A 288,358-nucleotide genomic window follows, 5' to 3' on the forward strand; every position below is an offset into this window, starting at 1 on the left:
CATGAAAATTAATGCTATTTCTATTGTTAACGTCACACAACCCTAACAATTCAAAATGTATGCCTTTTGAAACAAACATGAAAATAATGCCCTTACAGTGACTTATTTAAAACATTTGACAAGATGTGTTTCTAATTTATCTTTATGGACAATTCATAAAGAATATTAATCCAACAGTGTTTACTAAGTTGCAAAAATTATTTGTATCTTTGAGAGAGAGCTAGCATATGCCAATTATTGTAACATCTTGGAAGCCAGTATCACTTAGTAGTAAACAAAGCAATAAAACACTCCCAGACAAGTAAACAACAAAATTCTCAATTAGAGACTGCTACTAAATTCTGAAAGCATTTTCTATTGCCCTGTAAGCTGGAAAACACTCATCTTCCTTTTCCTTAGCTTGTGTGGAAGCAGCTAGGACACAACAGATCAAGAGCAGCTTTTCAAACCAAGCAAAAGAACACAAAAGGGTGGATTTTACTGTAGTACAAAGCAGGTATTTGGCAAGATTTGCGAAGGCACCATTATTTTCCCAGGTGCTCTATCTGTAGCTACAGAAACCAAAGGCTCATCTAGCTAAATATTACAGTGTCATTTAGTGTCCTAGGCTTCAGAAAGTCAAGAAACTAACACAGAAAATTCTGTTCTTCTGCTAACAGAGAACAAAGCCCCTGGGCCACTGAAAAATTATACTGCACTCAATCTTGGATGTAATTTTGGTATCTTAACCATTTATTAAGTGGTATAATGACAAGATTGATACTTCAAGGAAAAAAAGTGATACTTGGAGCAATCTCCATATGTATGCAACTCATTAGTAGATGCTACCTGGTTAGACCTAGTCACATACAAGGAATGGAAAAGGAGAGGAAGTATATTTTTTTGACAGCGACTAATTTTAATAGCCACTTATCAAGTGCAGTTTCAAGTAGACAGCATTAGGGAACAAACACCAGGATTACTGGACTGCAAAAAGCTTGAAGTTGCCTCACCTTTGTGCAGTTGCTTATGTATGACTATAGATGAAACGCTGGTTTCATGAAGAAGCTTAGACCTGTAAGTCACTTGAGATAAAATTTAAAGGAGATTTATTGCAAAAAAAAAAAAAAAATCATCTGGGAAACCTGATTAAAGAAAGCCTAAGGACAAAGAGATTATGATCTATCTTAAGGACACAGCATTTTAGGAAATTACATGACTAGTGGAATTAGGATCAATAGTATTTCTTCTTTATTTTTTTCCAATCTGAAATATCTGAATTTCTGAATTAGTGAAAAATAGAACATAGAAAGATGATATGACAAGATGATGTAGCTGACATATGTCTAATGGCCTTCAAAAATACTTAGTCTTTTTAAAAACAACCAAACTGAGTACAGACCATGCAATAAGGATAGCTATGTGAGAAGCAAATACAGGTACCTTAAATTTTTGAAGATGACCAGATCAGCTCCACTTATTGCACTAAATGTTTTTGCACTAAATGTTTTTGCACTATTTCCCAATTCCACTAATACTATTTATTATAACATAGTAGTACCTTTTATTCTGTAATGACCTACTTCTGGATTTATTTTACACAAGAAAATAGTGCCAGGGAGAGATTAATTGATTTGCTCAAGACTACACAGTAATCAAGAGGCATACAGAAAAAACACAGCTAATCCCAGCCACCTTCTTGACTCCTCTGGCTTTTGTGTAGCTCTTGCAAATATTAATTCAAGGCACTCACCTTCTTGCTTGTAAACATAGAAATAATCTTGGCTTTTAAGAAACAGACCAGTCAATGATTCTGATACATTGTTCTATGCAATCAAATGCTATTGTATTTTTTGAAGAAAATATAGTCCTGTAGTAAATAAATTGTGTATGAAGTTACTGATGATCAAATGGGGCCAGAGTAAGCATTACAAAGGTTACAAACAATATTTCATTTTCCAAACTACAAGCACATCCTGGTTTTCAGCTAACTCAGTTTAGATTTTTTTCTGGTTGATTTTGCCTTTTAAATGCTCAGTCTCTTCAGTCTGGATCATAATGATGTACTAGACTGTTCTAACTCAAATTTTAAGATATGTAATCCCTTATCCTTGTTTCTTTTGAAAAATATAACTGTTACTATTTTTAAGTTTTCTACCAAACTTCAAATAGAAGAAACAACAAAGTTTTATATTTAGCTTCTTAAGTGTTCCTTTCTGGTTTTCATTGAGGTTTGGGGGGATATCTTCAAAGCAAAAAAAAAACCAAATTCTGGAAAAACAAACGCTACAGATATAATTTTTGTACATTTGAGCCATTCACATAATTCTATCTCCAACACATGATGTGTACTCTGTACAGTTGTAGACACAATTTTTCCCACCCTCTCATAATCAGAGTAATTTGGGGTTTTCTGAAAGACAAGCTTATCACTCTAAACCATAATAAATCCATGGAATATATTAAGAAATGTTCTTCTGATGAGCAGGTTAAACGACGGAGAAATACAAAAAAGTCTTAATATGAATAGGGAAAAAAATACTTCAAAAGGGACTGGTGTCTTTTTTGAAGGTAATGCGTTCTTTTTGCAGGTTATTGGTTTTACTAGAATCCTAAGAAGACATTTTGTTTTGGTTTCAAGGAAAAAAATAAAAGCATTTGACCCTGAATTTGAAATGAAAGTCCTTGAAAGACCAGCCTTTTCTGATATTTCTTGAACATACTTGTAAAGCAATTATTTGTTACAATGCATTTTGTGTTTCCACACAACAGCTGTTTGTTTCATTCAGAATGACTGTGAGAATTTACTTTTCCTAAGAAAGTTATGGAATGATCAATTTTATTGAGCTGCTTTACTCCGCTTTGCTTTAGCACTTCTAAAAAGGAGGCAGATCTGAACCATTTTTACAAATCTCAGAAAATGCACTGACACCACCCGCTCAATTTTAAAGCAGCATGTCTTCTCAAAACAATATTATTACACTTATAAAAAGAATGCAACATAAAAAAAACAGAAAAATAAAACACAAAATACTGTTCATAGATAATTTTAAATTCCTATTTAAACTCGCAACATAAGAATTGCAATATAAAATTTCAAAATGGCCCAAAAATCCTAACAAAAAAAATAGTAAGTGTACTTTCCCTTCCCACCTTGACTTGTTATCCCCTCAATAACTGATCACTTATGACATAAGGCTGAATATACTCAAATCAACCATTATAATGTACAAAAATTAAACTTCTTTGCATTCAGAAAACAGAAATGCATTCAGTCTTAAAGATAAAAAACCCCAGACGCCTAGAGTTTTTTTCAATAGAAGATACAGGAATGTATTGAAAAGAGCATTAAATTGAGCATTTGTTCATTTTGAAGCATATGATTTGTTCTTTCAAATCTTACATAGTGAAAAATTTAACACCATTAAGTTCAGACAAGCATAAGTTCACACAAGTGATACAAAGGTGTAGCTGTGTGAAAACCAAAGATATTAAAAGCCAGATTTAAAAGATTACAGATCTGAAAGTGTAGTTCTAATTTAGAATTGCTGGACATCTCTCTATTTCTCAGTTACATACAAAGTGGAAATGAAGCCAACATTAGGTAGAAATAGAGCAAACACTGCTATAGAGTACAAGTGTGTCTTGCTCAGATTTATGGCCAAGGCTCCATAATAAGGAATACAGTGTGTACCACAAAAACACACAAAGCAATCTTCCTTCAGAAAGGAATCTATTATTTATTCATTGCGCATATCATGCTATAAAAATCTGATTATCCTGCAAATCAAAAATCTACAGAGTGCCTGAGTATTTAGTATTGTCCTTCTGCCCACCATTCTCTCCATAAATCCTTTACTCACAATCTCCGCTTAATATTCAGATACGAGTGTGTGGCTTTCCACTAAGAGGAAGTGGTTCCAGCTACTAAAAATGAAGACTGAATAATAAATTGATCAATCAAATACAATATCCTGCTGATCTTGACAGAGAATTTTATTTTACAACAGATGCCTGCGATAGCCATCAAGGGCAAAATAGGCATTAGTGAGCTATACACTGCAAAATAAATCTACAGCTCATTTAACAGGGAACAATAGACTACTTGATGACGGACTCCTCCCTCTGGCTAAGAAACCATTAGCCTATTTCCCCATATAGGGCCATTCAAGCTAGCAGGACCCTAACCCTGGATTTGCCAGACTGTCTCCCACCTCCCAGAGCTCTCATTATTTTAACTTTGTGCAAACACCACACGAATTGCGTCCTTCCCAGTCGGCACCAGAGCTGGAGGTTCCTGGGGAGCGCAGGCAGCAAGGGCAGCTCCGGCGAGCAGAGGCGGCCGGGGTACGGAGCAGGGCGGCGGAGGGAAGCGGAGCCGGGCTGGAAGCGGGTCCCGGCCGCCCCGCACTATCCGCCCCCCTCACGGCTCTGTGCTGGCACAGACGTGGTCCCGCTCCCACCCACGTGTTTTGCGATCGCTTTTCCACCTACAGAACGGCGTGCACGGGACGACGCGCCGCCGCCCGAGCTCCAGTCACGCCTGCTCCCGGCGAGCACTGCCCGGGGGCCGCGGGGAGGCGAGCTGCCCCTCTCCCCGCACCCTCCCACCCCGGGCTCCCCAGCACGAAAGCCCAACCCAGCCCCACCTCTCCTCCGGAGACTCTGCAGCCGCAAGGAGTCCCTCCCTTTCTTCTCCTTCCCGCCGCGGGGAGCGGAGTCAGTGCGACGGGGGGGGGGGGGGTCCCGCTGTGCCCTCACCTCAGCGACCCCACCGACTCCCCTCCCCGCGGCCAGGAGCAACCACATGGCGGGAGGGAGAGCGGCACCCCGCACGCACACGGCCGGAGCGGTGGGCCAAGCCGTCTCCTACCGTCTGAGGCCCTGGAAAGAGGAGGGCCAGGACATCCGCGATTTCTTCAAGCCGGGCCGGTGGCTGGTCTCTACGGCATAAGAGGCGCGGTCCATGGCTCGGCAATAGAGGTACCGCTCCGTGTCGGAGTAGCCGCGGTGCCTGATGCGAGCGCTGGCCAGGCAGCGACCACGCGAGGCGGGCGGCGGCGGCGGTCCGGGGGTCTGCTGGTGCTGGAGAAACTGGTGCTGCCGCAGCTGCGAAGGGTAGTGCTGCTCATGCCGCCAAAGATGTTTAGGGGCTTTCAGACCCCCGTCGCCGTCGCTACTGCCGCCGCCGTCGCTGCTGCCGGGCTGCACGGACAAGCCGCTGCCGCCGCTCTGTTCTGCCTCCATGGTGCCGCTGGGCCAGGCCGGGCCGGGCCGGGCAGCCGCTGCCTTTCTCTGAGCCGCGGTAGGGAAACTGTGCTGAAAAGTTGGACAGCTCCTTCCGCACCGCACCGCACCGCCCCTCCGTCGGCTGTGGGAGCGGCTGTAGCCGGCGCGCCGCCGGGTCCTTGAGGCCACTCGGGAGGGGAGGCGGGGACAGGGGCGGGGGCCGCGGAGAGGGGCCGGCACCCGCTCGAAGCTATTTAAAGCCTCGCTGGAGCCATCGCGGGGGAGCGCGGAGGCTGTGGTGGGCTGCAGTTGGTGAGCCGGGGGTGGGGGGGTATGCGGGAAACGGGGGAGGGCACAGACCAGGGAGGAGCAGGGTGAGAAGTGAGAGCCGAAAGGCTCTCCCTGCCGCGGCTCCGGCCCGCTGAGGGGCTCTGCCCTATCCCCAATCCCTGCCGCGGCTCCCGTCCTCTTGCTCCCCCGACGCGTCACTGCCGTCCTGGAGCCGCACGGGCGCGGCTTGTGGCCACTGGCCGGACGTGACTCCCTCCCAGGGCACTCGCCGAGCAAAGCCACGACAGGTGGCAAAGTTTCACATGCCCCAGTTAACTCAGAACTTCGCGGTCAGCTAAAAATGGGTTCTTAGTCCCTAAACTCCTCCTTCAGCCACCCCTTGTTCCCTACATCATACTTTCAGTCTTTGCTACATCAGGTTTAGAAATCGTCTGTTTCCCAACTTGAAACCTTCCTCTGGTCTGTCATCTTCACCGATGAGTAAGCTCTTTCCCCCCAGGGAGTAAAACTGGCTGTAAATCAATGTGAGGAAGGTTTAATTATAGCGATGCTGAGCCTACTGCTACAGGGAAGCCTTTATACTATAAATCACTAGTTTCGGGAGTTTGTAACTATCACAGGAAAAAAAAAAAATCATTTTAAGTTAGAATGTAGAGAATGGGAACTTCATCCTAAAAAGATTTTTTTTTTTCTAAATCAGTTTCATATTTCAGTTTCTTCTGTGCTCATATGCAATAAGTAATCCAGAACAGAAGCAAATTGCATGGTTTTTTTTTTCCTTTAAGTTGCCTTTTTTGGGGGGGGAGGGGGGGTGCCTTTTCCCCCCCTTTTTTTGGTGTTTTTTTTTTTGTTGTTTGTTTTTTGTTGTTGTTGCCGTTTTGGTTTTCCTGGTTCATGACAATTGCCACCTCCTGACAAAACATGAAAAGAAGACATGTAGGTGTTCATTTGAAAACTTTTAGTACATATTTGTCTAGTCCTTCTGTTTGCCAGGGTATCATTACTAACCACGAATGCATTGCAAAAATGTCTCGCCTACTGTACCTTCAAAAAAAACATGCACTTTCTTCCAATCAGTGTTCACTTACTCATTAGACTGTTCTGATTAGCTTCATGCACAACTTTTACTTCCTCAATCACAAAATTGGTCTTGCCATCTTTCTTTCCTTTCCATCATAGATCTGCAATCATTTTAAAATCCATAAATTTCTTTCTGAATGTTTGAGTTTCTTATTGATGAAAATGTGCACCTATTTCAGTTCTTTAACATATTGATGCATTTTTTTCCCATTCATCATCCTGATAGTCGGCCTTCCTTCCCAGACATACAGCTCTCCTAAAATCAAGATTCACCCTCTAATAATATGCATCCAAGGTCTTTGTTTTTCAAAGTTAACTGCACTTTCCTAGATAACTTTGATAATCACCCCTCATCCCTTCATTTCTTTTTTTCCTATCCTAATAAGTTTCTTTTTCACCAACCAATTTCAGACAAGACACTGAGTTGTGATGCATAATGTAAACACTGGGAAAGAGCTGAAGTAGTACTTCCATTGAAGGAAACTTAAGCTTGAACTGGTATGTTTATCAGGTTTTGATTCTCCTGCTGTTTATGCAGACATACAAGATTTTTTTTCCAAACCAGACTTCTTAGATGCTACCACTTGCCCAGCTGTAGCAGACTGTGACAGTTTTGGCAGCATGTGTGGGACGCAGGAGAAAGACCGAAGTGAGACAAGAGGAGAGAGTAATATCCAAAATAAAATACATAATGGGATAATTCCAGTGTGGGATATAGGCATATGGAATGCACCTGCAGTACTGCACTCAGCTCTTGAGCCCCCAAAACAAGAGGAACATGGACATGTTGGAATGAGTCCAGAATGAGAGCCATGAAGATGATCAGAGAGTTGGAGCACCTCTCCTATGAAGACAGGCTGAGAGAGCTGAGGCTGTGCAACCTGGAGAAGAGAAGGCTCTGGGGAGACCTTAGAGCAGCTTCCAGTGCCTATAGGGAAGGCCTACAGGGGACTTTTTACAAGGGCATGTAGCGATAGGACAAGGAGGAGTGTCTTTGAACTCAATGAAGATAGATTTAGATTAGATATTAGGAAGAAGTTTCTTACTGTGAGGGTGGTAAGGCACTGGCACAGGTTTGCCCAGAGGAGCTGTGGCTGCCCCACCCCAGGCAGTGATCAAGGCCAGGTTGGACAGGACTTTGAGCAATCTGGTCTAGTGGAAGGTGTCCCTGCCATGGCAGGAACAAGATGATCTTTAAGGGCCCTTTCAACCCAAACCATTCTATGATTCTATGAAATTTAGTGTCCTTTGCAATTACCCTCCAAGAAGCTGCAGGCTGCCTTTGAATCACCTTTCACCTCCTCCACAGCAGACCAAGTAAGCTCAGCCCTGAGGGCTCATCACTGATCCTGTGCTCTAGGCCCAGGACACCCTGGTAGCCCCTTTCCAGCCTCCCAGCATTCCCCTCAAACCAGTAGCTATGGTCACTTTGGCACAAGGTTTATTTTCTTTATGATAAAGAGTGCTTGGCTGCTGCCCGCCATGAAGTCCTTTGAAGCCCCCAGGCCCTTCACAGCAGGGTTGTGACCCTGTCAGTCACTTGCTGACCTGTGCAGGTGCTTCAGGTTAATCTTGTCTGGACTTCAACATGAGCTCTAGTAGTGATGTGCTCATTACCAGATGACAGCTAGGTGCTGAGACACCATTCTCTGCACTTTTGATCCCACCTAACAGTCTGTTCATCCAGTCCAGACTTCCGGAGTTTCCAAATAAGAATGTTTTGTGGGGTTGTTTCAAAAGCCTTACTAAACTGAAAGTATGTTACAACCACTGTTACCTCTTCTGCACAGTCTTTTAATCATAGAAGACAGTCAGGTCAATTAAACATGAGGTGCTCTTGGTAAATCCTTCAGGAACAGACTGCTCCAGCATGGGTCCCCCTGGGGTCACAAGTCCTGCAACAAACCTGCTCCAGCGTCTGGAGATAGATTCAGAGATGGGCTTGGAACTTTCCATCAGCTGTGATCAGTCTGTAATACTTTTATCCTCCCTATGGCCTTTCTTAAGGATGAGTGTAACGTTAACCTTTTCCAATCTGTCAGAGATTTCCCTTAACTATCATGGCTTTTCAGAAATGAAAAATAGCAGCCTCACATTCACACTGGTACTGCCGTTTGCATATTAGATAAACTTTCACTATGCTATCTTGTCTGAATTCAGGTCAGTAGTGTAAACTTCATTAGCGTATACACTGATGTAAGCTAAAATAGATTTGCTTGATTTTTGAAATTTATTTTGTTTGTATCCTCTTTAGGATAGGAATTTTTATTGCCTAACATAAAAGATCTTTGAATTTATGGTACAATACAAGCAATAAAAATAAAACTACACCTGCATCCTATGGCTCCAAACCCTTTCTTTTACATGAACTATCCTACCAAAACCTAGATGAGAACAGAAGTTATTTTAGATTTGTATTGGAGTGAGACAACTTATGACTATATAGAAGGCAACTATGTTGTTGGCATTTTTTCCAGTTTTTGAAGGTTAAAATAAAATTCAATATTTTGAGCAAGTAGTACTGGTTACTGCAGTGGCTTTTGGAGGATGGGGAATAAATTCTAGCATATGTAAGATGGCAAAACCAGACAGATACTTGTCTGGTTTTGGAGCCTTAGCCCTATGCTGGAAATTGGCTCATAGTTTGACACCTACTTTCTCTGGAGAGCATGGGCTTAAATTGTTTGTTTTTTTTTTAATTTTACTGGAATGTCAGTTCAGAATGAACCTAATAATACATGAACATGTTTGTTCCTGCTTTGTAAGCTCTTTGTGGCAAAATTGTTAGGTTTTCAGTTTGATTTGGGGTTTTGGTTGGTTGTTTTTTTAAAGCTAACATACAGGAAGCATTACTACAAGTAAAACAATAATAAAAATATGTTAATGTCTTTTGCAAACATTTTTGGGTTTGAAGGTCAGCATAAATTGAAATATTTGCAGTGAAAGGGTGAAAGAATAGTGTCTGAAATTCACTGTCCTTTGCAAAACCTCTCAAATACCAGCCTATACAAAAAGATGCTTACAAGCACATGTTTTGCTTTCTAATCAGCTGTTAAGAAACACAGTTTCTGCATAACTATATTTGGGAGATTCATGTTGGCTCCCAGAGGCTGAAAGGAGAACATTATGGAGAAAGAAGGTTAGATCTGGTTAAAAGGTGCGTAAGCTTAGCTCAGGAACTCTGGAGGAGCAATTTTTTCCTTTTTAGAATTCTTAGCTGCTTCTCTCCTTGGAAGCTTCAAAAACTTCTCTGAGCCTCCAGCTACCATAACAGGGTTCCTATAGGGTAAGGAGATTAATTTTTCCAGATGCAGTACATCCACATTAACTGACCTAGGCCATTTTTCTCTCCTCACAAACTGCAGATCATCTCTTCGTTGCTTTTGCTGGTTAAATGGTTCTTCTGACCACACATTCTATTTTGTGAAATGATACACCCTAAAAAATTTCATACCAAGTCACAGACCAGTCAAGCCTGTAGTTAAGCAGACTATAGAGATCATAACCATCAAATAAAACGTAAGACTTGGATCTCACAAAGCCAGATCAGTCCCTGTGACCATGCCCCTATTAAGTAGATGTGATGGTGGGTTGCCCTGGCTGGCTGGCAGGTACCCACCAAAGCTGCTGCACCACTCCTCAAGTGGTGGAGAGGAAGAGAAAATACAATGGAAGGCTTGTCGGTTGAGATAAGGATGGGGAGAGATCACTCACCAACTGCTACTAGCAAAATGGACTTGACTTGGGTGAAATTAATTTGATTTATTACCAATCAAGTCATAGAATCATAGAATAGTTAGGGTTGGAAAGGACCTTAAGATCATATAGTTCCAACCCCCCTGCCATGGGCAGGGACACCTCACACTAAACCATCTCACCCAAGGCTCTGTCCAACCTGGCCTTGAACACCGCCAGGGATGGAGCATTCACAGCTTCCCTGGGTGGCCCATTCCAGTGCCTCACCACCCTTACAGTAAAGGACGTCTTCCTTATATCCAATCTAAATGTCCCCTGTTTAAGTTTTAACCCGTTACCTCTTGTCCTGTCACTACAGTCCCTAATGAATAGTTCCTCCCCAGTATCCCTGTAGGTCCCCTCGAGATACTGGAAGGCTGCTATGGGGTCTCCACGCAGCCTTCTCTTCTCCAGGCTGAACAACCCCAACTTTCTCAGCCTGTCTTCATAAGGGAAGTGCTCCAGCCCCTGATCATCCTCGTGGCCCTTCTCTGGACTTGTTCCAACAGTTCCATGTCCTGTACACAATACTCCAAGTGAGGTCTCACGAGAGAAAGAGTAGAGGGGCAGGATCACCTCCTTCGACCTGCTGATCGCGCTCCTTTTGATGCAGCCCAGGATACGGTTGGCTTTCTGGGCTGCGAGTGCACACTGAAGCCAGTTAATGTTTATTTTCTCATCAACCAACACCCCCAAGTCCTCCGCAGGGCTGCTCTCAATCTCTTCTCTGCCCAACCTGTAGCTGTGCCTGGGATTGCTCTGACCCAGGTGTAGGACCTTGCACTTGGCATGGTTAAACTTCATGAGGTTGGCATCAGCCCACCTCACAAGCGTGTCAAGGTCCCTCTGGATGGCATTCCTTCCCTCCAGCGTATCAACCGAACCACACAGCTTGGTGTCATCGGCAAACTTGCTGAGGGTGCACTCAATCCCACTGTCCATGTCAGCAACAAAGATGTTGAACAAGACCGGTCCCAACACCGATCCCTGAGGGACACCACTCCTTACTGGTCTCCAGCCGGACATTGAGCCATTGACCATAACTCTTTGCATGTGGCCATCCAGCCAGTTCTTTATGCACCGAGTGGTCCACCTATCAAATTGAAGTCTCTCCAGTTTAGAGACAAGGATGTCATGTGGGACAGTGTTGAACGCTTTATGCAAGTCCAGGTAGATGACATCAACTGCTCTACCTCTGTCCATCGGTTCCTCAGCCCCATCATAGAGGGCCACCAAATTGGCCAGGCAGGATTTCCCCTTAGTGAAGCCATGCTGGCTATCACCAAGCACCTTGATGATTTTCATGTGCCTTAGCATGCCTTCCGGGAGAATGTGCTCCCAAGATTTTGCCAGGCACAGAGGTGAGACTGACTGCTCTGTAATTCCCTGGGTCATCCATTTTCCCCTTCTTGAAAATGGGAGTTATATTTCCCTTTTTTTAGTCATTGGGAACTTAGAGGAGGGTAGCAAGAGATAAGACCTAAATCTTTAAATACCTTTCTTACAACCCTCCCTTCTTTCTGGGCTCAAATTTGCTCCTGAATTCTCTACCTCCTCTCCTCAGTTGCTCAGAGAGATGGGGCATGTGGGCTGTTCATCACATGTTGTTTCTGCTGCTTGCTTTTTCCTCCTCAGGGGAGGACTCCACACTCTTCCCCTGCTCCAGCATAGAGTCCCTCCCACAGCAGACTGTTCTCCATGAACTTCTCCAATATGAGTCTCTCCCACAGACTGCAGTTCTTCAAACTCTGCTCCAGTGTGGGTCTCTTCTAGGAGTGCAGCCCTTCAGGAACAGACTGCTCCAGTGTGGGTCCCTTCCATGGGTGCAGCCCTGCAGGAGCAGACTGCTCTAGTGTGGGGCCCTTCCATGGGGTCACAATTCCTGCAGCAAACCTGCTCCAGTGTGGGCTCCTCTCTCCACGGGGCCACAGCTCCTGCCAGGAGCCTGCTCCAGCACAGGCTTCCCACAGGGTCACAGCCTCCTTCTGGCATCCACCTGCTCCAGCGTGAGGTTCTTCATAGGCTGCAAGTGGAGATCTGCTCCTCCATGTATCTCCATGGGCTGCAGATGGAGATCTGCTCTTCCATAGACCTCCATGGGCTGCAGGTGGAGATCTGCTCCTGCATGGACCTCCTTGGGCTGTAGGGGCCCAGCTGCCTCACCATGGGCTACACCATAGGTTGCAGGGAATCCCTGCTCTGGCACTGGAGCACCTCCTCCCCTCCTCCTGCACTGGCCTTGGTGGCTGCAGAGCTCTTTCTCACACATATTGTCACTCCCCTCACGGGCTGCAGTTGCTCCTGCACTGGAACTTTTTCCACTTCTTATCTATGTTATCCCAGAGGTGCTACCATGGCCACTGATGGGTTCAGGCTCTGGCCAGGGTGAGTCCATCCTGGTGCCATCTGGTATTGCTTCTTGCAGCTTCTCACAGAAGCCACCCTTGTAGCCTCTCTACTACCAAAACCTTGCCATGGAAACCCCATACACAGGCTTACCCATGTTTCATTTTAAAATGTATTATAAGAAACAGTAATGCACGTATATTGTAATAGCTATATGTTAATTTTTGCATTGGTGTGTTCCATATCTGTACCAATTTTTTATTAGTAGTAACAATATTATGTTATTAAGTGTTTTGCATTTACTTAGTGGTTTGTGTGCATTTCACCCAAAAAAATACGTATGGCATGTTACTACCTATATTTTATGCAAGTGGAAACTGAAGCACAGGGCACAGTACTAAGGCAGACGTTAAATTACAGTTAAATATCTGACTCTTCACTTACAGTTAAATATCTGACTTTCACGTCAGTCACCTTCAAATCTTTAAATTTAAACTCCCACATATTTGATTAAGTGTTTATTACACCAGTGTGCTAAGATAGTGACAGAACATATTGTTCCCAAAGAACAGGATATTTACACTTTATTGAAAAATATGCTATAAATGGAACCTAGAAGCTTTACCTAGAAACAAACAAACAAATAGCATATGATAATTTTTCATCAATATTTTTTATATGAAATCAAGGCTATTTTTTTTTTTTTCTTCCTAGTTTGGCTTATTTCACCACAGAATCCTCAAAAGTACCAGGTCTGCTGAAGGCTCAATAGCAACAGAACATTCTATGTTTGAGAGTTGTAACTGAAATTATTTAGAAAAATATATTTCATTTTCTTGGATCTTGCCTGAGCCTCCTCACACAAGACTGGAATCTCCCTAGTGAGTTGAGGCTTGAATATGAGAACTATTGCTCCAGGCATACCCACCTATTAGCCTTGTATTAACATCTTGGAGCTCCCTGTGTATATCACACCAAAATGCACAGAGATCCATAAAATAAAATGTAACATTTTACCTTATAAAAAAATACCATTTTAAGTAAGGTAGGCTTCTTAACCTTTCACATCTGTCTTTAAAAACACGTGCTTGTGTTTCTTAAGAAATACTTAGCGAAGGAGAAAGAATAGTGTTCAAACCTAATAAATTTGTTTGCTTTTGTATCTTTCCTGACAAAGGTTTTCACAGTATTTTCAAGGCTCTGTTTAGCTGATGGCAGTAGCATTAACAGTGTACCATTATATCTCTTAGTCCTTCAGAATGGCAGTTCTTAACAGATACCTGTGATACTGCAGTGAAGATAATTCTGACATACAAAAAATAACGTGGAGCATCTTATATTGTCACTTCATTTTTTTTGACTAACCATTGACAAGCAGTCATTAGAAACCACTGCATTTATTTTTTGGCCTCAATATAAGGGAATTGTAATGTTGAGGTGCAATACAAACCATAAATAATGTAACACCGAAGGTCAGTGTATTATGATAACAAATATAACTGGATTAGAAAACACACAGCAGTTTAATTAGGAAACTAATAATGTCCACCTACTTCATGTGAGAGAAGATCCTTCTGTAATAGTTTACATACCTTGTAAACAACGGTAGAGTGAGAGAAAATCATTTACATTGTCTATACACAAAATGAACAAATGCTAAAACACACGTTAGATAATGATAAATTTTGCTCAGTAGTATTCACCACTGACTACAGTGCTGATAGTAATCATGTTATAATTCAGCAGAATAGCAATTAAAAAACTGTACTGTATTTTAAATATAACCATGAATTTTCACTGACTTATTTTAAGTCCACTAAGATTGAATTTCTGATACAGCGGACAGTCACTAGCTCTTCATATGATTTTTTTTATCACATCTGACTCATGAAGCAGAAGCATATTCCTACTGCTGGCAATGGAAAAGTAATTCAGCAGATCATCATTCTATAAATCAATTGAAAATATGATTAAAGAGGAAAAAATTGAGTGCTTTAAAAAGTAAAGGTCTGATTAAATGTAGAATATATGGTTAGATGTAGAACTACAAAGTGTAGAAAAAGAAAATATAACAAGACCGTACCCATATAAGTCTCACATAATCTACTTGACAGTTATGGTAAGAGCATCGTATCTGTTTCAACATATATTCTGAAATCCTATTGCAGAGACAAGTTAACAATCAGTAGCCCCCTTTTTCTTTCTCTAAATGCCTTTTTTAAATTATGGAATTTGTCCATAATTTAATTCTACTAAAATTACTATTAACATGGTAAATGCTTATTGCCTATTTCGAAGGCTCCTTTTCCAGTTTGCAGAAAGATATTCCTGTAGACAGCTCCATGGGGACCTATTTTTGATACATTTTTTTAGTGAGGAATAACACTTCCAAGTTGGGGGGGGGAACACACAAGAGACCAAAAAAAAAACAAAGAAAAAAAAAAAACAAACAAAAAACAAAAAACCAAAACAAAGAAATCCAACAAAAAACAAAAACAACAAAACAAATAAAACCCCCAACAGTCCAACAAAAACGAAAAAAAATCCACCCAAAACCCCCAAACAAAAAAACCCTCTGTAAACTTATTAGCTATCTAATCTACTGCCTTCTATATATAAGCATAATCAAATTACTTAATTTGTTACCTGACAGATGATATTTTTGAGTGTTCTTTAACTTTCCCTGCGTCCCATCACAATTGATTCAAAGATCTACTTTTCTTAGAATAGGTGTGGCATAAATACCAAATTAATTTATAGTATAAAGTGAAATAGAAATCATATTCATTTAAGTATTTACTATAATACAGACTACTACATGGCTTTCAAAATCTGAATACAAAGACAAAGCCAACAGTTCCTTGTGCTCACAGTTTCTGCTTCTTACAGAGAGTATTTATGCTAGAAGGATGTTTCTTTGAATCAAAATTCCTATTGCAAGAGCATAGTCCCTCTGTATAAATTGTGTTCTTGTTCTGTATATTAAAGCACTGAGTTCAGTCCTGTGGAATGCATTCATCACAACTCCGCCAGGAAGAAGAGAAATACCCTGACACACAAAAACCAACCCTCTCCTTTTACCCATGTAATTTAAAATCTGTCAAGTGTGTAGGAACCATGTGTTTGATACTGCAGGTACATGGAAAGACACAGCTAAGGCCTGGGCTTTGACACCCCTAGGGCTGATGCAGAGCTGTATTTATGAAAAGCTGAGCTGATTGAGATGAAAGGCATTTTGCCCCCATTAAGATCACAATTTCATGTATCCTCCCACTTGGAACACTGAGCAAAGTCTCAGTCTATTTCAGAAGCGCACTAAAAATCACAAGTTATATTCCTGCTAGTTCTATGTAATTACTGAATGTAGAAGGGGGCAGATCTTAAAAACAGTTCCTTGACTGCCTTGATTTGCAGCTGGAGAAGGAAACAACAGCAACACTTATTACTTTCCCAGTTGGATAGTACAGGAGCAAGAGAGGAGAGATTTAGCACAGTCAGTGTTCTTCCCACTACCTCCTCTTCCCCACTGTACCACAGCAGCAGATTTAATGAAGCATAAGCCCCAGGAGAGCCTCTGTGGAGTTTCTTCCTTTTGTAGCAATAGGGGACAGTGATACCTTGATTGAAACTTGGTTTCCAGAGTAGTTCCTGAATAATAAAACTGCATATCACCCATTGATCTGGAAAAATCACAGAGTGAGAATCTAGCCCATTTTGGACAAGGTCTGAAGGATAAAGGTACTTCTCCAGTTTCCTTTCCACTTTATCAGTTAAATTATTGATCTACTCACTTCAAGCAGAGGAACGTGGATGGCATCCAAGGTATTTTATTAAGGGTACACTTGTATGAAGTATAATGACTTCAGTTTGCAGGGGTTTAGGAGAATTCAATTCCTTAAGACTTGTGCAGCATTAAAGCCTCTTAATTTTACTCTGATTTCCACAAACAAGAAAGCTTACAAGTTAAAGGCAAACCTCATTCAAACCTAGTTTCACTCAGTTCTCAGTGAAAAAGCATAAACCCTCACTGAACTAACAAACACTAAGAAAAAAATCCAAAACAAATGAACAGAAAGAACTGGAGTGCTTAATCAAACTCCAAGTCAGGTGAGTTTTGCATAAAGCTGGTAAGGTGTTTACTCAGAACTAGGCAGTATAATTCTTTGGCTCCTTTATATTACTCAAACCATATCTGAAGCTCGCTACTCATTGTCTTAATTAGTTTCATAATTTTTAATGATGGTTTGGATTCATCACACACACACACACTGAAATACTCTGCTATTTAAGTTCATTTAAAGAACAAAAGGAAGGCTACTAGGTATTCCATGAATGAAACTGAACCAGTATCTTTTGTAGGGCCAACCTTTAAATAACTCTTTTTTTAGGTAGGGTTTTCTTTTTTTGCTTCTACATCCCCCTCATTCCTTCAAGGTCTAATATAAGCTTTAATAATTTTCTCCAACTTTATAAAGCAAGATGCAGAGAATAAAAATAAAAATGCTTTAAAAATGAACTTTAAAATAGTCACTTTTCTGGAAGAGCAACGCAGGTATTTCAGTTGACTCTTGCCAAGTATTAAGAAGGCAAAAGAATGTAAAAGGCTTGTGTTAATAGATTTCAGATAATTGCTCCCCAAAATGTTTCTGGATTTATTTATTTATTTAATGAAGCAGTAGATCTATCCACTACCATTAGAATGAATAATAGAATTTATTTCCTTTTTGGAAAGAGCATTCAAAAGAAAATTACATTCTCCTGTAGAATATATTTCAACTACTGGACAGCTTAATTAACACATAGCTAACCTTAACTTTGACAGATACAGACCAAAATTCAAAAATATAGTGCATTGAAGCTAATTAAAGTATCAAAATTTATAACATGTATGAAACTACTTTTTTTTATTAGAAAGCTAGGAATTGGTATCAGTCAGTTTTTCAATAAATTATTTTTAAACAAATAAAGGATAAACAAATTGTATTTAACATTTTTTAAATATTAAACATTTTTTAATATTTAAAATAATAAAGGATATATATGTAAATTATCTTATATTTCTGGTAAAAGGTTTGTTAATTACTTGCTTTTGGTGAACTAGAAATATTAACAGTTTGAATAGTAAAATGTAATTTTGCAAGTCAGTGGATTACTTATTATTTAAATGAAGGATAGAGGGGAAAGTAGCATTCATTAGTGTGGGTAAGTGAGTGTGAATATTGCCAATTTAATTTCTCATCTGTAACTCTCCAAAGTAAAGGCCTTTATAGAAGGATATTAACTTGAGATATAAAAAAAAGTTTTAAAGTGTTATTTATCAAAATTGTAATGTTACTCGTGCATCTCATACTCGCTGAAAATATTAATGGCTTTATTTCCTAAACTTAGCTCATTTTGGTTTGATGGCCCTCCAGCTAGAACCACTAGGAGGTTTTTCGGCTGTCTTCATTGAAAGTTGGATTGTTCAGCTCATATTTGAGCTACAAGTGAACATTATTTGAATTGCAACATTTGCCTGAAGCCAGTATAATATATCAGTTTCAGTTATGCTCCAAAAATATGAAATTTGTTGGCTGAAAATTCTTTCACATTTGTCAAATGAATCACTTGCATAAGAGCACTGCCCTCCAGAGACAAATGTGAAAGATCCCATAGACAATGGTTTGCACGATAAAATACCATGTTTTGCAAGTTAATTATTTTACAAAAATGGTGGAATGCTTTGATCCTATCTTATCACTCTAGCTAGCACCCACATAGTTCCCTTCAACCCTCTCTGTTCTCTCACCACTTTTTTCAAGCAGAGAGAAATAGAGAAAGATTAAATAATTAAAAACTGTTTTTCAGTTCTTAAAAAACCCAAGCAAACCAAACAAAAAAAAAAGCGAAAAAAAAAAGCCAAACTAAACCACCAAAAACCAAATCAACAACAAAAAAACAGATCGACAAAAAAGCAAACCACAAGAAACAAAACAAAACAGAAACCAAGCTTCTCCCTGATGTTTGCAGGGTTTATAAATCCTATCGGAATGCTAGCCAGATCGTGACTATTCAAGGCAGCAGTCACAAACAGCAGAAGCTCTGAAACCATTCCCAGCTCTGTCTCTCTTGGGTCAGCATTCACTGAGTGCTTTAGTGAAGGCTGACCCTCTAACCCATCAACAGGCCTTTACAGGGGCAGAATAGTAGACTTAGACATTATTACTCTTTTAGAGCAGTGTGACTACATGCTTGAGTGAACATGGTCAAGTACAATCGGGGCATGTTAAATTTGTACTCAAAAATGGATTAAGATAGGGTCAGAGATGCTGCAATCTACCAGTGCCTAGAAGCTATTGTTAGCATGTGATTAACATTTTAGGATTAATGGGGAATGCTTGTAAGATTTTAAGTTTGCATCTTTGTTACTGCTGGATTGAAGGTATGGGTCTTGACTTTTGTGTTTTGTTTTTTTTTTTTTAAACAGTGAATCCTTCAAACAAAGAATTGTTTGTATATTCAGTATCATGAGGGTGTTCATGATCAAGATAGCAGCTTTCCATACACATATGTTTGCAAATATTTTACCAAAAACTTGTGTAATCTGACATCCTTGCAAGAAGCAACAAATCTTGAAATGCCTACCTACAGAATAAGTACAGGTTTATTTTCTTACTATCTGTTAGGTATCATAAAATACGGAGCACTAAATTTTGTCCTCAGGTTCTGCAAACAGCTCATGCTTCAGGGAATCAGGACTTTGAGTGCCACTGATCGCTCAGACAGTGAAATCATCTGGCTTGGATCTAATTCATGATGGAAAGCTAATATTCATTTAATGCTGAAGAAAAAAATCTAAACACCAGTAGCTCAATACTTATGATTTCTCTGAGTGAGATATAACAGTGGGTAAGAAATCATAATCCACTTACTGCTTTAATTACTGAAATAATTGCTGACAGTAAATGCTGTCATAAATAGAAACTGTTGGGCTGTTTCAGGTGAAATCACTGAGAGAAAAACCCCACAACTATATTCTTAAAGTGAAGCTTGTGTTCTTAGTTCATACTCTTACACCACTCTGTTGGTAACAACAATATTCCAGCTTTGTTTTCCTTTACCCATACTACCTTTTCCAAAGCTTTTTGCATTCTTCAATGGGTTGTCCCCTTAATTCTCTAGTTAAGGGCATTATATATTGATGTTTACGTTTAAGTAACTGTGTAGCTATTAAGCATCTTACAGATCTTGATCTTCCCTGTGGAAAATGCTATACAGGAGAGGAATGATGGTAATTTAAACAGCTTCAACAGCATTATTTAATTATTCTCATCACAGTTCCTTAGCACTCTGTGTTAGTTCAGTAATACTTTATTCACATTTTATAAGCCTTGACATAATGTGGAAAACTGGTGCCATAGTTGTCCATGAGATTTCTTTGCTTGTCTTCACCGTGCTTCTTGGCAAAACCCTTACCACAATTAATCTTGGCTTATAAATTTAATTTTCTGTGTTTTGCAGAGTGACAACATTTCTCAAAATATCTTCAAATTACTTCTAATCTATCTGTATTTTTAAAAGTATTTTAATTTATTATTAAACAAGCCAGATAAGACTTACTTAATTCCCTTGTATTGAAGGTTCCAGTCCTACATCCTGGAATCACACTGGTGCTCAGCAAAAACTTTATTTTATTTGATTTCTAAATAGGATTTAAAGCCAAAAGAGATCACCTAAAGCAATTCCTCTCATTGTAATGCTAATAGCGTCTCATTAATTGGTGCAAAAGAGAGTAGCAATTGCTACTGCTGTATTACAGGACTAGCATGAATATGACTTGTGTTATCTCACACTGTCATCAGGCCTCATTAGAAAGCAAACTTGAAAGGCATTGCAAAATTTTTACTGACTATGCCAACACTCTGAGGCTGAAAAAAATTGTTGTATTGCCAATGGCACCATTTTTTAAAGGTCTAAATTCAAATGAAAAAGTTTTATGCTTGGATTTATCTGACTTAAATCGTTCTTAGCTACCTAGCTGCCAGTGGAACATGTTCAAGCAAACAAACAAAACCTGAAATATTCTTAGAAAGCTGCAACATCAACAAGTGTATTTCAATTATCTTTGAATTATGTGTTCTCTGACTTTACTATCGAGATTCTCAGAAATTACAGATTGACATCAGCAAGTTTTGTGCAAGGGCAAGCACATATTTGCAAGAGCATCAAAGAAATAATGGGTCTTCAACTCAGTCCACAATTAAAATGCCATTTACATTTTAACTGGAATTCAGGATGCTTTGGTTCTATAGAGATCACAGAAAGTACAATGGCTATGATTCTATTACTCACTAAGGCATTTGGCAAGAAAAATCTTAAGAGGTGAGGACGTTAGAACCACAGAATAGCTTCTAATACAAAGTCAGTACTAACCAGTGTTGAAAGAAATCTTAACTGTAGAGTATATTCATCCACATTGATGCAGCTGCTTCTTAGGGTAGCAACTTCTACTTTATTTTGTGCAATTCTTCTCTAAAAAACTATGACAGAATACATCTAGCCTGTGCTTTACCAAGGAAATCAATGATAATCATCTGAAATACAAGCATGTTAATGAAGAGCTTAAAGATTTTTAAGCTACCAGAGAAGTCAGCACTGCTTATTTTATTACCTTAATGCTGGGATTTTAAAGGCTTTTCCTATCCCTCCTTCATTTTTTGTTTCCTCCCCTACTACAATAAAAATATCATATTTTATATGTTTTTAAATAATTGTTATTTATGTTAAGCAAGCATGCCATTTATACTTAACAGAGAAAATCTTATGATTTTTTTTCTCTGTTTTCAATTAAGGCTAAATTTACAGAACAGTCTCCAGAGGAAACCCCAGACTACTGGTGACTTTACATTAATCTCCCACACAGCTTTTAGTACCTCTGTGTAGGCCGCATCCTGTCACCATTTAATTAAACAGGATTTTGTCACCATGTCTACATGAAGAGCAATCAGGGTTTGAAAGTATATTCTACATCACGACATTTTAGCATCATAAAGATGCATCATATTTTATCATCAACATAAAGATGACAAAAGCATAGTTATTGTCCAGATTTATACCAATTAATCTGTGAATAAAAAAAGTAAAATTATATATTTACATTTGATGAAGAAGAGCAATTGTTATTAATTCATGCATACATAAGAAATGAAGAATCTCAAAAGGAATATTTAGGGCTAAGGATTATTTCATACATTTTACTTTTGTGATTATAAAATCAAATTAGATTTTTGAGGAAAATTACTAGGATGACATCAAGTTTTACCACTGATTATTAAATATCTTGATGCAGATCTCTCTGTATGTACAAAAAAAAAAAAAAAGTGCTATTCACGTCTGTATTTACATTACCCAAAAAGTAGATGACAATTCTTTTTTCAAGAATTGCATAGAAGTTTTTAGAATTTCATTGCCATAAAACAGTTTGGAAACCGTGGTGCTGAATATCATGTAAGTTACTTGGTACACTGTGTAAGATACTCCAGATACAGACTACTCCATGTTCTCCATCGATCATGCACTTTTCCAGTGGTGATAATTTCAGAAAAATTGAATGCAGGGCTTCTGCCCAAGTTGAAGAACGGTTACAAAAATTATACAGAACATGAAAGAGAGCTATCTTGCATTTTTGCAGACCAAGAATGCAGAATATGTGTGATTAATATATGCTTTAGACACTGATAGAGATTATAATATACACCTATAAGCATCAAAAGATTTAAACATCTGGAGGAGAAAGGAGATATGAGCCAAAACAAGGCAACAGAAGGCAAATAAGGAAAGAAATGTTGCAGCAAGGTTGCAGTCAGAGAAATAAAAATCTCCTTCAAACTTTTCAGACAAAGTTGTCATAAAAATCCAATTGCTCAAAAATCCACAGTACTGATTTGTCTCCATTGAAAAGTCTCCATTTCTACCTGTTAAATTAAGATCATACATAGCTATAAAAAATTATCACTATACATTTATTTTCTACTAGGGACATCCAGACATATGTAATGCTGGATCTAAAAAGAGCTTTTACTGTAGAGTCTATGTGGTTCTGCAGCCACTTATTCACACCTTTCTCATTGTCAAACTGTTCCATTTAATCACCCTATCACCTATACCAGAAAAAAAGATCAGAGTTACATTTGAATTAAAGAAAATTATAGTTAAGAAGAGATGTGTCAAGACAGAACAGAATGAGACCATTGCATAGCCATTACTTGAGATTGCCCAGAAACTTATTTTGTTGTAAGTAATAGCAGTCAACCAAATCTTACTCTATCACATGGAGCAGATCCTCTGATAAAGCTCACATTTTTACTCTGTACTCAGAAGTTCAAGCAAGGAACCTATGAAAAACATCTCATAAAATTGGTTCACTGCGGGGAAAGAGGTGAAACCAGAGTTACAGCCTTTCATGGCTTCTCTCTTCTATATTCTTTGCTGTTACAAGAACTACAAATTATCTGCCCTTATATTTTTGCAAGATAATTTTGGAGTTCTTTCTTTTTATCTCCATTTTATAACATTATCCCTTTTAAAGACCATTTTAAGTAAAGCAAAAATTATGGTACATTCAAGTCTCAAGAGAATCTGATCCATTTACTTTCCAGAGAACTTATGTCGAGCCTTTGTCTGAAGTGAAAAGGGAAACTGTAACTAGGATGTTTAAAAGAATCAGAAGAAAGTCTGAAGCTTTAGACTAGAAACAGAAAGTCAGCAGATGAGTAAATGTACTTAACAGGCCGTTTTCAGGGAGTACCCCTAATGTAAAATTTGTATGTGGAAATCACTTTCTATGCTAGATCATTTCAAGTATCATTTTGATTACAGCTGTGAAGAAATCAACTTCCTCCTGTTTCCAGAATATCCCATTTATTCCCTCGTGTTCCAAACTGGAATATTATTCATTGTCTGCTCTATGAATTTTCTTTAAACTTTTCAGTGTGAATCAAGGCATCATCTCAATAAATTCAAATCTCGCTTTCTTCATTTGAGCTGTCTACTTAATAAGAGACTATATTTTCCAGATAATGAAAAATGGCTCCAGAGTGAAGAGAAAAATTTTCATCTGCAAGAATACAAAATATATTTTTCCTAAATAAAGTTTCAACAAAAAGTGAAGTCATATAATGAAATAACATTTTGATAAAAGTATTGAATTATAAAATGTTCTTTTTATTCCAACAGTGTAATCCTGCAAGTGAAATGCCTTATCACAATTATCTGAAATATTCTATATATATTTGGATGTCATATTGTACACTATTTAAACATCAAGTCTTAAAAGTGTTAAATGTTCAAATTCCAAAATGAGATTTGTAATCTGCATTAACTACATCATTTGCTAGTAATGCGAAATGTTACCGTAAATACATTCAAACGATCTAACTTAAATTTGTAACTCTAAATCTGTACTTATCCAGTCATAAAATAGATGAAGGCCTTACTAAGCATATGCTTATGTACAAATATAACTTTTGAAGTATATTTATGGTTACTAATGGTCTGAACATGGATGAAAATTCTGCTGAAGGAAGCTGAAGGAATGCAAACGTGACAAACAGATGACAATGGTCTAGAAAAGAAAACCTGTTACAACCCTTTTTATGTGAGAATGGCCATACTTAGCCAGACCAAGAGTCTTTCTAGCTAGCATTCTGTAACCCCTACTGGCCATAAGCAGGTACCTGACAAAAGAAAAAACAGGACAGGCATAGCTGATATGCTTATCAAAGCAGACCTTCTCAAGTAACCTCGTAAACCGATCGGATTTCTTCTCAGAGGATTTCCAGGTATGTTTTAAGTTATAAATAGAATTCGGCTATAAAGTAGCATACTTTATGTGTTGCTATATATATAAAGTACTACAGAATAGTACTATAAAATAGTTATTATGAATTGTGTGTACTAATTAGGTTATGCAATCAGATGCTTGTCTCTGTGCAGTATTATACTGAAGGAGGAAAGGTAAGAAATGGTGACAGCTTCATCCACTACATAGCCCAGATCCTTTCCTGTGCACCACCTTTTCACTTCCACTGATTTAGGAAAAGGAACACATGAGAAAAAAATATAGTTAATAATCAGCCTCAGTAGGGTTAATACAGCAGTAACTGCGCACACAGACCTGCAGAAATATTGGGTGATGTAAATGCTCAGAATTAATATTCTACTTTGATTCTCATTCCCAGGTGTGCATTGATTGCTCAGATTCTAGGCACCATTCTGCACACTATCATACAAAGGGCCTTTAGGCTGCTCTGTGCTTTCCTACTACCATTCACTATGTCCTTCCACGCCAAGGCAGCTTGGATGGAATTACCCTAAAGTCTGGTTTCAACCCCAGCTGCTGGCTGGATCACCCTCTTGAAGTGATCCCTATCTTTCTCTCAGCTTTATGTGCCTATAAGAGTCCAGCAGGTTTCTTGTATTTGTAAGCTGCCTCTGTAGGGTTGATTGAAATGCAAATCAGAAAGAGCTCAAGACATCATGTCCTGGGTTCAGCAGTAGCAGTCATTTTTCTCCTTCTTAGTAGCTGGTGCAGAGCTATGTTCTTGACTTTCAGCCTGGGACCAGCGCTGATAACAGTGATGTTTTTAGTTACTGCTCAAATGTTTGGTCTGGCCAAGGACTTTCTGAGTCTCATGCTCTGCCAGGGAGGAGGGGAAGCCAGGAGGAAGCAGAGACAGGACACCTGACCCAAACTAGCCATAACACAGCACATCATGCCCAGGAGGTAACTGGGAGTTACCCAGAAGGACACTCACTGCTTGGCCAGGCTTGTTTCGGCGGGTGGTATCATATTCTCTTCCCTTGTTATTTCTCTTATCATTATTATCATTGGTGGTAGCAGTAGTGATTTGTGTTATACCTTAGTTACTGGGCTGTTCTTATCTCAGCCTGTGGGAGTTACATTCTTTCGATTCTCCTCCCCATCCCTCTGGGAGCGGATGGGGGGGGGGAAGGGTAGAAAAGGATGGGAGTGAGAGAGCGACTGTGTGATTTATGGCTGAGCTTAAACCACGACACATCAATAGTGGTGAAACCAATTCAATAGTGAAACCAATGTAAAGTGGCAATTTCCAACATGAAAAGTCCTTGTAAGGAAGACACTCTGTATTCCTCTAATTGGATAAGCCTTCTGATCTCTCTTGTCATATCTAAATTGACATTAATGTGACATGGTGAAAAAGTATATTTTAAGAGATTGTTATGCATTTTTTCACGCTTCATTTTAACAGTAAATCACTATTTTTAATTTCACACAATCTTCAGTAGTGTGTGATCTTGTGTTTGGCTCATTGCCCAAGGAAACATTTTAATATAATGGGTACTTTACTAGTTAACTGCTCAAAAAAAAGGCAATACCTGAAAAGTATAAATCTTTTTAAAATAATTAACATAATACCTTCTCCATTTTTGATACAGAAAGAAAAGCTGATCTTAATGAATTTCCAGCCTTCCCTTGCATCACTGCAACTCTAACCAGTTATATAGGAGCAGTCTTTTACTTTTTGAGCTCTCCTTTGCAAGATGAGCCATTGTAGCGGTAGGCCTTGGCACCTATAATCATCTAAGTGGAAATATGGGCTACACACTAGGAAGAATCATCAAGAGAAATCATTTAAAGAGATCACCTAGCAAATGACCAGTCTTTATATATCTACAGTCAAATCCACTATGAAACAAGAAAACAGTTTCTCCTATTCTGTTTAACATAACAGCACCAAATTGTATGAACACAAAAGCAGAGTACAGAGCACAGTCACATTAAGAAATCCCTGATTTTTTTGAATGCATACCGGAATGTAATTTTAATTGAAAATTAAAATAATATTTCAGCATAAAAATCCTACATAATCAGCCAGTGACTCACTTTCTTGTAGCATGCTGGATAAAATGTGATTGAAGGCTTAGAAACAATAGTAGGACACCAAATTGTCTGAACAAGGAACTTCTGATAGAGATGTAATTCAACAAAGTGTTAAGTATAGGAGGTGGAAGAAGAAACACATTTCCCAGGAGGAATATGGAGGCATCACCTGGCTTTTCAGCAATGGCATCAATAAAGTCAAAGCTCAGCTGGAAATGAATCTGGCAGTGAGATGAAAGGCAACAGAAAGGTACATCAGAGGCAAAGAGAAGAACAAGGATAATATGGACTGCCAGTGAATGTAGTTGGCAACCAAGTGATGAAGGACATAGAAAAGGATTAAATGTGCAAAACCTTCTTTGCCCTATTTTACTGGCAAGGTCTGCTCTCAGGCCTCCCAGGTCACCTTGTCCAGATGGAAAGTTTGGGGGAATTTAAGGTACCACCCATTGTAAGGATAGGTCAAGTTAGGTTCTGCTCAAGTAAATCAGTCACATTCAAGTTCCTGATACCACATAGGATACATTCAACAGTGCTGACAAAAATGGTCAATGTCATTGTGAGGACACGTTCTATTTATCATTGCTGAAAAGCTGTGGTGGTCAGAAGAGGTCCTCAGTGATCTGAAAATGTTTGATGGTAAGAACATCTTTAAAAGAGAGAGAAAGAGGGCTTGGGAAACTACAAGCTGCTCTAACCTCATCTTAAATGCTGGGAAGGTTATTGAGCAAGTTCCCTTGGAAGTAAGTTTTAAGCACATAGGAACACTTAGCATAATTTTACCAAGGGCAAATCATATGTGATGAACCTGATTCCCTTTCATGAATAAAGTCCTGGCTTTGTGACAGACAAGAGCAGCAGCAGCAAGGTTTCTGACAGACTTGCACTGAAACCTTATAGCTGAGCAGGAAAGATATAGACTAGATGAGGGGTCTAAAAGGCAGACAGCAAACTGGTTGGACTATCTAGCTCAAAAGGTTTTGGCCAAGTGGTTCCAAACTTCAGCATCAGTTAGGGAAGAACAGACATTCTTAGGAGTTAATACTGGAGCCAACACCTTCAACAACTATCTGGACAGTAAGGTGTAATGCACACTCAATGAGTTTGTAGATGACACCAGAATGGTGGGAGCACTTGATATGCTGGAGGACTGCCATTCACAGAGCCTTGGCAATCTGGAGGAATGGTGGGACAGGAATCACATAAAGTTCAGCAAAAGTAAAAAATAACCTCAGCTCACCCTATTATCTGCTGTTACCTCACTTTTAAAAGTTTATCTCAAATTTTATCTAATAATTATATAACCCTGCAGTCAAAGAGGACTATACCATGTTTTAGATTTTTTTCAGATGTATCTATTGATTAAAAATGACTATTTTTAAATGCCTGTTTTAAGTAGTACTTATACATTTTTTTCCTTAAATTAGAAAATACATGCATGCATACACTTACTCATCCACAATTTACAATAATGTCTGTTTCCCTTCTATGATATAGAAATAATGGTTTCAAAGGCCAAACAGGTCATTTTTTATCATTGAAAAGACAGAAGTTTTACCATTACTGAATAAAATGTTAACATTTGACAAAAATTCTGATTTTTTTAAAAAGGATTTCAGAATTGCTAATGCTGGACTAGACACAGTACCTGCTGTCCTCCACAGCATATCTGTACATCAGATCTAAATCTGTCAGATCTTAATGCTAGGCATAAATTAAAATAATCCTTTTCTTTGGAGAGGCTGGAGATAAGTGTCAGATATGAAGTCTTCTATAATATTAAGAATTACTATTATGTGAGTATTCTGGTATGGGCCCTGACACCTTCACAGCTTCTTTACATCTCTAAAGCACCCAATTGATAAAAGTCTTGACCAACAGAATTATTTTTAAGTTATTCTCCAAAATTACTCTAGCATACATATAGCAACATATAAATGGTTGATGCTAAAAAAAAGAAGACTCGCTTAAAAGCCCAGGCTTGGATGCCACAAAACTTTAAAACTTCTAACACCCGTTTAACTTTACAAATCTCCACCAATTTTCCCACTGATAGATCTAAGCTTACATACTGACACAATTTTGGTTTTCATGACAATTAAATATGCTTTTCTTTCTAACAGATACTGTAGTCAGATAGAGTTCGATGAGACTGAGTCAATATGATGGAAACATAGGTTCCGTGTGAGTTTGGATACATACAACAGTTACATGTGTAACTCCTAATAATAATAGTTAAAAACCTTCTCAGACCTGGTCAATAACATTCTCTTTGACATACTGAAATAAACTTTAGGTTTTTTTTTTCTTTTTTCCCAAGTTCTACCCTCAGCTTTCTAACATGTAGTGTAGGCTAGACCCAAAGCCAGGAGCCAGAAACTCTTGAATTATATTCATAGTTTGATTACTTGTTTGTTCTGTAGACTTGGCCAGTTCTACTACCCCATTGCGTGCAAGTTTTCTAATGCATAAAATTAAAATAAAACTACTTACTCACTAACTGATCTCCCAAAGGCAACGTGTGGGTTTGCTCATGTTTATACTGCTTTTAAAATAACGAAATCTGCAATAAAAATGCTAAGAGTTGTTGCACTATTCTTCATTATTCTTAACTGGCAGGTGAGTCAGGGAACACAGCTGTAGTTGAAAACAGCCTAGACCCATGAGAAGCTACCTAAGAAGAGTTACAGCCTGGCAGGTCCAAGATCATAATTCTCGGTTAAAAAATAAATGAAATACCAATTTTTATTTTTTATCTTTTATTATTTTTTATCTTTCAGCACTATGTAAACCATAGTTCCCACTTATTTTCACTACATATACTACCCTGCAGAGTTGCAAATTAATAAATCCAAAGGGCAGCTTTATCCTAGCTTTTATATTTACTACACCTTATTCTGCTAAGGTCCAGTCTCCTTATCTTCATCTCTCTCTAACACTCTGTTCCTTAAAACAATATCACAGATTCAGAACTCTAACTGTTGCTTTAAAAATACTTTGCTGATATAGTAAATGAATAACTGCATTATTGTGGCTCAGGATTCACGCATTTCAGTCATTTAACATTTGAAAAAGCTCTTCTGGCCCTAACTACAAAAGGCAAAATCTAGTCTTTGAGGTATTACTCTGACAGGGGAAAGACAATGAGTGAGCAAGTGGCATACATTAAGAAACATTTAGTTTGCAACTAGGACTCTCAGTCTGTAGTATCAAACTTACATTGATGATACTAATAACAATTTTCTAATATTTCCTTTAAAAAGCAGATATTAAAATTTTAAGTGCATCTTTAAAGGGCAGAAGGAAAAACTGGGGATAATTTTAAATCAAGTTTTTATTTGATTTCCAATAGAGAGAGTTTTGATTGCTTCTTTAATGGATAATAAAACACAAATGTTTTTAAGCAGTACAGTACCTATCTCATCCACAGAATTTAACTTAAGGAAAAAAACTAATAAATTAGGATAGAAGGAACATTGCAAAAAAGGTACTTCAGAAATTAACTATCATGTAAGTCATTCTTATAGCTCCCTAAATTTTCATAAACATGCTGAAATACACACTTTCAGTTGAACATAAGCAATATAAAAGCAATTTAAAATAGATCTTACGTTGTACAATGATAATAATCTCTCCCAAATGATGTTTGAGCAAAGAATATGATTAGTAGTAGGAAGAGACAATATATATACTGAATTACAGATAACTAAATGAAACACACAAAAAAAAAATGTGTGTTCCTATATTTTTATATTAAAAGTCTTCTAACCGCATCTCAACTCCAAAATACATTTTGCTTTCAAACAAACCCTTTCAATGAAGTCTTCAGAAACATGATATACTCTTAACATTTCTGGAATTTACATCCAATGAACATTGCATTACCCTTCATATTATGTCAGTCATATGTATTAGGAGGACAGAAGAATCTCAGCAGCAACTGAAAAAGCCATACTTTCAAGGGGAAATAAAAGCCTGCATCAGACTCTTGATACCTTGAATGTGTAGCACTGAGAGTGTCATTGCACTTCATAGTGTCCAACAAATGCTGGTCCAGCCAGCTCAAAAATATGAAATCTGTCTACTGTTCCACCCCTTCTTCTGAGTTAAACAATGAAAAGAGGTAGTTTCCATCACAATGGTGACTGAAGAGACTTTTATCATATTTTATGAAGCTTTGGAGAAATCAATATAACCATTATATATAAATATGACCAATTGTCCTAAATCATATCCAAGTGTTTGAAGGAAGAAATTAAATTTACAGTATCTCATTTGCTATCACAATATAAATGTTAGCTTGAGTATTGAATCAGGGTGGGATTTGTGGCTATTGGGCAAAACAAATATAGAGGAAAGTAAACCTTCTTTGAAATAGTTACTATAAAAGAGTTAAGATCAAATATCTTAAATCTCCTCAAACAAATAAGTTCTCATGTAGAACAGTCCCCTGCCCTTTTAATACCAGATGTTTTGGCAAAAGCAAAAGTATTCTTCTATCAGTACTTTCTTGTCTGCACATCCCATCGTAAATGGCATCATAACTGTTACCTACATCAAAATCTTTGATAAACTTAGTTACAGTTACTTGAGGAAAACTGGCAAAATCTAAAACACATGGTCACATGCACACTGCAAATACCCTAGCTAACCTAGCTTACAGCAAAATATGACATTTAATATGCTATATACGCAAGGTAAATATAATGCTTATTAAAATAAAATAAAATAAAACAAAATAAGAACTAAAATATCAAAAGCTATTGCCTGCCTGTTTCAAATCCTCCCCATAGAAGGTCTGGCAATTGTTACATTTCATAAATATAACTGTTGCTACCAGCTGCAGGCTGAGTCTATCAAATTGTAAGCACTAGTTTTTATAGCTCCTGTTAGCAAATGTAAGATATAAACCTTCTTCATCTTAATGATGATCTTTATTATTGTCTCAGTTTAGCCTGGGTTAGAAAAACTTGGAATCTGTATCTCTTCAGGCATAGAAAGAAATTAGAAGAGTGAAAGGAATGACAAGACACTTTGCTGTCTCCTTAGAGTCAGAAGACTAAGAGTTTAAAAGAGGATGAAAGATTTAGAAAAACATTACGGAATAGTTTATTTCTAATTTTTCATATACTCTGCTGTGTTGTTTGGGAATTTTTAAGAGTTTTTTTTGAATTAGTGTAGCTTGGTCATACAAAGCTAACATAAAACCAGAAATGATCCGGAGACATCCTAACAGTAAAAAGAGAGAAAAAGTGAAAAGGGGAGTGTGTGTATGTAAGTGCATGTCAGGAACGAAATGCATATTTTATTTTAAAAACTACATACATTTTCACTGGTTTTAGCTTTGAATCACAGTGTAAGATGCTTTATATTATGTTTGGTTTTTTTAGCATATTCCTTAAAAAACATACATTTATAATTTATCGTGTTTTCAGTGGTGAAATTTTTCCACATCAGACTGACTTTCTGTAGCAGAATTGTTCTTCTGCCTTCACCTACCTACTGAAGACAGAGGTTTCCTTTTCTCAGCAGCACATTTCCATACATTCAAAGGCAAAGGAGTTAAGCATTTCCACAGACATAATAGGTCCCTTACGTTTGTGTACTTTTACGGGGACAAGATGCCAAATAAAACGATAGCTTCCTCCAGCTTTTCTGCTGGCATTACAAGCACGTAAACGGGGAATGCATAGCTGCTTGAGAGAGCTAATAACTGAAAAATGGCACAAAACAGCTAGAGAAATGTAATTTCCTGAACAATATTCTTCCTGTAGCAGCATAATTGCTCTTTAGCTAAGAAGGAATCATAAAAGCTGAAGATTTTATGCAAAGAAGCGCCGAAATTATAATTGCTTCTGCTGCTCTGTTCAGTTTTGGTTCGTTTGTTTGCTTTAACAGCCTGGCAGTTCCATTCAACAATCTGTAGATCTGCTGTTTCCCAGCTTCTCTCAGAAATATAATTACTTGAAGATAAACCATTTTTTGTCCAGTTCCAAAACACATTATACCAACCGTAGGATGAATATCATAGGCAGGATACAAACTTATCTCTTAATGCCTATGACAGATTCTTAGCCTAGAGAAGCCTCTCACAGAAGCAATCATTCTCCAAGTACAGCAAGTAGCTACCCATAATAACCAGTACATATTATGGTTGTTAGTTATCCAAATACCATTCAAACTGTTTTGCTTGCTCTTGCAAATTTCAATCCAGCCTAGAAAAAAATGCAGTTTCCAAAAATCTGTCATCACTTAGACATTTTCATAGGACAGAAGTAATATTTTTTATTCTGCTTTCTGATCTTCTATCACATCAGGAGCATACATGTTTTCTTCACTTAGTGTTATGAAAGCTAAAAAAAACAGAGTACCCTCAGTGTGTTACACAGTTTTCACAGGGCATCCAAAATCCCATTGAAGCTTCAAAGCCAAATACTCTACAATCTGGAAAAGCCAGGAATCTGAAATATAATCATTCCGCCTATACTTCTTTTCCTTCCATATCTCAGACCAATCTTCTCTCCAGCCTCCATGGATAGAAAACAAAAAACTCATGACAATTTATCTTCAAAACTTTACTAATTGACATTTTATTTATCTCTCCAAACAATATTTACATTTGTAAACAATCTGTCTATATGCTTCTATGGATGTAGTCACTGTTTCTATAAGCATGTTTCAAGAATTGATCTCTATTATTCAAAAAAAAAATCTATATGGAAATAAGATTCAGAGGTGATATTAAAGTTAGTATTAGACGGTTTTGGACATAGCATCCTCATAAATACTTATTTTTTTTTTATGCACTGCAAGTCCTACATTCTCTTTGCAGTTGCATTGTTCAGAATACAATATTGTCTCTGAAGATATATCCACAAGTTCCTAAGTCAAGTCCTGCGTTTCAGCTTTCAGTGTTTGCCTTTCCTTTTCCTTATATATTCTCAGGTTGCCAAACAGCTGCATTGCCACTGCCACCCTTCTAAGGAACAATTTCACACTAAACAATTCACATTTTGGAAAATAAACACAGCAAATAGGATGGTGTTAGAAACATTTAAGAACAGGAAAGTTTACTCTAAAAAATGTGCATAATGCAAGAAGTCACATATGTAATATGAAGAAACTATAATACAAATCAACTATAACCAAATATGTTCAACTATTTACATTTAAAATAATGTAGTTATACAGGAGTATGGAAAAGCCTCTCGTGAATCCTTGGAACTTGTTTTGAAACTGTATCGTGAAAATTTGTCTGTGCATAAAAAGGCTCCTATATTTATTATATTTAAAAAAAAATGGTTATTCAAGACTCCAGAAGTCTACTTTCTGAATATATAGTATTAGTAATGTCCAGAGAAAATACTTTCTAGCATTTGTATTTGGACATGACCAAAAGGTTTACAAACAGTATAATCAAGTGGCAGGCACAAATTTGCATATTCATATTTTATTCTTCTTTTTCACTTATTTAGGGGATTTAGGAAAGAAATAGATTTCTGTTCTAGAAGCAGCATCTGCTGTCCTCCACCTGCCACTGAAAATATCAAATCAAGAAATTGCTAGACCTTACCTGCTGGACTCAGGAGACGTAATAGCAATGAGAGGAAGAATCCTCAGTGGAAGGGTCGTGGGCCTTGCAATAGCATCAGTATCATTCTTTTTATCCCAGTCTGCCTGTTCTAACTGTCTAAAAGCCAGTGGTGGAAGCTGGATGTTACGGGATGATAATCTGCGCACAAGATAGGGCTCCATTCCCTGTGAAGACTCTTCATCCTCAGTGCTGTGATGCAGAGCTTCTTCTGAAACCTATGGTCAATGTAAAAGAAATTATCCATCATGTAAGAAAATACCTGTAATGTTAATTTGATAACTCTTTTAATTCCTTTTCATAAGCTACTTTCTTACAAATATCATTTATACCGTCATTATTGAGAAAATGAAAATGAAAAAATGCAGTAAAAGGTTTCTAGGGTTTAGACAATTTGGTCTTTTAAAAGGAAAGACAAAGGTATTTTATTATGAGATTAACACGTTACTATCTAAAATGTGTACTCATACCTGTAGAGGGGACAACTGTCCCCTGCATTAAGCAAGTTTCTTTCCCATAATATGCTTGCTTTGCTACAGGTTATCATCTACCTTTTGGAAGAAATGAAAGTCCAAATACCAATAATAAAATAAAAGTAGTAGTCAGAGATTTGCAACTGTACAACTCTCAATGTGAAAAGAGTAGAAAATCCATGTTAAATTCTCTCAGATTTTCCAATTCCCATCTTTCTCTCTTGCTCAAGGCAATTTCATGTTAAGTAGTAAGTGACAAATACCTAAAGCAAGCACCATAGTGCTTAGAAACAGTGAATATCAGAACCTCCTAAGATCAGAGTGAAATCTAAGCATTAATAAACATTATTGTTTATTTAATCATCTACACCACTGGTAATATTTCCTGTGTCATGGAATAATGGAAGAAATCAGAGAAATCCAATCCGAGAAAAAAATCTCCAAATATATTGAATTAAAGGAGAGAAGATGTCTTCAGAGAGTTTTCAGAACTTTTAACAAAGAGCTCACAATTGTGAGAGAAAATTGTCAAAGAATTACATTTCTGAGAACACTGATATTCTGAGAAGCCTGTTGTAATAATAAGAAGAAATTGGCTTTTTTTCTCCATGTCTTACACAGTCTTTTACCATTACCTGATAAATTCCCTAGCACAGATATTAGAGTCTGCACCTATTGACTTGATTACTTTCCTTTGAAGAAACCCAAGTTTTGAGCAAGGCCAAAGATTTCTTATATCTAAATGAAGAATCAGGAATACAGCAAATACAGCTATGTATTATTCCACATAAGTCATGCATTAGTAGTTTCACAGTCCCAGTACAATATTTAAGATAGTTACACTGAGTATTTGCCTCTGCCAAACTGGAGTTCACATGTGTATTACAGCACACATGGTATACCAAATAAAGCAAGCTATACAGTGCCCATAATTTACAATCAAACCTCCAGTTACAGCACAGACATGGATTCAGTTTGACCTCTCTCATGAGGGTTGATACAAACCTGCAAGAAAAGCTTGCACAGCAATGTATTTAGGCGTCCCTGCCCATGGGAGGGTCTTAAGCTCCTTTCCAACCCTAACCACTGTATGATTCTATGATTCAGTACACTCAGGGAGAACCATTAATGAAACACCTTTCCTGATGAGTAATTATATGGGGTTTGCATGGCAAAGTCGGCGTTTTTTTTTGGAGGGGTGGGGTGAAGCTACAATGATGGCTTCTATAAGAAGCTGCCAAAAGCTTCTGCCATGCCCAATAGAGCCAATGTCAGCCAGCTCCAAGATGGACCCACCACTGGCCAGAGGTCAAAACAGTGACAGGGGTAGCACCTCTGGGGCAACATAGGAAATGGAAAAAGTTCCTGTGCAGGAGCAACTGCAGCCAGAGAGAAGAGTGACAATAAGCGTGAGTATCACGGTTTTAACCCTAGCCGGTAACTCAAAACCACACAGCCACTTGCTCACACCCCCCTGTTCATTCCCCCGGCTTCCAGAGGGATGGGGAGGAGAATCGAAAGAATGTAACTCCCACAGGTTGATATAAGAACAGTCCAGTAACTAAGGTATAACACAAATCACTACTGCTATTACCAAAAATAATAAAGGTAAGGGAAATAACAAGGGAGGAGTATACAACCACTCACCACCCAATGACCGATACCCAGCCTGACCCGAGCAGTGATCTAGCCCTTACACGTAACTGCCCCCAGTTTATATACTGGGCATGACGTGCTGTGGTATGTAATACCTCTTTGACTAGTTTGGGTCAGGTGTCCTGTCTGCTTCCTTCCGGCTTCCCCTCCTCCCTGGCAGAGCATGAGGCTCACAAAGTCCTTGGTCAGAGTAAACATTACTGAGCAGCAACTAAAACCATCACTGTTATCAGTGCTGTTCCCAGGCTGAAAGTCAAAACCACAGCACTGCACCAGCTACTAAGAAGGAGAAAAATGACTGTTACTGCTGAACCCAGGACAGTGAGAAAGAGCTCTGCAGCCACCAGGGCCAGTGCGGAAGGAGGGGAGGAGGTGCTCCAGTGCTGGAGCAGGGATTCCCCTGCAACTCATGGTGCAGCCCATGCTGAGGCTGCTGTGCCCCAGCAGCCCATGGACATCCATGGAGGAGCAGATCTCCACTTGCAGCCCATGGAGAGCCCCACACTGGAGCAGATTTATACCCGAAGGAGGCTGTGACCCTGTGGGAAGCCTGTGCTGGAGCAGGCTTCTGGCAGGAGCTGTGGCCCTGTGGAGAGAGGAGCCTACACTGGAGCAGGTTTGCTGCAGGAATTGTGACCACATGGAAGGGACCCACACTGGAGCAGCCTGTTCCTAAAGGACTGCATCCATGGAAGAGACCCATGCTGGAGCAGTTCATGAAGAACTCCAGCCCATGGGAAGAACGTGGGTTATAGAATCATAGAATTATCAGGGTTGGAAAGGACCTTAAGATCATCTAGTTCCAACCCGCCTGCCATGGGCAAGGACACCTCACACTAAATCACATCACCCAAGGCCTCGTCCAACCTGGTCTTGAACACTGCCAGGGATGGGGCATTCACAACCTCCTGGGCAACCCATTCCAGTGCCTCAACACCCTAACAGGAAAGAATTTCCTCCTTATATCCAATCTAAACTTCCCCTGTTTAAGTTTTAACCCATCACCCCTTGTCCTGTCACTACAGCCTCTAATGAAGAGTCCCTCTTCAGCATCCCTATAGGCCCATAGGCCCCCTTCAGATACTGGAAGGCTGCTATGAGGTCTCCATGCAGCCTTCTCTTCTCCAGGCTGAACAGCACCAACTTCCTCAGCCTGTCTTCATACAGGAGGTGCTCCAGTCCCCTGATCATCCCCACCACCCTTCTCTGGACCTGTTCCAACAGTTCCATGTCGTTTTTATGTTGAGGACATCAGAACTGTACACAGCACTCCAGATGAGGTCTCACAAGAGCAGAGTAGAGGGGCAGGATCACCTCCTTCGACCTGCTGGTCACGTTCCTTTTGATGCAGCCCAGGATACGGTTGGCTTTCTGGGCTGCAAGCACACACTGCAGCCGGCTCATGTTCATTTTCTCATCAACCAACACCCCCAAGTCCTTCTCCGCAGGGCTGCTCTCAATCTCTTCTCTGCCCAACCTGTAGCTGTGCCTGGGATTGCTCCGACCCAGGTGTAGGACCTTGCACTTGGCATGATTAATTCATGAGGCTGGCATCAGCCCACCTCACAAGAGTGTCAAGGTCCCTCTGGATGGCATTCCTTCCCTCCAGCGTATCAACCGAACCACACAGCTTGGTGTCATCGGCAAACTTGCTGAGAGCGCACTCAATCCCACTGTCCATGTCAGTGAAGAAGATGTTGAACAAGACCTGTCCCAGCACCAATCCCTGAGGGACACCACTTGTTACTGGTCTCCAGCTGGACATTGAGCCATTGACCACAACTCTTTATGTGTGGCCATCCAGCCAGTTCTTTATCCACTGAGTGGTCCATCCATCAAATTGATGTCTCTCCAATTTAGAGACAAGGATGTCATGTGGGACAGTGTCGAACGCTTTGCACAAGTCCAGGTAGATGACATCAACTGCTCTACCCCTGTCCATCAGTTCTGTAGCCCCATCATAGAAGGCCACCAAGTTGGTCAGGCAGGATTTCCCCTTAGTGAAGTCATGCTGGCTGTCACCAATCACCTTGTTGTTTTTCATGTGCCTTAGCATGCCTTCCAGGAGAATCTGCTCCAAGATTTTGCCCGGCACAGAGGTGAGACTGTCTGCTCTGTAATTCCCTGAGTCATCTGTTTTCCCCTTCTTGAAAATGGGGGTTATATTTCCCTTTTTCCAGTCATCGGGAACTTCACCTGACTGCCATGATTTCTCAAATATGGTGGCCAGCGGCTTTGTAACTTCATTTGCCAGCTCCTTCAGGACGCGCGGATGGATTTCATCAGGTCCCATGGACTTGTGGACTTTCAGGTTCTTAAGATGGTCTCAAACCAGTTCTTCTCCTACAGTGGACGCAAGGTCTTCATTCTCACAGTCCCTGCATCTGCCTTCCAAGACTTGGATGGTTTGGTCAGAGCCTTCGCCAGTGAAGACCGAGGCAAAGAAGTCATTCAGAACCTCAGCCTTCTCCAAATCCTGTGTAGCCAGTTCTCCCGAGAGCTTCCTGAGTGGGCCTACATTCTCCCTTGTCTGTTTTTTATTTGCTATGTACCTGTAGAATCCCTTCCTGTTATCCTTAATACCCCTAGCTAAGTTTAATTCTAACTGGGCCTTAGCTTTCCTAGCCTGGTCCCTAGCTTCCCAGACAACATCCCTGTACTCTTCCCATGCTGCCTGCCCTTGCTTCCACCTTTTATAAGCCTCTTTTTTCATTTGAATTTTCCTCAGGAGCTCCTTATCCATCCAAGGAGGTCTCCTGGCCCTCCTGCTGCACTTCTTTCTAGTTGGGATGCAACACTCCTGAGCTTGTAGCAGGTGATCCTTGAATATGAACCAAGAGTCTTGCTCCCCCCTGCCCTCTAGAGCTGTATCCCATGGAACCTTCCTAAGCAGGTTCCTGAAGAGGCCAAAGTCTGCTCTCCTGAAGTCCAGGGCAGTGAGCTTGCTGCACGCTCTTCTTACTGTCCTGAGGATCTCAAACTCGACCATCTCATGATCACTGCATGCAAGGCTGCCCTGGAGAGTCACATTTCCAAGGAGCCCTTCCCTGTTGGTGAGCACGAGGTCAAGCACGGCACCTCTCCTTGTTGGCTCCTCTATTACTTGCAGAAGGAAGTTGTCTTCTACACAATCGAGGAATCTCCTGGATTGCTTGTGCCGGGCTGTACCGTCCCTCCAACAGATGTCAGGGTGGTTGAAGTCACCCATGAGAACAAGGGCCTGCAAGCGTGAGGCTTTTCCTATCTGTCTATAGAGTGCTTCATCTGCAGGTTCTCCTTGATCAGGCAGTCTGTAACAGATCCCCACAGCAGTTGAAGAAATTCATGGAGGACTGTCTCCTGTGGAGGGACCGTATGCTGGAGCAATGGAAGAGTGTGAGGAGCTCTCCCCTGAGGAGGAAGCAGCAGCAGAGACAGCATGTGACGAAGTTACCACTGAATCCCCCCGTGCTGCTAAAGTAGAGAAGGTAGATAAATAGGGAGCAAATTTGAATCCAGGAAGAAGGGAGGGGTGGAGGGAAGGTATTTTAAGATTTAGCTTTTATTTCTCCTTGCGTTATTCCTGATTTCATTACTAATAAATTAATTTTCCCCAAGTCAAACCTATTTTGCCCATGACAGTAACTGGTGAGTGATCTCTCCACCTCTCCCTGACTTTATCTTGAACCATAAGCCTCTAATTATGTCTTTTTCCCTGCCCAGCTGAGGAGGGGGAGTGATAGAGCAGCTTTGGTGGGCACCTGCCAGAGTGAACTCACCACATTAATGTTAATAAGCTCAGTTTATACTCAGAGCTTCAGCAGTTGCTGTAGGCAAACGCCTTCTAATTAGATTTTTAATCACAAAATTTATATTCATAATTTAGCTGTCTTTCTTAATCTAGCTGTGATGTAGTTTAAGAAAACAAAGATTATAAAATGGTAGGCATTAATATACGTACTCTGAAGCAAATTAACAACAAAATCAATTGCTGTGAAAATTCTACAAGAATTATTGTGTTACAGTCATCCAAGGAGAAGTTTAAATTCAGGCTTGCATTTTCGGTGTGTGCATAGTGGATATTCAAGACATCTGAATAAATTAAAAATAATAATGAAGTTAATTATAGCCCTGCAAGAAATGAAACATGCTGATATCAGAGCTAAAATTAATCTGCTACATGAGGCTATTTAAGTCACTTTATCATTTCATTTTTTGGGATGCTATGAAAATCATAAAAATACTTGAATTGCAGCCATAGACAATCCGAATGTGACAGTTGAACAGAGAAAGTGAGCTCACAGGACAAAATCATATGCAAAAATTAAAGAAAACCATAAGGGAAAGGAAAGACTTCCAACCCAAACATTAAAGTCAAACTTCAGAGAAATCAAGCAATAGACACCTAATGTATATTTGGAAGACAATGGAAGATTAAATGATTTATGGAAAAAGATTGAAGTACAAATCTGATTCAAGTACAAATACTTAGGCATCTAAATCAGGAAATATACAGATGCTGAGACACCACTCTCTACACTTTTGATCCCTGCAGTGGAACTGGTTTTCTACTGTAGGAAAGACCTAGCAGCCTTTACACGCTGCTCAGGTTTCCTGACTGAAATCCAAACTAGTGTTTTTTAAGAGTGTAGTCTGCTAAGAGATTTTACATAATAAAGGGGCAGGGGGGGAGATTCTTGTTTTATCTGACATTTATAGCTCTTCTTCTTTCTTTACCATGGATAAGTAAATAATAATTTCAAAATTCCTAGCAATCAGTGAATTTATATATTTTATATATTCATAAAATTCTGGTTTCTACTGAAAAATCATGGTTCTGAACTAAAGACAGAAAGAAATATAAAACAATGATAGTGGGTGTACAGATGCAGGACTGGGCTTGCTAAGTGTTTCTTGTAAAGTCCTTTAACTGTATGTGATCTGACAAAAAAGGAAAAATATAGACTCATAAGACTGGGCAAGATCTAAGACTCTCCATGTCAATAACCCATAAGAAGCCTGCCTTTCAAAAAGGAAACTCATGAAAACAGTATGACTGTAACCACTTATCAACCTTAGGAAATAAAAATTTTATGATAAAAGATTAGTTAAACCCATCGGTTAAAGTTTGTATATAGTCCTTGGCTACTAGTTGCTCATAGAATGCAATTTTAAAGTCAGCTTTTAATGTACATCTCACATTCATTACATGATAACCTGGGAAGTTGTTGATGGAAAGCCATAGACAAAAGCATAAGAGTTTTCATAGAATCATAGAATAGTTAGGGTTGTAAAGGACCTTAAGATCATCTAGTTCCAACCCGCCTGCCATGGGCAAGGACGCCTCCCACTAAACCAGGCCACCCAAGGCTCTGTCCAACCCAGACTTGAACGCTGCCAGGGATGTAGCATTCACAACTTCCTTTGGCAATCCATTCCACTGCCTCACCACCCTCACAGTAAAGAATTTCTTCCTTATATCCAATCTAAGCTTCCCCTGTTTAAGTTTTAACCCATTACCCCTTGAACTATCACTACAGTCCCTGATGGCCCTCCTCTGGACTTGTTCCAACAGTTCCATGTCCTTTTTATGTTGAGGACACCAGAACTGCACACAGTACTCCAAGTGGGGTCTCACAAGAGCAGAGTAGAGGGGCAGGATCACCTCCTTCGACCTGCTGGTCACACTCCTTTTGATGCAGCCCAGGATATGGTTCGCTTTCTGGGCTGCAAGCACACACTGCCGGCTCATGTTCATTTTTTCATCAACCAACACCCCCAAGTCCTTCTCCACAGGGCTGCTCTGAATCTCTTCTCTAAAGAGGTAAAACACGGCAAAATCTATTTAGTTAAAAAAAAATTGCCACCACTTGAGATGCTACCTAGGAATTACTTCACTAGCATGTTTCAACTTCTCTAAACTGTAGGCATAATGTTCTAGTTCATTCAAATGACGTACATGATGCTGTCTGCACATGAGTTCACAGAAGCAACAGGTGATATTTGCTTGAATTAACTTGCACTGCACACTTTTTTCTTTTTTTTTTTTCTTTTTCTTCTTGCCTTTCCGACTGTTTTGATCTTGACCTTAGTTTAGGATTATATCCTCTAAAATGTTTACTTTGAACTGCGTTTTAATACATATCTAATAGAAATTTCTTTCAATATTAGGAAAGTAGCCTTTTTACTTGCTTCCAAGAACTATAATGTGATCATTAGGGAATTATTTGCATCAAATTTTTCATACTAACCATGTTAGACTCTGCTTTTTCACTCTGTGAAGTGACAGGTTTTATGCTACTTACAAATAAATCATTGCCCTTTAACCTTAGAGTCCTCAAAGCCTAAACTTTTGATATCTTTTTTATTAGGACCATAAGGTAACATTATAATTTACCCCCCCCCCCAAAAAAAAAAAAATAACCCAGATACTGACATAATCCATTTCCTCTTAGCTCAGTAATTTTTTTCTTCCTTTTAACATATATTTTTCTTTTCATTTATTTTTGTATATAATAAAGACCTCTTCCTTTGCTTTGTCACAGACTTACACTGAAGTTGCTTACCTGGTTGCTTCTGCCTGTTTCTAGTTGTTTTTGTTACTTTCCATTATCTTGTAACATAGATTTTAGTCGTTCCTCCTGAAATGTTATTACTTTCACCATGTTAGTACTTTTATAGGTTGTCCAGCAATGTCACTACTGCTATTAGATTCTCCTTATATTTGTTGGTAGATGCTCTATGAAGGACTTTTAACTGCTTCATTGAGTAAAAGGTAGCTATGATATCCAGTTAGCTCTGCACTTACTGACCAACAGATCAAAAGTAAAACTGTTGGCAACTACCACCTCTGTACACTTTTTCTTACAAGTTTTTTTTAAGGAAGGCTTTTCCAATTACTTAAGACATCGCACAAGAGCGACTCAGATTTGGACAAAACTGAATGTTATATATCAAAAGAGAGAAAAATATGTCTGCACCATAAATAAAACTGTATTACTATAATAACTATTTCCTCATTTAGGAAGAGGACACAATTACTTTGATTTGTAAAAATATCTTAAACTACAGTCAAAAGTTTAATTTTAATACCATAAATATCTGTGTAAGGGCACAAATAAGCCCATCTGAACATTGTTTTAGGCAAAGAAAATCAAAGTTAAAATTAAGTTACCTACTGGCATGGTTATACAACGTAAACCAAAACTTATAAAAACAGCACTAAGAAGGTTTGCAGAATCATATACCTAAATATTAGAAAACGGAAGCTTAACAACCACAAGTGTTACCTCAATTCAATGTTCTTATGTTTACACATTACAAAACAGTGGTTAATAGCATGATCAATATGGCTATATTCCAAGCAGATGACTGCGTTATTTATTGCACAAAATTGATGCATCTCAACTAATGAGTAGCTCTTTAATATTTTATTTACCTTCATTGTTGACTGTGACTGCATGTTTTACTTACTGCACATTACACAAGTCCTGGCTTGCACTACAATTGCACGCACAATTATAATTAAAAAGAAACAATGGAAGTGAAAGTCAACTCATTTAGTAAGGGATGAAGAAGCTTCTCCTAAGAGGGAGTGGGAGAAAGAATGAAGAAGAGACAGCCGGTGCCGCAGCAGAACAGTCACAGGAACAGGAGGAGAAAGGGACTGAAATCATAAATGAGAAAGAAACCACGTAATCCCTATCCCTAGGTGAGTTGCAACATATGCAAAAAGGTTTCAGCCACCAACTTGGCAAGAAAATTCTTAGCTGGCTACTCTGATGCTGGAATATTTGGGCCAGTAGTCAGGAATTAGTAAGGTAGCCCAGCAGCTGGGATCCCTTGCTAGCAATAAGGCCATTAACAAAGGGACTGTAAAATGGGTGAGAGTGTTCTCTTTAGAGATGATTCCTGTCAAGTGTGAAGAACAGGTATGCCCTTAAGAAAAATCTTACAAATTCCCAAAGAAAATGGACCACTGAGAGAGGTATCCAGTATCTTTGTTGGAGGTGGCTAATAGCAACCTAGATGACAACCAGGTATGCAGAAACCTGGATAGAATCTGGTCTACACAGTCGATGTGGGTAGAAGTTCATACAAAGTACACCAATGTCGTATGCAAACATCCTGGAGATAATGAGTTGGACAGACTCAGAGGTACGAGCTGTGGATGGATTAGCCAGCCAAATCCAAGAATTCAAACAGAATCTCACTTCTTCCCTACAGTCTTGGCTGTAGAGAAACTGATTCACTGTTCCAGAAATTCCATAATGGTGGATCTTCCTTACCCACATTCACCAATGCTTCAGCTATTAAAAATCAGCCTTTTTCTGTTCAAGTACTAGTGGTGCACACGTTACCTTGTGGTTCTACATGCATAACCAGGGAGGAGGACATGAGGAAGTGAGATGGTGAACCTACCTGAAGACTAGAAGTTTTATAGGAACTGCAAGAAAAAACAACAGCAAAAAGGTATCTATCTAGGAAAATTACCACTCCAGTGCCTGCTGGGAAGAGCAGAGGGGCTGATCATACTTTTGACCCCAGTGAAGAGACTTCTGGTTTGCAGTTACGAATTAAGTAATGAAGACTCCAACGAGGACCAGAAAGGCTCTGCCTTAAGGCAGGCAGAGGAAAGGGACAACCAAGCTTAGTGTTTTGAGTGGGTTTTATGACCTGGCACATCAGCCCCATGGTAGCATAAATCTCTGGTGAACACTAGTGCACGGTATATTCTAACACCATCAGATTACAAAGGGGCAGTATATCTGTACTTCTAGAATGGGATGAGGATACCAAGACCTGTCTGTGTCAGAGGCTTATGTAAACCTAACTGAAATGAATGACAGAAGCAACCTATTGTGCCTGATCTGGAGACTGCAAATATCCTTGGCACAGACTAATATATGAAAGGGTACTTCAAGGGCCCGAAAGGGTATCAATGGGCTTTTTGGCCTTGAGTATAGAGAAAATCAAGCAGCTGCCTAGCTTGCCTGGACTCTCAGAGGATCCTTTTGTTGTGGGATTGCTATCAGTTAAAGATCAGCAGGTGCCAATTACTACCATGACAGTGCACTGGTGACAATACAACACCAATCAAGACTTGCTGGCTCCATCCATAAGCTGATTCACTAACTGGAGAGTGAAGGACTGATGAGTAAGACTCATTCAACCTTTAATAGTCACATATGGCCAGTGAAAAATTCTAAAGGATAGTGGAAGCTAATATTGGAGTATCTTAATGAAATCATGCCACCACTGAGTGCTGCCATACTGGCTCTGCTATAATTCCAATACGAATTGAGCCAAAGGAAGCCAGATGACATGCAACAATTGATACCGCCAACACATTCTTCCCAATCCTTTTGGCAACAGAGTGCAGGTCACAGTTTGGTTTAACCTGGAGGGGTACCCAGTATACATGGAATCCACTGTGCCAGGGGTGGAAACACAGCCCTACCATCTGCCATAGACTGAATCAGACTGCACTGGAACAAGGTATCCACCTCAATGAGCTGGAGGACAGGGACAGTGGGCAGAATGAAGCACCCATAATCCATGGGGAAGTGGTCAGCAACCTGCTACACTTAGACATTTAGACACACACACACATCTATGGGCCTGGATGGGATCCGTACAAGAGGACTAAGGGGGCAGGTAGAAGTGCTCATCAAGCCACTTTCCATCATCTATCAGCAGTCCCAGCTAACCAGGGAGGCCACAGTTTAATGGAGGTTAAGTGTGGAGAGTGAAGGAGATAAGATTTGCATGAAGAACAGTTTGGGAATGAGCTCTGAGGCCTTGGTGCTTTGACAAGCACTGGGGTGATGAGCTGGGGTGTTGAAGGCCAGAGGATGTGGGGATTGTGATAGGGTCTGTAACATTGTGTAACATTTACCTAGAGAGTTTTACAGGGGCCAATGAGGTTGAACGGTGTATGTATGTGCAGGTTGGGAAAGTACTGACCACGGGGATAAAAAGGGCTTGGTGGTAATAAACGAGGATTTGAGTCTCTGCAGCAACTTGAGTCTGTGTCGTGAAATGCCACAGTTAAGAGATGCGATGTCCATCTACAAGAACGGCTGGAAGGAGGATCCAGGGAGCTATGGTCCTGTCAGCCTGACTTTGGTTATGGAGCAGACCATTTTGAGTTATGTGCCATCATGCAGAACATATAGGACAGCCCAGTCAGCATGGGTTTAGGTCCTGCTTGAATAACCTGATCTCCCTTACCATGGTAAGGTGACCTGTTTAGTGGATGAGGGAAAGGCTGTGGATGTTGTCTATCTAAACTTTAGTAAAGCTTTTAACACCATTTCCTGGAGAAACTGACTGCTCATGTCTTGGACTTGCGTACTCTTTGCTGGGAAAAAAAGAGCTGGCTGGATGGCCAGGCCAAAGAGTAGTGATGAATGAAGTTGACTCAGTTGACAGCTGGTCACAAGTTGTTTTCCCCAGGGCTCAGAATTAGGGCCAGCTCTGTTTAATATTTTTATCAATGATCTAGACAAGGGGATTGAGTGAACCCTCTGAAAGTTTGCAGATGACAACAAATTGAGTGGGAGTGCTGATGTGCCGGAGGATGGGAAAGCTCTGCCTAGGGATCTGCACAGGTTGGATCAATGGGCTGAAGCCAATTGCATGGGGTTCAACAAGACAAAGTACTGGATCCTACGCTTGGGTCACAACAAGCCCATGCAGCACTGCAGGCTTGTGGAAGAGTGGCTGGAAAGCTGCTCAGCCAAAAGAGACCTGAGGGGTGTGCTGATTGGCAGAGCTGAACATGAGCCAGCTTGTGCCCAGGCAGCCAAGAAGACCAATAGCATCCTGTCATGTATCAGCAGTAGTGTGGCTAGCAGGGCCAGGGCAGTGATCAGTCCCCTCCACTGGGCACTGGTGCGGCTGCACCTCATATCCTGTGTTCAGTTCTGGGCCCTTCACTACAAGAAAGACATTGAGGTGCTGGAGTGGGTCCAGAGAAGAGAAACAAAGCTGGTGAAGTGTCTGGAGCACAAACTTTATGAGGAGCATCTGAGGGAATTGGGGTTATATAGCTTGGAGATAAGAAGGCTGTTTTGGGTTTGGTTTTGTTGGTTTGTTGGGGTGGTTTTTTTTTCTTTTTCCTGACAATTATTTTCTAAACTTCTTCTTAATTATGAAATTTAATTATTTTTATCCCATCCATGAGTTTCTTTCTCACTTTTCCCCTCTGATTATTCCTCCTGTCTGAAAGATTGGTGGCCAGGGGTCATGGGGGAGTGATGAACATCAGGTGCTTAGTTGCTGTCTGACATTCCTCATAATTTATTTCTGAGGTGCTTATCATCTCTTCGATATCATGTCAATAACTATGAGATTCACAGGCATTAATTTAACTTTGAAAAACCTACTGAAGATACAAGGATGGCATTATCCCAGTTTTCTAGTCAAGGGTCAGAGACATAATGAGATAAACTGGACAACAACCTCTAATTTGACCAGTTTGGGAAATACAAGTTTCAGAATGCTTCATGTTATCTTCTCTTAACATTGTCAAGCATATTTTCCTCTGACTTAAATTTGCAAGAGTTTAGCTCAACACGTTTGTAGGTAACACTACTGGCTCACAGTGGATATTTAGAAAATAATGAAAAAAAAACCCGACTGGACAAAAAGGTTTCTTTAAGCAATTTATTTAGTGTTACATAGTAATTCTATGTTCAATGATCACGTTTTATAGAAATAAGTTATCTCTAAAGTAAGACTCTATTATCTTAACTTTCAGACTATTCTTTTCAGTCCAGATTTCCCAAAGCGTTTGTTAAATATCTTTCATGTTCTGCAAGAAACGGGAAGAAGACTATGGTAACCATTGCTACACTGGCCTTATTGATCCTACGAGCAGCTTTACCCTACAGGGTCGCATCTAAGAAAATATGTGACCGTCTCATTAAAGTTTATCCTATTATATATTGTATGTCGTAGCATAAGCATAAGGACACAAAAAAGGTAATTCTGGCACTGTCTGGTTTTTGGGTGCTTGACTTCCTACCTTAGTGATTTTATGACAAATTTGGCATGAAATATTTAATTTTATTTCAGAAAATAAATAGCATATTTCCATCATGGGGAGTGACATTAACACACTTTTCATTCCTCAACTAAGCTGAAACTAGATTGACTACAAAAAGCAATGACACTCAAACAACTATTTAGATAAAAGCAGTAAATTGTTAACTAGTCATCTACTTAGACCTGTAGTCAATACAAAATAAACACTTTTCCAGTGAATTCTCCAGTTACTGAGTATATAGGAAAACATAAGATTTAGGATTATTGGTTTTGTTTTCTGTCAGTCATGGATTCTCCTTCAGTATAAATATTTCAGGGAACACAGGTTATTCTTTCTCCCTTACTCCAAGATTGTTCGTTTTCCCCAGACCTTGTAATATGTTGCCATGCATGGTTAACGTTATGCTTTGCATTAACACCCATTATAAAGGTTGCAGAGAATATACAGAATCTAGTTTCTTCTTGGTGAGAAAGTACACACACCGTGTTCTGTTTATCCCACTCCTGAGCAAAAGGCAGCCAGAGAGGCTCAGAAGTACCTTTCTGGAGTAGTGTTGCTGATCACATCTACAGTAATAAAGAAGGTAACATGTTTGTGCCTTCCACATGAACACATTATTTTCCAAACCTAAACTATTCTTTTTTTCCTCTACTTCCTCAAAATCTATTAAAATTCTCTTTCCCTTTCATTTTTCTTTTCTTGCCCTACCATTTGCTCCTGTCCATTTCTTGAATTGGATAATTATTTTCTTTTATTTTCTTGACATCAGCAGGAGGCTTCCAAGAGCCCAGGAAGGGCAGGAAAAGAAGGCAGACAACTGCACAACTGATTTCTGTAATTTGCTTTGGCATCTGTAGTGGGTCTAGCTGGGCTGGAGTTAATTTCTTTCATAGCAGCCCATATGGTGCTATATTTTGGATTTGTGACCAAAACAGTGTTGACAACACGGCGATGTTTCAGCTGTTGCTGAACATTGCTTACGCGGCATCTAGGCCTTCGCTGTTTCTCATGCTGCGCCCATACACAGTAGGGTGGGGTTGCAGAGTTGGAAGGGGATAAAACCAGAGCAGCTGACCCCAACTGACCAAATGAGTATTCATTGCCATATGACATTGAGCTCAGCAATAAAAGCTCAAGGAAAAGAGGAGGTAGATTGAAGGCTTTCGCGGTTATGGCACATTTCTTCCCAAGTAACAACGACAAACTCCGAGGCCCTGCGTTCCAGGACAAAGCACAACTGAAGAATATACCTTTTTCTTTTTTGTCTCCCCAGAAAAATGTTTATATTGTGACTGGCCCTGCACAAATATTCAGAAGGATGGCAACAGATGCATTTGCAGTCTAAAGTGTGAGACTGCTAAGTTATTTAAAAGAAAGTTTACCATCATATTTTAAGCAGTGAAAAATCATTCTTCTTAACAGTTGGCATATGTTAAGAGTTGTGAAAATAATTATCCTAAGAAAGACAACTGATAATGTTATCTTAGGTCATAGTTTAGGTTTTCCTCCGTTGTAAGCAATTTATACCAGTATTCCACTATGAAACTATCAGGCAAGCATAACAAAAGCCATTTCTATCATTACCACAAAACCATCAAGAATAACAACCAAGAGTTGGAATCGCAGGTATCTGACTTGCTACAGAAAGTGATTCAAGATCAGAATTGCTAATAAAAACTAAACTTCTGTTCCTGACATTTGGTCTCTAAGAATGTACACAAGAGAAAGGAAGTTTCTATAAGGTATATGTTAGTTAAATCAGTTAAATAAATAATTTTCAACTTTCTTTTTTTTACACTAGGCGTCTGAAAGACTCTCAGTTAATCCCTGCCCTGAAACCAATTAATTGAATTCTAGAACATAACATCCTTTTAGATACCAATTAACCTACTTCATCTGTTTTTGTCTAGAACAGACTCCAGGCTGGGTCATTTGAAGTGTCTGCCTCCTTATTGCATTTCTTCCTTATGATGAAATATATGATGAATCATTTGCTGGCTAACTTAATGCTCATGAGATCGTTAACTATCCTTCTGATTAACAGGTATGTTTCTTAGTTCTTATCAGTAATTGCTCATTAGCAGGCATAGATTTTTGTGCAACAATAGATGATTGTAATCTAAGGAACAAAAGTCAGCCACATATCACAAGCTTGCTGGAAAATAAAAACAGCCTAAGGGAAGTAAAATAATGAAGAGACCTCACAGGGAAATACAGGTTGTTTTTTGTTGCCATTTCTTTGCAGGCCTTTTGACAGACTTAACAAAATTATCTTTCTCAACTTCCTTAGCCTTTCTTTGAAAAATATATTTTAGAAGAATCACAGTATGCATCTCTAACAACGTAGCTGTATACTGCCAGTTCTTGAATCATCCTTAACGAACCCACCCAGACACACCCTCCCTTCCTTTCCATCTGCTGCTCAGTCTTGTAATGTGCTCAAATGACTAGTGACACCCTAAAGTTTATCCATTCTCTTCTAAGGACAAATAAAGAGACTTCCAAGTGCTTAAAAGACCACCCAACACTGCAGTCATTCTTCTAACATCTTTGAGGTGCTAGCAGTGCTGTTTAAACCAATATTAATTGGGAAAAATGGTACAGCTTCTTGACCTCTATGACAGTTCTTGCATTACCATGTCACAATATACATCATGCCCACATAACAGTAGAATTAAATTTGAGGGTAGCTGGCAAATAGGTAAAAATAAACAGTACAGTTTGTTTATTTGCAGCCCAGAGGCATGCTGAGTACCAAAGAGCCAGAGGCTACAATGACAATTTATTTTGGAAGTTTGACACAAGGCAAACAATTTCTCCTAATGAATAATGTGGTTGTTTCTCGCCCACCTACAGAACAGCTTCTTGGCTCAGCTCTATGGTTGGCTTGAGTCAAAAAATTATAATCTCTAATAATTCTACCTACTTCTGCACAAAATAATTCTCTTGTTTGTACCAAAATATTTAGAGTTAAAATGACCAAATATTTGTTTTATACTTTTACTTAGAATAAGAAATTTTTGGTTTATGTTGTTGTGGTTAATCTCAGATGTCAACTAAGTACCATACAGCTGCTCACTCACTTCTCCCGCCTCCTCCCTCCGTAGGATGAGGAAAAAAATCAGAAAAAAAAAAAGAAAAAAGAGTATATTTATGACATAGCAGTATTTATAATAACTTGAAGTGTTCAAACAGGTAATCTAGACAGATAATCGTTGGGTACTTCACTGTTTTAAATGCTAGTAACACATTTACAGGACTCAAATTGGTTAATTTCATTAATTTATGTACCTTTTCTTGAACCTATTATATGCCTTTATTTTTTTTAATGTTTAGTTCTACAATTTAATTCTATTTTCTATTAAGAAGTACTCCCTTTTACTTTTTAAGAGCTGCCTGGTAATTGCATTGTTCTCTATGCCTTCCCAAATAATCCCTAATATTCTATTTGACTTTGTGACCACTGCTGATTATTGAGTTGATTTTTGCAAAGAATTACCCACAGTTACTGGCTAGTACTTTCTCGAATTTTAAATATAAAACAGAACAGCTCAGTGCATATGGAGAAGACAGAAGAGCAGGGAATTGAGTTCTTTTAACCAGAAATCCATTTCTGTAGCCAGGGTAATCCTCAGTGAAGGACTCACCAAATCTCTCTATTTCCATGAGAAGTCTCAGTCTTCACAAACTGTTTTCTTTTCTAATGATAAAAACCCCCTAAAAATCTCACTACATACATGTTACAGGACCTTGAACACACAAACTGACACAGTCAGTTTCTACAATAATGAAAAGGAAGTGTAATAACACAGGACATGGTCTACTGCAGAGGAAGTTAACCAGTTTTAAACTTCTATGCAAAAGACCCAGGAAGGGAGGGGTAGTCTCTGATTGTCTACAAAATGTTGTATACAGAAATTACAGTAAGACTCACTAGAGATGATGATTTGGCAATTACTCCCAGAAGTAGTAAATTCTAGAAAAAAAAAACAAAACAAAAAAAACCCCAACAAACCAACAACTATCTTTTTTTTGATCGTATACCATAAGGAAGAATGATTTATATTGCTCATTACAATCAATTTTGTAAGAGAGGCAAGCAACTCTGATCATGGTCCACACAGCATACTACTTTGTATTTCTGACATACAGACTTTAGCAGTAAAAACCACAAAGATTTTTTCATATTAGAATGCAACATAGGAGCTGATCATTCAGTATGTCTGTAAGTGGGAATGGTACAATGGAACAGTGAGTGCTGGTCATCAGTGTGGTGGGTAAATCCAGCCACTTCTATGATGGCAGCAGGAAGAATTATGGTCACAGAAAAACTGCAACCTTCATCACTGTCCAGACAAAAGACTTGATGGAAGATTTGGACCACCATACAAATTTGCAAGCACCAGTAAACCCTGTCTCTACCTTGATATGCTGCAGTTGTTAGAGGCAAAAACAGGTTAGGGAAAGAAAGAAAAAGTAGTAAATATTATACATCACTGCTTGAATTTTGTACAGCATGGGGATGGCAGCATTTTATCAGTGCAGTCTGACTAGTGGTTGGGAATCCTGACCCTCCAGTGTCCCTTCAGTGTTTTTGAACTCTGCCAAATTACTCAGGCCTGTCAAAGGCATGGTATACAAAAGAAGAAAGGGTTTTCCTTCCATGTGTAATACAGGGGTAACCTGTGAAGAAACTGTTATGCTACTGACCCATAAGCATGTAGCTAAGAAAGGAGAATATCAGAGCAAATTTCCATGAAATCTCTAATGAAAAACAGGTTCAGCTTTTACACATTAGACCTAGTGTCTCAGCTCAATATGACTCCAAATAATACCACTGCTCCAAAATATCAAGGTAATCAAATTTATCATAATTTTAGGTTATAATACTTTAGTATTTTATATGAGACTGCAAAAACGCTTAGCATCCACTGGCAAAAGTACTGTGTTTTTAAAGATAATTTATAGTTATTTTCTGAATAATCTCATTCAGTTCTTTGGGGTTGCATAAAAATTCTAATAACCAATCTTAGGCACCTATGGCTATGTCACACTTTTTCTTTCTAATTTGTATTTTGCTTCTGAAGTCCCCTTAACTTACAATGAATCAACCTACCCCTGCTGGAAATCTGTACAATTCCTCTCTACCACAAACCTCTTTCTTCACATTATTCACTGGGCTGATATTCTGAATTCCAAAGCAACATAACAGGTGACTCACCTCCAGTTATCAGTCATTCACATCTACTCATATTTTGAATTTTGAGGTTCTTTATTAGAGATTTACACTTGATCTTAAGTTTGATCTTCATAAGTTTACATTTTTTCTAACTTCTTTTTGCCCATTTCATGATTAAACTAACAATGATTTATTAGAGTTTTTCACTGGCCTCTGAAACTTATTACTGAAAAACACTAAGAGTTATTACTGTTGATTTGTGAAAGCCAAGTAAGTCGCCTGCATTAATATTTTGAAAGCATTTAGGATTTAGCAGTACTCACAAGATACTCCTTCCAATAGGTGAAATTGTTTCTTCTGTATGCACATTCATCTTTCGACTTTTTCATGGAGAACAGCCTGTTCTGTTCTAAAACAACTACAGTGTGCAAGCACCTTTCATTCCAATTTTGTTTACCTGTTGAACACTGCTCTTCATATGAAAAAAAAAAAGAACTTTCATTTCCTGAGCCTGATTGGAATAGCATATGAGAGAATATACACATGAATTCCATTTTCGTGCCCTGTGCCCTCTCTCTTGTAAAAATCAATGGCATTCCTTCTCTCTCTGCATAGTTTTGGAGACATGCTAGATTATTCTCGCCAGTTCTCATAGTCAATATTCTTGTGGGAGTAAGTCTTATATACCCAAAATTACTTTGTCACATAACTGTGAATGCATAAAATTAGCAAAATTGCAGTTTACTGACACTGTTAGAAATTTCTGACATTCCAGACAATATTTTCTTTTTACTCTTATCTTTGTGAACAGTTTCTCCCTTCTCCATTTCACTCTTTCAGGGTTATGACTTTATTTATAGTTTTACCCAATTTTTTCATGCTTGTTCTTTTTTTTTCATTTCAAACTGATTCGTGCAGTACTGTTTCTAATAAGATTATGAGACATCAGAATCTTCTTTTCTTTCCTGAACAGCATTGTTAATTCATTATTATCTGGTCTTTCCTCCACATTTTCTATGTATGGAAAATATTTTTAAATTAAAATTTAATTTGTTTAGGATGATCTTCTTATTCACTTTGTTTAACTATTTAATTTTATTTTTCAGGTCTTCATTTGTTCTACAACCTCTTAGTCTCATAATGCTTCCATCTAAATTGTAACAACACAGAACTCCCAAAAGCATCTCTAAATGCTATATTGATAACTTCACATTACAGTAAACATTCATTGGTTTAGATACATCAGCATATTTATGTTATTGGGAGCATTTTCATGAGGAAGAGATTAAAATAGAATTACTTTTCATTTTTAGACCTTCCCAAGAAAAAAAAACAAAAAACAGTAATGGTTACTGATATTTAAGTTAAAACAATTATTTTCCATAAATATTAAACAAAAGTTGATTTTCCCATTCTGAGTATGAGCCTACATCTAAGTTTTTTCTTTATGTGCAACTTTTTTCCATTTGAAAATATAAATTTGGCACATCATTATGCAATCTGAATTCTTTAATTTCACACCCCTTTAATCTTTTTTGAACCCTGCTATTCCTTAGCATTTGTCTAACTGTATGTATTTTCATCACTTAAGATGTACTCTATAACTCTATAAGCAATAACTTACTATAGGAAAAATCTTTCAAACCAAATTGGAGTTATTCCTGCAACTGTTACTGCTGGCTTTTCTATAATGCCTGTGGCTTACAGGATTAAAAAAAAGTGAAGTTTTAAATATAGTAGGAAAAGAGCGTCTACCTTTGACAATGCTCAGTGCCGGTTCCTGCATTCATGTCACATGCAACACTACAGGCTAGGAGAAGAATGACTGGAAAGTTGCTTAGTGGAAAAGGACCTGGGGGTGCTGACTGACAGCCACTAAACATGGGCCAGCTTGTGCACAGGCAGACAAGAAGGCCAGCAGCATCCTGGCCTGTATCAGCAATAGTGTGGCCAGCAGGGCCAGGGCAGTGATCATCCCCCTGTACTGGGCACTGGTGAGGCTGCATCTCGAATCCTGTGCTCAGTTCTGAGCCCCTCATTACAAGAGAGACATTGAGGTGTTAAAGCGAGTCCAGAGATGGGCAATAAAGCTGGTGAAGTGTCTGGAGTACAAACGTTACAAGGAGCATCTGAGGGAACCAGGTTCTATAGCCTGGAAAAAAGGAGGCTGAGGGAAGACCTTATCAATCTCTACAGCTACCTGAAATGAGGCTGTTAGTGAGGGGGGTGTTGGTCTCTTCTCCCAAGGAACAAGAGATAGTAGAAGAGGGAATGGCCTCAAGCTGTCCCAGAGGAAGTTTACATTGAGTATTAGGAAAAGTTTCTTCACCAAAAGGGCTGTTGAGCATTGGAACAGGTTGCCCAGAGATGTGGTGGAGTCATCATCCCTGTGAGTATTTAAAAGATGTGTAGATGCAGCACAGAGGGACATGGTTTAATAGCAGACTGGCAGACTTAGGTTTACAGTTGGACTTCATCATCATCAGGGTCTGTTCCAACCTAAGGGATTCTGTGATTCTATCTTCTTTAAACATAGTTTAAGCATAGGTCGTGTAGCTCTATCATAGCTTAGCTCTTCATGGTAGCAGCAGTACAGCAAAAGCCGTTTCAGTAAAAATTAAACCAACAGAAGGTATGTGTTCAAATGATAGCAAGTTATTCTCTCTAGGCTCATCTGAGAGTTAGAGATGAAAGAATTATTTAAAGATTCACTGAAAAATGCTGAGAAATCAACATATAATTTTCCCATTGCATAGCCTTAAGAGTTTGACTGTAGCTGCTGATAGATTTGTAAAGTCCCAGTCACTAAAGATTCTGAATTGTCTATCATTTGTACGTTTACGTACACAGAGAGAGGAGAAATGGCAAACAAAAGCAAAAGAAAGCATATGTGGCAAAGGTCATCTTCTTCAAAAATTCTAGACTCTATTTGTCAAAGAAGTGACTGTGTAATTTGCATACAAGATCAAACTATTGCAGCCTCAGGCACTGGGTGGCAAAAAAAGGTATCAGAAGCAGAGAAAACCCCTGTATAATAATCAGATCAGAGGAAACCTGATTGCTATCAAGTCAATCCTAATTAAAAATCTTAAACACAGAAACATGAAGATTCTTATCCTTCTCAATATTTCTTCCATGCTGTTTCATCAGCAGGAACTGTTATAATTCTGGGTATTCTTCTATATCTATATAAACTTGTAATTTGTTGATAAAAGTCCAAAAATTTCTTGGTATCAACACTATGCTGCGACAATTAATTACACATATTTTTATGTACTTAATGCCAAATTCCTTTTTTCTTTTTTTTCCTGACCCAGGCTGTGTTCATTACCCTTTTGTAATCCATCCCCATGTCTCTGAAGCCCTTTAGGAGATGAGGTAATCAGTATTTCATATGATTACGCATACTCAAAACCACTGATTCACATAATCTTAATCTCAACATTTTTAAGAGTGTCTGTGCAGCCACAAGAACTACCAGACGATGCTAAATTCTGTGTTTCTAATTCCTTCTAAATTTACAATTATTTTTTTTTAAAGCTAAGAATTTCCATACAACTAAATTTTTTAAAGAATTCTATCTTCACAGGAATCATAAACAGTGTTAAAATTGTAGACTGCCTTACAGTATTATACTGCCATGGAACTGAAGCAAGGAACAGTCCTGGAGAGACTGGTGGCCTGCCAAATTTCCAGCAGTTTTGGCAGATTTATCATGCCCTTTGCATGATTTTACTACCTATCTTTTGCCAAACTATTTGATTAGAAAATTTTTACCTCACTCCACTCTGAGCATTCATTTCCTAGTTTTGGCCACAACAAGAAAAGAACAAAATGTTAATTGAGTTTTTCTCAACAATGCCCCAATCCATTTTCTTAGATGATCATGTTATTACTCAGAGCCCTCTAAGCTCTCTACTTCAGTAAACTTAAACTAACAAAATACTGGATGAAAATGGACTTTAATAGTAAGCATCTCTTCTAATGAATTAAAGAGCCTTAGGAAAATATCAGATACTTCTATCTAAGGAGTCTCCTGTTGTGAAGATTGGTCCACAGGAGTTAACAACTGTAGATGGAATCCCTTACGTCATTTAATAAGTATTCCGACATTAACGAACTGGAACAAAATGGCATTTTATAGAGTAATTGTGTCAGACTACTGATTTATCACAGGTTTCCTATAAATTTCCTGAAGCTCACAAAGAAACAATACAAATTCACACAGAAAATAATAGACCTGTTAAAGCAATAATAACAAACTGGATCAAAAACAAAAGCCTCAGTGTGCTGAGCTTTTTACCTGAGCATTGAAGTTTATTGTGTTTTGAGGCTCCTCATACAGAACTGTATCATTAGCAAAGCTAGCACTGCAAGAAGTATGTTAGAGTCTATGTTTCCACTTTCATTCTCAAGACCTTGAAGTTTAAGATTTAGGATGGATACACAATATTTGACTAACAGTATTTGTTTCTCAAGTCTCTGTGCAACCTGTTTTTCCTCCAGTCATGCACAAGATGACAAGGTTCCCGTACATTCTCAGTCTTAAGCTATTCCTAAACAAATAACCAGTAAATGTATTATTTGTTACATTTTTGATCAAAAAATAACAAGCTTTACAGTGATAATTTAAAATTTACAGCGATTGCTAGAAGCTAATCTCTGAAAATAAAAGAGCTTTGCTTAGTCCAAAAACACCATGATGCATTCAGCATATATTCCTTAGCTCCAGAAGACAATGTCTTCATTACAGGCAACTTACTATTCAGTTGAATAAATATATATGCATATGCTACAGTGCTTCATTTCTCTCCTCTAGATGTTTTCCTCACTTTCCAGTTCCCTTGTGCAAAGATCTTTACAGCAGAGAGAAGGAAACAGAATTTCCCCCAGTTTTTGCATGCAGATTGCTACATAACTTTCCATGTATCATAATAAGTATTGGATTTGTGTTACAGGATAGGCATGGGTCACAATACACGGACGTTTTACACAGCAATTTCTTTTTCCTCCATCATGCACAGGACAATGAGATTCCCATATACAATCAGTCACCCAATCACCCAGGAAATGTTCAAACCAGCATTGGGTTATCCTAATCTTTAGTGTAAAACCTGTCTTCGTATGGTAATGTTCAATGACTGTGATCCAAGAAAAAAATGTATTGAAAAGTGGTTAAGGCCAGACAAATTATCTATGGTCATGTACCAACATTTGTACTGTTAAAGGGAAATTGGTGCTGCAAGACTCTTTGATTCTAGTGAATTCGAGGTGGTGAAAGGGCTGGAGGGCGTGTCCTGTGAGGAGCAGCTAAATGCTTCGGGCTTGTCTAGTTTGGAGACAAGGAGGCTCAGGGGCAAACTCATTGCTCTCTACAGCTTCCTGAGGAGGGGAAGGGCAGAGGGAGGTGCTGGGCTTTTCTCGTTGGTATCCAGTGACAGGACACATAGGAATAATTCAAAGCTGAACCAGAGCAGCTTAGTCCAGTTCAGACGGGACATTAGAAAGCATTTCTTTACTAAAAACAAGATTTCATACAGGCTTGGCAGGGATGAAATAGGCTAAGGATACAAATTCAGCATTTGTCAATATATAGCCTGGCACAAAGATTACACACATCTTAAGACTGGAGCAGTCAAAATACATTAAATAACCTCTGACACTCAGTAATTCCTGTCAACCAATCTTTAAGGCTCTTTGCATGCATCTTTTATGGCTCCTACTTTCACCTCCCTTTTTCTGCTTCCTGAGCTTTTACTAATTAACACTTTAATAATATTGGCTTTCTATCCTGAACTGTCAACCTGTGCAGCACATATGTACATGCATGTTACGTGCAAAAAGTAAACCCCCTATTTACACTTATCTACTCCAGATGTTTATTCTGTAATAAAAGAAAAGGCAAGGCATTGCAAGGCATTCATTAAAGCTGAAAATAGAACTCAAGTGTGGGATTTTTGGAGCAACTTTTATAACATATGGTTCTTTAAAATGTTATTTTCAAGATCATTAATAAAATGGTACTGAATTTAAGTTTCTTAATATAACCCATCTGAGCAGGTGCAGTAACAGATCAATTCAATTTTTGTTTAGTATATCGAGCACAATTGCTGATAAACACAGCAAAAAAAAACCACTGCACTTACAATTTTAATTATTCATTCATTAAAGAATTGTGATCAGATTTTCAATTAAGAATACAACTATGCCGACTGAAATATTACAACTAGTCAATTCTTGAGGAATTAGAAAGGTAAAGGCCACAATTATTTTTCTAACCCAAGCAATGGCATAAAATTAGAATAATCTATCACTCAGCAGGATATGTATCTTTCAAAACTAATCATCTAGCAAATGCAGCAGTAAAAGGAAAAATCTCAACACTGTTTTTATTAAACGGTAAATAGAGACAAGTTTACTGCTTTCAGTCTTCAGTGTTTCTCCTCCTAGAAAAAGAATACTTGTAGAATTAGCATGTCAAGCAACCTACTAAACAGCAATTCATCTGTAAGGCATGAATGCCTTGGTCAAGAACTGTTCTGATTTCTTCATTTTAACAAGACCTTCACCTTTCAGTTCAAAACCAGAAGGCCAAGGGAAGTCAGTCTTGAGTACCTGAAATGAGTGCAAAGGTCACCCACCCCAGCACCCACCCACCAGTTTAAGCAAAACTGTTGCTCAAGTTTATATCACACTCTGAGTGATGTATTAAAAAGAAACAGCAAACAGTTGTCACAAGGCACTGAAACTTTTACTTTCCTCTAATGTGAAAAGATTGCCTATTTTTGTTTCATAGAATCATAGAATAGTTAGGGTTGGAAAGGACCTTAAGATCATTTCGTTCCCACCAGCCTGCCACGGACAGGGACATCTCACACTAAATGATGTCACCTAAGGCTCTGTCCAACCCAAACTTGAACACTGCCAGGGATGGAGCATTCACAGCCCCCCTGGGCAATCCATTCCAGTGCCTCACCACCCTCACAGTAAATAACTTCTTCCTTATATCAAATCTAAACTTCCCGTTTTAAGTTTTAACCAGTTACCCCTTATCCTGTCACTACAGTTCCTAACAGTCTCTCCCCAGCATCCTTTTAGGCCCCTTCAGATACTGGAAGGCTGCTAGGAGGTCTCCACACAGCCTTCTCTTCTCCAGGCTGAACAGCCCCAACTTCCTCAGCCTGTCTTCATACGGGAGGTGCTCCAGTCCCCTGATCATCCTCGTGGCCCTTCTCTGGACTTGTTCCAACAGTTCCATGTCCTTTTTATGTTGAGGACACCAGAACTGCACACAATACTCCAAGTGAGGTCTCATGAGAGCAGAGTAGAGGAGCTGCATCACCTCCTTTGACCTGCTGGTCACGCTCCTTTTGATGCAGCCCAGGATACGGTTGGCTTTCTGGGCTGCGAGCGCACACTGAAGCCAGCTCATGCTCATTTTCTCATCAACCAACACCCCTAAGTCCTTCTCTGCAGGGCTGCTCTGAATCTCTTCTCTGCCCAACCTGTAGCTGTGCCTGGGATTGCTCTGACCCAGGTGTAGGACCTTGCACTTGGCATGGTTAAATTTCATAAGGTTGGCATCAGCCCACCTCACAAGCATGTCAAGGTCCCTCTGGATGGCATTCCTTCCCTCCAGCATATCAACCAAACCACACAGTTTGGTGTGTGGTTTCTGCTGAATACAGATTTCCTTTGACAGATGCTAGTAGAATACAAAGCTAGGTGCAATTTTTTGGCTTCTATACACCATAAACTGAAAAGAACTGTTGTATGTCTTCACAGTAAATGACTTCATTTTTTGCTGTTCTGCCAAGATAGTAGATATTTCTTCCAGTTAATTTTCTAAGTGTGTGTTTTCCTGAACACTGGTATCTTTGCAACTGTACAACTTCAAGACTGGAAAATACTTGCAGTAAAGTCCATTGTCCTTTATGCAGGCCATCCAAGGGAAATAAACCAGTGTGAATGGAATGCTTATCATGATGCCCTTAGACTCCACTGTCAGGGATAAATGTTTTTCCTCTCTATACAAAGATTGTGTACTCTGCCCCTCCCACAAAATATTATCACCCACAAAATAGTATATATGAGCATACAAACGTCCTTCACACTCAAGGCTGAATTCATTCTGTTTTGACGATTTCTTTTTTTTTAATTGCTTCTTCTGTTATGGCTTGATGTTACAAAATTGTATTTACAATGCTTATCTTCCTATGCTTCCTAAGCATCAGAGGAGAACACACTGGAATTTCCTTCTCTTAACTTCTGGAAGCTACAGAAAAAATGGCTTTAAAATAAGCAATTGTCTAAAAAGCTGATTTTTTTAAAAAAGTCGGTGCTCTTACAATAGGAAAATTGCATAGTTGTACAAACAAAGATTATATTTGTCTATCTCAAAAACTTCAAAAACAACATTTGCAGAACTTTAGCCTCTGTTCTAGACAGTCTTTTAGATCAGTATGTGTAGGATTGTGGTTATAATCAAAGGTAGCCCAGAATACTAAATACAGTACTGTGAAGAAACGCATCTAAGGCAGTGGTAAAATGGACTTCTGCCACATGGCACCAAATCCTAAAAGAACTGAGTGCAGTCCATGTCAGCTGGACTCTCAGTGGAACAAAGTCAAGTGTATATTAGAAATAAAATTGCTATAATGGATAAATCATGTCCAAGGTAGCCCTGAGATTTTAGGTAGGCCAAATTAATCTCTAGAGTTATTCTGCTGAAGTCAACTGAGGTAGGCAAAACCTTATATATTATTTCAAAAAGAATCAGTACCACCTGAAGCTGCACAACACACTTGATAAAATCAACAAACGTATGCTTCCCTTTCTAAAGCACATCCATGGAGGAAGACCTCTCTCCAAACTGGTAGACTAGAGAACACCCATCCATTCACAATTCCTATTTGATGGGAAAAGCAGAAAGATTTCACATTCTCCAGTATTCACATTGATTTTGCAGCCTTGGGGGCTCTACTTTTTTTTTTAATTCTTTCCCCTCTAACTCCCTTCCTCCCACCCCCTACCTCTTCCCCAGTTAAAACAGCTCCAAAGAAGCCATACTTTTTGTTTCTTCAGAAAACACCTTCAACTCCAGTGAAGGGTCCAGAATATACTTGGACACATTTCCATGGCTATGACAACAATTGAATTAGCTTCTGTTACTCTCTTCAAATGAGCAAGTGTTAGCAACTGATGAAATTTAGATTCTGATCCATGTAGTATAGTTTGGTTATACAAATTTGCTTTAATTTTACTTACAGTAGAAAACTCGGGGGGGGGGGGGGGGGAAGGGTTGTTCATCTGATTTTTAGAATTATTTATTTATTTCTCAGAGGCAAATAAATGTAATTCTGTCACACCAATTACTATATCATTTGAGAAGATGGATTGAGTACAGGATTTATCCTACAATTTCAGGCAGAGAAAAGAGTCAGAATTGTGCTAATCATTGATCTAATGCAATTATCAACACACTAATGCTCTTGCTTCTATTTTTTTTTTTTCACATATATCTGACAAAAGGCTTCAACTCTGAACATAGCCTCAAACAAGAAAGTACTCTGATGCAACCCAAACAAATTAGGGAGATAAAAATACTTCAATCAGTAAGTGATATAAATATTTTAATGAGTAAGTAATGCTATGCATTTAATATACTAGGTGCACTAAAAATACCACTTATGGCAAAAATTCTTTTTTTTGTACATGTAAAAACTATACTTAGATGATGGTTTTCAGCTGGTTTTAAAGATACTTTATACATTAACCCTAATTACTGCTGAAAGATCTTCTCATGTTTTGGCAAAAACAGACAAAATTTGGTCACTTACTATCAAAGAGCATGGTAAACCAAAGAATATTATCAAAAATATTTAATACCGTGTTTTGAAGACAAACACAAAACACAACATACAGGTTCATTCCACTGGTATATTTCATGAGCCCCATCATAATTTTCACCATTAACTACTGCAAATGTATTAATTAAAAACCATGTCCAGACAAACAGTCTTTCAAAAAACTTGACACCACAAAAGCTTTAGCATCATTGTCTAGGATCATCGGGATTCCCGAGACGTTCCTCTTTTCAAAACACAATATTTGCATCTATCTGAAGCAGAAAGGGGAAAAAAGGGCATCCAAAATATTTGAATACTAAACTTAACTTCTTCCCAGGGAAATGTTATGGATACTTGATATGAAACAAGTTTTACGTTTGTTTAGCCTTCCTTCAGTTGCTGGGAAAGTATCATGGTGAGTGTAGGCTATCCAAGAGACTCCTGATAATTTCTTAATCCATGTAATAGGCAGTCATACCAAAGGGTATGTGATAGTGGACCTTATGGTCACCAATGCAAGTGTGTTAATATATTCCCTTGAAGTCAGCTGATCCAGGCAACCTGGGCTGCAGTGATCATGCACTCGTGGAGCTTACAATCCTGAGGGATATGGGTGAGGTGAAGAGTTAAGTCAGGACCGTGAATTTTAGGAAGGCAAATTCAAGCTGTTTGACGAGTTGGTCAGTAGAAGTCCCTGCGAAATTGCCCTGAGGGACAAGGGAACAGAACAGAACTGGTAGATCTTTAAGGACGCTTTCCACAGAGCAGAAGAGCTCTCAATCTCCAGGTGTAAGAAATCAGGAAAGGAAAGTGAGAGATAGACATAGATGAGTTGACACCTGGTGGTCAAACTAGAAGGCAAGAATTCACAGGAAGAGGAAGCAGAGACAGATGTCCTGGGAAGAGTATAGAGACACTGTCTGGATGTGTAGGGATGAAGGCAAGAAGAACAAAGTGAAACTGGAGTTGAACTTGGCAAGTGAAAGAATAAGAAGGGCTTCTTTAGGAAAATCAGCCAGAAAAGACAGATCAAAGTTTATCCTCAGTGATGAACATGACCGTTAAACCCATAACAATGAATGAGGAGAAGGCTGAGGTACTCAGCAATTTTGCCTCAGTCCCTCCATCAACCTCTCTTCCTACACCTCTTGAGTGTATGGACTGCAAGCCTGTGACTGGGGAAGCAAAGTTCCTCCCCTTATAAGACAAGATCAGGTTCATGACCACCTGAGAATCCTTAACACACTTAAGTCTATGGAACCTGACAAGATGCATCCTAACATCCTGAGGAAATTGGCTGATGTAGTTACCAAGCCACTCCATGATATTTGCAACGTCATGGCAGTACAGTGAAGTCCCTCGTGACTGGAAAAAGGGAAACATTGCACCTTTTTTTTTAAAGGGTATAAAGGAGGATCCTGGGAACTACCAACCTGTCAGCCTTACTTCTGTGCCTGGGAAGACCACGGAACAGATCCTCCTAGAAGTGATGCTAAAACACATGGAGGATGGGAAAGTGATTTGTGAAGCCAGCATGGCTTCACTAAGGGCAAGTCTTGCCTGACCAACCTAGTGGCCTCCTATGATGGAGTGACTACATCAGTAGAAAAGAGCTATGGATGCCTCTTTGTGCATTTCTGTAAGGCCTCTGACACAGCGCCTATGGCATCCTTTTCTAAATTGGAGAGATATGGATTTGATGGAGGGACTGTTCAGTGATAGAGGAATTGGTTGCATAGTCACATCTAGAAGGTAGGAGACAGCGGCTCAATGTTCAGATGGAGATCAGTGGTGAGTGGTCCCTAATGGGACCAGTACTGTTTCATATCTTAGTCAATGACATAGCCAGTGGGATCAAGTGCACCCTCAGCAAGTCTGCAGATGACACCAAGCTGAGTGGTGCAGTTGACACGCCTGATGGAAAAAATGCTATCTAGAAGGACCTGGATAAGCTTGAGAAGTGGGTCCATGTGAACCTCATGAAGTTCAACAAGGCCAAGTGTAAATTCCTGCACCTAGGTCAGGGCACTCCCTGGTATCAATACCAGCTGTGAAAGGATTCAAAGTGGAAGAAAAACTTAGTATGACTTCACATTGCGTACTTGCAACCCAGAAAGCCAACCATATGCTGGGCTGCACCAAAAGAAATATGACCAGTAGGTCGAGGGAGGTGATTCTCCCTTTCTACTTCACTCTGAGACCCCACCTGGAGTACTGAGTCCAACTCTGGAGTCCTCAGCACAGGATGTGGCTTTGATCAACCTGATATGGTTGAAGATGTTCCTGCTTATTGCAGGGGTTTGGACGAGGTAGTCTTGGGAGGTTCCTTCTAACTCAAAGTATTCTACGATTCCATGATTAGCTTTCATAAAAAACATTTAATTGATTAGGTCTTTATAACAGTGATATGAAAATTATTTTTAAGTTATTTTTCCTCTCCAAAGGTGGCTGAAATGCAGCTAGAATAACATAGAGCTTTGAAAGAGCAAGTTGAGAGATTATGGGTTGAAGTTAGTGGGCAGACCAACATCAGCAATGCTGTGGTATGGGCCTCCTTTGGATATCTGAAGCACCCTGATATCTGCTGAAAGGACACCATAGCAAGGCACATGAAACCTAGCAGTTGCATGCTGTTTCTGGAGTGCTTTGGTGACAACTTGTGACACAAGTGATCATGACACCAACAAGGAAAGTGTCTCAACTGGACCTGGTACTCAAAAAACAAGGAAGACCTGTAGGGGAATTGAATGTTGGTGACAGTCTTAGCTGAAAAGGCTATATAATATAGGTGGAGTTCAGGATCATGAGAGGAGGGAAAAGACAAATAGCAGGACTGTGGCCCTGGACTTCCAGAGAGAAGACTTTGGCCTGTCATGGGATCTGCTAGGAATGGGATACAGGCCTGGCAAGAAGAAGAATCGAGGAGAGCTGGTTGATTCCCAAGGATCACCTTCTCCAAGCTCAAGAACAGTGCACACCAGCAAAGGGGAAATCACATAGCTGTAGCAGGAGGGCTTCATGGATGAAGAAAGCTCAAATATTAAAAGGAAGCATTCAAGAAGTGGAGGCAGGGGAAAGTAAAACATTGAGATACTATCTGAGCATGCAGGGATAGGGTTAGGAAACCAAAGTCTAGTTGAATCTGGTGAGGGATGTGTAGGGCAACAGGAATAGCTTCTATAGGTACATCAGCAGTGAAACGAAGACTAGCAAAAATGTGGGTGTCCTGCTGAATGGTTCAGGAGACCTAATGACAAACAGGGAAACTGCCAAACTACTCCTTTTTCTTTCTTTGCCTTGCTTTTTACTGGTACAACTGCTTTTCAGGAAACCCGGGAGCCTCAGACCAGAGCGGAAGTCTGGAATGAATAGGATGTAGCCTCATCAGAGTACGGTCAGGCTAAGAAAACGCTGTGCAGTATTAAGTGTGCTATCATTTTGTCAAGGAAAGTGATCCTTTCTATCGACTTGGCTGTAGCAAAAGCACATCTGGTGTGCTGTGTCATGTTCTCGGCCCCCCACTACAAGAAAGATACAGCCATCCCTGAATGAGTGTAGTAAAATCCTACCACTGGGAGTATGTTGGCAACTGGCCTAACATAAATAATTTGGGAAAACAGAATGGAAAAAAGAGCAGTAACAAGAGCTTAATGAAATTTCATGTTTATTCATCTTACAAATTTGCTTAAAATAGACAGTATTTTTTTCATGTTATTTAGTATACAGAATCACATACTGAGTCATATTTCTGAAGAAACACTGAACGGGTGTTCAATTCAGGAGCAGTTCATAGTATTTGCATTTGTAACTTGAAGTGTGGGAATGGTGACTATAGAGCATGGGAAATCCTAAAACTTTAATATCTTTTCATTTGTTACTTTTGCTGGAAATATGTGTTCTAAGTATATGTTTGCTACTAACACAGACATGGAGATCTGTCTCATTTCTGCATAGGCATGAAAGTAACTATATTCTTTAAGAAAACAGAATGACACTTTTGTAATTCAGGGTAAGCTGTTTCAGTGTCTGCTGAAACAAGGCTTCTGAAATAGATGGCAAGCTTTCTTTTTTCTTATTATTTTAATTTTCTCCAGGAAGGAATTGAAAGAAATGAAAAATTAATTTGTGCAGCATGATAAGGCAATTCAAATGTAAGAATTCCAGTCAGGCCTTGCAGACCAGATGGCTTTTAATTTTCTGGCAATACTGTTAATTGGAACTCAGGATGTAAACTTCTTTTTTAATCAGCTTTAGGCAACTGAGGTTTTTTCTAATCATATAAACAGCTGCACACTGGAAGCATCTCAGCATCACTATTGCATTACACAGTTAGCATTAGCCAGGACATGTAAGATACAAAAAAAATAATCCCAAGCAAAGTTACAGACCACTGATAATTACTTTAATGAAGCTAAAAGTGAAAGTTGGGGGTTTTATAAATATCTCACTCTTTCTCTCTTCATTTCTGAAATAAAATCTCTAGAAATCACAAGAAAAAATCTTGACATTTATTTAGTCACTAATAAGTTATGCTCCTGATTCAGCATAAAAAAATTACAAGTACATAGCTTGGTGTCATCAGCAAACTTGCTCAGGGTACACTCAATACCACTATCCATGTTGCCAACCAAGATGTAAATAGTAGTGATCGCAGTACCAGCCCCTGATGGACCTACTCATCACTGGTCTCTACCTGGACATAGGGCCATTGACAGAAACTCTTTCAGTGTGACCAACCAGCCAATTCCTTATTCACTTATTCCCTATTCACACCTGTCAAATCCAAGCCTCTCCAATTTAGAGATAAGGGTGCTATGTGGGACAGTATCAGAAGCTCTGCACAAGGAAGATGATGTCAGTTGCTTTTCCTTTATCTGCCAACGCTGTAACTCCATTATAGAAGGTCAGCACATTTGTCAGGCACAATTTTGCTTATAGTGAAGTCATGTTGGCTGTCACCAGTCACCTCTCTGTTCTCCACATGCTTTAACATAGTTTCCAAAAGGATATGCTCCATGATCTTGTAGGGCACAGATGTGAGACTGACTGGCCTTTTTAAAAATGGGGGGGTATATTTCCCTTTCCAATATGATGGAGAATGTCTTGGTAACTTTGTCAGTTCCCTCAGGAGGTGCAGATGTATCTCCTCAGGTCCCATGGATCTGTGCACGTTCGGGTTCCTTAGATGATCTTGAACCTGATCTTCTCATATGATTCTTGCATTCTTCAAGTCCTTGTCATTGGATTCTGTGAATTTGGCTGTGTGCTGCAGTGTGGCTAGAGCACTTGCTGGGGAAGACTGAGTCAAAAAATTTGTTGAGTTCTTCAGCCTTCTCCATGTCGGCTATAGCCAGGTCTCTCATTTTGCACATGAGGGGAGGTACAGTTTCTTTCATCTTCCTTTGCTGTCCTATGTACCTGAAGGTTATTTCTCACATCCATATCTGAGTTCAGCTCCAGTTGTTTCTTGGCTTTCCTGATCCCTTCTCTGCTTTTTCAAGCCATACCCCTATAACCTACCCAGGATGTGTGTCCCTGCCTGTACTGCCTATGCATTTTAGTTTTGTGTTCTAGTATGGCTAAGGGGTTTTGAATTTGCCAAGCTGACCTCCTGCCTCCCCTGCCCAGCTTCTTGCACATTGGGATTGAGAGCATTTACACCCTAAGAAAACTGACTTTAAGTATCTTCCAGCCCTTGTTTGCTTGTTTGCCTCTGAGGGAAGTTTCCCTAGGGATCTCAGTCATTAGGACCCTACACAGTCAAATTAGATGTTTCTGAGGTTTAGGGTACTGGCTACTTTTTTCCATCCTGTACCCCTGAAGATTGAGAATTCCACCAGGACATGATCACTGCAGCCCAGGCTACCTCCAGTCATGATCTCACCAATAAATTCTTCCACATTAGTAAGCAACAGGTCCAGCAGGGCCTCTCTGGTCAGGGTCTCCATCACCTGTATGAGGAAATTTGTCTTCAACGAGCTCCAATAGTTTCCTGGACTGCTAGTAGTTTGCTGTGCCGTTTTTTCCAGGAGGTGTGCAGGTTAATGAAGTCCCCTATCAGGATCAGGCCTGTGAGTGTGGTGCTTCCTGCAGATGAAGAAAGAGCTCTTTGTCAATCTCTTCTTCGAAGGGCCTGCAACAGACACCAACCACAAAGATGGCTTGGTCTGTTATTTTCACCCATAAGCTCTCAACCTACGCATTGTTGTTCTTCAAAGGTAGCTTTGAGAAATCAATCCCATTTTTAGCACAGAGGGGAACTCCACAACCTCCCCTTCCGTACCTTTAAACTTTATATAGTACTTTATAGGTGCCAATTACAGCACTCCAGTTGCGTGACTCATCCCAGTAAGTTTCTGTAACAGCAATCAGGTCACAATTTTCCATCTGGGAAATGACCACCAGCTCCTCCTGTTTGCTTCCCATGCTGCATGCATTGATACAGCGGCACTTCAGTTGAGCTGCCCACCACATCCCCTTTTTAGAAGAGCTCACCCTAATTCCCTTAAGGCAGTTCACAGGGGTTTCCTTGTTGCTTCCTAAGGCCTCAGCAACTCCTAGCCATTCTCGAATGCTTAGAACACCATCTCTTTCCCCCACTAAATCTAGTTTAAATCTCTGTTGATAAGTCCAGCCAGCTTATTGCCCAGAGCTCTCTTGCTCACACTTGGTCAGTTGAGCCCTGCCAGTTGTCAACAGACCCAGTTTCTTAACAGTATGCCCAAGGTCATATAAGCCCAGACTTTAAGCATGGCACCAGCTATGCAGCCAGCCAGCCATCTGTTCAATTCACCTCTTTTTTCTCTAACTCCCTTCTCTGACTGGGAGGGTAGAGCAGAACAACACCCATACTCCGAATTCCTTTATCATGTTCCAAGGGACATAAAGATTCTTGATATTTCTGTTGACTCAATGCAGAATCATTCAATCATTCTTGGAATAGTGGGAACGGGTGATAGTCCCACATTTTACCAGTTCCACGTGCTTTTTCTAATTGGCAGCGTCTCCATGACATCATGGATGCAAACTAGCAGCAAACAGCAAATTTCTCTAGAGATATTGTCTGGATGACAAATGGGTGCTTCAGTGCCCTTCAGCAAGGAGTCCCCAGTTACTAATACCCTACATACATTTCTGGTGGGATAAGTTCTAATGCGAGTGGGTGGCTGGACCAACTTTGCATGGTTGGCCTTTCCCAGGTCTTGTCCAGGAAGATCACTCTCACTCTTGCTTCATTCTCCACTCATAGAGCATCAAAATTATTATGCAGGGACACTTCAGGGGGAAAGGTAACTCACATCTTCAAAACTGAACTGTAGGACCTGAGAAATTAGTTAGCAATTTGCAAAGAATAACTGAAGAATAAGCCCAGTAAACTAATTAATTATTTCCCAAGTCTCTACACTGGAGAAAAAATCTAAGACACGGAACCCCAACATGTATTACGTAACTGTATGGAATGATATACATCATTTAATGCCCTCCTATTGAAGCCAAAGGCTACAGATCCATCTTTTTTTCAATCTAGTCAGAATTTTAACCAAATACTAATCCTAAATTAATTGTTTTCAGAAAACAAACACTTGGTGTTTTGAAGGCAGAAGGCCAAAGGTATGAGAAACAAATTTCCATTTAGAAGTTTCTCAGTCCCTCCATCTATTTCCCAGAAAGAACAGTATATGTGAGAGATTAGAATAGCAAAGCCTTTTAAAATCTTCTTGCAATTATTTATCTACAGGAAGAAAATGCCAGCATACAGTCAGTGTTCATGAACACTTCAGGAATATTTTTAACAAGTTTGGTTTACAGTCATACACTGCAGTATAAACAACATAGGTATAAGACACTTGGAATCATTTAGGGGATTTCCTGCTAATATTTAGAAGGGGCCATAGATTCTTTGCATATGACATATCACATTCACAAGAAAAAGGACTTCCCAGCCAAAAAGGTATGACAAACTATCTATGCATACTTATGATTTGATATTCTGAATTAATTCTGCTTGTTCATGGCTACACTGATTTACTGGAATAATTTAAAAAATCAGGGTATTTTCATTGTGATAGTCCACACTATGAGCATTTATATTATATATATATCTATCTATCTATATCTATATATATAACAGATTCCACGCACAGGCTTCAGACTGCTGCAAACCTTTCAGCAAGGAGTTTAATTTGTTTTTTTATTTCATAAGGCTTACGACAGTTTTGCTCCATGAGGAAAGAATCAGTTTTCCATGAGCACACATTTTTTAAATAGTCTAGAACTTGACTTTTTTACTTGACACTGGAGATAAACCCCTTATTCAAAGGAAAAGTTCTATGTCTTTAGCACAGTGTGGATGATGCATATTGTGCTAACAATTCTAACTTATTTCAGCACCTCAATTCTCTACAGACACATTCTATTTTCATATTTTGTATAAAAGCATTATTTTAGGAATTCATGCTTATAGTAAACAAAGGCGTTTATTCCTACTACCAGGAGACCGCCAGGTGCTTGGAATCTAGTTTTGCATTATTCTCTACATAGGCAAAGTACTACACTTATAATAAGAAAATAAAAATCAGAAATTTATTGTTTAAAGAAAAGATAAATTAGCTTCTGTTAACACAGATTATGCTGTTGTTATTATTTCCATAAACTGCTTTTTTTCCGTGACTATATTCACAGAAAATCATTCTTGGTGAAAAGTTCCAAATCCAGTCACAATCAACTGTAAGAATAATAAAAACAAAACAAAGACTTTGAAGACCAGTGTTGAAGTACTTTCCCTCCAACATATACAGGAATATGCAGTGAAAATTGTCTGAAAAAGTTTTAAATCTGAATTGGAGTTTTGATTAAAAAAAAATAAACAGGAATGAAATGAAAAGGATGCTCTCCCGTGGTGCTATTATCACACTAGTATGTGTACAGGTTTCACTCTCAAGGTTTTACTAGCACTGAGCAAGGAATATATTTTTTTGACTTCTTACAGCATAGTCCTGCAGAGTTTCATACATGTATGTGCTCTGCGCACAGAGCCCTGAAGTGGACTCTTTGTAGACTGAGGTCCTAATTTTGAATTATTAATCTTCTTTTATTCCTTGATGGGTTTTTTTTTTCAGATTGCAGAAATACAAGGAAATGTAAAACAATGGAAAAAGTAACATATGTCAGTCAAAAGTGAAAGCCCCTGTTAAATAAGTCTACATATACAATATAAAGTGAAATTAGAATAAAAATTGTTACCTAAAGAAATTTATTATTGAAACCAGCTACTTAAGTTTTTCTAAAGGCAAATCATACCACACAAACCTAATTAAATTCTATAAAGGAGATCACACATTTCCCGTTTAGCTAATAACCTGCTTGGACTTGGAGAAAATTTTCTGTCAAAGCTTTTGAGAAAGCTAGGAAAATGTTAAAATAAGAAAGTCTTTGCATAAATAAGTAATTAAAGGAAAAGAAAGAGAAGATAGGAGTCAGGTCAGATCAGGCTCTGCGTTGGAAAAATATTATTACTGGAGTTCCATTAGAATGTGCACTGATGTCCTTGCTACTCAATGAAGTCCTAAACAATCTATAAAAAATGACTGCACAATAAGATGACAAAGTTTGATGATGATACTAGGTCATAGTAGTAAAAATAACAGCTAACTATGAAGAGCAGAAAACAAGCACGGGACTGAGTGACCAGACAATAAAACAGCAGCTGAAATTTCATGTAGAAAAAGGCAAAGTAATGCACATGGAAAAAATAATTTTTAACTTTACATGCAAATTGAGATCTCTGCACTTATCATTTCCACTCAGGAGACTGTGGAGTTACTACTGCATGGAAACATAACCTCACTGCTCAGCAACGGTTTAAAAAAGAAGAAAAGAAAAAAGCAGATGTCTGACATTATTAGGAAACGAATAGGAAACAAAATTGAGTACACCATGGTACTGTATAAATAATTGTTTAGGCACATCTAGAAACACTGCATGTTTTTCTGGTCTATCCACATTTCAAAAAGAAATATATAGACTTCAGAGAGGTTCAGAGTTTGTTGACAAGGGTGATCAAATGTACAAAAAGTCTTCTTTGCAAAGAGTTGCTAAATAAAATAATAATAATTATATTCAGAACCGGCATAAAGAGATAGATTAGACTGATCCAAGAATCATTCAAGCTTGGGAGGAGCCTCTGGTTTTGTCTATTCCAGCCTCCTGTTCAGAGATCAGTACTGAGTTCACAGTAACATGATTACAGCTTTATCCAGTTAAGTGTTGTTGGGTCATCCTCCAGAGATGGAGACTGAACTGCCTCTTTGTGCAACTTTCCAATGCTAAGTGGTCTTCAATATAAATTTTTTTCTCTGTACCCAGTAAAAACCTCTACTGTTTCCATTAAAAGCCACTTGAACTGCCTTATCTTTATCAGTATCTTTAGTCTTCAAACTAAATTTTAAAATTGCACAGAATAGACCTTGAATAAGGTGCAGGACTAAGGTCTGAAACAGAAAAAGGAGCAAGAGTCTGAATTGTGGGAATCTTGCTGACTTGCAGATTGTGGAATTTCATGTGTATTCAAGGAAAGACTCGGCATACCATTCACAGAAGAGTAATTCACTGATGCTTACTAAGGGATGCTTGGGAGACATGACATTTGATTAAATGGACTCTTGTTCTCACCTGCCACAGCTATTCTTACATCAATGCTCTTTTAACAGTTTCTGGTTAACACACACTGCCACTGATGGGAGCTATAGATTCAAATTTTTCAGGTCAGTTTCTCTCCTTATTAATTCTATGTAATGGTAGCCCATCTCTCTACCCAGAGCTGTTCACATAATGTATATCAACCACGGCTCTTCACAGATTTCAATATCACAATTCTACAGTCTACTTCTGATAAATTCAGCTATGCTGGCCATAGTCCCAAAGCTTCAGCTCTGCAGGTAAGTGAGGATTTACCAAAATGCTATCGAGGGTCATGAGACAATACAGGTAATGGTTCTGATGGGCAAGAAACCTCCTTCATGAGCGCTAGCCCCCATGTTGTTATGAAAGCTGAATTTAGTACTCTTGAACACTAGGGATTAATATTACTTGATACATTCCATGCTTCTAAAATCACTAAGTACCTCCACCAGTGCTCTTCCTGACTATATGCAGCAGTTCATCACTCATTTGGTATTAAATTTCTCCTGAGTATATTTTGCTGACTATTAAAAATTGTTGCAAATATTCTGTCTCATACTTTGCATCAGCTGACTCCAGTCTAGACATGAGTGTAAACTCTTGTATTTAAGCCATGTGAATTGGAAGGGAGAGGACACAAAGATAAATCAAAAGAGAGCAAAACCCCAAAATAGGAGACCATAAATCTCTATCTCAGAGAAATTATGAGTTTGCATGACTTGCTAACAAGAAACAGACCTTGAAGTTGAGCTGCAAATTAAAATATTCTAATACCAAATGTCAAGACCCAAACTATGAATGTACCATAACCATGTTATGGCACATTGTCTGCTTTTATGATGAATGCCATTAATACTGTTATTTTATTTCTGAAGACTTAATCAAATGTGAAAAATGAAGGAAGAAAATAGTACAGACACACGGAAAGGCAAATCTGGAGGAACATTTGTAGCTAGGGAGAAACCCGAAGGTCCATGAATGATATGTAATTCCCACGGTGTTATATTTACTGAGTTGGCCCTTGACATTTTGAATTTTAGGAACATAAAAAGCTACCTGAATTAATATCAAATTAAGAGGTGATTATCCTCCCAGTAATGTCTTACTTTTATCAACTGAAAACAATTCTAAAAGTTGCTGGCCTAAAATTTAGTTCGAAGATGGGAATTTTGTGTGGAAAAGAGATTGTCAAAGATGACAAGGAAAGAAAGGAATAAAATTACTCAGGCCAGAACTAAAAGCTATAAAGCGTTTGCATAACCTGTTTTGGTTTTTGTTTGGTCGGTTCTTTTGGGACGGGGGGTTATTTTTATTTTTATCCTGAGTGGTGGAAAAAAGTTGAGTAACTCAAAAACATGAGAAATCTGCCAGAGGTAAAAGCACACTAGAAAATAAATCTCTTTCCCTGAAGAGAAAGATTTTATTAAGTTCCCCTGTTTTTACTTGATTGAAAGGTGTGTCAAAAATTTTTCTTCTGAAATAAGGAAGAACCACATCTTCTAATTTTACCAAAGATGTTGCTCAAATTACCTTGAAGTACTAGAGACAATACAGTCTCAAAGCTCCACAGAATCTTCCATTGCATCAGTCATTGCATCATTTCAAGCCAAACACTACTGAAAGGAGTTGCCATGTATAACAAAATACAATTCCCAGCAAATGAAGTAAATAATGTATTAGAATTAAAGTCCAGATTTACAAAGGTAAATCACCAAATTTCATGATAAGCAGAACTGAATACCCTAAAAACAAGAAGCACACACATTTACTCCCCACATAAACTGTATCCTTAATTTAAATTTATCAGATTAATAAGATTTTTTTATTTTATTTTTTTTTTAGAGTGAAGACAATCTCACATTGTTTTTCTAGTTTGAAGATATTCCCTCTCTAAGCAGCTAAAGACCTGATAGTATTAGAAGAGCTGGACAGAATGATATAAAACCAAACACACTTAGCCAATACAGTTTTTTCAACAGCATTTAAAATTTGCTGGAAAAATTTAGTGTTCAAGTAAGCAAAAATATAACCCAATACCTTAACATCATGTATTTTCCTCTTTTTCCCCCTCCCAGTAGCTTCCTAAATGTGGGAAGAATCTATATCAGAAAGTAGACAGGAAAGAGAACACAGTTTTCTAACAGAGAAGTGAGGAGCAGCTCATGAATATTCATTATCTGAATGCAGGAGTGTGACTTAAGTCAGGAACCTAGATTCTTCACCTGTTCGGCAGAGAAAAAGGCATAATCACATCTTAGATACTCTGAATTGCCCTGGAGATTCCCTAGTCAGGAAATAAAACCAGCTCCCAAACTGGGTTTCTGAAGAGAGTTCTCTGGTATGACTGTCAATGACCCCTTTCCCATCCCCAAAATGGCTGCATCCCAAGCAACTCTGCTTTCATATCTGAGAATTCCACCTTCAATATTTCTTTATCTGTTCATGGGAGCCAAAAGCAATACTCCATCATTTAGATAAATTATTTCAACAGAAATAGCAGCTAGCTTGTCAGGTTGTCAAACAAAACTATATTAAGACTTTATATGAACTTCATATCCTTTGTGTCTGGAAGGCCTAACTGTCAATCCAGTAACAGAGCTACAAACTAGAAAAGACTTCTGAATTTTATCTTACTGTTTAGGATTCATTAATCTTGCTCCTTGATCAAATTAAGCCGTCTACTACCACTACAGCCGTAGAATTCCTCTTACAAAGTAATCAAAATCAGTTGTTCCAGCTCACCTATTTGGAAGTCAGCCCTGAAACCTCAGTTCTCTGACAGTCATCTTATAATCCACCTAGATGTCTTGCTGGCTACTCCATTCTTTTTGTTTTTGTACAAATACTTCCTTCAGTTTAAGCAAGATCCTAGTCCTTTCTGGTTCCCAGACTTTATTTCTCCATTGCTATCATTTCTAATCTCCTGTTTTTAAGAGGATTCAGCAGCATGACATCATATTAGTGGTTGACATCATACTTCTCCAAATATGGATAAACCTTTCTCAAACTTAAATAATTAAAAATGTGTACTATATTCCAGCTGGATGGCTTTCTATTATACAAGGCAAAAGTACTTATTTCACTAGTGGAAAAAGTTTGCTTTATGCATTCTAGAATCCTATTCTTCTTTTTCAAAGCAACCTCACATTGTGAAGTATAAGTCAATCTATGATCTACTAAGAGGCTGAAGTCTGTATTGGCTTCTGTACTTTGAAGTTGATAAGCCTTCAATTTATGGCAGAAATACTTCTTATAAAGTCCCCTATGTGCATGACTTTTTATTTCAAGTTTTTATGTTTCTTCCTATTTCAGCTAGTCCACAAGGCCACTAACATCTTCACAAGAGACAATTGTAGTCTCATTTATTGATGACGCTTCATGACTTGAGACAAATCAAGTTAGCCAAACCACAAAGGAAATCTTCATGTAACACCCAACCAGCCTTACAGATAACACTCCAATAGAATTTGCTGGCTGTCCTTTGGATAATTCTTTGTCCAACTTGTAATTCTTAAACTGAGCATTGCCTTCTCCACACTGACTAATCCATACATAGCGTGTCTGACCAGATTAAATCTCTAACATTTTTTCATCTAGGAAATGAATTAAGAAAGAATAATAGCATCTTAGAGCACTCTATTGCAAAGGATTGATAAATTTTAATATTATTTTCTTTTTAAATCAGTTTTTTCTTCTCCTTTAAAGCAATGTTCTGTGAATTGTCAGACACCATACTGCCCCCACCATAAACCACAGGAAGCCAGTAATAAACTTTTAAAAAGAACAATATTTCCTAAAGGACAAACTTTCAGTCACAACAAGCAAAACAATATTTAGAAGAAAAAGTACATACTGGGCAGATCTATTCGGCAGACATGGCAAGGAAGTAGAATATGATAGGAAAGTATGTGTATAACTCTGCCTTTTCACAACACTTCAACATTTCTTAATATATTCTGTAGGAATTTTTTTCTAAAAGAACGTGTTTATTCACTATTTAAATTATAGTTTTATGGGTTTTTTTTCTGCTCAACAGTATTCTTTAAAAATTTAAAATTTTCTGATTCAGCTTTATCTTAAACTTTTCTAGCAATAAAAACATTAATGAGCACACATCTTCCTGATTCAGACATTTTATGAGCTATACACAAAGTTCAGATTCAACTTACTTAAAAAATGTGCATCTATGTCTTTTATGTTTTTTACATGGATGCCAGTACATTATAGCACTCTATAGTAACATGCTAGTACTACGTACTTCCTTATTTCAACATGTTTAGATGCAAGGTTAACTTGAAAATTTCTAGGCTTATCTCAAAGCCAAGAATTTGTAATTACAGCTCCTTAGGAATTCAGTTTACCTTAAATAAGTAATACATGCATTCCACATGAACTCAGTTTCAGTACTACTTTGTAGGGAGTTTTATGTTATCTGTATATTTTTACAATTGTGCATGTCAACAAGAGCCAACTTCAACTCTGATATGAACAGAATGTGTCTGGAATATAATTTGCTTTCAAGTTGCAGAGTAAATTTACCAATGGCAATATGTATAATAAAGATATAGGCTGGCTGGAGAGTTGATTGAGAGTAGCCCTGAGGAGAAGGACTTGGGTGTTCTTTCTTGACAAGAAGCTGACGTGAACAGGGAGTGTGCGCTCTCAGCCCAGAAAGCCAACCGTATCCTGGGGTGCATCAAAAGGAGTGTGACCAGCAGGTTGAAGGAGGTGTTCCTGCCCCTCTACTCTGCTCCCGTGAGACCCCAGTTGGAGTACTGTGTCCATCTCTGGAGCACCCAAGACAAGAGGGACATGTACCTGTTGAAGTGAGTCCAGAGGAGGTTACAAAGATAGTCAGAGGAGCATCAGACCCTCAGACCTGGAGCACCTCTCTTATGAAGACAAGCAGAGGGAGATGGGCTTGTTCATCCTGGAGAAAAGAAGGCTCAGGGGACACCTTATAGCAGCTTCCAGTACCTAAAGGGGGTCTACAAGAAATCTGGAGAGGGACATTTTACAAAAGTATGTAGGCATAGGACAAACCGGAATGGTTTTAAACCATTTGCCCTCAGCAAGTTTGCCAGTGACACCAAGCTGTGTGGTTCAGTTGACATGCTGGAGAGAAGGAATGCCATCCAGAGGGACCTTGACATGCTTGTGAGGTGGGCTGATGCCAACCTTATGAAATTTAACCATGCCAAGTGCAAGGTCCTACACCTGGGTCAGAGCAATCCCAGGCACAGCTACAGGTTGGGCAGAGAAGAGATTCAGAGCAGCCCTGCAGAGAAGGACTTGGGGCTGCTGGTTGATGAGAAAATGAACATGAGCCGGCTTCAGTGTGTGCTTGCAGCCCAGAAAGCCAACCATGAAAGCCAACCTGGGCTGCATCAAAAGGAGCGTGACCAGCAGGTCAAAGCAGGTGATGCAGCTCCTCTACTCTGCTCTCGTGAGACCTCACCTGGAGTACTGTGTGCACTTCTGGTGTCCTCAACATAAAAAGGACACAGAACTGTTGGAACAAGTTTAGAGGAGGGCAACGAGGACGATCAGGGGACTGGAGCACCTGCCGTAGGAAGATAGGCTGAGGAAGCTGGGGCTGTTCAGGCACTGGAAAGGGTTGCCCAAGGAAGCTGTGAATGCTCCATCCCTGGCAGTGTTCCAAGTCCAGGTTGGACAGAGCCTTAGGTCACATGGTCTAGTGTGAAGTGCTCCTGCCCACGGCAGACGGGTTGGAGCTAGATAAACATAAGGTCCTTTCTAACCCTAACTATTCTATGATTCTATGATTCTAAACCAAAAGGGAGAAGATCTAGATTAGACTTTAGGAACAAGCTCTTTCCATTGAAGTTGGTGAGGCACTGGAACAGGGTACCCAGAGAAGTTGTGGCTGCCCCATCCCTGGAAGTGTTCAAAGCCTGACTGGATGGGGTTTTGAGCAACCTCGTCTAGTGGAAGGTGTCCCTTCCACAGCAGGGGGGTTTGAACTAGCTGATGTTTATGGTCCTTTCAAACACTAACTATTCTATGATTCTGATGCGTATTCCTTGGTTTTGTCACTCACTGTCATTCCTAATCCCTTATAATTTCTTGACTGTGCATTGGAGAAGGCAATCCAAGAGAACAAATTTTTTTAGCTCACAATATTGTATTACCTTACAAGAGGTCAGGTTTTAAAACAAGACTTTCTCAGATTTTGTATGGACAAAAAGGCCTCAGCTATCTGAAATTTGTAAGTGAAACATTTAACTGAATAACACCAGGCAGTCTAAGCCTTATACAGCATTAAAGATTAATACACAGTTTTAATTGAAGAATGGCCACTTCTCCAATGTGATCTTTTGATGAAAAGTATATCTGTGAAGTTTTAAATCCAATATGTAAGCCACATTAATAGCTTTCCTAGGGAGGCCTTCTTTAGACCTATATAGATTCATATTTATAAGGCAAAAGAGTAAGACAAGAGTTAACTAAAGCATATTTATATTAGATTAAGCTGCCTCATAATGTAATTTCTATAATTATTCTAGAAAAGTATATAACCAATTGCAGCTCATGAAGTGCATGTAGCAGGCTTGAATCCATGCTTTTTGATGCATGATTTAACATCAGAGAAGAAATTGTCAGAATCAAACTAGTCAATCTTGTCTCGTTAGTAAGATTTTGCAAGCCATGTGAGGTTTAAAAGTTACATACTGTCCATTTCTTACACAAGAAATAACATGCTTATGCTTTTCATTCCAGCAGTGAAATGAGAGAGATTGGTAGTCCCGTCTATTCACCCTAGCACAGGCATCCAACAATTGCTGCAGTTTCTCACAGACAACTATAATTGCATCACTCAACTGATGAGAATTACTTTCTATAATTTTTAAGACTTCTACAAAGAAGTACATATACTAGTTTTCAATTTCATGTCTTCTTTTCTAAAAGTATCTTAGCATTTCCAGATTATTTCACATTTATTTTATATATTTGAGTCTTAATGAAAAGAAGAAGGAAGAAAGCTGGAATGTGTATTTCGCCACATCACAGTGAAAATAGGAAGGTTTTTCTCTACTTCCAATGTTCGCATGAATGAAATAATGAAACAAAAAGAAAACACAGCTAAATATCAACAGTTTTCATTTGCATGACAGTTGAAGTGGCCTCCTGTGTCAGCATAAGAACTGGATTATTTTCAGACTGTGTTACCTGTCACCTTTAATAAAAGCTGGTCAGGCAGGGACAGTTGCAGCATGCGCTGAGTTTGGCAATGGCATATCAGCAATTTATCCTGCAAAAGTGAATGACACGAAACCAAAATTCCAAATATCTTCCACAATAGATTCCTGCAAATACTCCAAAGAAACCCCAACAAATCAAAAAATCGCTCTGAAGAAGACAGATTTGGGGTTATACTGTTGCTACTATCATCCTAGATTCTCCTTGTTTTTAAAAAAGAAAATAGTATAAGACCTGAATTATGGGATCATAAATGCCCATTTTGTAAATGTTTAAATTCAGGATCCTTTTGTTTCAAAGCACCAGAGTTTACTCTCAGCAAAACCTCCACAAGGCATTTCCTTTCAAAAAATATCAAAATGATTGATACAATTTGTCTTCCCCTAAAATAATCCATATAAAGAATGGTGTTATGATGCCGAAAGATAAGCCTCTCATTTAAATTGTGGGATCACTTCAAATCCTAGACATTCCCCTCTCTCCTTTCAATTCTATTATGCTACATATCTCACTGGTCACACACAGATCTTTGAACACAGAAGTATTACATTTAAAAAATATAGGCATCTATGCCTGCTATCTTGAAATTGCAACAGCATAAAAATAAGACTGTGACTGTAGCCATATGTGCAGAGGTGCTTGCTGTTAAACTTTAACAGAATCTGCACACCTTGTGTCCACTTACAAAGCTTTCTGCAGCAATTAAAACACAAATTGGGTGCTTGAAATCAGAGTTTCCTTGATCAGAGAATGAGCAGAGAGGAACATACTTCTGGCACTATAGGGAGTGCTGTATAGGCATAAGTGGATACAACTCATCATGTGGGCAGAAATATCTCTTAATCATGCTGTGTTCTCCTGAGAATCAGGCAATCAGAGAGTCATAGGAAGGTTTCAGTTAGAAAGCACCTTAAAGATTATCTAGTTCAAATCCCCCTGTCATGGGCAGGGACACCTTCCACAAGACCAGGTTGCTCAAGGGTCTCTCCAGCATAGCCTTGAACTACCAGGGATGGAGCATTCACAGCTTCCTTGGGCAACCCATTCCAGTGCCTCACTACCCTCACAGTAAAGAACTTCTTACTTATATCCAACCTAAACTTCCCCTGTTTAAGCTTTAACCCATTACCCCTTGTCCTGTCACTACTGTCCCTAATGAACAGTCCATCCCCAGCATCCCTATAGCCCCCCTTCAGATACTGGAAGGCTGCTATGAGGTCTCCACACAGCTTCTCTTCTCCAGGCTGAACAGCCCCAGCTTCCTCAGCCTATCTTCATACGGGAGGTGCTCCAGTCCCCTGATCATCCTCGTGGCCCTTCTCTGGACTTGTTCCAACAGTTCCATGCCATTTTTATGTTGAGGACACCAGAACTGCACACAATACTCCAAGGGAGGTCTCACGAGAGCAGAGGGGCAGGATCACCTGCTTTGACCTGCTGGTCATGCTCCTTTTGATGCAGCCCAGGATACGATTGACTTTCTGGGCTGCGAGCGCACACTGAAGCCGGCTCATGTTCATTTCTCATCAACCAGCACCCCCAAGTCTTTCTCCGCAGGGCTGCTCTGAATCTCTTCTCTGCCCAACCTGTAGCTGTGCCTGGGATTGCCCTGACTCAGGTGTAGGACCTTGCACTTTGCATTTTTGAACTTCATGAAGTTTGCACTGTCCAGCTTTCAAGTGTGTTGAGGCCCCTTTGTGGTGGCATCCCTTTCCTCCAGCATGTCAACCACACCAATTAACTGCTAACATGACAGTAAATAAAAGGATTTACAAGTGTAATCCATTTTATATCCGTTGAAACCATACCATACAAAACAATCACAAATTTATATTTTTTTAGAGATTTTTTACTTGAAAACACATTTAAAAAAACTTCAAGATGCTGTGGAGAGGGAATGGGAAGGGGAGGTGGATTGTTAGCCATTTGCATAGATTTGAGAGATAAAAATGTACAAGATCTGGACACAAATTTGTAGCACCTTACTGTAGAGCTCAAGAGAAATTGCATCTTTCTCCATACAAGCATTTCCTATATTGACAGAATTTTTACCTATGGTGAAACTGGCACTCTACAAACTCAATCCCATAACTAGAAATATTGTTGTTTTCCAAATTTTAGGGCTTCTTTAGCAAAAGTATGGTGGCTTCCAGAAATTAAACTCTTAGAAAATCTCATGCATCCATTTATGCACAATTAAAAATGTTGAGGCAAGTTTCCCCGAAAACATTACACATCAAGAGGAAAAACTCCACTGTTTTACTCCAGCAAACTAATGTTAACAAAGAACTTCAACTCCAGATGTCCCAAGCTTATAAATTATTTTTTTATTATTTAGTTATTTTCATATAATCATCTTTTTTAGTAACTTATTTTATATTAATATTCCAACAAGAAACACCAACTTTAAAAACATTTTCCCTAATTTTCCGCTTATCAAATGCTATATTAAGGCATGTACCTTACCTTTACCGGCTCCGCTGAAGACACAGTTTCCTAGTTTCTGTTCTGGTAATTTGAAAAACTTTCTCTTTTTAGTATTTCATGAATGAGAGAAATGGTTAGAAATACAGTTTGTTGAGTCTTTATTCTTCCATGCTTCTGTTTACTAACTCAGGCAACAAATGTGTCTTTCCTACACAATCCCATACGTCAGAATTGTAACCTCTGACCACCAACTAAACATGCATCTTCAAACATTTCAACACTGCTACTGTCCAGTCTGTAATTTCAGAGTTTCACAAACCCCTAATGAAGGGATGCTTACATTGTTATTTTTGTGTTGCCTTGGTGATGTCATGAATGCGCTCTTGTTTCTATAGCACCCAGAAAGGAATTCTTACATCAGAAGTAGATCTTGCTTTTTAATAATGCTGGATATTTGTGATAGACTGCTGTATGGGGAAAAACACAAAAACAGTGTTTGGCTGAGATTTATGCAAGCAAGTTTTTATTAGCTACTCGTCTGAGTTGTGACACGCAACCTTTTCGCCTTCATCCTAGCAAAGGCAAAAAGCACACTTCCTTCCCTTGATTGTTTCCTTTCTGAAAACACTTTTAATACGGCTGTATATTTTAAAACCCCAGAAAGACTGGGCAAAGGGGGTGGGGTGGTAGGAGTGAGTCATGGGCAGAAAAAGACAGAAAGGAGTGCTAATGCTTTAAGTAGTTGCTAGTATCCTTGATGTACAGCCTTGGGTACACACCAACGTCTTGGAATGAAGAGTGTGTTAGCAAATTATTGTTCACCCTAGGATATTCAAGAATTGCTATACCAACATTCTTTCCTCTCCCCTGCTCTAATCCTGTTCTTGAAAGGAGAGAATATTGAGCACATTGAAAAAACCCTAGCAACATCTGCAGCTTTCAGGTCTACTTTAGGCTTTTCAGACTGAACAAGATTCAAAGAGTACCCGTGAGTAATCTTTGCTCATGAGTAATCTTTGCTCATTCTCCTTGTAATGCAACTGTTTTCTTTTTGGTCAATTCAATTGTACATCTTCTGTTTAATACAAGCATTATTAGCTTGTAGCAACAATTAGAAAAATGGTATTTTTGCTCTTTTAGAATGAAAAATCTGGGTTTCTAAAACTTCACCAGTCCCATCAATGACACCTGTGCAAAGCTGCATAGAGGTTTTCAAGGTCACATAAAATCTACCTTCTTCTGTCACAAATTTCTCCCTGTAAAATGCCAACAGAAGTACCTCACCAGACCCTTGACAAAAGCAATGAATCAATTTTAAACATATTTTAACCTGCAGTTTTCCTAAGCCTGAGTGCTTTCTATTGCCAGACCTTAAGGCATATTTTAAAGTCAATAGATACTTTCCCTGAGGGAGTTTTGTTTTTTTTCTGAAGAAAGAATATCATTCACCTCTGAGAAAGTAGTATTTCAGCACTCTCTACCATATGATATCTATCTTACTGAACTATTAATTTGTTTTGTTTGTTTTCCTTAGTGATACTGTGATGGACAAATTGTACCATATTTATTCTTTCCGTTTATACATCCCACCTAGTTTTCAACACTCTTGGAGCCAAAATAATGGTCTCTCTCCCAGACTCACTACATTTACTGCAGCTTCTATATTACAGCTTTATTCATTGATTCAGGCTTAGAATAATACAGTGGAGTGTTTGTTTTTGTTGGGGCTTTTTCTTTTATTACTTTACATTTAACATTTAGAGGAACATGGAGAAACACAATCAGAGGAGGTGTTAAAGCTAGAATAGAGCCACAAACAGAAACTGGAAGAGTAAAAGGAATTGTTATGCGCTAAAAAATGAGTAAGAACATATGGCTAACTGAAGGAAAAATGAACAGAAGACTAGTACTTGTGAACACTGAAGGAAGGGAGGGAAGGGAAGGTATGATTAGGCAAGAAATATCCAATAAATGCATTCCCTAATTTGCATCCTTTATCTTGACTGTTCTGCTGACTGACAAAGTCCATTAAGAAGCAACTCAGCAAATGACATAGTCAGCACAAGCTAAATAATTAGCATATATTTAATTCTAACTAGATTTTCTACGGGGAAAAATAATCCTCAGTTTCTCTTTCCCTTTTCCACAGGCACACACTTTTCTACAAACATAAAATTCTATAGTTGAAGAAAAGAGGTGAATATTTAAGACATACTCAACCATAGTTAGTTTCTTGTAATTGCAACAATCAAAACATGGCAGTTTGAATTCCCAGGGAATTATGCAAGTCACATTTCATTCACTATGCAACACATTGAGACTGATGAGTTTGTCATGACAATATATAAGCTTTAGAGGTTCCAGTGTCTACCTCTGCTTCTGACAACTCATCTAATAGCATAGAATTTTGAATTATTTAATGTACCAAAACAGAAATGAAAAATGGTAGAGAACATTTGCAGTAGGATATTAGAAAAAGGCAAGGATTTCACATCTCCGAGATACCTTTTGAAAAAGGTGTAGGCAACTGTTGAGAATTCCCATGTTATTAGCTATTGAAAAGGTGCAAGACAACAGTGACTGATTACTTAAACTTGGTACACAAAGTAATTGAAATAAACTACAGAAAAATGATTTTTTAATTTCTGTTCATCCACAGAAAAATCTCAAATTGCTGACTTGTAACTAGGTAGATCATCTCTGCACTCTGTTATTTCAACTATTTTAATTAAATCTTTTTACCAAAGTGTAGAGGAAAAATACTAAGCAATCATGAAAATAGCACATGTTCGTAAAATAACAACAGCTCTGATCAGGTGCCCAATTAGGGAAATATAAATGGTTAGCTGGGACTACATCACTACGTAAGCTACTGCACAACCAATGAGGCCAGAGGGCAGTTTGGAAAATATGAAGCAGCACTTTCAATACCAGTATATATGACATCTGTCATAACCATGTTCAGAAGTTGTCAAAGTGTTCCAAATATTTTTATATGCTCCTATTACCCAGAAAACTAGATAGTATTTTTTTATAAAAATACTTGCAATTGAGATAGTAACATAGTAACTTTTGATTCTATCAAGAGAAAATGCAAAAAGGAAATTCAGGACAGTTATTTTTAAATAATTTTATGACTTGAGATTTTACGTCTAAAGTGATCCCAAAAGGCACAAGATGGAAAAGCACTATAAGAGTAATTAAATGGATTAGTAATAGGTATCACTGTTATGTCTCCTTTACACCAGTTTAATTTTGCTTAAAGGTAGGTAAGATGCAGTACCATTTGAAGATATGAGAGAAAAATCAGAAATTTACATCAGACAACAGGTTTCTGATGTTTACAGCTCAATGTTTTATGGCAGACAGTAGTACCTCTAGTAAGTGAGGACCCTCCTAACCCTCATCACAGTACTGGTACTCATTTGATATAAAAGTAATTTTCACCTTGCTACACTGAATTTAAAGTATTAAAAATATTATCTTTTGCCTGGAAGAGAATGTAATTTGAAGAAAAATAAGCAAACATTCGGAGTGTGGAAGGAAAGTGGTACAGCGTAGACACTAGAAGAAAACTTCACACCCCCGTTTTGGGTGGTATTGGTGTTTTAAATTGATTCCTTTGGCAAATAGAGAGAATTGCTAGGTAACAAGAGATGCCAGAAGAGCCTGCAAAGATACTTAGAGAATGGTCCAAATACAGCTACAAATAACATCATGCTGGTTTTGTGAAGGTCACCTCCACAGCCCCTCACTCAAGTCTTACTAGAAAACAACACATTCTCTACATTCACTTCATCGCATGTATTTTCCAATGTAGCGCCCTTTTCTTCTTTTTTTGGGTTGTTTTTTTTGTTGTTTTTTTTTTTTTGTAAAACAGCACCTTCCGGGGACAAAGGGTCTGCCATTTCAAGAGATAAACACAGAAAACCTAATTTGCTCTATCAAGAGAGAATCATTAAGTACAAGTATTTGAACAGAGATGATTGCTTTATTTTGAAAACTGCACGGCAAAACCCTTGAGACTTGAGCCTTTACTGTCTAGATGGTGCCATTCAGCTGGTTTCTTATGAAAAGACTAACAGCTGAAAATTTTTTTTAGAAGGAAATTTTTATAGGTACTGAGAAAACTTCTAGCATTTTATTCCCTGAAGCAAAGCAACCAGAGTGGCCAGAAACATTGACGCATGTAGCTAGAAAACAATTTAATTTTTTTCCTCACTGTCCATGTATAAAGTCTTCCCCTCCCACCATAGTTCATTTGCTCTCACATTATCATTCAGAAACTATTTTTACTAAGCAATATCTGGGTCTCAGCATGTGTCATGTAAGGTAGATATAGATCCCTGCTGGGAAATCAATTATGTGCAATGTTCTGCCCCAGAAAGAGTTAGAAGTTGTCTATTAAGTGACATTACTTATAAAGCACATACAGTGAGAAGAATGTAGACAAGAGTGTGATAGCCTTTGCCTGCATTTCAAACTTCATTAGTAGAAAACTCAATAATTTATTTACCTAATGGGAATATTGGGCAGTATTGCCTCCAAGTATTTTCAAAAGTACACTTATGTTTTGAAGTCAGTTTTCTCAAGACTGTAATCCAAAATCTATCAGAAGAAACACAGCATATACACTTGTCCTGGGTTCAGCTGTTGCAGTCATTTTTCTCCTTCCTAGTAGCTGGTACAGTCCTATGGTTTTACTTTAGTCTGAGAACAACACTGATAACACCAATGTTTTTATTTGTTGCTAAGTAATATTTACTCCAATCAAGGACATTTCAGTCTCATACTCTGCCAGTGAGGAGGGGCACAGGAAGCCGGGATGATGCAGAGACAGGACATCTGACCCAAACTAGCCAAAGTGGTATTCCATACCATGGCACATCATGCTCAATATATAAACTGGGGGCAGTCACGCAGAAGGGCAGGTCACTGCTCCGGTCGGGCTGGCTATCGATCAGTGGGTAGTGAGCAGTTGTATTCTCTCCCCTTGTTATTTCCCTTATCATTATTATTATTGGTGGTAGCAGCAGTTTTGCGTTATGCCTTAGTTACTGGACTGTTCTTATTTCAACCTGTGGGAGTCAACATTCTTTTGAATCTCCTCCCAGTCCCTCTGGGAGCAGGGGAAAGAAGGAGAGAGTGAGCGAACAACTGCATGGTTCTGAGTTACTGGCTGGGCTTAAACCATGACAGCACTGAAAAAAAATATCCCTGCCTCATTCAACATTTGATGAGTTCCTCAATCCCTTAGCCAAAAATGCTGGGTATTTGTCGTGGTTTAAACCCAGTCAGGTAATTCGTTCGCTCACTTCCCCCCCTTTTCTTGCCCTCCCCCTGCTCTCGGAGGGACGGAGAGGAGAATCGAAAAGAATGCAACTCCCACGGGTTGAGATAAGAACAGTTTAGTAACTAAGGTATAACACAAATCACTACTGCTACCACCAATGATAATAATGATAAAGGAAATAACAAGGGAAGAGAATACATCATCTCACCACCAGCCGACCGATAACTCGCCCCCCCAGCCCGACCAAGCTCTGACCGATACCTCCTCCAACCCTGCAGTCTCCCAGCCCTTCCGGCTAACTCCCAGTCACATCCTGGGCATGACGTGCTGTGGTATGGAATACCTCTTTGGTCAGTTTGGGTCAGGTGTCCTGTCTCTGGTTCCTCCTGGCTTCCCCTCCCCCCTGGCAGAGCATGAGGCTCACAAAGTCCTTGGTCAAACCAAAACATCCTTGTTATCAGCTCTGTTCCCGAGCTGAAAGTCAAAACACTGCACTACACCAGCTACCAAGAAGGGGAAAAACGACTTCTACTGCTGAACCCAGGACATTATCCACCCCTTATTCCATACCATTCACGTCATGCTCAGATCCCACATTTTCAATATACCATCACTCTTATCTTAGTGCATGGACCAGTCCCTATAAAGCTGCTGAGTCCATCTGGTCCATGATGTCAGTCTCCATCTCTTCTAACAGTCTTCCAGAGCAGGAGAGACTGTGTGCAGTGTTCACGCTCGTGAATAACCTGGGCAATAGTGTCCATTGCTAAGTCCACCCCTCGATCATGAGTCCATCTCTATGTTGCATCTCTGCTCTGATGGCCTGAAGTGCCATGGGCCCACCAGGCTCAAAATAATTCACTGTCCCCTTAAGCAGTTTCTGCAGCTTGTTGCTGGCGACTCCATGCAGCTGCCTTCCATCTCCGACGCTTCCAAAGCACTGGAGGGGCCCAGTGGACTAGATACTTGCCCATACTGTCGCACACACCCTGCCACTTCTGGCTGTCCAGCCTTGGGGAAAACCTCTTGGTCCCCCCATATCCTCGTCTAACCCCAGACAAGACCCAAACCTGACTCTGCTTAACTTTTGAGATCAGACAAAATGGTCGTGGGTAGAACACAGCCTGTGTGTGTACCAACGTGCTGATCCCCATCACAATCAGCAGGCAGGTCCCAAGGATACCCAAAGGCCATTCAAAACCTTCAGAACTCTCAACTGATGCTGCTGTACTTGTCACTGGGGCTGGTGTAGCTGCTGTGCTTGCCGGCTCTCCCACCGCCAGCTTCTCTTTTCCTGAGTCCAGCTCTTCCTCCTCTGCCTTGCTGGGAAATGCTGCGTGGTCTCCTGCGTCCTCCTGGGGCTCGGCGGGCGGCTTCCGGGAAACGCTCTCGGCCGTCGCGGGCCTCGGCTCGGCCGCGGGGCTCGGCTCCTCCGCGGGGCTCGGCTCCTCCGCCGCCTTCTCCCGCTGCTCGGCAGCCGCCTCCTTCCGCTCCTCGACCGCCCCGACCTCCTCCACCGGCAGCCGTCCCCTCGCGGCCTCCGGCCCCGCTCCCGCCGCCGCTTGGTCCCCGGGGCCGCTTTCCCGGGCCGGTTCGGCTGCCGCCGGCTCCCGGGGCCGCTCCCCCTCGGCTCCCCGCAGCCTCACGAAGATGGAGAGTAGGGTGAGGGCCAGGACGGTGAAGAGCAGCCGGACGGCCAGGTACAAGTCCACGGCCACGTCCGTCCCGCCCTGCTGCTGGAGCCCGCCCGTATTACAAGCCATTGCCATAAAGCACAGTGAGACAAGAACCTTAGCCCAGGCCCCACACTTGATAAACACTATCACAGCAAATACCGGCTCTACGTAACTTACAACATTCTGAAGCTGTGAGATCAAGCAAAACAACTCTGAGAGCCAATAAATCAGCATTGTGACGAGTGACTATTAATCCAGTCAGATCTGTCGTTATCTCAACCCTTCGTGCCCCACGTTGGGCGCCAAAAAGAACTGTCGTGGTTTAAACCCAGTCAGGTAATTCGTTCGCTCACTTCCCCCCCTTTTCTTGCCCTCCCCCTGCTCTCGGAGGGACGGAGAGGAGAATCGAAAAGAATGCAACTCCCACGGGTTGAGATAAGAACAGTTTAGTAACTAAGGTATAACACAAATCACTACTGCTACCACCAATGATAATAATGATAAAGGAAATAACAAGGGAAGAGAATACATCATCTCACCACCAGCCGACCGATAACTCGCCCCCCCAGCCCGACCAAGCTCTGACCGATACCTCCTCCAACCCTGCAGTCTCCCAGCCCTTCCGGCTAACTCCCAGTCACATCCTGGGCATGACGTGCTGTGGTATGGAATACCTCTTTGGTCAGTTTGGGTCAGGTGTCCTGTCTCTGGTTCCTCCCGGCTTCCCCTCCTCCCTGTCAGAGCATAAGCCTCACGAAGCCCTTGGTCAAACCAAAACATCCTTGTTATCAGCTCTGTTCCCGAGCTGAAAGTCAAAACACTGCACTACACCAGCTACCAAGAAGGGGAAAAACGACTTCTACTGCTGAACCCAGGACAGTATTTTAGTTCATTTTTAAAAATCATGGTGCAATCAGTTGCAGTTTGCATTTATTTAAGAGCATGCAAATTACCTAGGTGTCACTTTGATATTGCTTCATGGACTTTTTCAGATGAGCCTTATATTATTATTGTTGTTGTTGTTGTTGTTATTAATACTATTATTATCATTACTATATTTTATCTCAAAATGTCCTGATTAGGATGATGTTATACAGAAATTGGTTCAGTTTACACGTAACAGATTAATTAATTTGGACATTATATAATTGCTTTCGTTACCTTTCTGGATCTTACATAGGAAAAGAAATACAAGTAATGGAAGTGCAGTATGGAAGGGGAAACTGCAAAATTTTCTCCTCTCTGCGCTCTCTCTGTAGAGGGACATGGAACGAACACATCATAGGGTCTCATTTGGTCTTTTGGGAATCTTATTCAAGATCTATCTCCAAGCAACTGCTGTTAACCAATCCAAAACTTTCATCAAAACATTTGGAAACAGGTTTTCCTCCAAGATTGACTTTGAAAATTAAAACATTTACATGAACCAGACCCAGGTCTGAAGGAAGATACCAGCTTTTTACAGCATCTTTTGCTGCACATGCTTAGCTAACCCTGCTGCTGCTCGTCTCTTTCTGTTAACTGTGTGCTCAAATTATATTGAAGAGCTAGCAAAAGACATGTTCTTTGAAACCTGACAAAGACTCTTTTTCATTGAGATCAAAAATGAGAGAATGATATTGACAAGTGCTTTAAAATACCCAGGTAGATAGATTTAACTCTACAGAGTTGTTACTGAGTAAATTAGTATTAATTCAATACAGATAAGATACAAATATTCCAGAAACCAATTTGGTAAACATAATCATTAAAGGAATTTAATAAAGAGCAGAACTTCCAACTTTCTCAGCCTCTTAAACCAGGTAGGCTGGGAAAGACCTTATAAGTCATCAAGTCCAACCATTAACCCAAAACTGCCAAGACCACGACTAAACCATATCACTAAAGGCTTCAGCTACATAATTTTTTAACACTTCCAGGGATGGCGATTCCACCACTGCCCCCCTGGGCAGCCTGTTCCAATGCCTGACCACCCTCTCTGGGAAGGAATTTTTTTCCTAATATCCAGTCTAAACCTACCCTGGTGCAGCTTGAGGTTGCTACTTCTTGTCCTATCACCTGCTACTTGGGAGAAGAGACTGAACCCCACCTTGCTACATTCACTGCGGTAGTAAATAATTACCAAGGTGATAGCAAACAACGAAAACAAGAGGGCTGGAGCTGGTTTCAGAGAACAGGAGCTGATTTGCAGCAATTAGTAAGCAGTAAAACACAGAAATAGGTGCAATTCTGATACAAAGAGCTGAGACCTCTCAGTGCTACCCATGAAACAGGGCCTGAACAATCCATTGTGCATCTTCAAAAACAGCCTAAATTCCAGCATTAGGTGGATTCAGAAGAATAAAAATAATCTGTATTGCTTGGAAGATAGATACAGCCTTTCATGCAGACAGTTATCCCTGGAGCTAGGAAGACCTGGGACAGAGGCTACCAGTGACACAAATGTGCAAGAACTCCAAAGAGTCGGCTACATTGCAAGGGTTTGCCAGTATAGCTGAGCTCTAAAATTCTCTGACAGTCACATTCAAATCATTAACAGATTTTTTTCTGCTGATGTAAACTAAATAAATGTTATGGGTCCACAGATTATTTTTTAAATCTACATAGTTGTGGATGGCATTTGAGTTACAGTTTAGGCTTATTATGGCTGTTAGCATATAGATGTGAGTGTCTTCATGTTCCAAAATGGTGAAGTTATAGGTCAAAACTTTTAAGTATTGCCAAGCCTGAGATGAGGAGGTAAGACTTGTTTAAAAAAGGCTGGAACTTTGTTAAGAAAGTAGGTAGGAGCTGAACCAGGAGATGAGTCATAAAAAAAAAGAGAGAATGATGATAAAAGCATGTGCATTTATGTCAGAAATATCAGAGGCAGAAGGAATAAAAGCATGGAGAAGAGATTTTGAAATCTGATCAGAATAGTCTTGTAGCAAATAACAGTTGGAACATCCATGAGAGACTGGAGAGGGTGGAAGACAGAAAAGAAGAAATTCAGAATGAGTGGGAGTAAAGAAACACATCTGTAATTGCACTGTCAGGAATACACAAGTGTCTTCCTGCTATAGAACCTTTTATTTCTCTCCAAATGATAAACCCACAATTAAAAGTGGATTGACAAAGGTACTCATGTGAATACAGTAAATTAACCCAAAATAACTGAATAAATAGTAATTGGCTGTTAAAAATATTTATTGGGGGTCAAATACCGCAATTCTTTCTCAGACTGGACTCTCCCCATAAATTACTAAATGCATGTGGAGGGAATGTTAGAAAACATGCAGAAAGGGTTAAAGTTGATCCAGGCATTACTTACTCTCTTCAGGCACCTCCTGTGCATCAGCTGCTGCTTTGCTGAAGAGAACTTGCTGCTTAAAATGTCTGCCAAGCAACCGCAGTTACTGACATTAAGGGAAATGCAGCACCACTGAATGGGTTTCAATTTGACTGTTAGCAGTGTCTCACCTTCTCCTTTTTTATTCCTTGTTTCATTTACAAAAGCTGTATTACAGATGGAGGGGTGGAATAAGGCAAAGAATACATAATGTAATTGTTTCCCATTAACAAAGAATGGTTAGTCCAATCCGTCTCCCTCTAAGTATCCTTCTATCAGCTAACAAATGGACATAGCCATTGGCAATGCAAGAAAAATCGATTTATTTGGAAGTAATATAAACTTATTATGAAAAATGCTCCTGGAACACTGTGAGTTTCCCCTGTTTATGCTGACAAAGTGACAAATTCTAATTACTTAGAATTATTGACCTAAAGCAAGGATTGCTGTCTGGCAGAACTGCACTGTGACAGAAAAGGGCCTAGAACTGAACTTATTTGCAATTCCTTCACACTCTGTGGAGACTTACATCACTGTACCTTTTGGTGTAGAGTATCTTATACTGTTGCTGAGCAGCTATTCTAGCTGGTGAGCAGAGAGGTGTGCTAGATTTGGCTGGTTTAGGCAGGATGACATTTCCTCTCTCTGACCATTTGCTTACAGGAGGAGAGGCACAGAAAGAACCCCTGGCTCTTGTTATCTCTGTAAATCATAATCTAAGCAGCAATAAGCATAGGAATAAAGGAAGTCTTTAACTTCTTCACACCCTGACATCATAAGTAAAGGTTATGACAATCTAACTGTAAGTACTTTGGATGAAAACAGCTCGGTGAGTACGCTACCTGCAAACAGCTCTCTGCATTTCTTTGATCTTCATCTCTGTAGGTGCTCTCTGCATTGCCATTTGCATGAGTTCCACCCCACCTCCCCACTCCCCCCCCCCGCAACTTCTGCATGCAGCTAAGCTCTCAGAAGCTTTGCTGCAGTCTGAGCATTCCCTTTTGAGGTCCTGATTCATTTGATCCCATCAGTAGTCACAACCTTGCTTTTAAAGTTTTGATCAGAGAATGAGACAGCCATTTTGTCTCCTACAAGGGATCTGTAGTTTATCCAGAAGTTACAGCTGTTGGAAATACACATTATATATAATGTGTTTATGATTCAAAACTGTCTCACACTTCTAGACTTTTACAGATATTCTTAAGTTAAAAGGCTGACTAAACACTGTTAAAGCTCTAATTTTATTTTCTGTCCCCAGCTCTGTTTTTTGTTGTTGTGTTGAAGCTGTTGAAATTCCACAGTTCAAGCAGGCCCAGTTGCTAAGCGTATCCTCTTGGTTGTTTCATTTTCTTCCAGTATAGCTACTTTCTGATTTCACCAGAGTTGACTCACTTCTGACACAATGTTCCAAGATGAACACCCACACAGTGTAGCATTCAGACTTCTTTTCTCCACATATGCTAGCACCCTCATCACCCGAAAGTAGAATCTCACTTCCTCTAGCTGACCAAATACGCGTCCAGTATATTGCTACAGAAAGCAGTTATTACAATACTCTATTGAAAAATTTACTATTTATGGTGTATTAATCGTCAGTAAAGCTGTGTTAGTTTAACTGAAGATAGGGCAAAAGTTTGGTTTTAAAAATACCAGTTAATAATGTATTCCATCATGCTTTTTGATTAAGAACAGATTATGTTGAAATTTGTGAAGCTGTGTGTAGAAATACATCAGCTTGTTAGTCCAGTTACAAAGATAATATAAAGCCCTTTTAAAACACAAAAAAAAATTCAGTTCAGTGTTTTATTTTGAAAATATTCATAAAGTCTTCTTCCATAGCTGATCAGCACTAACTAAAATCCCTGTCCTATACTAGAAGTAATTTTGTAAGGGGAGGGGAAGTACCAAATTAGATAGAGGGAAAGTGGGAAAGAACAACATTTAGCTGTATTTTCAGAAGTACCAGATGGTAAGTCATGGAAGTTGAAGCAATAAAATACCTAGAATATTCTAAGCAGTTCAAGACACCCAAAAAAAACCACAGACATTTCAGGAAAGGAGGAATTTATTTATGAGGAAACTGTAAAAGAAAGAAAAAGCTACCTAAGAAAAGGAACAAGACAAATAGTACACATAGACTGAAAGGACATAAATACAGACATCTTCACTGATGTCTTGCTGTGAGCCAGAGTGAAAGAAAGAGCTGACTACTATGCAAACTCTGATTACAAAACACAGTTAAATGCAACTCCATGGATTATCAACAGAAGAACGTATAGCAATACTGTGCAAACCAGCTAGGGAGAAGGCAAAGCACTAGCAGGATTATATATATTGTACTGTCTGAGGACATAAGTTTATTATACATATTACATTGTCAGAAAAAAAAATGGAAATTTTAACGTCTTTTCTATGCACAGTTTCTATTATTCTACACAGCAAAACTAAGCTTCAGTTAGGTCACGATGCACAATTAGTTCTGCATTTGGTGAGAAAACCAAAATGTTCACATGCATCTGCAGATTCAATTTCTGTATTAGATAAATTACACTCAGTAGCATATGAAAACACTCAACAAAGACTTTGGTTGCCATACTTCCTAGAAACTTAAAAACCTCCTTGAAAGCTATGTGAGAACATCCCACAAAATAAACATAAAAGCCATATTCCATTTTTATTTTTAAGATTATTCAGTTCACTGATGTCTTTTACTCGATCATTAGGAGGTCTTTTGATTAAATAACTGGTCTGGCAGATCATGGATAATTTTGGCAATCCAAATTCAAATTAACAGACATGTAGGAAGAGAGAAGATTTGATGTGATATGAAATCTTTGGTTGTACTCAAAATGTGTAATGAGACATTTCTCCAAAGTCACTTTTGTTTATATGGTGCCACTATTCCACTATGAACAGTAGTCATGAACTTATTTAAACATCATACGACCTCATGGCTTAAAATAATTTCTTAAATATTGCGTATTTTTCAATTTAAATATAAGAAACACACAATAGCATTTTTTTTATGTACCTTGTTTAAACAAAAATAGCTGCAGATGGTTATGATTAAGTTCAGACAGAAATTTGTACAACAATTTAACACTAAAAATAATGACTTTTATTTGTAGGTTAAAAATTCTCATTCTGGCCTGAAATGTTCAGTATGTTCATTGAACTTTTGAAACTTAATTTCACAAAACATATACTAGGACATTTGTACGAAAATATGAAGATCCTTTGAATTAATAAAGATTAGCATAAAAAAGCATTCAGTTAACTTAAATTGAAAAAACGTTTCCCCTTAATTTGACCAAATCTCATTATATCAGCTAACCTTGATATTTTATGCTTTTCAGTCTTTTAAAAATGTTATGGAGAGTCTCACACTTTACCTAGTGCTCAGGAGGTCAGACAACATCAGCAGTGAAGATTTATTAAGCACTCTGAATATCTATCTTCATTTTATTGAGATATATCAGGCTGTTTATTTGATCCACATGTCCAACCATGGCATCATGATGAATTTAGCTTACTTCTGTCACTTTTCCCCTATGGCTGTACATACATATTCTGATATCATGTACAGTAAAATAACAGGATAGAAAAACTTCTCTACATAGAGATTAATATTTTTTTTTAAGAAATCTTTAAGAATAAGCCAAGAAGAGCAATGCCAATAGCCAGGAGCTCAAGCAGCTAGAGCCTGCCAGATTCAGAAAGCTCGTCATCAGGGCTGACCAGAGATGTCTCCCTTCCCATACCTGACAGAAACTTGAGTAATTCTGGATGAAGTTGACTAAGCTCATCTTCTTGGTCCAACAACCAACACCACTGGATTGAAAGATGTAGGCAGCAAAGGCAAGAAGGAAGCAGACACACCAAGGCATTAACGGCAACAACACAGAGACAGCCTTTCTGATTTCATTATAGGACAAGGTGGAAGATGTTCATGAAAAGTTTAAAAAGTCTGAATCCAGAGTGATGTGGAACATTTCTCAAGTGAATTCTGCTTACATATAAGGTAGGATTCCTTCAGAAAACAAATAATGTAACTGTATTCTTTGTCTTTGTAGATTCAGTGTCCCTGTACATGCACACTAGAACTTTCCTTTCCTATTACCACTTTTCAAAGCACTTAAATAAAGTGTCCTTGTCCATTAGGAGAAAGGGGAAATTCAACAGCTTAAATATAGTAGTAGCATAATAGAAAGGAGCATTTAGTGTTGTCTGTGCCTGAAAGGCAGTCGTTGTCATATAATACCACACATTCAGCACCTGAAACCTCTCTTTCAATAGTACTGTTGGATACTGGGAGACATGCATACACGTATGGGACAAAAGAACACCACAAAAGCCAGAAACTAAACAAAATTAAGTCTTATTCAAATCTATGAATATATGATTAGCATATTTTCTCACTGATCTCATGGAAAATTGCACAGTCAACAATGCATTGTCAAATTGAGTGAAGTGCAATTTGTGATACTAATATCAGTGCAGGGGCATATATTTATGACTGAGTACGTTACAGATAATATGTATATCACATTGCAATGAATGTTTAAGAAAAAGAAATCACTTTTAATAATGCTGTATAAAATACACTCTGAAAAAAGTCTCAATTACAAAAAAATTACCCCAAAACATGCTCCTATTAAATAATGTTATCTTTGTATGTGTAAGTCACCCATACATATTTACTTAGGCTGCAGGTACAAGAATGGGGTATAACTAACAAAGATTTTAACACAACTACTGTTATACTCAGAAAGTGGTATTTGGAAGACTAACAAAACACATAAGTAGTATGGAAGAATACTGATAATGAAATAGAAACAAGAAAAAGAAAGTTTTCTACTCACATTTTTGCTCTTCCCACGTGCACTACAGGCATTCTTGCTCATGGTGACTGATTAAATCAGAAGTGTTTTGTAAGTTTCAAAGGAGAGGTTTTATTCCTTGACCATCTGAATGCCAGATGTAATGCTGAAAGAAAATTAATCTTGTTAGCATCAAGGTCTTTGCAAGTTGTACAACATCTAGGAATAAGCCACTGCTTCAATGCATAAAAGTTGCAAATATTCTTAAGATCCAGTAGAGCAGATGTTTTATGTACCAGTAACTCATAACACATACAGTTACCCTGAACCATACAACAAGTATGTCCATGAACAGTGCATGCTTTCCCATCAGTAACAATTACATGCCAACCCAAACAATTACAGAAGGTTACAGACTTCTGAGGCAGGGCTTTTTGCCACAGTTATTTAACTAGATATTGGCAGTATTGTTTGTAATAATGAAATAGGGCTTACTGGGTATTTTTATTTTCTCAGTTTCTCAGTCTGAAATGACCTGTTAAATTGCGTACTATTCAGACTGGCAGACTATATGCTGAATTTAAGGGAAGAAGGTAAACTAGAATAATTTTAAAATCCAGGTGCCTAAGGATGTTTAAACCAGCAGTTGGGAATTTTTATATAGTTGTCAGAATCTGACAAATTGGTCTTTGTATTATAGCAATACAAAGCAAATAATACTAAACAAAATACTAATAAAATAATACTAAGCAAAAGCTTTAGCAACTGATGATGGCGTGGCATAGCAGCTTTGAAAATCAGCATTCATCAGCCTCTGGGTAAGTGCACAGCAGTAATCATGGAAAAGTAGAGTTAAAGGGAAATTCATATTCTACAGGATCAAACAGCTGAAATATTTAAGTTCTCATTTGAGCCAGTTACATCTCTGCACACATTTTTTTCCTTAGCTCTATCAGCCAAAGATGAGGTGAAGTGCAATTTCTGACCAACAGAGCTGCTCTGGTAAGATTTCCTAATATAGTATCAATCATACCATCAAGATTAAAGGTAAGGTGTATTTCCCTCATGGGCAGACACATCATTGATGCAGCTTGTATGGGTACAAGAAATATTTTCCGCAGTTACGTATCACCCACACTAGTATTGTTTTGGTAGCATAACATACTGTTTTAAAATGATTAAGTTTTTGAGAATCTCCAAAGCCCACCTCTGCCAAACAGAAAATGAACTCTTAAATCTCACACAGTTTCACAGTATGCTAGAGATTGGAGGGGACCTCAAAAGATCATCTAGTCCAATCCCCCTGCCGGAGCAGGAACACCTAGATAATGTTACACAGGAATGTGTCCAGGCAGGTTTTGAATGTCTCCAGGGAAGGAGACTCCACAACCTCCCTGGGCAGCCTGTTCCAGTGTTCCGTCACCCTCACTGAGAAGAAGTTTCTTCTCAAGTTTAAGTGGAACCTCTTGTGTTCCAGTTTGTACCCATTACCCCTTGTCCTGTCATTGTTTGCCACTGAGTAGAGCCTGGCTCCATCCTTGTGACACTCCCCCTTTATATATTTATAGACACTAATAAGGTCACCCCTCAGTCTCCTCTTCTCTAAACTATAGAGACCCAGCTCCCTCAGTCTTTCCTCATAAGGGAGATGCTCCACTCCCTTAATCATCTTTGTTGCCCTGCGCTGGACTCTCTCCAGCAGCTCCCTGTCCTTCTTGAACTGAGGGGCCCAGAACTGGACACAATATTCCAGATGGGGTCTCACCAGGGCAGAGTAGAGGGGAAGGAGGACCTCTCTCGACCTACTAACCACCCCCCTTCTAATACACGCCAGGATGCCATTGGCCTTCTTGGCCACAAGGGCACAGTGCTGGCTCATGGTCATCCTGTCGTCCACTAGGACCCCCAGGTCCCTCTCCCCTACACTGCTCTCTAACAGGTCGTTCCCCAACCTATACTGGAACCTGGGGTTGTTCCTGCCCAGATGCAGGACTCTACACTTTCCCTTGTTATATTTCATCAAGTTATTCCCTGCCCAACTCTCCAGCCTGTCCAGGTCTCGCTGGATGGCAGCACAGCCTTCTGGCGTGTCAGCCACTCCTCCCAGCTTAGTGTCATCAGCAAACTTGCTGATGGTACACTCAATTCCCTCATCTAAATCATTGATGAATATATTAAATAATACTGGTCCCAGTACTGACCCTTGAGGCACTCCACTAGTTACAGGCCTCCAACTAGACTCCGCCCCATAGACTACAACTCTCTGGCTTCTCTCCTTCAGCCAGTTCGCAGTCCACCTCACTACTTGATCATCCAGACCACACTTCCTCACTTTAGCTGTGAGGATGCTGTGGGAGACTGTGTCAAATGCTTTGCTGAAGTCAAGGTAGACCACATCCACCGCTCTGCCATCATCCATCCACCGTGTTATTTCCTCATAAAAGCCTAAGAGATTGGTCAAGCATGATTTCCCCTTGGTGAAGCCATGTTGACTGCCCCTCATAACCCTCTTATCCTTGATATGCCTTAAGATGGCACCAAGGATAAGGTGTTCCATCACTTTCCCAGGGATGGAGGTGAGGCTGACCGGTCTATAGTTACTCGGGTCCTCCTTCTTGCCCTTTTTGAAGACTGGAGTGACATTTGCTTTCCTCCAGTCCTCAGGCACCTCTCCCGTTTCCCAAGACTTGGTAAAGATGATGGCGAGTGGTCTAGCAATGAGTTCTGCCAGTTCCCTCAGCACCCGCGGGTGCATCCCATCTGGACCCATGGATTTATGGATGTCCAGATTGCTCAACTGGTCTCTAACCCATTCCTCATCGACTAAGGCAAACCGCTCCGTCGACCTGACTTCATCTAAGGTCTCAGGGGTACAGGGCTCTTCAGGACTGCCTGCAGCAGAGTAGACAGAGACAAAGAAGGCATTCAGTAACTCTGCCATCTCTGTATCTTCTGTCACCAGGGCACCCATCCCGTTCATCAGTGGGCCTACATTGCCTCTGGTGTTAGTTTTGTCTGCCATGTATTTGAAAAAGCTCTTTTTGCTGTCCTTGACCCTTCTCGTCAGGTTTAATTCTAAGGAGGCCTTAGTCATCCTAGCTGCCTTCCTACATCCTCTAGCAGCAGCCTTATATTCCTCCCAAGTGGCCAGCCCCTCCTTCCATGACCTCTAAACTCTCCTCTTCCACTTGAGCATACCGAGCAATTCCCTATTTAGCCATGCAGATCTCCTGGCCCTCTTCCTTGACTTCCTACGTGTCGGGATGCTCCGATCTTGAGCTCGGAAAAAGCAATCCTTGAATGCCAACCAACTATCTTGGGCCCCTTTACCTTCAAGCAGCCTTGCCCATGGGATTTCCCCTAGCAATTGCTTGAAAAGGACAAAGTTTGCCCTGCTATAGTCCAGGGTTGCAATTCTACTTGGTATTCTACTGGTCCTACCGCACAAGATCCTGAACTCCACCATCTTGTGGTCGCTGCAACCAAGGCAGCCCTCAACCCTTACTGCTTTGACCAGATCCTCCTTGTTAGTGAGGATGAGATCCAGCAGCGCTCCTCTCCTGGTCGGCTCATCCACCATTTGCAGGAGGAAGTTATCATCCATACACTGGAGGAAACTCCTGGACTGCGGCTGGGTTGCCGAGTGGTCCTTCCAGCAAACATCAGGGAAGTTAAAATCCCCCACGACGACCACAGCCTGTGACTGTGAGGCCGCTCTCAGGTGCCTGTAGAAGGCCTCGTCGACTTCCTCACCCTGATCCGGTGGTCTGTAACAGACACTCACAACAATATCGCCCCTGCCAGCCTGCCCCTTAATTCTCACCCACAGACTCTCAACTCGCTCGTCATCTGTCCCTGGACAGAACTCAGTGCATTGTAGTTGCTCCCGCACATAAAGAGCAACCCCACCACCCCGCCTGGCTGGCCTGTCTTTCCTGAAAAGGACATAGCCCTCCATGACTATATTCCAATCATGTGAGCTGTCCCACCACGTCTCTGTAATTGCCACCAGATCATAGTCTCCTGACTTAACACAGGTTTCTAACTCCTCCTGCTTATTTCCCATGCTGCGTGCATTGGTGTACAGACATTCCAGGGAGCGAGCTGAGCACACCGATTTCTCCCTAGGATTATAGGAGGCCTCCCGTTCTTCATCAATTCTGGAGTGCTGCCCCACTGGGGCAAGCCCAGCTACAACCCCATCCCCCTTTGAATCTAGTTTAAAGCTCTCCAAATGAGCCCTGCTAATTCGTGCCCCAGTATCCTTTTGCCTCTGTGAGATAAACCTTTCCCACTTGTCATTGTCCAGACTGGTGCCCTATAAAACCAGCTGTTATCAAAGAATCCAAAGCCCTGCCTGCAGCACCAGTCTCGAAGGCAATTGTTTATGAACTGAATCTTCCCATTCCTTCCCACATCATCAGTGGAAGATGGAATGAGTGAGGAGAAGATCACTTGAGCCCCAGACTCTTTCACCATCCGCCCCAAGGCCCTGTAGTCTTTCTCATCCCCCTCAGACTGCGGGAAGCAGCTTCCTCCCCACCTGTCTGGAAGACCAGCAGTGGGTAGTAGCCTGTCGGGTGCACCAGGTTGGGGAGCGCCCTAGTGATATCCCTGATCCGGGCTCCAGGCAGACTACACACTTCCCTATGATGAGGGTCAACTCTGCATATCGGGCCCTCTGTTCCTCTCAGAAGGGAATCCCCTACTACAATGACCCTTCTTTCTTTCTTATCAGAGGCAGTCTTGAGGTGCAAAGTTGACCGCCTTTTCCTATGTGGCCTTGAAGGCTGGCCTTGCAGGCTGGCCTTGCCCCACATTCTCACCTACCTCTCCTTCAAGATCCAGGGCCTCGAACCTATTACGGAGGGACACCTGGGGAAGCAGGGCAGGAAGGGAGGAGGGTTTCCCACGACGCCGAACTGGAACTCGCTTCCAGCCCTCGTCGTCTTTTTCGTCCCCTACCTCTGTGCAACAGCTACAGGGCAGGATTTGTCTCGGGCCATCCCCCTCTGTCTGAGAGGGCAGGGGGTCCTTCCCCTTTTGGGGGGTATCTGCCTGGAACTGTTATCTCAGTATGATACTAAGAGCAAATTATATTCAAAAATAGAGAAATGTGTATGTGTAGTTTCCTGCCTCCACTGGACAATATCATGACCTGGGACAGATCTAAAAATCTAGTTTTCCTTCCTAAGAAATGCACTCATCTTCATGCATGAGCAAGTCTTCAGCATGCTACTTAATCTTTTGATCTGTTTTCTAAAACTCTGCCACTTTCTTCATGTAAATAAATGTGTTGATTATTTATGTATTTAATTATTTAAAAGGAGCATCTAGTAACAGAGAGGCAAAGCCAACTGTTGAGGAAACAGCTAATTTTTTGCATATTTAGATATCATACATACAAGGATTGTTTTTGGCAGTTTTACAGCAATGAAATAGAGGATGTAATTTGCAATTAGAGCTGCAGAGGCAACACATCCTCATGGTCCTGCTGGATGCCTTTCAGGGTAACCAAGTTAGCCTCTGCCCCAGTGTGATGGAGTTACAGCTTGCTTCCTCTCTATTGATTGGCTTCACCAACCATTCCGTAGTTATTTAGCAAGGTGAAACAATGTCTGGTATTGATTTCATACTCTTGCCCATCAGTATATAGTTGGGCCTAGTCTGTCAGTTCTTGAGAATAGTGCTGGCTGGCTTATGTATACCCTTACATTTTAATTGACAATATGGGTCAGCCTTTGCAGATGACACTTGTATCAGTAGACACTCAAGTCTATTCGACTTGTGAAATGAAGTGGTCATCAGAAACATCAGAGACCACAAGAGGCTGCTGGAAGAGGAAACTGATTTGAGTCGACTGGAGTTTATTCACTCAGAGACTGATGAACTGGAGTGGTGCCATCCTTCCACCCAGAATGATAGTCTGGTTAGGCTGCTGAAGTTGTATGAGGTGCCCGCCTCTCAAAGTCTCAGGGGCATTACCATCAGTCCATGCTCAATGGAGACAGTGAGGCAAGGAAGGAATCCTCACTCCCAGGAGCAATGGCTCAATTTTCTCCATGACCATCAAAACCTCTCCTAGCTACCAGTGGAGATTTGCCAAAAAAAGGTACACCAATTGTGAAGGTCTCAGACAGAAATCCAGTAAGTCCATGCTGTGGGAACAGGACAGGACAAATGTTGGGACTCGTGGAATATCTAAAGAGAATGCATGGGAAGATAGAGATCTTATTCCAGTATGCCCTAGAATACAGTGAAAGAAGCAAAAGCAATATGTATGGGTTTTTCGGTGATAGAGTTTTATATGAAAAACCTAAGTATAACATCAGTAGATCTGGGAGCACATAGGAGGTGAGTAGTGGAGAGTGGATTGAAAAAACTGTCAAGATCTGAAACAATTTCTGGGATACTGTTGTAGGCTTTCTTTAAGAGATATTGTGTTCCTAGAAAACCACCTTATTACAGATTATTCATATATTACTCATATACTATATCTAATATATTTGCATATATAGATATATGTAAAAGCCATATCTAAGTTTTGTGGAAAGAAGAATTTTCAATGACAAATTTTTTACTTGTCATCTCTACATAGAAATCAGCATCCACAGAAGAATATCTTCACATTATTTTTCCTATTTAAAATAGCTACATTATAAAATGGAAACAAAAGTAAATAAATAATTGCTTAGTCTGTTCCAGCAATGCTGGAAATACACACAAGAGAAAAATATCTAATTAAACTAGTTAATGCATTTAGAGAATATTCACAGAAGACACATAAAATACCTGGGACTAAGGATGAAACCGAGGTGCAAGTTTATGGGTTTAACTCAGAAAACCAGTAGCAGCATATTAAACAGGCATCGATTATTTATTTCATATTAAGGAAGACGTCTTATATTGAGAGACTTAAATGCCTTAAACAATTCCAGTTGTTTGTACTAATGTCTGTAATGTACAGGTCCATACCACAGCCAGAAAGCAGGATAGCAGAGCTCATAAATCAAGAAGTATAACAGCAAACCAAAGGTTATTCATTGCTAGGATGAAGTTTTGAAGAGATTCCTTCTTGCCCAATGTAGGTTTGATCTAAGAGACTGAAGAAAGTTTCCTGATCACTATTTTTCTGTGGATGTAATGCCTAGAATTGTCACATGACATCTCAAAAAAAGACCTTATTGAACTAGCCCAGAGGTGCCTGCAGCAGCCAGAGGGACATGAGTCATATAGACAGATGTCCCACTTTCAAACCTTTAAAGTTTCCCAAGTTTTCATTTAAAGCAGTGTGAACCTCATTCCTGTTGAACATGACAGATATGTACAAAATATTAGCCAAAGAAATAGTTAAAACAGAAGGTAGTCAGAGTGGAAGTCAAGCAGAAAGAACCTTATACATACACTTTTATTTCACCACTTTAGTCCTTCAGCCTTAATAATTATTATTCATATAGAAACTGTGAAACACAACAGACTAAAAAGCTAGTGACATAAAATTGAAGATTTTTCTGATATTGCTTAGCTTTTAAACAATAGAGAGTAATTAAAACGTAAATGCTTGTATTTGGTTATTTTACTGAACAGAAGATTAAGAGATGACAAAATGCATAAAACCACTTTGTATTCTGTTTCTAGATGTATGTTTTCATTGGTCTTTCAAGATATTTGATGGAATGGAAGTCTATTGAGTAGAACAGCATATTCACACAAAGCAAAACAATATCATTCACATCAGAAAATCCTAAGAAGTTTAGGAAAAAAAACTGACAGAGCAATATTCAAACAGGAAAAATGAAAAACAACAAAAAAACTGCTCAAGCAGATTCTACGGTGAATCAGAAGATTTTAAAAATAAGTAAGAGAAGTTATTGTAATGTCTAAGATATCACTGTTCTTTGTATGGTTTTTTTGTTGTTTTAGGTTTTTTTTGCATGTATGTGTGTCTCTTCAGAGAAGCAAAATGTTTTATTTAAAAAGAACTATAGAAATCTGCAAAATAATCCTTGCTGCACAATTTGATGGACTTGCACTCTTTCTGCCTGCCGGATACCCTTACATTCCTTTAATTTTATTTATTTTTCTAAAACATTCACTAAAATTTGCACAGGCATACATTGAACTAGCTGGGAAGTTCTTATGTTCTTTTAATATTTATTACTTGATCATGACAACATGGAGAGTTTAATGCTTGTGTACAACAGCTACCGATCCCTTCGCTACCAGTCATTTAACAAAAGTTAAACCTTAGTTACTTATCTAGAACCCAAGGAAAGTGTTTTCAATATGTGAATTTGGAATGAAGCAATTTTGGGGATCAGACTGCTGGCAGCTAGCAAGATAATGATACTACTTACTATTTTTACTAAATCTGACTCTCAAGGCACCTGTGACTGCATCAGAGCTGTGTTTAATAAAATACAGGTCTAGGCTTAAGGTTTTTTCCTTTCTGATTGACAAGAATACAAATGTTACGCTTTATCATTTGGAAACATTCATGATCTAGAAAGATTTTAAACAGTAATTTAGGTTGCCAATCACTGCCTAAAATCTTTCTATAAAAGGTATTTCAAGGACTTAAGATATGTCTTACTCTCTTATTTCCCCCCCAACATCCATATGCGTGAGTGAAATGAGGAACTCATACTGTTTATCTCTGACAAGTCTCTTATTTCGGAGCAGTTCATGGCTGCTAAGTTAGCCAAAATTTTTTCAACTAAAAGACAGGGAAAAATAACATCATGCAGCATTAGAAATCTCTTGAATTATTTGCTGCTTCTCTGCTTTGCTGCAAGAAACTTGGTACTGCTCTGAAAAGTTGTTTACAGATTTTAATCTCTGGAACAAGCAAAGCAAGTTCTCTTTACAGCAATTGAGGATAAAAATCTAAATGGCCTGAGCTTCTCCCTGCAATGTATGACTCATTCAGTGGCTAGGACCAATTCTGGAATACTTTAATGTTGACTTGTTTAATTTCAGTCGGAGTTGCTGCTTAGGGACATCCTTCTTCCCCAGCACAAGAGTATACAAAAGAAAAAAAAAAGCCGAAAAAAAGGAGCACAGACACTCCAAACAAACTGGTACGTCATATTGATGAAATTTTCAAAAGGAACTGGCTGTGAAAGACTTAGACTACTGGAACAGATATGAAAAAAAAGGCAGGAGCATTATAAGGAATGAGGTCCCAAAATAAGAATGCATTTAGATCCATCTTCTTCCAGACTACGTGCTGAATTTTTATTCATCTCTCTTATGCTAAGCAAGGCACTGTATTTCTCTCATTATGACTGAGTAGGAAAACCAGGCTTATACAGATAGACTATGACTGAAATATGAGAAATGTATAATTAAGAGAGATGTGCAAATAAATACTTGCATACTCAAGCCTAAAAGTATTCTTATTATCATGTTACTAGCCACTTACTTCCTTAATCATCTGGTAAAGCATAACCTAGAAATCAGCTGAACCTGCCTATCTAGACTAGCTTTTACCTTCTTTCATTCAATATGACATATTTTCTATATAGTTTCCTTCACATTGTAGGCATTTTTCAAAACCATAGATTTCTTCAGAACAGAGAGAAAACAACCTGAATAATACAGTGTAAGATAATTTTTAAAGCCAATTAGTGTCATCATTCTACAGAAAAAAAAATGTCTAGAAACTAATTCTAAAAAATGAAAGACCCTGCTAAAATCTCAGGTATTTTAATCTATTTTAAAACAGTGGAACTTAAATGGAATGTCATAATATCAAACAGAATACATCATCTCTCTTTATATACATATACACTGCTTCTAAAAAGGCATCATTAGCATAAGTATGAACATTCCACATTTTTACATATGACTAAATGCAGAGGAAGCAACAACATTAATGTTTTGCCAAAAAAATTCAATGAGAGAGAGATCTTACTTGTGTTATTAAACTGAAAAGGAAATAGTTTTTACTTTCCTTATATCCTCCAAAGCTTAAAAACACACCTATAAAACCCAGACTTTCAGAAGAATTGTAAGGGAGCTCCCTTGAGAAATGTACTGTATACAGTATTAGCACCTCTGAGGAGTGCATAAAACTAGCATTTAAAAATGGCAAATAGACCAAATTCATTCACAAGTGGTTTGTATTTTAGTGCTTCTTTGGAGTTTCCTGTTTCTATGATAACCCCATCTCTTAGCATGAATGATATGTAAATAAGCTCTGTAGTAGAGAAAATCGGAATTTGACACCGATCCAGGAAACATCAATATTTAATTTCAGGAGAATAGACATGAACTTGTCACACTTGCAGAAAACTCTGGGTTTAGCTGGTTTTCTTTATTTTTTCAGAGGGAAATAGTTTTAGGCATTATTCACTTTAACAATAATGTGCAAGTATTAATCACAAATCCAGCAATCAAATAACAAGAATATTTTTACTATCAGCCCTTTATTTTTAAGTAACGTGCCCATTTTTTAGGGGGTGGAGGGAGAGGTGTGTGTTCAAATTCCCAAGATACTATCAAACAAAATTAAGCAATATTGGAGAATTACTTTCCTATATACTTTCTTCAACAATTGGAATGAATAAAATGCAGGTCATAAAAACAACTTTTCAGGAATTTTTGCAGCCTATGCAAGAAGAAGTCTTCTATTTCCAGAAATTCTTTAAGAAGGCATCTTACTGTATTGATGTCAGACAATTCTGAGGACTTACTACTAGAAATGTCATTATTCCCAGCTCTTTACTGGATAATGAAGACTGGCCAGCAGGATGCTGAGTTTTTAACAAAATATAGGATTAAAATCACTGTAGTAGGTTATGAAGCATAGAGGAATTCAACAATGTTCCTGTTGCTAGATTATCTGTTTATTTCTTCAGATAAAGTTATAAAACTTGGTTTTCTGGAGACAGGGAATGTGATTCTAGCAGAGTGCAGCATGGCCTGTAGAGGGACGCTAAAGTCCACCTAATGCTTTTTTTTCTTTTAAAATAACTGCCATCCATCCAGAAATGTCCAGCACTTACCCCAGAAAATGCTTTAGAACAGGACAGAGATGTGAAAACTGGGGAACCCCGCCAGGCATTGAGGCTGGGGAGGGGCATGAAAAGGCAATTTGGAGAAGAATATTTCTGCTAAATGTATTTTCCTCATGACCGTATTTGATAACTGTGTTTATAAACACTTTCATGTGTTAGACCTGGGGACTCGCAGCCAGGGTCTTGGGCTGACTCAGTCCTAGTGATTGTATCAAGACAGAACGAAAAAAGATAGGCCTTCCTCAAAGTAGTAGGCGCAGCGCTGTTCATATACAAGGCTGACTACCAAGCCTGACCACAAGAAGTGCGTGCTCACCTTTAAAATACGGAGCAAAATCTTGTTTTATTTTACAATGAAGTAACAAGTAACACTTTTTAAAAAAAACAAAACCAGTAAAAACATTTTTTCTTCTGTGTTTTTCTCATGCTAAAAACAGATCAAGGGAAGATAGAGAATATTGGAGAGAGTAAATCACTAAGTATTTTTTCTCTGGTATTTAGTTGAGAGGAAACAACAGTAGCAATAAATATCAATACTTTTGATAATGTAATGTGAACTCCTCTTAAACAGAGTTTGAACTAAAAGTACATAATCTTTCATTGTCAGGGAAGTCCTTTTCATACTGAATGTAAATACATGTTTGAGTGGATTGCACCAGTCTATGTCTAGACTGATAAATGAGATGTACCTGGGAGCATTGTCTGGCACCAAAGCCAGCTAGCCTGCATCCAAAACATTGAACTTAGTCTCAAAATCCACTAACCACTGTGTGGGAGCTGAATCAGGCTGGGAACTGCCCTATGAACTGAACAGCAGAAGCCATTGTACCTCCTTTACCACTCACCCCCCCACCCCGTCACCACTCACTGACCTTCTTTTTTGTAGGATGTTGTGTGTAAAAGCAGGGTCAAGGAGCTGAAGCAGCAGCCATGCCTTGCATGGGAGGCAGCTGTACACTTTGCTGAAGCAGTCATGGAAGGCTCTCACTCCAGCTGGTTCCATAGTGGCTGCCAGCACCTCTGCAGGCCCCAGAGGTGGTTGCAGCACCAGCTTGGGTATGGCTGGAGGGGCCGCAGGAGATGTGACTGGGGAGAAGAAGCACTCCACCCTGGTGGGTGACCCTTTGAGGGTACAGTGGCCCATGGGAAATCTGCATTGGGGTGGGGACACCTTTCTGAGGAGACTGCACCCAGGACATACTGGAAACACCCCTGAGGGAATGCCATCATTCTCCTTCAAAATTAGCCAAGGTTGTCCTGATCAGTCTAATAATTTCTCATTGTAAATCACCCCTGGCACCCTTCCAAATCTGCTCCATCCCACTGTACCTGGAGAGGCTTCCTTCTTTCATTAACACTTTGAATATTTACACATAAACACTGTGCCTGTCCTGATTTTATGCATGACATGGTCAATAGTGCTGATGTCAAGCACCTCTAGCCCTACGTTTTTGCCTGTTGGGTTACAACTGTTCTAAGGATGCTTTCTTTTTAATGGAGAAATATACTTAAAATTGCTGTATATGCTGCAAGTTCTCAAACATGCACATCCTCCTGGCACTGAATGGATATTACATTTATTAACTAAAATAGGTACACTTAAATATGTCTGACCAGAACCTCCCACATTGCTCAACATGCAGGTGGTCCTGGCATGTACTCACCAGCATGACAGTCCCTGCTTTGTTTTCTGCTGTTTTCCACACACTTCCTAACTTTTCAGCTTCTTCTTTGACCTCTGAGTATCAAGCTAACATATTCATACAACTGTTCACTTTTGCCCAGCGACCTCCTTTCTACACAGCAGTCTTCAGTGAGAGCCCATAATGCAAGTTTCAGCTTGCCCCCTTCCCAATGTGTGCATCACTTTGCATTTCATTTTAGATTTCATCTGTTATTTTATCACATTCTGGAGTTTTGCAATTTTACATAGTTGTCTTTAATGCCATGAATAGCTTAGTATCACCATTTTTTTTTTTCCAAATCATTTTTAGTATATAGAACAGCACAAATCTCTGCTTCCTGGCAAGCTCTAATCTCTGAGTTAGTAATTCGTCTGTTTAATTCCTGTGCTCCTTTAGAACTATTCTGTCAATTGTCCTTGTCCACTTTACCTCTTTATTTAATAAGGTCGTCTACTATTACCTAAGTCTGTAGCTGACCATTTGATGTCTCTCACAAGGAAAAAATCTATCACAGGAGGCTTTGCAAAATCTGCTGTACTAAGCCTTTGCTAAATGTTCCTTTAAACCTAGTAATGTCCTTCTGATCTCCCTAGGTGACTTCAAGATCTGGAGGAGATTTCTTAGCAGATTTTTATACCTTCACACCTTTTTCTTATTGCTTTTTTTTTGGTCTTCCTCATTGCATTTTTATGTGTAACTTCTCAGATTTCCCAATTGGGCAAAACTTCAACTTTCTGAAGGATGTCTTTTTTTTTTGTCTTTTTTTTTTCAAGGACTGTCTTTATCCTACTGTTTCACTGTGTCAGTTTTCTTTCACTTTCTGAAAACCTGCAAACTATATATTCATATTCTCTGTTTGTTTTTCTTGGACTTCTACTGTTGTACAAAAAAGCCCCACATATTTTTATAGAAGCATGTCCTTTTTCTTCTTTACTGTGTCTTCTAATGGCATTGTTTGTTCAAACCTTTCAAATTTCCTATTCGATAAAAAATTTCTAACTTTTCTTCAGAGATACAAAAATTACCTAGGGGAATGCATCATTTTGAAATATATTCTTTCAAATCTGCCTTCACTCACTGTTGAATTTAAAACCTCAGATATAACTTAGCCTCAAAGGGTTTAAAACCTTAGTACAACCTCTTGGTTTGTTACCTGCTTCCTTTGAGATTCAAATAAAGTCTATCCCTCTAAGAAGAATTCTTCTATTCTAGAAGCGCATTCTTTCACAATTTTCTCATCTACATGATGAAACTTTGGCCCTCTGCTTATTCTTGCAGTTCTGCATGGAACATGGGAAGCACTTGAGAGAATACCACAGCAGAGATAGAATATTACTTACACAAATTTTGAAATCTTTTTCTGGAAGTGTTCACGCTTTCCCCATCTCATCATATACTCATTTGAATAAAGGATAGCAATAACACCATTTCAGAATAACACAGACACCTTTTCTTTCTATAACTACATCTGTTAGAATCTACTGATGCTTTTCTAACATACAAAATTCATATTTTGTACTTTAATTTAAAAAACAGAGATACATAAAAGTCATCATATGCCATCCCCTCTAAAAATGTGTTAACTACTATAAAGCATCAGTAATTGTTTGCTTTCTACTTCTACCCATGCCATGCATTCACATTATGACTTTACAGAGCAACATGGTGTCCCCTTCTATATGCTGCTTTTCATTTCTTTTACAGGCAGGACTAAAACTCACCTGTGCCTCATAGTACTATAATTTCTATACACTATATCCTTTTTGAAAATCCACTACAATTTCTGTCCTTCTGTTCACATTATCTACAGAATATATTTACTTTTTTAAAAAGTTCAAGTCTATTAAAAATTAATCCCTTAACTCCAAGCTATTCAAATTTGTGCTATTATCATTTCAGGGCATTTCCAGGGGAACAGGTCCAGACTGAAGTGGTAGCGAGGCACTCGAACTCGGGATTTGGCTCTGTGTCAAAACACATAGCGCACACAGCATACAAATGACTGTTTAGACAGAGTTGTGTGATCTAAGGGACAAACACTTGCAACTTGCCATGCAAGACTAATAGTTGTATCATTTAAGGCAGATGTTTGCAAGTATGAACTTTTCATGCAGGTGAGAGCTCGGAACGGATGAAGAGATTTATAAAAAGCTAGGTATAAAACCTTTAATTTTCTACCTCACATTTGGACAGAATTTTGCACAAAAACAGTGGAGTAAAAAATCAAAGCTGGCAAATGTAAAAGTAAATTGAGAGAACAACCTTGTAGGCTATGATTTTAATAGTATTTTTCTTATAGTGAAATACATAGTTAGGAGACCTTTTACACTAGTCAGACTCTTGGACATGTTTCCTCCAGGGAAATCTTCTGCTTAATATTCCTGTCATATGCCAATGACTGTCAAGGTCAAATTGCTAATCCTTAGTTTGTAAACTCTAAATATAAAAATACTAGTGACAAAGATCTTGGCTTTCATAAAATAAGATACACATGTATTCTCTGATGATCTTAACATCACGCATCTGAATTATACCAAAAACATGCTACTCTGAAATTAATTGAGGTGACTGAAAATGAGCTGTTCTCAGGCTTCACAAACATGTATTTGGAAGGTTATTATTCTACAATATCAGACTGAGCAGGTGTAAGAAATATAAGTTTACGTCATTCTTCCTTTGGCTGAATTTAATTGAATGAGATTGGAGCTAAAAATCAATTTGCTTAAACTGCTATTCAGTATCTCAGACATACACTTTTTTTTTTTTTTTTACAGGGATACTTGATGTTTACTTAAAAAAAAAATTACTTGTGTTGTTTTTATAGTCTGTAAGTGGACGACAACTTCGTCATGGAATAAGAGTTAATATAATTCAAAAGAGGAGCAGAAGAATCTTCACAGTGTAGCTAAAATACAGTTTTCTGAATAAACAAGTAATCCATTTGCTACAGCAAAACAAGTATTTGGATTAAATGTTTTTGAATAAGGTTCAAAAGGAAATGGTAAAAATACCCCCAAAACCCGCAAATGAAAAATCCAAGAAGAAATTTATGTCTATGTACACAATGTTTTAGATTTTCCCACTTTTTTATATCTAACTGGATAGCAGCTTTCATAGATACAGCTAGCACTGGCTTCATGATATCTTAACTTTTATCATCTCCACCACTGCAGATAAGATTTCTCTTAGCTCAAGACAAACTCCAGAACAGCGTTTGATTTTGGATACAGGAAAGATATATCTAAAGCTTTATATCTGTGAGCCGAGGAAACACTAAAACACCTTTTATTTGATTGGATTTTTCCCCCTCTTCTGGCAGAAGAAAGAGAGAACATACACAAGAGTTTTAATGTGGTTCTTTGTTAAAAAATACTGACTGCTTCTTTTGGAGTTCTGACTCTGGGAAGAAAGCAAAAACTATTCCATAAGGCATATCAAAATTATCTCAGTAGCCACAAGAAATGAAACCATCACAGAAATTGAAGGAAAAAAAAAAGAGGCCCTACAAGTTATTATTTGCTATTGAAGAAGGAAAGAGTACAAAAAAATTCTTGATGTGTTAATTTGCAAGAGAACTTCAAGGTAGAATCATGGAATCATAGAATCACAGAACAGTTAGGGTTGCAAAGGACCTTAAGATCATCACATTCCAACCCCCCTGCCATGGGCAGGGACACCTCACACTAAACCATATCACCCAAGGCCTCGTCCAACCTGGTCTTGAACACTGCCAGGGATGGAGCATTCACAACCTCCCTGGTCAACCTATTGCCGTGCCTCACCATCCTAACAGGAAAGAATTTCCTCCTTATATCCAATCTAAACTTCCCCTGTTTAAGTTTTAACCCGTTACCCCTTAATTTCAGCATTGAAAAATCCTTAACCACAAATCACATTGCCAGACTTCCTATAAAATACACATTAAGAAAATTAAAAATATGATCTGTAACTAAGTAGCCAACCAAATTAACCAAGGAAAACACACAAACAAACAAACAAAAAAGACAAGCTAGAGCTAATTTGAAAATCAATGCATCTCCGTGACAGAAAACCTTTCCTGAAGTTTGTATTAACACGGTTAATACAAACTTCCTCTCATATGGAAAAAAACTGTGTTTTTTCCTGATTATCCTCATTATTTAAGTGATTTAAGTGCTCCCAAAGTTCTGGGAAATGCTCTGTGCTGAGGTTCACCACCTGCACCCTTTGGAAGATGGCCTTAAATACATGCCTTCCAGTTCACAAGGGAGTGTCCCTTATTACATATGATGCATGTTTCATAGATTCTGAGGTTGATCTCTTTTCTTAATTACTATAATAAACTGTCAGAAGTAGAAAATATATGATGTCTTAAGTCACCCCTTACTTTCTGCTTATGTTTTAGACTAGACAAAATTCAGTTACGGTACCATTGGAGGACACCAAAGAATAGCAATTACATAAGATCATGTTTCAAATAGCAGGATATTATCTACCACAGATTAATTCTGAGCCTGGAGTAATTTAGCCTTATACTGTTGAACTTTCAATGAGAAACAATAAATTCCCTTAACTCTTCTGCAACATAAGAATATGCATTGTAATTTTTAGAATGAAACTGCTATTTAGCAGGTGTACACACATCGGCTTACTGCAGCAGCCCATAATCATAGAAAGATACTTAAATTAATTTCCATGAGCAAGATACAAGAGAAATATTTTACATGAAAATCTAGGCATTAAGAGCATTAATGGCCCAAGTCTTCAGTGGTATCTGTTTATGGTACAGTGAACCAGTAGCAGTTTTATAGACAATAACACTTACGAAATTTAGATACCTCTATAGATACCAGCAAGGAACAATTTGAGCTCCTGCAAAATAGAGTAGACAGTTATATGCAGACTGTACAAGAGTAACAAGACCTGGCATTTACATACTGAGGGCTTGAATTGCTTCCACAGACTTGACAGTAGGGATATTGCTAAATTGTTTCTGTACCAAGTTAAAAATATTGTTAGAAAAATGAAACAAGTCAGGAAACTTGAGATAAATGCAAATAGCAGAATGCAGTCACAACAAACTCAGTACAATTACTATTAAGTATATATATATATGATGATGATGATATTTTTGTAAGTTTCTACTTTGAACTGGTGATGTTCCCGTCTGAGCTGTGACTACAGCAATAACCAGGGTGATCACGCACAGATTGCATGTCCTGGCCCACTGAGCCATGACTTTACCAGCTTGTTAAACCTGCTATGCTCTATGGCTGGCAAGTAAAGGACGTGCCATTCAGTGTGTCCTTGACATTTCAGAAATATGTGTTTTCCCCAGATGAGAGAAATGTCATGGGTTTATCTTAGTCAGTTCTTTAGGATAATGATGAATCTGAAATATCGCAGAACTGTACATAAGAAATGAAAACATACTTATGGTTCAAGCTTCAAAACTATGTCATTTGTTGTCTGGATGATGAAATAATATTATGACAGTAAACCTACATCGTACAGACGTACATATATTTTCTAGTTCTAGTAACCTATGTACGTATAATGACAATAAGTAGATCTTTAGAAAGTAAACAAGCTTAATTACACATTTTTAACATTATTAATTAGAAGTCTGTTGCTCAGTACTGGATGAAATCATCCTGGTACAATTGCAAAACTGAATTATAAATATTTAAGTCTAGGTTTTCAAATTAATTTCTAGATTACTTTTTTTTGCAGTCAAGGAGTATGGGTTTTTTTTCTGGTTCTTTCAATATTCACAATAATATTTTTTATATCTTCAAATTTCTCCTTAAACATGTCTCAATGACTATGTTGCAAACCACTGTTACAGTAATCATCATATGAGCAGTACACTAAAATTCTGTTTTCCTGAACAGGCTTTACGTCAGGCAAAAAAGCAGCAGCATCTTAGAAAACCGATTCTGCATGTCTTTTTCCACTATTTGGCATTAAATTGTTAACCCTTTCAGTGTAACAAAGACATATTTTATTTTGTGTTTTTTTTTTTAAATTGGATTGCTAACTTAACCACTAGAACCATTAGTTTTAACCAAAAAAAAGTTTTGAATCCTACTGCTTTCTTTTTTGAGAGCTCAGTCTGGAAACACATCTGTGAGGCATGTCATATTTTTACATGTTTTCATATATAGGCATACACACATACATTTGCCTATGCAAAAATACACACATTTTGCTATGTTTATGATGAGTGGGACACAGAATTCTGAAATGCAAACATAGATCTCATGCTATTTAATTAGAATGTGACTAAGATAATTTGTGTGACTATGACTTCATGAAGCACTTAAAAAGAGGCCATAAAAATCAAAAATACTTACATCCAGAAGGGATTTGATTCACAGCTCAAGCAAAACATATGAAGGTGAGAAAGCATCTGATACCATGTAATCCAAAAGAAAATCTTTTCCCAACTAGAACTTCTGAATGGATAATTATGTATATTTTGATTTAAAACCCTGGGAACCAAGAATTACTTAAAATTCTTTCAGCATGCTATTTCTGTCACAAAACACATAGTTTATGTGGCATATGCACTTTAACAATCCAGGAAAAAAAAACGTATTACATTTAACAGTTCAGGTGAAAAACCCTATCTCTTAAAAAACCCTATCTCTTACAAAGCCATAAATTCACCATGTTAAAAAGTTACAAGCAAAAGGAATAAAAATTATCTTTTGCAGTGTAAGAAATTTTGAACATGAGCCCTTACAATCTAGCTAAGAAAAAGTTTTTCTTTTTGTCTCTGTCTACTTCTCAAAACTTTCATATCCATGCTCCAACCAAATATTATAGAGAGATGTATTTTATATTATGGAAGATATTATTGGAAACCAGAAATTTAATTCTGGCTACTACTACTTAAAATAAAGTTAGAAATTTCAGGCTTTTTTGTGTCCACTTTCTTCACAAATCTTAATAATTTCAGGAAATTACTTAAATGGTAAATTTTAATTCAAATATACGCAGTAAAAGAAAACAAAAATCTATGGTATACAAAAGAGAGATTACAGCTAAAGGGAAACGTTCTCTAACTGCTGCAATATACAGACCCAATTTCAATTACATGCATACTAAAATCCAAGAAATGCATTCCTTAAAACATTATAAATATTTCTGACCTTTAAATTTCAAGTATATGAATATGTATATCTTGGTACAGAAAAACAACCACACAACATAGAAAAGCTCACAGTAAAGTGGCTTCAACATTGTCAAGTAGTTTTAATGCACAGAAGATAATTTTCCCAAGTGTAAATATGGTATGTCCATCCCTACCTAATGCTCTGCCTTCCTTTCCTGTGCAATATCAGGTTACAATGCAGCACCCCTATGTGATGTTTGACATTTTGGGGACAACATAAATAGCCTCATTTATTTTCATGTTGCTATTCACTAAACCTACTATTAGTCTGTGTCTTTGCTGCTGTTCCCATTTGTTTGTTAAACTGACATTGCTTATTTTTTCCTAAACTTCCCTTTCAACTAATTTAATAAACCAACTTGCTTGCTGCACTGAGGTCTGGAGTCTGCTTCTTGAAGGTCATTGGTTTGGTTTTGCTGTTTTCCTACTTTTCCTTCTTTTCATCAACTTTGTTTCCATCTGAACTGTATATTACCTTTCTACACCAAGAAGCTGTAACAAATTCATCAGGAATCTGACAGACAACTGACAAGAAAGTTAACATCTTACTGTATTCCTTCCCCAGGTAATTTCTGGGAAATCCTTCCTACTGCAGTATCCACTGCAGTTGCCCGTAGTTGCTCACAGAAAGCTCTGTCTACCTGTCCTTTCAAATTTGGTGGTGTGGTGTGCACCATCAACATAATAGTGCCCCTGATTTTTTCTGCTTTAAATATTTTTAAAGACTTTCAGCAGATCCCATTACTTCTGCATTCTGAATTCCAGACTAAGTTACACATCTTTGATAAGCAACATACATCTTCCCTTTTATCTGTTCCCCTCTTGTAGCAATATTCTAGTCAGATAAGTTATTCCACAAATCAGTTGACCATTAGGACTTTTAGCTGCTCTTGCTTGTTCCTCATTCTTCCTTTATTGACATTCATGCTGACTAAAAGGAAAAAAGTAATAGGCAAAGACAGATAAGAATATAACAAATGGACAGTGGCTTTAATTGTAAAGATTTCACAATTTTTCCTCTAAGCACTGGAGATTTTTCTAAGCAGAACCCAAAAATCATTTTTATGCCCAGACTGGTTCAGTTTTCCCTTGTTCCATAGTAAACTTCTGCCTAGAACCTATCAAAGCAACCTTTTCAGACCTGGCTTCCAGCTGTGTAAGAGGATAAGCTCCTAGAACTGCTAAATTTTAATGTCAACTAGGAACTGTCATTCAAAACTAAATTTCTTCAAAGAGTCTGTTCTCATATCTGCACAATTGAATGACACTAGAAACACCTATCCTTGCACCCATGAGTTATGTTCAGCCTGTGCTATGAAGAATGGTATAGATTAATTAAAGATTTTTGAGAAAGTAGAAGTAAATAAAGTTCTTTGCACCTTCTCTTGGATCCACATTGTTGCAGATAACTTTGTCCATTCTCCGCCGAGAATAAACAAGCCAAAAGTATATTAGCAAGTCAAAGACATAGCTCTACTATGTACAGAACATGATTAAGCAAAGAAAACAAAACAAAACCATTTTTATTTCTTTCTCAATATCCTCTCTTAGTGGATCTTTAGGGATTCTGTAGCGTAGGAGTTAGAATTATGATCAGCTACAAAGTACAGCAAGTGCTACTGCAGGTGGAACACAAGGTGGTTGAAAAATTAGAAAAATAGCTTGCGATTTTACACATCAAGGAAAAGTGGAAAAATATATTCTTTTCTCCTTCTCCCACAAAAACTATTAAGGCTTCTGGATACATACTGAAATACTTATCTAGAATGCCACTTCTCAGAAATGGTGTTAATAAATGCTTTGATGTTACATTTATGTTGCAAACTACTTTATAAGTATCCAGTTTTCTATTTTCAAATTTAGATTACCACAGTTGCACAGAGGAGGTAGGCAAAATTTCAGAATTATTGAAGGAAGAAAAACCTTTAATAATAACATCTTTTTTGGTTTTATTTTGATGCAGCCCCAGCTATTCTTGAGGGAGGGAGAGGCAAGAGGTCGCCTTCTTTTAGCTCATCAGAAGTAAAACTCAATACCTTAGAGATCTAACTCTGCCTTAAAAAAGAGACCTCGAAACCATTTTCCATCCCTTATTTAGCACTCTGTGCTTATTCTGGGACCATATTACAACTGCTACTGTAATATGTCCATATCTTTTCCTAGGCCTACTCTGCTGTTTTCTCGTGCCTTTCCTCAAAAGCACATGCCCCTTTACTTCTTTGGCAGTCAAAATAATTTCTGAGCTTCCATAACCCATATTTTACTTAGTCCATTAGGACAGATCTGGAGGGCAGTGGCCTCTGCTGATTAACTGCCTATAGGACTCCCTAACTGAGTGAAAAGATAGCTTCTATATCCAGGAAAATAATCACTTACTGCTCAGGACAGAAATCCTACTGAAGATGACTAAGACCCATTTATTCCGCTTGTGTTTTCTGGCATCTTAAGAATATATATTTTTCACACATTCATTTCTGCCCTTCTACAGAATGTGCTCACATGCACTTTGGCCCCAAGGCAGGCATGTTGTGGATGAGAATATATTTCTTTTTTTATAAGTCTCTGTCCTAACCTTTGCATATCAAAGCATGAAAGCACTTCTAAAAAAGTTAAAAAATACATGAATATGCATGATTTGGGGGTAAATGTAAACCCAGATGGACAAGACTGAAAGTGCCTAAAAAAAATCCAAACCAAAATAAAAAACAAAACACCAAACCAGGAAAAATCCCCACCCCACACCCTTCAGATGCTTCTTTAAAAGTAAAATACAACTCAAATCCAATTCTGTATAGACTTTCTGTATTACTCCTTTTTTTTTATTTTTTTCCTCTTTTTAGCTATTATATTATCCTTCCTTTGTTTTACATTACAAAGATATTTGAGTTTGAATTCAAGGTCTTTGTCACTGTACAGTTTGCCTAATCAGGCCAGCTTCCCCACTGCATACAAAAGACTTCTTATCGTCATCACTAACTGGTCTAGAAAGAGTAATAGCATCACAGTCAAAAGATTATGGCCAGAGTTCAGGCAAGGAGCAGGACCAGAAATTACACACAGATGGATGCTTACAAATGCAAATCCGATTGGAATAAAAAAAATCAAAAGAACTAAAAAACAAACCATGAAAATGCACATTTCCTGCAGTACTTCATAGCTCATTCTGTAACAGACCCCTACTATTGTGTCATTATCATAATTGAGAAAAATGTGGATAACGGCTAATCCACATCCAGCTTTAGATTTACCTAATTTATCAAAAAAAGCTAAGTAGTAGCCAGTTATACATTCTTAATCCAGAGCAAAGTAAAACAAATTGCTGTGAGTCAGCACTGAAAGTTTAGTCAGTTGTTTACTTTTCCCTGAAAGAAGGAGGTATCACTGAGTTATTACTTCCCCCAGCTGGTGGTGCAAGAACCATGAGAAAGGGTCGTAACATGTTATACTACCTCACTAAAATCCAGTCTTGATATTTAGCTGTATCCTGCATCTTAGGGTAATGCATGGAAGAGACAATGAAAGCCCATTACAAATAGGGTTGACATGAAAACTTTTTCCTACCCTTTTTATCCACCTTTTTTTTTTTTTTTGGAAGCATGCCTGTGACTAAACACAAAGATCATTACATCATCGATTAAAAGTCCATGTAACCCAATTCTTTTGTTGTTGTTTACGGTGTCAAACACAATGCCCATGGAAGATAGAACACAGCAAGACCATAGATGTTTTTTCCCTTGCATAATCTCCAAGACCCCACTAACTTCCAGTTCAGGATCTCCATGAGTCAAAGTAATACCCTTGTACTCAGTTGTCTTTTTGATACATTTTTTTTGGTGTTAAGTCACCTGAAACCTGCATAGACTGCATTAGCTAGAAAACTGCTATCAGATATATCCATGATTTTCAAATAAATGCTTTCTAACTTCAAAGAAACACTAAGCACATGTACTAGAACAGATTTCTTTCTACGTTCCAAGTTGTGTTTATTTTGGTACAATAAGTATCACTTTAGAGTGTGCAAATGAGAACGCATTTTAATTTATAGATTATAACAGTAATTGCTAAATTTAAATTGAAAATATTTTGTCTCTGTTAAAGAAAGAAAACAAAATTACTCTCTTTTTATTTTAACATATCAGTGTGTTGGCTATGCTTATAGTATATTTCCCATTTCTATCAAAAACTGTCCAGAAAAAAACAGAAGAATAAATATTCAAACCCATATCATCATCATCATCATCATGAAAAATTATTCCTTGGAGAACAGAAATAATCATTTTTAATTTTTCCTTAAAGATGGGCAAACATGAGATAGAACAAGAAGAGAAACTGAATATTTTGGTAAAAAGGAAAAAATATGTGGTAAAATAAATATTGCATGAACATTTTTCTACAGTCAAAGATTTGACTAATCTCTATCTTTTTCTATACAATTTAGACTGACAAGTAAATGTCATGCTATATTGTAGGGTATTGGAATTAAAGATACTAAGCTGTACAAATGCTCTCTGTAAGCCTATTGGTAGGATAGTTTCTGACTAATATAGCAGAAGGTGTAAGAGAGGTAGAAAATACTGCTAATGACTAGTCATTAAATTTATTTGACTGAAAGGCTTTTGGAATACATCATGTGGTTTTCTCCCCAAAAAAAGAGGTATGATTGCTTGCTGAAGCGTGAAGGAGAATGAGCTGAGGATTTGGTATTTGCCTTTGAAGAAATCGTTAATATTTCTTATGAGACTGCATTTATCTTCGATTTTCTTCCTTTAAAGAATTTTGTCATGATTGAAATGAAGAAATAAAATCAGGAGTGTGCCATGTTGAGAATGGCAAAAGACACACATTCATGTCAAGAAAAGTGTTAATCTGATGGAGTCTATCAAAAGCAAATAGGAAAGCCTATCTGCATCTCTCAATTTGGTAAATTTCAAGAGGCTGTGACAAGAAAAAGCTAACAATTCAGAAATTAATACTGAGGTTGTTTAACATTTCTTTGTAGCTGTAAAAGCAAGGAGATCAAACTGAGAAAATAAAAGAGAACAATACCAAGTTCACCAGCGGAAATGGAACTATTATGCTGACAGAAACAGATGAAACACACCTGTAAGCAACACACATTAAAAAAAAAAAAAACAATTTTATGCATTCTTAGAAAATAAATGCCAGAATTGCACTTTTATTTTTAAAAATATTTGTTGAATGACCACATGAACACTCATGTCCCACAACAAAGATCAGCTAATAAGTTATATCTTTCGCTCAGTATGTTTTTCAATTAACTTTGAAAATTCACAGCCTTACTAAATGTTAACAAGCAAGCAAAAACTTCTGAAAAAAAATCCTTTTCATTTACCTCAAAAGAGCAGAAACTACTGCACAATATTAAATCTGTGCACAACAAAACCCCTTGAAAAGATCAGAGGTTCTTTTATTCAAGAATATTTAGTGTAATGTGACAAAAATATCAAAATGGTTTCAGCATCAACCCTATGTATTTAATTTTAAAGTCTATACTTAAAAAAATTGTTACACACATGAAATCTTCTAATAGAACTAAAATGTATTACCCCTTTCTCTATTTTTAATTTAAAATGGCTTACATCAATTACAAAATTTGAAATAATCAGTGTGAACAGACTTGATTGCCTGCATAATCCAGACTAAATGATTGCCAGATTTAATTGTCATTTGAATGAGAAGATGTATTTTTGAAGCATCCAAGGTTGATTAAAAATGTTGCTATGATGAAAACTTCATGGCAATCTTAACTAGTTCTGTGATTGACTGCACTCAAATTTAAAAAAAATAAAAAATGTTCCTTAATCACCTGAATTTGTCTTGCTTCTATGTTCAGCCATGTAATCCTGTCCAACTTTCAGTCCTCTCTATTCAGTTTGATTAAAATCCTTGAGTCCTTTCACGACAAGTCATATTAGCTGAGCATTTTCTAATTTTTCAGCATTCTGGAACTTCAGTCCCCATAACTCAACACAGCACTCCAGTAACAGTTGAACCATTCCCAAATTGAAAGATAGATTGAGCAAGAAGGTTATTCTAGCACTGGTCATGTAACATATCCATTCTTAAAGGCATTTTTGAAAAAATAAGTTCACGCTGGTTTTCTCTAAGAGCTTACAACTAGTTTAAAAGTGCAGTCATTTTTATAGGCCATTGGCATCTGTGTTAAACGATGGCATAAAAAGGTTATACCTCTCCTCTGTGAAAATTCATTTATATTAAAAAAAAAAAAAGGATAATAGAAATTCTCATTATCTATTTGAATTTCATTCAATAGCACCAAGTTAGTATTCCCTTACGGTTTTTTCCCCATTTTATCTCTGGGACATTACTTTAAAGCTTAAACCATTGACCCTGACTTTTAGGACTGTATAAGATAGTCAGTCATAGCAAAAGTCAAAATGCTGCAGATAAATAAACAAAGGATCAGCCTTGATTTGTTTTAGTATGAAAATATTACAGAGCTGAGGAATTACTTCATGGGCAGGATTGTCTTATATTTGACTTCTTCAAGAAAAGACATCTCACAGAACATGAGTATATACACATATACACATATATAAGTGATACATCCTGTATCTAGAGAATTCTCTAAGTAATTGTGTGCAAAGCAGCCATTAGTTACATGAGCGAAGGCCTGAAAAGCAAGTATTTTTAATAGTAAGAGTAGAGACTTAAATGCAAAACACCTAACAGGAAAGCTTATTCTCCTTTCTTCTGAGAACCAGATCATACAATATTAAATCATTCATGCCTTCTAAGCAAAAAAATCTCTCAGATATTTCACAAGAGATAAATCTGAAATAATGGAATATTTGTTACAAATACTTCTGTCAGATATTGGTCTGAACACAGAGTTTAATGTCCTTGTTCAGTTTCAATAGACCTGTGGCATTTTGAATGATGAAAAGTGAACAAGACCTCAGCTTCACACTTTTGTAATGCAGAAATAATGCTCTTATTGACACAGTAAAAGCTCTTCATTCTTCTGTAACTTCATGTTAGGACAGTACTAAAGGCACTACTTGAAAGGCAGTTAGATTTCCTACACAAATCAGTAGCTTATTAGAAATGGATAATGTTTATAAATGTGTATCATGGACCTTGGGCTAAGCACAAAATCTTTAGTCTTCTACTTGTGTCTTACCTAACTGCAGAGCCAATTTGTATTATCTGATTGATATTGTAGGTAGTGAAGCCTGCTTGTGCAGGACTTTAAGTACACAGAAAGTCTCCTACTAGCAAAAAAAGCTGGACAGTGTTTGATGATGAGATCCCTCATCTGCACATGCATCTGGAGAACTCAATAAGCATAAGGAAACAGAAAAGGTTGGAGGGAGATTCTGAGAAATGGGTCACGTCAGGAAAAGAAGAAAGTGGCAGAGACTTCCTCACATCAGTACTCCAGAATAAATGCACTTTGGCTGCAGTTTCCATTACAGACAGAACAAAATGAAGCTTTGAGTCTGTGACCCAGACATGGGAGCATTCTCCTTGCTGCAAGCACTGCTTCTTCTTTCATTAGTAGGGCTTTCAATCAAAACACAGACAAGCCAGGCTAACAAATAATAAACAGGAGATCCATAGGAAAAACGTGTTTCAGCAACTCTAATTAAATTTAGCTTTCACAATCTCAGACTTGAAGACTCAAATCATACAACAACATGGCCTCCCAAGAAAAAAAATATAAACCAAGCCAGAAATGACTGACTCATCATTAGCATGGTAAGTGTCATTTATCAGAAGGTTTTAAACAGCAAGCTTTTAGATCAGACATAAATAATTCTATTTTTTAAAGGGCAATACTTAGCTTAGGAGTTACATGATTTTTGGAAGTTGCCCTGTTCAAAAGAACATTTTTCTAATTTTCTTCAATATGCTTTCATAATACACAGATAAAAAGCAGCTGATTGATTAAAGAGAAAAAGGTTTAATTCTGTTTGTGTGAAAATGAAGAATTTTGACTTGACATGTAATCATAGAGCAGTTTAAAATATTTTGCTAAAAATCAAAAGGACTATTTAAAATATAATAACGAAGCACAGTATAATTATTATTGCAAGACTGACAGGTTTCTGTTCACTTCAGAAATATGTACACTCCCCAGAAATATAATACATTTGGCATAAAATAAAGGGAAGGATCACAGGAGGTACCATCCTTCTGCTTTTTTTGTCCCCGTCCCTCTGTGTAGTCCCACACTGAGGGGTTCATTGCACTGCTCCCGACAGCCCTCCCTGACACTTTAAGAGACACTCTGAGCAATAAAGAACAGGGCACACAACTGTTATATAGAAACAAATCACAGACTGTCACTTTGTAAACCAGCAAGACATTTGTCAGGGTATCTCACAAAGAGTCTCACTGGGGATCTCAGAGTACAACAACGTGGTCACAAAATGATTAGTCACAGGTTATTTTTGAAGCTCCAGACCAATGCATGGATTGCTGTTTCAGCCATTAAACTATGAAATGTTTGCACTCATTTTCATTTCTGTGCTTCATGGAACATTTAATGCCAACTATGAAATTATTTAAAAGTCAACTACATTTTCAGCTGAGAAAAATGACTCCCAAACACTGTGTATTGACAAAGCGTCAAGTAAAGAACAGCTTAAACTCAAACAGAATAAGAATTCTTGAGGCATTGACAGATTTTTAAAAGTATTTTTGGAAATAAACATGTAATAGCAGCTGTGTAGGCGTTCATTCTCTGCCTTCCATGTAAGTATTGCTCCTGAAAGGATGACTCTGTAAAGGCGTTAAACATTTTCCAGTGTAAGACTGTTCCTAAAATGATAGGATTATCATTTGCCACACAACTAAAACCTTTGTATGCAGCCAACCAGACATGGCTGAATTGCTTAGTTGCCACCTAGAATGATTGCAAAACTAGTTGAGATAGCAGAGTTGTTCTTTATAGACGCCACATCTCAGAGTTATGAAATGTTGTGCCTATTATTCTTCCATTCTTAGAATAAATTAAATTGAGAATATTCACTGCACGACTTAAATACATTCCCACATTGTCCAAATAAATTAGAAATTCTGCCTGAAATTGCAGAGATCTCCATAAAAAGGGAAGTCAGCAAGCTAATTATAAATAAAACACCACTGAGTTTTATCATGTATTCTTGAGATTAGGACACTACTTGTATTATTTCCATTAAAATCTGGGAAACAAATATTTTTTGAGACATTCTGAAAAAAAAAACAACCAAAAAAAACCCCAAAACACAACCAAAACAGAACGAAACAACAAAAACAGTGGCCTCAATCAGTAGCTTTAGTATACTTGCAGATAAGCACAGATAAAATGTAGTTAGCATAGACTCATAGAATCATAGAATAGTTAGGGTTGGAAAGGACCTTAAGATCATCACATTCCACCCCCCCTGCCATGGGCAGGGACCCCTCACACTAAACCATATCACCCAAGGCCTCGTCCAACCTGGTCTTGAACACTGCCAGGGATGGAGCATTCACAGCCTCCCTGGTCAACCCATTCCAGTGCCTCACCACCCTAACAGGAAAAAATTTCCTCCTTATATCCAATCTAAACTTCCCCTGTTTAAGTTTTAACCCATTACCCCTTGTCCTATCACTACAGTCCCTAATGAACAGTCCATCCCCAGCATCCCTATAGCCCCTCTTCAGATACTGGAAGGCTGCAATGAGGTCTCCATGAAGCCTTCTCTTCTCCAGGCTGAACAGCCCCAGCTTCCTCAGCCTGTCTTCATACGGGAGGTGCTCCAGTCCTCTGATCATCCTCGTGGCTCTCCTCTTGTTCCAACAGTTCCATGTCTTTTTATGTTGAGGACACCAGAACTGCACACAATACTCCAAGTGAGGTCTCACAAGAGCAGAGTAGAGGGGCAGGATCACCTCCTTCAACCTGCTGGTCACGGTCCTGTTGATGCAGCCCAGGATACGGTTGGCTTTCTGGGCTGCAAGCACACACTGCAGCCGGCTCATGTTCATTTTCTCATCAACCAACACCCTCAAGTATTTCTCCGCAGGGCTGCTCTGAATCTCTTCTCTGCCCAGCCTGTAGCTGTGCCTGGGATTGCTCCGACCCAGGTGTAGGACCTTGCACTTGGCATGGTTAAGCTTCATAAGGTTGGCATCAGCCCACCTCACAAGCATGTCAAGGTCCCTCTGGATGGCATTCCTTCCCTCCAGCATATCAACCAAACCACACAGCTTGGTGTCATCGGCAAACTTGCTGAGGGCGCACTCAATCCCACTGTCCATGTCAGCTACAAAGATGTTGAACAAGACCGGTCCCAACACCAATCCCTGAGGGACACCACTCATTACTGGTCTCCAGCTGGACATTGAGCCATTGACCACAACTCTTTATGTGTGGCCATCCAGCCAGTTCTTTATCCACTGAGTGGTCCATCCATCAAATTGATGTTGCTCCAATTTAGAGACAAGGATGTCGTGTGGGACAGTGTCAAGCGCTTTGCACAAGTCCAGGTAGATGATCTCAACTTCTCTACCCCTGTCCATCAGTTCTGCAGCCCCATCATAGAAGGCCACCAAGTTGGTCAGGCAGGATTTCCCCTTAGTGAAGCCATGCTGGCTGTCACCAAGCACCTTGTTGTTTTTCATTTGCCTTAGCATGCCTTCCAGGAGAATCTGCTCCAAGATTTTGCCAGGCACAGCGGTGAGACTGAATGGTCTGTAGTTCCCTGGGTCATCCATTTTCCCCTTCTTGAAAATGAGGGTTATATTTTCCTTTTTCCAGTCATCAGGAACTTAATCTGACTGCCATGATTTCTCAAATATGATTGCCAGCGGCTTAGCACCTTCAGGACCTGCGGATGGATTTCATCAGGTCCCATGGACTTGTGCACGTTCAGGTTCTTAAGATGATCTCAAACCACTTCCTCTCCTAGAGTGGGCGCAAGGTCTTCATTCTCACAGTCCCTGTGTCTGCCTTCCAAGTCTTCGGTGATGTGGTCAGAGCCTTTGTCAGTGAATACTAAAGCAAAGAAGTCATTCAGAACCTCAGCCATCTCCAAATCCTGTGTAGCCAGTTCTCCCGAGAGCTTCCTGAGGGGCCCTACATTCTCCCTAGTCTGTTTTTTATTTGCTATGTACCTGTAGAATCCCTTCCTGTTATCCCTTATACCCCTAGCCAAGTTTAATTCTAACTGGGCCTTAGCTTTCCTAACCTGGTCCCTAGCTTCCCAGACAACATCCCTGTACTCTTCACAGGCCGCCTGTCCTTGCTTCCACTTATTATAAGCCTCTTTTTTCATTTGAGGTCCATTACCTGGACCTCCTTCTACATTGGACACTACCACCTGTAGGTGGGAAGCATAACCAGCTACAGCTTCATCAATGTTTAGAAATAGAATTTGAGTAAATACTTTGGCCTTCCTAATGCCTATTTTCATACTTTTTTGATATCTAGTCTGTTCTCAGGTCTTTGCCCATTATCATATGTGTTAGTATTGACAGTATGGTTAATCTGCAATGCAATTCTTTGATAAAGAAGCTAACTGGATTGTTCAATATTGCAAAATGAATGATAGTTTCAGCTCAGAGTACTGACTACTACAAAGTATAATCAGAATCCACGTATCATGTTGGATTTAAGTATACAAAATGATCAAATGCTGTACAACTAATGCAATGAACTCATGCCTTTTCAAGGAAACACTGGAAAAAAATAGCAAATCTGGGGACTATGGGAAATGAGACAGCATCTAGAGCCAAGAAAAAACTGACAAGTTTTTGCTATATAATTTGCCCATGCTGTCTTCACTTCATTTACAGAAATGTCTCATTAAATAAATGGCCTGCATCCCAAAAGAGACAATTAGTCAAATAGCCTAAAAGATATAAAAGACATTTGTTTTTGCAGAACAAACAGCTTTAATGTTTGTTACTCTTAGACTCCTAATGTCTTTCTATTTCAGTAAAACTTTTTCCAACAAAAATAAGTAGTCAAAATAATAGAAAGAAAACCTGGAACAGTGACAGCAGATCAAGAGAGGAGATTCTCCCCCTCTGCTCCTCCCTCATGAGACCCTGCCTGCAGTACTGTGTTCAGCTCTGGGGCACTCAACACAAGAGCAACATGGAAATGTTGGAGCCAGTCCAGAGGAGGACACAAAGATGCTCAGAGGGCTGAAGCACCTCTCCTATGGAGACAGCTGAAAAGTTGGGCTTGTTCAGCGTGGAGAAGAGAAGGCGCTGGAAAGACCATAGAGCAGCTTCCAGTGCCTAAAGTGAACGGCAAGAAATCCGGAGAGTAACTTTTTACGAGAGCATGTAGGGATAGAACAAGGGGCAAGGGCTTTGAACTGAAAAAGCGTAGATTTAGATTAAGTATTTGGAGTCAATTCTTTACTGTGAGGGTGCTGAGGCACTGGCACAGTTTGCCCAGAGAAGCTGTGGCTGCCTCGTCCCTGGCAGTGCTCAAAGCCAGGTGGACGGGCCTTGGAGCAACCTGGTCTGGTGGAAGGAGGCCCCTGCCTGTGACAGGGGGCTTGGAACTAGATGGTCTTTCAGGTCCTTCCACCCCAAACTGTTCTATAATTCTATGATTCAATTGTATACTCAATATGTCAAACTGAATTTTCATTGTTTTGCTGTATAACTGTTGAGAGACTTAAGTGGTACTCAAAGCAATCCTCTCATATTATGGAGAGCTGGGAAGAAGTGACTTCCTAAATTTATTTGATTTTCATCAGCAGGTCAGCACCTTTTTTAAGCAGATAAATGTATTTCAATTTAAACACACCACTTAAGTGCAAAGCTTGCTGTGATTCAGTGTGCCTGAGTTAATTACCAATTGCTTCCTTTGTTCCTTACTTATATTTTAACCCTACTGCCATCTTCTCATCACAGTTGCTTATCATAAGGGTGTTGCTACTGAATCTAACTAATTGAAGAATCCAACTGACATTAACCACAAGTAATAACCAGAATAAAGTTAAGTAAGCTTTGAAATATTTACTAAATGACACAGATGAAGTTTTTATTTCAGGCTGGATGATTTTCTATATGTCATGGATCCAGTTCAAGATTAACTGTGAACTACCAGAGTTTGTGCTTTGAGGGTCAGATTATATGTCCCTAATGGTTCTTTCTAGCCTTTAAAAGTATGCTGTTTACCTATGGTCTCTAGCTTTTTGTATTGGTGTATTAGTATTTTAGTAATGGCTACAAACTTCTAGTTACTGCAGAGCTGCAACTCCAGACCAACCTTCACAGTAACTCATTAGCCCACTAAATGTGCTTAAAAATTTAGTAATTTTTTTGCTTATTAATGGCTGCTCTTTTGTAAGCAAAACTTACAACTCTAAAACTTTTTTTTTTACCAGGAGACCAAGAGCAACAGACTAAAATATTCTTCTAAAAAGCAACACATACTGCCAACGATAGTAACTTAACTTCACAAGTTTTTATATGCAGTAGGGTTAGAGGAACCAGCTTCCACCTAGCAGCTGAGGACTTTATCTTGGCCTAGGCAGAAGTATATGTCTTGCATTGGGTAAAATCCTAACACAAGGCAACTGGGAGAAAAGATGCAGCTTTGGAAACAGTTTAAAGAGACACCTCAAACAGAATGTCTTTGTCATTTATAGTACAACCAAGCCGCTCACTAGGATATCAGCACTTCTACTTATCACCCCAGATCCACTTTCTTCACAAAAACATATTTTTCCTTTCAACACAGTTTCTAGAAATTGAATGAGATCTGATTTAGGTCATGTGAACGAATAACATCTATTGTTATTTGCAAGAGAGTTAGCTGAGCTAGGAAGGAACACAGTGAGAGGAAATACTTTTCATAATTTTACCATTCTAATGCAGTTATACTCCTTTAGAAGATTAATGAGTGAGGAAATTACAAAATGCTGATCATGTTGCTGCAGATTTTTCATATGGGTTTCATTACAAGCTGCATCTCCTTAAAACTACAGAACCAGGACTTTAGGATGGTTTAGCAACTACTATAACTCTAAAATTAGAAAGAAGCTTGATTTGGCTTTGTAGCTGCAGTCAAAGCTGAGTTTTATGAAACTGAATTATGTCCCTGGCATTTCTCTCTTAGAGGGAGTGCAGCAGAGAGTCAGACTTTTTCTCTGTACTTCAGTTTATAAACATGTAGCACAAGAATAAATGCGGCATCTTGATAAGTTTGTAAACTGCCTCAGCTAAAATACTGGACCTATACTAAAGCAAGCTGCTTTAGTTTTCCACTTCATAATTAGTGGTCCTTCAGTAAAGCATAAAAATACATCATATTTTACAATGATTACTTACATACATTTCTCTGCTTAAAGGCATTCCTAGGTCTAATATCATCATATGAGCTTATTTTCTAAAATTACATTAAAAATTAAGGCTTCTCATTTGTTTGGAAGGTATAAACAAAACAGTTCCAGAAATTGCAGAGAAGTTACCAAAGAAGTGACAGGAGAAGTTACAAATACACTTATAAAATAAACACTGCAGAGGTTTAAACTTACAAGAATAAAATAAATCTATAAATAAATCTTTTTCCTACCCCCCTGTCCCCATCCCGTAACATACCACAAGTAGATTACAGGTAAAATTTTATGTGTTGAATAGGCAAACAAGACTATAACTGATTTCAAAAGGTCTTTGAATTATTCTTGACTTAACTGTCAGTGCTGAAACAATTTTGTTTTAAAATTTAAAGAAACCCAACTCATAAACAGCATGATGATTGAAAAAGATTAGATCACTACTTAAAAGTGTTCAAATAAATGCTGACAAAAGAATGACATTAAAAGAATTCAGTGAAATTGTAGCAGCTGTAAAGCATGGGAGAAAGGAGGGCTTATAGTATTTTCTTTTTTTTTTTTTTTAATGGTACTTTTTCATAGAGTCATAGAATGGTTTGTAGCAGAAGGGACCTTCTGATCTGAAAGATCACCTAGTTACAACCCCTTACTATGGGCAGGGACACCTTCCACCAGAACAGGTATCTCAAAGCCTTGTTCATGTTCAGCCTGGCCTTGAACACTTTCAGGGATGGGGCAGCCACAGCTTCTCTGGGCAACTTGTTCAAGTGCCTCACCATTCTCACAGGGAAGAATTTCTTCCTAATAGCTAATCTAAATCTCTTCTTTTGTGGTTTAAAGCCATTACTCCTTGTCCTACTCCTACATGCCCTTTTCCAGATTTCTTTTAGGCCCCTCTTTCGGTACTCTAAGGCATCCCCAGAGCATTCTCTTCTCCAGGCTGAACAAGCCCAGCTCTCTCAGCCCAACCTGTAGCTCTTCAGGTCTTCCTTTTACGTTTTTTAAAAAGCAGGGGTTATGCTTCCTGTTTTCCAGCCAGCAGGAACATCACTGGACTGTTCCAACTTCACAAATACGATGAAGAGTGACATAGCCACTTCATCTGCCAGCTCCCTCAGAACCCACAGATGCAAATCCCTAGGTCCAATGGACTTGTGCACCTTCAAGTTCCTTAGATTGTCTTGAACATGATCTCCTACAGTGGGCAGTTCTTCATTCTCACAGTCCCTGCATCTGCCTTCTACAACTTTGGCAGTGAGTCTGAAGCACTTGCCAGTGAAGACCAAGGCAAAAAAGTCATTTTGTACCTCAGCTTTCTCCATGTCTCAGCCAACCAGGTCTCCCATTTCCTTTGGAGAAGGACCATATTTTCCCTAGTCTTCCTTTTATCACCACCATACCTACAGAAGTTTTTGTTGTTGTACTTAATGTCCCTGGCCAGATTTAATTCGTTCAGGGCTTTAGCTTCCCTGCCCTCATCCCTGGTTCCTCTGGCTCTTCCTCTGTATTCCCTCCAGGTTACCCATCCTAGCTTCCACCCTCTCTAGTCTTTCTTTTTGTGCTGGAGCTTGTCCAGGAGCATCTTGTTCATCCACACAGGCCTCCTGGAAAATTTGCCTTCACTCTGTGTCAGGATGTATTCCTCGAGAGCTTGGAGGAGGTAATCCTTGAATTTTAACCAGCTTCCTTGTGCTCCTCTCCCTTACAAGGCTTTATCCCATGGTGCTCCACCAAGCAGATCCCTCAAGAGGCCAGACTCTGTTCTCATGAGGTTGAATAGGAGCTGGCTTAAGGATCTCAAGCTCCACCATTCCAAGGTCACTGTAGCCAAGGCGGCCCTTGAGCTTAACGTTCCCCACCAGCCCCTCCTTGTTGGTGAAAACAAGACCCAGGATAGAACCTCCTCTTCATTGGTTCCTCTGTCTCTTAGAGAAGCAAGTTATCATCAACACATTTGAGAAACCTCCTGTATTGCTTACGCCCTGTTGTGCTGTCCCTCCAACAGGTATTGGGCTGGGTGAAGTCCTCCATGAGGACCAGTGCTTGTGAATGTGAGGCTGCACCTGTCTGTCTCCAGAGGGCCTCATCCATCTGGTCTTCCTGGTTGGGCAGCCTGTTGCAGACCCCCACAATAACATCCCCTGACCCATAAACTCTCAGTCAGCTCTTCATCCATTCCCAGATGAAGCTCCTTGTATGCCAGCTGGTCACAGAGATAGAGGATGACACCCCCTCATCACGTCCCCAGCTTGTCTTTCCTAAAAAGCCTGCATCCTTCCATTCCAACACTCCAGTCATAGAAGCCATCCCACCATGTGTCCTGGGTTCAGCAGTAGCAGTCATTTTTTGCCTTTTTGGTAGCTGGTGCAACGCAGTGTTTTGACTTTCAGCTTGGGAACAGAGCTGATAACAATGATGTTTTGGTTTGGCCAAGGACTTTGTGAGCCTCATGCTCTGCCAGGGAGGAGGGGAAGCCAGGAGGAAGCAGAGACAGGACACCTGACCCAAACTGACCAAAGAGGTATTCCATACCACAGCATGTCATGCCCGGAAGGCAGCTGGGATTTACCTGGAAGGGCTGGGAGACTGCAGGGTTGGAGGAGGTATTGGTCGGTGCTTGGTCGGGCTGGGGGGGGGTGAGCTATCGGTCGGCTGGTGGTGAGGTGTTGTATTCTCTTCCCTTGTTATTTCCTTTATCACTGTTATTATTGGTGGTAGCAATAGTGATTTCTGTTATACCTTAGTTACTAAACTGTTCTTATCTCAGCCTGTGGGAGTTGCATTCTTTCCAATTCTTCTCTCTGTCCCCCCAGGAGTAGGGGGAGGGAAAGAACGGGGGGAGTGAGTGAATGAGTTGCTTGACTGGGTTTAAACCATGACACCATGTCACAATGACGCCAATAAAATCATAGCCCTGCAGGCATGCACATGTCTGTAACTCCTCTTGTTTATTCCCCATGCTATGTGTCTTTGAATAGAGGCGTTTAAGCTGGGTTCCCAATGAAGCTAATTTACTGGTTGGGGTGGCAGAAATTGCTTTATGCTGCTCTGCAGGTTCTCTTCTGCTGACCTGTGATCCCTCTCCAGGTTCCAGGCATCTCTTGCTGGTACTGGCATCAAACTGGTAGGAATGGGATGGATTGAGGTTTCCCTCCCCCTGCTTTTAGACTTTTAATTCATTTGGAATTTTTAAACTTTCAAAGTACATCAAAAACTTTTCTAACCTTAAAAGTACAAGATCATGTTAGTCTGGTTCATATTTGGCTGAATAAAGTGACTAATAACTGAAATGAGAATATTGTCAGAAGGAGAATAGAACTTATTCACCTACAAATGCACTTACTATTCACATTCTGAATCACGATTTCTAGGAAAACAACATACATTTTCTCTTCTAAATTATCTTGCTTTGTATTAATTCATTTTTATTTACATGTAAAACAATTTGTTACCAAAAGAGAACAAATACAAACTATCTACCAGTGGAAAGAAAATAATCAAAGACTTTGTCATATTCTTCCTGTACTCTCCCATAAAATAAACCACCGAGAACAATGCACTGAACATTGAAATTCCTGGTTTTTGTTACCTACCAGAGTGCCATGATGGAAGAGAGAAAAAATATCTCATTTATTTAGGTTAAAGGTTGCTAATTTTTATCTATGGCAGTTATAACACTAATATTTCAGAAAAAAAAAACTTAAGTGGAGTTTTAATTTTTAAAATTAATTTTAAATACCTTTACACAATATTTTTCCATTTGCAGTTCAGCTGACTTTGGAAAGTATGTCTGTCCTGAAGCTATACAGCTCATACTAGTGCTTGGATTTCTACTGCTGGCAGTTATGGGAAATAGCACTTTTACCATCTGGCTCCTATGATTCTTCTTATATAGTGTGTTTCATGTCAAAATACTGTCAAAGTTTAATTCCTGTTCTATTGGCAACATATTTTTCCTTATGGCTGAGTCTCCCATGTTAAAACAAATGGTAAAAAGTGTTTTTCTATTACTTGAGAGAAATATTTGCATAAACTCTTTGTACATCATCATCTGTTAAGAAGGTTAAAACTCAATTAAAATGTAAATTAAGTCTAGGCAATGCATCAACAATTGCTACACATGAACAAAAAGCAAAGCCAGGTTCAGCCAGGAATCAAAATGTTTGAGCAGTAATTGAATTTGCAATTGTTTTCATTGGAATGCCATTACAAACAGCATAGTAAACCAGCAGTGAATAAAGTCAAATGCAAATGCCCCTGTGAAGTTGTCAGAACCAGTTCACTGCTTAAGTGAAAAATTATGGGATTGGACAAAACAGCAATATCTTCACATATTCCTTCTCCCTTTTATTCCCTATTACATGTCTAAACTCACTAAACACGAATCCCTTAATAAGCAATAATGGAGGAAAACAGAAATATGGATCTATTTCTGCTAGCAAGAGAAGGGAAATTTCTATCACTGTATACAATGGCACTTGAACAGGGTTTTTCTATTATTGAAAGTTTATCTTCACTTTTTTTTCTTATTTACAGAATCTCAGCAATTTAATACTTTGTTCAAAGTTGTTAAAGAGCTGACTGCTCTTTAACAGTGCCATAACCTTTTCGTTTCCCTCTTAAAAGAATGGGATAATTTAAATATGAGGACAGATTTAATATTAGTTTTTCATTAAAATCAGTGCTATGATTCCAGAAGCCTTCCATCCATTTAATTGTTTATTCATCCTTTTCTGCAAGGATAGGAATCTGTGAGCAGAACAGGTTTAATATAATCACATCTAAGAGACAACTTTTTCCCTGGGTAGATTAAAAAACACAAGCAGAATTAGGCTGAGATAAGTGTCAGGGTAGCTGTTGAAAGAGCAACTCTTCCCTCAAGAAAATCATTCTTTTTTTATTAATATTATCTTTCCAAAGTTATTTTCTGTTGAAAGTAACTTCATTTCAGGTTTCCAAATGCCTAGCTTCTTCAAAACCCTTCATTGTACCATATAAAAATTAATCAAAATAAGGGAAAGCTTATGACGTCTAAACTGGAGAAAAGCAAAAATACATACTGCTCTTATTTTTATCTAATGAATTATTTAACTTTTAAGGTGTTCTATAATATTCCTCACAAACGCTAGGAACTAATGAGCAATAAGTTTTGCACTACAATTTCCCTCTTTCCTATGTTATTGTATTTAGTTTATTCTTGTAATTAAAAAACACTAATGCAGAGGTTATTCACACCATTTTTTTCAGATATCTAACTGAGCAACGTATGATACCAACATAGCTGCTGGCTCTTCTAGTGAGCAATATGGGGTATCTGAGGGTAGAGGTACCAGACACTGGTTCTTATAACAAAGGAGTTTTAAAGCTGTCTTATCCCTACCTCTCCAGCTGAATGTTATTTGGGTTTATCTCCACACAGCTATAATAAAACAACAGTGTCATCACAACACATTAACAGTTGGACTTGATGATCTTAAAGGTCTTTTCCAACCTAGTTGATTCTACAATCCTATGATTTCAAACTATATCACTGAAATGATTAAAGATGGGTTTTTTCCCCAACATGTTTTTGTAGTGGGCTGCTTTAATCAAGATCATTGCAGTGTTTTGGTTTGCAACGTGGTCTCTCTTGATGCAGCTGACAGGACACCAAATTGCTGCACAGGAAAAAGCTGGCTAAGGTGGGAGGGAACAGATGAATCGTCAACTCACTTTATTACTACTGGCAGCATCAAGTAACTACTTGTGAGGTTAGCATCTTACCTTTCTGAAATTGTGTAGGAAGATTGGATGTCTACCCTGAGCTTCAGAGCCAGACATGTAAAAGGAGGTGTGGAGTTTTGACTACCAATTGGTTATGCTTACATACAGGAAACTTGCATTCAACACAGGGATACTACACCACCATTACCTCCAGTAACACTGGTCACTTACAACTTTTGAGTATTGCTAGCCAGAGCTTTTGATGGGTTTCCATTAAAACAGAACACATTAAAAGTTTGCTGTTTTCATATGCATTTGTTCAACCTGTTAAAAATAAAACTGCAAAACCACCCCGCCCCCCATGTTCTCTGCCGCACAAAATGAGGATCACAAGCTATTCTTTTTTGTCAGTGCACAATTGTTTTTCTAGGAAAAATAAAGACGAGACATTACGTCTTCTGACAATTTGAAAAGCCGAGCACATTCCAGGTACTTATTAGTCCAGAAATAAGAACTGTGTCTTATTGCCTACCTCCATTTATATAAAAAATTCTTTTTTCACACACCATTACTCAAGATGCTATGAATCATGACACAACACTTGGAAGTGACTGCAGTGACCTTAAAGACGCTGACATTTTAAAAAGTGATTTTTAATAGTAGTATAATAAACATTTGCAAAAATACAAAGGCCTATTTATTTTTCTGACGGCTTTTTTAAATGCCCACCAACACCACAATCCCACTAATTTTCTTACATCTCTTATATAAGCTCCCCTTAAAAATAATAGAAAAGTTACGCTGAATTCTCAATTTATCTGTCCATTATTACATAATGGCTTAAACAGTCCTTGGTTCTTATTCACACACAACAATGCAAATAGAATGGAACTTTAATATCAAAGATACTCAAAGACTTGCTAGTTGCAAAAATTACCTAGTGAGAGCTTTGAAAACTTCAAGGCATCTGTCTTCCATTGATTTCAATAGGTTTTGCAGGAATAAGAACTTTCTGAAGTTTCAGGAATTGCCTGCCTCAGTCTGTAGGTGTCTGTGGGATGCTATTGATAAAGAACCTCATCTCCTGAGATACTAGTTACTTCCAAAACATGGGCATAGGGTATTCTTAGAATTTTGAACTGAATGTCCAGCTGAGACTCAAAACTTTTCAGCATAACTTAGTATTCCTAGGACATCATAAATTTCTTAAAATCATAATTTTTTTAGCTCTTTCATTAACCTACATATTGCTTGGGCTTTTCTATGGATCAAACACAAGAACAGGTCTGGTAATGATATTAGTGCCCAAAAATGCTGCACCACTTCTTCCATTTGACAAATGGACCAAGAAGACAGTTAAGGGGAACATTTTCTCTTAAATTCGGATTTGTACCTTACTGAAAAACAGAATGTACAGAAAAACCGAACGTACAGAAAAACAGAACATACAGGAGGGTCTACTTGAATTACATTGTAAAAAACCCCACTGTTTTCAAGGTAGCACTTGTATGACAAATTTATAGACCACATGTGGGGAAATGGAACTTGTTATGCTTTTTGAAGTTACTTTTTTTTTCTCCATCAGATGAACCTTGAGGAAGGATCCAATTGCCTGTATGCAATAACCACGGAAACAAGAACACATTTAATAAAATGTGGTATAAAGTGGACAGGAATCTACAGAACATTATGTGGTATTACTTTTGTTTTCTTATTTACTTAAATAAGTACTTTTTAATGTAATACAATATGCTAAGATATGATAGTATTAATTTTGTGATCTGACATTTTATCTGCTGACAGACTACAAATGAAAGATATATTTAAATATTCTAGTTTACACACTCTAGTAAAAACAACATTTGCTGTTAATGAGTCACTTTGCTATCTAAAAGATAATGAAATTCAGAGCTACCAGAGTAATGATGTCCCTGCTGCAGCTTTCCTCTACAAAATATGAGTATGACCAGCAGCAAATACATATACCTTTAAGACAGAGTATCACGGAAACAAAACTGAAAAATTATGCATCAAAAGTAATGTTTCCATGTGCGGAAGCAAGCAAATGCCATTAATTTATATCATTAAATTTGTACATGAATTTTGTGCTGTGTATCTGCCTCAAAGGCAAAAATACCTATTTACTTATTCTTAAAATACCATGGAGGTGGAAAAGAAGATACAATACAATTGTAATGTCATACATTAAGGGACGTGAGCCTACTTTCATGGAAAATGCATGATTAACCAATAAAAAAAGATGGAAAAGAATGAAATGCAAAAAACTTATCAGTGAGAAACTGAGACAAGTTTTCCTGATATTGCTGACATGATCTTTCTTGTTTCAAATTTATCCTATAAGCTTGCAGATCAAAAGCCTCAGAAGTTTTGGTTCATAATCCTATCAAATGAATTACTAAATAAGTCAAAGAACTCAACAGTCTTTGGCACTGTCAAAAACTCCAAATCCATTTAGCTCAATTTAAAAGAGAGAGGGAAAGACTGAGGAAGAGAGATATCTGAGGACTTGTTCTTGAAGACAAGTCTGGAAAGATACCATTTTGTGTGTAGAACAGTGGCTCCTGAATGAATTCAGAATACATCAATTCAGACTAATTTTCAGTTGAATTAATGAATTGATTCACAGATTTGCTATTAGAAAGAACATGGAAAGAAGGAAATTGGTTTGCACACAACCAGTTACATTGACATTAGCATGACCATCTAAATTGCAGAACAATATCTGGGACACATATGTCTACTCAACACCTCTATGCAGGAAAAATAACAAGAGTGCCTTTTGTTCTCTTATCGGGATGCTAAATTCCAGTTACAAAATGACAAATTTCCAACAAATGACTTATGTATTTAAAAAGTATGCATCAAAGTCAACAGTCATAACCAAAAAATTCTTCTGTAGTTTTGCATAATTCAAACTTTCAGTGAAAATCACCGATCACAACAGTGAATGATTCCCAAGTAACTTCAAGACTATTCCCTTGATATTTAACTCAAATAATGCTTAGAATAAACAGAATATAAATAGTTGATTGTCTTTGCAAGACTTTGAACAGTTTGGGATCACTGAATTGAATCCATTTATTTCAGTCAGAAAGATAAAGACCTGATATTAGGGCAACTTTAACAGCACAGAAGGTTGCCTGGAAACTCCACAGCCTCCTTCTTTGGAGAGCTCCTAGATAAACCTCTTTCAAGAGGACAGCAGCACGAGCCAACAAATTCCATTCCGGCCAAGTGACTCTACCATAACGCTGTGAGTTAGTTAAATCCTGGGCAGATAAATGCTCAGTGCAACCTCCAGTACATAGACGTCACATTAAGAGCAGTCCAACAGATTCAGACAGGGAAATGAGCTATGTCCAGCCTTAACAGACAAGGATTTTACTTGGTATAGCAAATAAAGATCTACCTCCCAACCCACCTGAAGAAACAAGGACAAGATTTTGAAATTTATGCTTTCTTCCCCTGGCTCACATCATAGTTATGCAAAACCCAATCTGTAAGGTGAATTGACTAAGGTGACAAGAGCCACCGAGGGAGCCTCAAGTCCTCGACAGGACCTGCCCAGGAGCCGGCAGCTCAGCTGACGCAAGCAGCTGACTCACAGGGGGCGGAGTCTGAAGCAGCGGCGCCAGCCCTGAGTGGGTAAAAACCTGCCCCAGGGAGCGCGGCGAACAGAGCGGGTCGGGGCAGTTTGCGCGGGCAGGCGGGCGGGACGGTGAGCGCTCGGCGTATGAGCAGGGCCCGGTCCGGGAGCTCTGCTCTGGCTGCCCCGGCGGTGGCAGCGTAGGCACCCAGACAGAGCCGGTGAGAGGGGAGGCTGCAGCGCAGAGCTCGGGGTGCAGAGAGTGCCTGCACTGGTCTGGTGAGGGGAGGGTGCACAATGGGCAGGGCTGCACCCGGTGCTCCCTGGTGGAGGTCCTCCTGCAGCAGGGGCTGAGCTGCGGGATGCTGTCAGTAGGCTGCGAGATGTCAGGGAAGCTGAGAGGAAGCAGGAATGCTTGCTCCCGGCCCAAACTGGGCAGGGGCCTCGAGCTTCACCAAAAGCAAAGGGGGCTAATGAGGAAATGCACTCGAGCCAGAAACAGCCAGGCTGATGCACTGGTAAAGATCTCTACTGGTGCTGCCAGGAAAAAGCGGCGGGTCGTAGTAGTAGGGGACTCTACACTGAAAGGGACAGAAGCACTTGTCTGCCGGCCAGACCCCGTCTCAAGGGAGGTGTGTTGCCTACCGGGGGCACGGATCAGGGATGTGGCAGAGAGGCTGCCTGCTGTAGTAAGTCCCACGGACTATTGCCCACTCCTGGTGATACATGTGGGTGCTAGGGACATAGATAGTAGTAGCCTGGGGAACATAAAGAAGGACTACAGAGCCGTGGGGGAGGTGGTTAGGGGCTCTGGAGCTCAGGTGGTCTTTTCATCAATTCTTCAGGATACAGGGGAGGACCTAAAAAAAGCTAGGAGGATTGGCCAGGTTAATAACTGGTTAAAAGGGTGGTGTCATAGTCAGGGGTTTGGGTGTCTTGAACACGGGACCCACGCTTGTAGGCCAGGTCTAGTGGGGGCTGATGGAGCTGGTCTGATAAAGAAGGGAAAGAGCAGTTTTGGTAGGAGGCTTGCCAGGCTGGTCAAGGAAGCTTTAAACTAGATGTGTTGGGGGAGTGGGGCATCATTCCATTCCAACACATCCAGTCAGTTGCCAGAACCTATAATAAATGCTTAGAGCACTGTAGAGATACACCAGCTGCTCCAGCCAATGAGCCGGCTTCAGTTGGAGCTCGGCTCAGATGCCTCTATACAAATGCCCGTAGCATGGGGAACAAATGAGAGGAATTAGAGATGTGTGCATGTCTACAGGGGTATGATATAATAGTGTCCTGGGTTCAGCAGTAGCAGTCATGTTTTTTCCTTTGTGCTAGCTGGTGCAGTGCTGTGTTTTGACTTCCAGCCTGAGAACAGTGTTGGTGAAGCCAATGTTTTCAGTTGTTGCTAAGTGATGTTTACCCTGACCAAGGACTTTGTGAGGCTCATGCTCTGCCAGGGAGGAGGGGAAGCTGTGAGGAAGCAGAGATGGGACGCCTGACCCGGGCTAGCCAGGGAGGTATTCCATACCACAGCACGTCATGGCCGGGGTGAGGGGTAACTGGGAGTTACCCGGAAGGACACGGGCTTCCGGGTGGAACTCGTTTTCTTGGCCGGTGGTATCGTATTCTCTTCCCTTGTTATTTTCTCTTATCATTGTTGTAGTTGATAGTAGCGGTGGTGATTTGTGTTGTACATTGGTTGCTGGACTGTTCTTGTCTCGACCTGTAGGAGTTGCACTCTTTCAATCCTCCTCCCCGTTCCTCGGGGGGCGGGGAAGGGGAGAACCCCGGGGGGGGGGGGGACGGACCTCGATTGTTGTCAGCTCGGCACCACTCACTGGGAGTGAGTGAACAAGTTACCTGACTGGGTTTAAACCACGACAAATAGGCATCACAGAAACATGGTGGGATGGCTCCTATGACTGGAGTGTTGGAATGGAAGGTTACAGGCTCTTTAGAAAAGACAGGCCTGGCAGGCGGGGAGGGGGAGTTGCCCTTTATGTTAGGGATAGGCTGGAGAGTATGGAACTGTCTGGGGACAGGTGAGCAGTTAACAGAGAGTTTGTGGGTCACGGTTAAAGGGAATATAGCTATGGGAGACATTACTGTGGGGATCTGTTACAGACCGCCTGATCAAGGAGAACCTGCAGATGAAGCACTCCATAGACAGACAGGAAAAGCCTCACGCTCGCACGCCCTTGTTCTCACGGGTGACTTCAACCACCCTGACATCTGTTGGAAGGACGGTACGGCCCGGCACAAGCAATCCAGGAGGTTCCTCGATTGTGTAGAAGACAACTTCCTTCTGCGTGTAATAGCAGACAAGGAGAGGTGCCATGCTTGACCTCGTGCTCACCAACAGGGAAGGGCTCGTTGGAAATGTGACGCTCCAGGGCAGCCTTGGATGCAGCGATCATGAGATGCTTGAATTTGAGATCCTCAGGACAGTGAGAAGAGCTTGCAGGAAGCTCACTGCCCTGGACTTCAAAAGAGCAGACTTTGGCCTCTTCAGGAACCTGCTGTATCCCCTGTTCCATGGGATACAGCCCTAGAGGGCAGAGGGGCCCAAGACTCTTGGTTCATATTCAAGGATCACCTGCTACAAGCTCAGGAGTGTTGCATCCCAACCAGAAGGAAGTGCAGCAGGAGGGCCAGGAGACCTCCTTGGATGGATAAGGAGCTCCTGAGGAAAATTCAAATGAAAAAAGAGGCTTATAATAAGTGGAAGCAAGGACAGGTGGCATGGGAAGAGTACAGGGATGTTGTCTGGGAAGCTAGGGACCAGGTTAGGAAAGCTAAGGCCCAGTTAGAATTAAACTTGGCTAGAGGTATTAAACTAAACAGGAAGGGATTCTACAGGTATATAGCAAATAAAAAACAGACTAGGGAGAATGTAGGCCCCCTTAGGAAACTCTCAGGAGAACTGGCTACACAGGATTTGGAGAAGGCTGAGGTTCTGAATGACTTCTTTGCCTCGGTCTTCACTGGCAAATGCTCTGAGTGCAGCACCCAAGTCTTGGCAGGCAGATGTAGGGACTGTGAGAAATGAAGACCTTGCGCCCACTGTAGGAGACAAACGGGTTCGAGACCATCTTAAAAATCTGAATGTGCACAAGTCCATGGGTCCTGATGAAATCCATCCGTGGGTCCTGAAGGAGCTGGTGAATGAAGTTGCGAAGCCACTGGCCATCATATTTGAGAAATCATGGCAGTCGGGTGAAGTTCCTGATGACTGGAAAAAGGGAAATATAACCCCCATTTTCAAGAAGGGGAAAATGGATGACCCAGGGAATTACAGACCAGTCAGTCTCACCTCTGTGCCTGGCAAAATCTTGGAGCACATTCTCCTGGAAGGCATGCTAAGGCAAATGAAAATCAACAAGGTGCTTGGTGACAGCCAGCATGGCTTCACTAAGGGGAAATCCTGCCTGACCAATTTGGTGGCCTTCTATGATGGGGCTGCAGAACTGATGGACAGGGGTAGAGAAGTTGATGTCATCTACCTGGGCTTGTGTAAAGCATTCGACACTGTCCCATATGACATCCTTGTCTCTAAATTGGAGCAACATCAATTTGATGGATGGACCACTCAGTGGATAAAGAACTGGCTGGATGGCTACAGACAAATAGTTATGGTCAATGGCTCAATGTCCAGCTGGAGACCAGTAATGAGTGGTGTCCCTCAGGAATTGGTGTTGGGACCGGTCTTGTTCAACATCTTTGTAGCTGACATGGACAGTGGGATTGAGTGCGCCCTCAGCAAGTTTGCCGATGACACCAAGCTGTGTGGTTCAGTTGATATGCTGGAGGGAAGGAATGCCATCCAGACGGACCTTGGCATGCTTGTGAAGTAGGCTGATGCCAGCCTCATGAAGTTTAACCATGCCAAGTGCAAGGTCCTACACCTGGGTCAGGGCAATCCCAGGCACAGCTACAGGTTGGGCAGAGAAGAGATTCAGAGCAGCCCTGTGGAGAAGGGCTTGTGGGTGTTGGTTGATGAGAAAATGAACATGAGCCAGCTTCAGTGTGCGCTCTCAGCTCAGAAAGCCAACCGTATCCTGGGCTGCATCAAAAGGAGTGTGACCAACAGGTTGAAGGAGGTGATCCTGCCCCTCTACTCTGCTCTTTTGAGACCTCACTTGGGGTATTGTGTACAGTTCTGGTGTCCTCAGCATAAAAAGGACATGGAACTGTTGGAACAAGTCCAGAGGAGGGCCACAAGGATGATCAGGGTACTGGAGCACCTCCCGTATGAAGACAGGCTGAGAAAGTTGGGGCTGTTCAGCCTGGAGAAGAGAAGACTGCGTGGAGACCTCATAGCAGCCTTCCAGTATCTGAAGGGGGCCTATAGGGATGCTGGGGAGGAACTCTTCATTAGGGACTGTAGTGATAGGACAAGGGGTAATGGGTTAAAACTTAAACAGGGGAAGTTTAGATTGGATATAAGGAGGAAATTTTTTCCTGTTAGGGTGGTGAGGCACTGGAATGGGTTGACCAGGGAGGTTGTGAATGCTCCATCCCTGGCAGTGTTCAAGGCCAGGTTGGACAAAGCCTTGGGTGATATGATTTAGCATAAGGTGTCCCTGCCCACGGCAGGGGGGTTGGAACTAGATGATCTTAAGGTCCTTTCCAACCCTAACTATTCTATGATTCTATGACTGTTCTTAACACCTATAAGCTAATGAGATGTCTTTTAACCTGTCCCTAAAGAAGGGGGGCAGGGGGATACCACCCTGACTAAAAAAGGCAAACAAACTGGTTCACTTCTAGATGCCCCCAACCCTACTGCTCATGTAAGCCAAGGCATCCCTGCTGTGCTCTGTCCTCAAAAGTAAGTGGTAATAGTTTCCATGCTCCTGAGACTGGTAGGGATTATTTTGATACTTCAGGATGGTCCTCTGGGTTTAGCAACAGTCCTTAAACATTGAATTATAATCACACACATATTGAGTATGGTCTTTGAGCCTCCATCAATGTAGATAGAAATTAAAGTCCTTATTTTTCCTTTTTCACAAGCTTTTCACTTTTTCCACTTTGATCCACTTTTCAGTGAAGAGGCAGCTAAGTATTTTAGCTGAGTGAAGATGCAATTGAGTTATGCTGAGATAATGGCCTGGTAACATTCCCATAATTCCTGAGCATTGCATATTCTAGTGCTTCTGTTTACTCACTTCCTACTCTACTGCCTACACTTGAAGACACTTTTCATTTCATATGCAGTCAGCATTTAACCCTTCATTCTGTGCAGCATTCCTTCATTTTTTAAACAGCTTACTGCAATTCACTTAGCAAAAGCTTGCCAAGCAGGCTGCCAGCTGAGCAGAGCCACACAGGAGCAGGCTGGGTTTGCATGCTTAGTTAGAGACTCCTTGTTACAGTCCAAGCATTAGCAATAGCTCACAGACTGTTCAAAAAGCTTTGGCTGTCAACCCAGCCCTCTGGTGAGCTGGGCATCAGAAGTGAGTCAGCTGTCCTTGGGGAGGCTGAACTCCCTGCATGTGCTGTTCTTCAGAGGGTGATTCACATCATCTGACATTTAATCACTGAGACCAATCTCTGTCCATGTGAGTGCTCCTCTTCCATTTCAGCACAAAATCCAGGAAACTAGTTTGTCTGACCATGCATTGGAAGAGATCAGAGCAGTGTAAGCACAAGAGGGAGCATTTATAACTGAAATACCTTAAATACCATCTAGTCTGAAACTCTCTCAGGAAAGAATGAAAGTGGAAATGAAGCACAGTACCTAGCAGCATAAATAACATCTACCACAAATTTAAAGGTGGCAGCCAAAACTGTCTACCTGCCACTAAACTAAAAGGTTTGACCTTTTTTTTCATCTTGACTTTTTCAGTAGGAACTGAACAGTAGTTTTTATGATCTGAAACGCTGAGGAGTGAAACTGCAACAGAGAAGATAAACATATATATCACATTGCAAAAAGTACCCCAGACTTTGGTGTCATGGATGGGTAGGCTAACAGGAATCTTGCGCTCACAGTCCAAAAAATGAATTTAAGGCTAAAGCTGGAGAATCCCTTACACAGCAGGCAAACACTGGTGCACCAGTGTTGACAAGAGATACAGTTAAGTAGGAGATACTGCCATCAATCTCTATTACAAGAAAACTTGCAAGAAATATAGAAAGAATTACCTGGTTTATATCAACAAAAATTACTAATCTGGAGGGTGCTGCATGCAGTGAAATGGCTTTATCTTTCATTATATATTTTCAATGAAGTACTGAGGCCAGCACAATCTGCAACTCTTCACACAGTCTTTGTGACTCTGCTGCACTAGTCAATTGCGGTTTCTACCACTGAAGCTTTGTTCCTGGAAACCTGCATTATGTAGTCCTAATGCTGTATCTTTTGCAAAAGGGAGTTTTTCTTTGTGATGTATGTGCTTGGCTGCTCTGATTTATATGTGGTGTGACGTTTGGGGAACAGCCACAGTTCAGCTGTTAGCAGCTTTCTGCAACATTCCCCACGCTGTTCCCATTGATGATACATGCTGCTAAATTTGACTGCAGATAAACCTGAGACGCTTAAAGAGACTTTCTGGTGAAGGAACGTTTTCATAGCTTCAAGCAGAAGATAGATGCAGCTGCTAGAACCTCCATTAGTATTTATTTCGTCTGAAGAAAAGCAGGTCTCCTTTATTCAGGCAGGTAAACACCAGTCTTAATCGCAAAAATCAGTATCCCACACATTTCCAGAGTATCCTCTGTGTTGTTGTTCATTTACATGCCTTTGTGGTTGTTTGAGGTCTATCCAGAAGCTCTTGTGCCAAAAACCACATTACAAGTTTAGCTTCCTTTTATTTTAAATGGCAGCCTCACTTAGGAGTTGTTCACCCTGTCCAGAGTCCTATTCGGAATCCATGCAAAACATGCCCTTAAAGGTTTGGGTTCACTGCAGTGTTGCCATATGCCCAAAATCAGTGAAAAGAAAACCTGTATTTTTATCCACATGGGACCACAGAGCAACATTTCCATATTCACTCCTTAATCTTTCATTAAATAGTTAACAAAAATAACAGTTGCAAGACTGCTGGTTTCAGTACAGAGACCTGAAAAGCAGGAAAATAAAACTATAAACTCATTTCAACATGGTGTGCAAATAGTTTTAAGCTGGCAATGATTTTCTGTAGCTATTTAATCATGTTGTATTGAAGTAACTGATATGTCTTTGCACATCATGTTGCATTGTCTTTTCCTGAGCCATACCTGCCCTGATTAGAAATTACTCTGAAATTCCTATAATCACTGTTTTTACTTCCTACCCACAGGAAAATACACAAAAAAAAAGGTATACAGTTGTAGTGAATTGAAGACGTGTCTTTAAAGGGAGCAAAATAGAACATGGTCTCATTCAGTTACGCAACACAACAAGGACGTTTTTGATGCTTTTTATTGGACTTCTGGCACCCACATACGTGCTTCTATCCTCTGGTACAAATTTTTATGAGAATAGAATTTTAAGCACACATCTTCAATATGATGCAAATCTCACTAACTTCATTACATCTCTGGTATGAGAATTGGCTGATTATCTGACAACAGGTCTACTTTCACACTTAAAAAAACACAATATGTTAATGTAAGCCACATTTGCTTTCTGAACATTTTAGCTGTCTGGTGCAAAGGAAAGCCCTGGAAGAAGAGAGTCTGTGTATCTCAAGAGACTCTAGATAGATGAGGTTTTTTGGTAGAAGTCTATTTTCATAAAATACATTTCTCATTGCAGTGTTTCCAGATGTTTCCTTCTTCCTTGCCTTTGCACCAAGTTATTTGACATTCTTTTTGGATTCGGACGCTTCAGGGGCAGAGGGCACTTCTGACATAACAAGGGCCACCCAGCTGATTAGCGCACTTGCTGCTCTACACCCACGTTCTGCCAGTATCTGTCTGCTATAAAACAGCCTGGAGTGCCTTGGAGCAGCAGGGAGCTGCCAGATAGAAACCACCAGAGAGGCCTTGTGGGTGGTCAAAAGAGAAAGGTAACTTGAAATAGACAACAGAGAAATATAAAGCAGCTCGACTCAGACTAAATTCCAATTTAGTAGAAATGCAAGGTTGTATGTAGAGGGACACATACCCTATGGAGGCAATTTCTGAAACGTGCTAAAGCTTCCCAGTAAACATAAATACTGCAGTCTGCAGCCTTTTGTTCTATCACTACAGGCTCAGTAGTTTTCAAAAGTGCAGATAGAGAAGACAGCAAACCAGTTTTGATGCTGCTGCTTAAATGGAGTTAAAAGTTGATATGTTGAAAAGTATCCATGGGTTTATAAACACATTTGCAATTCACATGGCATGAGCCATCTTTTCTGTCATATGTGCATATTATTGATCTGACTCACCAGCATACAAAAGGTTTTATATCCCGTTCTGCCAAGTTAAAAGGTTGAAAGGCTCAAGTAAGAACATTTCATTGCTGACTACTGTACCTACAGTAATAAGTAAGCAAAATACATTGAACATAAGAGACTCAAGTGAGAATCTGAAACTCATTCAGGAAGTGAATTGTTCACAAATATTTTTGATAGGAAAGCTTTTGTTGATTTTAAATCAGATAAGCAAAGTGGAACTACCAAAAAAAAAAAAAAATGGTGTGCCAAGTTCAATAGCTCTATTATGGAACAAGTGTGTTAAAAATTACTTGGTAAGGCAAGGTACATAGACAACCTGAAAGCATTTATACATATACATACAACATCCCTTTTCTCTTCATCCAGCTAATACAATTCTGTCTACCAGACACTGAAAAATGCGCACACTTTACATAGGTAACTATAGAGAATGTGAGAGTCTGCCCTTAAAACACATCTCTAATTCTAGCTTTCTTGAATCTACTAGTTGAGGAGGAGCAATGAGGAGACACCTACACCACAACAAAACCTAAGACTAATGCATGCCGTAGGTTTGTAGATGTAAATGGAAAGTAGAAACTCATACCATCTTTTCAGAGATTCACAAATACTTGCAAGAATTGGCTGAACTCTAAAGGAAATGCCAGTGAAAAGTAGAAACAACTTCCAACTTGCATCTAAAACTCCCTCTGAATTTGAATGTTTTTAAATCTGAGTAACACCATGACAGCCGAAGGGAACAAATCCAGGCAAAAGAGAATTAGAAAGAATAAACAAAGCCATTTATAGCAAGATTTCCAATCTGCAAGACTCTGACATGAAGATTTGTGACCTCCACTACTATGGCTAAGAGAAATCTTTCAATGCATAACAAGTTTCAGCGAATGGCAAGACCATCAGTAGGATCAATATTATCTGTGAATTCATATCAAGTTCAGTCATCAGTTTCAGGAAAAAGAAATGGGGGTCACACTTTGATATTAAAGAAAATTTTATTATAGTGTTAAGATTCACTTGCATGAAGGTCCCATAGAATTTAAATAAGTTACACTCACCTGTTAAAAATTTTAATCACTACCATTTCTTAACTTCCTCAGTTACTGAGTTTTCCAGGGACTAGATAGGAATCATAATGCATAACAGATTTTCATCATGCAGAATGCTTGGGGACCTACTAAGACAGAAGGAACCTGGTGCTAACCAACTCTCCTCTCCATGGCCAGAAAACCACATAAAGGAGGAAGCAGGTCTTCTTGCCAGCTGCCTGTTTCCTCAGATGTTAAACACTGTCTACTTGCTGCTGCTTCTTCAGTCACTTTCACCTTGGAAATAAATGTGATTTCTGACAGCCTGACAAAATTCATTATCATTTATTCACAATGAGACAGCACACAAGTAAATCCAAACCTTGGTGTGGGACAGTAAAATCACTTTAGATAGCAGCTTTTTACACTATCAATTTTGCCATAGTCAAACTACCCTGTTAATTGTCACAAGATGAATAGAATTTACAATATCAAAGTTAGTTAAGTGTCTGCAAAAATAGTTTCAGAGTAATGTCAACCTTGTTTACACACACCAAATGAGACCCTGCGGAGAGTCTCATTTGGCTTAAGCCACGAAAAATTAAGGTTGCCACCTTAACTTCTTCCTGGTTCTTGGAGACGTGCAGAAGCAGAGCTAGCTTTCCTATCTGAATGCAAAACATCAAGTTCATAACAGGAATCTTATCTCCTTATGAAGGGGGATAAAAGATGCAGCACAATTATAATGCTTTGTCACTTCAGCCATCAATTTCAGATTACAAGGCCTTTCCTCTCTACCCTGTGGAAGAGCTGTGTTTACATCCACCCCCACCCTGCACTAAAAGCACAGGGAATGACAGCCAAAGATTTCTGAATTCCTTTTTCTTAAAGGAGAGGAGGGTGTAGGAGAAAAGTGGCTTCCGCCTCCTCCCCCCTAAAATAAGCTCTGAACTAGCTTTATTTTATCTTTTTTTTTCCCAAGTTTTAGTGGTGCCATTTAAACAATTCAGAGGAGAAACTTTTTTCCTTTTTTTTTTAAATACCACCACTCCTGTACCAAACAAACGGCTGTTACACAAGATAGAGCATTTCCAAGGGGCTACCCAGTGCATCAAACAAGTTGGCACCTGCTTCGAGGCCTGTGGGACAGGTGTTCTGGTTACTCCTTCATTCACTTACAGACTCATGGGGTTGCATAATGGCAGCTCCAGCTGGTGTTAAGAGGCTGACTCATTGCTGGCAGCAACCATAAGAAATGTGTCCCCTCAAGCATTATCTCTTTTCCTTGTCACTTCAGAAAGAAGGAAGAGTGGTTTAACAAGTAATTTAAGCAGCATTAAGTGCTTGATGCTTGCAAATGTATATTGAGAACCTTGTAAGAATTGTTACTGTTGCTGTCCCAGAAAATCTCTGTTAATAAGGTAGGGCATTTAAAAACAATCATATTCCCCAAACAGTCCAGTGAAAGATGCTATATTGAGAGCTACACTTATGTATTAAAAGCCTTTTTACGGAGTATTTCCCCTCACCAACCCCTTTATTCGCCAAGTCTACATCACATTTATAAGGAGAGGATGAAAGTCTTTGACAACTCTATGCATAAATCTGCTTGACTGCATTTGAAAGACACTATGCTGAACAGCAACAGCCATCGTTACATCCCAGAGTCCTGAGGGAACTGGCTAATGCAACTGCCAAGGAACTCTCCATGGTGTGTGCAAAGTCCTGGCAGTCCAGTGAAGTCCCTGGTGACTGGAATAAGGGAAATATTGCCCCTATTTTTAAAAGGGTAGAAAGGAGGATCCTGGGAACTACCAACCTGTCAGCCTCTGTGCCTGGGGAGAACACAGAACAGATCCTCCTAGAAGTGTGCTAAGACACATGGAGGACAGGGAGGTGATTCAGCAGAGCCAGCACAGCTTCACGAAGGGCAAGTCCTGCCTGATTAACCTAGTGGCCTCCTGTGATGGAGTAACTATATCAGTAGACATATGTAATCTGTCTGGACTTCTGTAAGACCTCTGACACAGGCTTCCCACAACATCCTTTTTTAAATTGGAAAGATACGGATTTCATGGATGAATTGTTTGGTGGATAAGGAATTTTTTGGATGCTTGCATCCAGAAGGCAGTGGTCAACATCTCAGTGTCTGGATGGGGATCAGAGAAAAGTGATGGCTCTCAGGGGTCTTTACCCAGGCCAGCACTGTTTCATATCTTCACCAGTGACATAGACAGTGGGATCAAGTGCACCCTCAGCAAGTTTGTAGACAGCGCCATGCTGAGTGGTGTGGCTGACATGCCATCCAGAGGGGACTGGACAAAACTGAGAAGTTCACAGTTTCCTTGTGAACCCCAGGAGGTTCAACGAGGCCAAGTGCAAGATCCTGCATCTAAGTCAGGGTAAGCCCTAGTATCAAAAGCAGCTGGGGGATGAGGGTTTTGACAGTACTCCTGAGGAAAACGACTTGGGGATACAGGTGAATTAAAAGCTGGACTAGCAGTGTGCATTTGCAGCCCAGACAGCCAAATGTATCATGGGCTGCATTAAAACAAGGGTGACCAGCAGGTTGAGGGAGGTGATTGTTCCCCTCTACTCTGCTCTTGTGAGACCCCACCTGGAGTACTGCATCCAGCTCTGGATTCCTCAGTACAGGAAAGACATGGACCTGCTGGAGAGGGTCCAGAGGAGAGTCACAAAAGTGATCAGAGTAGCGGAACAACTATTCAGTGAGGAAAGACTGAGAGAGTTGGGCTTGTTCAGCCTGGAGAAGACTGCAGGGAGGCCTTATTGCAGCCTTTCAATACTTAAAGGAGGCTTACATAAAATGTAAGGCCTCTTGCAGTAGGACAAGGGCTAATGTTTTGAAACTAATACAGAATAGTTTTAGACTAGATATAAGGAATAAACTTTTTGTCATGAGGTTGGTGGAACACCCAAAGGCAAGTTTCCCAGAGAGGGGGTAGATGCCTTATCTCTGGAAATGTTCGAGGTCAGGTTGGATGGGGCTCTTAGCAACCTGATCTAGTTGAAGATGTCCCTGCACATTGATGAGATGTCCTGGTTTCATCAAGGATGGAGTTAATTTTCTTCCCAGTAGCTGTGCAGTGTTGTGTTTTGGTGTAAGAACAATGCTGGTAACACACTGATATTTTAGTTGTTGCTAGGTAGTGTTTTTTCTAAACCAAGGACATCTTAGTTTCTCATGTTCTGCCAGTAACCAGGTGCACAAGAAGCTGGGAGGGAGCACAGCCAAGACAGCTGACCCAAGTTAGCCAAAGGGATATTCCATAACATAGAACAGCATACTCAGCATATAAACTTAGGGAAATGGGTGGGAAGCTCTGGGGCAGGCTGGACATCAGTAGCAGGTAGTGAAAAATTGTATTGTTCATCAGTTGCATGTTCTGAATTATTTTTCTTTTGTTCCCTATTACTATTATCATTATTTTTACTTCCATTATTATTTACTTGTATTTTTAACTTTTTGTGCAATTTAAATTGGATCTTGAAGCAGACCCCAAAACCAGCACTTATAAGCATAAATTACACACCACATCCTCCAGATGTGAGCACAACACAGGCTGTAAATTCTATAAACCTAAAGAAATGTTAAATGTTTCCTAATAAATAAACATTCAGCTGAGCAACTATTTGTGCTACCTGAAAGTATTACCTGTCCCTCAGCTGATTTTAACCATCCATCTAATACAACCTTCCAATGGCTTTGTCAGTGGAATAGATGGGTTATGGGGCACTCACACAATCCAGGCCAATTCAGATAACTCAACTAGCAGCTTAATCAACTGACTTTGCTGAAAGAATGTAAGAAGCAGCCCTACAATCCATTAATTCACCAGCAGACTTGTAGGTCAGTACAGGAGACAAGAGGATAAGCAACACAGCAGGGTGTCTTCAGCTGTCACAGCTGGAACCAAGGGTCTACATTTGTAATTTAGAAAGCACTTAGCCTATAGACAAAAAAGCTCCCTAGAAGCTTAGCATTGACACTACTTGGGGTTGCATAAGGACCTTTAATTTTCTTTCTGGTTTCTGCTATACCACACCACAGAAGATCAGCAATAATAGAGCCATGGTCTGTTCTGCCTTTATCCATCATCTAATCCAGAGCATACCCTCTGCCTCTCCTTCGGTTAGGTGCCAGAGATGGCTGCTGTGAAAGGTGGCTAAGCCTTTCTGCAAGTTCTTAAACTTTTTCTTCAATATATGTTTTGAGAACTGGTATTAAATTCCATATGAGGGAATAATTCTAAATACATACCTATTTTGGGACTAACAAGGAGTGGATCACTGCTCTTTATAAACATATTGCAACAAAACTGTTCCCATTCTAGGCAGACACAACACTCTTCTCTCTTATTTTGGTTATTTACTCTCATTTTTGGAAGCAAATTTCTTCTTCCCTTAGTAACAGATCAGTTTATATGCAAAAAGCTGTTTATTAGACTTTTAAGGGACTTAAATAGAGGTATATATGGTGTATAAATAAATATGTTTCCAGAGACTAATATTACCGTGAGCACTGCATTTTAATTCATCTTCATATAACAAGGAAAAAAGAAAAAAAAAAAAAAAAGAGGAGAGAGGCATTAAATTGATAGAAATCCAGGCCCAAAAAAATCACATTAGAAGGGAGTCATTGTAACCACTGGTCAAACACCATATTTTATATAGAAAATGTAGGGTCTTGTGTATTTCTATTCTTGACTTCATTAAGTCTCTTTCTATTCATAGAATAACCACCAAGGCAGCCAGACACTAACAGGGAGTTAACCCTATGCAACAATTAAGTAATCAGACATTCACCAAAACTACTACCTAATTAACAGACAGACCAAGTGAGAAAGTGAGTCTATTTCAAACACATGCACTTCTTGGGTACATACAACGTTAGGTATACTTAGAATACTTTTTGCCCAGATTTGAGTTCCCCGTACCATATACACAAAACTTTCATCTTAGTAGGTATTTACTAACAAAACAGGGAAAAGCAGAGTCCAGGAGGTCTCAAAGGAGCAAGTCTGGAATGAAATCAAAAGAGCAGAGAGTTCCTTCCAACTCTTTGCCACCAAGCCTCTGCAGCTGCTCAGCCTGGGTTGCTGCATTAGACCAGTTATGGGTCTTTTCAGTCTTTCAAAGTCTGGAAATAATCCAGGAAATTGAATTCTCTACTTCTGTTTTTCCTCCTTCTCTCTCCTTCTCCACTTATGTGGTGTTTTTAATCTTGATATGGAAAAACACAGCAGATAAATAAGCAAGAGAGAAAAGAATAAGTAGAAAACAAGTTTTCAGTTTGAGAAACTCAAGATTAAGTTTTGCCTTTATCTGCATCCAATCTAAGAAAGAACATAAAAAGAAACTACTATCTCCTAGGAAAAAGCCATTTAAAAGTTTTAAGTGAATAACCTTCCTGCTTTGTCTGGTTAGCTCTTATTACTCAGAAATTCCAGGAAACCTATTTTCATATGTATAAGGTGGACAGTTACTGAATCTGTGAAATTTTTTAAGATTTTTTTTAAATTCCCTGCACTTCTTGCTTGAAAACAGATGCGTGCTTATGAAGCAGCTTGTTTATCCTTATCTTAACGGTTTTGAGGCCACCAAAAACTCTTTTGTCAACTGTTACAGCAATTCAAGTTGTTGTTACAACTTGTTGTAACAACTCAAACGTAAAAATCTTGGCATACTGGAACCATTGAGGGACATACATCAGCCCAAATTTGACAGAGAAGAAAGCCTAGAAGAAGCAAGCCTTCTTCCTGAGCAAGAAAACAGAGAAATCACAAAAACCTTGTTGTCTGTTTCAGTAGGGCTGAGGAACATGAATGTACTTTTTTCGAAGTAAGACTCTCCTCAAAAGAAATATTTAAGAAAAGACAGACATCCAGAGGGACCTTGACAGGCTCGAGAAGTGAGCCAGGGGGAACCCCATGAAGTTCAACAAGGCCAAGTGCAAGGTCATGCACTTGGGTCAGGGCAATCCCAGGCACAAGTATAGGTCGAGAATGGATTGAGAGCAACCCTGAGAAGAAGAACATGAGGGTGTTGATTGATGAGAAGCTCCACATGACCCAGCAGTGTGTGTTTGCAGCCCAGAAAGCCAACCGTATCCTGGGCTGCCTCAAAAGGAATGTGACCAGCAGGTCAAAGGAGGTGATCCTGCCCCTCTCTGCTCTCACGAGACCCCACCTGCAGTCCTGCATCCAGCTCTGGACAGCGCAAGAGGGACATGAACCTGTTGAAGTGAGTTCAGAGGAGGCCACAAAGATGTTCAGAGGAGGCCACAAAGATGCTTAGAGGGCTGCAGCACCTCTTCTATGGAAACAAGCCGAGGGAGTTGGGCTTGTTCAGTCCGGAGAAGAGAAGGCTCCAGGGAGACCTTAGAGCAGCTTCCAGTGCCTAAAGGGGCCAACAGAAAATCTGGAGAGGGACTTTCTACAAGGGTATGTAGGGATATGACAAGGGGGAATGGCTTTAAACTGAAAGTGGGAAGATTTAGATGACATATTAAAAAGAAATACTTCACCGTGAGGGTGGTGAGGCCCTGGCACATGTTGCCCAGAGAAGCTGTGGGTGCCCCATCCCTGGCAGTGTTCAAGGCCAGGTTGGATGGAGCTTGGAGCATTCTGGTCTGGTGGAAGGTGTCCCTGCCTGTAGTAGGAGCGCTGGAACCAGATCTCTTCTAATTCAAACCATGCTATGATTTTATGAAAAGGCAAAATTTGTTTTGCCAAAAAGAGAAATTCAGATGTTGGACACCTGACTGTAAAAGATTCCTAGTAATTATTTTCTGTATAAGATACTGTCACCCTTAAAAAAATATCAAAGGTCACAGATATCCATTTTTTCCAGCTGTTGCTTGTGGCTGTGATAGTTTGTCAACTTCAATCTTTTAAAATCCATTACTCATCTAGCATGCCTGAATGGCTTTAAAATTACAAGGACAAGTTGCTTATAAATATTAAAGCACCATGGCAAAATGCAATTGTGAGTTTTGTGGTTCCTTCTCATTTTCAACTTATTTTACATTATTTAATACTGTTTGTCACAAAAAAAAAAAAAAAGTTTTGGCTCAGTTACTGTGACCAAGAAAATCCATTAAAATATTCTCCTTGCCATGTTCATCAAGAGATAACAAGATTTGTTGTCTAATTCCAAAACTTGTGTTAGAAAACAACTTGCAAATGGATAACAGGTGCTTCACCTGCAGCCAGGCAGTGGCAGCAAAAGTTCGCTCTGGAACTGTCAAGAAATGGTGTAGGAGAACAAGTAAGAAGGAGGAATGCTATTTAATAGTTAGCAATACGATTGCAGCATTTTCTGTCAGCAGCATTTGTTTTCAAAGTTGCAGCATTTGCTGCTTGCAGACAGGTTAGTGCTTTCTCCATGTTCTTAGCAAAGGTTTGCTGAAAGATGACTTCTTCTCACTGAGAAGAAATTAAACCGAATTTGTGCCATTCTCTTCTTCACTGGCTTTTCCAATAAATGAAATACTTCTCATTGACTTACTTTAAGCATCTCACAAGAAAGCCAAGGTGTTACCAATAATTTTCTAGAGTCTATATGCTATATACTCTCCCCACAGTAATGTTTATTCTGCAGATTTGTCACTCCTTTGAATGTTAGCTGCCTGCAAGCTAACATGTTTTCCCACCCACCCACCCTCAAGTTCTCCTGCTTCCCCTACACCATTACCTTTAAAGCTCGCCACCTTTTTTTCTAGTAAAATTAAATACTGCAATTTCCAGAAAGTGCAACAAAGTCCAGCAATGAGCCAAATATCCTTTGGGGTTTTTTAGTCTTTTTCACCATGTAGTTGGTTACTTTAAAGAATATATACATTTTGGGGACATTTTACAACACAAACATAGGAAGTTCAACCACAGAGACTGACTAAAGAAGACATAATGATGTACTTAGCACATTTTGATGGGGCAAATAATTTTCAGATATGTACTATGACTAAGACATTTTCACTCTTCCTTATCAACCTGCCATGTAATTATTTTTTTAAAGAGAAATACAGTCTTTGCAAGTTTTATATCCTTATTTGTTAACAATTCAAAATAGTTGTAGTCAAAATGAGGATGCATCACAGTTAAGTTATCAGAAAATTTCAACTCACTTCTTAGTGAGATGAAACAATACATTGTTCCACATGCTTTGGAAACAAACAGCCCATCAATTATATCAACTTTCTTTAAATGTAGCAAAACATACGTGTTAACCAAAGGAAAAAGCTAAAGAAAACAGCAAGTGACTGGTATAGTTACCACAGTGAATACTGAGGAACAGTAGCACAGATTTTGTGAAAGTCAAGAGAGCACTCAACACTGCATATTTCCAATCAGTATTGACAGGCAATATTTTAACGCTCTTGATCTCTTGGATACAGAAACACTACAGCGCTTCAGGCATCAAACACTAAGCTGGCAAATAAAGCCTGCAATCAACAGGCTAGCAAGCCCATATTTGAAGCATGAAAATATTAATGAAAAGACGGGGAAAAAAGGATGCAAGAAGAGATAGGAGCATATACTTTAAACAAGTATAAAAAGTCATCTCAATGACATTAAATATACTGAGGCACTGTGCCAGACAATTCCTGGATATGCTGAATCGGCTTAGTTTAAAATAGCTATAGTACAGTAGAAAAGTCACAGATTGCATAAAATCATTGGAACACATGTAAACTCTAAAATAGAGATACAGAAGAAATTTTTGTATAAGCTATAAATTCTTTTAGGACTAAAAGGAGCATTCATCTGCTTCTGTTATCTCATTTTAGCAAGGCTAACTTTGCTACTACAGAGATCTCTTAATGAAATTGGAAATGCCTGCAGTTTTTTCCCACCTTACCAGAGTGACTGTAACCACAGACAACTGCATAATTCTTTTTTCATCAAATATAAAGAATGCTATCTTTTTACCAACACTTTGCTCCCTTACCTACATTCATTTTTACCTCAAGACCCATGTGCTCCATTTTGTAGAAGTACAACAGCTACTCTTTCAACAGTGTGCAATGTCTGATCATTTATTGAAGAAGCAGGCAACATATTGTGGTAGGCTGACATGAGGATGAAGACCTCACTGCATGAGCTTTGATTCTATTATTCAAGTCACATCATTTGTTTTCAGTAGAAACATAGTCTACCAGGATTTTATTCTCAGCATTTTGTTAGAGCACTCAGTCAAATACTGAGTGTTCTAAAAACACTCAATTGCAGCTCAATCAAGTTGCTCCTATCACCATTGAAAGTACCTGAAGGGGTGCCCAAAGAGTTGTGTGTTTTCCCCTACTGCTGAGCACACTTAGGCCTTCTCTACAGGAGAAAAGATGAATCCTCAGGTGATAGAAACAATTTGGAGGACGTCTTAATCCTACACTATCAACAGCTGCAGAAAAATAAAAGCATGGTGTTGACAGCTCATTCTCAGGCAAATATTAAGAGGACAAAAGCATGTCCTATCATGGCTTGTCCACAGAATCATACAGATGTGGACTTACTGTGGGACATAGAAAGTAGCTCCACTTAAACAGCCTCACAACAGCAAGGTAAAGTGATAAATTAGAGTTGGAAAACACGAGCAGTTATTGCCACTACTAAAGCTTTCCTGTGAAGCAGAAAGGGATTCAATGCCACTCACCAAGTATTGCTCTTAAAGTACAGAAATACTACTTCTAGAGCACTTATTTTGGCCCAGAAACAGACGCTTAAAATCTATCTTCCTCTTTTTGAATGGTTCTCACGTAAATAGGCTTGCCATTCATTTAGGAGGTTTCCTGTTGTTTTCAGCACTGAGCCACACCTGCTGGCACAGAAATACCCTTATGCCAGCCAGCAGCAAACTGGGACAGAGCCTGCATCTGCAGCAGAAAACTGTCATTGTAAACCACAGACACATGCAAGTTCCTTATTCTACATCCTCTCCCCCCAGATATATTGTGCCCTACAGCTTACTTTTTTTGTGTGAGAAATGTCAGGTTAGCTGAAGAAGAGGAACATCAGTAGACATAAAACTCCAGTTCTCAGGTATTCATTAAAATTCAGGGCTGTTTTACCGTATTAGCTACCAGCTGCCTGAGGAAGGTTACCTCATTCACATGCAGCAGAAATTAAATGAAGAGTCTCAGAAAACAAGCCATGATTTTCACTTAGCTTAGCCCTTATTCAAAAAAACAATGGTAAGTATTTCCTTTAAATAACAATTTAGTATAAGCATGTAAATCTTATAAACACTAAAACAGCTTGGACTGTAAAATGGTAGCAAGACAGCTAAAAGCATATCAATATTAAATGTTAGTATGCATAAATATACTAGTTGCACTCCTACCTCTCTCTTCCTTGTGCAATTATATTGTCATTCTATTTTGGGGAGTAGGTGGAAGTTGTTTTTGTAGCTTAGAACTAGATGGATAAGTGACTGACCACATGATAACATAGTTTTATTATATATTACTTGGCTTTAGGGTCTAATTCTACATAGTTTTTCACATCCTTTACACTACTAAATAAAATCTGCTTGGTGGCTTCTGAGAAATGTGTAGAATACCTTAATATGTTTCCTTATCCTCTGGTTTTATAGTCAGAACAAACTAGCTGGAAAGAACAAAGACCAACTAGTTTTCATTCAAGAGCAATGAGGACAAAACAGTGAGCTCCAATCAAAGTCAAAAGCCCCTTTAAAATCTGGTTTTTGGCAAAGACTTGGGAGGAAGCAGGGAGGAGGAGACTTAGAAGTAATATAGAAAAAGAGAACTTAGAAATTAGGCACTGAAGGTCATGCTTCCTTATGAGGTTAGCCATCAGAATTCTGTCTTTAAATTGATCATCAAAACCCCCAATTTAAATATTAGGTTTAGACAAAGGACAGACACGCTTATCACAAAGGTTAGATATTCCATGCTACTTGCCCAGACAAACCAAGCTGTTGTAAAGATATAGAATTAATATATATATATATATGAATATATATATATATGAAAATGAATATATATATATGTGTGTTGTGGTTTAAGCCCAGCCGGCAACCCAGAAACCATGCAGCCGTGCTCACTCCCCCACCCTTTCTCCCCCAGCTCCCAGAGGGATGGGGAGGAGAATCAAAAGAATGTAACTCCCACAGGTTGAGATAAGAACAGTCCAGTAACTAAGGTATAACACAAATCACTACTGCTACCACAAATAATAATAACTATAAGGGAAATAACAAGGGAAGAGAATACAACTGCTCACCACCTGCCGACCAGTACCCAGCCTGACCAGAGAAGTGATCTAGCCCTTCAGGGTAACTGCCCCCAGTTTACATATTGGGCATGACGTGCTGTGATATGGAATACCTCTTTGCCTAGTTTGGGCAAGGTGTCCTTCCTCTGCTTCCTCCCAGCTTCCCCCCTTCTCTGGCAGAGCATGAGACTCAGAATGTCCTTGGTCAGACTAAACATTACTGAGCAGCAACTAAAAACATCAGAGTTATCAGCGTTGTTCCCAGGCTGAAAGTCAAAAACACAGCACTGCACCAGCTACTAAGAAGGAGAAAAAATGACTGCTGCTGCTGAACCCAGGACAATATGAAAAATGAGAACATACACAATTATAGTACATGGCTATACATGGATTTTAAGACCAATTTTTAAGCACACTACTGAAAAATTTGTAAGGAAAAATCCAGATCTATGGATATGCATTGTAAGTACCCGTGCCCTCAGCCAAAACTTTGGTAATATTCAGGTAAATATACCCACATTATAAAAAAATGGTTTAGGACACATGTGAAATGATTCAGCAATTGCTGTTATTGTACCTATTTGGAACACAGATTATTTCATCAAGATGTTAATCCAGAGTCCATTTTAGTCATTTTCTTGCAAGTCCTGTGAAGAATTATGCATGCTAAAGCTCAGAACTGTTCATGTTTAATTATATTCTAAATAAAAGTCCTGAAAAAGCAGCATGAGCTCAGATACTAGATAAAGAGCAGCATGAAATTCCATATTTTAATAGCTGTACTATAACAAATGAATTTATTTTCATCTAGCAGAGATAAAGACACTGTTCTTGTTGTATTCCAAATTCTAACTACATGAAACACCTGGGAAGTTACTCTGCAATCCATGAAACACTGAAGTAACTCACATTTTACTATTAAAAAAAAAAAAAAGAGTTATATTAGTTGTTGATTTTTATTGGAAAAGCTTGTGTTCTCCTGAGGATAATACCTTACTGAAACATACTACTAAATGAAAGAATAACATTAAAAGGACTTCCTCATAGTGTCTGCAGAGCAACAATACTTCACTTATCAAGAGGTGGAGACTATTTTCATATTTAGAATTTGAAAAAAATACTCATTTGTTATTTCCCTTGCTTTGGCATTTCTGGAATTAACCCAAAACAAAGCAGACACTTGGAATTCAAACCACTAGTTTAATTTGCAATGCATATCACCATGCCAGAAGCTGGGAGGCTATGTCAGAGAAAACATTGTTCTATGCATGCCCTCTTACACTATTCTGTAAACATCTGCTTCACATCATTGCCAAATGAAGGGTACAGTACTTGGCATAGTTCTAGGGTGACCAAGACTTTTATGGTTAATGAGTACCATTGACACAGGAGAGAAGAGGGAAAACACAAATGTGTAAAAAGTTATATAAAAAGGAAACAACATAAAAAAGTAATATTATTTTTGTCCCTAGAATTCTGACTAGATTTCACAAAAGCACCTTTCAAAATCAGTTGGACTATCGTCTAGTGTTTTGCAGGAAGTTCATAACTGAACATATATAAGGAGCAGTGACCCGTACACTTGCACCACTAAAACTGGAAAACATGTCAGAGTTATCCTTCCTCAGAAACTGACAGTATCATTAACCAGGTGAATCCTCATTAAATGTTTTAAGTTTAAAGCTGAAGCTTTTCCACTTCTGTCATAAATAAATTTTACTGAGAGGCTAATTAGGAAGTGTTTCAAAATATAACTTCACTATCCTTAATTGGATTAGTTTTATTACATTCATCCAACAATAAACAAAGTACCTTAAATAGAACCATGCTTGTTTTTTGCTCACTCTTTTTTAAACCATGAAATTAACTCACCAAATTTAATAACACAAGTAGCAATTTTTATCAAGCAACAAAATAATGAAAAAGAAGCCCCAAAAATGCATGCTCCAGGAGAAAGAAAGCATGCTACAGATATATCTGGGAATAGTTTCAGATTGCCTGTACTATGACCATCATGATTGTATCTCATGGCCCTTTTATTTAAGCTCTTGATAACTCACATCCATTCACACTAAAACAGAAGTATTGAATGTAATGTGACCAAGAAACACCTAATGGAGAATTTTGCAAGCCCTAGATACTGGTGTTTCCCTGACCATTAGTCATCAGGATTATGCCAGGAGGAGTCCTTGTCTTTTTTGCCTTGTATTCAACAGCAGTTTTTTCTGCAACCTGACCATGCTAACTGCACCTTGATTAACAACTTCGTAGTTCGTTTCTCCTCTTCTTAAACAGGGTTGCCTGGACTTCATTTGTTCCTGCTGTTCCAAAGCAAAACAGTATTTCTTTCAGGGGAATAATTACAATAAACAAGATGTTTCCTGAAAATAAGAATGGTATATGCTGAAAGGGAGTAGTCAAATAATTACCTCCAAAGAGAATTTCTTCAAAGTTTCTAAATTCAGCTGTAGCGATCATGAGATTGTCAAATTTGAGATCCTCAGGACAGTGAGAAGAGCGTGCAGCAAGCTCACTGCCCTGGACTTCAAAAGAGCGGACTTTGGCCTCCTCAGGAACCTGCTTAGTAAGGTTCCATGGGAAATAGCCCTAGAGAGCCCAAGACTGTTGATTGATATTCAAGGATCACCTGCTACAAGCTCAGGAGTGTTGCTTCCTGACTAGAAGAAAGTGCAGCAGAAGGGCCAGGAAATCTCCATGGATGGATAAGGAGCTGCTGAGGAAACTTCAAATGAAAAAAGAGGCTTATAAAAGGGGACTGGAGGACCTCCCATAGGAAAATAGGCTGAGAAAGTTGGGGCTGTTCAGCCTGGAGAAGAGAAGGCTGCATGGAGACCTATTAGCAGCTTTCCAGTATCTGAAGGGGGCCTATAGGGATGCTGGGGAGGGACTCTTCATTAGGGACTGTAGTGATAGAAAAAGGGGTAACGGGTTAAAACTTAAACAGGGGAAGTTTAGATTGGATTTAAGGAGGAAGTTCTTTACTGTAAAGGTGGTGAGGCACTAGAACAGGTTGCCCAAGGAAGTTGTGAATGCTCCATCCCTGGCAGTGTTCAAGGCCATGTTGGAGAGAGCCTTGGGTGACATGGCTTAGTGTGAGGTGTCCCTGCCCATGGCAGGGGTGTTGGAACTAGATGATCTTAAGGTCCTCTCCAACCCGAACCATTCTATGATTTTATGAAGTTATAAAAATGGCATAAATTCAGTATCAAAAAAGACCTTTCAATCTGATCTAGTAAACTTGAGAGTAATAATTACTTGTCATACATAATTTTCACAAAAAGTTCAGGGTGATGCATACATCAGATTGCTATGGTAACAGTACTGTTTAGTAACGTCAGTGCAACACAGAGGTGTCAGCTTGTAACCCAACACTAAGAGAAAAAAGCTGTTCTATTAGAAAAGTTTACTTATTCATTAAACTCATTACTCTGATGGCTCCGAAGGTAGATTCTGTCAGGTTGAGCTCCTGAAGTTAACCTTTCTGAGACAAGGACTTTCCCCAGACTGTCTTCCGTATTATTCTTTCAAAATCCAATATACACCAGCATCTTAGGAACTCAAATATTTAATGAAATCTGAGCTGAGACTTTGGGGAATTAAATAAGTTTATTTCCTCTGGCAGATAATAAGCTTCAATTTTCTCTTAAAGAAAATACACATGCCTTTCCTACACATATGATCTGGTTAATGCATCCCTTGTGCACCTACTTTTCAGTGTGAACTGATAATGAAATCCATTGCTATGAAGTGTACAATGAAAGTAACACAGTTTAAAATCATCCATCAAATTAAAACATTTTTAATAAAATATCTAGAGAAGAATAAACCTATCTTCCCATCTAAAATGTTCAGCAGTATGTGTATGTAAGTGACTGCCCAAATTAGATAGGTATCAGAGTAGATTCACCTTGTAGGTAAAAAAATAAAATAAACAACAACAAAAAAAAAACAAAGAAACTGGAGTTTCTCAATCTGATTCAACATTTACGTTAGTTCTTCCTCAAACTGGCTGACTTAAAGAACAAGTACACAGACAGCACACATTTTCAAAAATAACTATTTTGTACAAATTTAGTGAATTCAGAGAGGATAATCACAAACAAAAACACAGTGTAAGGAAGTATAAATTCGTGAAAGAAGTTAGTATAAAAGGTGGTCAATTTGGGGATTTCCCAAAAATCATGAAAAATGAGAGGAAAATACAAGCAATTGTGGGAAAATAAAAAGATGTTTCACAATTTACTGTACTACAAAAACTGTGATACAGCTTCTATCCTTCATTGTAAAACAGTTTGCATTTTGAAATCAAAATAGCATTATCAAGACTAAGGACTTTATATTAGTGATAACACACACATGAATGCCTATGAGTTATTTCTTCATCACCTCTAAGGTGATAAAACTTCCCAATGAAAAATAGCAAATATAAGTGGCTCTTTGAAGATGACACACAGTAAAAAAGAAAAAACAAACATTAATATAAGTATTGGCATAGAATCATAGAATGGTTTGGGTTGGAAAGGACCTTAAGATCTAGTTCCAGCCTTCATGCCATGGACAGGGATACCTCACACTAAAGCAGGTTGCTCAAGCTCTGTCCAAACTGGCCTTGAACAATGCCAGGGATGGAGCATTTATCACTTCTCTGAGCAGCCTGTTCCAGTGCCTCACCACCCTCACAGTAAAGAGCTTATGCCTTATATCTAACCTGAACTTCTCTGTTTAAGTTTGAACTCATTATTGCTTGTCCTGTTGCTACAGTCCCAGATGAAGAGTCCCTCTCCAGACTCCCTGTAGAGCCCCGCTTCAGACATTGGAAGGCTGCTATAAGGTCTCCAAACAGCTTTCTCTTCTCCAGGCTGAACAGCCCCAACTTTTTCAGCCTGTCTTCATACGGATTCATCCATAGATGGATTGTATCAGGTCCCATGGACAATGCACATTCAGATTCCTGAGACAGTCTTGAACCTGATCCTGTCCTACAGGGGGCACAAGGTCTTCATTCTCACAGTCTCTGCATCTGCCTTCCAAGACTTGAGCAGCATGGTCAGAGCACTTGCCAATGAAGACTGAGACAAAGAAGTCATTGAAAACCTCAGCCTCCTCCTAATCCAGGGTAGCCAGTTCTTCTGGTTCCTTCTGGAGAGGGCTCACATTATCCCTAGTCTGCCTTTTGTTTGCAACATACGCATAGAAGCTCTTCCTATTATCTTTGACATCCCCGGCCAGACTCAATTCTTAGAAATCCTTAGCTTTCCTGACCTGACCCCTAGTTTCCCAGACAATGCCTCTCTATTCTTCCCAGGTCATCTGTCGTCTCTTCCATCTTCTATAAGCTTACTTTTTCCTTCTGAGTTTTCTCAGCAGCTCTTTATCCATCCATGGAAGCACATTCTGTTGCATTTCAGCCAACTCTAATGACTCAATCTGTAGAGCATATAATGAGCATATATAAAGCATATTGGTTTACTGGATGAAAACAAAAAGCAGAGATGAGTTACAAAATACAGTCCTTAGCAAGACAAATTCAAACGCAAACAGAATCCATATATTTTCTGAAGTATATCTGTCAGAGCCATTGCACGTCAACCAGTGGAACTGAGTACAGCATTACTTCAGCATTACATTCTATTGCATTACTTTACTACAGCTTTATATTGTATTTTCACTATTCTAGGATTTTTTCCATATTTAAACCAAATTAACCTGGTGATCATTGACCCAATTTAACTGCCTTGAAAAACAGTTCTCAATTTAGAAATTAAATTATTTAAGTTTCACATCTCTAATGAGGTCGCACTCTGAAGTGGCCTTCTGGCCTCGTATCTCAAAGAGCTGTGCCATGAAAGAACATTACTTTTGGAAAGAAATGTCACAAACTTTTACCCATCCCATATTTGCACTGAGCTGAAGAACAGTTTCTGCAAAATCTTGCCTGGTCATACTGAACTGTCAATATTTAATATCCACTCAATAAGCACATTGTTTTGATATGCACCCCAAATGATAAGTCGGCAAAAGAAATTAACTCAATACAAGTTGCAACTTCAGTTTAAGCAGCTGTGTGTAGCACAAAGGACTGATGCATAATACAGGAAAAATATACCTGCAGCTATGTGTGGGTGAAATATTTATGGTCCATGTTTTCCCCAAGTTTTCAAACATTCTCTTTTCCTTGCCTCAAAATCAGATGAGAGGAAGGAAAAAAGGAGCCAAGTAGAGGTTTTAATTTAACTTCTGTCTCTCCGAATTATTTTTTAAACTCTATTATTCCTTTATTATTGACTGATTTTTATCTACTTTCTCTTCCATCAATGATGATTCTTACAATAGTTCTTTCTTTAGCAAACATTAATAAAAACACAACAGGTCCCTACCTTTTCATGTTAGTAATTTGAAGATGATAGACATAGATGATACTGCAGGGAAAATAAAAATACCAACTAAAAGTTAAGTAGGACAGCAGTGGAGTTTACATAAGGCAACATTTCATATATTAAGTGGTGACAATGTTTAATATTCACTGCTCTACACAAATTAAGGAATTTGAATAGAGTTCCCTAGAAAAGATGCAGAAAAATGAAGGCTGAGTTATACTACCATATGTGTTATAATAAGGCAATAGGTTGTTAGGCTTGCCTATCCATTGCCCCTGCAGTCCTAAACTCAGCTTCCAGAGTCTCAGCTCACTGAGCTGGTCAGAATGTCAGAAAGCTTCTTGCACACACAGTGGAAATTGCAAGTTTATGCTAGAAAGGATGACATGAAGAAGATAGAGGATTTGTGACAAAAATGTTCCATCCCAAGTTGTTACGGTAATTGAGCAAGGAAAGGATTAAGTTACACCTAGAACTGATTGAGAAATGGGAATTTACCCTGAGCTTCTAATGTGACAAAACCATTTTTATTCAAAGTAAGTATAAACCATTTTTTCCCCTTCCATGGGAAATAGAATGGGAAAATTATAAGATACAGCAAGGGAGAAAAGAAACACTGTTATACATACATACAGTGTTTGGGGGGATTTTTTTTAATATTACCTAATTATACTTCCAGAAGCAAATCCAACCTTTTCTCCTTCATGATGCAAGTCTCAGCACTAACCTTTGCTGCTGCCAGTGTTGTATCAGCTTTGTAAAGGATGAGGGGCAGGATGGATTGCTGTGCTTTCCTCAGGCAAGATACATAGAGGTTAGATCAAAATCAGTTTTAAGAAAACCTGTCAGACACAGGCACTTTTATCCAAGAAAATTTGGTAAGGGACATAAATCATAAACAGGACTTTAACAATTAAAAAAATAGAATATATAAAAAAAAATTGCAACCCAGATTTGAGATTGTTTTTCAACAACATCCACTCTAAATAACCACAGATTTTTGATTCAGGGATTGTAACTGAATGTGAAAAATTCTAGCCCTGCATTATGGAAGATACCATACTAATTTACTGTCAGCATGACTGCCCCACAGGAAGCTTTTGATACATGGTTGCAGAAATCAGGACACAGCAAGCATTTATGAAAAAAATGGAAGAATCATATAGTCTAAGCTTGGACATGAAAGCCGGGTTATTTTAATTTCGATTTCTATACCACCTCCAGAATGACTGTGCAATTTATCTCTCAAAAGCTTATTAGGTTTGGTTGATTTAAGGAAGTTAGTGCAATACTGAATGCCAATAGCATGATTTACACAATTTTATTACCTAGTATCAGAGACTGAAAATTTCTACCAGATGGAGACAAGGCAGATTCAGTCTTAATGGCTACCACTGGGATGGTCACAACACAAAAAAGTAGAAAACCTGGAATCTATGAAAACAGGTTTATTCTGTCTTGTTACGGTCAGGAAGGGACAGAGGGGGTGATGGGGTCTACATATCTAAGAAATAGAAAAGGGACCCAGAAAAATAGAGTATGTAGAGAGGAAATTTTGGTCACTGAGAACGTCAAAGAGGAATTACGTGCTTTAGAGATGCTCAGCACATCAAAGGAGACCTAAAAATTTGAAAGGATCCTGATTCAAATTCCAAAGGACATGAAGGAGTAGCAACTAACTAGCTACAAAGAATGGAAGACATATATGTTAGCTGCTTCACCTAGTCTAAACGCATCTAAAATGAACCCTCATTCTTCAGTGCAAAGTCACAATTTGATGTAAAGATCTTCCGTTCTTGGAAATCATACACCAGAACAATCTCAGTGGGACTACCTATCCACATAGAGCTATTTTTCAGTAATGGCACAGTACTCACTGCCATTGTGTCAGAAGGTCAGGAAGGAATGTGACCGACTACCCACAGAAGACAAGGGGCCAGTGACTGCTGTAGATTAAATAGCTATAGAGCAGATCCAAAAGCCCCAGGGAATTTAAAAAGCCAGGTATGCAGCACGCAGTCCAAACAGCAGCCTGTCAAAACTGAGAGTAGACCTGTGGAGAAAGAGGTGCTGGTTGAGAACTTCAACATGATCTGGCAGTGTGCAGTCGCAGCCCAGAAAGCCAACCATATGTGGAGCTGCAACAAAAGACCTGGCCAGCCGGTCAACAGAGGTGATCCTGCCCCTCTTCTCCTTTCTGATGAGACCCCAACAGCAGTGCTGTGTTCAGTTCTGGGACGCCCTGCATAAGAAGGAAATGGACCTGCTAAAGCAAGTCCAAAGGAGGGCCACAGAGATGATCAGAGCTAGAGCACCTCTCCTATGAAGACAGGCTGAGAGAGCTGGGCTTGTTCAGCTTGGAGAAGGTTCTGGGGAAAACTTAGAGCAGCTTCTAGTATCTAAAGGGGGCCTACAAGAAATCTGGAGAGGGACTTTTTACAACATCATGTAGGGATAGGACAAGGAGGAATGTCTTTAAGTTCCAGATGCCCCATCTCTGGCAGTGCTCAAGGCCAGGTTGGATGGCACTTTGAGAAATCCAGTCAAGTGGAAGGTGTCCGGGCCCATGGCAGAGAGGTTGGAACTAGATGACCTTTAAGGTTCCTTCCAACCCAACTGTTCCATGATTCTATAATGTGCCATTGGGAGATTTTGAGGAAAGAGAGCACAAACACTAGTTTGATTTGGATGTGGCCTGACAGCACATGGGCCAAACCACCTTGCATAAAAAAATACCAGTCAGCTCAGTCCTTCCCCTCATCAGTAAGGAAGAGCTGATGTTCAGAAATGTGTTACCATCAGCTAAATAAGCACTCTCAAACAAACACATGGATACCTTCTCAGACCCCAAACAACCTGATACAGAGTAGGGGAAGGAGAAAGTTAAAGATTTGTGGCAGATAATACGTGGAAACTGGAGAGTGCACAATCTGTGACTCATTTGCTGCAATTTTGCCATCCTGCACATGTCACTGAAAGGTTACAAATAATCCTTAAAAAAGACTTTGGAACTGGGAAGTGGTCAATTTTTGAATGACATAAGAAAAAGTGCAGAGAATGCCAACTCTTACTGCTCCTTCTTGGAAAAAATTATCAAATGGCAAATGACAACTGATGAAATGTAAGTGAATCGTGCAAATTCTGCATTGACGAATTAGACAAGTCATGGCAAGGGCTGAGAAAACCACCATTACTTAGCAAGCTGGTATCCTGCTTACTCTGGAACTTGCAATACTTCTCCTGCAAAAAGAAAACTTGGATGGAAACTGTTTTAATGCTTCCTGGGCTCAAAACAAACTTCTCTACTGCTGAAAACTCCTTGTGGTACCTAGGAAATACTCTATTTGTCATATACTCTGAGAACAAGCATACAGTAGAGAATGAACTGTGTTTTCTCTTTCCATCCAAAATGTAAAAGGAGGTGACCTCGAGTCATAATAAGTAACTATGAAGATCACACGCATAAACTAATTACCTGGACCTCCATTAATGTTTTTACATAATGTCTTTGCAAGAAAGTATCCATAAGAAACAGGTCTCAGAATAGGCATCTGAAAGCTTCCAAACTGTGTTGTTGTTATTATCCACTCACTAAGTTAAATTACCAAAAAAAGAAAAAAAGAGAGAATATTCAGCAAAATCCAGGACAGTTTCCGTAATTTTATATATCATGTGATGAATCTGGCTTTGTGAATAACTGTTATCATGGCAGCAGTATCATGGTCCCAAAGGGAAATAAATCCTCCTAAAAATTTGTGACAAACCAGCCTAGCAAAGAACAAAATAACTCAAATCTTCCTCAAGGATTACTGATTTATTATTTGAAGCTCAGCATTGGTTATTGAAAAATCACTATCTTCTCTTTTTGGATGTGTTTCTGAGAGCAGAATTGGAGATAGCTAAAGATTTTCATTAGGGGAGATTTTCTTTCAGAATATGCAGTTTCTGCAAAGCCAGACTTTCTGCTTCTGCACAGCACAAAATTCAACTTTATCAATTAAAAAACAAAAAAAACAAAGAAACGAGCCCTGAAGATAGGTGTTTAGTTCTGGTTTATTTGAACTAACACAGCATATTTTGAAAAACTGGCAAGGGGCAAAGCATTTCACTTTAAAAATGTCCAATATTAGACTGAATTTCACTCATTGCCTGCAGATGTGCTTGCAGTGAAAGAGGTGGGTGAGACAAAGCTTACACCAAGCAATTTTTCACATACATAATTGACCTCTATGACTTTTACTGACATGAAAACCACACCTAGTTCAGGAAATCCCACATCTATTTCAGCACAGGCACATCCTTGAGTGCACTGGAAGTTAGGAGAACATTATGAGATGGTACTGTCTATGCTTACCCTATTTCTACATACTTCTCAGCCACTCTGTCACCAAAATTGAGACAGGGTACAGGGAAAGATGGGCCTTTGACCTTTGTGACTACAGGTATTTCACTGAGATTCAGGCATCTGAATTGCTTATTGAGTTTATAATTTATTTTGCTAGATAAGCCTATGCAGCTTCTCTGCTGGATGGTGTCTTCCATGGTGCAACTTTATTCTCTCTGACACTGACATGATATGTTAAGGAAAGGCCAGTTTCAGATGGAGGCTATGTAAAGGTGCAATCTAATAACTGGACACTCAAACAATAACTCAAAGACAGGAAAATCTGGTTTAATATGGGATTGATTCAATATTAAAGACTTGGATTGTCCTGAAGCTGAAACAGAGTATTTCCAAATGATAAACATGTTGAATACTGGAAATCTCTGGTGGAATAAAGGTGGAAAGCCTTCATTTTCCCAGTCAATCTGATGATCTCTCGTACTCTTCAGCCACCGTGACTACCCAAATTTTAAATCTCATTTGTTAATTCAGAAAAGTTACTTTCATTATAAGCAGGACTGATTACAATTTTTAAATGTGAAATGATGTTTAGTCCAGATTGAAAAAAGGAATTAACAGCAACTAAATACCAATATTAGTGCTTGCAAAGAAATACAAATACTTATTTTTTCTAATTCACTGATTCACAATAATACAGGAACATTTTATTCACTGTGGCGTGAAGTAATGATAACATTCAAAATAAATGCTTGTAGCATCATGGCACTAGCCTGGCTGATCGCCTGGTTAAGGCTAAGGAAACCATTTCCTCCTTTCAGATGTGTATCTCCTGTGATTATCTATTCCTAAAGTGCTCAAGCCCAGCTCTGCCACAGCTTCCTTGGATAATTCAGTCACTCTCAGGCTCTGAGCACTGCTGGCTAAAAGCTGAAACCTAGCCCCAGCAAAAATTTCATGAGATATTCCACCTCCAGCTATCAGAATAGCTGATTTGAAAGGCTAAATCAGAGATAAAAAACTAACAGAAGTTTTAGGCTTCTATTTATTATGGCCAGAATGGGAGATTTCTCACAGTTTAGCTGGAAGACTTTCACTAATCCATGTGCCCAGAGGATGCCAAGTAGGACTTGGCCACGTCCCTATTTAAGTCTCTGTTTCACTTGACTCCACTTTTTAAAGCCACAGAATTGAAAACAGAGGAGAGGACTTCACCCTTCCTTGCTTAGCCTAAGGACAGTAACTGAACAATCTCCAGCTGAGTTCCTCTAGGCTACAGCAGACAGCACTTCCCAATGCCTTTGCTTCCCAAGTTCCTCATCAGGTCACTGAACTGCCCTTCAAATCCTTACCAAGGTTCATCACACCCTCCAGAAGAGACAGGTATGATGAAGGAAGCACTGTTTAAGACGCAGCTATTTTGAGACACTTCTCAGCTTTCCTCCCATTCATCTGTGATGGGTTTTTTATTGATACCTGAGTCAGAGAATCAAATGTGCAAGAACAATTGAACAGCTGTTGAGCACGTTTGAGGAGGGTGGGAGCAGGGAGGGGAAGGGATGACAGAGGCAGGAGCCATGTTAGTTCCAGAATGAGCAAAAAATGTATAGAAGCTACAAAAACGACATTTCCCACAGCAAAATGAGCATCATGGGGAAAAGAGATGCCTCATAAGCAAGTGATAGCAATGGACTGGGAGACAAAATGAAGCAAAGAGGAAAGGTTCTGTTCTGGACAAGAGAAGTTGCAGATAGTAATTCTCAGCTAACATTTTATGGATACATTTACATTCTTCAGGTAGATGTGAGCATGCTTTTCCTCCACACAAGAAGACGGAAATTCACTCTAACAGAATTGTGTATGAGCTTCATGCCTCAGAAGAGCTGAAGCTGTCTTGTGAACTCCTACTCCTGTTGTTTTCCAAGTGCTTTATGAGCTGTCATACATTGAAATGCAACAGTTTATCCCAAGGCAGACACATGCAGTCCCATACAGCAGACCTCAAGTCTCACTAGAAGGATCTGACGAAGCTGGCAGAAGTGATGCGGTAAAGTTATTAGTCATTCAGGAAGTTTGGGCAGAGATTAGAGGAGTGTCTGAAAGAGTTCCTTTCATAAGAGAGAAGGGAAGGACAGAAAGCATAGTCATTAAAAAGCTTTAGACCTTGATAAAAGAATAAATGCATAAAGGAATTAAGTAATGGGAAAGAATCAGCAAGAAGGGAAAGGTATTAAACTAACCAATCTGCACAAATTGAACTGAAGTGTCAGTACTTTCACATGGTTTCCAAGTCCCTTTGTGACAACGTTTAATTGTCAGCATCTTAAAATATGATAGACTTGCCAGCCTAGACAATACATCAGCCTGACACCAAACATCCCTATGTTTGTTTTTATCTATGTCCTGTTTTAACTCAGTCTCTGGGGTACTATTCCTGATTGCTACCAAATTGTTGTCATCTGAAAAGGTTATTGAACTGTACCCTGCATGTAACAGCAGCAGCTATACTTCACTGCATATTGTGAAGCTTAATGAGTGTTCTTAATGAGCTTTCAAAGATCATCAAAACAAAGTAACTACCTCATCAGCACACAGGAAAAGCGAGATTAAAACAGGGAATCAGTATGCGTGGGGGTGATTGTTCATATGCATTAATTTCATCTGCCATTTCTCCCTGTGTTCCTTTCAGTTCTATAATGAAGCAATTTCAAACCAGACATTTAAGGTTACATCTGCAGCTACATTTTAAGACTACCAATTTAAAGTTCTAAATAGCCATGTTTGTAATTTCCAAATTCAATTAAATATGAGAAATATTTATAGAATACAGTTATTACTTCTACCATTATACTATGGCAAATTGAATCATCTGCAAGAGATACTCCAGGTGATCAAAAGAATTAAAATCAATCACTCGAAAATAAGGGAGTGAGGGAGCTTGCAGGCCTTCATTCCAGCATAACAATATTACAGTAAGATCACTATATTTCTCCTGGAATTTCCTGACCTCTTAATATCATGGATATTAGAAAGCATCCTGTCTAATGGTCCTTAATTTTTCCCATAATTTTTGCATATCTACTCTCAGTTCCATTTCTACTTTTGTTTTTTTCTCCTTATTTCTTGCTGTATACTTCTACCAAGAGACTTTGACATCAGAAATCACAGTATTTTTCCAAACTGGATGTTGTCATAGCTCAGTTTCCTCGCTTCTGCAGAGTATGCCTCAAACTCTCTGTTCAGATGGTGAATTTCACTACAAAACCTTCTCATGGGCAGCCCATTCAAAAATTGACTCCATCCTTTTCTCTCATGCATGGGGCCAAGCCTTATTTCTACTGTGGCACCAGGTTTGACAGTCATTTTTGTTTTTTCCTCGGGACTTCAACAAAATGACATAAAACCCCTACCAACTTTGTTTCTCAACTTATCCATGCAGCCTGTGATTGTGCTTGTCTGACACAGATGCTTGGCTGCTTTGTGCAGAGGACACCCCAGCTGGTGTCCTTGTAGGTCTCAGGCCAGACTGTATGAAACTGGTGGCAAGACATCGTACAATTGCATTGAAATATGAAGCTGATTTAAAAAGTGTTTTTATTCTCATCACTGAAAAAACTAGAAGCTTAACCTGAGAAGAATACAGGGAAAGCTGAAAATACCTTCTACCCAGAGGCCAGAGAAGTATGAGCTACCACTGGGGCATTTCTCCAGTAAAAGCTAAAGACTTAAATTTATTTCAATGAGATATTTCATCAAGGAAGAATGGCTATGTGGAAATTTATTCATTTCAAAGTAAGTTTGCTTCAAAAAGGCACTTGTGGAGATAAAAACCATTTTGATATAGCTGAAGAATTGCTTTGACCTTTTAAAAAAGGAACATTTTATCTACTATTCAACATAACTCTTCAAGTATTAGTTTTAGAGAACACAGAATTACCATCAAAATGGAAACAAAACATCTCACGTCAACTGAAATGAGTTTCTAGATTTTGTTTCACTGAGAACACTGAGATGTATTGTTTTCATTAGATTTTGGAACAGATATGATTTTTTTTTTCCAGCTGTGTATTTGCAGATATAAACCAAGATCCTGCCCAATTCAAGTCCTTATTGTGTCAAAATACACTGCCGAGGGAAGCTGCAAACATTATGACCATACCAAGCACTGAGGCTGTTTCCTCTTTCCTGAGAATGGAAAAGAAACAGACATCTAATGCTTCTTTAACAAGCAATGTCAGAAATTAGATGGAAGGCTCCTAAGTACTGCTACTCACACTCATTCATTCTGAAAGCCACCTAGGGATCGCCACAGGTCAGACTGTAGAAAGCAACATGACCCTTACCTAGAACACCTAAAACAACTTTGGATCATAAGAGTTGCTGAAGCAAAATGCCACACGGTTTACTTGTACATATGCAAGACAATTGTTTTACTTTCTTTCAGATTTCTTTACAGTTGCTCACTGCTGTAATGTTTAATGTTTCTGGAGAGTGCTGGTTTACTTGAATTTAACTCCTTGAACAGAAAAATATGCATAAAGCATGGGAGTATGTGAATTTGGTCTACGAAAATATAATTACTTCATTTAACAGTCCTCAGTAATTTCTACCTACTTGTTTCCAAGACATAGTTTTTCCAGAACCTTCCTAGAATTTAGGAGACAAGGATGCTGGTCTATGCATATCTATTCCAAATAAGGCACTTGTTAAAGACTCTTAGAACACAGTCTTGGCCTAAAGTAAAATATATGTCTAATCTTGATGCAACCTGTTCTGCCCAATTTTGTTGGTAGAAAGAAGCAGGGTCAGAAGAACGGAAAATTCCCAAACAGAAAACAAAGAATGCAGCTAGCAAAAGAGGCTTTTAAAGGCTAAAATACTAAGAAAATCAGGAAAGTATAGAGGCATATGATTATTAGTAAGCAGGAGCTTTGACTCCCAGCAAAGCTGAAAGGAAGCTAGCACACAGAAAAGAGCAGGAAGGAAAATCCTTAGTAGAGAGGACTCAAAAAAACATGGAGCCAAACCTCGCTTGAACATATGGAGGAAAACAAGACCAGAAATGGTAAAGAAATGATTCACTGTGCTGCCCAGACCCTGCAGTCAAACTGAGCTTGTGTACACAGTGTTACAAAGCGATACTCTCAAACAGGCTTAATAGTAAATGTGCTGATTACAGCTGCACAAAAAGAAGCCATACTGGACTGTTACACCTAAACAGACCACTGCCTATTGCTATGCATTCCACATACTTTCTGAATCAAAGAGCATTTGCTTTATAAATACATCAGGATAAACTATATGCTACTTGCTTCCTATAATTTGTCCTTGAAACAATAAAAATAATGCCAACATAGAGGGAATGGGGAGAGAAGGGGGAAACAAGGAGTACATGCTCAGGTCAGTAGGTGGTCTGGGAGCCATGCAATATTTATAGCCAAGCAGATTCCTACTCTTTTCCTTATGGACTTCTGTAAGCATCTCTGTGCTGGTAACATAGCCTTTGATTCTTAACTCTTTTTCACAACCAGTGCAGCTAGTTAATTCTTTCTTAAATAAGACTCTGGAGGAATGATGAGCATCTATATGCCATGAGGAGGTACAAATCACTCTATGTTAACTTGTGCTCTATTCCCCATGACAGGGGTTGTGCCAGCATGTTTGACAACAGGTGGCTGCTCATGTTCACAGGTCAGTGCCTAAAATTCAGTTGACACTTGCCCACAGGGACGTGCTAATGTGCTACAGTGTCTTAGAGGCTCTAAAAGTAGGGTCAGTTTGTCTCCTGGTGGCCTAGAATACATCGGCCATGTGATTACTCTTTGGAAAACTACAGCTAGTTTTCCATGTCCATCATGTGCCTGTTCTCATGGAAAAGGGAGGCAACTTCCCTTCTTGCCTATTCTGAAGTAGGGCATCAGATGCTTTTTTTTCCCCTGAAAAGAAATAAACACTGAAAACCAAGCACTAGAAGAGAGGACTGCAGGTCAGGATGATACTGAAAACTGAAGTGTGGGAATATAGCAGTGGAAATGCTGTACTCCCAGAGCTGCACAGTGAGGGGGAAGAAGGAAGCTGAACAGCTGCTTTGTTTTAAGATACATATTTATATCACTTGTCAAACTTTGCAGCCCCTTAATACCCAGTAGATAGTGGGGGTGGATGGAAAAATGTCGTGACCATCTTCATGAATCGCATAACCTTCTTGATAGATGGATATTGATATTCTGAACAAGGGGCTGCAGTTCTGCCTGAAGTCTGTCTAATGTGGCAAGAACAAATCAGCTCATGCAGAGGTGTCAAACAATACAGACCAAAGCAAAATTTACATAGGAACTGTTTCACCACAGTGGAAAAAAAAGGCCTCAGAAACTTACTGGAACAAACACTGCAGTTTTGTATTGAGAAGGACGGCAAAAAAAGCCCTTTCTTCATCCTCTTTTGAAAGCCAAATGCAGCGCTAGCAGCTTCTCCTGCAGGATTCTGACTATGGCCATTCCAGACTGAGAGATCACTGAACTTGAAAGCCAGAAAACCAGTACCCCCTCACCAAAACCATGACCACATTAAAGCAGGAACTTTGATTATTGCATTCCCACACATATACACAGGCCGCGCCACTTTACATAAATCAGTTGAAATTAAAACAGAAACCTGGTTTTACTCACCAATATCAGATGGGGTTATATCAATATCAAAAGTGTTCATAGTGATAAATATTAGCTTCTGAAAAGTCTATGTTTAAAGCAAAAGATGGGTTATGCAAGTTCTTAAATGAGCAATGTGAGAGATCCTAATAAAAAATGATGCTTCTATGTCTGTGTGTACTGTGTTTATTGTTAGGGGCTTGCTTTTTTAATATGAGCTAATGTGTTTACCTTTACAAATCTTGTTCCAACCAAGCAACTTTCTTAGAGCATTTCCTTTTATGTACAGCTGCTAAATAAAGCAGTCTTCTATCCTGCATCTCCCTTGATTCTTATCAGATGCCTGCAAATGTCATGTACAGTCTGCACTGGACTTTCCAGACAAAAAAGTATAAAATCCTTGATGTATTTTAAGTCATAAGGATCAAACCTACTTTTAGGAGAGGTAGTAAAAGCAAATAAACACATTTATAACATCAGGCTGACAAAGCATCTGTAATACTTTGCTGGCCCATTTTACAGTAAATAAAGGACACTACTGACACAAGCAATGATGACATGAGAGAGAAAACCTGCTAGTATCTGAGATTAAAAATGCAGATTTCAACTTTTCTGCATCTCTATGTTGCACCAGAAAATTGCACTTGCTTTTATTTCTGCATCACTTAGACCTTTTGCACTCCTCTGAGCATCAAGTTTGTATCACAGATTTTTGTCTGCTGCTGTATTTCAATATAACTAATCTCCTTCACTCCACCTTATGTTTTGGATGTTGTCATATTATCATATGTCTCCCCTAGAGCAGAAGAGAACCTTCAGGCTGCTTTACCAGTCGCATGCCCAACTATACCTGGGAGCAAAGGGAAGACTTGCTCTCTTGGTATGGGGGAAGGGAGAGAAACCAGTCTGAATTCTAACAACATATGGTGTGTTTGCTTATTATCCCAGGTATTGGCCTCAGATGCCAATATCAAGATACTCAATGGGCTCAAATCCTCTTTGGCTAAACAAACTCAAGAAAGCTAAAATATACTATCAGTGAGTACTGCATAAATAAAAGTTATTTTATTAACTCAGGAAAATAATTTAAACATGATGTACATGGCTTGTTAATTTAAGACTAATGAAATACGTATATGGACAGGACACTTAAAATTTAGTTGCCTGAAAGTCAAAAGACAAACTTAAATAAACCAAACCTTCTAGGTGAACAGTCTTATTTTTGTTGATTTTGTCATAAATACAAATATCTTCAATTCAGAAAGATTTCCTTTTTCTTTACTTTTTTATATTATTTTCGTTCTTAATAGTGCTTTTATTTTTAATTTTCTGTTGGCTATAAGATTATGCTTTGTTGGCTGGACAATATATTCTATGCTCTTTCACGGACACCCCCTTGTCATGGGGAAAGAGCTTGCATGCCCTTGTGAGGTTGGGAGCTATGCTGGTGGTGGCATATGCCTTTGGTAGGGTCTCCCAAGCCAGACAGGTCTCAACTGAAGGGTCAGACAAAGTGTGTCCATGGGCAGGATGCGTTCACTAGCCTTCAGGGAGCCATCCTGGGAGAAGGACACCTCTAACTTCAAACCCAGGCAGATGAAGCTCGTATAGCCCTGTAAGGCCATCCAGCTAAGAGAAGGACACTCTAATCAAACCTACAACCTGAGGACTTTGCTGTCACCATCCAAGCTCCCTAGGCCCTGGCAGATAAACCTCAGGTGTAAAGGGTGGGGCCAGTTCTGCGCACGCTGTGCCTCACCTAAAAAACCCACTGCGCAGGCCTGAAGGGTTTACCCACACTTGCAAAGACCTGTAGCGACAGGCGAGGGACAAAACGGCAGGTGATAAGGTGCACTGGAAGTTGCAGACCCAACCCCGCACGCAGGGGGTTCAGGACATTGGTCGCTAGAGGCTGACCCAGGAGATGACAGTCTTGTTCGGCAATATCCTGAATGACCAAGCAGCCTTTTTTTCAAGGAGGGCACTGCTTGCTTCATATGGAGAGAGGCCTGACACAAGCAATCCAGGAGGTTCCCCGATTCTGTAGAAAACAACTTCCTTCTGCAAGTAATAGAGGAACTGACAAGGAGAGGTGCCATGCTTGACCTCGTGCTCACCAACAGGGAAGGGCTCATTGGAAATGTGACTCTCCAGGGCAGCGTTGGATGCAGCGATCATGAGATGGTTGAATTTGAGATCCTCAGGACAGTGAGAAGAGCGTGCAGCAAGCTCACTGCCCTGGACTTCAAAAGAGCAGACTTTGGCCTCTTCAGGAGCCTGCTGTATCCCCTGTTCCTTGGGATACAGCCCTAGAGGGCAGAGGGGCCCAAGACTCTTGGTTCATATTCAAGGATCACCTGCTACAAGCTCAGGAGTGTTGCATCCCAACCAGAAGGAAGTGCAGCAGGAGGGCCAGGAGACCTCCTTGGATGGATAAGGAGCTCCTGAGGAAAATTCAAATGAAAAAAGAGGTTTATAATAAGTGGAAGCAAGGACAGGTGGCATGGGAAGAGTACAGGGATGTTGTCTGGGAAGCTAGGGACCAGGTTAGGAAAGCTAAGGCCCAGTTAGAATTAAACTTGGCTAGAGGTATTAAACTAAACAGGAAGGGATTCTACAGGTACATAGCAAATAAAAAACAGACTAGGGAGAATGTGGGCCCCCTCAGGAAGCTCTCGGGAGAACTGGCTACACAGGATTTGGAGAAGGCTGAGGTTCTGAATGACTTCTTTGCCTCGGTCTTCACTGGCAAATGCTCTGACTGCAGCACCCAAGTCTTGGAAGGCAGATGCAGGGACTGTGAGAATGAAGACCTTGGGCCCACTGTAGGAGAGGAGCTGGTTCGAGACCATCTTAAAAATCTGAATGTGCACAAGTCACACAGTATCACAGTTTCACAGTATGCTAGAGATTGGAAGGGACCTCGAAAGATCATCTAGTCCAATCCCCCTGCCGGAGCAGGAACACCTAGATAATGTTACACAGGAATGTGTCCAGGCGGGTTTTGAATGTCTCCAGGGAAGGAGACTCCACAACCTCCCTGGGCAGCCTGTTCCAGTGTTCCGTCACCCTCACTGAGAAGAAGTTTCTTCTCGAGTTTAAGTGGAACCTCTTGTGTTCCAGTTTGTACCCATTACCCCTTGTCCTATCATTGTTTGCCACTGAGTAGAGCCTGACTCCATCCTCGTGACACTCCCCCTTTATATATTTATAGACACTTATAAGGTCACCCCTCAGTCTCCTCTTCTCCAAACTATAGAGACCCAGCTCCCTCAGTCTTTCCTCGTAAGGGGGATGCTCCACTCCCTTAATCGTCTTTGTTGTCCTGCGCTGGAGTCTCTCCAGAAGCTCCCTGTCCATGGGTCCTGATGAAATCCACCCGCGGGTCCTGAAGGAGCTGGCAAATGAAGTTGCGAAGCCGCTGGCCATCATATTTGAGAAATCATGGCAGTCAGGTGAAGTTCCCGATGACTGGAAAAAGGGAAATATAACCCCCATTTTCAAGAAGGGGAAAATGGATGACCCAGGGAATTACAGAGCAGTCAGTCTCACCTCTGTGCCTGCCAAAATCTTGGAGCACATTCTCCTGAAAGGCATGCTAAGGCACATGAAAATCAACAAGGTGCTTGGTGACAGCCAGCATGGCTTCACTAAGGGGAAATCCTGCCTGACCAGTTTGGTGGCCTTCTATGATGGGGCTACAGAACTGATGGACAGGGGTAGAGAAGTTGATGCCATCTACCTGGGCTTGTGTAAAGCATTCGACACTGTCCCACACGACATCCTTGTCTCTAAATTGGAGCAACATCAATTTGATGGATGGACCACTCAGTGGATAAAGAACTGGCTGGATGGCCGCATGCAAAGAGTTGTGGTCAATGGCTCAATGTCCAGCTGGAGACCAGTAACGAGTGGTGTCCCTCAGGGATCGGTGTTGGGATAGGTCTTGTTCAACATCTTTGTTGCTGACATGGACAGTGGGATTGAGTGCGCCCTCAGCAAGTTTGCAATGACACCAAGCTGTGTGGTTCGGTTGATATGCTGGAGAGAAGGAATGCCATCCAGAGGGACCTTGACACGCTTGTGAGGTGGGCTGATGCCAGCCTCGTGAAGTTTAACCATGCCAAGTGCAAGGTCCTACACCTGGGTCAGGGCAATCCCAGGCACAGCTACAGGTTGGGCAGAGAAGAGATTCAGAGCAGCCCAGTGGAGAAGGACTTGGGGGTGTTGGTTGATGAGAAAATGAACGTGAGCCGGCAATGTGCGCTGGCAGCTCAGAAAGCCAACTGTATCCTGGGCTGCATCAAAAGGAGCAGGTCGAAGGAGGTGATCCTGCCCCTCTACTCTGCTCTTGTGAGACCTCACCTGGAGTATTGTGTGCAGTTCTGGTGTCCTCAGCATAAAAAGGACATGGAACTGTTGGAACAAGTCCAGAGGAGGGCCACGAGGATGATCAGAGGACTGGAGCACCTCCTGTATGAAGACAGGCTGAGGAAGTTGGGGCTGTTCAGCCTGGAGAAGAGAAAGCTGAATGGAGACCTCATAGCAGCCTTCCAGTATCTGAAGGGGGCCTATAAGGATGCTGGGGAGGAACTCTTCATTAGGGACTGTAGTGATAGGACAAGGGGTAACGGGTTAAAACTTAAACAGGGGAAGTTTAGATTGGATATAAGAAGGAAATTCTTTCCTGTTAGGGTGGTGAGGCATTGGAATGGGTTGCCCAGGGAGGTTGTGAATGCTCCACCCCTGGCAGTGCTCAAGACCAGGTTGGACTAGGCCTTGGGTGATATGATTTAGCATAAGGTGTCCCTGCCCACGGCAGGGGGTTTGGAACTAGATGATCTTAAGGTCCTTTCCAACTCTAACTATTCTATGATTCTATGATTCTACAACTGCAAGAAAAGTGTAGAGAACAGAATAAGGGGCTCTATGTAACTTTCGTTGACCTCACCAAAGCTTTTGATGCTGTGAGCAGAAAAGGCCTGTGGCTGATCTTGGAACGATTAGGTTGTCCTCCCAAGTTCCTCAAAATGATTATTCTATTACATGAGGATCAGCAAGGCCAAGTCAGATATGGTGATTCACTCTCGGAGCCCTTCCCAATAACCAATGGTGTGAAACAAGGTTGCATTCTCGCACCAACTTTATTCACAATCTTCTTCAGCATGATGCTCCAAAGGGCTACGGTAGACCTTGATGAACAAAACAGCATTTATATTCAATATCGTGCTGATGGTAGCCTATTCAATCTAAGGCAACTGAAGGCCCACACTAATACCCTAAATCATCTTGTCTGTGAACTGCTTTTTTCTGATGATGCCACTCTTGTTGCCCACGCAGAAGCAGCTCTGCAGCATTTAACATCTTGGTTTTCAGAGGTGGCTGAGCTTTTTGGGCTGGAAGTCAGCTTGAAGAAGACAGTAGCTCTCTACCAACCTGCACCACAAGAAGATTATCACCATCCCCACATTACCATTGGAGAATCAGAGCGTTCAGCTATCTGGGAAGGATTATTTCCTCAGATGCCATGATCGACAAAGAGATAGACAGCAGAATAGCAAAGGCATATAGAGCCTTCGGAAAACTCCATAAAAGAGTCTGGTGCAATAAACACCTGAAGAAAAGTACAAAGATCAGTGTCTATAGAGCCATTGTACTGTCTACTCTTTTATATGGGTCTGAATCATGGGTCATCTACCATCATCACCTGCTACTCCTCGAACTCTTTCGTCAGCGCTGCCTCCATACAATTCTAAACATCCATTGGGCTGACTATGTGTCAGATGTTACTGTCCTTGAATAGGCAGGGATCACCAGTACTGAGGCCATACTGCTGAAATTGCAGCTGCGCTCGGCAGGGCATGTCTCTAAGATGAAGGATCACTGCCTCCCTAAGATAGTGTTTTACGGTGAACTTGCCACCTGTAGCCACAAGAGAAGTGCCCCAAAGAAGAGATATAAGGACTCCCTGAAACAATACTTCAGCCTTGGCCATATTGACTACCATCAGTAGTCCACCTTGGCCTCCAATCAGGAGACTTGGAGACACACCATACATAGTGCCGCTGACTCCTTTGAGAACTGACGCAGAACTAGTCTCGAGGAGAAAAGACAATGTAGAAAGAATCGCACCCTGCCTATACCACCTAAGGAGACCTTTTGCTGTGCTTTTCGCAGCCAGATTTGCCTATCTCACGTTGGTCTTTTTAGTCATCAGCGCACTTGAACTTAAGTGTGAGTAAAGCCCTTCCCAAATCTTGGTTTGTGAAGTCAAGCTATAATGATGATGATACTCTATGAATTTATGAGGTTGGTCATAAATTGGTTGTAAATAGCCTGAGCATGTTCCCTGAAAAAATAGCAATTTTAAGTTGCTGTTAGGCAAAGCATAAGTGTAAGTATAATTTTGCCAGTCACATGCTAGAAATTATCATTACTGATATTTGCTCTCCATTTTAATATATGGCTAATGAATGTGAAGAATACCCAGGAAAGTAAAATAATGTTTTCCAAGTTTTCTCCACAGATTTCTAAGTTTACTTAACTGTTCTTATTCATGTGTTATACTAAAAAGTCCATAAGCAGTGCTAGCGAAGCACTTAGACACACTTGATGCATTATTAATAAATTTCAGGGATTTTCCCATGAAAGATGTATAATAAAACCTTGAACTGTCAGGAAGATAAATATCTTCAATTTAAGTGTACCTTTCCTACCCAGCTTCTTGCATGTCTTTTCCTAACATATGTAGCCATTATGCCTGTCATAATAAAAACTCATTTAAAATTTATCGAGGCACCTAACTGTGTAAATAGGCAACTAATAGGTTTTTCAAAGGAAACAGAAACATAAATCTCCTGCATAGATTTAATCTTCAGATACCTTAAAGTGTCCAAAGAATAGCCTAAAATTTTATGTGGGTGCCCATGTTTAGGGCCTTGAAGTCATCCTTCACTGCTTAGCTAAAGCCAAGTTTAGAAAACTTCCCCAGCTGAGAAAATAAATCAACATGAAGCATTAGTGAACACAAATCCTCCCTGAGCAGCTTTGTATACCAGGCTCTCTTGTTTAACCCTATATGGCACTATTTTGGCAGGCATCCTCTGTCATAATAAAATTTCCTGGATGAAGCGTAGCTAAACTAAGAGAAATGCAAAGTCAGAGAACACAAACTGTACACAGTAACTCACAAGTTCCCACTGCTCTAAACTCTTTATCCTCATTTTTGGTCAACAAAATCCACAGCTACGTTTTAGTGCCAATGTCATCCCTTTTTTAAAAGTGTTGAAACTGGCAACTGAATTGCCTCCATGATGAGCCATCTTCAATTTCTAGCTTGCAATTAGTTTAAGACTATTTTTGTTTTCACTCTGCTTCCTCTAATTTTCTCACATTGAGTTGGTCAAGAAAAAAGAAAAGGAGAAAAAAAATTAAGCAAACAAATTAAGGCTTTTTTACATAAGGGTATATTTAAAGGGGTTACTTCCTCTCAGTTTTATCATACCATACCTGTAGGCAAGTTGCTTAATTATTACATTTGCAGTGTATTTTTTGCAATCTGAAAAGTCATACTCAGTTTCTTGCCTACAGTTTTCTGGAGTTTTCCTCATGCTGTTAACTTCTGCTTACAAGCTAAGCATCCCTAGATTTCTTCATGTTATGCCCTTGATCTTCACAAATATGCTTATCCCATTCAAATGTATTGTATTGGATATTCTCTACTACCAGATTTACACTGTTACCTGCAAGATTTACTTATGCCATGACTGACAGAGCCTGGTGGATCTGTCTGCAACACTACCTTTAAGTTCTCACTTTGGCTATTTGCTACAATTACTTGTACACAATCTTTAAGAACAGCATCAAAAGAAAACCCCATGCACATACTACCTATAGCCTGAAAACCACATTCAGTTCTTAATCAGCAGAAGAATCACATCTTTATAATCACATTTCCATCATGCATTGTCGATTACTCTTTATCCCTGCAATATAGGATTTCCAAATACTGCCTACCACAGAGCCATACACTTTGTCTTATTTTCACCTCCTTCTTCAGTCTGTAGTATGAGAGCAGCCTTAAGGCCAGGTTCCAGATGAAATTAAGAAATTTACCAAGCATGAATTTCAGATATGTATCAAAGAATAAGTTAGGAGTACAGTACCATCAAGTCTAAATAGTTGGACAGTCCTTGTAAAGAAGGAGAAATTAGGGATGATTCTATCAAGACAATTCTCTAAATGCATTTTGTCTTTAAGTAGAATGCAGTGGTGGAAAAAATAATTAGTGCTGAGAGCACTTGAGTGACTTTGGAAGCTTCTTCATACCAAGCAAAAAAATTATGCATAAATGAAGAAATGTTTAAAATTCCCAAAGTACCACAATCCGTGGCAAACCCCTTTGCTTTAGTAGATGAGACTACTCAATGCCATTCAACATATTTATCAGGAGCTGAAAGACCTTGAGCCCTCTAGATGCCGGGCAGTAAACCCTATGTTTGACAATTTTAAGGACAAACTCTCAAGAGGGGTAACCACAATCCCCACTGAGACCTGAATTTAACTCACTTAAATGCTATGAAAACTTCCTACAAATGGTGTCACTTTTGTTACAATGGTTGGCACCAAGTAACTTCACAAACCAGAACATCCTCCTTAAAGTACTTTCCCCCAGTCCAAGGGCTCCTGTATTTTTCAGAAGCACTGCCCTAATAGAAAAAGGCAAATATGTTCTTCTCTCTCCTTCACATATCTCTTTTACTCAAAGCATTGACCTCAGTTAGTGAGAGGAGGTCTCAGCTGGACGCTGGTGAAAATGGGAAGTCTCTTGAGCAGAAAAGTATAAAATGGCGAAAAAAAAACCAAACAATTAACTGCAACCGGGATCAGCGTTCTTACATGTAGCCAGGAATCTTTAAGATACATTTATATGTATTTATAGAATGTAATACTGAGAATTCACAAGGATATCCTATATATAAATCCTAAATTAATTTATGACCTGGTGGAATCTGCCACCCAAAGGAAAATGCTCCTAGAATTCTCAGTTCTGCTAAAGAAATATCAACCGATACAGTTTCATACTTCAAAAGGACTGACAGGAAGCAATAAGGGTTACAATGGAGCAAAACACTACATAGGTCTTTATATCATCTTGCTGGTTGTGACCCTTTAAAGCATTTAATAAAGATAATTTGAGGTCTACATCTGGCACAGACCAAAAGAAAATACTTTCCTGAATATTTAATGGTGGGACTGGGATGGATGAAGAAAAAAGACCTAATGATTCCAATTGTAATCATGGACTGAAAAATAAGTGCTTGTTTAATAGTGTTATCCTAGTCAACATTCAGAAATTTTGCTTTATGATTTCACTTCATTCCTATGAAGAGGTGACGAGGTCAAATTTTTATTTCTGTAACTGTTCCAACTATTTGTTGAAAAACTCAGATATCTTTAAAACAACATTTTAGAAGCCTTTGTTAAACACCTTAACAAAAAATGCAAGGCGATACTGCAGAGATACCCATCAGAAGGCCAGTAAGACCATGAATGGACTGGAGCATCTCACAGAGGAGGAAAAGCTGAGAGAGGTGGGACTGTTCAGCCTGAAGAAGAGGCTCTTCTCATTCTTACCCAGTTACAAGAGAGGAGGCAACGGGCACAAAAGAAAATACAAGTGGCTCCATCTGAACATTAGGAAACACTTTCTTACTGTGAGGGTGATTGAGCACTGGAACAGGTTGCCCAGAAGGTTGTGGAGTCTTCCTCCTTGCACATATTCAGAAAACCTCTGGACATGATCCTGAACAACCTACTCTAGAGGGCCCTACTTGAGCCAGGAGTTTGCACAAGATTACCTCCAGAGGTCCCTGCCAACCTCAGCCATTCTGTGATGTCTGAGGCTTTCCTAGTGGACACCATGGGTGACAGTCCTCAGAGGAGCTGAGTCAAGGCACCCCACTGGCAGCAAGGAGATCACCATGGTTCCCAGTGATCTGCCTTGTTGCCAGACTATTACAGGCACTAGCCTTTCACCAGGAGACATGGCCTGAGGTTAAGCCACCCCACAAGGCCATGGCCAACATCCTTTGAGGCAGGGGCTTTCCTACTTTGGTGCATCTGCCATCCTCACTTGAACCATGTGACACCTCTGGGGAACATCTGTGATGGTGCCAACCTCACTGCTCTTGAGCAGCCACAGGCCCTGCCCTGCCACATGTGGTCCACATCCTCCATATCAGTATGGTAGTACTGAGACCTCTGCACATGGAGCACTCCAAAAGCAGGCTCCAGTAAACATTCAGATGCCTCCAAGCACTAACACAGGCCTGTCCAAACCCTCTGACCAGCAGTAAGTCCTGAAGACCTGCTAGTCCAGGTGCCATGAGAGCCCTGTCCCTGCTGGGTCCTCCTGAGCAACCTACTCTTCCTCACTTTGCTTGAGCCAGGGAGGGGGACAAGAAGACCTCCAGGGGACCCTTCCAACATATTCCATTCTGGAATTATTGTTTTAGAGGAAAACAGTACATCTAACTTACAAAGCAGGCACCAACAGTGCTCAGATATACTTTATCTGAAAAAAGGGGCATTTGGCCAAGCTGTCCCCAAGAGATGATACTTTTTAAAACCAGCCAGCACCTCTGTATACCTTGGGCTTCAGCTAAACTGGGTCACTGGTCCCAAGGCAATTTTACTGAGATGGAGAGAAGCAGTCCTTTGTGTTCTTATGATGGCATCACACTGATCACTCTGAGATAGGCTGCTGGGTAGAGAAGCAGTTACTACCAAGCCTACCAGCTTCCCCCCAGCCAGTGGGACCCACCCTATTCTCCACCATGGGTCCTTTTCTGAGACAGCCCACAAGGAGCCTCACATATGCCCACAAGAGGATCCACTTATAACACTGGGGTACCCCATGTGCTATTGCCCTGCACCCTGCAAAGCCTCCCCCAGCCCTGCAGGCAGTGGACTCCTGCAGCCTGCAAGTCCCCTGGGCAGCGTTTCTGCAGCTGAGACCTCTCAGCTTGGCAGAAAAGGCCCAGGAGCTCCTGGAGAACATCTACCCACTCAAACATAAGCAACATACCCTTTCTGTAAGGGGGGCTCATGTGCTGGAGCACCTAGCTTTGGAGGAGGACAGGCTGAAAGACCCGGGACTGTTCAGTTCAGAAAGGAGAAAGCACAGGGGGAATCTCATTCAAGGCATTCCTGAAGGGAGGGTGCAGAGAGGACTGAGCCAGGCTCTTTCCAGTGGCAGGACAGGAGGTAGCAGGCACAAACTGAAACACAAGTGGCTCCTCCAGAGCATCAGGAAACACTTTGTTACTGTGAGAGCCACTGTGCAGAGACTCACATGGCCCAGAGAGATTGTGAAGGCTATTCTACTGAGGGGAACATCAGCCATCTAAGCACGAAAGCAATCCTGTCTATTATCATGTCAGCACTACAGTGAGCCCTCTGAGACACTTGGGCAGCAGGAGAAGTGGTCTCATTTAAAAGAAAAAAATTCCTGCAAAATATTCTGGCAAAACACAGCTGAGGCACTGACAGTGCCAAGTATTTTTGAATTAACTCATAAGCTTGAGGAAACTACCTGATGATATGAGGCATTCCTGCAGGACATTGATTTGCTCTCAACAAATTAGTTCTTTTCATGCCAAAGACATCTCAAAAGATCATGGTGTTTAGTAAAGCCCTTCATTTGGTTTCCTATTTTACTTTACAGCAGATTCTAAATATCTGTACCTTTAAATGTAATCACATAAAAAATATTTTAATGTATTTACACTACATGCTACTGTGCAAGAGATTTATTCCACACATTCCTTCCTTTAGATCCTCATTCTTTTGCATAGTCAAATATCTATACAAAGGTTGCATTGAGACTAATCTGAAAGTTAGAAATGCCAATATCTGTGCAATACATAAACATTCAATAAAGGAAGAAGAATGCAAATAAAGAACAAACTAGGTAGGCAGTGCTCACACTCCACCATAGGTAAATATCCAAGTATTTACCATTCCATTCTTCTCAATATGGCAATGTGTATTTTTACTATCGAAACACATATGAAGATCTGAAGGGCTTTTATCATTCTGTCACCAAATAGTGAGTCTGCTCCTTCTGCAAGTATATGCCTTAATGAAAATAACCTTTAATCTACAAACTGTTCGGCAGTAAACTTGGATACATGTTCTTTTTCTTTTCTGTTTCCCCCAGTTTTTTCTGGCCCAAGTCAAGACCCCCTGTTATTTGTTGTGAATCACCTTGTTTATTTTGTAGACATAATGCTGTTCTCACAACAGCTGCTCGTGACAACTGGGCAAGCCCTGGGACACTTCTGGTTTTCTTAATTTACTTTTAATAACCTGAGAGCTTTTTGTGTTCCTCATGTGAGAGGGACAAGATCAAGCTCGAAGTCATCTAGAAAAATATTTTTCCATTCAAGGAAGTCTATCCTGGGCGAAGAGACTATGATAGGCACTTTCATATGGTGTTTGACTTAAAAGGCAAATATGTTTTGATAGTAGAAAAAATAAAAGACTATAAATAAACTGTTCAGAAACAGTACAGAAGCTGCTTGCCTGGGCATTGTCTTGGGGAACCACTAATAATTTGAGCAAGTGGTTGGCCTACACGATCTTCAGAGCTGGCATCCAGCCTTAATTACTTTGTGATTCTCCCTATTGTAATACAGAAGATAGCAAGATAGAGAATGTGATTTAAAAAAAAAAAATCCAATTTTAAAAAACACATAAGACTTTGGAGTGTCATAAGCACTGGTCAGTTGTTGAACAAACCAATTATTTTCTTCAGCAGCTGAAAGAGCTCTACACACTACAAAATAAATCTTTCAGCAGCTCTGATGTGCATTTCAATAGGAAGATTCATTACTGAATTTTGTTGGAGACTAGATCAGGGAAACTATCTTGAATATCTGTCATATTTAACAAAAATATCTAAAGAGTGCTTTCACGTACTACTTGGTATTGCATCTACCACACAATGGCACAGAAAATTACAGGACGGGATGTCAAAGATGAGGACTAGATTGGTGTACAGGAAGAAGAGAGATGTGGAGATTAAGAAACAGCTATAACTACAAGACTATAATCACAGAATCTCAGGACAAGACTTACTAAGAGATAAAATTAAGAGTCTGTAGCTGAAGCTGGAGGAAATAATATCCAAAAGCAAACAACTCTGCTTTAGTTAAAACGGCACAGAAGGGTTGTGCTTCAGAAAGAAGCTATTGTTGCATCTCCAGAAGAAGCAAGTCTTCAAGCCATGAAGAACCACCTTCAAATCTCTCAGGCCAAGGCATTATAAAAGTAGACATTTCCTGGATTTTCACACAATGGCTTCTGGAAAGGCTATTCCATACCTTTTCCCATACTCTTTTCCCTACCAAGTTACACCAACAAATACTCCCAAATGCCCTAGGGAAAATGCCTTTTTTCCTTTCTACTATTGCTCTATTTTCCTATCGCACTCCAAACCTGGACATAAAAGGCCAGATAGCCCCTTAACACTGAGGTAGCTCCTTTCTAGTGCTGCTTTCTTTGTGGATTTTAAATGCTATCTTACAATATTCCTCTTACATGAAAAAATCACTAGAGGGCTGCCATTCAAGTAGTCCGTACTGCACTTTTCAGGAACACCAACCAGCATTATGACTATCTCTTCTCATAGGTTATCTCACAAATCAGTATTCTCACAACTAGGCACATGACAAGGCAAATCAATTTGAATGTTTGAATACAGGGCCTCAGTGTTAATTCCTGTGAGAAAGCTTCAGGAAATGGCTGCAATGACTGGGCAACATCAGAGCACCTGATGCTTACCAAAGAGAGAGATAGTTTTTTAACTAATAATAAACCCACCCCCAGCATTATGTTGATTAACAGGGCATTAGGTAGATGTTCCTATACCTTCTCAGTTTAACGACATGCACAGCATATTGATAACAGGCCTTTTCAAGTCTCAGCTAATTGTTTCACTTACCATTATACGCATGCTAGCTACATCCAGTGCATGGGAATGCATTAAAAAAAAAAGGTCAGCGATAACAACTCTCTTCATAATTGAGTGTCTTGGTAGGAAGCACCCATATGGTGATAACAGAGGCAGGTAACAGATTTTATGTCCCTGCAGTCCAAGGCCAGCACAGTGCTAGCAATTTTGCACACCAAAAGGCTGGAGCAATGCCAGTCTTTTGAACACTCAGAGACAGGTGGATGTACAAACGCCTTTGTGCCAGACACCACGTCACACCGCAAATGCCTGGGACATCACAGATCTTACCATCTGTTTAAATGGATGAGCCACAGCTGTTCAAACCTCCGTATGAGCCGTGTCCAGACGCTGCAAACAGCACCCAGATTCTAAAACGTGCAAACATTACGAATCCAGTGTTTGGTTTAACTTTTAAGAGAGGTTTCAAGCATAGCTTGAGTTTTATAGCTTCTCTCTGTGTACGCCCACACATCTACTCACCACAGTAATTTGATGTCACCATACGTATGACTGAGGGTAAAGGAAGTAGAAAACGCATTCTCATACAAATCCATCTTCTTTTCTATATCACTTTACTCATGAGGCAAGGAAAGAAGAGACAGAAGGATAGAAACAATGCAGACTCCCTGGCTGCAAATTAATGGAACTGCAAACCTTCACATCAATGCCTACATCTCAAAGAGCTTAGAGAGGATGAGATCCCTGGATAATAAGATCAAGAACAGACAGACTGCATTTCTATTCCTTCACTGTTAAATATTGATTAGGGAGGAAAAAAATCTGGGTACAGATTGAGTGAACTCTTGTATTTAAGATTTAAACCCAGCATGCAAAATCAGCATCACCAAAATTAGACTTTAAATTGCGCATACAAATTTTTGTGTATGCAAATTTTTGTGCACCTACAAGTACCCACTAACTCCGTTTTGAGCGGTTATCATCATAAATACCACATGCAAACCACCTTTTATTTTTTTCCTGCTATAAAAATGATGACTCTGAGGAGCTTAATATTAAGTAAGAGCCTACATTTTAAAAATTCTATGATAGAAATAGCAAAATCTTTTCCTTTCTCTACTCACTCAGTATTAAAGTAAGAAATAGAAAGTATTATCTTGGATTTTTTTCCTGGTATTTTTTTAACAAAAATAATTCAAGTATAAAACTAATGGTACTTAGCATAAAATCTACATAATTTACATAAAATGATCTTTTACACAGCCTTTGTAAAACTGCCTTGAATATTTTGCTTTAAGGATCTGAACCCGTAAACCTGAATTTAAAACTTTAATTTCTTCTGAAAAGCCTGTGTAAAGCTTTTAAAAATATTTTTCAATTCACTTTTGAGTTAGTCTATGTTTTTATTTGAGTTTGTCTAGCAAATCTTTAAAATGACATTTAGATTAAAAGTATCATTTTTCTCAGAAATAGATTTGTATCAATAGTGAAAAATTTCCCACTGTGCAGAAACTGCTTTGTATATATCAGCATCACACTGCCCAGGAAATGTAATTAAAACCAGACACATATATAGCAAAAGAGGAGTGCTATTCCTGATTTGGGAAGAAACTTTTAAAAATTCAGGGTCCAGATGGTCATCTGCATCTCAAGTCAGGCTAATGCTGGTACACAGATATGTTTTTGTCAGTCCACAATGCACAACTGTTCTAGTTTAGGAAAAACTGTGTAAACCAGCTCCCAGCTACAGGAGGAAGCAAGACAAGAAATACTGCCACAGCTGCCATGGTTCACTGCCATGAAGCTGGCCAGCATCTAGCCTAGCCACATCGTGTCTTTGAGCAGCACCACGAGCCCTCCTTCCCTGCTGCTCTCTGAGGAGACTAATATCTGTCTTATCCTTGAGGATACAAGCACAAGGCTCATGGGATAAGGACTGCTAATTGCCCTCTAGCTACACCTCTTAGATAAAATTCCTTTACTTTTCTTCTCATATGAACGTTTTTTTCAGTTGCTGACAATTTTTGTCAAGCTTCATTTCTTTGCAGTGAAATTTCCCTTTAACAGATGTTTACTTCAAACTGAACTTTTTGGGACACAAGTTAGCCACAGATTTCAGTCAATCTGGAGAAGTCAATAAAAGGAAAATTTGGATAAATAAAGCACACAGGGATGTGCTTCCAGCTATCCCTGTAAATGTTCCTGAATAATAAAACCTCTGAGAAGAAGGATAAAAAAAAATACAAATTGACACATGCACTACATGGACCAAGCTCTGCAGCTGAGTTTTTGGAAGACTTGAGTCAATTGATTATATTCTGTTCTGCCCCAGCACCTGCAGGTGTCACATCTATGTTATACTGGAGTACATGGAGACTGAAATGGATGAACAATTGATGTCTACAGCTGGAGAGTCATAGTGGTCTGACATCCCAAATACAGGGCAAGTACAGGTTACCTTAAAGACCACAACTCTCCTCACTATTACAAGACTGATTTTGGCTTTATGTGAGGCTGCTACAAGGCATAAGCAACTATGGTAATATATCAGGGAGTGAAAGTATATAGGTAGAAAAGGAAAAGACTGAGATAGAGAGGCTAACAAGTTGGGGAAAAAGAGAAGAGGAAGTAGGAGCAGGAATCAACATGGGTAGTTAGCTAGGAGAGGAGAAAACCTACCACAGACTGGTACAGCAAAATATAGGAGAGGCTGCTGAAGGTGAGGACTGGTTTGGTGTACAGGAAGGAGAGATATGTGAAGAAACAGAGACAGCTATAACCAACAGATTATAATCACAGAATCTCAGAATGGTTTCTGTCTGAAAGGACCTTGAACAGATCACCTAGTTCTAACCACTTGCCACAGGCAGGGACACCTTTCACTAGACCAGGTTGCTCAAAGCCCCATCCAACCTGGCCTTGAACACTGCCAGGGATGGGGCAGCCACAGCTTCTCTGGGCAATCTGCGCCAGTGCCTCACCACCCTCACAGTAAAGAATTTCTTCCTAATGTCTCATCTAAATCTCTCCTCTTTCAGTTTATAGCCATTCCCCCTTGTCCTATCACTACAGAACTTAGTATAAAGCCTCTCTCTGTCTTTCTTTTAACCCACCTTTATATACTGAAAGGCAGCAATAAGCTCTCTGCATAGCCATTTCTTCTGAAGGCTGAAAAATGATCCCCCAGAAAGCGTGAAAATGAATCCAGAATTCCAGTATCCATAAAGGAGATTGCCTCAAGGCAGCAAATACAGCTTAAACCACTGCGCATGTACGTTCCCTTTCCCTTAATGAATCGTCTGTACAGGAGTAACTGGAACCAGCAGTCCTAGAATTTTTCTATTTATATGTTTTCTGTGACCTGAATTTTGATTTAAAAGATCCAAATTGAAATTAGTGGGGACCAGCTGCATGACACGTCACAATCCAGTGCTGGTTTATATTTCTGCTTCTTTCAAATCTAGTCCCACATAAAGTTTTACCATGAAGATGGCTTTGTTTAAATCTAAGGCTTTTAGAATTATCAAGTTAAAATGTAATTTCAAGAATGGATTAATGTTACAAATGCTTTTAGCACTACACTCCTTTTAAAATAGGCTTTATGCAATTTGATGATTTATATGGTCTTATATAAGCTGTTTCACTGGATTTTATTAATAAAAGTGTAATTGAATTCCAAAATTACTTTTTGACATCTGATCCCTTACAAATCTGAATTATGAGAAAATGAGTTTAAGTAGCAACTAGGGGAAAAAAAGAATAATAATAAAACCAATAAATTACTATAAATTGCCATTCTGTCTTAATTACATGATTTGCCTCTCAATTCAGCTGTCCTTTAATTCATTCGTTAGTGAATATCTGATCATCAGAGAGTATAGCACACTTGAAAATATTTGTTGTGTGTATCAGCCAGAATTTACACACAAAGTGGCACCTGTACAGTTCAATTCTTCAGTAGTAGCTTCAGGGTCAGATTAATTTCACCTGGTGATATATGGAGTGTGTGTATCTGTTTATATTTTCACAACCTGCCTATTCATAAATTAACTCTCTCAAGCAACATTGTTCTATAATTTCAGATTTCCTAAGAAATCGATCCAGATTTTGGAACTGTGATTTTGTGCACACATCAACTGATTCCCTGAAGCAGCGTGATTTCCCTCCCCTTCCCCCCTCTCCCACAGGAGAGGGCAACTATATCCAAATTAAAGTACATGTGTAGTACTGGATAGTCAGACATATTATGGTGTAGAGCAAATCAATAAGAAAAGCAAATACAAGATGCTTAAAAAAATCCCTGCACACTAAGCTGCCTATGGATTACCATTATGATGAACAGCGAAACATATAGGCTTTAGTGCAAAAATATCACAAGCTACAAAATCTGGGGAAAGTTGTATTTTTCAGACTTTTTACTGGAAGTCTGTGAATTGCATTACTAACCAAACACAGCGAAGGATTATATTAGTGCCTAATTTCAAGTAGTTCATTCCACTGAAACACATTATCTTAACTTCTTGTATACTTTACAATGTTTTGTGCTGTTTCTTTGTGGCGTCTTGATATATTGTAAATGAAAACACCCTAGTGAGCCTAGATGCAGTTTCCCATGACAAAGACTAAGTTCAGTGTTTGAAAGTTTTCTTAAGCCTTTTAGCAGAAAACTTCCAGAGCACTTGTAAGCAAAGCGGGTGAAGCAGGAAAGGGGGTTGGTCTGGAGTCACACCATTGGCATCACTCATGTTAGCTGCAGACTGTGCCCAAAGCCATCACAGCTCAAACGTACAAATCCCTGTACAAAGGACACAGCAGGTGTCCCAGGCTGTGTGCTGGAGGTAAAGCATGTGCAGTCCCTGCTCCGGAGAGAATTCCGCTTACCTGTAGATCTTCTTCAGGGAGTGGCCCTTCATTAGGTAACTAGAGGGCCCTCAGTTGGCGAGGACCTACCCTCCTGAGCAAGCAAAGAGCCAACCACAAAGCTGATCAGCCTGTACAGGAAGCAGGCTGAGAAGTTACCCAAATTACCCAGACAAAAAAAGAAGTAAACACAAAGGATAGATCTGTACCCCTGAAAGCCAAAAAAAAAAATGTGGCTGGGATGCAAGCTGGAACCCTGGATGACTGATCCACCATGGGAACCATGGATGTTACTTGGTGCAGTACTGACTGTTCTGCCTAGCATGGGACAGGGCATGCTAGCTGGCACAGTCTTGAAAGCTAGCAGATTGCAAGGGCCACTCATGATAGGAAGAACAGACAAGGGTTTACCAGAGTTTTCTCCTCCCACTCTTCACTGTCCCAGGCTGGCTTTTTACACTTAAATACCCCCACCATGCTATATCACATTTCATACTATACAAATTCCACCCGCAGGAAATTTTCTATAGGAAAGCATGATATCAACTTAGTTTTAGATACTTTCCACAAAGGAGGTGGAGGAGGGGGAGTAAATAAAGAAATGAAGCCTCAAATGATTTAGGGCCATGGGATGCAGAGCTGCATAACATAGGTGGGTACATAGCCTCAAGTTCATAGTGAATTTCATCCCTGCATTATTAAGGAACTGCAGTCTTGCAAACAGCTTCCATTAAAAAAAAAAAAATCATAACAGCCCAGACTTTGCTTACTATCAGGAAAGTGCAGTTACAACTTTTAGTGGTCAAGTTGAAGCAATTTGTGACTGCAGAAAAGAAGGTTCCAGGAAGAAAAAGTACAGAAGGAATTAAATGTTTTTTTTACAGAATAGGCTATCTTAACACTATTACAACACATTACGTTGTTTAATAAAAATTCTGAAAGTAGAAACTGCAGCGAGACATGAAGAAATTCAGAGGATGAAAAGCAACCACAATGAAGAGAGGAATTTTTAAATTAATGCTTGTATAGTTTAGAGATCAAGGTTATCTAAACCTAGGGATTACATTAAAAAACTTAGAATCTTAGCCAGGACTGGAAAGTATTTCTAATGATTTTATCACGGATTAATAATAGACTTTGAAGGCGATATTTTCCTCTTAAGCTGCAGTAAAACTTACTAAGAGACAGAATTAAGAGTCTGTAGCTGAAGCTGGAGGAAATAATATCCAAAAGCAAACAACTCTGCTTTAGTTAAAACGGCACAGAAGGGTTGTGCTTCAGAAAGAAGCTATTGTTGCATCTCCAGAAGAAGCAAATCTTCAAGCCATGAAGAACCACCTTCAAATCTCTCAGGCCAAGGCATTATAAAAGTAGACATTTCCTGGATTTTCACACAATGGCTTCTGGAAAGGCTATTCCATACCTTTTCCCATACTCTTTTCCCTACCAAGTTACACCAACAAATACTCCCAAATGCCCTAGGGAAAATGCCTTTTTTCCTTTCTACTATTGCTCTATTTTCCTATCGCACTCCAAACCTGGACATAAAAGGCCAGATAGCCCCTTAACACTGAGGTAGCTCCTTTCTAGTGCTGCTTTCTTTGTGGATTTTAAATGCTATCTTACAATATTCCTCTTACATGAAAAAATCACTAGAGGGCTGCCATTCAAGTAGTCCGTACTGCACTTTTCAGGAACACCAACCAGCATTATGACTATCTCTTCTCATAGGTTATCTCACAAATCAGTATTCTCACAACTAGGCACATGACAAGGCAAATCAATTTGAATGTTTGAATACAGGGCCTCAGTGTTAATTCCTGTGAGAAAGCTTCAGGAAATGGCTGCAATGACTGGGCAACATCAGAGCACCTGACGCTTACCAAAGAGAGAGATAGTTTTTAACTAATAATAAACCCACCCCCAGCATTATGTTGATTAACAGGGCATTAGGTAGATGTTCCTATACCTTCTCAGTTTAACGACATGCACAGCATATTGATAACAGGCCTTTTCAAGTCTCAGCTAATTGTTTCACTTACCATTATACGCATGCTAGCTACATCCAGTGCATGGGAATGCATTAAAAAAAAAAGGTCAGCGATAACAACTCTCTTCATAATTGAGTGTCTTGGTAGGAAGCACCCATATGGTGATAACAGAGGCAGGTAACAGATTTTATGTCCCTGCAGTCCAAGGCCAGCACAGTGCTAGCAATTTTGCACACCAAAAGGCTGGAGCAATGCCAGTCTTTTGAACACTCAGAGATAGGTGGATGTACAAACGCCTTTGTGCCAGACACCACGTCACACCGCAAATGCCTGGGACATCACAGATCTTACCATCTGTTTAAATGGATGAGCCACAGCTGTTCAAACCTCCGTATGAGCCGTGTCCAGACGCTGCAAACAGCACCCAGATTCTAAAACGTGCAAACATTACGAATCCAGTGTTTGGTTTAACTTTTAAGAGAGGTTTCAAGCATAGCTTGAGTTTTATAGCTTCTCTCTGTGTACGCCCACACATCTACTCACCACAGTAATTTGATGTCACCATACGTATGACTGAGGGTAAAGGAAGTAGAAAACACATTCTCAGAAGGATAGAAATCAGTGCAGACTCCGTGGCTGTAAATAAATGGAAGTATAACCCCCCTCATCAATGCCTACATCTCAAAGAGCTTAGAGAGGATGAGATCCCTGGATAATAAGATCAAGAACAGACAGACTGCATTTCTACTCCTTCACTGTTAAATATTGATTAGAGAAAAAAAAAATAAAAATGTTTGGGTACAGATTGAGTGAACTCTTGTGTTTAAGATTTAAACCCAGCATGCAAAATCAGCATCACCAAAATTAAACTTTTAACTGTGCATATAAATTTTTATGCATCTACAACTACACACTCTGTTTTGAGGGTGTATCATCATAAATACCTCAGGCATGCCATCTCTTTTTTTAATGCCCTAAAGATAACTACATTAAGGAACTTAAGTAAGGCCCTACATTTTCAAAATTCTAAGATTGAATGAGCACAAGGAGAACTGTTTGGGATAACTACAATCATGAATAAACATAGATTCAATTAATCATATTTCATGCCTTGCACATTCTTTATATGCTCAACATTCTGTTTTTCAAGGTAAAGTGAGTTTAAAATGGCTTTCAAGCTTTGCCAGCTCAGTTTACACAGCAGAGTCCCTTTACTCCATCTAGATCCTTTTCTGGCACAGGCCATAAAGCCACTTTGCACCTTCTTCCACTTGAGCTCCTAACTTGCTCTCAGACCACTTCCAAACACATATCAAGCACAAATAAAATTTGTCTTCCACACGTTAAAAAAATAAAAAGTACACACAACTAGTTCCATACAGCTAACACAGAAAAAGCTGTTTCTCTGGTTTTTCAAATCCATTACTGAACTGGAATAAATCAATTTTTTAGTTTGGCAACCTACAAACCATTATACCTACAGTTCTTACTTTATAGTTTCCAACCATGAAAATTCAAAATGTTTTGTCAGAACTGGAGATACAGATGAGATCATACTGAAGATATGATGTATCAAGAAAACAAATAGATTATCCACAGGCTGTAATTCAGATTCCAGACTATGGCAAGACTGAGCTTTGCTAGCTCTCAAAATCACAATGAGAGGTAAAACTTGATGGCAAATTATTTCATGCAAAAGACACCGTTCTTTCTCATACCAAGCATTTCTACCCAGCCCCTAAAAGAACAGTGTGTTCTCTGTACACAAGCTGGTAGCTGTGCTACTTGGGGACAATATCTGTGTGACTGCCTGAAAATGTAAATACATCTTTATTCTTCTTTGAGCAGCAATACTTTTCATCAAGGACAGCAAGTTGGAACACAGGAACAAAGTACTACTTTTTCAGATGCACAAAAGTTGAATGCTAACACAACAAAACCAAAGCAATCCTGTCCTTGATCCTGAGAATGCAAATATATGCAATCAAACAGTACCATTCTTGCTTAAGGCCTTTTCCACATGAATACAACACAATGAACATCTGCTATAAACATCAATATATCCTTCTTTGAAATATATTTTAGTATCAGTATGTTCACTGCACAACTCTTTAGAGAAAGCGACTGCAAAGGCAAAATGACACAAGTAAGCCAAAAGCTGGTTCATTAATAACAACTTGGAGGATTTTTGTTTTCCCCTCTAAAGCAAATTATGTCACATACTTTGTTTAAAAGTATAAACCAAAAATTTCAAGATACTTTGAAGGTATTAATTCGAACAACTAATTTTAACTTCAACATTCCCACTTACTCCCTTTGCTGTCCTTCTATATCCAAATGTGATTGGAACTCACTTGTTTTTCTAGATTTCTTTCTTTCCTCTCTCTCTCTGCTTCACACCTTTCAAACTGCTGTGTGATCTACCAGAACACACAGATATCACAGATACATGTTTATGCTGTTCTAAGAGGGTATAATACATTATTGTGCTTGATGTGATTACACTTTTTTGACTTTTCCCATGACTGTTATTACACTTAATGATCAGCCAGGAAGAAACTAAAACTCCTTCCATTTAAAAAGAATGAAAATTAAAAAAAAATTATCTTAATCTAGTTAATTATTTTTCAGACTCTGGAATAATCTTTCTGTAGTGCATAGTTAATTTAGAAATTTAAATTGACCATGCAAAATGAGAGAAGAAAAACTTCAGTATACCTTAGGCCAAGCAAAATTCTTTTTCTTTTCTTGAACTCTAAAATTCTGTTTATAAGTTCAATGTTTTTTCATGACAGATTATAGCATAAAACCATAACACAGTCACCTTGGTACACTATTCTTTGAAGCCAAAGTATTTAAGATCTGCAAAAAAGGCTTTCTTTCTAAGAAAAGCAGTGTCACACCCAAAGTCACTCAATGTTATCATTCAAATAATAATACATGCCAAAAGCAACAGAAGGCCCTGTCATACCCACTAATTTTGACCTGTACTTAGTTTCTATGGCTGCCATGAACTATTAGCAGAAGTAAAAGCCTTGGGCTAACTGCCATACCAAGCAATGCTCATGCCTTTCTGGTGTTTTGTAAGACTACTCCTGTCTGTTGTCTGCTGAAGAACCCACCACTTGTACAGGCTTACAATGTGTCCAGTGGCTAAGGTGGGCACATTTTTTATGGGTGTCCCTCCCATTTTTTTGTCAGTGTTTTGGGATGGATGGCTCTTCACACAAGTGACATCTGGCACACAGAGACATCAATGGAAGAAATGCTTCTACCAAGCTGCAGATGGCTTGCAATTAAATGCCCATCAGGAGACTGTAACATAGATACAATGCAGGGTGCACCTGCAGCCAGTACTCTGCTGCCGTACTGAGCTGACATAGTTTCAATATCTGAAAGGAAAATATTTACAAAAATATTTTCCAGAGCATGTTGGAGTGTTTATATAGATTATGTTGCTGACGTGGATACCTGAACTCAACTGAAAATTCACTGGCAAAGCAACAGACCTTCAAGTTTAAAGGGAAGGAAGGAAAAAGTTTAGTTATTTTTATAAGCTCTTCCAAATTATGTAAAGCATTTGTTCACATCAGTCTTACATTTAAACAGACAAACACACTTGATTATTTTCTGGTTCGACCAAACACCAATACAAACGTTTCGGACAGTATGACCTAAGGTAGGTGCTATATAAAAACTGTAACTTGGGCTGACTTCTCTACAAAGTTAATTTCCCTTGCATTTATAGAGAAAAGACTCTGGCATGTTTTAAACATGGATGCCAATTTGAGACTCTCTACAAAACAACTGGGAAAAACATTTAAAGAGTTCTGAAAAAGAGACAGTTACCTAGACTTCCTGAAGTGGATGTAAGATACTGGAATAGTTATTTAACGTAATAGGAAACAAAAAGTTTCTTTCAAGTCATATCAGTGTAGTCAACAAGGCACTGAACTATAAATTAGAGGAGCCTTGATGCAAGTAGCAGAATGCTCAGTCCAAGCTAATTCTGCCCTAATTAGCCTTAGCAGAATGTACCAGTACTGCTTCTAAGATCAAACAGATGTCTTAATGTGGACTTTCACTGCCCAGCTTTTTGCAACAGATATCTCTAATACATCATTTTGCAGATCTGTTCCAGGATTTTATTTCTTCTGTGTCTGCTGACCTGCTCTGACTTGCCCAAGGTTATGTTTAAATTGTGCGTATTTCCACCCTGTTCCTACCATCCTGTTTAGTTCATAATCTCATAAGGGCAGGGACTGCCTTTTACTACTTGTTTGAACAGCATCCAGCACAATAGGACTTTGATCCAGCCTGTAGGCACTGCTTGTGGTATGTTAGTTTCCAAATATTACCTACAGAATTCTGTATCTATACAATTCCAGCTCCTGGAAACGTGGTATTAACAGTATTGAAACAGTGTGCGTACTTAGATACAGCATAGGACCAATTTTTCCACATTACTCCCCTTAAGATCACTGCAAACACAGTGCCATAAGAAACTCAGTTAAACTTGGAAGTTTCTTTTCTGTTGCCTCTTCCTAGCACATGAAAATTAAAGTAGCAATATTTAGAGCTAAATAACCTGACTAGACTAAAAAAATTATCACAGCAGAGATAACTTCCATTCACGAGACATGACAAGTCACATGGCTGATCAGACCATAATACTGTATTCTACAAGTTTAATGTCTCTTAACAACCAGGTTATTTCCTTATGTTTCACATACATTAGAGAAACAATGCTGAGACCAGCTTTTCACATCTAACAGAACTACTTTGGATTTCTGAATTCATAAATACCATAGAAACAAATAGTTTATACTATAATTCACTGACTCAGTGCCTATTATCTCAGCAAGTTGAATTTGCTGTGATTCAGGATTTATAGTACGAACATAATACTGTACCTATTTAGTATACCTGGCCAGTAAGGTAAAACCAGCGATAGTTATCTCAACTATTACCTGTGTAGAAAAAACAAACAAACAAACCCAATACTTTTTTTTTGTGGTTTAACTTCATAAAGCAATTTAGAGGAATTAAACAGTTTACTTTGATGACCCACATCTAACAACAGCACGCTATCATCATTGTACTGACTTTCAGTTTGTCATGCTATCTTTAATCTTGTGTGATCCTGTGCATTACAAAGTAAGACATGCAAGGAACAGTATTGCTAAATTTACATTCCTATTTTCTGTTGAAGATTTAAAAAAACAATTTCTTCACTAGAAAAAAAAAAAAAGAAATTTTACAGAGGCATTTCATATCCCCAGAAGCTATAATATTCATTAGAAAGAGCAAGTGAGCTATCTGAAGAACATTTACTCTTTTAAAATTGTTTACTCACACAAATCTATCTAAAAAGCTATGGCTTCAAGAAGGAAAGCTGATAAGAAACAGCATAGATTTATGTTCTCCTAGCAAAAAGTATGTACTTCTTGGTATAACCCAAGCTATTTGTCCGCAAATGCTAGCTTTGTTACACCATAAAATGAAATGATGTTTCCAGTGGAAAAAACAAGCGAAGTGTAAAGTTCTTTGCATTAAGTCATTTACAGCATTAAGTCATTTGTAGCAAGGAATATGACCTTGTACTATTTACTAGAGAGGTGTAGAGCACTCACTTGGTAGCTTTCTAATTTCTCATTTCAATCTGCTGCTCTATTGTTTTAAACTTGAGTTGCACAGAGGCAACACCCGACAATTTCAGGAAACCAGCAAGGGAGTCACTGTGATAACTCCATCTGATCAAACCACAGATCCTGAGCAGCGTTTCCCACTGGTTTCTAATTCACTGTGAGTAGAAATTGTTTTCAAACGTGTGAACTCTAACATGCTGGCATTTTGCTTGGTAAAAAAAAAAACAACCTCTGCAAACCGAAGAAAGCATCATAACACCATAGGAGAAACAAAAAAAAAAGGTGGGAGGAGGGGGTGTTAGTTAAACTTTGCAGCTGTTTAAAATACTAGATGTTGACACTGCCCTGCTTTTTTACTGGTCTGTTCTTATTTAGAGAAGGTGCAGGAGCAGAGTGTAAAAGGAGTGGAGGGTTTTCATTATACTGCAAGTAGAGAATTATGTGCATTTATTCAGCAGCTCTACCACAGTTGCTAGTGTACACTATACAAACTATGTGAAAATGTAACACATGCCACATATGTCTTGATTAGGCACAAATAAGGAATAATGCAGTATTACTATATTTTAACAAAAAATATAGGGTTCAAACACAGCCAGTTTCAGACATGAATGAACCTCAAATACACTGACCACATGCAACATCATGAAGCTAGCTTTAACCTTAGCAAGAGAAGAGCTACAAAGTTAATACCTGGTCTCACACAGCACAGAATCTCTAATGTTAGCTGCTAGCGAACTACTTCCTAAACACAAGCATTCTTGTTTACAGTATATAATTAACAGAGTAGAAAAAGTCAAAATTACTCACAGAGTCCTGAAGATGCAATAGCAAACTATCTAAGACAAGAAATTCCAGTGCAATATTATAAAAGACGTAGGAATAAATATGCATAAAGTCAGGAACTGACAGGCCTCTGGATTACTGCAACTGTAGGAATCATGCTCGTGCATGCTGGGCTATAATTTATGAAATGGAGCCAAGGAAACAACCAATCCCTTAGCTCCTCCTAACAAGTTCAACTAGCTATGAAAAGCTGGAAGTGCTGCACAGAACAATGAAGAGGAGCTATCCCACATATTAACCTGCTCATCTAAGATTGCCTTCTGCGGAGAGAGATGGAAGCATGTAACAGGAAGAGAGAAAAAAAGAAAAAGAAAGGAAAGAAAGGAAGGAAAGGAAAGGAAAGGAAAGGAAAGGAAAGGAAAGGAAAGGAAAGGAAAGGAAAGGAAAGGAAAGGAAAGGAAAGGAAAGGAAAGGAAAGGAAAGGAAAGGAAAGGAAAGGAAAGGAAAGGAAAGGAAAGGAAAGGAAAGGAAAGGAAAGGAAAGGAAAGGAAAGGAAAGGAAAGGAAAGGAAAGGAAAGGAAAGGAAAGGAAAGGAAAGGAAAGGAAAGGAAAGGAAAGGAAAGGAAAAGGAAAGGAAAGGAAAGGAAAGGAAAGGAAAGGAAAGGAAAGGAAAGGAAAGGAAAGGAAAGGAAAGGAAAGGAAAGGAAAGGAAAGGAAAGGAAAGGAAAGGAAAGGAAAGGAAAGGAAAGGAAAGGAAAGGAAAGGAAAGGAAAGGAAAGGAAAGGAAAGGAAAGGGAGGAAGGAGAGGAAGGAGAGAAAGGAGAGGAAGGGAAGGAAGGGAGGGAGGGAGGGAGGGAGGAAGGAAGGAAGGAAGGAAGGAAGGAAGGAAGGAAGGAAGGAAGGAAGGAAGGAAGGAAGGAAGGAAGGAAGGAAGGAAGGAAGGAAGGAAGGAAGGAAGGAAGGAAGGAAGGAAGGAAGGAAGGAAGGAAGGAAGGAAGGAAGGAAGGAAGGAAGGAAGGAAGGAAGGAAGGAAGGAAGGAAGGAAAAGATCACAACTCTGCTGTTGAAACAACAGAATAAATTTCAATCAACAGGCACATCTTCCCTGGCAGTCAGACCGCTAGTACTATAGGCAAACATTCGTAGCATCAGCTAAAACCTTTCAGGAAACAGCCATCCTCCTCTGTGGTAATTTTTTTCACATTATTAACAGAAAGCTATGCAAACTGAATTTTTATTTCCTATGCAATTGTTTCAGTATTCTTCTGCTCTTAATTTAGATATAATGTTACTGCTTAATGTGAAACATCCTTCCATAAAGTCTGATTAGAGTAAGATCTAGTTATTGTTTTTTTTCAGATCACAGGTGGCTGTTCAGCACACTAATGAGCAGCCCTTTCCAGAAAGCCAACTGCATGGTCCTAAGGCTTAAGAAAATAGCATTTACCAGAGACATAAGAAGAGGAGCAAGAAAGTGTGTCTTCAAATAATAACCGAAAGACAAACACTTTAAACAACCTTGAACAGACCTGGATTTACAAACTAGAGCATACAGGGGCAAAGTTGTCCTTTCTGTGAAATTCCATGGTTTCGAAATGTAAGTTTGACCAATTGGAAATGAACATCATGTTGAAGTTTTCTGCTAAATAATTTTTCTGAATTTATTCTCAATTCTGGTTTACAAAATAAAATTTATATTTTCATCAAGTAAAAATACAGGAATCTGTAAGTATAAGAAATTTTGACCTTACAGAGCTATCTTCCTGTAAATGTGCCTGCTGAATTCTACATGTTGATATATTTCTATTTACTAAAATAAGTAAGAAACTAATACATAAGGAAGCTACAGTTTTTTAGCAGAGCGGTTAGCCTTTTTATACAGAAATCCTACTAATGCTGAATGAAAACATAGACACTTTGGGATGAGTTGCTATGCATTTTACAAGGGTGGAAATCGTGTAGGTTTGGTTACTTTACCTTTAAATTGTTTTTACGTATGGTTATTCTTCATATTCCTTCCCTTCACTCTTTCCTAGCATAATCCATGCCTTAATCGTTTCTGGAATCTACTTGGCAAAATGTATTTTATAAAACCTGCTCCAGCATTTGCTGTCATGATACCCATATTCAACAATTTCTATGGATATTTTTCAGTTTTAAATACTTTCCCAGAAGAAGGTTAGTAGACATAGATGACCATCTGGATCCCCTCGTCATGCTGGGCACCATTACTTGAATAACTGAAACAGAAGCCTTTAATCTCTCAAGTCAGGTCTTTTTTGCATACCTAAGCAGTCTCCTCCCCAGGTCTGTAGTCTATCACTACATGTAGTAATCATTAACTTTTTCAACGTCGCACCTTTTTAAATGACTCTTGATGAAAAATTACTATGCAAAAAGGAAAAAAAAAAGTGCTGTAAATCAACAGTTTATAGCAGATACTCAAAGTGATATTCAGTTACCTTGTTTACGTCCGTTAAAACAACCACCTCCAAACAAGTGCATTTATTAACCAAAGGGGCTAATGAAAGTGATAACATACATACAAATAAATTATTCAAATATATTTTAAAAGCTGCAATGTTATACAGCTTAACCTAGAATGTTTGAAATGTTGTAATTGTACCTATGGGATGCAGAAAATTCTTTAGTTACCTATATCCATTGGCAACCTTGTCACCAGCCCATATTCTATTAGACAAACACTGGAAGGAAATTCAATAGCTTCTCAGACTTGGAACTTGAGTTCAGTAGCATTGCAAGCCATGTCTCCAAATTGAAAAAGAAAGTTCTATAAATGTCAATTTCAGCTTCTCGCTGCCATATCATAAGGAAAATAAAGCAATTACCAGCTGTTTTTTTTCCACAATGATTGAGAATTAGCCTCCTCCAGAGAAGAACATTTGCTAATGAAAGGGATAAATGAATATATATACACACTAAGGTGTTTTTTTTCAGACTAATTCAGGTGGGATTCTGCCTTTTCCTCCAAAATCAGCTCCATAGTCTTTTCCACCTTACCATCCAGTGAGATTATGACAGGCTCTGCTGTTAGGAGGGAGAATACTTCCCACATCTCCCTGTGAAAAACATACTTCTTACACCTTTTACTTCTTTTTATGACTTTCCCAATTAAAATGTGAATGAGCTAGCTTTAGTTACCTCAACAAAGAAACCTACCACAACTCTCAGTTACATCATGTAAGAGTGGCAGCCTCTGCTTTTTCTTCTCAAGATCACAAAGAGCATTAGCTCCTACCATTTTCACCAGTGCAGGAGATATACTTAGCCTGACACCCACATTCAGTGGGCTTTCAAAACAAAACCCCACTGCAGTCCCATAGCAAATTGGTACATTCCCTTATTCAGTGTATGACTCTGGATAATATCACATTGCCAGTTTACTGCTGTTAAATTTAAAATCAAATAATTTACTGAAATAAAATCCGCAGTTTAAAAAAGCCTCTCTGAATAACTGGAATTTCTGAGGTAAAGCAATACAGTTAATCCCAGTACTTAGGACTCTATTTTTTTCTACCTTGTTAAATTATTCATCTCCTTAATAGGAGTTTTCTGCATGTAATTTATTCTTTCCCTACTAGGCTCTCTTTCAGACTTCCCTAATTTATTGTGTTTCTATGTCTGCTGCACTGGTATCAACTTGACATCTACTAATAAAGTCAGCAGCCTTAAAACTAATGCATTCCTCTGCCAGTTACCTTTTTTAAAAACTGGTTTCTCTCTATCTGAAATATTTCTGTTAGCTGGAAACTTTTTAAAACTATAGCATACAGCTTAAAGGAAAACGTATCACACAGGAACTTCAACACTAATCTGCCCAGAGGTTAGACTTTCTGGCAGTCTGAAGGGGAATCCCGTTTTCATACGTGAAAGTGTCTGGGCACAATAAACACTGAAAGTTTAACTGATTGGAAGAAGCAGGTACAGCCTAGGTATGTGTGCGGCAGCTTGGCAGTTGCAGCTGGCTCTAGGGGAAGTGCTAATGAGGAGCACTTCCTCCCTCATCTCTCTTTAGCTAAATTAAGACCTGTGAAAAAAGGGCCTTGTCAGTGGCTGTTAGGTTGTACAAGAGAGTGCAATATTGTTACATTCTAATATATCTCAATTTTTTCAAGACACTTTCAACCCCATTGTGGATCCTGCTGCTCATCCCTTAGATTTCACTTTCCTTTATTCCTGCCGTTCCAAGAGTGCCTTGTAGATGACCAGATATAGATGAGCTGAAACATCTGCAGATTTACTTGATCCTGATGAACATACTTGTGCTTCGCTTTTCTGAGATTACTTGCAATTCATGAGTTCATATAGAGGTGATTATTACCAGTTTCTCTATATGGACTAACTGTACTAGCAGCATCTACAAAATCACCCCTTGCAACTCACACACAGAGATTACATGGAAAGAAAGGCATATGGCTATCATACCCAGTTCTAAAAACAGCAGGGAAATTCTGCACAGTAGGACAGTGTTGGGAATAGTAGATATAAACAATGGAAGTAGAGATCTGCAGGCAGGCTACCAGAGAAACTCTGTTTACATGTCTGATTAATCAGCAGGTATAATCTGCTAGTGAGCATTACATGAAGAATAGTATTTGGAAACAAGCACTGTTTGTTGAATGACTTGAGGTATAAACAAGCATACAATAGCTTGATAAAGAGTTTGTTCATGTCTCCAGATGCTGATTTTATTTTACACAGCAGCAAAGCCAACAAATAACAGATTGTAAAAGATAATTCTACTTTGTATGATAGTTGCGTGAAGGAAATCTTTTGTGCTCAAGGAAACATGGAAAATATGCAAGGAATGGAACACATGATCCATGAATACACATCCTACGTCAAAAGCAGAAGGACCTCATCCAACATGTAACTATAGAATGATTTAGTACAACAGTATGTGTAAGAATGTGAAACTCCTTCTTACAGTAAACAAGAACAACCTCTAGTTCAAGTTACATTATATGGCTACAAAAAAAACAAGCTGAAGAAACAGAGTGTATGCATAGCAGACCTTTTGGAAATAAAAAAAAAAGTCCTAGGTACATGTAAACATTTAGAAACCCAAGGATTCATCTCTACTGCTCGTTCAGATGCACTTGAACCAGCTAGCTGCAAAGTTAACTGACAAATTAATACGAAAGTAATGAAAGCAATATTCAAAGCTAATCGGTTCTGCATGGAGGGGGTGTTATACAGCCTCGCTGTAGTCTTAAACACCTCAATATGTAAGCCTGCACAAAATTATGCTCTATTATATGCTTGCGCTTGTATTATGCTCAGAATGGAGATGCTTCAAGATCCCAAAGAACTTCTAAGCCAACTTGATATTCAGTAAATATTATTATTCCAGTAGATAGAATAACTATGTGTTATTGATTTTGAAACAGAATAGTTGCACTGAGTCAGACTGAAAATTAATTCAGCCACGTACCCCAGATTTGAAAGTTATATAGGATGCTTAGTAGAAGACAACGCCCACCACCAAAACAAAATACAACACACATACACAAAAATGAAAAAGAAAAAAGAAAAAAGAAAAAATGAAAAAAAAAGAAAAAAGAAAAAAGAAAAAAAAAGAGAGGGAGGCTTTTTATTAGCATCATTTTTCTTTTAATAAAGCCTGAGGTGTTTGGCTAACGTTAGAACTCATTTCACACACACAAAAAAAGGAAAAATACCCACTCTGTATAACACTTATTAAAAATATGGGAGTGTAGAATTCCTCACAGTTTAACACATGCCAAGGAAGACACAATGTTAAGCAACTTTTTCCATGATCACTGATGCTGGAATGGAATCCAGTCTTTCAAATCTTATTCCAGGATTCAAACTACAAGGTACCCATCTCCATCACTGTTTACTGCAGTGAGTTACAGCTTATAAATTACCTGTGAGGCAGTGAGGTTATATAAACTCCTGCTGTATGACTGAGCATCCTGCATACCTGGAATCAACTTTATGCTGTCAAAGTTGTATTACCTATATCCCAGACCAGCAATGACGAAAGATTGCTAAATCTCACTGGTCCCCTGTAAAGTTGTCCCATTTAGACTAATGAGAGGCTGAAGCCAAGGGAAATCAGTCCACACTGACTGGTCCATTCAGGGTAACAGAATTATTCCAGAAACAGCAGAAGATATGGGAACATCATTAGGAGTCTCAGTAACTACAGAGCTGTAGAAGAACCTCTAGACTTGTCACAGATAACACAGGAAGCTTAATCCAAGGGAGAACATCACAGGAGACAAGCATGTTTAAAAAAGGCTTTCACTTGCATGTACTGTTTCCCGCAAAGCTAAGAAATGCAGACGTAGAGATAGAAGAGAAACTTCATGATCTAGAGAACTAACCTTCATAAGAAAGGGCTGCTTTTCTCCTTAGTAACTACTAACATCTGGTCAGGAATTAGAAGACTGTCTCCAAGATCCTCAGATTTGAGGATCTTTATAATGATAAACCTTACTCAGACCAATGCCAGATAACTGAAGCTCAACACTAAGCAGACCCCGTGCCCCTGTCAATAAACCTAGTAAGCACCCGCTGTGGAAGCCCTACAAAGCTCCCATTTCGTTGTTCCCAGAAAAGTCTGATTGTATTGGAAGAACTTGTTTACACTGCAGACCTAAGCACTAGAATCTTTAAAATGACAGCTCTGCATCTGCACTCAAAATCAGTGCATTCAGTCCCAGAGGTACAAAAGTTTGGATTCCTTTGAGGAAAGATAGCAACTGTGTCAGAAACCAGCTATAGAATTATAAAATCTGGCATTTCCAACTTCTGAATACTAGATTTCAGAAAAAGTTTAATATTTTTGGGCAGGATTTGCAGGGGAGGCTTTTCTAGGAGGAGGAAAGGTATGTAGCTTCCTAGATTCATACTGAGAAAAACAATATGCAATGTATCTGCTACTCTAAACCTTCAGCAGTGGTTGGAAAGAGCTGATAGTTGTTGGCCCATACAGTGGACTACACATAACATATAACATTTAAGCATATAAGCATACAGATAACTTTTAAAGACATTACTGACAACCTCAGGGACTTGGTAGCCTTCTGGCATGGATGGATCACTGGGGCCAAGCAATGGCTCTCAAGGAGGGAGAATGAGTACTGAAGAATGAACCCTCCCATTATCTCTCTCCCTATCCTAACATGGGAGCATCAGGCTTTTCTTTCATTGCTTCCAGCTGGGAAAAGTAGAAATATTGGCATCTTGGTCTCCTATAAATAGAACCAGGTATGAAACAAAATGGGGAAGATTAAACCAGCACATTTCCTCCCTGGTGAAATTCCCAGATGTGCCATGAGTCAGGTGATCCATGCAGAGTGATATTAACGCCAGGAAAAGTTCAATCAGTTTGTGAGACCCCAACCAAGTCACTGGGAGAGAAACAAGAGGCAGAGTGCTGTCAGGAAGAAATTAAAGTTTCAGTGTCAAGGGAGAAGCAGGAAAAATAAAATCACCTCCTCTATACCTTTCCTTGGAGCCCCACAAGTTCAGTGGTAGTGATGGATCTGTGCAGGGCTGGACTTTAGCCCCGTTCTTTCTTCTCCTGCCCTCCGGCAGTCTCAGAAGTTCTTAGTGAAGCAGCAGCTGTCCCTGGCAGGAGCAGTGTGAGCCCAGCTGAGTTCATACATGCAGCTATTTTAGCACATTGCCTTTTCTTTCTTCTCAGACAAAATTCTGGCAATTTAATACTTCAGATAGTTCAGCCAGACCTGAATAGGATTTGACTGGGTAGAAAAAAAACCAGCCCTAAACAAAACAGTTCTTTCAGTTGTGGCATTCATTTTCTCAAACAACTGATGTGAACTAGGGCACAAGAAACTTTAGAGGAAGAGTTTTCTTTCTGGTGGGAAATATTAAGCAATAAAGTAAGAAGCAGAGCAGGTCACATTGTTGGTTGCAAAATGCCAACTGAAATTGTCTTAAGAACATGAAATGGGCTTTTTTTAAGAACTGTCAGTGTCATCCCCAGACCACAATCAAATTCTATAAGCCTGTGACAGGGAAAGCCATGCTGGGTCTTGCTTTCATCCTCTCTTCTCTGTTGCTCTGCTCTTAGGAAGCAATAGCCTGTAAGGTGAGTCATGGTTAAAGGCACATTTCTGCCCAATTCATCCCCCTCTAAAGTCACAGTCTATCCACTGTCTAGACATAGATCATTCACAGCCCTTTCTGGTCAGAGGTTTTCTCTCTCTACAAATTAAGAAAAGTTTGGAGAAGGCACTTGAACATCCTGTGTCCTTTCACCCTTACTGCAAAGAGAGACCATGTCTTTTTGTCTTCATAAAAAAGTTCTAGTAAACTGGTAAATATCATCACTTGGAGCACTGTGTGCTGTGCTGGGCCCCACCATTCCAGAAGGATGTGAAAGCCCTTGAATGCCTCCAGAGGAGAACAGCAAAGCTGTTGGAAGGGCTGGAGGACATGTCCTGTAAGCAGCAGCTGGGGTCTTGGGGCTTGTCTAGTTTGGAGACAAGGAGGCTGAGGGCTGACCTCATTGCTCTCTACAGCTTCCTCAGGAGGGAAAGGAGGAGAGGGAGCTGCTGGGCTCTTCTGCCTGGGGTCCCGGCAGAAACGTAGGAATGGTTCAAAGCTGCACCAAGGAAGGTTTAGACTGGACATTGGGAAGCATTTCTTTACTGAGGGTGGTCAAACCCTGGAACAGGCTTCCTAGAGATGTGGCTGATGTCCCGAGTCTGTCAGTTTAAGAGGCATCTGGACAATGTCCTTAATAAGATGCTTTAGCTTTTGGTCAACCCTGAAGTGATCATGCATCTGGACTAGATGATCATTGTAGGTCCCTTTCAACTGAATCTGATCTTTAGCAGCTATTAATTTTCAGTACTTTCATGTTTTCCTGTTAGCACTAGCTGATTTGGCAGGCAAGGCGGCAGGCTGAACAGTTGCATTCCTTGTGCTATCAGTTTTTAAAACATCCATGTGAACAGCTTTGTTTTTAAAGGTTATTAAATTCATCAAATGTTATTAAGTCCCTGGATTCAGTGTTCTTCAGTTTTAGAGTCAGTACACTTGCTAAACTCCTTGAAAAGTGTTATATTCTCTGAGATTTACTTACGTCATTGTTGTAACTGAAATCTCTTCATCCTATTTGAGAAACAGAATAATGACTAGTTTTATTGTCACATACAATGAGAACTTGACCTTTGCATTTCAGCACAGGTTGAGTGGGAGAAATTATTCTTCAGGGCATCTGTGTAATCAGGCCCTAAATGAAATCTGAAACGTTAAGTAGTAAGGGAGACCATTGTCTAAGTCTGATGCTAAACCTTTAACCCCATTTCAGATCCAAATGCATGATAAGCTATTTGGCAGCAGACACTAAAAGAGCAGGCATCAGTTTGACCTTTATAGGATGGGATGAGTGAAAGGATTATGAGTTCACAGTCATTATTCTTGGACGCTAAAGAGTAAACAAGTTGAGGCACATGATAAAACCCTTTCAATTTCACATAATTAACACAACTCAATTTAAGACCATAAATTCATGCACATTCCTTTAAAAAAAATAAATTCAATAAAAATCTAAGGTGTTATTTAAGAATCAACTGCCACTTGAATATTTCTTTGGTCTTTAAGGCCATATATCCAAATGACCTGTTTAAGATGGTATCTCTCCATAGCAAGTTCTTTTTTTCAAGGTAGATATATGCAAATATTTTTTCTTCCTACAATAAATTATTAAAAAAATTAATTTCACATTATTACTGTTTCCTCACGCACATACTTTATCTTCATGTGATAAAAGTGCTTGAGACAAATTCCTGTTAAATTGTTGTTCATTATGCTACACCAGATGTCTGAAGCAGAGATCAAGCATTCTAGAAGACAAAGTATATATTCTAACTATGTCATGTTTCCTTGCAGTACTGTTACAGCTGGAGAAAAGGAAGAATTTTTATTTTCATTTCATAAGTTACCACAATACCAATAAAATTTGGGATTTTTTTTTTTTTTTAATCTTTCTATACTGAGACATTCCTCTCAACCCACAACACATCTGAAGAACAATGTAGTCAGTAATTTTTGTATTGGCAAAACAAAATGAACTGACCACCAGGTTGAAAACACATTTCAGTATCAAATCAAATGCCCAAGATTTCAACAGAACTTTTATGTGGCAAGGCTTTGGTAGCAGGGAGCTACAGGGGTGGCTGCTGTGAGAAGCTGCCAGAAGCTTCCCCCATGTCCAGTAGAGCCAATGTCAGCTGGCTCCAGGATGGACCTGCCACTGGTCAAGGCCAAACCAGTGACCATGGTAGCACCTCTGGGATAACATAGTTAAGAAGTGGAAAAAGTTCCTGTGGAGGAGCAACTGCAGCCAGAGAGAGGAGTGACAATATGTGTGAGAAACAGCTCTGCAGCCACCAAGGCCAGTGCTGAAGGAGGAGAGGAGGTGCTCCAGTGCTGGAGCAGCAATTCCGCTGCAACCCATGGTGCAGCCCATGGTGACGCAGGCTGTGCCTCTACAGCCCATGGAGGTCCATGGAGGAGCAGATCTCCACCTGCAGCCCATGGAGGTCCCTGGGGGAGTAGATCTCTACCTTTAGCCCATGGACGACCCCATGCCAGAGCAGGGGGATGCCCAAAGGAGGCTGTGATCCCATGGGAAGCCTAGCCTGGAGCAGGCTTCTGGCAGGAACTGTGGCCACATGGAGAGGAGCCAGCACTGGAGCAGTCTGTTCCTGAAGGGCTGCACCCTGTGGAAGGCACCGGCACTGGAGAACTTTATGAAGAACTGAAGTCTTGAGAAGGGGCTCACATTGGAGAAGTTCATGGAGGACTGTCTCCCATGGGAGGAACCCCACATTGAAGCAGAGGAAGAGTGTGAGGAGTTCTCCCCTGAGGAGGAAGGAGCAGCAGAGAAAACGTGTGATGAACCAACCAGAACCCCCATTCCCTGTCCCCCTGTACTGCTGAAGTGGAGAAGGTAGAGAACTGGGGAGTAAAGTTAAGACCAGAAAGAAGGAAGGGGTGTGGAAAAGGTGTTTTAAGGTTTGAGTTTATTTCTTATCCTACAGTGATTTGATTGGTAACAAATCAATTTTCCCAAGTTGAGTCTGGTTTTCTTTGATGATTACTGGTGAGTGATCTCTCCCCCAACCTTATCTTGACTCATGAGCCTTTCATTACATTTTCTCTCCCCCTGTCCAGTTGCAGTTATAAAAGGGGCTTTGGAGAGCACCTGGCGGCCAGCCAAGGTCAACCCACCACACTGAAGAACTATGTAATACAGTAGAGAGTAGCATACCGTGAAGATTAGACACTAAGCTGAGCAGCAGACATACAGTCTTATTGCCAAAAGACTGATTCCCCATCTTGCTTCCTAACAGAGGAAACATTTTACTGTATACACATATACAGAGAAATAATACAGGGTACTATAATTTCTGCAGTCTTAATATGAAATGTTCAATTTTATGAATACTATTCAATGAATTTTAATTACATCATGCTACAAACCCAGCAATTTAAGTAATCACTGAAATGTTCAACAATCTTTCTGTGTCCTGTTTTGTACAGTAGCAAAAGAAAACAGAAAAATACTACTATATTCACCTGAGAAATAAATGCATACCATATGCAGAATGCCACTCAACTATCCTTAGGCAGTACCTCAAAGCACTTCAGCTACAATACCTATAGTATCTATGGGACTGTAGGTATTGTAGCTGATAAAAAGAGTCCTTACTGACCTAACCACTCAAACTGAACATTTTAACAAAATGCAGAATTTATAACACTTTTTGATCCACTATCTGCCACAATGAAATCTAGTGAAATCTGGAACACATGTTCAAAAGCCTAGACAACATACCCTTCCTGTCTTCAGGCATTTATATTTTTTTGCTCTAAAACAATAAAACTCTTTTCAATCACTCCCAAGAAATGCCTTAGAGTTCTGTCATCTGCTAATTATTTCTTCAGATTTTTTTCCATTAAGCTGCAAACATTAGTACAGAAACAGAACAGTACTTGTAATAGCCAGATAATTATTTAGGTTATCAGACACATCAAATTGCATACAGCAGTAGTCTATAGCTTTTCAGTCATTTTAGTTATGTCACTAACTGTTTCTAGATCCTGGGCGCAGTGGATAAGGATGGGGTAGAAGAGAATAAAGGAAGATTAGGTTATGAAAAAGACAGAAAAGAGATGTAGAGAAAAGAAACCTATAGAAATCACAAAGAAAAACTGTATGCTCTAGATTTCTAAACAGACTCACATGTCACATCGATTTGTTTGACGAGTCAAGAAGTGACAGATGATTGTCTTAGGCAACCAATGTGCACCTCCCTGGGTTAACAGGAATATTGCCATATATTTAAACCCCCCAAATACTATTATCATTTTTTAAATAGTTCCCCCCCCAAAAAAAATTAATTCACTGTTCTATGTTTCGAAGAAGACTGGGTTTGCAGAGGAAACTGATAAATACTGCTGAACTATATTAAGTGTTGTCGTAGTTTGTGGAAAGTTCAAAGTGGTTGACTGTTCACTAGGGACCTCATTACCCATGCAATTATATTTCAAGCCACAGGTAAGAGCTTGCAAAGCATCCACAGGTACCTTCTGGTACATTCTCCCATTAAGGAAAGTAAACAAATCATTTAATCCCAACTGTGACAACTGCATTCTATAGGCTTAACAAGTAATGGGCCAAAACCAGCTTGTGGTCACATCTGTTTATCCTAAACCACTAAAATTGTGACAACTTAATGAAATAATTGCCATAAAATGTGTAAGCTGTCAAGTGCAGAAACGATGCTAAGCTGCTTTTAAGAAAAAACAGAGTGAGAACTGGAAGTTGTAGCACCACTTTACTTTCTTATGTCTTCAGTTCTGGTCACTTGATATCCAAGGGAATACAGCATAAATTGGAATGGGAAAGGACTACCAAGGTGTTCAAAGGTACTGGGAAACTTACATATAAAAAGAGAATTCATAACATAAGCTGTCTTTGGAAAAACAGAAAACATATTTGTCCCAAAAACACCAGAACCAGCACACATATACTAAAATTAAAAGGCCACAAGCTCACAGAAAGTTGTGTTATAATTTGCTATTAGAGATCCAAGTATTTTAAATATGTATATCAAAAAAGTTATCTTATGTCCAAAGTAAAAGTTTGCATAATTTTCCATTTTTCATATTCCAGAAAATGGCCCTTCAAGCTATATCCACATAAGGAAGAGATTGTCCATACAGCTATACCACAGAATAATGAATAGGATTGGAAGTCCCTTTGAAAATATTTTTCATTTCTGGTAAAGAATACTACTTTTTTCATTGGCATTACCTGTTATCTTAGGAAAAAAGATCAGCAGTGTTAATATGTTTCTAGGTATCTATATGAAATGAATAACATAACCTTTTTAGGTGTCACAATGGAACAGCATTTTTTCCTCTTTTAAAAAAAACATTGTTCAAATAGGTTGACAACAAAAACGTTAAAACAGTCTGTATCCTAGCCAACTGACCTTTAAAATGTGTTGCTTGACTATGAAGCACTTTTTAATAAGTATGGATTTGGCACTAGACACATTCTTGCATAATTCTTGTTTCCATTATACAGACGATATAGTTCAGGAGCTATTGAAGAAAAATACTCTCACAAAGTAGGCTTTGTCAATAGCTGAACCACAGCTTTACGGTTACTGAGCCTCCTCTGTCCCACCTTAATGCCAGCAAATATCAGCACAATGGAGTCCTTCATTCTCTCAGACTAATAATGAATCTGAGAAGGTACAACTTCTTTGAATCTACTGTCTTTTCCCTCAAAAGGATATAACAGATCAAGATTGTCTTGTCCTGCTAAGCCAGCATGAGAACATATTGGATATAGAGTTTGGTAGATCAGTAACGCCTAAGCGACTAATCTGTAGGTGGTCTAAATAAAGAGATATTTAATGTTATTTATAAATAAAACCTTATTCCATGAAAATTATCTACAAGCTTTATAGACAAACATTTAAATACTTATGTCATTTATTTGTCAATATATTGATTGCTGCAGAATCTATAATGATCCAGTGTGACAGACATTTGATATTGAATCTTGCTAAAGACATGAAATAGGAGGGAGACAAAGATTTATGTTTCGCTAGACTAAGGAGCCTAGCTAGTGCAGTATAGAAGGCAATAATTAAGTAGAATGGCTGAATGTCTCCTGAACATGAAAAAGTAACATGATTTTCAGGAAGGAAGACTAACTTCGCAGAATTTTCAAGTACTACTCCATACTTCTGTGGAGATTCTTGCTGAAAATCCACTATAACCCCTCTGTAAGCATTTTTAATACTTAACTTTTTCTACTAGTATAATAAATAAGTGGGTCCTAATTTCTAATCGAGGTTTGTCTGAATTAATTTTCTACTTGTTTCCATCTCACAGTGTTTCATCTCATAGGTGATGAGGCTCCTATTACGAAAATTTCTCTCTTCAGAATTATAAAGTCATCTCTTACAATACTCTGAATGTTATGCAGACCTTTTGTTAGGGACATTATTACAAACTACTGCAGTAAATCAGACGGACATGTCCTGTAGGAAACCATGACAATTAGGCATAATAGACGAAAATTCTCAACTCCTATATAATACAGGAGACAAGTTTATTTTGAAGCTTCAACTCAAAAACCACACATCTCAGCCTTTTGGACAAGCTACCCAGCTTGAAATCATACAATGTGTAACTGTGTAAACATGACAACCCTTACCTATGACAGTCTTGGGATTCAAAGACTGCTTGCCAAGAGGGGAATTAAACAGGGTAACAATTAGGAAACAGTTACAAAGAAGTACAATTACTAAAGACAAAAGTGTTTGCAGGAAAACAGGAAGGGTGAAATAATTCAAGAGGTTGCAGCCAGAGAAGCAAAGATGGTTCTGGCTTTAAGATGGGGGATGCAAAGAATCCATGGGGTGGCAGGGAACAGTAGAGTTGTTGCAAGGAGAGCAGTGTGGCACACTGAGGTTGATGCTGAATAGCTGTAGTTGATCTGAGTTTTGATGCTTAATGAGCCTGGAAGGAGCATGGGTCTCACTGGTATAAGGCTCTGGGGAAAAGCTTACCTATTAACTGAAAGATCTGCAGTTGGAAACAGAACCTGGAAATATGTTCTTATGCTTTTCAAGAGGCGTGGCACAAGCTTGGCACATACTGGAGGGTTGGCAGCCCTGCAGAGGCAACTGCAGCGTGCTACAGGGTGCCAGTTCAGTGAGATTCACAGGCAGCTGCTCCAAGCAATGGAAAACCAGTGCCTCAGCAAAAACCCACAGAATGATTAATGTGAGGCATTCTGAGCATTACTAGCAGTGTGTGTGTAAGATAAAAAAACATTATGCTTCTTTACCATCTAGGGCAATGCCTCTGAAGAACTTCCTTCAGCGTCAGAACAGCCTGCAGTACAGCAAAATTATTGTTTTCCCACCCCTATATCGAAGTGCCAGGTCCCAGAGATACAGTGACCTTTCAGCAGGGGCACAGTATCTTCAAAACTAAAGGAAGAAGATACAACAAAACAGAATTCCATACATAAGGGGTTTCCAAAGCACTGAACAGACTGGAACTGCCCTAACTATCAGAAGCAATAATATAGTAATAAGAATATCTAAAGCATATGGACAAATCCTGTGCACTTCAGTATTCATACACAGATTGTTCTAGTCATATTTGTTTCATTAAAAAATGGAACAAAAGGTACTGTTATGTCATACAGTTTGGACTCCTACCTGTAATAAAACATCATCCTCACACATTCCCTGAAAAAAGAGTGGCAATTAGAGCCTGGATTGGTTTTTGTTTGTTTACAAGCATTTGTAATCACCAGTTACAAGACTCAGAACTTTTAGAGCTTTTTAAACAAAGAATATAAATGCCCCTGTTGAGATTCGAGGAATGCTTGGATTATTCACACAATAGTGCACTTATTCTCCATACTTCTTTTTGAGGTAGCTATGGAATAACAGCAAAACATGCCTGCATGCTCCCCACAGACACAAATAGACAGCTATGAAAAATGAATGGTGACAAAGCTCCTAATTTAACCTACCGGTTTGTAACTGCCACGAATATAATAAAAAATTACTTCATGAAACCTAGATGGCAGTTAGCACCTGCTAAGCTTTTAAGGCAATCTGAGGAAATAGCAGTCCTACTGCTCTGAAGAGTCCATTTTAAATGGGGTCAGGAATAAAAAGGCATGTCTATTTGTGGACACACCACAAATGCAGAAGTTTAACCATCAGTTTTTCTTGAAACCTGCAGCAGTTAACCACAATTTAAACTACAGCACAGTATTGTGAAACAAGCATTCTTACAAAAAATGTTGCCTGCAATACACAGAAAGGGAAATACTAACAAGACTAAGAACATTCTAGATGACATTCTATTATTTCCATTTCCTTGTGTTCTTTAGATTGTGCTTTAGAATTCATGTGATTCTGGTGAGACCATAGCAAGGTCGCAACAGTGGAGATACACCTCTCATTCTAAAAGGTAATACACAACAACTCGTAGTTTCAGCTTTGCTTCTGAAGGTGCTTAGTGATTTTGCTTTCTCTCTTCAAGTAAGCTTCAAGGGGTTTTCTTGAATACAGAACATGCCGTGGTTCTACTGTTTGTTGCAAATTAACAATCCTTGAAAAAGTTGCCTGAAAGAATCTTTCCTGCCTCCTGAGCACATGTCAGCTTTCAATATTTTTCCACAGGGAACTGCTGGACACCTTTTCCTTCCCACAGTTTAATATTTCATTTTGGCAAAGGCAGAAACATGTCTTCAATAGAAAACAATTCAGCCAACTACAAGCCTTCAGAGCAATATATGGAAAGAATGATGGGCTTTCCTCCTCCCTGGTAAAACCCTAGCTAAAAATCCTAGGTAAAAACCCTAGGTAGCCCCTCTCTCTTTTTCCAAGCCTTCTCTTATTTTAATTGTCATTAAGAGAATGTCAGACTCAGCTAGTCTCATTACAGAATCCTTTTGCTTACTCTCTTCTGTGTTATTTTGGTTTCTGGTGTTCATATGGGCATGTACAATGCTGAATGAACTGTATTCAACTCTAACAGTGCCAGACAATTCCCACATGGCTACAGCAGGCCTCTTGACAGTCAGAAAAGTTTCCACCCCCTTCCAATATCATCACTCCCTTGATTTTGTCCAAACAAAACCTAATCTCATGGCTCACCTTTCTCCACACACCTGCTTTTGCCACATCCTCTTTTTGCATTACTCTCAGTGATTGAACTTACTGTGCCAAACTTGCAAAATGCTCTCATGCAGTGTTTCAGGATAACACTAAGACAGTCCTGTTACTTTCGGAGGCAATCAGGCGCAATCACAATCATACTTGGAGAACAGACTTCACAAGAGTCAAGTTTGGAGCTAGAATTAGTGAGGTCATACAAAGACCTGGTCCTTACTCTGATAACAAATCATGTCTAAGGGTCTGATATATCAGCATCAGAAAAAAATTGTGAGAAAAGAGGAGTTTCTGCATACACTACATTTAGGCAATTTCCACAAAAGGTAATAACCATGTTAGGGCAAGAAGTAGAGAGATGGGAAGCTGAAGATACCATCTTACTTAATGCTTTCAGTGGCATAGAACATTTTTGGCAGAAGCTTGTATTAATAGTGGCTGTTTTTCCCTGAGCAAAGACACCTACAGATATGGAAAAATGTTTCCCACCAAAAGCAAACACCTTGAAGGATAAGTGTTCAAAGCAAAAAAGAACCAAACTAAAACCCACCACCACCAACAACAAAACCTTTCAGAAAATTGAATGATTCACAGTTAGTGTCTTTCTCCCCCATCTGGACATGTGGGTAGCATTCAGCCTCATTTGCTCATTTGCCTTAAGAGCGCTTCTACTCTGTGCTAAGCCTTTCAAATGTTACCGTAGCATTACTAATGCATAATTTCATTTAGTCATTGAGACAACCTACTTGTACCAAGTTTTGGCCACTCTCCCCTGCTGTACCCATGACATGCTGCAGCATTATTGTCAAGATACCTCACCTCCTCAAGCATTAGAGCAATTCCTTCGTCTCAGCTGAATGGCAGCAGGCAATACTCTTTTTCAATTTCTAAATAAAAATGAAGTATGACCAAAATTCCTCAAGTAACACACCAGAGGTAGCACGAAGAACAGAGGTACACGTATGCCCTGTATTTAGCAATCAGTGACATGACACCTATCTCTCCTATGCGAACACTAAGCAGAGTGCCCTGAGTCAGCAACTCACTAGTCTTTGCTACTCTTAGATATCAACAGAGAACTCCACAAGCCAAAGCTTTAGGGCAAAATTTTAATGGTGTGCTGTGAACCATTATTTGTATGGTTTTCATTTTCTTACTAATTTTAGGCCCATGCAGAACAAGAAATTTAAGTTCTTACTATGTCTCTGTCCTCTCAGGGCAATTTATCCCTGTTTCTGTTTTGACTTTCAATTTGTCAGGAATAATAAGCTAAAATAAAATAAAAAACAAAAAAACAAAAAAAAACATTTCCTTTGCATGTTACATTTATCATTCAAAAACTTCTGAGGTCAGCATCCCTCCTGCATCCTTGACTGCTTAATGTCTCCTATTAAAAGTTACAGATCTTATATAAATACATATGCAATTTTTTTTTACTTCCCTTCAGCTATTTCATGGCTGTGTACCCCGTTTATCATGATTCCTGTGTCAAGTTGGTTTTGCCTTATCTTGAAGAAAATCCCTTTATACTTGTATGACACACCACTTTTCACAGATAAGTAGAGAATCAGAGAAGATTTCAGAACACAAAATTTCTTTTCAAGCCTTTCATTTTTCCCTAAGTATACTTCCATACTTCTAAGTATGTGCTTTAAAACATGACAGAATCTTATTTATCTCAGAAGTAATGTAGGATTATCACTTCCTTTCTTTAAATATATGCCGGTAGTTCAGCTTTACTAAGATTTTTACAATTTAAGTATACAAGCAAGCTCATGAATATTGTATATAAAACACTGTAAACCTAAATTTGGATTAATGGTTTCTTAAAGAAATTCAGGTCAGATAGCCTTTAAAATCTTCATTCTCCAAAATACGTATTTCCTATAATATGACGATGAGACAGTCACAGCTTTGAGTTAAGGAATCATTAATAACAGTCCTAGAAAAAAATCATGACAGCAAGGGTTTCTCAGCAGGCCAGAAACCTGAGTACACCTCCATGACACCCTGCAGGCTTGCATACTGCTTTGAAAGATAAGTGTCTTCAACTTTATCTAATGTTACATGTCAAATTAAATTTAGCATTTTATAGAGTACAGCAACCTTATATACATTTGGCTTTGTAAAAACAGAATAATACAATGGTTTTAGTTGGAAGGGACATTAAAGATCACCTAGTTGCAACCCCCTTGTCACAGGCAGGAACATCTTCCACTAGACAAGGTAGCTCCAAACCCTGTACAACCTGGCCTAGAACACTGCCAGGGATGGGGCAGCCACAGCTTTTCTGGGCAACCTGTGCCAGTGCCTCAGCACCCTCATACTAAATAACTTCTTTCTAATGTCTGATCTAAATCTGCTCTCTCCCACTTTAAAGCCATTCTCCCTTGTCTTGTCTCTACAGGCCCCTCTAAAAAGCTCCTCTCCAGCTTTCCTGTAGCCCCTTTAGGCACTGGAAGCTGCCCTAGGGTCTCTCCCCAGAGTCTTCTCTTCTCCAAGCTGAACAAGCCCAGCTCTCTCAGCCTGTCTCCATAGGAGAGGGGCTCCAGCCCCCTGAGCATCTTTGTGACCTTCCACTGAACTCACCCAAGCAGGTCCATGTCCCGCTTGTGCTGGGGCCCCAGAGCTGGATGCAGGACTGCAGGTGAGGGTCTCATGAGAGAAAAAAGTACCAGGCTGATGAATTTTATTTACAGTTTTGTTACATTCACAGAGCAATACAGGCACTTTCTGAAAACAATTCATCTCAAAAGGCAGGAGACAAGTACTCCCATAAAAATGGCAATAGAAAGGGATTCAGTTGGGATTTAGCTTTTATGTGGTTGAAGTTACATATAATGATTCCCAACCTAAATAAGAATAATTAGCCTGCCAAGCTTTCTCAACCACTCTGCCTCTGAATTTAAGTTTCATTTTCATAGTTTCCAGCAACAGTTTTCTTCATTAACAAGAATCTGAACCAATGAGAAAATATTACAAAACTGATATTACATCTAAGAATATTTTATTCCAACCTTCCAAACACAAAGGTGTTTACTTAATGGAAGCCAGCTAACAACGGTATTCCAACATTTCAGTGTTTTTAAAAATAAAATTGGAATAAATTTTAATTTGATTAAATACAACTTTCTAGATGGCTGAAGAAAATCCCAGCAGATGCTATAAACCAAATGTATTTGTATCTTTACTTACACATTTGGCATTATGTAGCATAAAACTTTTTGCTTTGGTTCTATTTTCTAATATGATAGGAACCAAAACCTACCAAAAACTATTTATGCTTTGAGCAAATAGGTTGTCTAGAATAATTGTTAGTTATTTGATATAGACTGATATTGTCCAGATATTTTGAATATGTTCAGGCAGAATATCAACCAAATATGCAGAATAGTTTGGGAAATCATGTAGTAAAACATCATGCCCAGCACAAGCCTTGACTTCCTTCTTTCTTAACTGGGGGAAAATGAGCACAGCCATGGTAAGTGCAAATATTTTGGGGGCCTACAAGGATGCTGGAGAGGGACTCTTCATCAAGGACTGTAGCGGTAGGACAAGGAGCAATGGGCTCACACTTAAACAGGGAAGCTCAGGTTAGATATAAGGAAGTTCTTTACTGTAAGGGTGGTGAGGCACGGGAATGGATTGCCCAGGTAAGTTGTGAATGCTTCATCACTGGCAGTGTTCAAAGCCAGGGTGCACAGAGCCTTGGGTGACATGGTTTAGTGTGAAGTGTCCCTGCCCATGGCAGGGGGGTTGGAACTTGATGATCTTAAGGTCCTTTCAAACCCAAACCATTCTGTGATTCTATGATTACTTTTCCACACTGAGATAACCTGCATATCATCATTGTAGTAGACCCATTATTAATGAAAACTACAAAAGGAAGTCAAAGGAAATTGAGCCTATTTAGCTCTAAGCAAGAAAAAAATCCCTCTTAGTAGTCTATCCTGAAGAAAGACTCATTTGAGTTAGAGAAACAGAAACAGGCATTTCCCAGAGAACAGAAGACTCTCAGGTGAGTCTTTATCTTCAGAAAGTCAAACATGATTTCTGAGTCCACTCCATGTACCTAGTTTCTTTAAAAAAAAAGAGGAAAAAAAAAAAAAGCCTTTTTAAATTAAAGTGGGCACTGGCTACAGTCATAGAATGTTCTGTTCTCCAAATCCAAGCTGTCTGAATATGTTGTATTCCTGCTTAAGTACACATGGTGCAACTTCGCTTTGCAGATTTGCACAATTACTCTTGCATTTTCTTGAGTTATGTAAGCATCATGTGTCAGATTTGCATAGCAACGTTTCAGTAGTAGGGGAGTAGCTTCTGCAAGACATTCTTAGAAGCTGCCCTTATGTCTGACAGAGCCAATGCCAGATGGCTCCAAGGTGGACCTACTGGTGGCCAAGACCAAGCCCATCAGCAAGTGACAACACCTATGGGATAACACAGTTAAGAATGAAGGACAGGGCAAAGGAGATGCGCAATTTCAGCCAGAGAGAGGATTGACAATGTGTGAGAAAGAGCTCTGCAAGCCACCAAGGCCAGTGCAGAAGGAGGGGAGCAGGTGCTCCAGTGCTGGAGCAGAGATTCCCCTGCAGCACCATGCAGCAGTGCCCATGGAGATCCATGAAGGAGCAGATCTTCACCTGCAGCCCATGGAGGTCCATGGGGGAGCAGATCGCTGCTGCAACCCGTGGAGGACTCCATGACAAAGTAGGCAAATGCACAAAGGAAGCTGTAACCCTGTGGGAAGCCTGTGCAGGAGCAGGCTTCTGGCAGGAGCTGTGGCCCTGTGGAGAGAGGAGCCCACACTGGAGCAGGTTTGCTGCAGGAATTGTGACCCCATGGAAGGGACCCACACTGGGGCAGTCTGCTCCTGCAGGGCTGCACCCTATGGGAAGGGACCCACACTGGAGCAGTCTGTTCCTGCAGGGCTGCACCCATAGGAATGGACCCTCACTGGAGCAATCTGTTCCTGAAGGACCGCATCCATAGGAAGGGACCTATGCTGGAGCAGTGTTTGAAGAACTGCAGTCTGTGGAAGAGACTCATGTTGGAGAAGTGCATGGAGGACTGTCTGCCATGGGAGGGACCCCATAGTGCACAAGGGAGGAGTGTGAGGAGGAAGGAGCAGCAGTTAACATGTGATAAAGTGACCACAAACCCACTTTTTCATCACCCTATGCCACTGGCAGGGAGGAGGTAGAGAATCCAGGAGTAAATTTGAGCCTGATATGAAGAAAGGGGTGCAGGAAAGGTGTTCTAAGATTCGTTTTATATTTTTCTCATTACTCCGGTTTGATTGGTAATAAATTAAGTTAATTTCCCTGAAATAAGTCTGATTTTCCTGTGGCAGTAATTAGTGAGTCATCTCTCCCTGCCCTTATCTCAACCCACAAGTCTTTCATTATATTTTCCTTCCCCTGTCCAGCTGAGGAGGGGAAGTGATAGAGCAGCTTTGGTGGACACCTGACATCTAGCCAGTGTCAGTTCAATAGTCCAACACACCTCTCCTCACCCCAGACTGGGAAAGCAAAGTAAATGTTACCAGATGTGTTGTTTTCTGATGCCCATGCTGTTTCTCTGCCTCAGCCTACCATGCTTATTTTAAAAGGACATAAAATGGCTGCTGTTTGGGTGGGGGTTTTTTTCAACTCAGGTGTGTAGAACTTCAGGAGTAACATGCAGAGTAAAAGCGCTTAGACTTTTTGAAGGTTTTGGACAAAAGCTTTGCAGACAACAGCCCAGAATCTAAGAAGTTGTGTGTATTTCCATTCACCTGAATTATGTGTTTGAGGTAAGTTTATGGATGAGTTAAGTTTGAACACCCTCTATGGATACGTATGTCTAAAGTCTGAAGAGTTTAATACCCGAGGCTTAGATACCTGCTGTGGCACGCTGAGGAACAGGCTTCTCTGTCAAAACCAGACCAGGCATTTCTGCACTGTGTTCTCACAATAAGGTGTCATGGTGAGCACCTTGCAAACATTTCTGATTTTCCCACTTAGATCATCTAAATTCAGCTGGGCTTATTAGTTTCAGTACACCTGGACCTAAGCTGATTCTATTCAGAGCACCTATTTCTGCACTCACTTTTGTTTCTTGTTGTTTAAGGAAGACTTATTAAACTGAAAAATTGCTCACAAATCTGGGGTTTCTCTTTAACAACTAAAGTGTCATTGTGCCAAAGACAAAACATGCTTTTGAATGAGAAACTCAAGACAGCAGAGTCAAGTACTCAAGAGCTAAGAAGCACCATAAAATGAGACTTATTTATGCAACATTAATTCACAATATCTTTTCTTTTGCATACCTCTTAGGTTAAGGTCTAATTACATAAGCACATATTATTAAGCCTACAGGATGCCCAAAGCATTCAACACTATTTCCATTTCAATAGAGTGAACAGGAACAAAAACATACCCTGTTGCTGATTAGCATTAAATAAGTTTGTTTTTTTTTCTTGATACATTGTCTTTCCTATTCTCCAGAAAATAACAAACATTAAGCTTCCTCAATAACATATTCAAAAAGAAGGCTAGAGCATTCTGGTCACAGCACACTAATAAAAGCTTCCATCTCAGGAAAGGCTTCCATTTAACAAAGTTCTTATTTTCCTCTCTCTCTAATTGGAGAACATTTTTGTAAGATAATGCTTTGTCTGGCAGGTTTTTGAGTGGTTTGTAACCATCTTTTCCAAAACATAGACAAAGCAGCTGCTGTTGTTCTGGTCTGATCTTGCCTCCTTGAGGGCAAAATTAAAAATAAATAAATAAGAGAGAGAAGAGGATTTTAAAAGAAAAGCAAGCTTTAAAAAGCAGCCTCTATTTCTGAGGCTGATTACTTGCAGCCTTGCTGCTGCGAGACACAGAATATGATTTTATTAGCTACTCCAAAAGCTCAGAATATTGTTCTCATCAGTGTTTTTAATGTCTGAAAAACAACTTTAGAGTATACAAAAATGCAGTAAAAATAAAGGAGTACATCTTCACAAAGTTTAGAAAAACTGGCTAAACAAAAAAGGCAACATTTTCCCTGTTCCCAACTCCATGTTCAAGTCATTTAAGTGTGTTCTATTGCAGAAGACTCAGTTGCAGCCTTCACAGTGCTGTTATATTGCATATTCAGTTCTACTGTTTAATTGGATAAAACTACTTTGGGGCTAATTCAAGGTACACAGAAGATTGTGTTGAAGAAAAGCAGAGCAAATACATCAGCTGTTGTTGAGTCTGCCAGGTGAAACTAGATTTACACACCAGTCAGTCAGCCAATTTAAGACAGGATTACCCCTATTCCTGATGAAGATTATAATTCAAATCATCAACTTGATATACAATTAGACTCTTATTAGCATCAAAGAAACCACAACAGATCATTCTATTATCATTATGTTACAACATAGGAATAACATTTTACATTATGACAAATAATTTGTGTTTCTGAGCTGGTTTATGAATTCACCTTCATTCACCAACTTTCACATTTTTAAGCATCACAGAGGAAAAGCTCTTTTATGGAAAGGTAATAACTCCTTTTATTCTCATAAACTCTTGGAAAGAAGTGACAAAATGCTTGCCTATTCTTGCCACCACCCTCCCCACTTTTTCTTACCCTGCCACAATCATTAGGGTTACACAGACGCACTACTTCAAGAGGTCATTGTGAACCTGAAGCATGTACAATTTAAACAAGTTTCATGTGTTTCCTCTTGATTTCAGTTTTCACTGAACTACATAACCAAATACAACACAATACTCCAAGTAGGTATTATAGTATACCAATGAAGGCAGCATTTAAGACAATTTTTAACAATTTCACAAAACAATAAACATTCCTATTACATAAAGAGTAGTTACTGAGATATTTAAGCCACAGATCTAGCTACAATACCAATTCTGAGCTGAAGGAATATATTTTATAAAACAAAATTCCAAAGGCTTTTATAACAAGAACTTTGGCTCTACTTCTTTTCTGTGAGTGTATGTAATTTAAAATGTCACAAGGCTGACCTCTGCTGGGTCATAAATTGCCAAGCATCTAGACCAATGCTTAAAATATTAACTAATTATCAAGGAGGAGAAATGGAAGGAATTTTTCATAGTATCCCAAAATATTTTCCATAGATTTCAACATTAAAAGAGCATACTAATCTTCGCACAGTCTCCTGTGACAAGATAGTGAATATACTGAAAGTCATTATAACAAACAAACAACTAACAATCCCACTACTTATTCTCTTACCAGCATTTAAATACAAAATTAGCTACAGAATTTAGGACTACTGTTTTTTATGATATCAAATTTAAAAGCTAGCACTGCATGTAAACTTTGAAATTATATATCAAAATTTAGTCATGCACAAGGCCAGATCCTCATGTGAATAAGCACAAGGAAACAAAAGAAAGATTTGCAAACATGTACGTATATTACATTGTGCCTTTTATTCAGCTTCAAAGTCTGCCTAAAAGTGCCAAGGTCAGTCCTTCCTCTTCTCAGCAAGCAAGCTCAGAAAATCATTGCCAGAATCGTCTCTCTCAGTTACCACTAAATTATCAGAAAACCTTGCAGTGATTTCAATCCACAATTGTAAAGTATAAAGAAAAAAAAAAAAAAATCACAGAAGGAAGTAGCTATAGGGAGCCTTAAACTAATGCTAAGACAAGAGATACTTCAGGATGCTCTCGATGCTCAAGAATTGTCTTTCATAGATATATGATCAGTTCAGCACCACATAATCCCAGGTTTAAAAAAAAACAAAAAAACCCCACAAAACTAAACACATGACTAAGACATACATTTCAAAATACCTACTTAGATTATAAAGCAGCAGTGACTGCATTACTGCAATTCAAACTACATTACATTTTTATGTATTTTATTCTTTCTCTTAATCTCAGGAAAACAACTGCAGCATACAAGAGACATGCCTCACCCTCCCTGACCAGAGCTGGGCAGAGCAGAGTTGATTTTCATTGTCCCTAGATTCAGCTGTTTCCTGGAAATTCAAAAGATGACCTCTTTTTGCTATATTTACTGAGGTTTGGCTGAAGAACAGAAGTAACAAATGCTGTTTTCTTTAATTGCCTCAAAAATCAAGAGGAATGGCAAATCGGCTGTTTCACATCACCTCCTCAATATCACATTGCTGACTGAAGCTAATGACTTCAACAAAGTATGTGACTCACATGTGAAAATCCAGACCATGTGAAGTCACGTGGAGTCCTGAGATTTTGTCCAATCATCCACGCAACACATTATACAGTCATTATACTTCCTCTCTGCTTGCCCTGCTCTGAGCTCAATGACTTGGGTTTCAGTAAATATCTACCAGAATTCTTGCTCTGAAGATACCAGGAAAAGTAAAAATTCACCACATTCCTATCATTCAGTAACTTCAACATAAAAAAACCCAACATACCCAGCTCCATCTTCCACCCACTGAGTATTACTCCCTTCTTAACTCAAGTCTTTACTGCTTACCAGTGTAAGTACTTCAAGATAACCAAGTGACCTCCTGTTCTTGTTTCCCATAAATGAGAAAGACTGAAGTAATGCAAACTCTCAGTTTAAGGCAATAATTCCAAATACTCTCCTTGCATCATCTACAGTTTTATAAAAGCTGCAAAACCTGCAATGTTTCAGTGTCAGTCAGTCTTGATGTCACACAAGATGAGTCAGCTGATTTTATGTAACAACCTCCAATTTAGACCTTCAAAAACTACATTAGCCCTTTGCCTAATGTCAGGAAGCCTTGTTCACTGTGGGAGACACCTTTTACAGAGCTGTAGTTTTCCAGAACAGAGTCTTTCCTCCTCTTTTTTTTTTTTTTTTCCATGACCTACATAAATTGTTCTCAGACATATAACTTTGAAGTCAACATGTTTGAAACAATTTTCAACCTGCACTGTTCCATATTAATGCTTCTGTTATTACTGACATCTGAAAACACTAATAATATTACCTAATGATGCCAAAAGTTATTTTTGTATTTTTTTTTCACATCCTTAAGGAAAAAACTGTCTGTTAGAAAAATCTAATACTGCTTTCCTGAAAAAAAAACATAAAGAGTATCTCCATTATGATTCCCTTGTGCCTACATTTAACATTTAGCAGTTCCTAACCACTTACTGACATCATCCAAGAATACTTTTTTCGGATGCTATTAAAAGAAATGCTATAAAAAGCCTATTGTAGACACAAATTTCAGCCATATCCATGGCTCCATCAGTACCTCCAAGGAATCCATAAAAAAACAAATAGGAGCAAAGTCTGTTGTCTGTTTACCTCCATCAATAACAAAAGCAAGCTTGCCATGCTCTCTCTAATAAGAGTACATTGACATATCTTTAGCTCTATTACTGTGCTTTAGGTTTTTCCAGTAAAATTCTCTATCAGTTTTTCTACTGTTTTGCCCATATTTGCCATTAGACATGTTTGCAATTATCTATTTCTATTATTCTCAATTATTCTCTTGAACAACAATGTATTTGGCACAGTTCTGTTATTTTTCTGCTTTTGTTAGGACAAGCAAGAGATTTTTTTTCAGGCAGCTTTAGATACCTGTTCCAAAAAAGCGATGAAATTGAATATTACTGTCCCTACCCAATACTGTTTTAATACCCTGCCTCTTTCAATTACTTTTAGAAAAGTATTCATGAACATATATCAGCTTCCTTTTTAAAACAGACTTGAGCATCTCCTTTATGTTATTGAAGTATCTTGTTAAAATTAAATGGAAGTTAGGCACCCAGACAGAAACTCATTAAGGACTTATTTCACCTAATTTTATATGTTTGTACTTAGTAATTTTTTTCAACTCCTTTTACAGACAGTAGAATGAAATACTTCCCAAAAATGATTCATCTAGAAAGAGAAGATAAATAGTGTCCTGGATGCATAACTATACTATAATCTGAGCTTGGGAGAAGAAGGGGGAGAAGGAAGCAACAGAACCGACATTCAGCACAGGAAGAGATCACAGTATCACAGTATGCTGGAGATTGGAAGGGACCTCAAAAGATCATCTAGTCCAATCCCCCTGCCAGAGCAGGAACACCTAGATAACGTTACACAGGAATGTGTCCAGGCGGGCTTTGAATGTCTCCAGGGAAGGAGACTCCACAACCTCCCTGGGCAGCCTGTTCCAGTGTTCCATCACCAAATGTTGATAAACAAATACCATAGCGCAGATAATTAAAAACAGTGCTAAAAGCTTGTATAAATTCTAATCTAAATTTTACAGGCTTTGTTTTCCTGAAAAGCTTGTCACCTCACACTTCTGTCTCAAGGCCACTGAACTGATGAAAATAGTAATATTAATGCATTACGTGGAATAAAGTATATCAGTTATTCCAAGTTGATAACATTAATTCAAGTGCACTTACATACCTAGAAAATGGTATCTATGAGTTTGTGGAGTAAAATCTAAGAAGCATGAGCTTACTTAGAACTACAATAACTAGAATCATCAGTTCTGAGGCAGTGTCTTTAAAATTGTGGTTAAGAGATAAAACAAGTAATCTGAGTAAGAACGGACTCAGTGAAAGAAAGATGCACTTACAATGTAGAACTTTTTTAGGAAAAAGGGGAAAAAAGCTCTGGCATATCACACCAATAACTTTAAAAGTGTGGTATGTTAGCATACTACAGTCTTCACTTTAGTTTTTGTTTCCACTTATTGGAATGAGAGGAGAGCACACAGATTTTGCATAAGCTTCTCCAATATGAAGTGAAATAACATCTGAAACAGTTTTAGAAAATAACATCAGTTATCAATTGTTCTCTAGTTACAAGTGTAAACAACTGATATCTCAATACTGGTAAATTAGGTGATGACTTCATACAACATATGAGTAATTAAGTGATTTTTCTGTGTTAACAACTAATAACAGAAGCTACTACTAAAATAACATCAGAGGTCTAGAGCAGAAAGAGAGATGTGAACTGAAAGGTTTACCAGATGACTGTTAGTTTAGGAAATGGAGCAAACCATCGTGTAAGGAGAGAAACCAATGTGACAATTAGCAAGAAAGACGTGTGTTAAGCTCCCTTCTCAAGAAAGGAAGACAAATACTGTTCTTCCCTCTTTCAGGAAATGCTGGTGCAAAGTTGTGACAGATGTGTCACTAGGAAACAATTGGTCAGGAGAGATGTTATAAACAAGGTAGGCTACATGGTAAGGAAAAACAGAGATTGCTCTACTAGAGGCATAACAAAGAACAAAGCAAAAGAAACCCCCAAACAAAAAAAAATATGCAAAACCAAACACCCCCACAAAATAGAAGCTTATAGTGAAAGTCCTTGCCCAAAAAGCCTAACAGTACCATGACAGCTAGCGACATTACACTAGAAGTTTCAGTACTAAGGAGTTAAACAGTATTGTCCAAATTCAGGAAGAAATAGGTCCCACTTACATATGAGCTTACAGATGGGTATTGCAGAAGCTCCTCTGTAGATGTCAAGCATTGGTCTGACATGCTGTAAAAAGAACACCAGCTAGCAGTCCATTTAGTGATCCTCTTTAGAAAATAGCCACCAGGTTAAGCAAAAGAACATTTGGCTTATGGTCCTCACAGGTCAAGGGAAATAGATCAAATAAAGCCTATGCTATTCAGTCTTGACAACATTAGGACACCACAGGCTGAATTCCTGAGAAAGTTAATATTAAAACTCTATTGACTATACTTCATGGATACAGAGCCTGTGTATTTTCTAAGGTACTTCATAAAGTCCATATTCTTCTCTGAATTAGTTTTCAAGGTTTCTTTTTCAAATCCACAGACTGAAATGAATAGGCACTTTTGTGCTCAAATCATGAGTCTTGCGTATTTGCAGTTGGTTCAGTTCTGAGACTAGGAAGAGCTGAAAGCAGTGGTCATAGTTACATGTGTCCTCTTACAAAATAAGCTTTCCTAAGTGTCTTCCAAGATAGGGCAACAGCTAAAATTCAGTCTGTGAAATTATGAACTCTCCCTACAGCCCCATCAAGGTTTTAGAAGGCATTTTGTGGTGGTATTTTTCATGGGCTGGGGAATTGTAAGCAAATGGACTTTCTTGTCTTTACTTACTTTAAACACAGTCAAGGAAATAATTCTTTGAAAGAAAAGTACAGTTGGTCCATAGAAACATGACATAGACTTATAGAACAGTTAGGGTTGGAAAGAACCTTAAGATCATCTAGTTCCAGCCCACCCAACATAGACAGGGACACCTCACACTACACCATGTCACCCAAGGCTCTGTCCAATCTGGACTTGAGCACTGCCAGGGATGGAGTATTCACAACTTCCCTGGGCAACCCATTCCAGTGCCTCACCACCCTTACAGTAAAGAACTTCCTCCTTATATCCATCTAAACTTCCCCTGTTTAAGTTTGAATCCATTACCCCTTGTCCTATCACTACAGTCCCTAATGAAGAGTCCCTCCCCAGCCTCCTTATAGGCCCTCTTCAGATACTGGAAGGCTGCTATGAGGTCTCAATGCAGCCTTCTCTTCTCCAGGCTGAACAGCCCCAGCTTTTTCAGCCTATCTATCTTCATATGGGAGGTGCTCCAGTCCCCTGATCATCCCCGTGGCCCTCCTCTGGACTTGTTCCAACAGTTCCATGTCCTTTTTATGTTGAGGACACCAGAACTGTACACAATACTCCAAGTGAGGCCCCATGAGAGCGGAGTAGAGGGGCAGGATCACCTCCTTTGACCTGCTGGTCACGTTCCTTTTGATGCAGCCCAGGATACGGTTGGTTTTCTGGGCAGCGAGCACACACTGGATCTGGCTCATGTTCAGTTTCTCATCGACCAACACCCCTACAAGTGTAGAGCCTTGCATTTGTCATGGTTAAGCTTCATAAGGTTGGCATCAGCCCCAAGCATCACAAGCATGTCAAGGTCCCTCTGGATGTCATTCCTTCCATCTTCATCTTTCATTTTCAACTTCTCATGGAAACTAATGGGTAAACTGTAATTGTTGTTTAAAATAGGCTCAAGGAAGGCTATACCTTTTCAAAAAGTAGCAATGGGGAAAAATTCAACATGACATTAGAAGGCTTATTGGCAGGCAGCGAGATTGTTTCCGGTGGCAAATAGATTAACTCCTACTTCTCTGAAATTTAGGAACTGATATTTAAGTTTCCGCTTTTACACAATACTTGCTTTCCAGCTAGCCTTACTCATTATTGTACTTCATGGATTAGTGCTGTAGCCAAATTACCATATAGGAGTAGTCTAGTCATAGTCAAAGCATACACAGAATACTAGGACACATCTAAAGGTCACCCTTGAAGATGTAGTACAAAAGGCAAGAGGTGGCCTCAGACTACTTTAGAATTAATATTTCCTTATTATTTGAAAGTGTACCCCTTTTGTACCAATTTCACTTAAGAAAAAGATGTAGCTTACATCTTAGAGCTTATTGACTGGTTGGAAGTTTAGCAAAGTGAAAATACTGTCAATATTGCATTACAGGATAGTCACCACCATGTTGCCTCCTAAAATGTGAGATAGAAATTTGTTGAGATGTCAGCTGTCTGCTCTCCTGCATAGACTACTTTGACACTCAATAAGGTATGAAATGCTGCTCTTTAAGTCTGTAATGGATAACATGAAATCACCACTCTAAGTAAATACAGGAAAATGATAATGCTTTAAGAGTTCAAAAGTGCTGGCAATCACATGAGATGCACAGTCAAATTATAGGTACAGTGGATTTCATAATGCAAAACAAAATTAATAAAGGCACATGTGCTTCAAACTCAATTCAATATTTAAACTCCATTTCCAGAAAAAAAATCCAAGGCTTCAGATTTTTCCAATAAAATCTGTTGTATTGTCAAGCATCCAATTTCATATGACAATATTTATTAGAAGCACATGGGTAAAGACAGGGTTTTAAAAGGGTAGGTCAGCACTTCAGAAGTGAATGGAATTTTAATAGTGATTGGCTCAAGCTGTAATGAAGCATATGAATCAAAAATTAGGAATGAGTTTTTATGTAAGATTTTTATTTTGAAAAACTGTAAAGAACGCTAAGGTGTACAACAAAACAAAATCCAGTGTTTCATACTTACTCAAGCAAATTAATTCCTCAAGTTACATGTGAACAGAGGCTAGTCTGTGCAAGAAACTAATTTTCAGGGGAAACAAAACAAAGGAGGCTGTTTATTAGTTGCCAACAACACATTACACAAGTACATTTAGACCTTATCATGACCGTAGATTAATCCCCTTGAATTTTTGTTTTTTTAAATAACTGACATTTTAAAAAAATTATTTACAAAAGTACTGCAAAGGTTCACATTTCTACCACCTCAATACTTTCCTCTTCTTTCGACCATTTCTACCATCTCAAAAGTATCCCCAATGTTTTTTTTCAGTAACTACATGGTTCTCAGGCTCCTTTGGCATAAGATCCATTGATAATACGTTCTGACTCAATCTATTGATCTGTTTCAAACCTTTTACATCCGAAAACTTCTGGTTCGGTGAAATGGTTGAAAGGGCTTTTTTAAGGCCCACCTCAGTATTGGTGGCTTCTGTTTCGTTTTTTCTGGAAATAGCACCGCTTCAGTTTCAGGCGTGGGAAATCGTACTCTATACACTTCAGGGTAAGATTTCTGAAACTGGAAAAGTACATCGAGTTAAATGAAGAATTTACTCAAACTTCTATACCTCTATATATAGAAAATTAGGTGATCTTTTCTAATATGGCTTGATGGATCACAGTACCATTATTCCAAACAATTACAAAGTTTGACATCCCCAAGTGTATCTATGATTTTAAATCTCAGTATTTCTCTGAAGGTCTACATGTCTGAAACTTGATAAAACTTTGAAATTAGAATTAAAGACTGTGAAGGAATTTTTATTTACTTGCTTAAGCTTCTTCTTCTTATCTTTCACAGATATTTCTTTATTCATTGCAATTTCTTCCAATAAAGCTGCCAGTGGTTCTTGAGAGCCAGTTGCTCTTTGATATTCAAATTCATCTGTACTGATTTGGTGGCAAAATGATTGAGGAAATGTTGCATCAGTATCAGCTCCAGCATATTTTATCTGAAGAAAGATTGAAAAAAGAGCAGCTATGTTTTCCACAATAGATTTTAAAAACTGGCTTAATCACCTGAAGTCATTAATTAGAAAAGATATGGAATAAAGACCTTAAATTGTACCTCCTATCTCTCGCACTAGTTGAGTTTTAGTAAGTCAAATGATGACACAGATTGAGCCTTTTTAACTCTTGGAAAAAGTAAAAAAATCAGTTTTTCAGTAGCAATTAAATAAGAAAGAACTGAAAAGAAGCTTTGAACAAAAGAAAGTATAGTATCAGGAAACAATTATATTAAACAGCTGAGCAAGTAAGGATGGCTCTAAAAGAAAATCAGAACATTAATGGAAACACTTATTAACCATCCACAGTTTTCTTCACTACCACAACCATAGCTTGCCCATTCCATAGAAAAGATAATGCTGACCTACAGAAAACATATTTAAGAGTTCTTGATCTAAAGTATTCAAAGTCTGCAATTTACACTTAAATACATACTTATGTTTTAATATAGCAGTCAAAATTAATAAACTGTTCATAATCTAGCAGACACAAAAAAGTCTTTAAGAATTGTCAAACTTCAGAGCAGAAAGGATAGATTTAATCTAGAAACAGAGGCATAAGAGACTTTTTTTGTTAGACACCTACTTGGACTCTCTGGAGATTTAGAACATGCTCCTCTATAGAAGATTTTAAGGTGGTGGGAACACTTAAGATCTCTTGATAATTGTCCATGAGAAAAGATACTAGTTTAGCAGCAAGCAGTTCATCCAAGTCCATTTCATCCTTTGAGCAGAGGATACAATGAGAAAATGCCTGAACCATCTGAGGGGAAAGAAAAAAAAAAAAGACAAAAAAAAACAACATAAAATTAAATTCCAACATTACTGTGTATTTTTCTGTTTGGTAATGGGGAATCAGGATGTATTTAAAAACTGATGTTTTAGAAAAAGAGCTTTTGACAGCACAATACTTCAGATACTTCCAAAAAAACTTCAATTCAAGGTGGGGAGATTAAAAAGTATTGTTATCTGGGTGGACTGAAGATGTCTCTTGTGTCATATACATAATCTAACCCTGACTTTAGACTTATGACTGAATTAAGTTTTATTCTAAAGATTTCATCAAATGGCCACTTTATGTGTCTTTTCCAGTTAAACAGGGCACAAACAATTCAGAGATTTTAAAAATAACAAAGGAATTTGACAAAAGATAAGCACCAGAGGTGAAAAAATTATACTGTTATTTTGAAATCGAAACAAATTTCAGGTCTAGATCAATTCATGTAGTCTCATGCCCAAATATTCAGTTACAAGAGTTTTCTGAATGTGCTCCAGTAGCTTCTAACAATAAAAACACAGAAAGCAATCAAGACTGTCATATACCATAGACTACACTGCTGAATTAAAACTTAGTACAAAATACTTGGACTGTAAAGCATTCACTTCCAAAAATAACATTTAGATAAACATAATTACTTTCAAAGACCATTTACAGTTAATTAAATTTTAACCTTGGCAGTCAAAAAATTATCTTTTTTTAATCAAATACTATTCATGGTTAATTAAAAATGTAATTGCTGTAGAACAGATTTAGATTTATGCATGCTACTATAGTATTTTTATTGGAGTGGCTTTACAGCTTAGCTTTCTGCAGCCCTTCTTACAAAAGACTTTAGCCAAAATAAATACATGTTCTTAGACAGTCAAAATTGCTAAGTTTTGCCTAATAACTTTGTAATAACATGCTGTTGCAAACATCAGTGGTAACTCTACAAGAAGTCCTACAGAAAGAGTATTAGCTCCTGAGGGTTTTGTCAAAATCTGTAGTTGAAGTGATGAAAAATACTGAAATAAACTGGTAGGAATGTTTTTCAAATGGCTAAAACCAAGTAAACCAAAACATTCAGCTGCATATTGCTAACTATGACTGAAACAGGCAGTCTGTTTCTCTCTCACACTCTCGGCAGTGATGAAGAACACCAGAAGCCTTATCTACTGTATTTTTTCTTTTCTACTGAAAAGGGAAACCTGTGGCAATTTAATTTTGAAAGATATGGAAGTCTCCAAAATCTGAGCAAATTCATTTATTCAAAACTGACCAAGAAATCCCAATTTATTCAAATTCAGAGTAGCTTTCTAGAATTTAAACTAGAATAGACAAACTATTCTTCAAACAAGCAAGTTATATTTTGCACACATTCTCTACAGCAAATGCAGAGAATCTTTTATCTGTGCTACTCCAAAAGCCTTGCGTAGACCTTTTGCCTTACACACTATACGTACCAAGGTTCTGGTCCTCACTGATTCAGAAAGAGGTGATAAATCCTTGTTTAAGCTGATTCTAGCCATCATCCTCACCAACAGCTGTAGTCTTTTCCGATTTTCTGGTGGCAGCAACAGACAAGATATCTGAAGAGCTTCTATGGCCTTGCTGTGTTTTTGCAGCAGACCTGTTTTATGCAAGATCAGAAGTTTGAGCAAGATTTCTTAATTACGTTTCCATAACAATTAATGTAACATTTTAAAATCTGTCTTCCCACATTCCTCTGCTACTCATTCGAGACTACCTTATAACTCCACTCCCCAACATGTTTAGGAAAACACCCATAGAACTGGACTAGTAGAACTGGGCACCTTGTTTAAGTATTCACAACATTTCATTCTGATGCATCAGGAGATATTAATAACCATAACCAACAACTCTAGATAGTGGTAGACGTGAAAAACTACAATGGTTTTGTTCATCCTTTGTTTGTTTATAGCCCTTAGCTTTAAACACATCTGAGATGTATGCACAGATGTATCAAGCACATAAAAAAAGTTCAGTCTGAGGCAACAATCGGAGAACCTAAATAAAACGTGCTTATGTACTAGTGACAACTGCGGCAACACTGACGTGTCATTCACGCCTATAGAAGTTAAATCTATGGCCAGTTCTAACTAGAAACTCTTGAGAAAATGCAGATTGTGAGCATGGCATTGATATTTGAAGACTGGACAGGCACAGTAGTCTCTGATAGTAGTTTAGGTATCTATAAAGAAGTCTCACCACCAAAATGTCATCCACTTTTGGGCTTCTAAGGCTCGCTGAAGGAAGCATCTACTACACATTTACCTAAATAGCACTAGTATCAAAACAAAGCAGAAGTCAGGACCAAAATATCCACATGAGTGAAGTCTAACAGCAACTTCTCTTAAAAAAAAAAGAACAAGGAAAATGACAGAGATACATTTTATTTTTCCCCACATAAGATTATAGAGGTTGGAAGAGATCTCTGGAGATTATGTAGATTTCTCTGCTCAAAGCAGGGTTACCTACAGCAAGATGTCCAGGATTATGTTCAATCAGGTTTTGAATTGCCAATTGTTCTGTTATTGAATATCATCCATAGAAGTCTGGCTCTCTGCGTTCCCCCCACATCTTTTATAGTGTCTTTTATACACATTAATAAGATCCTCCCTGAGCTTCTGTGCCTTCTCTTCTCCAGGTTAAACAGTCACTGCTCTCAGCTTCTCCCCACATGATAGGTTCTCTAAGGCTTTGATAGCTTTGGTGGTCCTCCACTGCACTCACTGAATAGGGGCAAGATAAACTCCCTCAACTTGCTCCCAATGCTCTCAAGGTAGCTAAGCATGTTGACGGTATTCTTTGCCAAAAGGACACATTGCTTGCTTATTGTCACTTTAGTGCCCACCAGGACTGCAAAGTCCTTCTCAGTAAAGCTGCTTTTAAGAGTCAGCCCCAGCATACACTGGTGCATGGGGCTATTCCTCCCCAAGATGCCCTGAGAATAAATAATTAATAAGAGTTGCTCATAAAGAATCACTATAACCTGTGCAAAAAGCAAGTTTAATCTTACCAAGTTAGTGAAATATTTGATGATTACTGACACCTTAGTCCTATTTTTTTAGCTATTCTTGAAAACTAATTTCAGCCAGCCTCTTGGACGGGAAGTGCTCTAGACAGTCTTCATTTGACAACAGAAGCAAGTGAGGCATCTTAATATGTTTACACAAATAACCTATCATTTCTGCAAACATTTCTCAGGTTTTAAGATGGAACTTTTAGACATCTGCATATCACATCACGGCTGCACCAAATGACTAAAAATACAATCTAATAACACTTTCTTTGCTATTTACTGAAGCCCTCCACTAAACAAAGTTTATCCACTGAAAAAAGGAGCCATGTGGGAAAGTTGTAATTCCCTGAGGGTAGCAATATGAAAAGTTTAAAACTCAAAGATTGAACTTTTGTTTTATAAAATTCTTTATCTTAAGAATTACTACCAATTTAGAAAGCCATACTCCATTAAAAAAAAAAAGGTGCAAAAATGAAACCATAGACATATTTTCTAAATGTACGACTAAGGAATTACTACTTCACTGCTGGCATCAGTACTAGCATTGTCACTTACTATAAAATAGTATTCTATGGAACATGCATAGAATCATAGAATGCTTTGGGTTGGAAAGGACCTTAAAGATCATCTGGTTCCAACCCTCCTGTAATGGCCATAGACACCTTCCACTAGACCAGGGTGTTCAAAGCCCCATCCAGCCTGGCCTTAAACACTTTAAGGGATGGGTCAGCTACTTCTTCCTCTACATTCACCTGCAACTTCATAGTTGTTTGTACATTAGCCTCTACTGTTAAGACTTAATTACTTATTGCACAGAACAAAATTCCTGCCCTTTTTCTCGCAGCTGACATCACCCACCCACCCCCACCCTCCCCAGTCTTCTCCTCTTTCCCTCCAGCACTCAAGAATCATACCTCAAATCTCACAAGTGTGAGAAGACCTTGCTACCAAAACTACAGATCAGACATCTCTGCCTTATATTTACTTTTTTATTTTCCTACAATTGGTTCTAAGTAGTTTGGGGTACAAAAAGATGAGTTAGGCTTTAGAACAGGTATGATGAATTGTCTTCTTGAAATCTGTCCGCCAGTTAGATAGTTAGCATATTCTTGAATTAAAAAAAAGAAGTGGAAAAGATACCTGAGAAACATGACATTTTCAAATATATATTACCAGTACTTCACAGTAAACTGAATAAACATGAAGATTCAATACAAAGTAATTCTTGAAAGTCTGCATCCCATGGTTTTTTTGTGTAAATCTATTTTTGTTAGTAAGGAAGTATTCCATACTAATGCCTCATTTTTTGTGAGAAACATTTTTTTTACTTTTTGAAATAGTGCATGGTTTGCTTTCATTTCCACATAAACATTGGCATGAATTCTTTCTCCTCATGTTTACATCTGTGAAATACTGTGAAATGAAACTCTTAAAACCTGAAAGATGTAAAATACAATGGAAAAGCAAACAGAAAGGGGGTATGAATTGACAGCAAGAATTCTTAGGAGATATTATCAAGAGTATCTATTGTGGAAGAAAAAGAAGTCAGAAGAAAAGGAACTGCATTCAGTTTGAAGCAAGATCATCAACTAACAAAGTATAAAAATACTAAATTCCAGAAGCCCTTTTTCAACTCAACAGTTTGTTAAAAGCAGTGGTGTTCCCCGTTAAAGCAGCTCAGAAAAGTGACATGCTACACAGCATGCTTACTTTTCAACCCAGTTGTTCTATTCCGAAATGTAACCATAAAAAATAAAATACTTTCACATTTACTGTCTTTCGGTAGGCCATCTTTAGCTACAGTATAGCTGAATCTGATATAGCATGAACCCTTAAAGTTAGCTAATAACGAGACTATTGTTTCTGTAAGCACTAATGTCTACTGTAAGTAAAGCAGTATTTCCATTTCCTTCAGATATCATATTGCCATAGTTAAAAAAAGTCCTTACAGCCCTAATTTTTTTTAAATGTAGACATCAGTCAAGCAATTTATAAAAGCTCCTGTGAGTTTCTAAAATGCTTAGGCATTTAAAAAAAAACTGTTCAAATTCATCTGATAGGTGTGGCAGCACTAAGCAATGAACAGAGGCCTTTAAAAATCATGAAGACAAGCAATGGAAGACTTGTGTAATAAATTTTAATATTAAACTGTTCACCAGGTCCTAAAGAAATGAGTTGTGATACATTTGGATATGATGAATTCAAATGAATAGTTTATATCTTAAACTACTTACCTAACACACTAACAAAAACATCAAAAAAATTAAATGTGAGAAGAGGTTCTTTCATCTGGCCAAAGTAGTCCACTATAGTTTTGAAGACATCTCTTTCAAAGCCTGAGTATGTAGGCTGCTTCAAGTCTGAGCAGCTGGGCCCTAGAAAGGAGGGGGGGGGAAACAACAAACAAATTGAATTTGCAGCCATCAAACAGATCACCATTTTCTATTCCTGCCATTTAAAATGCAACATCAAGCAGAAAAAAACCAACAACTTAGACTCATTATTCAACATAAAAGTGAATAATGTGTTCAGCTATTGAATTGACCAATTTCCAGTAGGTCCAATGGAAATAGACAAGGTTAAAATACGAACAGTTAAACCTCTATATATTCCATTGAAATAAACTGCATTAGTAGAATATATGCTGGTTGACCTTTTCTAGCTTTTAGGCAACAATCTGAAAAAATATCAACTGTGAATATAAACAGGATTTGATAAAGCAGTAAGGCAGACAGTTTAACTGTCTTCCATGAGGGTGGGTTGGTTTTGTTCCCCCTCTCCCCCCAAAAGGACTTACAATTTGCTAGACATTTCATTGCTGATAATATCCAGTGAGGTAGTTCTTCTGCATTGAGGAGAAACAGACAGAAATTAAAAGGACAAAAAAATCTGAGAAAAATTAAAAGATAAAAGTGAAACAGAAATTCTTTAAGAAGTTCCCCCTCTCTGGTAGTGCAACTGATTGCAAAGGCAGGCTACACCTTAATACAGGATATAGCTTTAATTATATCTTACTTGAGTACCTCCAGTACTCCCTATCATCAACCAGTTGTGCCTACAGCTCTTACAATTCAACCAGCAAAATGAATTGTATCTCAAATCCTTAACCTGCCCCTGCAATAAACAGCCAAACTAGTTCAAGCTACACCTTCAAAAGTGCCTTACAGTGAAATGTTTACTTTGCATTGAAAATGATCAAAAGCACTCATACATGCCGTTTCGTCATTTTTGCAAGGAGAGGGTTAACGTCCTGAGGTGCTCCAATTGTCTTTAAAAGGAATATGTATATGCTCTGGAAAAGGGTTCATTTACAAACCAAAACAGGTTACAATCTCACAGTTTAATACTCTACAAATCTTCCGGAAAACATGGTGATAATAATATTGTAAGTGATAAATCATAGAATTATAGAACAGGTAGGGTTGGAAAGGACCTTCAGATCATCAAGTTCCAACCCCCTGACATAGACAGGGACACCTCACACTACACCATGTCACCCAATGCTCTGTCCAACCTGGCCTTGAACACCACCAGGGATGGAGCATTCACAGCCTCCCTGGGCAAACTATTCCAGTGCCTCAGCACCCTTACAATAAAGAATTGCCTCCTTATATCCAATCTAAACTTCCCCTGTTTAAGTTTGGACCCATTACCCCTTGTCCTATCACTACAGTCCCTAACCAATAGTCCCTCGCCAGCATCCCTATAGGCCCCCTTCAGATACTGGAAGGCTGCTATGAGGTCTCAATTCAGCTTTCTCTTCTCCAGGCTGAACAGCACCAACTTCCTCAGCCTGTCTTCATACGGGAGGTGCTCCAGTCCCCTGATCATCCTCGTGGCCCTCCTCTGGACTTGTTCCAACAGTTCCATGTCGTTTTTATGTTGAAGACACCAGAACTGCACACAATACTCCAAGTGAGGTCTCACAAGAGCAGAGTAGAGGGGCAGGATCACCTCCTTTGACCTGCTGGTCACGCTCCTTTTGATGCAGCCCAGGATACAGGTGGTTTTCTGGGCTGCAAGTATACGCTGAAGCCTGCTCACATTCAGTTTCTCTTTGACAAACACCCCCAAGTCCTTCTCTGCAGGGCTGCTCTGAATCTCTTCTCTGCCCAACCTGTAGCTGTGCCTGGGATTGTTCTGACCCAGGTGTAAGACCTTGCGCTTGTCATGGTTAAACTTCATAAGGCTGGCATCAGCCCAAAGCATCACAGCAGCAAAGATGCTTTACTTTCTCCCTGATGTGCAAAGAATTTTTAATCTCAGCACTGGTTTCAAAACTCATTAACTGAAAATCAAACCAAATTTTACATATTTCTCAGCATACATTCTGATTTTTTTCTCAATTTTTATACACATTTTCTTTATGCAAATAGTCCAGTTCAGGCAGTTAAAGCCTGGTCTGACAAAGCCAACTTGAAGTGAGTAGTATCCTTTTCTTTATAAAGGAAAAGTTGCTGCGTTTTTACTTTAGTCTTTCAACCCTGCTGAAGCAGCAATATGTTTAAGAGAGTAAATATGTAATAAACATCAATTCTGACTATGGGGTTGTCAGAGGACAACAACGGCATACTTTGTAAAAACTGTAGTATCGATTTCATCACACAAGTGGAAAGATGTTACCTGTTACTATAGATTAGAACAAATACTTTTTATATACTAGTAAGCTATACTATTAAAAAGTTAAATGAAAACTTCTAAAATACTCACTTGATTTGTCTTCTAAAATGACAATGCCTTGCTTATTGACATTGTACACATTTTGGAGTATATGCTTTGAATTCACAATTTTTATGTCTAACACTTCATTCAGGGAATCCAAACCCAAGACCTTTTGTAATCTGCAAAAACACATAAACACACAGTTCATACATCATGTAATCTGAAAAAAAGCAAACATGTAATTTCAAGATAGAAAGGATTCTGAAATTGAGACCTCTCCATTTCATAGACTTATAGAACATTGCAAGTCAGAAGTGACCCATAAGGATCATTGAGACTAGCTTGCTGCTCCTCACAGAACTAGCTAACACTAAATAATATGACCAACAGCATCATCCAGACACTCCTTGAACTTTGACAGGCTTGGTGTTGCCACCACTTCCCTGGGGAGCCTCTTCAGTGACCAACCACCCTTTCAGTGAAGAACCGGTTTCCAGGGTCCAATGTGAACTTCCATTGGCACAACTTTATTCCACTCCCTTGTCATCAGAGAGAGATCAGCACCTTGAGCTCCATTTCCTCCCTTGAGAAAAATCGAGGCTGCGATGATGGAACCCCTCAGCCTTCTCTTCTCCAAGCTGAACAAACCAAGTTACCACAGCAGCTCCAAGTCCAGCCCTCAAGGCTTTTCACTATTTAACAGGAAACTGTAAAAAGTGTGCTTCATCTGGAAACACACTTAACAGATTCATGAAGAGCTCCAAAACCACACATAGTAGTAGAAGTGAGGCCACACCCATGCTGTGTAGGGTGGATCAGTTACCTCCCTCAATCATGTGGCTGTGCTGTGCTAAATGTACCCCATGACCCACTTGGTCCTTTTGGCTGGCAGTCTTTTTTTTCCTTTATGCAAATAATTTTGATGCAGGGTGTAGGACAACTTAACCTTGGTAATACCTCCAATCAGGATGAACCATCATCCTCATAATTGTTCAGTTCCACATATGCAGAGCCTCATACTTATTATACAAGGGCATTGGGAAAAGTGGGGTAGTCACAGAGGTGACATGCCTGCTGTGTTGGGCAGGAACTTGTCACCATTGCCCCCTATCCCTTCAGTCACTGCGGAGAGGATAGGAAATCCTGCAGATCACATGTGCTGTCTGCCGGCTGGGTCTGTCTCACAGAAGGTAGGGTATGATTCTATGTATATTATTTTTTCTCCTGCATAAATGTTCTAAAGCAATGTCTTTAACTTTGTATAGATATTCCTTTTGGAAATAGCAGAGAATATCTGAATCCTAAAGCCTTCAGCACCCAATTAGCGACTCCATTTCTTATCTCATAAAAAGTATTTTATTTGTCGTTGAAAGGTTTCATGGTATTGCACTTCTACAGATGTGCTTTTATTTCATAGCAACAAGAAAAAGAGGAAGACTGAGGAGAAAAGTGATTAATAAAGACAAAGCCTACATAACAAAAGGACTTGTGTAACACAACAGAAAAAAGTCAAAAAAGTATTAAGCACAGTAAAGTTTCTTTGCAAGCTTTATTTGCTGAACTCGTTAGTCAAATAATAAGCATATAGTTAGTCCAGCCATTATGGCTTTAATTGCAGCAATGAAAAGTGAACATTATCAGTGAAGACAGACAAGACTAGTACTTACTACACAGTTTTACTTTAACAGCAAACAGCTCACAAACATACTCACTGTGACAAAGTCTGAGATTTCCATATCTCCTCTATATTTGCTTGTGTTAGCTCTCTGCGGAACACAAGCTTGCAGGCTGGTACTTCCCCTATAGCTATACTATGTCTCTTATACCACATCTCAGAATTCTGAAATCAGAAAAGACAATCTTCATTAACTGGTGACTTTTCAAGTACTGAACAGTGTAACTGTATATTATATATATATATAGTATATAACAGTGTAAATTGTATGTTTATGGTACAGCATGCTCCTTATTAGAAGTATTCTAAATACTCCTAAACTCCAATATACTCCCCAGGATGCAAGTGAGTGTTCAAGTTTCACAGGCATGCAGAATCTTTTCTCATTTATATAATTTTTCAGCTTGGGTAAGTTATGTGAGTCAGAATAGCCATTAAAGCTCTGGAGTCAATGGCCTCTAGCCCTGTGTTCAGATCCTTTCCGTTAAAATCAGTTCAAGTCACTTGCTTTCAACTACCATTCTAAGATTAAACATCTGCTTACAGAAAAATTGTTGGAGAATTATTAGATGAGATATCTAAGACTGATATTTCTCCCTGTTCAGTGTATACTGATCATAACTAAACATTAAGTTTGTTAACAGGTTCTCTACATGAAGAAAGTAAAACCAAATAGCTACAGCGGAAGACACTCTTTAGACCTAGTCCAACATTAGAATATAGCAAAGCATAGAATGCAAGAGACTACTATCCTGTACTCAAACTTCACATCCAAGCTCAGTGCTTGAAGATTGCCATCAATATGTCAATAGGTGAACATAAAATACAGTTTGTGTCAGTCGTGCACTTTTTAAGGCAAAACTCCTAGTCATTCACAGTTTTTTGATTTACATCACAGAGCAGTCCCCCATCAACAGTATTCCTTGTAACCTCAACCAACCCACAAAATGCACTCCAGTAATGCGCTTAATTATTCCAAGCACTCATCATCTGTAATTCCACAACAGTGGACTACAGCTAGTTTGGAACAAATAGCACCCTCTGAAATTACATTCTGGTCTTCCGCATCAGTAATTCATTACACAGAATGCCATCAAGCCACACAGAGCCAGTATGTGGCCTGACAGATGCTGGAGCAATTTAAAGTGCCACCACTTGCAGCTACCTATCTACTTCACCGTTCCAGAGGAAGTTACACCTTTCTGTAAAAAAGCCAGTAATAGAAGCTCTTTTTTTTTTTTGTCTCAGTTACACCAATTTACAGTCCACTGTATTAGCTAAAACTGATAATGAAAGAAACTTTGAGCTATGCCAGAATGTATGCTGTTGTATATTGCTAATTCTTACCATGCCAGGAAGCTTGGACAGACATTTTGAGCAGAAAGTTGGAGGCTGCAACATGATAAAACTGCAGCAGATACTTGCTCAGTAACTGACATACTCTACCCTCTTGACTTTTTTCTTTCTTCCGTCTTAAATCTTCTACCTACTGCTGAAATTCTAAGGACCTTAATGCTTTTTCCTCTTCAGAAAAGTGCTATAAATGAAAGGTGCACTGGATCTACACATACGTAGTTGATTTACAAATATGGAATAACCCTTCACATTCAGGACCTCTAGATATCCAGCAAAACAGTAGGAGCTACTTTTCCAAACAAACTATCAATCACCAAGAAATCGAAGGCTAGTGTCCTGCATTGAGAAGCATTAAGGAAAAGGCCAAAATTATCAATGAAGTCCCAAGAATTCACAAAATTTGAGAACACTCACATACAAGGTAACACTGGAGGGACTGTTCTGAATATACACAACTCCAGAAGCCTAGGCTTTAAAGATGCCCTGTGGTGAGAGTTGATAAAAGTTTTGTTTACTAATAAAAGAAACAGTCGTTTCAACAACTTTGCAAAAGCTGGATCAATCCACATAAAAATGGGGCAGGATGATTCTCCAAGCTGAAAGGGCAACAATGAAACCAGGATAACTTCTCCTTAGCTACAGCATATTCCTTTATCAAAAAGGAATTCTCCTAACAGCTAAGAAGGAAGTAATACTGTATATATTCTGCTACACAGTATCTGAATAAGAGTTACAGCATAAATGACAGTATTTTTCTTGTAGCGTAACAAATGCCATACCCGAATTTGAACAAGCTGGAATGAAAGCATTCTGGCAAATACAGCCATGCTGAACTTCAGATGCTCAGGATATAATCTGTAGCAGAAAGAACACTAAAAGCCAGCATCCCCAGCAAATCATTAACAACTGTACTTCACATAAGTTTAGAATAAAAGTATGTTGCATTTAATTTTATAGCTAAGTATTATGTGCAACAACAAAGAAATCATTAGTTCTGCTTTCCAAATATGCTTATGTCTGGGGAAATAAAAACTGGATATCTTACCATTGCAACTGTTTTCACTAGGATGTGGTCTTGAGAAACACCAGCCTTTGCTTCATTCCAGTCTGGAAATTTAATTACTTGATTTCCACATGAAGGTTTCTTTGGATATGACTTCAGTGGTGAGGAAGGAGGAAATCTACAATTAGAGAATATTTTTTAATGTCTCTGAACTCCACCCTATTCCATATTTGCCAAAGCAAAACTGTAGTAAGCCTTCACATGCAAAAAAATACAAAAAAATGCCTTGGACATTCACAATGCAACCTAATTGCCTGAAGACAGGTTTGAGTGACACATAAAACAACTCAAAGTGTCTTGTTTGGTCTCCATCTGCTGCTCCAGAACAGTTTAGGTTCTTTGCACCTCCCATGACATAGCTGAACCATGGGTGAATGTCTGATATCACAGTGCATCCCAAATAGCAGCAGCTGCCTATGCATAGCAAACTAACTCAGGTCTTCACCAGAAAACACTGACTCTGCTGAAAAAGCTGTGGGTAGATTTTCTGCATGTCAAGTGAACTGCTAGCATGCATCATCTCTTAAAGCAAAGCTATCTAAGTCACATAACTTTTAAAAGACTTAATTAGCATACACACATGTCCACACAAGGTTTTGTCTGTACTACCATGTTCTTCTGTGTTTACATGCTTCCTATGTGAAGACCATATCCGGCAGTCTTTTTTTCTGAAGTCTTTTCCCAGCTGACTATGCAGGAAACTCATTCAATTTTTAAGGCATTTCAAAAAGTGTCTTGAAGAAATCAGCAGAAATAAACCCTAAGGTAGCCCTTGCAGAAAACAAGAAAAACAAACTATCGCAGGTCACATTCAGCTCAGTCACATCTCCAGCTTGACCAGAATTAAATTACTGCTAAACCTAGGTCAGAGCACGTATAAGATAATTAATGGCAGCACATCAGAAAGACAAATCAGTTTGGTGGCAACATATCAGCAAACTGGCCCAGATCAGATCTTGTTTATCTGCACTCTGATATCCCCGAGATGATGAGATTCCTGATGCTTCAAGAAAATGCTTCCACCTCACTCTTGAATAGAAAATAGTTATGTCTGTGACCATGCAACTAGAACTTGTTTGCCACTTTGTAGTATGCGTGTATATAATAGAATCACAGATATAATGCAATTCCAAAAAATTTAAAGCCCAACAGCTTCTGAAATTGTAACTTCTCTTTTATTATTGTAGACTATGCTGAGCCCGTAAGCCAGAATACACAGATAGTGTTTGCAAATTTTTGAAGCCACAGTAGTTCTCACTTTCATATTTGATACTTGCCCAATACTATCAAACAAATCAATAGTTGGGAACATTTCTTTTCAACACTCAATGAGCGAGAGCAGAAAACTACATTCACATGGGAAGTTAATGAATGACAGCCGTGTTCCACAGTGTACAGTTACAGTAAATTAACACGGTAGTTTATAGAAAAGATATAAAGCATACGAAGGTTTCCAGAGAAAGCACTGCCAGTGGAATTAAAAGCAACTGGTACTGCTCCCCATACCAACATGATGAAAAACGTATTTACAGCATAACACCAGGGAAGTCCACAAGAGGGAGCTGCAAGGACATTAAATACTTGAATAAGGTGGGCTGGAAAACCGATGTTTAGCTCCATAAGCAGGAGAAAAGCATGCTCTAATAATACTTAAAGACAGACACCAAAACCATGACTAGCATGCTGTTTATTTATACACCAAGCTGAGTGGGGAAAAAGCTAGCTTCACTTCAAGATGCATGAAAAATAGGCAGTTTTAATTAAAAAAAAAAAAAAATTGTTAGTAACTTCGTTGAATGGGAGGTGAATAAAGAGCATCATTAAGACAGATACAACAAAAAAGCTCTGTTGTCCAACAGCAGACCAGTAGGCAAAGCACTACTAAAAAGAATAATAATTACAAAGTACTAATAAAAGAAAAAAAAGCACCAAAATATTTCACCCAACCAACTTCCACAGCCTGGAGCTCAGGAAAGTCATGGCTGAAAATACAAAGGAGAAAATAGCAAAATAATTTGAATGTGCCACAATGCTAATTCAAGAGACAAAAAAAAAAAACACAAACACAACAAACACAGACAAATAAATATAGCATAATACCAGTGGTTACCAAATCCCACATTTAATCGTTCAACAGAGTGAATGCCCAGAAAGAAAGGAGGCAAAGGACTTAATACCTATGGCACCAGTGAAAAAAATGTGTGCAGGTAGAGAGCTATCCTAAGAACAGACAAAGCAGGGCTGAGCTAGGAACATACCAAACCAACACCACACCTATGACCAAGTGCTGTACCAGTATCTAACTGCTTTTCTAACTCTACTTAGACAAGTAAAAACTAGTCCATGAGTAGGTAAACCACCACAATATTTTGCCCTTCTATAGCAGCCATAAGCAGATAGCCAGAGAAGAATTTAAGAACAGGACAAGCATACATGATACTTCCTCCTTTTCCAGCTCTTGGTCATGTTCAGTTCACAGACTGCAGAACCATATCTTGTTTTGAGATACTTAGCAACAGACTTTCTCAGGTGAGCTGCTCATAATATCTTCAGATACAAATCCTCTGGTACACTAGATCCTTCAAATTTGATTTCCAAATTCTAAAATTTAACATTTTCCTTGACTGTTACTTGGAATTTCTTTTTATGGAGCTAAGCTTGGAAAGAACATTCATTTTTATTCCCCACAAGTTATTTAAAACTTCTTCCATTAAATCTGATTTAAATATTTAATTTATTTGGCAGGGAAGCCCTAGCACTCAGTGTCGTTTCCTTCATAAGGTAGACTAAAAACCAGCTACCACTTTTATTGAAAGATATCATGCAGCATGAATCAGTGCTAATTTGTTACTGGAATTAAACAGAAATCCAACCCAATTTGACTGTAAATCAACTGAACTGCAGTGGAACAAGGTTAAAATAAATCACAGGTCTTTAATGAAAAAGAATCTTGACCCAAATTTGTTTATGACAAAGTAAAAGAATTACATCTTTTAAAGTATTTCAAGTTACTTAGTGTGTACAGTTCTGGTGTCCTCAACATAAAAAGGACATGGAACTGTTGGAACAAGTCCAGAGGAGGGCCACGAGGATGATCAGGGGACTGGAGCACCTCCCGTATGAAGACAGGCTGAGAAAGCTGGGACTGTTCAGCCTGGAGGAGAAGGCTGCGTTGAGACCGCATAGCAGCCTTCCAGTATCTGAAGGGGGTCTATAAGGATGCTCGGAGGGACTCTTCATTAGAGACTGTAGTGATAGAACAAGGGGTAATGGGTTAAAACTTAAACAGGGGAAGTTTAGATTGGATATAAGGAAGAAATTCTTTCCTGTTAGGGTGGTGAGGCACTGGAATGGGTTGCCCAGGGAGGTTGTGAACGCTCCATCCCCAGCAGTGTTCAAGTCCAGGTTGGACAGAGCCTTGGGTGAGATGGTTTAGCGGGAGGTGTCCCTACCCATGGCAGGGGGGTTGGAACTAGATGATCTTAAGGTTCTTTCCAACCCTAACTATTCTATGATTAAATAATACTAGGAGAGTAACGAACATATGCACATACAGCACAGGTGTACAGACTAGGGAGCAGAAAAGCTTAGGCACACTCTGCAAAAGAAATTATTCAAGTTCATAGAACAAAATGAAAAGATGATTTCATCCACACCAACTGGAAATTCAGATCTACCTTTCTGCAGAGACAATATTAAAAAAAACTTATTAAAAAAAAATCCATAAAAGGGTAAAATAACCAATTAAACTTTGCATCTTTCAAGACATTTTCAATCTACAACTCAAAGAGCACTGAAAAAGCTTACATCATGAATGACTTTTAGTTTCTGAAGGCCCTTCTCTCAGGAGTAGAAAGGCACTCAAAATAGCCAAGGGGCTGGGGAGAGGGAGAACAAGAGGAATTGAATGCTCAATGGCATCCTCATTCTCATACATATAGTCTTGATATGCATTCTTCCAACACTGACAAACCTGATGTCTGCCAACAGCAAACAGAACTCATTACATCATAAAATCTGCAAAAACTTGTTAGCATTCATGGAATGCAATTGGATAAAAGTGCCTTTCAGAAATATCTAGAAACAAAGGAGGAGGAAAATAAAAAAAGGGGGGAGGGGGAACCCACAACAAAAATAAAGTCTTTAAGGGGGGGGACGGACACATTAACCCCTTTACAAAAGTATTCTACAAAAACATTTGTTACACCAATGAGCAATTACTTAAGTTTTTCAGACACCATATACAGTTTTACCTATATAAATGGCCATCATCTTGAAAGTCCTCTTTGCCCCATCTTCCTTTAATATCCTCAATAACGTGATTTTTCAGGAATTTTTTAAGCAGTTTAACCGTTTGATTGCGAGTCACTTCTGGGCCAAAATTCTGATTAGAGCCAAGCAGTTCATGTAAACAGTCCACTGCCTCCGAGGCTTTGAAGCAATGCTCGTAGCTTTTGAAGCGACACCGATGTTTCCGTAAAGGCATCCCAGCACGAAAATGTTCTATTATCTCATTCCACTAAAAAAGAACAAAGCAAACCGTTACAGCTATTCTAGAAGCACTGAGTCGTGCAAAGCAAGGTGGGGATACAACCAGATATGAAAGCAGAACTACACAAAATTTTTTATCATCTGCATTTACAAGCACACTGAAACCTAAAGCTGTGATTTAAAGAGTGAGACCTGAGAGCAAACACCAGATTGAGAAAACTGAGAGATGTTAGAGCCCCATGCTGCCTATGGCTGTGCAGGTACAGCTTTAACGTACCTGTGGCTTTTAACTTGACAAAAAGCCGGACTAACGCTCCCTTCTGCCGGGTGCTGCGGCCGCTCCACAGACACCCCATACAGACACCGCGTGAGGAGTACCAGCACCCGGAGGGCGGCTGGGGACTATCCCGCCGAGTCCCGGCCACCCGAAAAAGGCCTTGGCTACCCGGGACAGGGCCAGGGCCTGCTAAGGCTTGCGGCGCTGAGCCCTCAGAGACCCAGCCAGCGGTCCAGGCCCAGGCGGCCAGACTGCATCAAGGCAGCGGACCCGTACCCAGAAGGCTCTAGAGAGCCACCGTCGGGCATGGAGGCCCACAAGGACGAGATAATGCTGCACAACAGGCCACACCGGGGACGGGGAGCACTCACCAGGCGGGTGGCGCGGTAGGGCCCGGGGCCGACGAGCTGCGGCTCCATGGACGCGGCCGGGCCTCGCCGTCTCCACGGAAACAGACAGCCGCGCGCACCGCGCCCACCGTTTGAATCCGCGCCCGAGAGACGCCGCCCTCACCTATTGGATGGCGACTGCGGCACGTGACGCGCCCGCACTACCCGTTATCGGTGGGGCGGGGACCCGCTCGTCCCGGGCCACGCCTTCGCCCGGCGCAGGCCCGCCCCCTATGCCCGCTACCTTCCCCCGGGCTCTGCCCCCCGCAGCCTCCCGCCAGCAGCCTGCCCCGCTCCGCGGCTGGGGGACCGCAGGCAGCACCAGGGGTGGGACCGGGAAGAAACACGGCTCCCGTCGGCCAGGCGGGGCGGGAGCGGCCCCTGCGGGGCAATGCGTCTGCTCAGGTCTCTTTGACTTCCCAGGAGGGATGTTGCTTGTTAAACGAACATTAACTGCCCTCTGCTGTTTGCACTTCCTCAGCCGGTAAGTGGCTCGGAACACGGGCTTGGGTTTGGAAAGCAGTCAAACCACGACAGCGAAATACTTCCTGGTGAATTGCCACCTGGACACAGAGAATACAGACTTTTCGTTAATTTGGGACACAAATAAAAGAAATAAAACCACCCCAATTTACAGGACTCAATTTATTAAGAGAGGAGTAGCTAGCAAGAGCAGTGTTTCTCCTCCACCAAATCCAGGGCATACAATATTTCAAACCACTTCCCCTCACTGTCATTAACGTTCACTATAACATTAACGATTCTGCTGACTGTTGCACCCCTCTTTCTAGCATACTCAAATGTATATCACGATTCGGCATGCAAGGTGCACAACTGTTAGGGGAAAAAAATGTGACTATCCACATCAAGACTGTGCTGTTCTCACCGACTGCAACATTGTGTGTTTACTAACGTCAGAGGGGAGTGCAGTACCATTCTGTATTGATATACTAGCACAGTTACATAGTTACACTGCATGCAACCTTTTAGGATACATCCCTGAAACAATGCATCCATACAACTCAATGAAACAACTCTCTTTCTCTAAATGCTTCATAACTCACAGAAAACTAAACCAGCGTGCAAGAAATTATGCAGTAGGAATCTGAAATGGCACTTGCTGACAGCCCACAGAATGATCAGCATCTCCAGTTTCTGCTCCTGATTAATCTCAGACAATTGCCTTCGGAGGCAGTTGGCTAATTGTACAACTGCTGGACTCAGAAGCTTTTCCTGGCTCTTTTCTGTTCAGCACCTGCCCATGCGCAGAGATCCTTACTTTTGACTGTGTTTACTTTCAGCTTCTACTTAAGCCCCAGTGATCCTGAGCAATCAGTTGCAGACATAGGTCCCAAACAGCACATCCAGCCCCCCACACCCAGCTGCAGGATGCACTCCTCCCTGTAGCAATGAGGGGTGGAAGAGGGGTGGAAAATTGTAAAATCAGAGACCAGAATTAGGACTTCCCCTGTCAGCGTGGGAGGAATCATCTGTAAGAATAAGAAGAAATGCCTGCTTCCCTCTCGTATTTGGTTTGCATGGCAAGATTTTGGTAGTGGGGGTCTACAGAAGCTTCTGCCATGTCCAATAGAGCCAATGTCAGCTGGCTCCAAGACAGACCCACCACTGGCCAAGGCCAAACCAGTGACAGGGGTAGCACCTCTGGAGCAACACAAGAAGTGGAAAAAGCTCCTGCGCAGGAGCAACTGCAGCCAGAGAGAGGAGTGACAATACGTGTGAGAAAGAGCTCTGCAGCCACCAAGGCCAGTGCAGGAGGAGGGGAGGAGGTGCGGAGGTGCTCCAGTGCCAGAGCAGAGATTCCTCTGCAGCACCGTGGTGCACCCCATGGTGAGGCCAGCTGTGCCCCTGCAGCCCATGGAGGAGCAGATCTCCACCTGCACCATGGGGACCCTATGCCAGGGTAGAGGGATGCCCAAAGGAGGCTGCAACCCTGTGGGAAGCCTGTGCTAGAGCAGGCTCCTGGCAGGAGCTGTGGCCCCCTGGATAGAGGAGCTCACACTGGAATTGTGACCCCATGGAAGGGACCCACACTGGAGCAGTCTGCTCCTGAAGGGCTGCACCCCATGGGAAGGGACCCACAATGGAGCACTCTGCTCCTGAAGGACAGCACTCATGGAGGGGACCCACGCTGGAGCAGTTTATGAAGAGCTGGAGCCTGTGGGAAGGACTGGCAATTTCATGGAGGACTGATCCCTGTGGGATGAACCCCACAGTGGAGCAGGGGAAGAGTGTGAGGAGCCCTCTCCTGTGTGATGAACTGATCACAGTCCCATTCCTCATCCTCCTGCTGTGGGGGAGAGGAGGTAGAACAAATTGGGAGTAAAGTGAAGTCCAGGAAGAAGGGAGAGTTGAGGAAAGGTATTTTAAGATTTGGTTTTATTTCTCATTATTCGGATTTGAGTGGTAATAAATTCAACTGATTTCCCCAGGTCAAGCCTATTTTGCCCATGACGGTTACCTGCTGAGTGATCTCCCCATCTCTCCCTTCCTTGTATCCATCCATAAGCCTTTCATTATATTTCTCCCCCTGTCCAGCTGAGGAAGGGGAGTGATAAAGTGGCTTTGGTGGGCAGCTGGCACCCAGCCAGGGTCAACCCACCACACCCCCAGAACGAGCAGTGGAGCATCATCCATGTTACAGTGCAGAGCAGCTATTACAGCCTTTCAGTCGAAAGCCCTGCATTTCCCAAGTATGTTTGAACCCACAGGCTCAAGGCCTAAAGGAACCAAACTGTCTCACTTTCGTCATTAGTACAGAGTTAACAAATTATATTTAAAAAAGCAGCTTTCAAGCTTTAAAAATACATCAGGAAAATCCTTTCAGGCTGCTTTAAAAAACAGCAATAGGTCTCCATCCTAAGATCACTCCCTACTTTGGAAGCCACAGGCATATATACACAGGCTGGAGGGTGGTAGGCTTTGAGACTTTGAGTCAATTATGGCATTTGCCATTGAAAACATGTACGGCCCCTGATCAGCACCCTAGCTGACTTGGATTCTGTGCTACAGCACCTCTTTGCATGCACTGACAGGGAGCCTAAACTCTGCACTGAGAATTCTGGGATCAAGCATCTAAAATTCAGGGGTCAAAATATACATCTGCTATCCAAATCCTTTCTGGGATCTAATTTCAACCTGCCACGGCAGCTGATAGCTACAGTGATTAAATACTGGAAAGCTAAAATATAAATTATTTTTTATTTGTTTTATAAAGACAACTTGTATATAATCTCATAATAAATCATTTGCAACTCATGTCCAAGATAAAATTTAAATCCTTTTAGCATTAACAGTGCACCATAAATGGCAGTATCCCCATAAAAGTATCCAGGTAACAAAACTGACTTTCTTGGAATTGTACAACACATAGGTAATTAAAACCTGACCCAAAGTTTTGGGTGTTCGAATACTCCACAGATAGAACAAGCACAGAACAAACTTCTCCGTTTTTAGTGAACATAATAGAAAACAGTACTTTTAAAGATAACATTGAACACCTTCAACTCCACATTTGCAGGTCTGTTGCATGCACCAATTCCTTAATAAATTTATACAGTACAAATGCAACTTCATACAAATAGCTAGGTCCTTTGATTTCTATACATGTGTGACCCTGACAAGCTGCTTAAGCATGGAAAGCAACATACTGGTTAATTCCACAGAGACTGGAGTCGTGCCCAGCCACCACTGCCTGTCTCACTCTCAGTAGCCCAAAGAATGGCACATACGTTTTTGCCTTGTTCTGGACAAGGTAACTGGTGCTATTAATAGAGAAACTTTAACCTTGAGTGGTTAAAACCAAACAATAACAAAACAAAAAAAAAAGACCAGCAAAAATCTTTGTAGGCATGTATTTCAATACATAATGGAAATGGAAAAAAGTAGACACAGTACAAATCATGCTATGTGATACTCAGCCTTCAATCAAAAGTACGTTTTTTAAACTTACTCAACAACTAAGATTCTAGCTACTGAATGACAAGATTATTTTCCTCCCTAAACAGCCTAAGCTACCAATATCAAAATATATCCGTAGATACATTGAATAGTAAGTACATTAGGCTACTTTGGTGAACAAGTCAGTAAGATTTTTTGATTATCACACTATAAGACAGTTCAGATAATCTTCAAATCAGCAGGTTTCCAGTATTCAGAACAATATATTTGTGAGTACAACATTAAGTGAATTAAGTTACCTTAGACAGTATATCCAGAAATCTATGATCTTCAAATGAAACACGATACCTTGACAGATTAGCATACAATCCTTCCTTTAAAGTTATACAGTTTGTAAACAGATGTAGCAATGTTTATGTATTAACTTTATTAATAATAAGCTTGAGATTCTGTAAAAGGTACTTACTGAAGGTTCATTCTTTTAATAAAAAGCAGCTTACAGTCTCAGCAACTCACAACATTTAAGGTGAAGCAATATTTTTCTCTCAGTGTTCAAAGTACTCAGTACTCGTCATACACATTTTAGTTTCCCCAGTGAACATTGTTATTTTCAAGCATCTTCTAGAGATCATCTATCCATTGATTTCTTACACAACAGACATGAACAAGATGTTGAAAAAAATCCTTTAGAGATCCTCACTGCTTTCCTCATCCCCCAAATTCTGAATCCCAAATAACTTATGGTAAAAATACAGATTCTGTTTTGGACGAAAACATACAAAATATACACCATGTAGTGTGTGCACCTAAGTATCTCGATTGTCAAGCAGTTTCTACTTTGACGAATACACTTTCTTGATGTTAGAGATGAGAGTGTGTTTCACTGATCTTTGCTGATCCCATTTTTCGCCATTTTTGGTAGTCGTTTTCCCTTTGTGTAAGCGTGGTACCAGAAGTGGAGAAACAAGACCAAAAACAAAGAGCCATACACCCAGATAATAAACATGAAAATTGGATACTGGTATGGACAATCATCCATGAAGTAGATTTGTGCAATATGGCCTGTAATCAAAACAAACTGGACCTGGAGAAAAAAGGTGAAGAAAGTAAATACTTTTTAAATAAATATCAGCCTTACTACAGAAGCACAACTTGCCTAAGGAAGAACAGAATGCCTTGGGGGAGAGCTCTTTTTAAAACTGACTGAGATGAACCTTTAAAGCCCCTCTTCCAAATGTTACTTCACTGAAAAACACTTCCATATAGAAAAGAAAGAGAAGTCCTGCGACAAACTGAATTATAAGCAGCACTGAGAAACCCATACTAGGAGAATGGGAGTCTGCCCTGGCCAGTTCTGAAGACAAGAGATGGGAGATAGCGTTTGACTAGTTGAGAATGGGAGGCTCCTTTAGAAAAATTAGCCAGAAAAAACCCACCTGACCAAAAAAAAAAAAACACATGAAAAGACAATAATTACAGGATTTCAGAACATGAATTCCCACCTTGCCCACATACTACCATGCGACACGGAATTCTTCAGGTCCCAAAGAACAATTTAATGGACAATTACAAATAAAAGTTTCCACATGAACTCAAAGTTAATAATCCACTGGTAGTTTTTCCAAGACAAAAAGACTAAGCTATAAATATTCAAGCTTAATTGTTCGGTTTCATCTGGTTACATTAACTATTCTATTACCACCAGACCTGGTGCAAGCAGCCAGCCATGACTGCTTCTACCTGCTCCTTTCCCTCCTCCATCAGCATCCTTGCTCGGGCCAAACTAATTGTTTAGCTGGAAGCTGAATTTTGAAAATTCAGCTATTAAAAAGGCCAGGAATGAAAAAGCACCCAGAGTGGTAACCTTCTGAAAGTGATCTAAGGCTAATAAAACACTTACTGTAATTACTGAAAGGGAGAGTTTTAATGCTCTGAGTTAAAGAGAAGCAAGTCCTCTAATCACACATTTTCTATAAAAGAACAGACATGAAATTCTTAAGAAATACTTCTTTTTCCCTTTTGTTACTACTAGCCATATGTAGTCTGTACATCAGTTTTGTTTCCTTGGTGTAAACTATGTTCTAATCATTTTCATACAGGCAATGAGTTTTGTAAATATATTTACCAAGCACTGCACACCTGAAAAGCTCATGTGTCTAAATCTGTGATTATACTGAATACTGAAGTCAGCAGATTTAAGTATATAACTGAGGAGAGCTCACTTTTGTTTCACTCAAAACACAGGTAAACCTTGTACCAGTTGTAAGCTACACACATGAACATAACTAAAGTACAAATGTACTGCATTAATTCTGTGTTAGCTACAATCAGCTTTGAGAGGTGTTTATATCAAACAAGTTACTCACAAGTTGCATAGTGGTCATGTATTTTTTCCACCACAAATATTTATAATAGGCTGGTCCCAAAGAACAGATTCCATAATACGTGTACATGACAACATGGACAATACAGTTTAGCAGCGCATGAAATGTTCCCAAACCACCTGCAATAAAAACAAACACAGTACCAGTATTATTGCATCAGGTATTTAAAAAGCTACCTCAGGTCCTAGTGCTGTTTTGGGGTAGGAAAACCATGTACCACAAACCCTACAGGCTTTGATTAACCCACAAGGTATTTAACTTGAACTGAGTTGACACCAATTCTATGGGATTGTATCAGTTTCTGAGCATTTCCAAAACAGCAAGAAAACCAAGGTGATTGAATTATCTGTAAAAGATTTTAGTGGAATTTTTTGTTCTTTTGGTTCACTTTTTAAATTTTTTTTTTATTAAAACATATACATGATGGAGATTCAGAGAATATAGTAGAAACAGTGTTTCACACCTGTTTTATACCTATTTGCTAGACATCACAATGAACTTTCCAGAACTCTAAAGGGTAACTAATAATTCATTCCCCAACACAGATTTCCAGGTTCCCAGGGAAAGAATCACAATTTCACATAGTAAGTTTTTGGAATCTTGACCTAAGTGAGGATCTCATAAACCCACCATCCACCACAAAAGTATTCTTAGAGCAAAAAGGAAATGTAAGACCAAGTAGCCCTATTTATGGCAAACTCATGACTGAAACGGGTAAGATACAAACATTTCACAAAGGAAGTAAAGAAATACTTTTCCTTTTCCATTGGATCAACTATGGAGTTAAATGATCCTGCTCAAAATTGTGTTATTTTAATGAACACAAGAAATTATAGGTAATGATCCAATAAGCAGCAGCCAGCAAAGTATTTTTAAGAGAAATATGAACATGAAAATACTGAGCATCAGAAGAAAGCAAGATGACAGAAAAACAGATATTTAGAGAGAGGGAAAAGAAAAAAAAAAGCCAATTTTCCATTAAGTATCATTCAAGTTAAAAAGAAAACATCTTTTGTGATTTTAGTAGCTCACACTAATCTTCCATCTTGATAGACCATAACTCCCCCTGCCGTGATTGTAAACTTTCTTTGAAACTTAGCTATTTATATTTTTAAAAATAATTCAAGTGTCTTACAATTCAAATATATGTACTTCTTTTGGCTTGCATAGTGAGTATTGAGAAATAAAAACAAATAGATAAATCAGAACAAAAGGAAAGAACACCCAACTAACAGTACAAAAATATGCCTCAAAAAGCACCACCATACATAAGCTCCATTTTATAATTCCCTGCTTGAATCAGAGCAGAGAAAAAAAAAAGAGGGAAAAAAAAAAAAATCTCTATCCAAACCCACTGTTTTTTTACCAGGTTGAAAATTTGATCAATGCCACCATTTAGAAGGACAAATAGTGATGAAACTGAATACACAATAATCATCAGCAGGACTGAAATTCTTGGAAAGAAAATTAAGGTATCAAACAGAACAATATTTGGAAAGATTGGTGTAAAGATAAGCAATACAGCTGTAGGAACAAACACAGCTCTGCACATATACAAATGACTATTATTAGCAGAGGACAAAATGGTTCTTGCATACTTTGCTGAAAGTATTTGTGAAATTATCATAAGGGAAATCTGAACCTGATGCAAAATCAGAAGCCTGTAGCTGGTATATTGATACTGTCTAGATAAAAGGCAGAAAGTTAATCACCTATAAATGGAAACTTTTTGAGATTGAAGAGGAGGAACTGCTAGTTGTTTGTGCTTTTTTGTGTTTTCCAAACACACTGAACTGTGTGCTGAGAAAACTACTCACAATTTCATCATTAACGAATTGAAATACCAGTTACTCAGCAACATTTTAAAAAGACATGATCAAAACACCAGCTTCCCTATTAACAATAACTCAATAAATCCAGCAGAAATGTATTCTTCTATACACTAGGAAAATCTGCACACTGGATATGTTCAAAAGAGTCCATCTACCAATTCTACAGGCTGCTTCCACTTGTTACTTTTGTATTCATGACAGATCAGATTTAATAAGCAATGGTTCTCTTCATCAATTTGTCACCCATTTTCTGGGAAAAAAAAAAAAAAAAAACAAAAACCAAACACGCCAGAGAACATGAGTGAAGAAACACACAAACCCTCTATTTTTCAGGGGCAACTCCAAAAAAAAAACCCAACAAACCCACAGCCTCATAGACATGGACTGCTAAATGACTCTGCATTTCTCCACTCAGCGCTTCTCAGGCTATTCTCACAGTAACCTTTGTTTACTAATGGTGCACACTAATATTACAGCATAGGAAGATGCATGCAGACATACAGAGCAGGAAAGGAGAAAGTCAAGATAAGATGGGAGTAGACAAATACTTTCAATTCAGTATAATTCAAATAAGTTTCTGTAGTAAGTAAGATCCAGAAAAATGTTTCTGTGGTTTTGTGAAAGTCAAAGTATGGGATGTAAATACGCCCCAGTTACACTACCTGAAGCCAGCAAAAATAGCTACAAAGGGGGAAAAATGGCTCTGATGTCATTTCAACAGTCACCTGCCTCATATGTCTCCCTTAGCACTTGTGATTTTGCAGTCTCATCTCTGCATATGTAAGTTCTCTTCTGCACCCTTCACACCCCTAAGAAAAAACAACACTGCACAAAATGCTGTCAAACAGGAAAATTGAGTATTCCCCACCCATTTAAATAATTATGGTGATCTCAGATGCTTCATGAAATACTGCAGACATCTAAATTTTAAAACACCAATGTTTGCAATGTTTTTTTGTCTAGCATAGTTAACTTTTACTATCAGAAGATATGTACAACTTCAACTCTCTCTCCACTACCTGCAGCAAATTTGACTCCAAACCACCAGGTCCATGGCATGATGGAATGATGAAAGACATGCAGGAATGTAACTTGGTTGTTTTTCTTACGCAGCACAAAAAAAATCTGAAACAGATTTTTAATGAACAGAATGTTACAGTAGATAATCAAGCTGAACATACTTAGAGAAAACTATGCATTAGTGCTAGCTGCCCACTACTATACATTTAACAATTCTTCACAGTCTTGGAAGAAGAGGAGAAACTGAGGCTCAGGAGATGCAGACTAGTTTCCAAAAGTAATTAAATTTGTATGCAAAATTCAGCTATGGCATCTCAAAAGCCAGAGCAATGTTTGAAAGCGAATGTCCAAAGTTGAACCATCACTTACGTGTGCAACAGACAGCGTAAGATGGACTTGCTTAGATTGAGAAGTATCTAGAAGCATCGGATTTTAAGTCCCCTGAGCTACTAATGCAAGGCCATTTGGGAAAATTGGCCAAAGGCCTAGCACCAGACACAGACAGTAGAAAATATCTGGTTAGAAAAAGCGCACTTTTTTTATGAACACTGACTTGGTTGTCCTTGGAAAAAGGCAAAGTTGAACTGAATATATGTACGTCTTCTTAGTTATATTGATGGGACACATTTTAAAGGACAGATATTGAGGGAAGTGTAAAAGGAAGACAAGGCAAGAAAACTGTATGAAGTCAGGTCATGCAAAGGAGTATCAGATGGCAAGCAAATAAATACAGCAGAAAAGAAGTCTGGTGTGTCAGGGAAAACATTTGGGAACAGCTGACTTAAATACAGCTAAGAAATTATTTTTGCAATAAATCCAAAAAGCTGCTGAGACAAAAGTACCTGATTGGGTAGATTCAAACAAAACAAACTAAAAAAAAAAAAAAAAAAAAAAAAGACATTTCAGGCCCAGGACCTATTAAAAAGGAACAGACTAACCAGCGGGTAGTAAAGTAAAGGTAAATAGAGGACTAAACTTGTCAGGCTTTTCCAGTTTTAGCATTCCTGGCCCTTCCATTACCATTCCATTTGGCTCAGTCAGTAAGATCTTCCAGCACTGAATCATGAGTATTTGCAGATGAAAGTTAGATGGCTAACTTTACTCACAAGACGTATAACATCCTAACTGCTCATGAGCCAGCTCCTGAATCACCGCTGCTGTGCCCCACAGAAGTTAAATCAGAGCTGATTCCAACACTCTGAAGCTGGCTTGAGAATAGCTAAGCCAACCCTACTACAGAATCACAGAAGAGTTAGGACTGGGAAGGACCTTAAGATCATCTAGTTCCAACCAACCTGCCATGGGCAGGGACACCTCACACTAAACCATCTCACCCAAGGCTCTGAACACCACCAGGGATGAAGCATTCACAACTTCCCTGGGCAACCCACTCCAGTGTCTCACCACCCTTACAGTAAAGAACTTCTTCCTTATATCCAATCTAAACTTCCCCTGTTTAAGTTTGAACCTGTAACCACTTGTCCTATCACTACAGTCTCTAATGAAGAGCCCCTTCCCAGCATCCTTGTAAGCCCCCTTCAGACACTGGAAGGCTCCTATGAGGTCTCCACGCAGCCTTCTCCTTCTCCAGGCTGAACAACCCCAACTATTAGGTGTTGGTCTCAGGAAGAGGGGAAGCAGACACTTGCTGGTGGCAAGTGCAGTCTGCAGACTGTTTCAATGCATTGCTGCTCAGACTTAAAAAACGGGTTAGAGTGCCAGCCTGACACCAAACATATCTATAGTCATGACTTCCAAGATATACACAGGAATTCAGAGCAGGTATGTATGGCAAATTTATGCTGCATCCAGAGCTGCTGATGCAAATATCCTGAATGTGGAAGATAAAATCTGAAGATGACATGGAAAAGATTCACCATGATCAGCTGTTCTTTCATCTGCAGTGTTGAGACAGCACTGCCGTAGCACAACAGGTTAGTGTACTCGGCTGTTAAACAGGCAAGTTATCATGGCTCCCTAAGTTTTTAAAGGTGTGTTCCATTATTAACATTTTTCCTGACAAGCAATAAATGACAGTGTAACGGGACAATAAGATGAGAAGAGATAGTAGGGGTAAACACCTTGACAGTATTCCACTGATTGAAGATTGAAGTGCTAAATAAAAATCAGGTTATGCTCTTCAGTCCCCAACAGCACCTGTTCTACTGTGAAAAGGAAACATCAATACTTCCTTTATTAGGCTACAAATACTTACAGTGTCCAATAATTCAATGAACTTGGAAAAGTAGTAAAGCCAGCAAGTTCGTACCATCTGCAAGAGTAAAAGCCAATAACTGTTTAATTGTAAGAGTCATAAATAAAACAAAGCAGCTGCATAAAAAAATAAAGTATATAAAGAAAAGTAGTGGGATGAGTAAGCAGTGTCACAAGGTACGCACTAAATATTTAACTATACAGTCTGTTTTTTCTTTAAAAACACAAAACATTTAATCCTGAAGGAATTTTAAAACCAGGAGGAACAAGCCAACAAATACATTGACTTTTTCTTTCTACCAAACAATAAACCCCTCCAGTTAATTCACATGCTCCACATTATGCAAGAGGCTATTTCCATTTAGTACATTCCACTCTACTGCAGTGCATCTGGTTGTACAAACACCGTTTCTAAACATAAAGTCAGTGTAGCATAACAATTAAGCTTTGTGTTTAGCAACTTACTCTCAGAGCTGTAGGTGACCTCGAGTAGTCAACAATATCACATCGGAATGAGTACCCTGTGGCCCAACCCGACATAAGAAACTGGAGCAAAGAAAAGGGAAAAAATTTGAAAATTTCATTATTTCAGGATTAGTTTTACAATCACTAAGCAGAAGCAGAAAACAATATTAAAAACTTGTTGAATTCGCAGCTGTGTCAATCACCTACCTCTGTGTGGGCTAGCTACCCAGTAATCCTTTGCTGTTGCAAATTAATGAATTTCTAACTCCAGGACCACACCTATAGACAAGAACTTTCCTTCTACACCCATAATTTCAGCACTAGTAACTGAAGAGGAGAAACAGCTGCGTCTCAAAACCAGTGTTAAAAAGGCAACTTACTGTGTAAATCAGACCACAAAAACAAAGCAAACATTCTGATAGTTTTTGAAAATTGCTATCACAGTCAACCACCTTAATACCAAAAAGAAACTAGCACAGTATCTTAATACTATAAGAAAACCAGCCCAACAGAAAAATATGGCTTGATATTATGAAAGACAAGGAACTGTATATTTTGTATCATAGTTTTAAAATTTTCCTTAGTTAAACAGCATGATTCATTTAGTCTTTCACTGATATAAGCAATGAGAATTAGGGGTTTACAATCAAGAGCATATGCATGACCAAAGGACTGTCTGTAACAAATATAATTTAATCTTTTCTCTTGGAATAAATTAAAGCTTGGCATCCACTAGGACTAGCCTATCTTCTATCTATTCATAAAGTGTTTCTCAGCCATTGATCATCATCGTCCACTCATGCATGGTAGCAGGGAGGTTCAGCTCTCTTAACAGATAGAAGGGTTTAGTCCATTTAACTTCCTAGAAGGATCAGTTGCTTAAATAAAACAAGATTTGAAACACCACACAGACAGCACAATACTAAAGCACCCACCAAATGGCTTAGTTCCAAAGAGGGAAAGAATCAGCTTTTTGCTGAGCACCAAACGATAGCAGAAATTCAATCCATCAACATTCAATCCAAGCATTCTTTCATGAAATTGTAACATGGAAGTCTGTACAGCAGACTAATCGAATTCTGTGTCAGTACCAACATTAACAGAAGCTTAATATTGTTTTTTGGTTTTGAGGGTTATACCAAAACCAACCTGGCACCAAATCACAAAAGTTCAGTGATTTGTCAAAACAAAGTCTAAAGAGCAAACATGGACATCTTGCCTACCAGTTTCCCCAAAACAATCATGACACAAAGCAGCTGCTGCTGCACTGCCTTTAAAGTGCTGCTAAAAGAAACGTCACACAGTTCATTGTTAAATCACGATGAAACTTATGCAAATTAAGCTAACAGAAAGGTATCCTGCCAATTTGGTGCAATCCGACAACTTCATTACTAGTTTGCCAAACCTGAAATAGCCACAGCCATATTTAACACAAAGAGGGTCAGTACTAGCATAGTGATGCTTCACCAAAGAGATGTATGAGATATCATTCACACTATTCCTAAATAGCTGCACTTTAAAAACTAGCCAACCAAAAAAAATGCCAACCAAAAAAATCCCCAACCAAAACACGAACAACCAGCCAAAATAAAAAAAACCCAAAAAAATAAACCCCCAAATATTCACCCACAAACAGCAAAACAAAAGAATCCAAACAACCACCAAAAAAACCCAACCCAACCAAGCAGAAAACTCAGCAGACATTAGCTATCTTAAGGATTAAGGTAGCAAATTAAAGATTCTACCTAAGTTGTACCTTCAGTCTATACCAAAGATTTTCAAGTCATTCAATCCATAACACTATAAAACTCATCAGGCTTTCCAAAGTCTAACATTTTGCTTGAGCAATGAACTACAGCAAATCTCAACATTCCTTTTTAGACAAAAATATTTGCTATATTTAGGGTAGGGAAAAATTAATGCTAAAGGCTTTCATGGTTTGGGTTTTGGGGAGAGGGGTGTTGGGTTTTGTTTGGTTTTGGGGTTTATTTCTTGTTTGTTTTGGTGGGGTTTTGGAATTTTTTATTTTGGGGGGGGTTGTTTGGTTGTTTTGGTTTGTTTTTTAAGATGAATATTAGATTTTGTTAACTTCTGTCATTTAAGGGCAGATCCATCTGAAGATTATTTGATAGTAAATATACCCGATACAGTGTTTGAAAAATCGGTGTCGATTATTACGTGGTAGGACAGAAATAGTTACGACAGACTAAGGAAAACAGTCTGCTTCACCTACTACAGCCCAGGGAAATTAAATAAATTATGAGAATTTTTAATTTTGTAAATTACATATGATGACACATATGATGTTTTACAATCTTTCCTTCTAGGTATGACTTATTCCCTTTTTTCAAGTATCATCTGAACTAGTCTAGTATATTGCTTGGAGGAATATAATTACAGCAATCAGAATAATAGCTTTTTGAGAAGTGCAGAGTGGGAATTTTGTTAAAAAATTTAAGAGAAGTTAGTAGTTAGCAACACAAAACATATAAATACATTACAAATAAAAGTAATACTTACTTCATAAGTCATATATAGAGAGAGGGCCACCACACTAAAATTATAAAATGCCATTATCTGCCTGAGTTCAAAAGGCTTTTTATTTTCCATGATTCTGGGTCCCAAAGAAGTGACAAAATAAATGTAGGTTACAACGATAAAGGTTGTTGGAAAAGGTGAAGACATGAGCGGCCATCCTTCCAGCCTTGGATCTATAGGAGGGGAAGAAAGGAAAAAAGACAAAAAATCAGATCTTTCCAGGACTTACTAAATCCTAAACCAGCTACATAAAGGTAATTAATTCTTAATAGCTTTTTATTTTCACTGATCATGGTTTTTTATTGTAACTGATCATGTTTCAGAGTCCATTCATCTCAAATCCATACTGACTGGATAACAAGATTTAGCACATGTAGGATTCAACACTTCTCTGCATCAACTCTTCACATACAATGAACAGAAGAAACAGAATCATAAGTGGCACGACTAGGGCTCTCCATGAAAATACTGTGCTTTCACACATGAACGGGGCTCAGAGGGCAGCATAAGAAGGCAGCGTACAAGCAGATCACTGAGGCTGCTTTTCCATGTGAGATTTCATTCTTCTAGAAAAGCATGAACCTTATTTCATGGGTTCAAGTCACAGGGAGCAGCCACACTTTGCAAGATCCTTGAACTTTATAAGCCACATGATGTTAAAAATACTAAGCAAAAGGATTTTAAAGTTCAAAGGCCTTCTGTCCCATAAATTGGTATTCATAGTTTAGTATTTGAGGCTTTATGCCTATTCAGTGCAGATATGTCACCACTTTACAGCACCATAAAACACACTTTCATATTACAAGTCTCCAAACAGCAAAAATGTTTTCCCAGTTATCCCAGACAGAAGCATTGCAGAGTCCTCCTCCTATGTACACCCCACTCCCTCTCCCTGCAGCTGAGGCTGGCAGGCACTCCTAAGCTTCACCACACCAATGCACCCTTCTGCGGCCCATCACTGGGTCCCAGCTCATCAAAAACTTCCATATTTCTCCATAAGCAGGAGAACAGATTCGTGCTTCATGTTCTTTAAAAAAAAAAATCTATATATTAGTTTTAATTTATAAAAACCAACTTTTGGCATATTAATTTCTGAATGACCCCAAACTTAACTAATCATAGAATGGTTTGGGTTTGAAGGGACCTTCAACAGTCATCCGGTCCAACCCCCAGTGATTCAGTAAACTGATGCTTTCATGGTTTGTAGCTGCATTTTGGGGGTGAAATTATACCACTGCAATTTTTGTTAAGTGCTTAATTCATGGCCAAATGTCTGAAGTCTGTGATTTTTCAACCTACACCATTCAAGCAACATACCACCCAAGATACCTTCTGATTTTGTTTACAGCCACTGGAAGTTTTAAAACAGGTTGAGGAATAAAACACATATTATAATGCTGCTCAGTCTGTCATGTGCCCAGTGATGCTGCCCACAGACCAACAAGGATTGTGAAACACATCACTAGGCTCCTGTATGTGTTGAATTGCAAGAGAATCACCAGCTCTTCGCAACTGACTGCTTTTTGTGCATCCACCCATTGCACTGGTACTACCAAAATTTTCCCACTGGTCTTCCCAGCTTGATCCTGACAAAACAACATCCCACCACTAGCAGTATGCCATGAAAAGCCACACAGAAGCACTGCTAGGCAGGGGGACAAGGAAATCAAATTCTGAAGTCATGTATACTGCTGCAGAAATGCTCCATCACCCAGCTCTATCCCAATCCACTTCACCCCAGGAGTCATATTGATAAAACTCCCTTCTCACTTGTATGCTGTGGTTCTGCAGAACAGGACAAATGGTTCTCAGCTGTACTGGAAAAGATAAATTTGTAATTTTATTACCAAACCTTAACTGCTTCTCAGGTTTTCCCCAGGAGTCAGCTAATCCCTGTCACTATGTGCCTACCACAGTGAGGAACACGCCTCTTCTACTGTGACAGATGGGTCTTAACCCAGACTTGAGATCATCTTCATCTTTTTTTGGCAAGTATTCAAACTACAGAACAACAACATTAAAGCACAGCTTCATATCTGTTACCAGCTGCAATAAGAGACTAACATTTTTTTTCAAAACAGAACTGTGTCAGAGTTAATTACTTTGAGGATTAATTTTTTAGATACTGTGACTTAGCAAGGTTTTTATTTTTTTTTTTTTTTACTTTGCAAAAGCAAAATACCACGCACCTAGCTCAATTAAGTGAAAAACACCATTATTTGGTAATGAAGACGAATTAAGCCTTTGCACTCAGAAGCACAGAAAAAATGCAAATTGTACAATTCAGGTAAGCCAGAAATCACTGTCTGCACTTAATTAAGTCTAAGGTTAAACCCATGAACTTGATGGGTTTTGAGTTTTTTTCTTTTTTAAAATGCACAAAATAGTCTGTTCTTCATAGTTCAGAATGTCTATAGGTAACTTGGCAATTCTTAGAAATACTTACAGGAAGACAAAGATACTTTAAGTTGATAAACAGTATACCTGGAATAGCTACGCATCGCTATTCAGAATTATTGAAAGTTAGTAAGTTTAAGATTTAAATGACTCACCGGCATCTTTAATCCATTCATCATACAGTAGCACAGCCTTTGATGTCAGATTGCTAAAGGCCATTTTCACTTGATTAAGATTTTATGATCCTGCCTGCAGGAAAACAAACCAAAACAGAAATACAGATTTATTTTTTTTTTAATTAATAAAATGAAGGTCAAGAAAGTGTTTTGGAAAGGATATTCACAAAACAGAAAGAAAAAATTATAGGGGGCCAACAGAGCACCATATGTGAAATACAGATCAGGGAGCTTTTACTGACCATACCACACTATGCTTACGGCAATTTATAGCTGAGCTGTTATGTACAACAATATGACTTTGTAATTTCAACATACCAAACAAGATGGTTCCACGCTATAAAGTGTTATCTCAAGAAACCATGCTGTGGTTAACCATTACAGTTAAGGGGTAAATATAAAGAGCAGCTGCTTAAGTTCAGTTTTATTACCATCTCCACTTGACAGACCAAGTCACTGTTATGTGATCAAGTTCAGCTTTCCAACATTTAGTGTTGAAAATTTTAATTTTTCTAACCAAGAAGTATTTCTAAGGTAGGTGGGAAGGAAGGAAGGTGCCAATATGTCTGCATACTCCTTTTAAATACAATAATTACCTATGCATGCAAATCACACCCTCATGAATCAACTGTTTCCACAACAGGATCAGGAAGTGTCACTGGTAATATCATTAACCCAAGGGAATTATCCGGCATACCCAGTTTGCCTGCAGCACCACCTACATATGTAAAACTTTTCAGAGAAGTATGTTTATATGAATGATGATTTTTCCTCCAAAATCAAATACTAATCAGCCCTGCCCTTGCCTCATCCCACCCAGAAAATACTTTTCAAAAATCCCAACACATTTGAAGAGTGTCTCTCCTATTCCCACTCAGGATCTCACTTTGCCATATGATTTCCCTCTATACTCCTGTGCAATCCTCACACTATTTAGTCACACCTTTGTTAGTCCAGGCTGTAGCACACTTTGATAACCAGCTCCTTTGCTCAGGCTGCCCTTCTGCATCTCCTTCAGACTAAGGGAGATGGAGGTTTGGAGAACCAGTTCTACCCTCATGATGGTAATGCATCTCTCCTCATATCTCCCCACTGTCATCTTATTTACCCTTACCTTAACACTCCCGAAAAACAATTTCACCCTTATCTCCAGGTCTATAAGCACCCTCTTGTTCACTGCCACTTCACAGGAGTTTTTAGATGCCTCAAAAGTACACAACACCCACCGTTCACCACAAGATGCAACACAGACAAGCTTCCCTTCATTAGAGTTCATCTGATCTACCTTTTCCCAGTTCTCACTTTGTCAGCCACTAGTTCTCCTGCTTGCACCTCTGTCCTGTGTGTCTGATGAACATCTGAAACCACCATCAATTTTGTGTTCAAAAAATATTCTCTCTCAGTCTGTTTAAAGTACACATTTTCCAGAAATACCATCCTCCAGCATCAGCATTCCCCAACTCAATGTCAATGCCTTTATGCTGACCATTTTCGCATGCCCTATGTTTATATTACAATGTTTGCTACAAAGCTCTATATTTATGAAGGTGCTGACAAAATAAGAAGCAGCATGGGATATCCTCTTCCTTTTCTAATGGAAACTTAAGTGGCCCTCTTCCTTTTGGGACCAGCAATCACATGACACAAAAGATTTTATGGTTAAAGACAAATTAAAAATATCCCTGCCATTTTGCTCCATAAACCAAACTATAAATTACATCAAGCACATGTAAAACCAATCCTGTTTTGTACACATATCAGACTGCCCAACTATGACAGCCAGGCATCTCAGCTGTAACTGGTGCTGAGGGAAGTGTCACAAAATCTGTACTTTGTAAATACTCATTTCAATAATTACACTGATTTCAATAAGTTATCTTTAAAATCCAGTATTCCCATTTGAGTCTCATGAGAACAGTCTATCAAGAGATGAGAAATGGCAAATAGAAGGTACCCTGTTCAGGAGTTAGGACAATATTCTACAAAAGTCTATAGACACCTTGTGCACAGCATGGCTCAATATTTATTAAATATATTCACTGCATATGAATATTACATTATATTTAATCAATTCTTCAATAATAAAAATAGTTCTCTGATTTCACTGCCAGTCAGTTTTCTCACTCTCATCTGATGATGTTACTGGAACTCAGTCAGACCAGGTAGCTCAAAATGCTGACCAAAACCTAAATGAAAGAAGTAACCTACTGCTTCAAAACATGCCTCCAAAAATCCAGAAAATTCTGTGTGAATGTTGGCTCAAAAAGAATTTATTATAAGCTTGGGGCATTGATTGACTTTTTCTCCCTTTTACAGTGCAGACCTTTCATCCTGAAAACTTCAACCTCACAATCACACAATTCTTTACATTTATCACTTGACTTGTTGACATCATTTTATTTTTGCGTTAGGAGTCCAATAAATGTTCTGTCAGTGTTTAAACAGAAACTCTTATGACTGCAAGGCACTGGGACCTAGTGCAAGCTTTTTATCCGGAACCAGACTACTTCCAACAGATTGCTTCTGCTTCTAGTAGAAAGGCAGCAGGTCAAAATAGCAAATCCTCACGTTTCCCAGCCTCTGCCATGCTGATGGAGAGGCCTTTGTCCCACCTTCCCTGACTCCAGCATTTGCAGTTCTTCCCCCTTTAAAATGTTTCACAAGAGCTAAGACATCCTTCAAGGCTCTCAGCCTTCAAGGTTTCTTTTCTGTTCATAACCAAGCAAGGAAGCTCCACAGTAGATGCTAAACTTTTTCTGGAAATTTCCGCAGTTTAATTGCTATCCTAGAAAGAATGATGCACCAGTCAGAAAGCAGATACAGCCTCAACACAAAGACATACTGACTGATCAATTACCTTGAATCTGAAGGTAAACAAACTACAATAAGGTAAAACTATTTTTAGAGTAGGAGTAATGTCTGCCAGAAACACAGTGCTGATCAGAACTTTTCTACAGTTAAAAGATTCATTTTAAACCAACTTTCATATATAACACTGCTACTTTGCTTTCAATGGGCTTTACAATTCTACTTGTTTTCTTAATCAGGTACCTAGTTTTCCCTTGGAAGCCCATTTCTATGAACAAATGTTTGCATTATACTGTTAGCATTTCAGGATTCTTTGTTTGTTAGCTATCTACAAGTAGGGTTGAGGGCAGCGTGAAAAGTATTTTGTCTTATCCTGTTACACCTAGTTCACAAATTCATACCTACTGGAAAAGAATAGGTTTAAGGCTTGTTTGGTTTTTTAATAGAAGCATAAAAAAAAAACCCCACATGCCACACACAAAATAAACAATTAGCTTGTGCTTCAACAAAAATCCCACAGCCTTTTTTAACAACTGCTTTCTTACAGTACAACACGTTGTTAAGGAATAACCTGATAACACTCTGACCATAATGCAACCTTCCATAACACTTAGCAGTTTTGAAGTCTACAGACCTTATCCTCTAATGTGAGACTGGAAATATTTGGCCTGTAGGGATAAAGACTCTGGGGCAGAGAAGGACACTTGATAAATATACAGCTTTATTTCTTCATTACGTAAACTCATCTGAACATTAATCGTTTGTATAACCACAGTTTCATCAGGAAAATAAATATTTAGTTTTCAGACCTTTTAATGTACTTACAGAATCAGCACATCAGCACTTTTATTTCCAATATTCCACTTTCTGCTTTTAACAAAATTTAAAAATGCAACTTAAATGCACTAACACTAGGGAATTTTATTCTTAAAATAGAGTGTCTAGAAAGTTCACATTCTCAGAATTAGGGAAGTCGCAAACCAGATTCATTTTCAAAATTAGGTTCTTTTAAACGACATATTGGAAGAAATTTACATAAACTTAAAAAAGTGCAGTCATGTAACTTCAGTCTGCTTAGCTTGAAAAGTTCTTTAAAACACAGAGGCAGTTCTCTCAAGCACATGCATTCGGAAAACAATCCCTGAAATCACCCCAAAAGCATATGCAATGTACTCAGCTCTTACAAAGAAATTAGGGCTATTTTTCTTTTCTGTATTTTTATTTTAAAATGCCATTGGAATAGTAATATTGTTCACCTAGGTTCATGCCTGCTGCACTAACATAATTTCTGAAGGCATCTTTAAACAACTGTATCCTTACCATTATAAAAATAGGGAGTGTAAGAGAGGCAAAGGAGAGAAATGCTAAAAGACCAAAGTAATTGGCTGGACTCTGGTCCCCTGCAGCTCAGCAGACAGCTGAAAGAGACCACTAACTGCAGTTAAGGCATCTAGCTTGGCAGAACCAATTTCAAGTGGGACTATTACTTTTACTGAAGAGGCAAAGGCAGCTGATAAGATCATTTACACAGCCAAAAATGCCATAAATACCACACCAAACTATATGTGAATGAATGTCTCATGATGACAAGTAGTATGTAACAAGCTGCTGGAAGTGCTCAAGTTCAGCTAGCACACAAAACTATTAGTGATTCTTGTTATGGGAATTACTGGTATGCCTCAAACATTCCTTATTTTTAAATGAGAACATGAAGTTTCTCACATTCCTTTGCTTAGCCCACACGACAGATATTTGCCATTCTTGATGCTCATTTATTCCCCCTACACATTTTTTAAACATTAAAACAGATACCAAGATTTGCTTTTAAATAATAATTCTACAAATGTTTTGTTTTGATGGCAACTGAACAACACAAGCAAACAAAGGAACTTGACAAAAAAAAACAAGTAAAGTGAAACAATCTAATGTAAGCTCTGTCACTTCAGAAAACAAATTCCAAAACTCAGCGGGAACTTAAGAATGTGCACTAGAACTTGCTAAGCTAATTATTAGTAAGACAAAGGAGCTACCTTTACAGGGACCCCTGTATAACAATACAGTTCAAACTTCAATGGAATAATTTCCACCCAAGGCAGACTGCAAAAGCAAAGGCTCTGGAGAATGTGAGAAGCAGGCAAGTAGGTAATGATGGGGGCACCCTCCACCCCAGAGAGACCACTGGAAGATGGGGAGAGTCTGTAGAACACATTGACCCATGCAGGCCTGATTTCAAAATGTTAGCTTAAGAAATGACAGTAATACTGGCTTACATATTCAGGCACAGTTATGAAACTTCCACGTTTCAGAATCACTTGGCATACTTTCGTTAATTCTGCTCTTGAAGTTCAGAGGGTAATTAAATCAAGACATTTCACAGATGGTATCTTAAGCTTTACCTGGGAAATACCAGCTCTGCCCTTCCTATTTCCCACGGCTGTGTGCTTACATAATTGCAGTTACTCTAGCTACATTCCTCCATATGCCATTTGGCAAACAAATACAAACTGCCTTACATTAGACGGGTTACTCACCTATATTCTGCCACAAAGTTTTATACTTAGCTGGATGTCTCCTGTTGTTAGGGGTTTCCTTCAGAGAAGTTTCTATTATCTTCCCCATCCTTTATGCCTTCTGTCGACCACCCTTTTGAAAAATTCATCTCTTAGGCAAATTGGCTACATCCTGCTCAGCATTTGGTGGCCTTTTCTTCTTTGCTAATGTTGCTGTTTAACACTGTTGTTCCTGTCAAATGGCAGTTCTGCCCAAGTAAGTGACAAAAGTGACAAAAGATGACAAAAGTGACAAAAGAAAGATGACTGTATGCTGCAGAGGTATTTTGAGAAACTTCCAAATTTTGAGAGAGGTACTAGTTGCTACCTTTATTAAATTTCAAATTCTGTTTCTGAAGCCAGTCCATTTTAAAACACCAACCCTAACTCCCCAGAATGCATCAACAATCTCTGCAAGTACGCTTTAGAGTAGACATGGAGGAGAGAATAGCAGATTTTAAGACAAATATAATCTCCTTTTTAAAAAAGTGGGCATGCTAAAAACTGATTAAAGAGTTTTAGAAACTATATTAGAACATCTACTTGTAAAATTACCCATTGGCAGTATTCAGTAACAGATCAACACATCTCTGTAGACACCCTTACTGAATTATTTACACAGTATCTCTTTAATGATTTGCTTTTTAAACTAGCATCAATTCTCTCATTCACTTATGTGAATCGTCTGTTAGCAGAAGAACTAGTGAAAACACGTTTCATTTCAGTCACACTCCCGATTGCTTTTCTGCCAGACTAATGGATTTCCTATTCTGATCTTGCATAAAATAAGAAGTCCAGCTTGTATTTCCTTCCACACCTGCCTATAAACTGTTAAAAGAACTGACACTGTAGACTTCATAGCAAAGCTGAACACTGGCAACAGGCACAAAAAAGCTGCTTCCTGTGAGAAGCTGTGCCCAATGCCCAGCCAGAATCGTAACAGCATTTTCCTGGTCCACATACACTGATCAATCACCAGCAATGGCTGAATTGGGAAGCTTCAGTGTGCAGTCCCACAGCATCACTGCTGGCAGGTCTGGCAGCTGCAGGATGTGTCACAGCAGCTCAAAGCTTAGTCTTTTGGAAAAATAAGCTATTTTTCAGCCAACCTGCACCCAAAAGCATTGAGGTTCACGTAAAGTAAACACCGAGGTAGAAGAAATGCAATGCTGTAGGCACAGAGAAAGGTGACAGTAGCAATCCTGTCTTAGATCCCTTTAAGCTGATAGTGAAATCATGTAGGAAGGACACAGAATTATCATGTCCAGTCCTGCTTACTCATAGACAATCATGTACTAGATCTGTTGAAGTTCACACCCTGTACCACAAGTCATCACTCTGTCCATCACAAGCCACATGGGACACTCTACAACATGACAGCCACAGCCACAAAAATTACATTGAGCTACAGCGAGGCAGAAAAAGATCTGGCATCACCAACATCTTATATGCATCACTAGGGGTTGCAGTGACACATGCAAAAATGATCTTAGGGACTGATGTCCTACATCACATAAAAGACACATCAAATCCAAACAGTCCCTGCAATCATAGCCAGGAAGAAAGTTTCTTTGTAAGTGAGAACCCAGTTCAAGACCTGAACTCAAGTTACCAGTTTAACTCAAATATGAGAAGATCTCTGGGCAGGCCCCTAAAAAGATTCCCAGTTTCAGCTAGGACGTGAACACCACAAAATTAAGTGTATCTTCCCCAGTTTTCTCTCCCTCACCATGTTCCCAATGTTTCAGAGGAAGGCAAAAAGATAAGCAGGCGGAAAAAGCTCCTTGAACTTATTACCAGTGCTCCCCTGTCTTTACAAAAACTCTTCATCATTTGCATACCAGACATCCTGCAGCCAACTAGTCTCACCTGCCTACTCCTGCGCTGCAGTGAGTGGCTCCTTATCCTGGGTTCAGCAGTAGCAGTCATTTTTCTCCTTCTTAGTAGCTGCTGCAGTGCCATGTTTCTGACTTTTCACCTCAGAATAGCACTGATAACGCCAATGTTTTTAGTTGTTGCTCAGTAATGATTACTCCAACCAAGGACTTTCTGAGTCTCATACTCTGCCAAGGAGGAGAGGAAGCCGGGAGGAAGCAGAGACAGGACACCTGACCCAAACGAGCCAAAGAGGTATTCCATACCACAGCACGTCATGCACAGTATATAAAATGAGGGCAGTTACCCACAAGGGCTAGATCGATGCTCGGATCGGGCCGGGTATCAGTTGGCAGGTGGTGAGCAGTTGTATTCTCTTCCCTTGTTATTTCCCTTACCGTTACTATTATTGGTGGTAGCAGCAGTGGTTTGTGTTATACCTTAGTTACTGGACTGCTCTTAACCCATGGGAGTTACATTCTTCCAATTCTTCTCCCCATCCCTGCAGGAGCAGAGGGAGGAAGAAGGGGGGGAGTGAGCTAGCAGCTGTATGGTTCTGAGTTATCAGCTGGGCTTAAACCATGACACTCCTGCACCCAGCCAAGGGCAGAAGCTCTTCTTGGTGGTCACAGTGCATGACTTGCACTCCTTTGATTCCTGCTCAGTGACACCAGCTCAGGAATTGAGCCCTGTGGCACGTATCACATGACAACTTTCACCTATGAGTCAAAATAAGGTTCACGTAGGATGTAATTCTTTTTATTAATGCAACTTCCATTAGCTACTGATATATCATACCCTTATCAAATACCTTTGGGAAGGTACTGATTTAGTAACTGGTCATATCCGAACCAGGTTAATCATCTCCTTGAATAGATTCTCCTTACCCCTATTTGCTTATTAGGTAACTAGAAAACTTTCTGCTGCATTTCAGTCTTTCTTTCAAGACGAGATCAACTAAGCTTTGGGTCACTTCAAACAGGTTTTCATAAAATGAGAAGCAGGGGCTAGACAGCAGTAACACAACCTAGTATTTTCAGCTGTGATACACAACCATGCTAACTCCTACATCCAGTACTTCCCATTCATTCCTACAAGCCACCATCTTCATAATAAGGTGAGCTTTACCCATTCTGGGTTTTATTTTCCCTCTACAGTAGAGACAGCTCTAATGTAAGACTTGTTTACAGCTGTACTGTTTCTAAAGCGCATACACATTGTTAGTAACAAAGCAAACCAGAATATAAAGCTCTGTACTGAAGTAGAGGATAAGGAGTGGAACTCACCTGCTCTGCAATGACAGCACAGCCTAGATTTTTAAGACAATTTATAGGTAAGCCCTCAAAAGGCAGAGGGAGTGCAAATGCTAACAAAATGCTTTGAATGAAAGCATCAAAGATGGCTGACAACAAAGGTTTATGTTTTATGAGACTAAAAATGAAGGGGCATCCACAGGCTAGGTCTAATGACATTTAATTTCTTCTCACTGGGGTGGTGAGATTGCTTGTTTTGAGTACATGCTGTAGTTACTTGAATGTTTTGGTAAGACTCTTCAACATTCTACAAGACAGATAAAAGCATTCTCATATAACTTATCAATACCTTCCCAGTACACTCAACAAAGCAGGCCACAAGCAACACATTCTCAGCTAACGTTCCCAAGATCTGTGATCAGTCTAAAGCTCTCTCTCTTTACTCCTTCCCGCTACTGCTAACCAAAGTCTGTATCATTGCTGAACCTCTGGGTAGGATGGCTTAGAACTGACTCTGGTTATTAGCACTATTGCTTATATCCATCTGCCCAATTAAAGTCACTCATGTCCACATACAAAGGAACATGAGTGACTGTCCCCTTCCTTCAGGAGCAAGCTGAATCACTGAGTTGGCTCTTTGTCATCTACCCTCATTAACAGTTAAGAATGCATATGACTTAACTCCATATGAGAAACTCATACATCCCATTAATTACAGTAGAAGCAGTTTGCTACCAAGGACCTGTAAAGAACTTAGTTTGTGTTTATCCATCACTTAACAGAACAGTGACATAAATTGTCATTAAATAACCAGAGTGGGGGGCACTCCATGGAAGTTAAGCAGAAAGAGAAATGCAGAGCTAGACTTCACCTTCCAGAAAAGGATCCTTAAAACAAATGGGAACAAGACTTGTTACACAGGTAACATCTCAACAATCTGTAGGAATGGAAAAAAACACACAAGCCTTATTTCCAAAGGCACCTTCCAACTAATCAATGGCAACATACCTGTAACTATTCAGCACTGCAGAAAAATAGATACAGAAAAATCAGACCATAAATTTCCACCTGCGGCAGACAAAGCCAGCCAGACATTGATGTCTTTTGTAACAGGAAAACACAGCAGAAAGGAGTATCATAGGAAGGGGAGACAAAAAATACATAATTACCTTAAGAACGCAATACCTTAAGAAAGAAGGGGTGTGCAAGTAAAGTGAAAAAAATTCACCATTACTAAAAAAAGAAGTATTTTTCTACACTCCCATCTTGCCTACAGCATACACTTAACCCAGCTACTGCCACTGCAGCTGCCATGACAAAATGACATTGCAAAGTCAAAGTAATTTTACAGAACTTTTATTGGACCATCTGTAATCTTGCTGGGTTCAGATTACTGGTAAGTAGTAATGCTGGTAACACCACTGTGGAGTTCCAAAATACTATTTTGTTCACTCTTTAATGCAGCAATTTGCAAAAGCTGAATTGCTCCCACGCTGCTTTTATGCTGATGTGGACTGATTTCCTTTACCATTGTTTCCCACTGCCTTGTACTTGCTCCACCTACCCACCCTCTGGGTCCTAGGCTGAAATCCCAAGCAGCAAAATACCGCGTTCCTTCTGCTCCGATTTTGATTGTGTTGCATTAGGCAGGCATAAATTTTAAAGGCAGCTGACACCCTCCCTTACTAGCACCTCCCTTTTCTTTAAGCTACCCTTCAACATAGCGGACATGCTGTTGAACACTGTATACATCAGCAACTGCATCCTCCCTAGGAGGCTCTTCCAAAAGAAAGCTAGAACCAGCTGTGCCAGCACCTTCTGCAATGACCCGCACAGCACAACCATGAACTTTGGGAAGCTTGACACAGGCAAGGCTGCACAGAGGGGAGATGGCTGAGCTTTAGGGTGATAAAAGCCATTTTAAAGGAAATCTCTGCTAAGTGTTTTTAAACTAGTCTCAGAACACTCTCCCCACCCAAGGAAGTGTGTTGACAGTATCATAAAAAAAGCTGCTGCTCCCAAGTTCACTCTTGGCACATTAAATACTGTTACAAATGTGCTTTTTGGAGTGTTCCAGGAAGCTACTGCACTGCCACATCCTAAATCTTTCCAGTCCAATCTGTACAGCTGCAGTTGGAGGTTCCAAATCACTGAAGGATACACAATGAGATATAAAGGCCTTAGGTTTGGGGAGGTTTTGTTGTTTAAATCAACATTCTTCAGCATGATGAAAAGTCCAGTTAATCACTACAAAACATACTCCTATGAGTTTCAGTGTCAGGCAACCAACAAAAGTACATCATACTATTGTTTGGAGACTCAGGCCTCTCAGCCAGAACAGCTAAACACAGCAGTAAGAACATGAACAGCCTTCAAATTTCTCCTGACACTCCTGTTTTTTCTCCTGCATTCCAAAGATGATCTCTTAAAAAAAAAAGAAATAATCAGTTTATACTTGACCAGAGTTACTGCAGAATTGAAATACAGTTTCAGAAATCAAGGTGAGGTGGAAAAGCCAGGCGCTTTCCAGTAAGTGTCAGCTGCACTCTGTACTCAAGGGAGGGATCACAGACAGCAAAGAGACATCTGAATGTTAGGGGTATCAGGAGGAAACGACCCTGCAGACTCATTCTGTAGTCAAAGCCATGTGTAAAGTTTGCATTTGGCTTATACTTTGAGTTCAGGGATGAATGCATGGAAATCAGTGTATTACAAAATCCCAGGTTGATTTTATCTGAAATTTGAGTAAACTTTTGGGTAGCTGTCTTGGATGCTGTTTACACTACTTCATGGCCAGTAACTTTCCACAGCACTTTCCCCTTCTGAGGTGCTTGCACCCCTTGGATGGTGATGCAGTTTGACAGAGGTGAGGCTCACAGCGGGAACACAAGAATGGGAGCACCCTTGCCTTGACTCGGTATCAATAGCACTTCCAGAAATGCTCTTTTCCACTTCTTGTGAAGGTACCCTTCTAAGGATCACAGAAGTGTTGGACTTCCAGAGGGTTCACATGGAAGCCCTGGGGGTCAAGACTCAACAATCAGTATGGCATAGGGGTAATTGTAGCTGCCTACAAGCACTAGAGAGAGGACACATCCAGTGAAGGTGATTCAAGGGCAGTCAAAGGCCTATGAAGACAAAAGAAAAAGGTTGCTCCGCAGGCAAAGCAATGCCCCCCAGGACAGTATTCAGATGACAATGCACCTCCAAAGCTCACTTGAAAACAAAACTCTAAAGACTACTACTCCAAGATCATTCACTGACTTGATAAGCAAAAGTGTCTCACAACATTTCTTAAACCAGACCTTGATATAAAAAATCCAACTTTAAAAATATATCAGTTCTTTCTTTGGTTTCCCAGCAATCAACAAGCAGGAGTCTGCATAACAGAAAATGCAAAGTAGAGGCTGGTACTACGGGAAAAATACATTAATGACATTACACAGCTGTGAAGGTTTCCTCCTGCTGCAGATCTAGTCAGTTACAACTTAGTTCCTTCGCTAAGAGGAATTTTTAAAAGTCTTCATTGGTTTGCATTTTCCAGAAGCTCAAGAACAGTGTATAAGGCAGCATTATGAAGGCTGTGCATTTGTAACAGTAGAGCCTTTTAAAATAAACCTAAAACATCAAATTATGTTCATTCTTCACAGAAGAACAGAATGAAACGCTACACAGGTGTGTTAATCGCAGGTATGTTGTAAGGATTTTAAATCTTCTCTCAGTATTTTCCACTACAATAGAATGTAGTTTTTGCCATCTTTCCAAACATTCAGAGACCACTCAGCACCACAAGACAACTCCGTGGTTTAAAATAGATCAGCATGTAGGAATAAACCAGCTACATCTGGCCAAGTCAACTGCACTTGTTTTTTTCTTCTCTTTCCAATCCTGAAAGATTGCCAGATACAAATAGCTCAAAAAAAAATGTATCACATCAACGAAGTGCATTAGGCAATGGATGTGCCACACCAGAATAACACGAGACAATAATATACTTCCAGCACAGCAGCTTGGCAAGCAGCACAGTACTCAGCCTAATACCAATGTTCCTGTAAAACACCAGTATACAAGAAACAGACAAGTGTCTAATAGTCTACTCAGCATGCAACAGCAGCAGAAAAGAAGAAAACTGGACCATCTCCAGAACAAAGGAAGATTAGGCTTATATATCACTGTGCATTTAAATTATCAAAAAAAGTCTTAGACAGCATTTTTCACATACAGGTCTCAGTGCCCTGCAGAAGAGGTCAGCGTGTTTAGTTCACTCTCTACATGGAACACTCAGTCACCAAAGGAA

The 288,358-nt window shown here is 39.3% G+C and overlaps 3 protein-coding genes across 6 annotated transcripts; all 3 read right to left on the reverse strand.

Annotated features, from left to right (window-relative positions):
• Positions 1–14,180: 14,180 nt before the first annotated feature.
• LOC134159024 (cAMP-specific 3',5'-cyclic phosphodiesterase 4D-like) lies at positions 14,181–215,970 on the reverse strand. Of its 2 annotated transcripts, XM_062609533.1 has the most exons (4): positions 215,062–215,963; positions 98,826–98,949; positions 34,134–34,369; positions 14,181–14,607 (listed from the first exon to the last, which is right to left on the reverse strand). In XM_062609533.1, the coding sequence occupies exons 2-4, from the start codon at positions 98,865–98,867 to the stop codon at positions 14,592–14,594; spliced, it is 294 nt and encodes a 97-aa protein (XP_062465517.1). In that variant the 5' UTR covers positions 98,868–98,949; positions 215,062–215,963; the 3' UTR covers positions 14,181–14,591. The 2 variants fall into 2 exon arrangements, 1 of the variants encoding a protein (XP_062465517.1); XR_009962994.1 differs by lacking the exons at positions 14,181–14,607; positions 34,134–34,369 and adding an exon at positions 67,182–69,425 and having other exon boundaries at positions 215,062–215,970.
• A 23,468-nt stretch (positions 215,971–239,438) lies between these two features.
• DEPDC1B (DEP domain containing 1B) lies at positions 239,439–258,765 on the reverse strand. 2 transcript variants are annotated; one of them, XM_062609536.1, is made up of 11 exons: positions 258,615–258,765; positions 257,729–257,994; positions 253,458–253,593; positions 251,094–251,221; positions 249,430–249,560; positions 247,517–247,564; positions 246,954–247,094; positions 243,140–243,306; positions 241,503–241,679; positions 240,680–240,862; positions 239,439–240,429 (listed from the first exon to the last, which is right to left on the reverse strand). In XM_062609536.1, exons 1-11 carry the CDS (start codon positions 258,660–258,662, stop codon positions 240,268–240,270), a joined length of 1,587 nt encoding a protein of 528 aa, XP_062465520.1. In that variant the 5' UTR covers positions 258,663–258,765; the 3' UTR covers positions 239,439–240,267. The 2 variants fall into 2 exon arrangements, with proteins under 2 accessions (XP_062465520.1, XP_062465521.1); XM_062609537.1 differs by lacking the exon at positions 247,517–247,564.
• A 3,724-nt stretch (positions 258,766–262,489) lies between these two features.
• Positions 262,490–285,155, reverse strand: ELOVL7 (ELOVL fatty acid elongase 7). Of its 2 annotated transcripts, XM_062609539.1 has the most exons (8): positions 285,070–285,155; positions 275,556–275,649; positions 272,986–273,176; positions 270,466–270,546; positions 270,002–270,058; positions 267,786–267,891; positions 264,917–265,053; positions 262,490–263,634 (listed from the first exon to the last, which is right to left on the reverse strand). In XM_062609539.1, exons 2-8 carry the CDS (start codon positions 275,617–275,619, stop codon positions 263,431–263,433), a joined length of 840 nt encoding a protein of 279 aa, XP_062465523.1. In that variant the 5' UTR covers positions 275,620–275,649; positions 285,070–285,155; the 3' UTR covers positions 262,490–263,430. The 2 variants fall into 2 exon arrangements, with proteins under 2 accessions (XP_062465523.1, XP_062465522.1); XM_062609538.1 differs by lacking the exon at positions 285,070–285,155 and having other exon boundaries at positions 275,556–276,133.
• Positions 285,156–288,358: the final 3,203 nt, after the last annotated feature.

Source organism: Pezoporus occidentalis, unplaced genomic scaffold (genome assembly GCF_034315485.1).
Source record: "Pezoporus occidentalis ecotype Australia unplaced genomic scaffold, CSIRO_AGI_Poc_V1 ctg139, whole genome shotgun sequence".
Classification (NCBI taxonomy): Eukaryota; Metazoa; Chordata; class Aves; order Psittaciformes; family Psittacidae; genus Pezoporus; species Pezoporus occidentalis.

Excerpts from the sequence above, each read along its gene's own strand:
- LOC134159024 (XM_062609533.1), bottom strand. The coding sequence starts at position 98,867 with ATGAGCAAGAATGCCTGTAGTGCACGTGGGAAGAGCAAAAAT. Across the intron at positions 34,370-98,825 it reads CACGTGGGAAGAGCAAAAAT|GTTTCAGAAGAAGCTCTGCA; the intron begins GTGAGTAGAAAA and ends CATTGACCATAG.
- DEPDC1B (XM_062609536.1), bottom strand. The coding sequence starts at position 258,662 with ATGGAGCCGCAGCTCGTCGGCCCCGGGCCCTACCGCGCCACCCGCCTG. Across the intron at positions 247,095-247,516 it reads AATGAAATGTCTAGCAAATT|GGCCCAGCTGCTCAGACTTG; the intron begins GTAAGTCCTTTT and ends CCTCCTTTCTAG. Across the intron at positions 243,307-246,953 it reads TGTTTTTGTTAGTGTGTTAG|GTCTGCTGCAAAAACACAGC; the intron begins GTAAGTAGTTTA and ends TGCATAAAACAG.
- ELOVL7 (XM_062609539.1), bottom strand. The coding sequence starts at position 275,619 with ATGGCCTTTAGCAATCTGACATCAAAGGCTGTGCTACTGTATGATGAA. Across the intron at positions 273,177-275,555 it reads TGAATGGATTAAAGATGCCG|ATCCAAGGCTGGAAGGATGG; the intron begins GTGAGTCATTTA and ends CCCCTCCTATAG. Across the intron at positions 270,547-272,985 it reads CTCTATATATGACTTATGAA|TTTCTTATGTCGGGTTGGGC; the intron begins GTAAGTATTACT and ends TCTTTGCTCCAG.